Source organism: Cygnus atratus, chromosome 1, assembly GCF_013377495.2.
Source record: "Cygnus atratus isolate AKBS03 ecotype Queensland, Australia chromosome 1, CAtr_DNAZoo_HiC_assembly, whole genome shotgun sequence".
Classification (NCBI taxonomy): Eukaryota; Metazoa; Chordata; class Aves; order Anseriformes; family Anatidae; genus Cygnus; species Cygnus atratus.
In genome coordinates, this window is record NC_066362.1 from 178,896,850 (window position 1) to 179,185,207 (window position 288,358).

The 288,358-nt window shown below is 39.9% G+C and overlaps 3 protein-coding genes and 1 long non-coding RNA gene across 7 annotated transcripts; 2 read left to right on the top strand and 2 right to left on the bottom strand.

Moving 5' to 3' along the window:
• The first annotated feature begins 22,569 nt into the window (after nt 1-22,569).
• Nucleotides 22,570-40,617, top strand: LOC118251351 (uncharacterized). Its single transcript, XR_004779769.2, has 3 exons — nt 22,570-22,713; nt 35,765-35,834; nt 39,377-40,617. It is a non-coding gene; the product is annotated as an uncharacterized LOC118251351 (long non-coding RNA).
• Nucleotides 40,618-47,584: 6,967 nt separating this feature from the next.
• On the top strand, nt 47,585-171,677 carry LRCH1 (leucine rich repeats and calponin homology domain containing 1). Of its 2 annotated transcripts, XM_035553369.2 has the most exons (20): nt 47,586-48,011; nt 108,073-108,217; nt 112,691-112,817; nt 118,133-118,238; nt 118,808-118,944; nt 121,744-121,871; nt 122,671-122,755; nt 126,118-126,223; nt 127,690-127,799; nt 129,515-129,582; nt 130,654-130,740; nt 133,355-133,444; nt 133,555-133,591; nt 134,137-134,250; nt 135,521-135,568; nt 136,796-136,868; nt 148,646-148,755; nt 149,787-149,924; nt 150,649-150,726; nt 169,059-171,676. In XM_035553369.2, the coding sequence occupies exons 1-20, from the start codon at nt 47,765-47,767 to the stop codon at nt 169,170-169,172; spliced, it is 2,148 nt and encodes a 715-aa protein (XP_035409262.1). In that variant the 5' UTR covers nt 47,586-47,764; the 3' UTR covers nt 169,173-171,676. The 2 variants fall into 2 exon arrangements, with proteins under 2 accessions (XP_035409263.1, XP_035409262.1); XM_035553370.2 differs by lacking the exon at nt 133,355-133,444 and having other exon boundaries at nt 47,585-48,011; nt 169,059-171,677.
• Nucleotides 171,678-174,191: 2,514 nt separating this feature from the next.
• Nucleotides 174,192-185,461, bottom strand: ESD (esterase D). Of its 2 annotated transcripts, none has more exons than XM_035553301.2 (9): nt 185,355-185,461; nt 184,111-184,181; nt 183,089-183,177; nt 182,808-182,906; nt 180,499-180,623; nt 179,230-179,349; nt 178,169-178,267; nt 175,468-175,635; nt 174,192-174,415 (listed from the first exon to the last, which is right to left on the bottom strand). In XM_035553301.2, the coding sequence occupies exons 1-9, from the start codon at nt 185,451-185,453 to the stop codon at nt 174,335-174,337; spliced, it is 951 nt and encodes a 316-aa protein (XP_035409194.2). In that variant the 5' UTR covers nt 185,454-185,461; the 3' UTR covers nt 174,192-174,334. The 2 variants fall into 2 exon arrangements, with proteins under 2 accessions (XP_035409194.2, XP_035409195.1); XM_035553302.2 differs by lacking the exon at nt 185,355-185,461 and adding an exon at nt 185,299-185,315.
• Nucleotides 185,462-193,664: 8,203 nt separating this feature from the next.
• Nucleotides 193,665-224,687, bottom strand: HTR2A (5-hydroxytryptamine receptor 2A). 2 transcript variants are annotated; one of them, XM_050710540.1, is made up of 5 exons: nt 224,330-224,638; nt 223,243-223,989; nt 222,095-222,891; nt 217,648-217,848; nt 193,665-199,576 (listed from the first exon to the last, which is right to left on the bottom strand). In XM_050710540.1, exons 3-5 carry the CDS (start codon nt 222,507-222,509, stop codon nt 198,777-198,779), a joined length of 1,416 nt encoding a protein of 471 aa, XP_050566497.1. In that variant the 5' UTR covers nt 222,510-222,891; nt 223,243-223,989; nt 224,330-224,638; the 3' UTR covers nt 193,665-198,776. The 2 variants fall into 2 exon arrangements, with proteins under 2 accessions (XP_050566497.1, XP_035409191.1); XM_035553298.2 differs by having other exon boundaries at nt 222,095-223,532; nt 224,330-224,687.
• Nucleotides 224,688-288,358: the final 63,671 nt, after the last annotated feature.

Consider the following 288,358-nt stretch of genomic DNA (forward strand, 5'->3'; position numbering starts at 1 on the left):
CCAAAGGCAAAGAAGAATTGATAAGAAACATTCATTACAACCCCTTTCTGTAATGTAAGAATCCAACACAGAGTTACACAGAAAATGCTTCTGACAAAGTTGTATCCAAAGAACCTTGTCTCACAGTGTCTCTTTGAGGAAGGCTTCCTCACGGGGAAAAAAAATAGAAGCAAGAAAAGAGTCAGATAAGTAGATGCAGGTGGCAACTGAGGATGTTGTCTGACTAGCTGAAGAGTAAATATCCATTTTAACAAGTTAAATACAGCATCAGGGAAAGTCTGCTAACGTTTGTGTTAATGCTACTGTCCCACTCAACAAGGACAAAGCAACCAAGCTCTGGGCCCTTGGCTGAAAAAAGGCAGAGAAAGTTTGGCTTCAGGTCAGTAATAATGCAAGGACTGCTTACACACTGTATCTCAGCCCCTTCCTTGAGTTGGATGGGGATTTAGTAAAAATAGCCAATCCTTCTTATGGGAGCTGCAAATAGAAATACAGTTTAAGTATCTGTACCAGGGCAGTGTCACTTAACTTCCTTGGGGTCAAAATAGTTAAAATCAGTATAAAAAACATGTGTAGAGCAGGCTGTGCTGTAGATCCAGCTTAGAAATTTGCCTTGGCTCAGACTCAGATGCAAAGGCAGTGGCTGCAATGACATTTTCAGGCAAATCAAAAAGTGCTCATCTTTTTTTTTTTTTTTTTTTTGACAGAATCTGTGGAAATAAATCCATTAATCATTCTCAGAATCATGGAAAGTAGACAGGGAAGAAGACCAGTGCATTTATCTCTGCATCTGTCTCATCTTCTATGACAAATTATACCCCATGCTGCACTCTGAATATTTAATCCGATCTTTGTTGAATATAAGAAATTCAGGCTGTTCCTCACGGAAGATAGTGCATAATCCAGCACTATTTTACTGCTCGTATTTAATGTAAATTATTAATTCTCTAATTTCACTTTATTACCTCTAGTTATGCCTGTTTCCACTGCTGAGAAATTAAAAAAAACATCCTGAGCTTCCGTGGAACAGTGTATGTGTAGGTATGGTACACTTACATGTTCATGTGCCCATCTACTGGCTAACATTTGGATATTTCAGCTGACATTTGTGGAAATGCTGGTTTGTGTGAGATACATACATTGAGATACGTTTGGCCTAGTTTCTGCAAGCTTTGCATTTCTGTAGATCTCATTCATTCCAGCTGAAGCTGAGCAGTCAGAAGTCTTTGATCACAGGGGAGCTGAGGAGGGCACGAGCAGTGGTGCCTCGGTGCACTGGGGTTTGTGAGCCTGATCAAGTCCACTCTCTGCAGTGTTGCACCAAGACACCCAAGCTCCTTTCTCACAGAACTAGCCTGGATGCAGCATGGTTAATCCTTGATCTGGATAAATCACCTAGGGATGCACAAGAGCTGAGCACTTCCAGTGTTGGCTCCCAGCTAGATATGCACCTCTGTAGTTCAAGCTTGTTTTCATACACAAGCTTTCATCCTCACCAATGCCTTTTGCACCACGCACTATCCAGCCAAAGCATTCAGTGAGCCCCGTGATCTTTCAGTTGTGACCTAAATGAACTGGGTTCTCTCTTCACCGGTCTGTCAAGCAGCTCCTGCCTCACCCTGCTCTTCCAGTCTGTGTCCCAACATCTGATATCAGTCTTGGTTGAATACTTCTGAGCATGGTATTACATAAATGAGGTTTGGGAGAGAGCTGCTTCTCCTTCTTTGCCATTTCCATGGGCTGCCTCACATATGGCAAAAGGTCTCATTAGCGCCTCTGGGCACTGAAGCCTAAGATTGGCATGGTCAAAAGTGGGGTTCCCTTCCTTACGGATGCCATGACATAGAAGCCACCAGCGCTGAATAGCCATGGGTCTTCCTGTAGGGTCTCCTTCCAAAACACTAGCAGTCTTTATCCAATTATGGGCTCAATTTAGGTGCTTATTTCCCCTTACTGAACTTAATTTCAAAGCTGTAGGAATGTTGATGAGGTAACTTTGTCCTTGCAGTCTTTATTTACCTGGGTAAAGGTATCGCCTTGCTTCCCATAAAAGCAGCATAAAGAAATAACACTCTGTGGTGCCTTATCTCACAGATTCAGCAGATGTCCAATGGTGTGTCCATGCTTGGGCATAAATTCATACAGCTGCCTATTCAGATGGTGTACTGGACAGTATTGATGACCCACAGACACAGGAACAGCCAGGTTGTGTTGAAGTAACCTGACGGGACAGCGGGTCTGTACTTCAGTGAAACAGCTCCCCCTCCACTGAGCAATGCAACAGCCTGGGTGGCTGGGCTGTAAAGTGGATTATTGAAATAATTTAAGCAAAGGAATAAAGAAAAGGTTTATTTTTAAACCCAGATCAGTTAGCCGATCATGCTTACAGTGCTGTCCCCAAACCAGCTGCCTCGGCACAGCCGGGGGGAGTGCAGCCTGCAGCATGTGGGGGGGAATGGAGGGGTGGAAACAGAGAACAACAACATTTTTCAACCAGATTTATCACTGGCAGAGATGTCTGCTCTGCACTGAAACCTTTAAACTCTGCCCCCCTTCAACCTCAGTTATTGTGAATTTGGGGAGATTTCCCAAACAGCGCAGCACTACCAGCACCAGCCATGGCTTTCCTTTGTGGATGAGGAGCTTTTTGAAGGGCAGGGAGGGAAAGGTGACCTGAGCCACTGCATTCCTGTTATTCTCAGCTGTTGCAAAGCCCTTGAGGGGGCTGCAGGGGGAAGGGAGGCAGCAGCTCACAGCAGCTGAACATTAACCACAGGAGAACCAAGATTTTTGCACTGATGATACCCAAGGGAGCTGAACAAGACCTTAAAAGCCCTATCTGTTCTCTGCATCCTGTTCTGTGCTTGGCGCAAGCTGATTAAAAAAAAAAAAAAAGATGAACAGGCCCAGAAAATCCCATATTCACATTCCTCAACTCCAGGAAAAGCAGCTCTGCTATAATTGCACCAAATGTTATTGCTCAGCCTGGCCTGGTCAGAGCACTGCAGGATGCTCTTGCAGCACAGAAGTGAAATGACTGAACAGGGAATTACAAATGACAAGAGGATCAAGCTCTGTGCACTAAATCCTAAATGCCAACGCTAAACACATTTTTCCTTAAATGGCTCTCATCTGACTTTGCTGCCTGCAGGCACAGCTTTAAGTGGGAAATGAAGATATTAGGCAAAGTCGAGGATGCAACAATGAGCCTCTCTTTCATGTGAGTGAGAATCATGTGGTTAAGCCACTCTCCTAAGTCACCCTCTCAGTAATTAAGAAACATACTTAGCCCATAATGGAGATTTAATGGATTAAAGTGATGCCTTACTACACAGTCATTTGGCTGTACGTGGCAGCTTTCATCCCAGATACTTCCAAATCTCTGGGCTCAGTCTTGTTGCTGTTGCAATCAGTGCTGAAATTGTGCCTGACTCTCCATGAGGCCTGCAGAGACCTCAGGCTGCCCAGCATCGCTGAGAGGACATCCTTTTGGAGGCATCCTTGCTCCCCCTGGCCCCATCAGTGCTCACTCCTCAATGAAGAGCAGTACTATCATGCCGGTCCTTTCCACAGACAGCTTACCTGCTTTGCATTCATCTGCACAAACAGCTCTTGAAGTAGGGGTTAAACTAGTTTTCTGACCTCCTGGGTGGGTCCCTTAATCCTTGGACTACAGCTATGCTCGTTCTCCTATGCCCTCTGTTGCTGTCCCCTTCAAGATTTTAGTCTTTGCTGCAAAGCAGGACGGCTTCACAGGGCTAAGCAGTCTTCCCCCAGGCATGGGGGGGGAAATACGGGTTTGAACACTGCTTCTGCTCCTGTTGGAAGGAGGTCAGGCTTCAAACTCCTTCCATACTCTCTGCTTTCTTCTCCAAGGCCCATCATCCTATATACATTTCAGCAATGAGTATCACGGTGCCCAAAAGTCATTGTGGATATCACTCCAAGCTTGCAGGGGTTTTGGCATCCTTATCGTCTTCTCTGAGTTAATCCCCAAAGCACACAGTGACACGGGAGTCCATTTCAGCTGTTAGAGAATTGAACTGATTTCCACATGACTTCAAAAAATAGTTCTAAAAATTCTGCACCATAATTTAGCTTCTTTATGAATAAAAAGGAAGAAAAAGAACAAAGCAATTGATTTTTCTTTTAGGCGAAGAGGTCTAGATGTTCCTACCTTATCTGTAGCTGAGCAAGTCTGTACAAGAAAGATTTATTGTGTCATTGTCTTAAAAGAGACAGACATTATTGTTCTATATTTATAATTCTGTCTGTATTTCAAATTTGTGTATAAATGATCTTTTTAAAGCTGTGGGTTAAGAAGTATGGAATTCTGCAGTGTTCACAGAAGCCCTTCTGAAAATGAGAGTAAATTAATATTAACGGCTCATTTATCTTCCGTATTATCTACCCATTTTGAATGAGACTGAACACAGAGACAAAGGAACTATGCACTAGACAGTTACTCAGGACATGCTGTGATCTTTCTTCCATTTTGCAAGTTAGCTCCCAGGGCCATGTGAAACAACCATCAACATTTCTGAAACAGAACAGAAGTGCTCTGACCATGGACCAAGGTCTTGTCCTGTTGGGAAGGATGTAGCACCCATGAGAATAAATCCATAATTTATTCATGGTCAAGCACAGATTTCAAATGCAATTTGCTACCTGATCTGAAGGACTTATATGCAGCAGTTTATTGTCATTAATTAAACTGTAAAGGCTTTGTTGGGTCAGCAAGCCCCTATGCAGTGATATAACCCAGTAAGAGCCAGAACATATTAATGATGGAGTTTAGTAAAGCAGAAACGGAGTAGGCAGGTGTCATTCTCGTTTACTAATCTTCCAGCAAAGTTTTTAATCAGTTAATTTATGCATTATCAATTGAATCCTTCAAAGTCTCATAGACACACACATAGGGGCATACATTATGTCCTTGTCTACCATTTTAATGAATTGCCATTCCAAAATCCTGGTTTTAAAATGTCTCATACTGCCTTCATAGAAGAAATATGATTTTTATAAAGGATTTGAAAGCAGCCCTATTAATTTTCTTTTTCTGTTATTTCTTCTTCAGCTTGTTTTTCCTGATGAATTCAAGAAATATCACACATCCAGGGAACAGGGTAATTCTAAACTTAACCAGATTGCTTTGGCTTGTTTGCTGCTGCTGTCATTCATGAAAAAAACGTACTTTGATGCATGGACAGTGCCACCGAATTCAATGGAACTAGTGATTTTGAGCAACATGATACTCCAGGGGAGCGTGGCAGACTTTACCAAGAAATTGTCTCCACTTGAGGACAGAGACAATGTCTAGCAAGACAGCACATACAGTCTCCATCTCAACTGGCAACTCCGGGCACCGCCGTAATACATATTAATAACAATTTTGTTGAAAGGTCTTATTGTAGTCTTTGATTTGCTTTGGCCCAGCCACATGAAAGGACATCCAAGTAAGAACAAAGACTCCAGGCCGTGGCCAGGGACGGAGTCAGCTAGTTAGGAGCATCTGGGGCCAAGAGCTGAGGGCCCCAGCAAAGCAGTCTGGCATCTGCAGGGCTTATGCAAAAAAAAAAAAAAAAAAAAAAAAAAAAAGAAAGACTTGAAAATTGCAGAGAGAAGAGCCATAGAAATATTCAAGAACTTGAAAAAATACCTGAAAGAAAGCAAACAAGAGAGTCCTTTTTTTAGCATCTCAAAAATAAAATTAAGAGACGACAGCTTTGCACTGCATAAGTACCTTGACTGAGAGAAAATGCAGGACTCTTTTGGAGGGCAAGCCTAACGGAAATAAATGGCTGTAATTTAGCTCATTTAAACCAACAATAAAGTTTAAAAATGAGGCAGGAATTTTTATGTGAGGGTCTTTTACTATTGCAGTAAGACATGAAGGAAAGAGCTGGATGCCTCATCTCTAGGGTCTGGAAGTAAAGTTTAAAGTTAGATTTTTTTTATTTATTTTTTTTTTGTCTTTTGTGACTCCTAAATTATTCCAGGATTCCAAACATAAAGTTTAAAATAAATTCAAACAGGGGGTCTCTTGTGTTTTAGTTATGTACTAAACCATAGATTTGTGAGTTATTTTATGGTGCAAGATCTTGTTTTGCCCACAAAGACCTTCCTGGAAACAAGAGCCATCCTGACTAAAATTTCACTGAAACAATGTTTTCATGAAAAAGTTAGACAAACTGACATGTAATATTTAAAAAATAAAATAAAATAAAAACCACTTCATTGAAAATTTCTCAGCAAGCTTTAATGAAAGAAAACTATCTCAACATCTTGGATTTTCAGTCAAGAAGCACAATGAAGCAGATTTTATCATAATTTATGTTTTGTGTGTTCTTCTGCTACAATAAATGATTATTTATGGCCTAAATAACAACTTGATGTATCACAGTGCATTTCTAAGCTATATTCAACAGCTTGCATTTTCTAAGTTGGTGGGTTGATGATTTAAGTTTGAAGTTCCTGCTAATTCTCCAGTGCATGAATGTGGAACGCCAGCTGAAGTCCTCTGCTTTCCTTCTTGCAGAATTCAGATCAGGAAGAATAAGCAGTATTTTTATTACCTTTATGAGATACAGAAAAAATAAAAAAATAAAAAATCACGCTCTTCAGAGAGAGAGGATAAAAGGAGTATGCTAAGGGGCAGGAAGGTGATGAAGTTTATTGGAAGAGGTTTTACTGGGTGACAAGCAGTGGAGGAACGTTGCTTTACAGCAGCTGCGAGGGCAAGGCTATGCAGTCTGTACAGCTGGCCGGCGACTCAAATTGCAGTCATCCATCAGCTTGTTGTGGTTTCACAGACAGGCCTTTTCCCACATGACCCAACTGATCAGCCCTACTCTATAGCTTGTCTGAAGAGATAGAAAAGGGTTCCCACCAGCCCCTGACCTCTCACGTCATGCATGGGCCAAGCGCCTGTAACCGTAGAACAAGGAGCCTATAAGAAATGCCCAACTAAAAATACTCAAGGAACCATAGGGAATAAACAGCTGGAGTGTGATGCTGTGAATAAAAAAGCTGATGCGTGTATGGAATACATACACTTAGGGCAATGTTGTGCAGGAGCAGGAGGTTGTTCTCCCTTGAGCTGTAGTCATTTCCATACTTAGTTTGGTCTAGCAAGTAGAAGGTAAACTGGCACTCATCTCTTGGAAAAAGTTCCAGTTTTGAGGAGCAACATGTCCCTAGTTGGTTTTTTGATGCAGTGTTTGCATTTTAAGCACTTACGCAGTGCATTTTAATCCAAGTCTTTTTTTGAGCAGGGCAGCTCCAGATACACCATCATAGGTCTTCGGATATGAAACAAGAATGGGTCCGGGGAACACCGTGTCAGCCAGAAGAAATGGTCAGAATGGCCCTAAATGCCATCATTGCTGGGTGTTGATAAACTATGGCCATAATGTTTCCTCCTGCATATTTCTGGTATTTCTTTGGGGAAACAGCACAGCCCTACCCTGTGCAGGCATCTTCCCAAACTCTCACCACTGTGGTGGAGCCATCTCAGTCTGCATGGCCACAGTATGCTCCTGTGCACATAGTGCCTTAGCACTATGTTATGATTATTAAATCATAACAAAAGGTTACAAATTATGCGGGCTAAAGAAAAAAAGAAGCAGAAGGAAATTTAAAATCATACTAGTTCTGCATAAATCACTTCAAATGATTTTAGTAACTGGATAAACAAGATGAGGATGATGCCAGAAGCGTAGTATAGTTGTCCTCCCTGACTAAAGGGAGGCAACCCATACATAATATGTGGTTTGATGGCTATAAATCATCAGATATAAATCACCTCTGGTGGGTTGCTCAGTGCAGAGCAGTCTTTCTGACAGCAATGTTGATAGAGTTTATCTTCACATCAGGAAAACTCCCCAGGCAACCCCTCCACAGGTCTCTCCTTCATTCTGACAACAATCAAAATAAAACAGTTCTGTTATTTTGCTCACCAAAGGAAGAGAGTCTGTGTTAAATCTTTTGTTCTGAGAATATTTGTCATAGCTTCACAATTTAATGAACTAAAAACATTTTTCTGGTGTCTGTCAGTCCAGAGGATGATGCTGCAGGTTGGAGCCAGAAGAAAATGGCGAAGCTCCCAGCACCTCCAGCCATGTGTTGGGGCATCAACATATCTGGGTTATATTGCCGTATTCTTGGCAATGCTCTCAAAAAGGCCATCACTGAACCAGAACCTGACAAAGGTGCTGCATGAGATAGCTGCGCACTTGTATCATACCCATGTAAACATACCTCAGAAGAGTCCTAGGTTCTTGGGGCTGGGAAAGGCTGGAAAAATCACTGTTTCCAAAGCATTTCCTGCCTTCTGTGGGACAGGGACGTGTGGTGCATGTTTGTGGTGTGTGTGCTATGTGCAGGTACACGTGTGCAGGCAAATGGAGAGGGAGCAGGACCGGCCCTTCTAGTGCTCGGGAGCTCAACTGGCTGGTGGAGACTCTCCCCTTTCTTCTAAGGAAGGTGCCTCCACCAGAGCGAGCAGAGCACCTCCCACCACGCATTTTGGACTGCTCTAAGAAACTGGTCTCAGCGCAGGACAATGCTGCAGCCATGTCAGTATCCAGGTTTTATACAACAATTTAACATATAGCCAAAGACCAGGCTCTCTTAACTAAGCAAGGTCGCCTCATTAACTCATATTTTCCCCTTATTTTACAATAGCTCCTGGAGCAATGATCAATGATCATGCACTAAAGTGCATGAAATTCCAGTATTTCTCACATTTATATCTGTGTAATAAGTATCTATTCAAATAGCTCTCTTTAGGGGTTCCCAGCCCTTTCACTGGATGAGATATAAAACTGGATGACATGACTGATTGTAAAACCATTTCAGCTAGGGGTGTTTATAATTTATGAGAGGTGCATATCTCCAGACTTGTGTACGTTTTGTGCCAGGGCTATATGCATTGTGAATTATAACAGCATTAATGCATGGTCACAAGCAAGATGGTTGATGTACTAGGTCCACTTCCTCAGAAAAGGCTGTGAAAGGTGTCAGCAGTATCCCGATTAATTTAAGATTCTCATAGGACCTGAATTTGCTGTGCATTTTATTTCTCATTTTTTCTTAGTATTTTACTGGTAGCTTGTGCTATTAGAGCTGGCATACCAGCATTAGAATCATTTATATTTCCTTTGGTTTTCATAGCACCCTGGTTGTGTATATATCATACGATATGAGCAAAACTGAGACAAAATAGGAAGAAAACCACATCCTGATGTAACAGAGTTACAGCAAGAAATATCACAATTATAAATAGAATGAGATGTGCCCGGGGGTGGGGTGGGTTATTGTATTTTTGAGATGTGGGCTTTTATTAGGTTTGCCCTCCGATAATTTAACCTGCCCAAGGCAAAGGTCATTAATAAATACACAGGCAGGCATTACCTATGAGGTGTAGGATTATTTTTTTGGTACAGCACCAACATTAACACCAGGATGACAGATCTGTTTAATACCATGCCCAAAGGGAGAGCCAGTTTCTTTTGCTTTGACTCACTTCTGATGGGCTGATTTCAGCCTTCAGTTTGCATAGTCATAACTCTGCTGAGGGGAATGCAAATGCTTAAATGTACCTTGAGGGACAGACCACAGATCATCATCTCATCGTGAAATGACCTGGCTGAGCCATTCAGGACAGCCGAAAGAAGACAGAGTCCTCTTCTCAAAGCCTTCAGAGAACCATCACTGTAATGACTGAGTCCCTGCAATAAGAAATTGCTTTCCATTCTCCTTTATTTTCCCTCCAGCATCAATGGTTTGTGGCTTCTCCCCTACAGTCAGGTTACGTGTAATCCAACATTTCCTTGCTACTGCTGCTTTGGCTCTGAGCACGACTGATCTAGCCCAAAGCCAGGGCAGGTCTGAGCTCCTCCATGGTCCTGGGCAGCCTCCATGTGGCTAATCCCTTGCCCACCGTCCCAGGAAGGTAAAACACCTCTTGGTCAGCAAATCCTTTGCATGTAATCCTCTGGTGCTGATGAGCCAGAAATATCCCCGCTGATATTTTTTTATTTTTATTTTTTGGTGGGGGGAGCAATCCATGATGTTGGCAGATACTGAATCATGTTTCAGCTCCTTTTGTCTGTCCATCCCAGCCAAGAACGTGGTTTGCTCGCAGAACGGACCCAGTTCTCCTTCTCCTTTCATTCACACCCCCACAGCTGCCACGGGTCTCACACCTCAAACCCTGGGGGCCCACCAAGCCCCCTCTCCAAGGGCAGCACACATCTGGCTGAAGGCACACATCTGCCCAAAGCCCACGTCTGGCCGGTGGCACTTCCTTGTGGCGGTGTTTGTAGCCAGCAGAGCACACCCTGGCACCTCTGGGGGCATCTGGACAGTTGTGCATGTCCCAGAAGAGCATTCAGCCAGCAGGACACCACAACAGACTTCATTCCTCTGCTGCAAGCAAAAGGAGAAAGCTCACTGCATCCACTGAGACATTGGCAGAGGTTAAGAGTGGGTTATATCTTAAAGATACAAATATAAGACATATTATTATATATCTCAGTGTCTTTGCTGCTGGAGCCGTATCGCAGGGTGTGATTTTCCCCAGTGAAAGCCAGTCATTCAAAAATAACCATGAAAATTCCTTCTGTCCCATGTTATCCTGAGTACAGGATGAACATGAAACAGAAACTTATCATTTTTAATGCAGTGATGAAACAGCACAAGGAATGTGCTGAAAATGTAAAAAGTGAATAAATTCAAATGATTTGAATTCTGACAAAGTGTCATCAGTAGCTTCTGATAACGCAAATGCTAACTTTTGAAGATGCCTCTCTGGTTACAGACTAGCAGAAAAGAAAATGGTATTTTCTTCTAACTGTCCCAGCCTCTCATATAGGGTTATGCAGTGAAGTACATTATATTGACCAATTGATTTTAAAAGCTCTTTAACAAAATTTACAAAGACTTTTTCTTGGTTTCTAAGAGTTTTAGAAGTGCAGGAGAGGTTTCATTTTGGCTAAATTTAGATTCTTGACATATCAAAGTATGTTTCCATGTGATGGTTATCTCCATACAGTTGCATTATAAAAATTTAAAAGTATTTTCTAGAGCAATAGAAATAGTACAAATAAATAAATAAACAAATTCTTTATCTCATTGAATATTAGATAACAATTTTCCATTTGCATTTCTAAATTCTTCAATAATCACTTAGATGTGGTTGACAGAGGGGTATTCTCAGGAGTTTAGTGTTGTATTTCTTTCACAATGGGCCACAAGATTTTGTTCTATGAGAACCTTAAAATTAAGAGCCTTATGATATACGTACTGAATTATGTCACACATTCATCGAGAAGTAAGACACAAGATATGTTTCCTCTGTCATAAATACAGTTTTATCTAAAACAGTAAAGAAAAAAAAAAAGTGACTTTGTTCACATACCCAAGTACTCATCTTCACATTTTAATTTCAGCAAAGAGAAGTCCTTAGTCTAAGATGCTTTCTCTGAAAAGACATTGACTTTCAAGGCATTGTAAATTCTCCTGGGTGGCTTCAGCCTGACGGAAAGCTGGATATGGCATATTTGCATAAGACTTATTGTACATCAAGAGATTCAGAACAGCTGTTTGAACACGTTTCAGGAGTCTTGCACTAGGAAATAGGCTGAATCCTGCCCCTTTTGTGATCTCAGACCTCTCAGAATTCATTACTATGTTTCTATTTCAGATGCACAGCTACATGGAATATTTTTCAAACATGAACCTGCTAAAAATGAATGTATTAATAATATTAGCCTGCAAACTGAAGTCATTTCAGTTGCTCTGGGAATAATTGCATTAACCAATTTCAAAACACAAATAATAAGAAAAACAAAATCTCAAAACAGATTGTTGTCAATAATGACAAAGTAAATAATGCTCTGACGCTCATTGTAGTTTCGTTGGATATGGCCTCCTGCCATGCCTTTCCAGACCCGAAATCTTCTTCCTCCTACAAGGCCCTAACTCTGCTCTTCTTGCATTTCTTTTGGCAAGCTGGGGAGGCTCATGTTAGCTCAGCTCTGCTCTGCCCCATTCCTCCTTGTGAGAGGCCTAAATGTGGGTTTGCCCTGTTGCAAGCAGTGGGGTTAGCACAGTTTTGTGAGCCTGGAGCACCTCTCCTGTGAGCAGAGGCCGGGAGAGCTGGGACTGCTCAGCCTGGAGAAGAGGAGGCTCAGGGGGATCTCACCCAGGGCTGTGAATCCCCGCAGGCAGGGGGCAAAGAGGCCGCAGCCAGGCTCTTGTCAGGGGTGCCCAGCGCCAGGCCAGGGGCAGTGGGCACCAAGGGGCAGGCAGGAGGCTCCCTCTGAGCACCAGGCAGCACTTGTGTGCTGGGCGGACGGCTGAGCACTGGCCCAGGCTGCCCAGAGAGGCTGTGGGGTCTCCTCCTGGGAGAGCGGCACAAGGCGCCTGGACGGGGTCCTGGGCACCCTGTGCTGGGGGACCCTGCTGGAGGTGACTCCAGAGCTCCCTGCCAGCCTCAGCCGTGCCGTCACTCTGTGAAATGTTACCACAGCCTCCCTCATCCCCTGCACTTCCCAGCCACTGCCCCTTCTCCTTACCCTGCAACACTGCTTCAGCCATAACTCCTTGCCCAGCCATGATGTCCAGCCATCTCTTGCCTCTCCACCAGCATCTTTTCCAAATTACCGTTTCCATCCCTAGACCTTTGTTCAAAATGTCATTTCTATGAGATTGGTAGTTTCCCATCAGAAGGGCTTAAAGGAGAAGAGGATTTGGGTGAATTTCTCTGGCAGGATGCAAGTGGCCCAAAGCCAGCAGATGCTGATGTGGGACCTCAGCCACCCCAAAGGCGGCTGGCCAAAAAGCAGCTCACTTCCTATGTAGTGCTGCGTGCTGAACTGCAGGAATTCAACTGCTTGCCACTGCCTGAACAAATCCCAAAATAAAAAGAGAAGCTGGGCTTTTTTAGTGTGCTTATGCAAGTATAGGATGGCACTTGGTACGCAGTTGAGCTCTTTGCTATGTGTAGTGGGCTTCCTTGTGTGCGAGAAGATTTTTTTCTCACAGAAAAAAAATTAAAAAAGATATCAGTAAAATGCTATTTCTAAACAAAGCTTGGCAGGGGATTCAGGATAAAGTACAGTGCTGCTCTTAATCTTTTTTCCGAAAGAATGGATTTCAAATTAATGACCCCTGAAACACATTTATTGGCTCCACTGGAACAACAAAAGCCTTCCTTTGATTTCCTTTAGCTGTGGGCAAGAGGCAGGTTGTGCAGCACAGCTTACTTCTGCCTTGCCACTTGAAAGACAATTCTGTGATTCACAGGAGAGTATTTACATGATTTTCCCAACTTAGAAAATACACTTTGGGCTGCAGGGACAGGAAGCAAGTATTGCAAATATTTTAGCAGAGGCTGTGGCTTGTTGGCATTGCTACAGGCATAGGTCCGTCTACAGGCGAGGGCTGTGCTGCTTTCAGGATGACTTTGCCTTGCTGTTGACATGTGACTTGTCCGACCAAGCCAAAGTGTGATAAGACTCGCAACGTGATTTAGCAGTGCAGGAAGAGGGAAAACAATGACTGTTTTTGAGAGTGTCAGGAAAAGAAATCCCTTCTTTTTTTTTTAAATTGTTTTCCCAAGTAACTCAAGCTTGAAAAAAAAAAAAAGAGCATGTTCTCAGTGTGAATTTTTCCTGTGGGTAATTAACTGGACATACATAAAACTGGGTCAGTAGTTCCCACCCTTTCCAACTCGTGTTTGCAGTTACTGGATGGCTGCCAAACTTTTCACCACCCCTCATTACCTTCGAGCGGAAGAACTGTGGCAAATCAGGCCCGTGCAGCCCTGTCACCTCCAGCAGCAGCCGTGCGACAAACACAACTGTCCCAGCGACTCTTTGGATGGTTTTGACTGATCTGCAGTTGCTGAGACATGACTGAAAGCTTCGCCTCCGGTCTTCGTGTCTGTCGGAGTGATTTAAAAAATTAGATATTCAAAGCTATGAATGTTGAATGATGGGTGTTTACAGAACACAGCGAAGGGTTAGGACAAAACTTCATCTCCTTTTGCTGACAGATTTTGTCTCTCAGTGACCTTGGCGTGCACTGCTGGAGCATTGTGAGAATGCTACATGCTACTGCAGTTCAGGGACATCTTGCTAATATTTCTCTGAACACAAAGAGTAGGTTTTCTAACGATCACTGGCCATATGTGTTGCCAGCTGATGTTGTAGTCATTCCTCTTAAAACTCTTTGGACTCATTGTACCCTGGGAAAGACGGGCACCATTCACAAAGAAAAAACACTTGCCAAGGGATGAAGTTGGCCCAGCAACAGTGTTCTTGCAAAAATAAGTCATTAGAGTATATGTCAATGCAAATATGTATGTATCTGTCTAATGAAGAGAAATATCTATAGCTAGTAACAGCATTGGAGGATAATAGTAGATATATCACAGCCTATACATCTGAATTTTGTAACAATTCTCCCTGATTAAAAAAAAAAAAAAGTATTAGGGCAAAAAAAAATGCAATTTGGGAAACATAGTTTCAGTCCATCTCTTGGATCAGTTCATCCATCAGTGGTACACCATTCCCCTGTGTGCTTTCTGTTCTGAGTCATCCAGTGAGGTCACCCAAGTGAGACCATGCACCCATATTGTATCTTCCACAACATGAAACAACCCTGTTGAGACAAATAAAATTTCCCTTTTTAAAACCTCCCCTATGTATTTTTCCCAGTTTTGGCAGCCCACATGTGTTCACCTGTAGAGGACCAGTCCCTTGTCTTGCACATGCCATTGGCTTCATCTACAGGGAAAAGTTGGATTCCCATTGCTACCCAACACAATGCATCACTCCCATGCCAGTATTGGGTTCATGGCTCTTCAGACAAACGCAGAGCTTCCTATTAACCTTTGAAGTCATGATCTGGAACATAATACTGGCAGCAAAAGACAGGCAGCAAAAGACAGGATTTGGGAAACAAGACCAAGGGCCACAGGCACCCTGCTCTTCTGTTCAACCAGTAGGTCACTTCCTATTAACAGCAGAGTTACCTCCTACAGGCAAAGCCATAAATCATGCAACTCAGCAGCTGCCAAGTTGAGAAAGCCACGTCTGAATTCAGAAATTCAGTCTCCTGATAAGCCACCTATTGCTCTATGCTTTTTTTTTTTTTTTTCCTCCCCAGCCCAGCTCATAAAAATAACGTCCTGGATGATCAAAGCTCTACTTTGATCTGCAAGCCTTTTCCTTTGTCTTCAGGCATCAACCTCAAACACCTCAAGGACATCCACTAATGGGTCTGAAATTAGCCTGTCCTGTGCTGTGTTGAGCAGAGCTAGGTGGACAAGAACGAGCAGCCCTCCAGCCAGTTTGAACACGAGCATGCTGGCCAGTTTTTCATTTGCCTTAACCACAGCAAGGGCTCCCAGGTGTTGCAAGGCATCCTCTCTCTGACTTGGCCTATCTGAAAGAGAACCATTTATCCCAGGATTTTATCAGCTGCCTTCACTTCAGTCCTGACTGAAAACTCCAGGTGATGTTGCAGGAAATGGATTTAGCAGCTCTCTGTCCAGAAAATCTTGGAGAACCCTACTTCATTAGGACCAAAATCACTTCAGGCTTTCTTTTCCAAGAGCAACCTTGACAGTAGTCATGCACAGATTTCTGCTAACCCTCAGCTCATTCTGATGGAGAAAGCCTGGACTTTGACTAATGTATAATGTGGGGCAGTACATACCCCTGCAGGCAGTACAGATGCTCTGGGAATGCTGTGTCTGCCTTAGCTACTCCTTTTGCTGTCCTGTTAGCATGGCACATGGTGATAGGAAAGACCTCTTTCGAGGAACAAGCCTGACGTTGCCTGCTCGGGATAACTAAGATTTGTAGCTACCTGAATCTGAGCTCTCTTTTGCATATGGGTGCCTGCTGCTAAGCCTGAGGCACACCGTGAGTGTGCATGCACGAGGTGTGAGGAAGCACACCAGGTTTTTCTGGCCTGGCCCCCTCGATGTGTTTTCTGGTTTGCTAAAAACTATGGGGCTGTGCTGCAACCTGTCACCACCCCAGTGTCTCCCTGTGGTAGCCTGAAGAAGACATGGTGCTTACAGAGAACTGAACTTGGGAGATATCAAAGGTAAGAGGGCTGTTCTATAGAAATGACTGGGTCAAGGGATGAACCTAAACAAAGTGAGATTTTCACACTATTTAATGCTGTAAGTAATATTTAATGCAGACTTTTAGCTGTGTAGAAGAAAAGTAGAGGGATGGAGAGCTGTATGACTGATAAATTCCCGGACTTGCAACCTTAATGAGTTTGAGAACTTAAATATTAAGAAACAAAACTGAATCTCAGAGGTAAACAAGAACTAGAATTCTGTGTCTATATTTATTTATTTATTTATTTATTTATAGTGCACAGGCTAAAAAAAATGCCACCTGGAATCTTAGAGACTCTGAAACATCCTGAACTTTCATAAAGAAGTGAATATCAGGCAGATCCCATGCTACCTGTAGTTTCCAACAGATCAAGGTCAAGATGGTAAATGGGAAAGAGATGCTCTAGGTCAGAGTTTAGGTCAAAAGCTAAAGTCAAAGTCAAACACCACATCTTTTGGTGCAGACACATACATATTGCAATGCACTGCAGGGAAGCAACCGGACATTCACAGTTAATATTAACTCACAAAATCTAGCAGGTCTCCAGCTCTCCAGGTCTCCCTGTGTCCATGGCTTGCTCAGTACCAGTGAGTCGTGTTTCAAACACAATGACCTGTAGCATTCAGGCACAAAGATCTGTGGCATATCATCAGGCCTCTGTCACTAAGGTTTACGTTGCCTTCTTGCTTTGCCCCCAGATGTTAGGGGGGACACCAACGGAAGAGTTCTACTGGGAAGTGAAAAGCCCAGGCTAAACACAGAACTCAAACAGGTGCAGTATTCTTGCTAGGTTTACAAGCAAGTTTTTTGACTCTTTCATGGATTAAATATTCTGTTTACTGACCAATTACTGACCCAATGGGTATAGGTGCAATTCTTGTACCAACTCTCATTTAACGCTTAGAGAGGAAATTAACTTAAAATTGGAGATCCGTGAATCCAATGGTTAAAAAAAAAAAAATAGGATCATGTAACACATACATATACACACATATATAAACAGGTCCAATTTTGTTGGGTCATATATATAAGCATATATGTACATATATATATTTGTATATATATGTGTGTGTATGTGTACGTAGCTGTGTATGCATGGAGGAGTGTATATGTATTCTTTATGCTCATGCTGGTGGGGGAATGCAGGGTGGGATGCTGGAGAAGCAGAGCTGTGGGGTTGGTGGAGAGCCCTGCTAATGAATCCAGACCACTCCTGGTTGGGCTCCAGCTATAAATGCAAGTGATGGGTGAAAGCCCCATCTGTTTGATGTGTCCTCCAAGGCATGTCATGAGTTACAACATCTGAAGTGCACACGCAGATGTGGCCATCGGAGCTGGGCCTCCCAGACATCCTTTCCAGCCGGTGGAGAGAAATGGGCACTGTGATGGCACAACTCCTGACCCGTCGTAGGATGGGATGACGCACTCCCTGAGAGCGTGTGGTTCTCTCCACTGAATAAACAGGAAGCGAGGGTGACTAGCTCAAGCGGTGACTAGTTACGTGTACTTCGGATTTGTCTGCCTTTAATCAGATGGTGGAGAAGTCTGTGGTGGTGTCTAAACATCCACGGGCTTTCTGCAGAGACCTATCTTGAGAGAACAGCTGGAGCAGAGCATTATCATTTGGGGGTGCGCGGCAGATAATTATTTCATGTTTGCATGCACAGAGCTACATCATTTTCACCAGAAATCAAGTGTTTGATATTTAATTTTATTCCTCGTTCGTATGCATAATCCACTGGTAGACAGGCTCTTCTAATCCTCTTGTCAGTCGGGCTTTGTGGGGTTTATGTTCTCTGAGATGACATATCCTAGCAACACCAGAATTAAGCTGGCTGCAGCAAAATGGGAAAGCTGCAGGAATGTCTAAGATACACAGCTGCTCTCAGTGAAGTTTTAAAACATCTCGGTGGCCCTGAGATGCATCCCAGAAGCAGTGGCATGAATCAAACGTGGTGTAGACCATTTCTGACAGTCACATTTTCCTATCCAAAAAAATCCCCTTTGATGTTATGCTGGTTGGCAGAGGTGCGGTAAAATAGGTACCCAGGCAGCTCTCAAAGTCAGAGTGAGGGCATGTGAGGAGCTAACAGGGAGAGATGGCACTCTTTCTGTTTTTCTTAAGGCAAATAAATGCTTCACTCTCCCGTGCTGATACCTGGGGGTCTCTTGGCATGTGAGCTCACAAGGGAAGTTCTCATTTCAATAACAGCATTTTTCTCCATTTTTTTTTCTTTGCCTGTTTTACACTGAAGCAGAATTATCTAAAAAGGGAAAACCAAGCTGAGCCCTGCTGCAAAAGCTGTATCTGATATGATGCAGCAGCAGGGGCAGCACTTTGATCTACAGTATCCTTGGATTAGATTTTGCATATGTTCCTGCGTGATGCTGAACAACATCAGTGAAGAATAATGCCCATAAAAGTTTCCTTATTTATAAACAAACAACAACAAAGAAAACAGAAAAAAAAAACAACAAACAACAGCAACAACAACAACAAAGAAAACAAACAGAAGAAAAAGCTTTTTTCAAGCAATGCTGAAGAATTGCTGTTGGACAGCAGCTCAGAGGGATGGATACCTTTTTCAGAGCCTTCTGAAAAAGGGGCCCTGTTTTACCTTTATCTCATGAGCTTCTAGGAGGACAAACTTCCATCCTACCACAATCAGTTTAAAATCTCCTTTTCCACTGCAGCCCAAACTCCTTTATCTCACACATTTTGCAAACAGACCACATACCTGAGCTATGTTCTTTACTGCCAGCCCACTTTTAAAGAAAGGCAAGCAGAACTGCACACTTCCAGATGTGACTTTTGGGTCACTGCTCCTGCCCAGGCATCCCTCAAAATATGTGCACCCCAGTCACAGTCGCCTGGTGCCTCTCTTCTTTTGCATATTACCAGCCCTCCTCATTCCCAGGGCTGATTGAAGTTCATCAGATCACTATAGCCATTCTTCAGCATGTCATTAACTCCCAATCTTCAGTATGTCTATAAATATATTAATACCATCCATTTTCTTGATATATATATTTGCAGTATTAAAAGACCACACTTACAGCACATATTCAGCACTTACAATATCATCCTGGTCAACAGTGCATAAAAATAATTGATGTAATCACCCTAAATTACTTGTTCATTATCAGAAATCTTTATTGTTACTAAATTTAAGTTTCTTCAGCTTGCTTGTTGATCACAATCATCACACTGTTTGGCATTTTGCCGCTACTGGGAAGATTTTATTCTTTTTTTATCTTTAAAAGGGCTTTGAGCAACCTGGTCTAGGGAAGAAAATCCCCGCCCATGGCAGGAGGATGGATTGGATGATCTATACAGGTCCTTTCCAACCCAAACCATTCTATGGTTCTATGATTTTAAAAGCTGTTATATAATAAGTCTTGAAAATGCAAATCTATTCAGCCCTAGAGGCTCAGCAATCAGAAGGCAAACTGCAAGAACCTTCAATTTATTCAAAAACAAAAACAAAAAGTAAACAAAGGAAAACTTTTCATGGTTTTCAAGCTATCTTCCTACTACTCGAGGATCTGATATATGTGGTTGGAAATCTTGAGCTTGATGATGTTGCTAAACTCAAAATGCTTCTCAGGAGTAGAAACCTTCTCATGCTGTCCTTCACTGAGATCCTGCCTGCTCCATGCTGGGCGATGTATTATTATTATTTTTAAGAAGTGTCACAACTCCCTGTGAAAGCATCATGCTTTTCTCTTTTTGCTCATGCTTGCACTGCTTCTAACCTCCCATTTATTTCTGCTTTTGCTTTCTTTTTTTTTCAGCTGTTTGCTTGGACTTCCCCCTCGTCCCTAGGATGTAGCTGCAAAGAAACGTCTGGTTGCAGAATTACTCTAAGGCAGCCCAAAAGGGGAAGGGATGCTGCCAGCCTAGAGATCCCCAGGGAGATGTTGTGGGACTGTGGGAAAACCCCAGCACCTTTACCAGCTTCTTCTTCCCCTCTGCCTGATGCTGCTGCATCTGCTGCCTCCTCGTCTTCTTCAGCTGTTTGCACTGTCACCTACTCCACTGGCCCTTAGGGGTGGACAACCCCTCCTGGCCCCATCAGGGTGCTGGAGGGGGGTGAGGTGCTGGGGAGAAGGGCGTTGATGTCCTCCTGGAAGGCAGTGCTGGGGCAGATGTTCTTCTGTTGGTTATCAGGAGCATCCCATCTCCTGCACAGCCTTGGTTGCCTTCCTGTTCCCATCTCTGCCGTGTCACCACTCCTCTTCCTTGCTGCCAGCCTTTCATTTCCTACCCTTGCTCCATGACAGTACTAAAAGCAAAGGCGTAGAAGGACAGGAGGATAGATGTAGGCAACCAACGCAACCAACCTCCTGTAAATATTTGTCTTAGCAAAGGGAGTGGCTTTGGCCATATCAAGGTCCTTTTCTGTAACCAGTCAAACTGCATGGGCAAATAGGAGGAGGTGGGAAGAGGCGCTACAAATTCTCCTGACCTCAGTGCTCTGAGAATTATAATTTGATAGACTCTGAAAATAAGTGTCATGGCACTGCACTGGCTTTGGAAAGCCTTTGTTACAAGTTTTACAGCAGTGTTCCTGCCAGCATAAGCTTATCACCAAAATGCTGCTTTCCTCGGATTTTCTGCTTTTCAAAGGAGGGTGAGAATGTCCTGCTGTGAGTGGGAGTGTGCATGAAAAACCCAAGATGACTTCCTGAAATGAGATTTTAGGACAAAGCCAGACCTGACTAATGATAACAGGGAAGTTGTCTTCTTAGCATGAGGTGTCCACAACTAAACACCTTAGAAAGCCAAGGCAAAGGTAGTGTTGTGGTGACAGTGTTTAAAAGCACATCCATCCCCACCACTCCAGACAAAGTCTAGTTCTAATAAATTTGAGCAGCAGTCAGCATTAAGGGAGGCTGAGAATGCACATTCATCTTTTGTGTGAATGAGCCCACTGCTATTTCCACTTCAGTGCTTGAAAAACATCTGAATTGCTCCCTGCTATATTCAGTGTGGTACCCTGGAGATGTTAAAAAGACATTTAATAAATGCCTCCATTGCCCATAATGGCAATGAAAAACATTTGATCATCTCTGAAAACATCCATCCAAGATGAACTGCTGTCCTCTTCAAAAGAGGGAGATTCAAAAGTAGCTGGTCATCCTCGTGGGTCTTACAGCCAGCTGGAAGGAAGAGCAAGAGATCATTTTGATGCTGATTCTTCCCTGTACAAGATGAGCTCCACCGGGGAAATCTTGGGAGAGGTGTCTGCTTCGTAGCCTGGAGATTTGATACTCATCAGACAGGGTTGATAAATCTCTTCAAAACAAGAAGCCCTCTTTTGGATGGGTACAAATTCCAAATTCCAAAATACAAAACCAATGATTTGGTTTGAATGGTGAATGTTCAGTGCTGTAAGTCTGACAGACCAGATTGGCTCCTGGTCTTGGTAGCTGATAAAAAGACTCTTGTGGGGACTGAGGATATGTTGGACTGTGGTCCACGGCACTGCTCTTTTGCCTTCAGCTCAGTCCCTCAGCTCTGCCTGGGGGTGCCAGCTCTGAACAGTCCTACCTGTTTCATCCAGATATGGCAGATCTTGTATATTCGGGTAAGACTCTGCCTCATTTATATTGTGCTAGTTTTTCTTTCCAATGGCTTTTCCTGAAAGGCAGGTTGTCATTTAGCTGCTGATGCCACACCAGGAGGAGCCTCAATTCACTGGTAGGAATTCTTCTGCCTGGGTATCAAGCAGAGTACTTTGAAATCTCTGGAATTCAGGTACCAGTCAACTAGACAGTTATTTTCTAACTAAAATGTTTAAAAGGAGCTAAAATATCATCTCTCTCTGCACTGCAGTCTATTTAATATTCCTCCCTTATCTGCAAGCAGAACTTCTACTGACATTAATTAGGACTTTACATGCAAAACCCAGTAAATAGCAGAGTCGTCAACACAAGCCAAAGAGGGATACAAAGAAATATCAAACACGAGAGGAAAACCTTGCATGGTAGGCACCCATGATTTAGGGTCACCACTGAAAACATTTGGTTTGATCTTTCTGTGTTTTGCTTTCTTCCTGTGACTACGTTTACAGCATTGTATGGATAAATTCATTTAAATTCAATAGAAAGCCAGGTTCATTCAGATATGATAGAGCACCATATCATAGCTTGTGAATATGTACAGAAGCTTATCTTAATAGAAGGTCCCAACAGATGGCAGTTTTGAATGCATGCCTGGCACTCAAAAGAGCATCCCACGTGATTTTGCTCGCCTTGACTCACGGTCTAGTCAAGTATGCACAGAGATGGGGAAAGATGTCAGGTCATGATAGCGTGCATCATGCACCCTACCGCACAACGGGGATGACTCTGTGTGTATAAATAGCAGGAAAACATGAATCCACTTGTGAGCGAATGAATCAGGAGCTCTGTGCAAGGGTGGGGGGAAGCAGCCATGCTGTATGCACCGTGGGGACTGCCCCTGGGATCCCTGAGCTGCACAGAAGAGCTTTTGAGGCACCGGTGGGTTCAGGGAGGCAGCTCTGAAATAACTGGCTGGGGAACGCTTCATCAGAAGATGGTAAGTGACATCCTGGTAGGTGCATTAGGGGGGAGCACCAAAAGCCCTTCTCTAAAAGTCAGTCCTTGCCTCCTCTCTAGTCCTGAAATGGACTGGTGTTCCAGCCTGGGTATTCCAGTGCTACTTTTTGAAACACCATGTCCTACCCTGAGATGGAGAAGTCGTGGTAATGCAGCTATGACTATTTGCAATGCACACTTCACTCTGGTTGATTGAACAGGTCATTTTGTCCTCGTCCCTTTTGGTGGCGGAGCTGTGCTGCTGGGGGATGACACCTGCAGAGCTGATCCTTTCTGACAAATGAGCAGTACCGTAGTCACAGCGGCCTGTCTCCGAGAAGAGACAATTGCCTGGAAGCCTTCCAGCCTCTCCTCCATCCCAGCAGCCTGCACAGCCCGAATCTGATCAGGGAAGCAGGTTTTGCAACTATAGGGTAGTGAAGACATGCTTGGAGTTCTGGTGTTTTTGTCCAAGAAACCCCATGATTGCTAACAAGTCCATCCTGCTTTATTTGTGGTGAAGAAAAGAAAAAAAAAAAAAAAGGAAAAAGAAGAAGAGGAAGAGAAAGCCAACAATTTTTTGTCTCTGTTGGTTTCATAAGACTAGTCCCATGCCCTCGGGGTGAAGGAAGCACCTTTTTTCTGGGATGAGAGGGCAGGTGGGAATGTTCTTCAGAGGGATGATCAGACTCAAGGTTTCCCTAACCAGACCAGTCTGGTTCATCCCGGGCTAGATAGAGGTTTGCTTTGAAATGGGTTGGAAAGCTATGGAAAATTCCCATTTTCTAGAGGGAAAACACCCATCGGCTTCAAACAGAGTTTTGCTTAAATGTAGCCACAAGGATACAGTCCAAAGTAAATGAAAGCTGTATGCAAAAGAACCGCATAGCAGCTAGAATGGCTTTCTCCTACCCTGCTATAGAGGCAGCAACTGCCCAGACCCATGGTTTGCCTGCTTATGTGACAGGTCACGATGGAGGATCTGCTGCGATCATCAGATCATCGTGCTTCTGGTGGGAATGCAGCAAAACTGGAAGAGCCAGATCAAAATCAGCCAGTGCCTCCGGGAGCATACAGCAGGGGAGAGGTGGCTTGGGATAGGAGCAGGGAAGTGCCCCGATTTCGTTGCCTGCCCCGAGGGCAAACCTGGCCTCTGTGCTGCTGATATCTCAGCTCTGAGCTGCACCAGCCTGGGCTGGTTGCGTGCAGGTGTTCACCGTGATGAAGGACTGATGGGGTGCTCCACCCCACTGGACCCAGTGCCCTGCCCAAATGGGATGGAGCACAGCCACGGGGCTGGGTCTCTTCGGTCACATCCCCGCCCCTCACCATGGGGTATCCGTGGTGTCCAACTGAGTACAGGCCCCACACCATTGCCTCAGTGAAGACCCCAGTTCTTCCCATCTATTCCCAGCTGTGAAAGTCACCTTTTCTACCCAATCCATGGGCAGCTAGTGCTCAGTGGAGGGGGAGATAAAATGCTTTTATAGCTCTGAGGATCATTGAGGATCATTTAGTGATGATATATGTTTGGCCCTGCTGGATGAAAGACCCTCTCCTCAGCTTTCTGCCATCCTCCTGACCATGGTGGGGACAAGAGCTGCCCCAGCCTCCTTATTTTCTCCTGCCATGGGCTGGGCACAAGGAGGGAGGGAAGAAAGCCCACAGGAGCAAATCTTCTTCCCTGTCCCTTCATGTGCACTCCTCACTGCTCCCTTTCCCCTTTATCACTTGGTTTGGGAAGGAGAGGAGCTAGAAACCCCTGTTAGATTCTTCCTCCAGCTTGATAGGGGGAGCAGCTGGCTCTGAGGTTGTGGTTGTCCTCTCCTCCCTCATCCAGCCCTGGGAGGGTGCAGAGCTGAGGCAATGAGCTGGGTGAAGGTGGGTCAGCAGGAGGTAGTCTTCAACGGGGACAAAATCCTTGTGGATCCAGAGAGCAGAGATGATACTGGGAAATGTGCTGGGTGACTGGGAAAACAAGCTCCCTTTGGGCTTCACATCAATTCCTTACTGGGCTCTTGAAATTAATGACCAGTTGGAAGAGTGAGCCAATGTGGCAATGTGTCTTATTTCTCATGTACAAGTGACCCTCACTAGATGTGGTAGGCTTAACATGCAAAGGTAAGAGCTTTTCCTGCAATTTCATCCAAGACATTGCTCAAGAGAGGCGATGTAAATGTAAGGTGGGAAGGGATAACCTGGGAAGGGAGTGACAAAAGACGCCCTCAAAAGGACAAAAAACAGGCTGTCAGCAAGTGCTCAAAACACAACCAGCTCTCACTAGGCATTGGTAATCGCAGAAGGGGCAAAACCCAGCAAGATAAACTGAAAATGGCAAAGGGATGGTTGTGTGGGGTTGGTGGCACCTTCCTAATGGGCCGCAGGTATAAGGAGGCTGTTTCAGGATGTATTTAATGTTCTTACCATGATGAGCACTCGCCCCATATGCAAGTGGGGAAACCTTGAATCTCTGTCTACCCTGCTTGACAGAGCTTAAAAGGACAGTGAAAGCTAGAGAGAGAGAAAAAAATCTGGAACAAGACAGATGGCAGCATATAAAATGAGATGATCTGTGCCTTAGAAGTGCCTTATTTTCTCCTTTGCTTATAGAGGTGCCAATTCAGGTATAGACATCTCTCTATGAAGATCTCAAATTAGGCAACTAGGATTTGTCCCAGGTCTTTCCCATGCTCCCTGTCACAGAAGTGGATGTGGCGCTGGTCGTGCACCAAAGACCCACCAAAAGCTTCTGCCTTGCCTTCAGCAGGGTCGTAGGCATCTGGCTGCTGCTGTGTCCCTGCCATCGCTGGACAGATGGTTTGGTTGCTTGTGCATTCACCCCCAATCCCCTTTCAGGTGAAGTGTGTTGGGCTTCAATAGGAAAGACCTATTTATTGTATTTTTTTTTTAAAGTGAATGCAGCTTGTTTTGGCTGAATTGTGTTAGGGAACAATGTCACGGGCAGCTCATCCATGTGCAGAGTGCCCCAGGCAGAGAAAGTAGGGAGCAAGTGCCATGGGGAGGGTGGTCACTAGTCTAATACGGGCCAATAAATCCACTTGGCCAGGTTTTAAGGAAAGTGGCATCTCTGATATGTGTAGTGTGGAAGGCTACCCCACAATCTGCCACCAATGGCACTAGGAAGACTTAGGGGTCTTCCTGCTCCAGGATGATGGGTGCACTCCAGCATGTGTTCAGCATGGCCAAAATGCCCTGCTGCTGCTCAGATACACATCTTCAGCCAGCCAAGGCAGTTTTGAAATTGCTGACATTCCCCTCCAGCACAAGTGGGGACTGGCCAGTCGTTTCCAGCATTGCTGCTCTGGATTTGGATGACAAATTCTGCCAAAGGCCACCTTCAGACATCTATGTCTCCTCTGGATCTGTCACTTAGGAGACGAATAGTAAGAGGGAGTCTAGCATTTGGGTGCTGCTCTTATTGTCCAGCATTGGCCTAGTTTTCACTTTTCATGCGTTTGCCAAGAAGCTGAAAATAAGTTTTTATAGTGGCTTGCAAAGTCTAGGGACTTTCAAGAAGCAAACCTTAATTTGTACTGAGCTAAGATTAGATAAGATTAAATCTGTGCTGTTTTGTCATTTATCAAATGTAAGTAAAGCCCCAAATTCTTGAGCATTCTTATCCCATATGCAGCTAACTGTAGGAAAAAAAAAAAAAAAGAGGGAAAAAAAAGGATTAGTGAAATTCAGGACTATTTTATGACAAAATAGACCAGTCCCTAAGTAAAGCAGCCAAATGCACAGGGGTTTTAAAGAATGGGTTGGACAACAGTGAGTTTTATCCTTTAAGATCTGGCAATTCTTTGTACCAATTTGACTGTATCTCATGTATCCCAGTGTGTTGCCGGTGGCCTCTAAACATGCACGCTTCAGTGATGGAGATTTTGTGGATGCAGAAATCGTCACCAGCAATGCAGGCTGTCAGGAAGCCATTTCAATGGGTGACCTGGGATGTAACGTGGTGTAACCAGTTGACCCCTCTGTTAAAATCCAATTTAGTTTACATCTACAGTAATGTAAATTCATGGAGTCCAGTTAGTGGAAGCGAGAGCAGAACTGAGCCCCTTAAGTATCGTACATCTAGGTAGTCCTTTCATCTGATAGATAATAATATCATGGTGCAGTCTCACTTTTTATGTGTTTGTCAAGCAGATGAGAATATGTTCCCATAGCAGCCTGCAGAATTTAGGAATGCACTCTTTTATTTTCCAGATTATTTCTGATCCAGGTTCAGCTGCAGCTGAAGATGTTTTGACATGAACATATAATGATTTAATCAGCAAGTTAATGCATTTCAGCTTGTTGAATTAACTTGTGGTTGGCTTTAGAGAGGCAGGGCAAAGGGCAAGGAAAAGGAAAAATTACCTGTCATACCAAAATTACCTGTCATACCACATCATTTTTCACTGAACCACAGCTTTAAACCAATATCTAGATACATTTTTTTAGTCATGTTTTCGATTCTGGTTCAAAAATGACTTTGAAAGACTGAATCAGAAAGAATTAACAGTTCAAGTTTCTCAGTTATGAGAATTTATTACTATGGAAAATATATAAGCTAATTTTTTATTTTTAGGTATGCCAAGCATACAGTGTAAGAAGGATCCTTTCTTTGGTAGCACCTTACAAGCACCTTACAAGGTAGCACCTTACAAGATGCTTTGGTAGCACCTCACAAGGAACCACATTTGACTTCCCAGCTAAACAAAGAATTATAGAATCATAGAACGGTTTGATTAATGGTTAAAGATCTTCTAATTCCAGCCATGGGCAGGGACACCTCCCACCAGACCAGGTTGCTCACAGCTCCATCCAACCTGGCCTTGAACACCTCCAGGGATGGGGCATCCACAGCTTCTCTGGGCAATGCCCAGATGCATTGCCTATGAGGGACATCTTACTGCTGGAAGTGGTCTCCGTGCTTGGAGCTGGAAAAATCCGGAAGCCTGGTGAGAAATCTCCTAGTTGGAGATACCCTGGTCTCCGTGCATCGCTACTAATCCCATCCAGCCCTGCTGGGCTTGCCACACACATGAGGAAGAGAAGGTAGAGCCTTCTACCTAGAGCCTTCTACCTAGAGAAGGTAGAGTAGGCAGCTGGTGGTAGCTCCACGTGTAATTGTAACCTCCTAAAGTTCAGATTGTTTCAACAAAGCAAAGCAACTTGTTTTCTTGTGTTATTTTCTGCATTATTTTGTTTGTTTGTTTTAAAACAACAGTGAACAAGGCTCAAAAAGGCTTCATGACTTGTCTGGTCATCCTTTCTGCAGGGGAGGTGATGCTTTCTCTGGCTGTTAGTGGGTGTTTACAGGGCAGTGGTCAGCTGGAAGCAAGTACTTAGCCAAAATTAGCAAGCTGAAACTTTCCTGACCAGAGTCATTCTTATCACAACAACAACAACAACAACAACAAAAGAAAAATGGTTGGAAAACAAACCAAACAGAAATCTAAGGAATAAGCACATTTGAGGCAATGGTTAGGAATACAAATCGGTTAGAAATGGAGAAAATGAAACACAGAAATAATTTCCTTACAGTACAAATGTGCACAGCAAACCTAGAATATTCAGAATAAAGAATCAGTGTACCAGAAAACAACCTAAACAAAACATAGTGCCATATGGAAATTTACAGCCAAGGCATCTAATCAATCTTACCTTTGTCCTTGTAGTGGGACTTGGCACTCCCTGCACTTATGAATTATAAATGCAGCAATGTTTACTACAGAGCAATGCCTTTGGTCCAAGAAACATTAAACTAGTTGTTAATCAAAACAGACTGTTCCCCTCATTCTCTTCTGGAAATACAACACTAAGTTAAGGCAGTTTTAACTGCATATTTGGAGATGTTAATGCATTACAAAAATCATGATTAAAAAAAAATAATCCCATATTCTGCTGATGAAATGAATCTGTTAGGGGGGCTACAAGGTTTTCCACCCAGCAGTGTTGCACTATCCTGCATGGCATCGGCACAGGAGGAGATGCTAAGCAAGTGTCAGCCTGCTAGCTCTTTGTTCTTCCCTGAACTCTTCTACTGTCTTTTCCCCCCAGTCCAAACACGCAGCCTGACTTCTACACCTTAAACAGAAACAAAACCAAGAAAAACAAACAAACCAAAACAAAATTGCTTTAAACTTCAGTCCATTTCCTTGCTTGGCTCACTGCACAGATAACTCTGGGGGCAAGCGGAACAAATAGGACTGCATGAGCTGTCACTGACACTGAAAGGAACTGCTCTTCAAGTGACTGCCAGTGTGATGGCTCTCTTCAGCACTGCAGCTAAAAGCAACCATTACGGGCTTTTATGGCTGCAAAATAATTGGAATTCCCCTGTCCCTTGGTGTTGCTTGTTGTGCCTTGCATTAAATACAGAAGCAGATTGCAAGCAGATTGCAACCTGAGGGTTGAACAGTCTATCTTGCTGCTCTTCCTTCTAATGAGCTATGAAATGAGCCTTGAGAGGCTGTAGGCGAGGAATACCTGGGGAAAAAACTCATTTAAACTCCATCCACCCTTAGTATTGCTAGAGCTCTGTAATAGTTGCTGTAAAGCTGAAGGCAGGCAGGACCCCTCCTCATGAGAAAATTTTCATAGAATCACTGAATGGCTTGGGTTGGGAGGGACCCTAAAGATCATCTCGTTCCACCCCCCCGCCATGGGCAGGGACACCTCCCTCCAGACCAGGTTGCCCAAAGCCCCATCCAGCCTGGCCTTGAGCACCTCCAGGGATGGGGCATCCACAGCTTCTCTGGGCAACCTGTGCCAGTGCCTCACCACCCTCTGAGTGAAGAATTTCCTCCTAACATCTAATCTAAATCTCCTTTCTTTGAGTTTAAAGCCATTCCCCCCTGCCCTGTCATCTGCCCAAGAAAAAAGTTGCTCTCAATTTTTTTTTTACAAGCACCCTGTAAGTATTGAAAATCTGCCTTGAGGTCTCCCTGGTGCCTTCTCTTCTCCAGGCCGCACATCCCCAGCTCTCTCAGCCTGTCTTCACAGGAGAGGTGCTCCAGCCCCCTGACCACCCTCATGGCCCTCCTCTGGCCCCGCTCTCACAGCCCCACACCCTCCTTGTGCTGGGCCCAGCCCTGGACGCAGCGCTCCAGGTGGGGCCTCACGAGGGCAGAGCAGAGGGGCACGATCCCCTCCCTCCCCTGCTGCCCACCCCTCTGGCGGTGCAGCCCAGGACGCAGTTGGCCTGCTGGGCACACACTGCTGGCTCCTGCCCAGCTTTTTGGCCACCAGAAACCCCAAATCCTTCTCCTCCTCTCCCTTATGCACTGAATGGCCCACCCTTCAAATCCATCTCTCTCCAATCTGGAGACCAGGATGTCATGTGGGACCGTGTCAAAGGCCTTACAGAAGTCCAGGTAGATGACATCGGTCAGTCTTCCCTTGTCAGATGGTGCAGTCACTGCATTTTATTTCCTTCCCAGTCCCTGTAGTTCCCGTCTTGGGAGCTGCCCTGAGCACCCTAATCCCCAGAGGCTCAGAGGTCAAAGCATCCTGTTTCCTTACGACACTCAAAAGGTAATAAGACAACAATCTGTTGCCACATGTTGGAGACAAGTGAGGTTGGTATAAAGTGCTTGTGTAAGAAAGATAAAGATTTAGAAACCTACATACATTGATGAAATGTAAGGAGGCAGAAGGATGTGAAATTGCTCTGTTCCTTTCTGGCAGTACTCAATTCATGTAGTGTGTGGCAAATTTTCCACAGATGCATTGTATTGTAGTGGAACCTTACCAACATTTCTACTTCATGACTAAGCCGTTAAGTTCCGTTTAAATTTATAATTTCCTTCCTTAAAGCTCTTTACTGCTTTAACCTGATCCTGGTAGGGAGGTATTTTAATACTTTTATGTGCCTTGCATGTTTGCTAAGCTTAAGGTTTTGAAGGTCCATGAACTACTGAAACTATTTCTTCTGGGATTCTTTTAGCTTAATCTTTTTTTTGTGCAAAATGGATATCATCACCAAAAAAAAAAAAAAAAGCAAGTTTATTGCTGTCTTGGACCTTGAAAAATGTGCTGAGCAATAATAAAAGTGATCCCTTTTCTGGCCTTTCCCCATCCTACAGGCTGCTGTACAATAATAATAATAATAATAATAAAATTACATTCTTAATTAGTAAGAGTTCTTGAACCGCTGTTATCTTCTGAATAGATGGGAGTATGGAAATCATGTTCTAGGTCTCAGAGCTGGAAGCAATACTGTTGATTTTGGCCAACAACGGCACTGACATTATTTTCGCTTTTTCTCGCTTGTGTCTAACCCACATTTCCACTGGGGGAAAACAAAAACTGGGGTATTTTTCTCACAGCACCTCACAGCTAGTACTCAAAGGAAAATTTTATCAGTAGTGATGTTTAAAGAATAGCCTAATCTGTCATATCTTATAACTTTGCAATTACACATTAAGAATATATAGATACAAGCACTCAAAGGATGATAGGAGATGGCTGCTTTTAATTTGCCAATTTTCTGCCATTGTTTGCAAATTCTAGTGCATTCAGCTATAACCCAGCATGTACATAATACAGCTTTTGCAAGATGCTGCACATTGGAACATCTATTTCTGTTAGATCTTTCAAACTGCCTCGCTGGAAACAAATGGGTTCTGAGTCATTTTCATTGAGAAATTAAATGCTGTGTTGCTGTCTCTGTTAAAAATTAACAAGAGATTATCAGTACCCAGGCTCACGCTTCTATTGTTCCGAATCTATCTGTATTCATTATCTACATTGCTGATAAAAGGCCCAGACGGTGAAATCAAATATTATAGGAATGCAAACGTTGAACATTGTTTCCATGTGTTTTGGCAGTAATGACTCAGAGCTGAAATGCTATCTGTAGATGTCTGCCTGCTTGCATGTTATAAGCTGTGCCCTGCAGTTCTGCTGTGTTAAATGCCCTGCTCAGCATTCAGTGTTCAGCTCATGGATATCAGTGCTGATGGGAAGCCTCTGGAGCTCCAGCAAGAAGGCAGCAGAAATGCAATGGAGTTGCTATTGCAGGGAGGGATGCTGTGGACTACTGCATCCCTGTGTTGCTGGGCTGTCAGGTAGTGAGGGCACTGCCTGACACCAGGAGGTGTCTTGCCATCCTGGTAAGCAGTGGCCCTGCAAGGGTGCTGATCTCTTTAGAAATTCAGTGAAAAAAGCCACTTGCTGCTGATTTTTATTTTTCAAACTAGACACTTAGCCTCAAAGTATACTTAACAATGACTTCACTAATAGCTTGATTGAATGGTTTCCTAAAAATAGGTTCTGTGGGACTACATAAGGAACTGAGGGTCAAAGGGACCTCTGAAGGTCTGGTCCACCCTCTATGCTCAAGCAGGGACAGCTGCACAAATCTTTTTGAAATAGTCTTTGCTATTATACTTGAATGCCTCCTATTCAAGCTTAAATAGTCTAATTTTAAGTGTCAAAGTGCACTGAGAGTCTTAGTTCAACATACTAGATCCTGAGCATAATTGCTATACGATTTAGCTTTCATCATCTCGCTACGACCCACTTTTGGAGCACATGCCTGCACTGCGTTCAGAGCCATGCACGTAATACAAATGCACTGGCCTGACCTTGAATAGAAGTGTTGAACTGCTAAGAATAGCACAGATGCCTGCAATCACCCGGCGACGGTAGCAGTTGGCCCAAGCCAAATGACTTTGATCTGTAAGTGGGATCTGCAGCACCTACTGAGTGCCACAGTGGAGTCAGGGAGGGAAGAGTTTTCTCACCCCTTGAAGAAGAGAAGTTAATTTCTAATATACCTATATCAGTAGAAGAAGATCATCAACAGAGGGCTTCCTCTCACCTGAGATGTGGGAGGAAGGGCTCAATTTCTTGCTTTTGACTCAAGCACAGCGGAGTCGTTGACTGTTGTTCCAAGTTGAGTCTTCAACCACTTTGGTCCAGCTGCTCTGAAGCACTTCAAACTGTAAATTTTCTTCTTGCCACACTCCTTTTTTTTTCTTTCCCAATGAAAAGTTTATGGCTTTGACAAATCAACACTCTTTCACAAGAGATTTCTCCCAGACATTGCTGAAGCTGAGCACGCTCAGGCATTGTCAGTCAATGTGGAAAAGCGGTGTCAGGGTGTCACTGGTCAGCATCAGGGTGGGACATCACAGAGCTGGGTTCCGCCACTTCAGGCAAGTCATTCCAGGACAAATTAAACAAAATAGAGAAATGGTTGCCTAATCCCTGTTTAAGGCCTCTGATTGCAGTATCTTGGTCTAGCTCTTTCAGATTCCAGTCTGTAAAATCAGATTTCTCGTCTTCGCTGGATTGGTGTCAAGAGCTCAGATGTTACAGTGTAAGGTAAAGGCAAAAAGATAGCTGTTAGGTAGGTAGATATACGTACTTATACATAGGGTATGTAAATATAGTAAGTAAAATCAGGACAAGAGGGGAACCTGATAAGTATTCTTCAGATTGTGGCTGCCTGAGAAGATGCTTCAGCTCTAACCTTGGGTTTCTATTTCATCTAGGAAATAATTTTACAAGGAAGACACATCAACATGTGCAGGCTCTGATACTTTTGAATCTATAGTGTAGATATATGTTCACTGATTGCTCAGACCATGGAAGGAAACAGAGAGCCCTGACCGATACAGTGTTGGAAAACTACAACAAACACAACAAACAGCAGAATCAACCTTTACTCCAGTCCAGAGTAAGACATAGTGGAAATATGACTGTGCACACAGACAAATATCCCTGAAACCTTTACAACTCCTTGCTTAGGAGACCAAGGTACTTTGGACACACAAGGACAAGGTGCGTTGCTTACTGCTGGTATCTGATGGGTGGAGGAGACCCTTGCTGCGAGGCTGCTGCTTAGCAAGAGATTCTTGTTTTCCAGCTCTGATCAGAACAGAATATTGGCCTTAACTAGGTTAGACCTCAGGTCTGTCTGGGTCACTGTCACATCTCCACCAATATCTGTCAGCAGATGCCTAGGAGAGAATGTAAGAACAGGGCAAAAATAAAGGATACTTCTCCCCAGTAGCCTTCTGGCTATTTCCCATCAGAGACTTCCTGAGAGAGAATGTCCTATACATCACATGCATAATAACCTTTTAAAAAATAAATTTATATTTCCTAACCATTGATGGACTTCTTTTCCAAGAGTTTATCCAGCCATTTTCAGAAAAACAACAAAAACACAACAGAGCTTGATCAGTAGTCCTCTTTCATATTTTAATACTGAATCTGCTAAAAGTACCTGTGCTCTTCTGGAAGAGTAACTGAGCTTCTAAGAGGAGAAAAGGTTTAAAAGAAGTAAAAAAAAAAGGTTTCCACACAGATGGACAAAAGATACAGGGGCATCATGTGAATTTTCTTACTACTGTTGTTTAGGTTTTGGGAAATAAGGGGTCTGCAATTAAAAAAAACAAAAGCAACAACAACAAAAAAACCACTTGTGCTCAGCTTGCACAAAACAAGGCCAAGGCTGCAACTGACAGGTGCAATTCTCAACAGGCTGAAGGAGCCCAGCTCCTTCAGCACTTAAGAAAGCTGTATTGATGCACATCTGTTGCGACTTAATTCTCTGTTATTCACTGATTACTGGAACATAGAAAGTGAGCTTCCCATCCCTTCTCTTCTCACTGTTGTATTTCTGTCCATCTGTGTAATTACTTTAATATAAGTCTTAGGGCACAATGCTTTGTCCCAGGTTGGTAATTTCTACAGGTTTCTCTTATAATTCCTTATTTCCTGTTTGCTCTTTTGGTTCATATCTTTACAGTATTCTCATTGTTATTCATTTTCTTCTGTGAGTTAAAATAGATTCTCAGTTACCATGGTGGAGAGTGATATATAGACCCAACTGAAAGGTAATGAGGTTTTACTTCCCTTAGCTTTTGGATGCCTATTATCTTTTCTTAAAACATTTTTTTTTAAAGAGTAAGTCTAATTTCATAACATCCTCTTTGTTATTAAAAAGCTGCTTCCAAAAACTCCTCAGCTCGTATTCATCTCAGCAGTTGTTTTGCATTTTATTGGTGCTGTTAGCTCTCATCGATTCTCCAGAGCTTTCAGTCAAAGGCCCCATGTAAAAGCAGTGGAAATTAGAAGTAAAACAAATCCTTTGCATACTTAAAAAAGATTTTATAGAAAATCTAAAAATAAAAAGATTTGTGTTAATAGAGGCACTGTCTATTGTTGTTTGTCCAATGCTTTCCATGATGAGCTCCCGTTCTCCGTTGCTTATAACTTTGCCAAAGTTATAACAAAAACAGGGAATGAGAATTTCCCTGCTGGGCATCTGCTCATTTAGCTGAAATTTAAGTGCATAAATAAAACACTTCAGTCACTTCCAAGAATGTGGCTAGGAAAAATGTATTGTTTTGATGGTGTTAATTTCTGTCTTTCATTTGGGAACTCTAGTTGGCCCCTATGCATTATAGAAGGAACATGAAACTTAACAATAGATGACTTTTGTGTATTTTGTATCTCCAGAAAAACGAACCCAAATATGGCCAAGTTGTAGACCTTTCAGGGGAAAAGAATGCAATTTGTACATGCTCTGTAGATCTCTGCTACAGCTGTGAGCTGAATACCTTGGGGAGCCTATCTGCGTGGACTGTGCAATTGCAACTCCAGGCCACCGTGGCCTCGGATCCCATCTTTCCTGGCCTCCCCACGCCCCTCTTTTTCTGGCCGGTAGTAGTGAGAAGGGAGAAGTTGCTTGGTTTAAGTATAGAGAAGTTAGGAGATCGTGCTTGTAGACACATGTGAGCCATCTGGGACAAGGATAGGGGAAGGGGAGAATGGGGGAAATGAGAGTTTGGGGATGGGTCAGAAAATGCAAGAGGCTAGGACTGGACAAAGGGACAGGAGTGGGAAGAGAGGAGGTTGGATGGGAGGGCTGGGAGCAGAAGAGCTCAAATTTGAAGGCTGGGGAGGAAAACATGTGGCTGCTTACATGGACTGAGAAATCCAAGAGAAATCCAAGAGGCTGTAAACTTTGTGTAGTTCACAAATAGTTTTGACTCTTGGTGCTGAAAGGTTCCCGTCCTCTTTAGGACCACAGGGCCACTGAGAAGCCAGCCTTCTGCCAAATGCTCCTGATGTCCTACAGACCTCCGTCATGTGGTGAGTCCATCAGCTCCAACTTGGTCCCGACACTTGCCTGGGAAAGCAAAATCAGGTGCAGGGAAGCAGGATGCCCAGGGTTTTAAAAAAGGAAAAGTAAAGATATAATTTCTCCACCCTCCTACCTTGCCCCCCATAGCTTTATTTTGGAAGAACACCATTTTGCGCTGCAAAATCCAAAGGTAGGAACTTCTGGAGTTAATGTCCTCTGTGTGACTTTAATTTAGCTGTTGGCTTAGGCACGATATTATAGTCTCTGTTTATAAAAAAGGAATTAATGGCTACACTGAAAAGCTTTGGTTGCCTGAGGGCTGAGGATCATGATCTGATTACATTCAGTATGGGCAAGCACTGCACACTGGCCACCAATAGTACATGTATCGGTTATCCTGAAAATTAATTTCTTGAAATGGGGGTAAATTACAAGAAAAGTGAATGGGAGGTAAAATGTAGTTAGAAAAATGAAAATAAATCTGTGAGTGTATCTCAGAGAATTTTATTTAGATGGAAAAAAAGTCCAATTTCCTCCTTACTCAGGGAGGGACTGTTTGGCTAAACGTTGACCCTGATTCAGTGGCAGAAGAAAATCAGCTGTTGGAAAGACATCATTTCTATGTGATCAGTAAATATGAAAGAACCATTCATATAAGCAGGAAATTACTAAGTGTTGAAAATGGGTCAGTAAAGATTTCACAAAAAACAAAAACAAACAAACAAAAAAAACCACAGCTGCAAATGATAGCTGAAGATAATACAAAAACATTCAATTATTAAGAGCAATGACAATGTTTCATCCTGATCACTAGAAACATCAGGCAAAACTGGCATCAGTGATGCAAAACAGGCAGAAATATTTAAGTATATATATATATATTTATTCAGAATGGAGCAGCATTTGCATCATAGGAGAAGAATATAGAAATTTCAACACATTCACAGTTAAAGATGTTAAGAAAACACCTTGGTATTGGCAACAAATTCCATGAGACTGGAAGAATACCGAAAATGTGACAGAATTTGGATGCAACAATCCACTAATTATAGGCTTGGTAACCTGTCATCAGTTGTAGGCAAAATGACAGAAAAATGTCATGGAGCTTCAAAGGAACTGACATCTCCAAATATAATTATTACCCATCAGTAGAGATTAATGAAAATGAATTCTTGTAAAGCAAGCCTGATTCCACTCTTGAGGAATTTATATATTGTAAAAATGCTGCAATATATTTAGATTCGTTAAGACTTTTCACTTAATGGTGTTCTCTTAAAAACATGAGCACCAGCCAATTTGCAGAGTTTTTATTGCCGTGGAGTTGCAAATGTGAGGCACACCTCGTAATTAGCCCTTAAATATGTACTTGTCTTGCAATCAATCTTACTCACTTATCTGGTTAGGTTTCTGTGCCTGACCAAAGTCGGTGTGTGTTTGTGAGGCACTGGGCAATTTGGAGGTACTGTGAACAAAACATGCAGTGTTGCTGACAATAAGCACCTAGCATATATAAATAAATAAATCCAACACAGCTCAGGAGAGACATTTTGTAAGATTTCTGTGCGTTTCTCCTCCTTTCTGAATCCCAGTTTTAACAAACTGCAGTGCCTGAAAGCAGGCATACTCTTGGTGTCACTATCCACATACATCCCAAGGATGTTGTATGGGGGTGTAGAAGTTTGTCTCATGCTAGTCAAACCCACCCAGGGGCTGGACCAAAAGCAGTGTGTGCTGACAGAGGTCTGGAACCATGTAACGTCACATAAGATGACACCTGGACCATCTCAGGTGGACAATGTTCTTCTGGTATCCACTGCCCATCCACCCCAGGCAGGTGCACTCCCAGAGACGTGGTCCTCTGGCTCACGGGCAGAATGAAAGCTTTGAAAGCAAACAGCAGCCAGCAACTTTCTAAAGTGCTGGGAAGGATTGAGAAGACCCCAAGTGGAAGCGAGCATTTCCTCGCCTCCTCATTGCTGGCACAAAGGCAGGAAAACCCTGGAGATGTGTGGTCATGCACATGAGCTGCATGCTCCCCTCTCAGATGCCAGAAGACATCCTAAAGCCAGCAGGAGGTAACCGAGCACCTCACCATCTTGCACAGTCATCTGCACATGTTCCAGGACTGAAGAGCTAAAACATTGTGTAATGTCTTTTAAAAATAAGAGTGAGAACACAGCTACACAGGCTGTTACAGAAAGGAGCAGTAGGCACAACTCCGGTATCCTCAGCGTGCTAGGAAAACCTGGCTCCAGTGCAGAAGGACTTACCAGCCTGAAGGACAACTAAGTGGCCATAGATGAAAGGTGGGAGTAGCTTGCCGTTGGTCTTTATTGTATATAAACAAAGAAGGGTGATTTATGACTTCAAAACAAAACCTTCTGAAATGGTTGGTGAAACCATGCCTCGTTAATATTGCCTTTAATTAAAGAGCGGGGAATCCCTTCTGAGCAGAAGGTATTTGCTTTACAGTTGCAATCACTCTAACAATTTCCCAGCTTAATGTGTTGGAAAAATCAATTGCTTCTTTGCAAGCATGGAGAACGCAGGATGTTTGAAAAAAAATCAGTAAAGCACTAATTATAATCTCTAATTTCTGCTTCCATTTTTTCCATTAAAATAATCTCTATCTCCTCCTATTTATCATGCAAGACCTCGAATGACTTCCCTGACCAGCATGTTGCTTCTTACTCCTTATTTTCTTCAGAGTACTAAGAACGTTTGTTTCATTTTGTCTGCTGGCTGTTTTCATCCTCTCTAAACAGCTCTATGGGCTCCTGTGAAACAGACACACGATATGCCCTTCCCATTATATACGCAGACAAATTCAGGGAATGGTAGCAAGATCTCTGAAATCCCCTTTTCTCAGGGATTTCTGCTCTTTCTCTTCCATTTATTAGAACTGAGGAGTAGCAATGTGCATTACTGCTTGGGTGTTTTAGTGATAATAGTGTTTTCTGGGCTATGGGCAACACATGGTAAAAACATCCTTATTCTAACTGCTGCATGTCATGCAGGCAGTACAAGCTGCTCTGTGTTTTACATATTAACAGAGAGGGATAGATCACACGCTGGGGGATGGGTGGAAAATTGCTTTTCCTTCCCCTTCTCTTCACGTATGCTTCACTAAGCTATGTCGTTTCAGTGTTCATCCCCTATTGTTAAAAATAGAGTGTAAGATATTAATTCAAAGGAAGCACTTGAAGACACAAGGCGAGGAGGATGGCTCAAACAGAACTGGGGGGGCAACAGGGAAGGACATTTGGGTGGAGATGTCCTTAAACAGATATACCCTGAGAATATAATGCCCTTGGACATGGATTCTGCATAGAGGTGAGCACCCTCCAGCCCCACCAGCTTCTGCAGCAAGGCTGGGCTCGTGGCACCTCCCGGGAGCCAAGCTGCAGAGAGGAATTGGTCAGAGCACCACCCTCCATGGGTACCTTATGGCCTCCATCACATGCAGGTTGTGAAGCTCTGCAGCTTGCTGGATCATCTTTTTTTTTTTTTTTTTCTCTTCTTCTTCTTTTTTTTCCATGCCAAAGAGCAGGCTGTATCTCCATCTGCCAGCAAGGGGAAGCTCTCCTGCTGGGTATGTGTTGCCCAGTCCTACGGTGTTTATCTGGAGAAAGAAGAGAAGATAAAGGAAGAAGTGCTGCCTGCCCAGCAAGAGCCTGGATTTACCCTGTGTAAACAAATTTTGAGCTGTCTTTTGCAGTCAGTCTTACTAGAAGCACTGCATACTATTTCCTCCCAAGACAAATCTAGTATTTTCATTGTGCTCCTGGATATTATGCCTCTTCACTGTATGCACTGTAGTCACCGCTGTAGTCAGCCTGTGTGTATGAGAAATGATTCAGTACCTATAATGCAAGAGATTCTGGCCAGTAGATGCCTTTTTTTGCACAGCTAGTGCAATGAGGTCTCCATTTGATGGGGATTTCCAGCATTTTTATTGCTTCAATAAATATAAGAGCAACTTCCCCTAAACAACAATCAGTCACCTTGGTTGCAACGAGCATCTCCTCTGGCAAAGGCTGAGATGGTGTCATGTTAGCAAGGTTTATCTGAGCATTTATCTGAGCCCTGGCCCTGTGTGTGGCTCCTGCTCAGCTCCACATGTGCCCGATCAGTCGTACCCAACACATGAGGTTTTGGAACAGTGGAAACTTTAATGTCCCATATTGTGACTGTAAGACCCAGACCTCACTGGAAGGCAGTGAGAGCCTGCCTTGCAGGGATCCTGCTCACCATCTGGATGCTACAAGCTGGTGACATGCTGCTACCAAGTGCCTTCTGCCACACGTGGAGCAGCAAAGCGGGCCTCACCTCCTCTCCTCAGGTCCCCTCCTCAGGGTATCCTCTGCACCCCAGCCCACCCCATGGTGGTCTGCAGAGATCTGCTTCACAAGCTGAGGACACGGATGGTGGGAGATACATTGCTGAGCAGCCACTGGAGGTGGCATGGAGGCAGCAGCTGGGATGAGAGGATGGGGAGGAGACGTGCAGGACCTTTGTGGCGAGGTGCTGTGCTGGGGGAACGGCACACAAAGCAGGCACAGAGGGACTGAGTGGCTGTTGGGCTGGGCAGCAACCTTTCAATATTGTTCTGAGATCCTGGCGTGCTCTGGAAAACACTGTGTCAACACAATGTGTTTGTGTTTCTGGCTTCACCTCCACTGGGGATGTCTAAAATTAAGCAACTATTGACAGGATGGAGGTTTTGCTATGTGCTGAAAGACGAGAAGACTGCTCTAAACAAAGCGTATTCTCTAGCTAGCTGGGATAAAAATGCCTCTAAAATATTGCGTATACGCTTAATTGGTATAGGGTTATTATAGTTATTTTAGATGTGTTAGTGGCTTACGCCGAAACAAGCTGAGTCTTTGTTTTTCTCTCAAATAAACAAGCAGGTGTTATGTTTCTTTGTAGTTATGTGAAAATTATTGTTGTTGGGATGGTTGGTATGAATTGCTCAATGTCTTGATCTTTATGGATGGGGTGAGGACATAAATTGCAGTTAAATTGGAAGCTTTGATCTTGATTCTTTGCTGCTATTTTCCAAGAGCTGTCCCACAATACTTGCAGGATAGCAAAAAGCAAACGTGGATGTAAGTTACTTCTGAGCACCCCAGGATGTGTAAGACTCTATCAGCTCCTTTAGTATCACATGTGAATTAGAAAAAATTTGGAGGCTGGTCTTAGACATGGATTTTTTTCATATGTCATGCAGCCCGTACTTGTTGAAATGCAGAATATACTGGGGATCCTGTCCAAGCAAGGATGTCCCTTAGGGGTGAAATACCTTCTGGATAAAGAGAAGCTGGTGGCTGCAGAGATCTATACTTGTGTGTGTAATCAAAGCATTAATGGTGATTAATGTGTTCTTGGGTACAACTCCCCATTCAGGAATTGCATGCATGCTTTTTTCCCCCGCAGTGGCAGATATCTGAACACCCTCTTTGCAATTGTACCTTCCAACTTATTGTTGCCAGTTGACTGGGTATCAACAACACGGTTGGACTGAGTGGGGGAAACGCACAGACTCAGTGCTGGTAAACTAAAATTAGTTACTTGACTCAACTCAGGTGAGTGGTTTGCAACCACTGGGCTGGTGCTGGTTCATGGCTCGTACCGAGTTCCCAGGTGTCTTGAGAACATGTTTATACCAGTGAGGTGGTTTGTGTGGTTTGCAGGGAAAAGACTTGGGCTGATATTCTGGTAGAGTTGTTCTTTCATTTCTACTGCTGCTTTTGGCTTTTAAGGCTTCACTTCCCCCATATATATCACAACTGCTTTCCAGGCAGTCTTTGGTTTCAGTGTTTCTGCTATTCTTAACAGGAGCACGAAGCATTTTACCTGCTGCCTTTCCCATAACCATGAAGACGTGTCTTATAAAATCTCTGGCTTGTGTGCCCCTGACACTTCCTGTGCTCTGCCTAGAAACTGGAGTTCATCTGCTTGATTGGCATCTTCTATCTCCTTGCATTTTCTGAATTTTGCAAAAGACCAAGGACTCTATTTCTGTTTCAATTCCATGTGGCTGTGCTAATAGTCTGCTGTGGGCAGGAAATCAGGTTTGCATAGTTTTCTTGCAACAGATGTATGAACTGTGGTATTTCAACAGCATACACTGGAGGCATTGTGGGACTGCCAACAGTATCTTTCTGTGAATGCTGTCTCATTGTCTAGTGACAATAACTATTTGTCTCCTCTATTTTTATTAGAAGACAGGTTATTCCTTACTCAGATGGTTTCTTCTCCTACCAGAAGCTCTTTCATGTTTTTGTGAAGGCAAACTCCTGCAAGCTGCTCCTTTCCCAGCTTAGGCATGTCTTTCTTTTATTGATCATGGTACAACAAGCTACTGTCTCTGCCCATTTTGAGAGCAAGGCTCCCACCCTGGTTACAGTCCCACGAATCTCCACTGAATCTCTGCTGAAGCTGTATTTCATCAGTGGATTCAAGTAAGTGTGGACACAGGTACCTCTCTATCATACTGCATGTTTCAAGGCCATCTGGGAAACTTGGAAGAAACTGCAAGTTTACAGCTGCCAATAGTCTTTGAACTAAATTAATATTTCAGGTGTGGGCATGTTACTGTGTTGTCTTTAAATGTTTAGTCAGGACAAGTGTTTCAGGGATACCAAGACAGATTCATTCTGGTTTTATTTTACCCTTAGGTCTGTTTTCATGGCCTCTTAGCTGAGAACTGAGCTTTTGATCATGATCTCTCCCAGTTTCTGTCCTGGTGCATCCATGTCTGTATAGCAGCATTGCTACCACTGCCCTTATCTCCTGCCTCTTATAGATTTATTGTTCTCTCCCCCCCTTTTCTGAGCATTTTGACACAGGTGCTATAGAGATGGATTTATATGAACCACCTCCTCATACTACCCCTTTGCTGCAAGGCAGCAGCAATCCACTGTCTGCTCTGGGTTGGCTGTTCACTTCACTGTGTCTGCTATGAACCATTTGCCTTAGGCATACTGTAAGCAGGACCAGGAGTTTGTGCTTCAGTTGAAAGGAGCGATTTTTATCTGCACCACTTGAAGCTTCAGCCTGCCATGCTTCTTCTCTTGGGATCCAACTCTTCATTTTCTTTGTCCCAGTGCCATTACAATCATGCTATCAAGGATGTATAATGGGGCTTTTCTTAGCTGTGACTTCTGTGTTGCACACAAAACCGAGGTAGCCTTGCAAGTGGAGTGATGCCAGCTCTGCTTGTCTTGTGATGTTTGCGGGTTGCTTCTGCACCAGACAGCCTGTCCACCTGGAATGTTCATGTGAAGAAAGCCTTGTAACCTGACTGCGTAGGAGCTACACCACGCTGAGGCCCCTAGAGCACCATATTAGAGCACATGGAGTGTGAGGTAGACGTCCGTATGTGAAGTTACCGAGTTCACATGCAACCTCATGAGACACCAGATCCCAGCACATGAATTTTTGCCCGCCTCTGATCCTAACAAACCATGTGGGCCCTGTTGTTTCTTTCTGTCAATTTAGAGTCCTAGACTCTGAGTCCCTAAGGCTCATGGACTTTCTCAGCTGGGGTACTTCCCGCTCATCTCTGACAGGATTTTTCCTGTCACAGCCACTATGTGTGACCCAGTTAGCAGATTGGTCACCTCTGTAGTCATCTTCTTCTGCTACACACATGTAGTCTTTCTTCTGCAGTCTTCCTCTCCACTGCAACATTTGCTTGAGTTTGCTGAAAAGCACCTATTGATTTCTTTTTCTTCTAGAGTTAATTTTTAAGCTGCTCTCAGTCTCCTGGCTGGCTCATTGAAGGTTCAGATGAGCACAAACACTGTCATATGGGAAACAGCAAGACCACATAGCTGGGGGCAAGGGATGGAGGGGCTGCCTACAGCGGCAGCTTGCCATCCCTGCAGCTTCACTGCTGCATCAGGCTGTGCCCACGTTGCGATCCAACCAAAGTCAATGCACAGAGCGTGACCTTGTACATAGACATCTGCATGGGAACAGGAAATCGGTGCTGCTGCGACTGATCTTTTCTTTTTCTGAAGTGTTTCCAATTTCTGATCCTTTGTATCTATAGGAACAGACTGAGATCTGGCACAGCGCTCAGGCACAGAGAGTGAAGATGGTACAGCTTTGGTGCTATATTATTTTCCTCCATGATCTTGATAATCATAGAATTACAGAATGGTTTGGGTTGGAATGGACCTTAAAGATCACACAGTTCCAACCCCTCTGCCATGGCAGGGACACCTCCCACCAGACCAGGTTGCCCAAAGCCCCATCCAGCCTGGCCTTGAACACCTCCAGGGATGGGGCATCCACAGCTTCTCTGGGCAACCTGTGCCAGTGCCTCACCACGCCCTGAGTGAAGAATTTCCTCCTTATATCTAATCGAAATCTCCCCTCTTATAGTTTAAAGCCATCCCCCCTTGTCCTATCACTCCACTCCCTGACAAAGAGTCTCTCCCCAGCTTTCTTGTAGGCCCCCTTTAAGCACTGGAAGGCCACTATAAGGTCTCCCTGAAGCCTTCTCTTCTCCAGGCTGAACAACCCCAACTCCCTCAGCCCGTCTTTGTAGGAGAGGTGCTCCAGCCCCCGATCACCTTTGTGACCTTCTTTAATGTTAGCAGCCTGCAAAGTGTTACTTCCAGGCTCTGACAGCACAGGTCATGCCTGCATTGCACCTCAGCAGCTCTGGTAAAAAGGATTTTAAAACAAGCTTGCTGCCCCATCACGGCTGTGTGCCCTTACATTGCTACAAGGGAGAACCTGGATCTTAAACCCTGCCAGACCACGCAGTAGGGCAGCCCCATGTGCCCCTATATCCTGGCTGTCCCCATGTTGGGTGTTTTAAGGGAGAATGCAGAATTAGCAGGACAGCATGAAGACAATGCAGAGCAAAAAAACTTTTTTGTTTATAGCAAAATCGGCACCAGAAGTCACTTTGTCTTACCAGGAGTGGGGGAGGAAGGCGTGTGGTATCCCACCAGTGACTGAGCTTACTAAACCTCACAGAAAGACAGGCCTGTTATCTGACTGTAAAGAGCTGATGCTAGAAGATGATTTCTGCAGATACACTGTGTCTGCATGCTTAGCTCCATAGTACTAGTCTCAAAATCAGGTTTCATGTTGTTGAGGGATTTAATACATAGGAAATCTCATGCAAGGTCATTTGCTGCATCATAAAACCTATGAAACTCCAGACTTCTGAATGTCTAAAAGAATATAGTACTTATTCTATTAAAACATGAAAAAAAAAAAATACATTACAGGGGAAGCTTAGCAGTTGCTCTTATTCACAGCTTACTCAACTCACACTATTTTTCATCAACACTTTTCTGTAAATCGCTGAGAAGATGTAGCTATTCAGCTGTTTCCTTACATTTTCCAACAGGAACACAAATGAAGCTTTTTAAATCCCAAACGTGCTGTGACTAGTGGAAATTTGTGGGGAACATTATCTTAATAAGCCACCACCAACCTTTGCCAGAAGTAACACGATATCTGGACATACCCGTGACAGCGGTGGCTGTTGTGTTCCTTGGGGAAGATCTCTTCAGCTTGGGGCTGTTCTAAGGAATGGTGTCAAGAATTGCTCTCTGGTGCTCCCAAGACTTTCTTGAACTGGTAGGAGACTGAATTTGTCATGCAGAAACACAGGATCTCTGCATCACACCTGAAGAACCAGCAATCACAGGTGTAAGGACAGTTTGGATTTGAGTTTAGCTTGGGGCCTATATTTTGTGTGCAGTTTAATTGTACTTCCTGTAAAACAATCCCCTTCCTACCCATCTAACCTTACAAACCTTTTCTTAATGTGAGGCAAACCTCCTTAAAAATGCTGCTGCCTGCAACACTTCTGCTATGTATATAAAATTAAAATGAAAATATGCTGTTACTAAGAGCTGCATCTGAGCATTTCTCAGCTGTAAAGAACAAGCTTTTTATGGATATTTTGATGCTATTCAGTCTACCTCTAGTACCCTTCTCTCATTTTTAACTGGGCCTGTTTCTTGTTGTGGTAACTAAACTTGCAGAGATCTCTCTTTTTTTTTTTTTTTTTTTTTTTCCAGAGGTGTTTCCTTGTGGCAATTCTGCCTTCCTTTGCCCTGTAGCGCCTGGTGTTGAACTTCCTGGAGCCCGGGAAGCTTTATTTTAACGTCAGCCATCGATCACAGCACAGGGGAACAGAGCAAAGCATAATGGCCTGTAAAGTACAGGTCACACGCGATGATGTACGGGTCCCTTTCTAGCTTTGAGCTCTCTGAGTGCTGTGGAAGCATGAGGCCTCATGCTTTGGTTTGTGACTCCAAATCACCCCTTGAAGGGTCTCTGTGGGGCAGGCTGGGCCCCAAAGCCACGCACAGGTGTGAAGCAGTGCCTGCAGCAGCAGCAGGCTTCAGAAACTCCTTCTGCAGGGCAGGTGATCCCCAAGGCCTGTGGAGTCCGGCGGCAAGAGCTGCTGCAGCTTTTAATTTTCAAATGAAACGTGCTCCGCCTCAGCATATGCATGCTTGCCTCAGTGCCTGCACAGTAGCTTCACCCCACTGCAAACTGCTGCAGAGCTGGTGCAGTTAGAGAGGTGATGCTGTTAGCTGCGATGGATGCCAAAAGAAGGGGACGAACAGGTGGGAGCTTCCTTTTAAAAGGGTGTTGTGGTTTAACCCGACTGGCAGCTAAGCACCACACAGCTGTTAGCTCACTATCCTGCCTCCCTCAGTGGGATGGGGGAGAGAATTGGGAAAAAAAAATGAAAGCTTGTGGGTTGAGCTAAAGACAGTTTATTAGGACAGAAAAGAAAGGAAAATAATAATAATGATAGTAGTACTACTACGAAGAATGTGTACGAAACAAGTGATGCACAATGCAATTGCTCACCACCTGCTGACTGATGTCCAGCCTGTCCCTGAGCAGCCGGTCCCCCCAACTCCAGCCCGCGACCCCATATTAATTGTTCAGCATGATGCCACATGGCGTGGGACAACCCTTTGGCCATTTTGGGCCAGCTGTCCTGGGTCTGTCCCCTCCCAGCTCCTGCTGCACCCCCAGCCTACCTGCTGGCAGGACGGAGCGAGAAGCTGAAAAGTCCTTGGCTTAGTGTAAGCACTGCTCTGCAACAATTAAAACATCACTGTGTTATCAGCACTCTTCTCATCCTAAATCCCAAACACAGCACCATACCCGCTACTAGGAAGAAAATTAACTCTATCCTAGCTGGAACCTAAGGGGGAAGGGGTGCTGTGCCAAAAAGGGAGAGCTCACCCTTACTTTTCCCCTTGTATGCGCGTGCACATGCAGCATGCTTGCACTTGGATATGCAGTGTGCTTGCACATGCACATGCAATGCTTGTGAACATGAAGCACACTTGCACATGCAGATGTAGAACCACAGAATTATAGAATCATCAAGGTTGGAGAAGACCTCCAAGACCATCTGGTCCAACCATCCCCCTACCACCAGTGTCACCCACTGAACCATGTCCCTAAGCACCACGTCCAGCCTCTCCTTGAACACCGCCAGGGACGGTGACTCCACCACCTCCCCGGGCAACCCGTCCCGGCGCCTGACTGCTCTTTCTGAGAAGAAACCTCTCCTCATTTCCACCCACAACCAGCAGCACACGCCCGTGCCAGCCCCTCGCACGCTGACTGCTGCAGGGTGGGGGCATTGCCGCCAGGTGGCGCCGCCGCGCCCCGCCCCGCTCCGTGAGGGGAGGGGAGGGGGGAGGGAGCCCGAGGCGGAGCATGCGCACTGCGCCTCGCCCGCGCCCCTTCTCCTCCGCCTCCCGCCCGCGCTGCCGCCGCCCCTCCCCCTGCCGGCTGCCCTGCGAGCGGGCGGAGGAGGAGGAGGAGGAGGAGGAGGAGGAGGAGGAAGGGCCGTGAGGGGGGGACTCGCACGGAGCCGGCGGCAGCTCGGGCGGCCCCTCGGCTACCCCCAGCGGCCGGGGGGAAGATGGCGACGCTGGGAGGCGAGCCGCAGCCCTTCCCCGCCGCTGCCTTGGCGGCAGCGGGGGGCGGCGGTGGCGGTGGTGCCGGGGGGGTGTCGCTGGCCCTGCAGGCGCCGCTGAGCCGCGGCCTGGAGCGGGCGCTGGAGGAGGCTGCGCACCGCGGGGGGCTAAGCCTGAGCGGCAGGAAGCTGAAGGAGTTCCCCCGCAGCGCTGCCGCGCTCAGCCACGACCTCAGCGACACGGTGCGGGCAGGTGAGGCCGGGCTGGGGGCAAGGGGGGACCCCTCCGGCATGGGGGGACCCTATATGAGGTGGGGGGACCCCTCCGGCATGGGGGGGCCCTATATGAGGTGAGGGGACCCTATATGAGGTGGGGGGACCCTATATGAGGTGGGGGGACCCCTCCGACGTGAGGGGGCCCTATATGAGGTGAGGGGATCCCTCCGACGTGAGGGGACCCTATATGAGGTGAGGGGACCCCTCCGACGAGAGGGGGACCTTATATGAGGTGGGGGGACCTTATATGAGGTGGGGGGACCTTATATGGGGTGGGGGAACCCTCTGACATGGGGGGAGCCTATATGAGGTGAGGGGGAGTAATTAAAATCGTCAAGGAACCCCCCTCTCAGCTGTCCCCCCCCCCCCCCGGGCAGTGCGCCCTGGGGAAACTGAGGTGGGTCCCTGCTGTCCCACTCCGTCTGTTTGTCTGTTTTTTTTATTATTTAGCCTCCTCCTGGCTCGGTGCTTGAGGTAGGTGTTTGCTCTCCCATCTGGCTGGAGGGCTGCAGCCGCCCCCCCGCACGCCCACCCCGCCTTTGTAAGGCAGAGCTGGCTCCTCCGTGGCTCTTCTGCCTCCCACCTCTCCTCAGCCTCCTCTCTGGGGTGAGGGCAGCTCCTCCGTGCCTCTGCTGAGGCCACCAGTGGATACGTTGCACAAGGAATGCATGTGCAGGTTACATGTGAGATACTGGCTTGCTCCTTCGCCCTGCGTGTAGGTGGACCCGCCTGCCATGGAGGGGATTAAGCCTGTGTGTAACCACGTTAGGACGCTCTCATGCTTCTGAGTAAGTCGCTGGTTTTACGTGCTGCAGGTGGAGAAGTGTCTGCAGGAACGCTTTTGCTCTGCAGCTACCCCCAGGGAGCACGGTGCCTTTCATAAATCCGCATGTCGACCCCAGTGTCAGACACCCACTCTTCTATCCTAACGTTCATGCAGCCATATTTCCACCTCCATACGTAATGCTGTCTTCCAAGGCAAAGCTGGCGAGAAATCCTTGTCTTCACATGTGCTGGACATCTTCTGCAGGCAGAGAAAACCATCACTGCAGAGGGGACAGGCCTCACAGCCCTGCGGGTAGGAGAGGTGAGGGGAAGCGTATCCAGTCTGCGTTCACCTTGCCCTCACAGCCTCCTTCCAGCATGGAAAAAGGCATGCTTCCTTCTCACCTGAAGGAGCAGTTCCCCCCCCGGCCCTCCGAAGGGTCCCATCTGTTCTTCTACCCGTATTTGTACAGGGGGGTGGAAACCAGTTCATTCTTTACATTCTAGGTAGAACAGTACAAACCTCCACTAGAAGAATATATCCGTGTATTTTTAAGATCTTTACTGTACCGCCTCCACATGCCCTTTTGTGTCCCCAGTTGCCTGCTGAAGATGGTTGCGTTGTAGCAGCAGAGGAGCAGGCAAGTAGTCACTTGTCCTTCTTGTCCCGCAGAGCAGCAGGTGCTGCACCTGCGTGCAGGCGTGTGGTAACACGAACCTCAGTTTGCACCTACTTCTGCACGTGGATATTTCTGCTTTTCTGTCCGCGGAGACGTAGGTGCTTGCTGCGTGCTTGCATCTAGCCCAGCTGTCAGGAGCAGAGTAACGTCTCTGATGTGTAGTAGACTTCATATTGTTCTCCGGCTCCGTCGCTTGCTCTTGCCAAATGGATTTCACAGCGCTCTGTGAGAACACCCGTATCAACAAAAGAGAAATAGGAAACTTGATAAATGAAACTCGCTAATCGGTAGCAGGATTTGCCATGCTAACGATTAACTCAGTGATAGATGTGCAGTGAAAGGGATAAGACGTGGTAGTAGCGCTGTATGCAGTTAAAAGAATGACTTGCAGCTTGTCTCCGAAAGCGAGATGTTTTATCGCTGTTCTTTTTAAAACGGAGGTCTAATGAAGACATGCCGTGATACAGGATAAGTAGTGTGGAAACCCAGAAATTTAGGCATGTTTGATTTGAGCTTATTCAGGCTGTTGGTAAGCAAAATTATGCACAGAAAACAAATTCTTTGGCAGTGAGTATGTTTGTATTTGTATGTTGTGTAAGTATGTTCTGCAGAAGCACGAGCTGTGTGGTGTTTGTATAGGTGGCACGTGCCTGTTACATATTTAGTATTTAGTTTCACATTCTGGAGAAAAAAATAGTCTTTGTCAGAGTTTTCACAAAAGATGCCCAATACAAAACACGTGTAGAGTGGATTTTTCTTCCTCTCTTTGGTAGAAATGGCAGTGTGGAGCAGCCCATGCCTCAGTTCTCTGACAACTGTCCTTTATTCATTCTCCCCACTTAGGAAAAACCAAGTGTTAATCTATGGTTATTTTATGTTTTTGTTTGTAACAGCATGTTGCAGCTGATTAATGGAATTGTTTGCCTTGTGAGTTAAGTCCTACCTTGATATATTTCTGAAAAAAAAGTGTTCCTTTTCACTTGTTACGTTGCATAAGTAGAATATATAAACAGAAGAGGCGCTTGGCTTGTGCCCAGATTTTTGAAACTCTCAGGACAAACTCTTGATGGGAATTTTCCCTCTCGCTTCCTCTCCATAAATGTGCATGATATAAAAACAGTGCTTTTGTGTGCTACTTGGCATGTGTCCTTGCAGCGAGTGATTTTTACTTTTGGATTTGATGTGCTGATACGTCTTTGAAGCCTTGAAACTTTTTGATGTTTGGTGTAGGAGTAACCTTTTTCTGTTAAAGCTTTTTTTTTTTTTTTTTACTAAAGAGGGCTAATCTTACAGAAAAATACAGGCAATCCTTGATTTAGAGAAGACCAGCATGGGGGATTGAGTTGAGAGATCTGCGGAGCAGGGGATTTCAAAAAAAAAAAAAAAAATGACATAATATCTGCATCTTGACAACGTTTTAAAGAGCCTTAGATAAAGAGCTCATGGATTGAGGAAAGGATGGTATGCAGACTTTTAAAGTAAAACGTTATTGAGCTTGTTTTCTGCAAAAGTTCAGAGCTCTTTAAACAGGTCTGAGGAAGATAGAAGGGTCAAACTTGAAATTCTCTATTCATGCATTTTTTTCCCTGAAGTTAGAAGTCAGATTTCATATAGCAATTGATAAATTTGCGGGAGGGATGTAACTTTCATAGCCGGGAGCGAATTACTTGACTTGTCTAGTTCTTGTTTCAGTTATGCTCTATAGCAACCGCAGAGGCATAACTGTACTTGTCACTTCTATTTATGCAGTTTCTCGGAATGGTTTTTCTTTTGTGACTTTTCTTTGCATTGATTGCATCTCGCTTATAGAGGCACGATCCTATGAGCGTCCATGCAGCTTTCCAGCACTTAAACATTTCTTCCTTGTTGTCTTTGAGAGTTTTGCTCAAGAGCTGAGTGACCCAGTCGTCTGAACTTTGAGGCAGTATCTTGCACACAGAAGGGAGTTTGTGTGGTGCGCAGCACTGTTAGAAGAAAATAAATCCTCTATGTAAAGCATCTGGAGTTTAGTCAGATGTTTTCAACCACATCAGCGTGGATGCATTGCAAGAACCATTTCAAAAATAATAAATGCTATTCTTATCGCTTTTATTACAGGCTGGGTTACGCAGAAGACAGTGGCACGGTAATCACACAGTTCTTAAGTAATAGCATGCAATTATATTCCTCAAAGCCACTGGGAATGCTAGAAGCATGTTAGTTTATAAGAGAGGAAGAAAAAGCCCCAAAGCTGCTACTTAAATGTGCAGTCAGGGCTGCCTGTATCACTTCAACCTCTCTCTGTAGGCTTTGGTTGTTGTTTTTTTGTTTTGAAGGCAGATCCTCTGAACTTTTTCTCCTGAATACCTGTTTCATCCATTTCTGTTGTTCAGGCATGTGGGGAAGCAGCATCCCTTGCTGCTGCTTGTGGTGAGATGGGGGAGAATCTAATACTTTTTTTACTCGGGTGGTTGTTTGAAAAGAAATACAAATTGAGGTATTTGAGTGTTAGTTTGGACAGTATGAAAATAGGGAAGGAACACGCGTTTATTTTCAGTGCTTTAGAATGCTCACTCAAAAACCAGCAGGTGGGAGTTCCTTTGTTTAGATACTTTTACCTGGGCTGTGCGCTCAAGACGATGCTCTGTTGATGTCAGCTTAGCCTGACTTTGCAATCCTGATTTAGACTGTAGCTATGGGTTTGGTTTCGGGATGGTCCACAAATCACGGTGTCACCTGAGCATCTATCTGAGAACCTGTAGAGTTTTAGTTTGTGGGGCAGTTTTAGCTTGAATTTTGGCATCTAAGCACTTCCTGCGAGATTTTGTAAAGGGGAAAAAAAAAAACAAACACCAGAAGTTCTGGGTTGTCTTCCATCAGAGTTAGTTTAGGAATGCATTTGTGTTTTATCCAGGTGTTTGAAGTTATTTCTGTGTGTCTTTCTGAGATATATATCACCTATATATTTACATACATATATATATATATGTAGGTGATATATTCTGGTTCAGGTGAAATATGCTTCTTCTAGTCCTCTTTGCTAACGATAATACTAATAAAACTTATTTATTATTATTATAGTATAAAAACTTATTTTGCGAAGTTCTATTTAGTTAGTTTAAAATAAACAGCTATGTATATTGCCATAATTTATTCTTGCTGGTTTCCTTTGGCTCCTTTATTAAAGCAGTTCTTCCTCCAATTCTGGGAATTCTCCTGCATGTAGCTGTAGATGCGCAGTTGCTTGATTCCTCCCCGTGCAAACAGCATTTATGTCACAGATGCTGACTAGTTTGTTGGTGCTACTGCACAATTTCATGAACCAATGCCAGATTATTCAGAATTTGGTTATTATTTGGTCCCGGGGGCAGATTCGATAGGTCGCTTTCAAACTTTTAAGGATTCTCTTCGATGGTTACTGCTCACGCTCTGGAATTTATATTTCGATTATATTGCTTTTTGGTTGTGAATGGGGCTTCTTGAGAACCTTTCATTTTGCTTATTTTATCCAAACTTCCTGTCAATAAAAATAACATCTTCAAATTAATTAGAGGGCTGGAAAAAAAGTTCTGTTTCTTCTATTCAAGTCAGTCCCTTTCTACAACCTTCCTGTGTTTATTTGAAGATTTCGAACCTTATCCTCTTCTACACAGGTCAAGTCTTAAGCGTATTAGGACAAGGAAAGAGGAGGAAGTATGTTTGTTTATTCTCACAAGTGAATTGAATATTACCCCACAGCCAAACTTTATGGGATATAACTGCTTCTTGAGATTACTGTATAATTTGTGTATTAATGAGGCTAAAAAATGAATGAATGAGCAGAACTTGGTGCCACTCTGAGGCCATTTGGTGTTTTTCTTCCCTCCCCAGGTCAGGGTATGTCCTTCTGCTTTGTGGATCATGCAAACATCAATGTGATTGACTCAGTGCAAAGAGTATATTAGTTCTTTTGCTGTGTAGAGGCTAATGAATTGTGCTTTTGAAAGTACCTCTTCTGTCCAGAGATTTATACCCTCCTGGCTGGAATGCAGCCACTCTGCAGGTGCTGGTGGCATTGGGCGGCACAAAATAAAGCCTCAGAGTGGCTTTTGTTGCTCGAAAACAAATTGGGAGTACTCAGCAGCCTGGTTACTCTTTCAGAGTGTGGCTTGAGCAGATTAATGGCTTTCTACCATCAGCTCTGTGTGTGTGTGCGCGCTCATCTTCCACAGTGTGGTGATTTTTATTTTATTTTATTTTTGGCTGGCTCCCTTTGTGATCTGTGAAGCTCCAAAAGTTCAGCAGCGAGCAGTAAGAGGTACGAGAGATGACAGCTTAGAAATCACACAATGGGAGGGAGGGTGAAAGCTCTCCAACAGCATTAAGCTCACCTGTTTATTGAACCTTTACCCTTAATGTGAACTTTCAATTTAAGGTGGCTGTTTTTCAGACAGCCCTACCTAGAGCTGTCAAAGCCTGTTTGGCTTCGCTGTGCTTATAGATGGGTGAAAACTCATTGCTCTCGTGGAAATCCTGTCAGTTTGTGTGTCCTTGGCCTGTCTGCCTTGGGAACGACTGACTCGGAGCTCCAGAAGTGCTGTTGTGGCAGTAAAGGTGCCGTAGGTTTCTTTTCACATGCTTTTAGCTGAGATGGTGTGTTGTTTCAGAGCTGCTCTTGTGATCACAAGCCTTGTGGGAGGCAGAAGCCAAATATTCCTATGTGGTTTGTCTCCACTTCTTCCTTCCCCTGGTTTGTTTCTTTTGTGTCGTTGACACAAAAGACATCTTGGTTTAGACATCTGTAAAACAGCAGGGTCAGTGTCAATCTGAATACAATTACTATACCTAGGGTGTTGAAAATACTCAGGGCTTTAGTGAGGGGAAGAGACCAGGGCAGGATCAGCTGCGACAAAGCAGAACGAATACCTGCTCAGCAGCACTGTGGCTTGGAAGAGGAATGCCAACGTGATACAGGTTTGAACAAGAAAACGTGTAAAGAAGGTGTTATTTGAAGACCGAAGGTAAGGAATTGTGCAAAATAAGGGAAAATTTATGAAGAGTGAAAATGCATAAAGTGTTGGGAGTGAAATAACGGACAGGATGGTAAGCAAGCAGGTGAGCTGTATGTTCTTGGTAAAATTGAGGGAAAACAGGTTTCTTGAGCAGTTACATTAATGATAACTAATTTTGTGAACAGAGAATTAGAAAAACGTGGAGGAAATGATTTGACTATCATATATGACGTTTGCAAGTCTTATGCTATAAAAAATAGTTTAAAATTGATACCTTGAAGGTTAACTGTTGAATTTAAATTCGAGAAGCTTAGCATTCATTTACCTGCGGAACCATAGAGCCATTAAGGTTGGCAAAGACCTCCAAGATCATCTGGTCCAACCATCCCACTAAACCATGTCCCTAAGCACCATGTCCAGCCTTTCCTTGAACACCCCTGGAAGGGAAAGCTGGTGGCTTTTTTGCTGCTTCACCGAGTTGTGAGAGCCACCAAGAATGAGAGACTCGTGTTTTGTGCATCAGACTGACCACTCTTGGCAGGATGAGGTGAGTGGCTGCCCCAGGCTTGTTCCTGCTGGCTCTGCTAGTAAGCATCCTCTAGATTGTGAAAATTCCCAAACTGGTTAGATACCTAATTCACAATTAAAATCAACATTATTTAAATAACTTAGGGCACTTTGGGAACCAGAGAGGTATGCTTATGTTCTAGTGAGATCAGAATTATGAAAATAACATGCCCCCTATTGTTTTCCCACACGTAAAATTGAAAGAGCCAGAAATGTTATCACCACGTTCAGGGTGCAGATCAGTGGCAAAGCGGCGATGAGTGTTGTATCTCCTGACTTCTGACTGCACTCTGCTGACCGGATTTTTCTATGTAGAGCACACACATCGGAGCGGTTCTGGTGCTTATAAAACATTCTTTGGAAGGGTACCAGAGAGTTAAGCTTCTGGAGGAATAATTACGTTCTGCTGAATTTGTGGGTAGATGCATCCTTGTGGAAAGAGTTCAGTTCTAAAATGCTAACACTTCTCCCCACCCTTTTTCCCCCAGGGGTGTCTTGCTGGCCAGCTTGCTGGTTTATCCCTTTTTTTCCTTGTATGGTGCAGAACACCATAATATCTGTAAACCTCCTAACTATTTAAAAATAGAAATAACAAGAACAGTCTCTCTTCCTTCTGTCCCAGTCCGTATGAGAAATACTTAAAAAAAATAAATAAATAAAATAAAAAAATAAAATATAACGTGAGTGAAACGACAGTCTTAGCAGAGCCGAATGAGGATTAGTTCGGCATTTAATTTGGAGCCTGAGGTTTGCACTCGCTTTTGAAGCCACATGAAATGTTTCATGTGCTGCTGAACTTGTGGGAATTCTGGCTCCCTTAGTTACAAGCTCGCTGAAAATTTTATGATGTGACTGTAAGGTGGCTCTTCGGGGTATGGTTAGAGAAGTAGCTAGAAGTAGCTGGAGGTTTTGGAACTTTATCAGGAGCAGAACGACAGCAAAACAGCTGAGCATCTGGTCAAGTGACCTGTGCTGCTGAATGGATGAGGTGTTTTTGTTGGTTTTCTGGGAGTGATTTTAGTCCTTTGTGCAAGTTGCAGTAATTATAGTGTTGAGTTTGGAGTATGCAAACGGACACAGTTGGTTTTCCTTTCTTTTTTTGTTTGGAAATGCTCTTTGTGGAGTGGAGAGAATTATTTGTACTGAACAAACAGGAAAATATCAGAAAACGCTTGTTGTCTGTTACCCTGTTTACCTTATTTTTCAATAGATTAATTTATTGAAATAGACAGACTGCTTGCACGTATCATTTAGGAACGTAGAGATAAATGTTTCATCTCACTATGATTGTTTCTGTGCTTTTCTTGATAACTCTTTCCTTTTTAAATGGATATTGTCAACATCAAGGTAGATTTGAGACACCTGCTTTAAAAACAGAAGTTTGATTTTTCTTCCTAAACCGCAGTGCTGTAAAATGCAAGACTGGTAACAGGTTTAATTTCCAGTTTTTGGATTAAACTATACAGACGAGAAAGAGGCAGTTTCTACTAAAGCAGCCCTGTAAATCCTTTTTGGTAGGAGACGCTACTGGGTGGGACATTCGTACGTGGCGGAAGATTCAAGATAAATAACTTTCTGAATTAAACTAAATTTAGCAAAAAAATCAAATCTTGGAATTAAATGCTTAAGCATGGCATGCTTTTTTAAAAGTAGCCAAATAACTGCAAATTACAAAGTTTTACTTTATCATTATGTCTATAGAGGCAGTTATTGAAAGTGCATCATTGGTTGTATTATTTGCAGCAGCAGCACTTCTTTGTAGCACTGCATTAGACGGGGAAAAAAGTAAAAATGAAAAAAAAATGGATGAGAAAAACCATTTCGATGTGAGGAGAAAAACACGAGTGACAGGTTGGATCCGCTGGTGAACGGAAAGAAGCAGGTTTGTAAGATGTGCACAGAGAGAGACTGATAAGCACTGAAACTGATGGAGAAGTTGTGGAAAATGGGCAAGAAATAGGGTAGGAGAAGAAAATTGAATTGGAGATCAGTCCAATAAGGAAAGAAGTGGAGCAGAATGTACACTTGGATGAGGCTTACTGGAAGTAAGGCAAGATACCAGAAGTATAAATATGGTGGTTTATTTATAGCCAGAACCTTGTCTCAGAATTTAAAGATAGGGAGATTGTTGCCATGGTAAGTAAAATTATTATTCAAATGACTTTTTACTTCTGAACTTTTAACTATTTATAAATATCGTGATGGAAGCAATAGGGGGGTAAAATTATTTATACTTGCCATATATATATTTTTTTGAGAATGGTGAGGCCTAGCTGATTTTATTCAGTTCACCCTTTTTAAGATGCAGCAAGTGTGGTAACAACAATGCTGTCTGTTTGTTCCGTGGGGAAGGAGGAAGAACCCAGTGTCATTTGTATGGTTTATAATTACAGAATATCGACTGGGATGGAGACTTTGGGATGGGCTTCCTGGTCAAAGATGAAAGGAGCCTTCCGGGGCAGGAGGGTTGCCCTGGTTGTTAAACAGCTGCTATGACTGGTGGGGGGAGAAACTTAAACCCAGGTTTCCCATGTTTGTTGGATGTTGTGTTTCTGGGGTTTATTTCTTTTTTTTTTTTTTATTGAGTTCATCCAAGTTCAAGAAGTCCATCTTTTTGCCTTCCACAGTGTATGGCGTTGTTTCCCTGCTCAGTACGCACTGCCTGCGATCCCCGTTCCAAGATTTGAGATTGAGCCTGGCTGCGTGCCTACTCTTCGCCTGTGTTCCATTTGCCAGGCAGTTCAGATGGCCTGATATTAGGGACTTGTGTTTGTTTCTCGCTCACACGCGTTGTGTCACTTGGGCATTTTACCAGAGGTGGTATTCTCCCCTCCTTAGTGTTTTTGCCGAAAGATAAATGACCAAGAATTTGTTTGTGGGGTTCATCTAAAATGTTGTTTCCATGCTTTATCTTACTTTAAGACCTGTCAGAACCACTACTTAGTTTCTATACAACATCAACATACTTTGTTATTGCTTGTAGTTCTTGATTATTTTTTTTAAATCTCTCATGAGCTGATGAAGTAGTTTCTTAGTCAAAATACGCAGAAGCAAATGGAGCACTTTACCAAATTGTGGGTGTACTATAATGGACGTTTTCATTCATCATCTGAACATTCAAATTAGATGGAAAACTGCGGTGTTAATTTGACAATGCTTTGTTTCAGCCATTATTTTTCGGAGATCTTTTGAGGGGTGGGAGAGGCTGCTGAGTCTGAAAAGGCTTGGTTTCCTTTGTACCTGTTCTTTTTTTTTTTTCTTTTAAAAAAGGCATATTTCTTCCACAACTTTGGAACCGTTCTCTTTTTTTCCTTCTTCATATGCTTATTCAAATGCAACATGAAAAGTGGAGAAGATCTTTTGCTAGGTCTTCAAAGAAAATCCTTTGATGCAAGTGGGTAGAGTAATGTATCCAACGTTGACTTCATTTTGTTAAAATTTTAATGATGGAATTTAGAGACAAGACAGCTGCTCTCTTGGTATATTCCTTTGTATCATGTATTGCAACTATTACTGGCACATAAAAGTGTCCTGAATGTAACTTTTTAACCAAGCAAGAGCTTCTTAAGGGTGGACAAAGTATTTTGAATTTCTTGTATTTTGATTAATTTAAAAGCCTTCAATGTAATTCTATTGAGTGCTAATACTATCACTTCTAAGAGCTGATTGCTAGTTTCAGTTGGTCCTAGGATGGACCTTGTTCTGTGTTTCTGTTAAAAATTACCTTGCAAGCTTTGTTCTTCTCATTGAGGTATTTCATTGTTCTATAAAGATACCGATTATCCCTGATTTTACAGATAGGAGAAAATGAGGAGTGGAAATGAAACTGCTTAATCCAGAACTCAGAACAGATCAAGGACAAAACTGTAAAAGGAACCTAGCTTTGGTTCTCTGGCTCTTATTTTTACAGCTCCATCAAGACAGTGTAAAATGTCTGTAAGAATGGAAATTGAGGTATTTTAATTGAAGTTTTCTTCTGGAAGATGTTGGGGTAGTAGTAAAGATGCAAACTTTGAAGCTTTCATTATGATCCTGTGTCCTGGGAGCAGTTTCAAATTTATTAATGCAATGTAAAAATAAAGAAATCATTTTATAGTAGCATCTGTCACAAAGGCATGACAGTATGGTTCACAAATATTCAGTCTCTAAAAGAAAAAGTCGTCAGATTTGCTGTCAGGTAAGAATCAGGTAATATGAAAGAGCATGGACTTAAGTAAAATTGAATCACTATTTTGGCAAGAAGCGCTGTAATCCCTCTGTCGGTTTTCATATCTTTGTATGTTTGGCTTCCTAGAGAACTGAAAAGGTTATTTTTGGCCTAGGGCCTGAGGCTAAAAATGGCTTCTGGAATCTTATAGCTCAGTTTGGTGTTGAGCAGTTTCGTGTGGTAGTGAAATAACTGCAGTAATTGGTAGCCTCGCTGAAGCATTTCAGTTATGCACTTAAATGTTAAGCTGTGGGAGAGGTGGCCACGTGATACTTCCAACATCTAGTTTATCAGGAAAATGTAAGTTGTGTTTGTCTATGAAGCAATGGCAGCCTGAAAAAAAAAAGAGGCTTTTCTACAAGTGTTTTTTAAAGAGGAGTAAGAATGAATGTATAGTCTGGCCTCAATGGGGAAAGGCTCTAAAATGAATAAATAGATCAATTTCTAGGCAATTATGGTGAGGATGGTGAAGCACAAGCATTGCTTTTGAGACTGTATGTGTGGGGAGCAGGACAAGTCTTTGAAGTTTCCTTATGCTTCTATCTATATATCTATCTATAGTAGGATTTAATTGAAAACCAAACAAACCAACCTCACCAATTCCTATATATGTATGCGTGTGTGCATTACATGCACTATTCTGAATGTTTTCTGAAGAGTTTGGGTGATTACGTAACTGGGATTTTTGAATAGTCAGGAGAACGCCGAGAAGCTAACTATTTAAATCTGAAAAACCGTACATCAGTAAAAGTTCTGGAAAAGGCTTCTGAAAAGACTGGATATCACTTCCCTCTGTTTCTCTCCCAAATGTGTTAGCTTTTTCCCAAATTGTTTGTATTGGAACAAGTGGAAGTAACGCGTGGTGCCGCATGAAATCAAAGCTGTTTTTATATAAGCAGAGCTTGTATGAAAATCCAGGCAGATTTATGTTTTGGGTGAAATCAGCGTGGAAACATTCCGTATGAGAAGCGGTGCTGCTCTAGACATAGCTTATAAACTTCGTGCAGTTCCAGCATGTTACTATGTGTGTGTATTAAAACAGATTTTTTAAATACAATTTATGTTGTACTTTTTGCATGATAGTTTTATTTCATCATGTATGTCTAAATACATCATGCATGGAATAGGTACAGCCTGAGGGTAGGCAAATCAATATATTTCTCCTTATGTCACAACTTCTCATGCATGTTACTTGGCAGTTACTATGATTAAGTTATTAAATGAAGGATATATGAGTATAACCACTCTGTCTTTACTGGGAAATAGTATAAGTAAGTCCACAGGAAACAGTTTTACAGAAAGAAAATGATCAGGAGCAATAAGCTGTTAAGGCTTTTTGCCTTATTAATAGAAAATGCTTTCTTTTAAAGGAATTTCTCTAATGCTTCAGTAATATGTAGTCTTTTCTGTCATTCTTTATCAGATGTATCTCACCTTATTTCATGCTGCTGTCTTTTTTCCGGGGTGAGTGAAGTATATTTGTTGAAGCATGGAATAATTGATGTGTCTTAATACCAAAAGAGACTTTTATGTTGACACAGTTTGACCCTCTGCCCAGTACTGACCATAAATTACCCTGAGTCTTCGTATCTAGACCAAAAATTCATGGCTTGTATGCACTATATCGATTTTAAAGTGTGCCAGTGATAATAGTATGATTAATTATGTTTCCTTTGGAAGCAAATAAAAGAAACTGCACGTACTAGTTTGCATTGTAGCTTCAACTTATGATCGTTTGATCTTTACTTTCTTCATCTACTGGATGAGTTCATGTACTATATCAGAGAGATATTCATTCTTCCACAGCTGTTTCGAAATTAATTTTTAAACATTTGTCTTTAATAAACTAGGAGCCTTCATTAATAAGGGGTTATGTAAACTAAGATGTTGCTACAGCCTTCCACCTGGCTTCCTAGTAAAAGGTACTGCCCTTCTACCTAGGGTGACTAAATGGTGATGATGATGGATTTAAATTAACAGGACAGGCTGTGAATTGTGGTGTTGAGGAGCCGGCATGTGATTCTGCCTGCTGCCCCTGTTCTGTGGCAGGTAACCACCAGCCCAGGAGCAGAGGGCACAGCTGAGGCTGGTCATTTCTTACATTGCTGTGGTGAATGCTGCTGTGGCCCCTCGGTCCTAAACACACAGAGCTGTGGAGTGTGATTTCAGACCTCATGTCTTGTAAGTTTGTGAAACCTCATGTTTTTGGGTTCTTTAACCTCTGTATTGTCTTTCAGCTAATTAACTCACCAACTGGATGAAGCGATTAGTGAGGTATCAGTGGAGGTAACCTGTGTTCGGCTTCTTTTCTAACATTTGTTGCTAGAGCACCCAAATTTCATGGTGGTCATTTGTACCGTAGAGTCAGTGCAAGCTTGTGATAATCATCGCTCCTATTTTATGCTGACACTTCCCAAGACTACGATTGCATGCTTCATTGTGCTTGTGAGTATTCATCCGACAGGGTTACAGAGGAGTTTGTCCCTAACCTGCCATGTGCTCCAGGCCCTAGCACATCTTGAACTTGGCTATGTTTTCACTTACTGTACCATTAACACCTGTCACTGCAGATTTTGTCAACAATGATTTTGAATTCTAGGGGAAAAAGTCCAGAAAATCTTGAATGATGTTGTGTTGAGAAGAAGAACATCTAAAAAATTAGATGATGCTATATCCTTAATGGCTTTCTTGAGGAAATCACTCAGTTTCTCTGAGTAGACATCAGATGAACACTCCACAACCAAATCAAAATGGCTGATGTTCTGGTGTGAACAACTCAAAAAGGCTCTTGTAGTAGACACTATGTTCTTATAAGACTATAGAACATGATTTGTTTCAGTGGTTTACAAGTTTTAACTTCTGATGGTGGTTTCTTAAAGGTATACAGGTTTGAACAGTTTGCCAGTTTGCTTCTTCAAGTACTGTGATTTGTGGTGGTGTCCTTGCTTCAGGAAAAACTTGTGTATCCTTTGGTGCTTTGCTTTATGAATTAGGGTTGTAAAAATTAAGGTTATTTCTATCATAGAAGAACGCTTTAAATGAAATGCAAGAAAAGTTGCTTTTTAATTAAAAATTCCTCCTTGAGTATCTCTTCTAGAATGTTACTGCTTGACAATTCTGTTTATAGAAACAGGATGTTTTGGTTTTATGAAATGTGGATTTCTTGGGAACTCATTTTAAGAAAGTGTTTGTTTGCCTCCACCCTTGGTGGAATGCAGATGACATCAGATTTTTTTATGTACTGGTGCTACAGCCAGTAGTCCATAAAGACCAGGTTTAGAAGTGTCAGAGGCATAAAAGGAGTTGAACGCTAAGCAGCCTTACTATTTAGGGTGAATTGGTGGTATTGATGTTCAGGTGATCATATTTAAGGCAGTGAAGCCTTAGATAGAGGTCTAAAAAAGGTCTTAGAAAAAGCTCTAAAAATAAAGCTGGAGAGTTAGGTCGGGAAGGGTTGAGGACAAACAGAAAAGGATCCAGACATCTGTGTCAGAAAGGTGTCTTGGTGATGAAAGGTGTCTTGATTTATTATAGCACAAACTTTGCATTAAATGGAGATGCCGATATTCAGTGGAATGTGATAGCTGCACTTAAATATTTTTCGGGTGTTTGAATCATGGTTCGTGTTTTTTTTTTTAATGGAAGAAGGAAATGTTTGGGTGAACTGGAGGAAAGGAAAACATAGATGTAAAGGGAGAAGGGACTCATTTACTCCTTCCATACCTTCATGTCTTTGTTCCAAATTTTAACTCTGGCAGTACCTCAACAGTTGTACTCCAAAGATTCCTACAAGGCTGTAATCTATTGGGTGCTGCATAGAGAAACCGCAATAAAATTTTGCCCCTACCATATTAAGAGCATCCTCTTCCCTGCTTTTTTCCCTCCTCTTCTCTTATGTTTTGTCTCCTCTTCCTTCTCATGCCTTGCGAGCTTTACAGGGGACTCTGACAGCTTGGTCCTCTCTAGGATTTCCTTTGCAAATAGTCTTAAGTAGTGTATGCACGGCAACGTGTTTACTCCTTTGTTTTTCCAGTGGCCTTATGTTGGCCTTTTCTCCTTCTCAGGGGTGTCCTGTTGGTAGTCTCATCTGAGCTTCAGCCGCAGGGAGAGACGGCTTGGAAAAGGGAGATGGTGAACATAACTGCTTCTAGGTTAGGAAAGTTTTCAATAGCAGATTTCAGAATATTGTGAAATTAAAAGGTAAATGAAAGATGCTAATGGTCATTCCATATTATACAATATGCTTACTTGACAAGTTCAACTTGTTCAACTTACTTGGTTCTACTGTAGATCACTGTGTTCATCCTAAAACATACCCCTTTGATTGCCCTTCGTGGATGGCAAAGCTGTGTTACTCACTTCTGTTGGTCTGCATCTCTCATCCGTAGTTCTCTGGTACTTGTGATAGTTTTGGTTCGACTGGCATTTGATGTGGAAACTTTTGGTTAAGATCTCATTACACTTCTTTAAACAGAAAGTTTGTAAATCAAAAGGCAAGTATCAGTTGAATTATACTCTATTTAATAAAACCCTCCAGGCTTATTCTAACTTTGTCTAAATTTCATGGGATTATAGGATAACTCAGATTAGAAGGGCCCCCTGGAGGTCATCTGGTCCAACCGCCTGTGCAAAGCAGGGTCAAGTATGAACCTGTTTAACGTGGTATTGCCAGCTGAAGCATGTTTCATTTAGCTTAGGAATTCCCATGTATCATGAACTTTTCCAAATGTAGCGGGCCTTTTGGAACCTGCTGTTTCAGCCTCTTCTTCTCGAATCAAAGATTTTCTAATTATGCATCTTCAAATCCCTTTTTCTGCAGCTTCAAGATGAGATTTTGAACAGGGTAGCTGACCGCTGTACGTGTGGAACGTATTCCTCCTGTAGTGAATTCCTAACGTTTTTGTGGTGAAAGAGTACCTGAGGTGATTAGATTCTGTTTACAACCACTTGCTTTATATTTATGCAAAACTTTCTCTGACACCTTTTGTCCACTGACATATTTACCCATAAACCTACTTGCAGAGTCTTGCTCAAATTGTGTGTTGATGTAAATTCTGACATAGTTTGCATCCCCTACCAAATGGGGAGACTCGTTATGCTGGGTAGGGCATGCTGGAGAAAGGACTTAGTTTAAACATTTTGCAAGTGTTTTTGCAACACTTTATAAACAGACTGCGGTGGTCTTAGTTATTTTAAATCCTACTCCGTGTAGATTAGTGGTTCTGTATCTGAAAGATGTTCGTGAGGAACATGTAGTGCTCAAGACTCAAATGTTCAATAAGAATATTAGAACACGGGTTTGTTGTTTGGGTTGAGATAGGGTGGTTTTTGTTTTTTGTTCTGATGGCAGCTGTTGAAGAATCTGTGTTTAAAATTACTAAACCATTGAAGTGTTATGGCTGTAAATTTTACGTGTTATAACAGATAATTTAAAATTACAATGTCCCAAAAACAATTAAATAATCCTTATTCATTTTATGCCAGTAACAATTCTTTTGTCTTTTTCTGTTCTTAGAAGAAGGTAATAGTACTTTTTTATTTCTGCTAATTTAATTTAGTAAGTGTTGTGGGGCTTATTGTTATTTAGGAAAAAAAAGCGGTTAATAATAAACATAATAATTATTTGGATCAAATATGAGTGTAAGTTGGTCCTGATGGTGGAAGCAGGTGGTGATTAATTTATTGTGAGTTTTTGTGTCAGGTGCTGGTTAATATGTACATTCAGAACTGAGTTTATAGGAGTCTTCATTCACATGAACCTCTTTGTTTTGAATATTATGAATTTGAGACTTAAGTCACTTAATATGCTTGCGCTCCATATTACTGTGTATCTAATGTAATGGTGGGTTGTTCAAAACCATATAATGGAACAATAATTTGACTGTTATAAGTCAAATGTTTGGTAGGTGAAATCAAACCTTGCTATTAAAGGAATTACTGCAAAGTTTTCCTGTGGAATGTAAGGATAAAGCATAAAGAGTGGTTAAAACTTTTCCCAGCATTTTTATGAATTCAACAGATGTACTTGGACTTTAACAGATTATTTTGCATGTGTAAACTAAGGACAGAAAGAAATTCAAATCGCAGAGAGCATTCAGGCTGTCTTGCTTTTTACATCAGGCTGTCTTGCATTAGGTGATGCAAGGTGACTGCACTTCAGATGATCAGTTTGCTCAGCAATTTTGTACTGCTGTGTTCGGTGACAAGGAGTGTTAATACCTGGGTGTTCTCAGTGTAGTTATGGAAGTAATTGGGGCAGTAATTTAATAGTTTGAAACAATAGGATTAAGACTCCACTGAGATCTTAATTGCAAGGTATGAAAGTGCGGTATAGTTTTGCTGCATGTCTTATATTTGTCATCATTTCTGGCATTGCTGTGCATATGTAGTCGTCTTTTTTTCTTTTTTTTTGGACAACTTGATGCCCAGCTGCAGGGAGGGTGAAAGCTAGGCATGACCAAAATCGCTGGCAAAATCCCAACTGACTGATATATATAGGATTTGCCCTCTTCTGAATTTCTAAAACAAATGATACCTCGTGGGACTTAACTCTTGGTGACTTACAAAACAAAAAAATGTTTTTCCTAGTGCATGAAGAAGCTGTTCTGTTAAGCATAACTATTCTGTGGGGGTTTGCTCCTTTTTTATAAGGCAGCGTTAACTTGAAGAGCAGTATCAGATTTATTCAACTGATGTCTTAGAAAGTAATTCTCGCAAAACTCACTTCTATTAATTGAATTTTCCATTCTTACATGTGGTTATCAAAATGTTTGTATGTCAGAATATTAGTGCAACGCCTTACATCAGGGAGAAGATGCGGAAAAGAAAATATGCAGCAGTTTTATTGGGAGGTGACGGATACCCAAATAATGCATCCTATCAGCCCTCAGAGCTAGGAGTTGATGGGTATATGGGAAGAGGCTGTGTTGTGTGCTTTCTCTTGGCCTTTATGGCTAATGGGTTGGAAAGAAGGAGCAACTGTGGTGTATGAGGTAACTGGCTGGAGTAGTGAGCTGTTAGATTTTTCCTGTCTTAGCTGCGCTGAAAGGTTTTGGACGTGGATATGATCAAATCTCCTTTACCCATCTCTTGCAGTGTCCACATAAATAGAATAAGCTGTCAGTTTTAACAAAAAAGCACAGTGAGGATAGTTGTTTAGTTCATACCCTACTACAACGTATTTCTACACTTTAGGAGCATGTTGGGTATTTTCCTCGGGGATTGCTCCATGCTCCTTAATTTCTATTTAAAACATCTGTCAGTCAGTGTACCTGGCAGCGAATTAACTGGAGGAAGTCAGTGCTTAAATAACATCAACTGAAATGTTTTTGGGGACTTTCCAATGGATTTTTACTGTGGTAATCAGTCATTTAAAAAGAAAAAAAAAAAAAACAAAAACAACAAAACCAAGGCTTTGTCGTCTTTTGGTGTCTCATAAAACTGCTGTGTAAACATTGAACTGCAGGTGCACCCATAGCCAGTTTTATTGCAGTTTACTAATCTGGAGCACAATTTGTAATTGTTACTGCATGAATCTGGTCTGCACAGTGTTTTAGGGCTTAACTCGGAATGGCACAACGAGTATATATGGCCCACGTTACTATAGCAGACAGTAGCTTTCAACCCCTCACAGAAGGACATGGCATCCAACACTTAAGTGCTTTCTTGTTTGTAACAGAGTTTAGTAATTTATGACTGTGTGGAAAAATCTTTTGCTACTTTGATGTGCCTCATTTATAGGGAGAGAGCCAAACCATGTGTAATTGCTTCTCTGGTATCATTCAAGTGAATGAGGTAAATACGAATGGCTGGCTGACCAACATATGTGCTTCGTATTTGTTTGTGATAATTTGAGGAAAACTTAAGTTAGAGATCAACAATTTTTTATGCTTTGATTTGTGTGTGTGTATATATATATTATCCAATTTTAGGCCTCTCTAAACTTTTGTAGGGGAGGTAGTTATTGTACTTACGTACCAGATAAAGGCACAGTTAAACCATGAGAACACATTTTCTTAACAGACTGTTCCCTGGGGTAACTATTCATATAAAAACACGTTTGTTTTCAGTTTCATAATTATATGCGGGCAAAATATTTCAGACTATACTGGCTATTGAAATTACTGCTTACCAGAGTTTTGTGCAAAGGAGTTGCTCAAACAAGGATGTTCTTGAATAAGGAACTGCCTCAGTCATTGTGCATTGTATTCTCTCGTTTGCAGGGGTGTGTAAGCACGTGTATGTAGGCCTGTGAGAGATTGGGTACACATAGACACACTTCAGTCATATGGGCTTAAAATTTGGATTTTTGTTTTCTTGTAGGTGGAAGGAAAAAGGGACTTTTTACATCTGTAATTAGAAGATTGGAGGTCTTCCTAGTCTAGTCATGGGAGGTTTTCAGGAGCAGTTTTAAGACCAAAATTATGATTTATGCACAGCTTATTCAAAGCAGTTGTGTATATATTTCATTCTGAACTCAGTTTTTGCTACTTGGAGTACATACTTACAGAAGCATGTTATTTTTACAGTGATTTCCATGGTCACATTTTCATGTAGTTATGTGACAATTAAATATTTTGTTACATATTTAAATTGTGTAGTAATCTTATTTGAAGTAGGTATCTGACTACTGATTTCAAATCCCTGTTCTTTGTATTTACTGAAAAAGTAAATACCAGGAGAGTAGGAGAGACTCAAAAGTCTGATGTGATCTTTTAAATTATTTGCATCCTTGTGCAATTGCTTTGTAAGTACGTCTGTCTAAAATACAGTGATATACAATATATATACATAAATGCAGAAAAAAGTAATACATAATTTTATGATATTTGTGGTTAGTTCCACATATCTTTCAATGCTATGTGTATCCTGACTTCCAAGTTTGCTTGTAGTCAGAGGAGTAACCTGTCTCAAACCCATGTGCTGAGGTATTTATGGCTATCTTGCTAGCTGCTTGCTGATTCCTTTGTGATAATTATTGTAACGTTTTGTCTTTCTTAAGTAAAGGAAGCGTCTTTGTATTTCAGCTATTTGATTGCATTCTGTTCCTGTGTGTGATAGGGAATACTAAAAGAGATTTGTTTTCAGTAGATTTAATACTAGTTGAGTGTTTTTTTTAATGCATATATAAATACTACAATAAAAAATGTTGTATCTCCTTTGGGCTGTTTCTTTATTAATTGCATTCCTAAAAAATGAGTCCCCAGCCTCTGTCTCTTTTCTGTGTAGAAACCAAAGGTTTTGCTCTTGAATTTCAGAGAATTAGTGTCACTTCATTACTTCATTCATGCAAGATTAATCCCTTATTCAAGATTTAAATCTATGAATCCTGTAGGCAAATTGCCTAGAAACTGAAGCAATTTGGTGATCCGTTACATTTCTGGTTTTATGGAGGCAATTCTCCCCCTTCTCCCAGCATTAAACCTTCAGGTAAATGTAGTGGATGAAATTACCAGCGAAAGTTTAGTTAGTTATACAATTGTTGATCAAAGAAATTGAGTACGTCTACATGAGCAATTAGCACAATTTGTAAGAGGGGATCTCAAAAGCAAAATAGTTGGTTCTGGGGATCAAGCTACGAATTTAAAGGGATTTTATTTTTGACTCATTCTGATGCCATAGAGTGACTGCCCCTTTTTACAAGTGTATTCTCAAGTTTAGTTGCCTCTGAAAGCAACCCAGTTCATGTGCTCTCTGCTGTGCATTTGAGTATGGTAAGTTGGGATGGTAAGAAGACTTAATCTTTTGGATTCCTGAACTGAACTAAAAATGCTGCTCTAGGCACATTCAGTGTATTTTAAATGATCTGAATTTTTTTTCTGGCAGTCTGTCAAGTAACATGAGGATGCCTATAAAACATGCTGTGTTCAAAATACCATGTCAAGCATGCAAAAAAATCACTTCCGATTCTGCTGAGACAGGAAATGAGTATCTTTGCCACTGCTTTGAGGAAGGGAATACCTAGCCTAATTCTGAGTGTATATTGCACTTTGAAAGATGACTGAATCGAATGTTTTTAAAGCTGCACTTAAGTGCCTTATGTTTGGCCATTGTCCAAAATCTGTTTTAATAAGTGGTAATTTGGGGTGGCTTCCTCACGTTGTACATGAGTTCCTAAAGAGGTAATAAAAATGGGTTTGTCCAGTTCAAATAAAACCGACCTTTTCAAAGTTAACTTGGTAGGATAAGATAAATTAACATTTGATTATTTAATAATATTCTAAAAATATTGTACTAGCTAGAACGGACTTTTATTAAAAAAAAATTGGACATAGGCAAAAAACTGATGTCTGTATCAACTTCTTTAATGAAACAGTCATGCAAAATTCAATAGCATTATAATCACCTTTAGAAAAGGTAGTATTTGGAGCAAAGCAGTTGCTTAAAGCTAGATAAGGGAGGGCTTTAGGTTGTTTTGGGAAGTAACAAGTATGGGAAAATGGCACTATTAGGGGACAAATCTGTAAAATTGAATGAAAACAGTATCTTGCATAAAAAAACATCAAGCATACTTTTGATACAACAGTTCGGGAATAGGTGAATGTCTTAAATTTGGAAATTACTCTGTGTGAGGAGGCTCTGATTTTGCTAGTCATTACCCATTCATTTTGAAGTGATACAGTTTATTAAAAAAAAATGACGTTGAGTCTGCAGTAGTACAGCACTGTTTTCATATTAGTGAGCAGTAAGCGTCAGTGTGAATTCACTGCTGTGTTGTGAAGCAGGAAAAAAAAAAAACAGTTTCAGTTGAATATGGGACATCCTTTCCACCCTCACCACAATGCTTTAAAACTGGATTGTTTATTTCCAAAAGAATATACAGGAGAAAAATTCTGCCTTTTCAGGGCTGTCCCTTAGTTATGTAACTTTCAGTCTCTGTTTTTTAAATATGTAACAAATTATAGGGCTACTGAAAATCAGGGTAATGTAATGCTCACACAGGCATAACCCTAGCTCTGTTGGCTCTATGTGCATGAAGTCTCTTTATTCAGCCCTAATGTTTTGGAGCTGTAGGGATAGACTTGCAGTAGCCAGGTTACCTCTGTGGCTTTGTAGAACCAAGATATATGTAGACTATACATCTTGAAAGAAAAGCCTTTGGTGTATTTTAATGTCAGGCAGGACATTAAACAGTCTTACCAGAGATGAAACGTTCAAAATTTTACACTCTGTGTAAAATTTTGCGGAGGTATTCCTTATAAATTCATATTGAAGCAAAGGTAGGGAAAAGCTTTCCCTCTGAATTTGTGTTGCTGGGCCTTCCATGTCAAAGAGACTCAGTGTGTGTCTTCTGGGTCTGTTGCAGTTGGAGGTGGAAGAGATCTTGCACTGATTTTTCAGTTGGGAGAGTTTCTCTAGAATAACAGTTCCCAAAGTGAAAAATACTAATTGTGTAAAAGTTTGAAGGTGCTGTCCCACTCAAACTGCCTGTAAAATCTTGACTAAAAGAACATTCTTTTTCCTTTATGACTACTAAGAATATAAGCAAGAGCCAGAAATAAAACCAAACTCAGTGTTAAGCAGTTTTCCAAAGGAGAGCCAGACTGACTGATAGAGATTCTAGAACCAAAACTGTTTAGTTAAGAACAGGACTTGGCCTATTTTCAGCCTTACCCATTTCAGATCATCTTCACAGATGCACGTAAAGGCAGAATGTAATCCTTGTGTAGGGGAGGTTTAAGTTTATCCAGGTAGAATTGAAGAGGTGTAGAAGAATGATGTTTTATAAAAGTTATATGAGCAAATAGTAAAGATGTCAACTCTTCAGTTTTTAAAGAAAAATTGTATTTGATAGGAGCTCTACAGACTGCTGCCTAAATATATATACTATGTTCAGAAAACTTGCAGTCTGTTTGGAGTGGCTGAAAAACGTCACATCTTGACCCTATACGTGTTTATCGTTGCTTGCATCACATCTGACTTAAACAGCTAAGTAGGGATGCTTCTCTGTACATGTCTAGAATTTCAGTTTTCCTTTAATGCGGTACAAAGCTGATGATTGTTGCGGGACTTTGCAAGGCTTGCTTCTTTCAGAATTGCAACCGAACGTCCAACACAGTAAGGCAGTGGAAAGCACGTCCAAGAGAAAGGTAATAAGTAAGCAAATAATTCCTTAAGAAGTGAAAGGCAGCTATCACTTTAAAGGTGAGAGGTGGTACTGTGGGCCCACTGCATTCCACGGATGAGGAACATTTTTGTCAAAACTGATGAAAGGTGTAAGTGTGTCTCACAAAAAGAAAAGCCCTGCTAAGAACTGGTTCTGAAAATGATTCTCTCTATGGTGGTAGCTGATGAACATCCCTGAAAACGTTTCAAGACTCTGGTGTCAACTTCAAAAAATCTGGAGCATGTCTTGCTGCAGTGGCTGGCTGTGGTCTACTGTAGTACGAGTGAGTGAATGTACTTTGGGTAGTGATAGGCGACAGCTAGGAGAATTTTGCCTGGAATACTAGGGATAATGTTTGTCCCTATTAGAATGTTCTCTCTTCCTTTCAGTCCCTAATTAATCACTAAGAATTAGTAAATACAGCTGAAAGTATGAAGACTACGGTTGTATCTTAGCTGGAGCTAAGAGTTGAGGGAACCTTTTGTTAATCACAGAAGTCATGTGTGGCCTGTTTATTTTTATTCCCAGTAACAGAAGAGGATAACTTCAGCATTAATTTTTCTGAATTGTTTGCATAGTAGTAGGATAGTGTGAGGGAACAAAGAAAACCAAGGAAGGCACATGGCTTTTGTGAGAGAAGCAGGAGGAAATTGAGAGGCCTAACATAACCAGCGTGGTTTAAGCAAAGGTGGCTTTTCAGCAGGGGAAAATGCGTTGCCTTTTGGAAGTGGAGATAAGCAAATGAAACAGGTTGGACCAACTCTTTGTTCTGGTATTGGGAATTTAAGAGACTCGCTGTCCAGGACTGTGAGATGGAGTAATGAGTTGTGATTAGTTTTTGAAATGTGTAAGTGATCTTATGTCACCAGACCTTGTTGGTAAGGTTCTGCAAGTTGAGTAATAACCATTTTTTTAGTATATTTATTTTTGAGAAGGCAAAGGTAGATAAGTATGCATGACTTAAACGATATAAGATGTAGAAATTATGGCTGATGATACTAATTAAGCGTATAAAGCTGAGTAGATTATTCACCTAGGAGGTTTTATTAGTGTGTGTTACTAGAGGTCTTTGCATTTATTGTGGAAGTGATTTCATTTGGCTGTATGAAGAGAGGAATGTGTTGGTATCACAATGATAGTTTTGTCTGTCTGGGTAAATTTTCTCTTTTTTACTCTTTATATGAATGTTCTAGAAGCCCAAAAATATACTTTGTTTAGATACCTGATTTATGGTCAAGGTCTAAATTACCACACACAGAGTAGTTTTGAAATAGAGTGTATTTTTAAAATACATTTGGAAACACTTCTCATAGATTTTAGGGAATGGAAAATGAGTTTAAAAAGTCCTTTTCTTTCTTGCTTTTTGATTGTGACTTCTGAGGAATTCTTCTGTGTCTTGATAGCTGCTCAGTTTGCAAGGCTTTGAACAAAAGGAAGGTAGGAAAACAGTTTTGTAAGGGTTATGCTGAGGTTACGGCTGTGGCAGAGCTTGCGGTTTCCTTGTGGAATTGTTTGTGAAATGAATGTGAACGAAGATAGGACACTGGGAAAAGAGGAAAAAGCAAATAAAGGCCTACATTAAAAAAGGCAACAAAACCTTCAAACAACATAGCAAATTAGTATCCTGTGGCTGGCCATAATGAATAGACTAACCACTGTATAGAGGCAGTTTCTGGACGATGTTGATAGCCAAGGCTAAAATAAACGCAGGGTTTTTTTGGCACATGATTATTGTGTGATATCTAAATTCTCAGTAGAATGGAGCCTTTTTTATTATTGAATATAGATGCTATCATGCCAGGAAAGCAGAGAAAAAACATTTTGACTGATGAGTTCCTACCTTTTGCTTGTAAATAAAGCAATACAGATTGTTTTTTTAATTTTGAAATAAACGATGAATAAAATATAATTACCTTAACGCTTTATGGGCTTATTTTAAAATGAGATTAAAATCATCTGTTCAAACTAATAGTGGAAACTAAGTAAACGTTGTTGTTTACTCCCTAACTTTGTATATAATTATGGTCCACACTGTCACCATGAATGGACCTGCAACAGTAAAGTCTATGAATCTGAACTTTGCCAGTGTAGACATATATTCTGAATTTTAACTTTTCCTGCTAGGTTTTTTAGGTGCTGGGCAATGTAACTCTTCAGTCTGCAGCAAAAACAAAAATAAACCAAGTGTCTTGGATTCCTCAGGCAGAGGCTGGCTTCCTGTCCTGTTGTTTGGAATAGTGTGCATGTATGGTAAAGATAGGGAGATTCTCTCTTTTTCACCCCTTCCCTGCCACGTTCAATAGTACTGCCATGCAGTTTTTTCCTCCCCTGTCTCCTGTTATAGCCTTTCATATAGGAAAATAAGATGTCATCTTGGATCAGACATCTGGGGCAAGACAGACAAATCAGTTTTCCCCCTGTTAATCTGGCTTTGCTGGCTTGTTTATGTACTAAATATGTGTAATAGAACTTCTGCACTTGAAGCAAATAATTAAATGGGTAGCATCTTCGAAAAACTAATCTAAAGTGCTTTTGGCTGAAAAAAAGCAGAAGCAGTCTTTTGTGTGCTGCAGGATGCTATGAAAAATACCTCTCCTGAACTCCAAAAATACTGAAGGATTTTATGAAAGGTAAATAATGCTGGTTGAATCTTGGCCTGAAAAAGCTCTTATTTTCTTCATGCAGCAGCTGTTGTATTAATTGTTCTAGAGAATGATAGCAATTGCCGGAAGCCACACAGAAATACCATAATAATCAGTGCAGACAAAAACGTTAAAGAACTTGACTTTTTAGATGATGTAATTTAACAATAGGTATAACTTGAGACTTCATCTTGATAGTAGGTATTTTTTTCTTTAATATTAAAAACCATGTAGTGACACACTGTACAAAGCATTAAAGATACTGTTCTACGTTTTTGCATGGGCTGATGCCGCTGGCAGATGGAATTGCTGGACAGTTAGGGACGCTCCATAGCATACTGAACCATTGACTCCATCACTTGAAGTTAGAAAGAAATATCTGTTTCAGGTAAAATACTTTTTTTGGGGGGCGGCTTTCTAGTCACAGAATTGCAGAGAGAGCCAGACATTCCTTTTACAACTGAGTTTTAGTTATAGCCTTGTCTCTGTGGTGGTGTGATGCTTGATGTGCACAGGGAAGTTCAAGAGCTGTTTACTAGCTCTTGGTCTTGTACTTGCGGCATTAGCTTGAGTCACTAAAGATGTCATCTTAGTTCTTTCTTCTGTCCCAGGCTCACCTTGTGGGCTTTGGTCAGTCACAATTGCTGGCCTCCAGTCCCTGTCTGTCTGTGAAATACACAGTAATAATTTTTACCAGGTAGAAATATGATGAGATCAGGTGTGATAAAGGAGGATACAGCAATATCTCGAGTCCCGTGAAAACGTTGGCAAGATGGAAGAACAACTGCTGGAATGAACAGGGAAGGTTGAAAGAAAGGTTGGAACTAGAAGTGGGGTAAAAAAGGGTTGTGCTATAGCAGGAAAGAGCGAGTAGCTTTGCCTCTTACCCCCAGCTGCTTTTACATTTCATACTGAACTGATTTGCAGCTACGTTAAATCTGTCATAATTTTTTTCTTCTTGCCTTTTATTTTTGATTGGTTGAGTGCAATATACTGAAATCTTATTTAATCATCTTTAGAGGCTTTTTATTAAAAAATAAAGCTTTAAGTAATGTAATAGAAATGCTAAAACATCTGTGAAATAGTAACTAAGCTGTCTTAAACCCTGCTGCTGTTTGAGACCATACCCATAAGGCTGTCTGACTAATGGCTGTTCAGATGGGCAGATAGTGACCAGAGGAGCGGTGACAAGGTAGAGATCTGAACCCACTTAAATCGGTCTGAATCAGCTGCTCCCAAAACCAGCAAAGGTGACCGGTTAAGCCATTATCCCTGTTGCAAAACTTGCTGGGGTGATTCACTGGAAGAAACTCTCTGGAATCCTGAGCAAGCTGGGGAGGGGGAGCTATTGAATGAAGGCACATAGGATTTATTGGGGGGACAAAGGGGTGAGATTGGGACTGAACAAAAGGATCTGGGGGTTGTACAGAATTGGTGTGAAATGTCTAAGGTGAGGACCAGAGGTGGGGAAGAGAAGGATTGAAGTGGATTGGGGAGGAATGGGAGAAAGGAAAGGAGGAGAGGCACGAAAGGGGCTGGCTGAGTTTAAGCAGGCGGCTGGTTAGTGATCGCTATGGCTTATCTTATCCCAGGGAACTGCCCCCCAGCTCCCTTCTGTCAATGTCTTTTTAGGGTGTGTGTGTGATCTGCTAGCAAACTTCAAGCTGTACTAGCCAGCAGGCAGGATGAGGGGCTGGGAGAGGGCAGCAGAGGGTCTGAAGGTATGGGAGGTGTGGATGTCAGAGGGACTATTTTTTCTTATTTTTCCCCTGAACATTGATCCTTCAGAGCAGGGTGGAGCTACGTGTGCCGCTTGTGCGGGTGTTTGTAGCGCTGCTGTCCCCCCCCGCGCATTCGTCTCTGGTGAGCTGTATATCCTGCAGTGGGTGTCTCCATCCCTTTGGAGTTACTGCTGCGCCGTGCTGCTGGTGGGACTTGGAAGAGTTTTAGGGGGCAGCAGCTCGTGCTGACCAGACCAGGAGAGGAGGAAATCCTTGGGTCCCTCGGTGTGTCAGTTTTGGCTGTCCTTAAGAAATAACCTTTTTGCTTCCTCCACTGTTTGTTATCTGTGAGAGGCTGACTTCTTTTTGGTGCTAGATGCTGTCCTCAAGTGTTTTCTTGTTCTGTATTGGGGTTGTACCCAACAACACAGAACAAATTTTCTCTGTTAGAGGCCCCGTCAGCAGAAACTGGTTGACACCCTCAACCCTGTTGGAAGTTTGTAGGTGCTTTGGGTGATTATCACCTCTGTGAGTTAGGCTGCTTTCACTTTTGGATTTTAATGCTTGCAGTGTCCTAACAGCTTTCCCTCTGTAACAGAGAATATACACCTAGCGATTGAAATGTACACTGTATCTCCTAGCACAAAAACTAAGTATTAATTTTTAGCAGTCCTCTTTTTTTTTTCCATAAAATTACTTGATAACAAAGCAAAAGTGGAAAGAAATGGGGAGAGGTTGTGTGATTTCTAGGTGCAAGCATGAGAAACTGTTGCAGAAATGATTTAACACAAACCCTGGTCAATGTGTAAACAGAGCTAGATAAGAAGTCTTAAGGTTCCTTCCATTCCTAGCCCTTGTTGCCCAGCTGTTTCCAGAAGTGCTGTTGATATAAAAACGTTTTCTAATGAAAGCTGCAGGAGATGTGCTTCCTTGCAATCCCAGTGCAGTTCTCCCTTTGCCATAAAGAGGCCAGCTCATGAACTCAGCCAGCCAAAGAGACTGAGCTGCTATACGTTTGATTTATGAAGCACCATGTATGTCAGGGGAAAGAAAAATCTACAGGATGCAATTGGATACGTTTTTTTTTTTAAGTTTTGTAATTATTTTCAGCGTTGTCCCTGAAGAATCCAGTTTCCTCTGAGGAGGAAATAGCAGTCATTGTTTCATATTCTTACATTTATTTCATTGTAAATACTTGTGAAAATATGAGAAATTCCTTGTGTGAGAGAGAAGCTGCCTCCAGAATACAAGTTGTGATTAGAAGTGATCTGAATTTCAGAAGGCACTGGTGCTTATTATTTTCTGATTTTATTTTGATAAAGCTTATGTGGTTGATTAAGGTTGCGATTAGTTTTATTTAATGAAGACAGGATGAAGTAGAGAGCTTCTGTAATGTGATTCTTATCTCGGAAGCCCAGGTGGTTTGTTTTTTCCTAGCTTTATGTAAACCAGTATTCGTAGAAAGCTGGTTCTCGGTTCCTAGATTACTTAGAGAAGAAGCAGATGACTGAGAACTAACTTGAAGCGTGATGCTCTCTTGTTTTCTGTTTACTTTCTCTTTGTTGACTGAGTGTTGGGTCATCTGCTGTAATGAAGGGAGATTAACTCGTAGTTCTCACTTCTAGATTCATTAAGTAACATTTTTTCATGTAGTGTGACTGGGTAGTACGTGCAGAATCAGGTTGCTTCCTCTGGTTTTAGAGGCTCCTTACTAAACCAAGTGTGATAGAACACTGCCAAGTAATATTGCAAGGAACGTGAGTTTTACAAGCTCCAGTTACGACATAAAACATGGTTTGTTACAGTTTTGACATAGGCCATAAACATGGTCTATAAACATTGCAGAAGTATCTGACTGCCAAGATATATAACCTCTTCCTCGTACCTTGCTGATTTAAGGCAACTTCTTGTAACAGGGATGGCAAGCTTTACAGTAAGGCGCACATTTTCACAGATCTTGTTTGGAACCACTCATGATTGATGGCCGTGCTCTGTTTTGTATCTCTGGGAGGATCCTTTTGTAGTCTTGAAGCAATTTTATTTATTTTTTAATAATAAAGTCTTGTTGTTAGATCAAAGAGGTTGAATTTTCCAGTGTTCCTGCAGTTGTGTGTGAGATGTAGCTTCACTGTTTGGGTATGTTGTACCAGCAATAAGCATTTACATCGTCTCACCTTCCATTCTTCCTGTTTCCGGCATGAAGCAAAGGATGCATTATCTGGTGCCAGGAATGAATTTGAAAGACTGTGAGCCTGCAGGTTAAAAAAACAAGCAGCAACAGCAGGAAAAAAACTCTTTATTTCTTATGTAGCCTACCACTTCTGCAGTTGTAATATTTCTGTAGTGTGACGGCTGAACTGTTTGAAGTTGTTAGGCTGAGTAGTTCAGTCACTCCAATCACTGTCTCCTAACTTGCTTTATAAAGAGTGTGAAAATTTACTAGTAGTTGAAGTCCTTATATTTTATAAAGACCAAATACATAAGCCATAGGATCAACGATAAAGCAATAGATGCAGTGATTTTTATAGGCACTTGGAACACAAACTTACGTGCAACCTGAGGCTGCGGTTGGCCTTCCTGTAGTTGCACGCTGAGCACGTAGTTCAGGAGTTTCACTCGGGCCTTATGGTTTTTGCTCTGGAGATTCTCTTATAGCAGGCATGTCAGCCCAAAGTTTGATCTCATTTCCGATTGGTACTGACTACCCTTTTCGTAGCATTTCGTAAGTATAAAGCAGTCTGTAGACTTTATTCCGCAACAGTAAGGTAGTGATTTTTTTTTTTTTTTTAACTCCAAAGTCAGTGTTGAGTTTTCAGTTCAGGCAGGTGAGGGGATTCCGCATCAGCCCTCAGAATATGTTTCTGGCACTCTTTTCCTTGTTATAAGAAGTTTAAAATAGAAGTTGTTTTTTAGGAAAAATAGAAAAAAAAATCTAAATTTGTTTATTTTTTAATGCATGTATGTTTGCTATATGAACAAATGTGTTAATTGTCTCATGGGTCTTCTATTTAGCAAAGAAGAGTAAAGGTCATGTAGTATTCAAGTCTATGGCACTTACAGACACTTTTAGTGTCAAAGGACAAGCTTTCAGAAGGGTCAATTTTATGTAAACCATTGTGCTAGAAAGAAAGAGTAGAAAGAAAACTGTATGGGAACATAAATGCAGTCCTTGGCTTGTGATAATTGCATGTACCTACACCATCTTGAATGTTTTGAATGAAGAGGCTGCTAGCAAAGTATTAAACTATTTTAATTAAAGCAAACTTTTTCTTTACCATGCCAGCAAGTATTAAAAAAGCGGCATCGCAGGGTTTCACAATACGAAGCGCATTCCAGAAGCATTCTACTTGATTGTTTGCTTTAAACCATTGTGTGCTGCAGAGCTGCTGGATGTCTAATAACATTTCTTGTCAACGAAACCTACGTGTAGCTTCTGAATGGATGCCTTGAGTAGATAGTTCTAGGAGAAAGCACATCAGAGATCGCTACATCTGCAGTCAGGGAGAAAACCTGGCAATTAGCCATTTTAATTGGGGTTGGTTTGTTTGTTTTTGAACCTGTGGTTTTTAGAGGGTAAGGTTTTACTTTCCAGGCTGATCCACAAATTCTCTCTTAACACCACGCTCCCGTGCAAGGGCTCTGGAAGGGTCTCTTCTGGATCCACTTCAAAGTCGATTGTTATTGCTATTGTGAGTAAAGTTGTGCTGCATGTGTGTTTGCTCATAGCTTTTCCTTATGGCATTCCAAGTTATTTTCTGAGGCTGCGTTTGTGAATTTAGGCAAAATATGGTTTCTCACGCTGCCTTTGCACTTCCAGAGATGACTTTTAGCCAGTCCTTTCTTTGTTACTCAAAGTTAGAGGTCTTTTCCCCCCCTCCTCCCTCTTCCTCTTAGCTTTAGAATGAGTTGAGAATGCAACTAAATGAAATTTCTTGAAGGAAATCAGTTACAGTAGTTCCTAATGAAATGACTTTTTCTTAATCCTTCTACACTCAACTACACATTCTCATGTGATTTCAGAATGGTAGATGGTTAACACTGAGGTGTTATATTTAGTCACCCAGTTACTAGGTAATTTCTTTTGCGGTTTGTTGGAATTGCAGCCAATAGACAAAATAATGTAGGCACATCAAAAGCACCACGTGTGCTATTGCTTCAAAGGAAGACGTTGTTTATTTTTATTCATGATGTTGTTGTGCCGCTTGAGGTGAAGACTGGAAGTTTTCCAGGCTCTTTTTTCCCATTAATGCCCCGTTTTGAGATGGCGAAAGGCATTCTAGTCGTACAGTACCACAGGTAAGTGTGGAAACTCAAATTATGCTTGTCTTCATGAGCAAACATGTTTGAAAATAATTGGCTATTTTTAATGTGTTATTGTTTTTTGTTTGGATTGTTTTTGAAGTCCACAGTACTGCAGTACCAGCAGTGCTTGAAGGCCCCGTGTCAGATCTTCCACTGTTTTTTCATGATTGTAAAACAGACAAAAAAAAAAAAAAAAAAAAAAAAAAACAACATTTCAAGAATGTATGTTGTGGTGTTCTATAAGAGGAAAAAACATTCAGAGTCCATAGAAAATGAACATGGCATGTAGTTTGTGTATCCTTAGTTAAGTATGCTGCTTATATTATGAAATAACTGAATAGTTTCATACAGCTAAATTATGGCTGTAGTGATTACAAACCAGTACAAAGAAGCAAAAGCAAAGTCGGGTACAACTAAGGGAGAGTGACTGTTGGTTTTATCTGTCTGTGTGTCTCTCTTAGTGACCTACTGTGTTTGCCCAGATATTTGCAAAACACCAAGAACGAGGCAATTTGTTTTATGTTGGCATTTTGTGGGATATGATGTATATATTGCACTTCTACTATCTCCAGTATACTTTTAATGGCTTCAACATTTTTTCTTTATTGATTAGTTTGCAAAGACAATCAGTAATAGAAGGAGCAACCCTGCTGACCTCTGAAATGTCCTTTGTGGGTGTAAGTGTATCTGTTTAGTTGTACTCTGAAATTTTGATGAACGAGTAGCTCTGGTTTTTCTGCCACAGTTATCCCTGTGTCATATTCCCCATGGCTTTGGAGTAGTCATATTGTTACTGTGTTATCTTTTTTTTACTTCACAAAAAACAGAAACAACAGAAATCTGTTGACATAGTTGGAATTTCAGAGTCAGAATTTACTGGCACGAAAATCTAAATTTTATTTAGCTAGAATATACGTTTTTACTTTTGCATGACCCAGAACTTTAAGAATTTTATTTTAATTTGATCAAAACAAAGCCATAACCACTTCTTTGATAGAAATAAAAAGGAAATCATCTCCAGGTTATAGGGCATCTTAGAAACTACTGGCTTGATCTTTTTATGCTATGTAAATATTACACTTCTACAGCATACGGCAGATTCTTTGTCTTTTTCCTCTCTCATGGGGAGATTAAAAAGGGAATTTCTAAGGAACTGAAAAAAAAATCAGGTTGCCTGATCTGAAAATCATCTCAGACTTTAAGAAATTTATTTTAAAGAAGTTTATTTCTAAGGGTAAGTAAACTTAGTCTGCAGGACTGTATTGCAGTGCCTAATGGTTGTTAAGAGCTCCTTGTACAGTAAATCTTTGGGTTTTTGTTTCTGCTTTTTGGTGTTTATTCTTTCTCTATGGAGAGTCCAGCATACTGTATTTTCTGGAACTGGCAAATGCAGTTTGTCTCCAACTTCAAAGCTGCAAATGGAAATCACTAATGAATTTGATACCTGTTTAATATTTGACACACAGCTGTTTTTAACACTTTAAAGCATGTTTGTGAATCTCTGCAGTACTATACAGATTTTTTTGGTCATTTATTCAGTTTTGTTTGTAGCTGTTAACTGAAGTTATTCTGCTGTGGTACAAGAATTCCACAACTTAATTACATTCCTCAGGAAATGAGATCTTATACTTGCAATGAGGTCAAATGCAAAAGAACTGGATCATGACTTTCATTAACTGCTTCTTTTACCTTGCACAAATCCTAGAATTCCATCACATTAAATGCTTCTTGTACATTTATATTTGAACACAAAGGAATGCTTTTTTTTCCCCTTCTTGTTCACTGTGCATGGGTTTTTGTTTTTTAAATAGCCCTGGGGTTGTTTGGTTTATGCTCTGACCAAGTTTGCAGTGAGCCAGTGGTACTAGCTGGAGGACAAAGTCAAGATTTTCGAAAGTTCAAGTTATACTCCAACCTTAAAACATAAAATACTGCTTGCATGTTATAATGGATTATGCACCTAGATTTGATATCCTTCTTAGAGATTTGCAAAAGCGATGATATGTTACCAAATGAAATATTGTGCTTTTTGTGTAGTTTGTTCTCTTAACTAATCACTTCAGGAATTACTTCAAAATCTGAGTTTGTAAATTTAACAGCCCACAGTAGCTACTTATTTTCTCATTTCTTTAGTTTAATCAATCTAATGTAAAATTCGAAAGTACATCCTTCTGCCTTGAATGATTTCATTCCCCCCTTCAGTCTTCATGGTTGAAATTAAGGCATTGCATTTTCTTTTTCTGAAGGGATTGTGAAACAGCTGAGCTTGTAGGATTGGCATGTTAGAAGTACCAAGAGGGAACCCTGAGAATAATTCAGAAGGAGGTTGGCATGAATTGAGTCTCATACATTTAATTTTTCTCTATCAGAGAAATAATTAGCTTCTTGTTAACAGAGCATGGCTTTTGACTCTTACTTCTGTTTGCGATATGGATCGCATCGTGCAAAGTGCAGAGAGTATTGATGAGTGCTGCAACAGTAACAGGGTAACCTACTATTTTTTTTCTTTGTGATTTAGATTTGTTTCTATACAAGTAGTGATTTTTCTCTCATGTTAATTATGGTATAATTCTGAACTCTGGCTGTTCCCGCCAGACACATTGGAGATGGGTGACTGGAAGAAACTAAGCCTTGGGTGATTTGGGAGGTGTGTGGATTGTACAACAGTCTGTCCTGCTCAGCCAGCCAAGTTTCCATTTATGAGGGTGCTAGCTGGGTAAAGATGACGTTAGGGATCATGCATCATTTTTCTACATAATTGAACATTTTTCATGCTTAATTTTCTTCTGCTGTTATGTCTACAGAGAAGTTCTTCAGTGGAGAGAGATTATGATTCAGGAGACCTCAAGCCATCTGGCTAGACTGAGGCTTTGTTTTCACGATTAAAGAAGAAAATAGTAGCAGGAGTGGATTGGTTTGGATTTTTTTTAACCATGGTAACTGTGCGTGGGCATCACTGGCAAAACGGAGCCAAGATGAGGTATTTTGGCTTTGCTGAGGTAAACTTGAAACTTGCTCAGGCAAGGCCTGTATGTCTGTCTGACACTGACCTTGTGCTTAGTTTCCCTAGAGGTAAAAATTCTTTTACCTTACTCAGCAGTGCAGAACAAGCTGGAAAATTTGCAGCTGTAAAAGGAGATTGGAACTGACTTGGTAAAATGCAGTTTTTAACTGTGCCTATTCCTTCATGTGTATCCACGAGCTGTTACTCTGCAGTGTTGAGCAAAGTTACACAGCTGTTGTCTAGTTAACAGCAATTTATTCTTTCTTTTTAGAGCTGTTTCTGATTACGGTGCATATGTGTGGGGTTTGTGATGATGCTGGATATAGTGTCAGATCCTGTGAAAGCAGGCTAGTATAAGATTTTAAGACTTAAATGATGGAGAGGCTCATTTTGAGGGTGATTAACGATGAAGGAATTTGGTGTTTGTGAAGGTACTGAATGCCTCTTTAGGTTAATGCTCTTCAGTCTAAATCTCATTAAAAGGTGTATGTCTTGAATTAATTGGATGCAGCTGAATACGGAATCTTCTTGAAGGAAATCTGTGCCCAAAGAAGGGCTAAGAAGCTGGTGAAGGGTCTGGAGAACAAGTTTTATGAGGAGTGGCTGAGGGAACTGGGATAGTTTAGCCTGGAGAAGAGAGAGCTCCATGGAGACCTTATTGTACTTACAGTTACCTTAAAGGAGGTTGTAGTGAAATGGGGATTGGGCTCTTCTCCCAAGCACCAAGTAATAAGACAAGGGGAAATGGCCTCCAGTTGCACCAGGAGAAGTTTAGGTTGGGTATTAGGAGAAATTTCTTTACTGAAAGGGTTGTGCGGCATTGGAACAGGCTGGCCAGGGGAGCGGTTGAGTCACCATCCCTGGAGGTCTTCAAGAAATGTGTAGATGTAGAACTTAGTAGCAAGGCTTGGTGGTGGACTTTAGGGCTAGATTAAAGGTTGGACTAGATGATCTTAGAGGTCTTCTCCAACTTGAGTGATTCCATTATTCTATGAGATGTTCCATTTGTACTTTTCCTACTTAAAAAAAACCCCACGTTTGTTCTGTATTATCTATGCAGTCCTGCTAAGGATCACTAGAAATGAATGTGAAGACTGGTATGTTCAAAGACTCATGTTGTTGACTGTTACGTGGAAAAAACTGTTCATTTCATGTAGCTTAAACCAAAAAGAGCAATATATTGATTTATTAATGTGAAGTAATTGAGTGGCAATCAGAGAACCGTGTGCCCAGGAGTAATAGCAGTAATCACAGAATCGTCTAGGTTGGAAGAGACCTCCAAGATCACCGAGTCCAACCTCAGACCTAACACTAACAAGTCCTCCACTAAACCATATCACTAAGTTCAACATCTAAACGTCTCTTAAAGACCTCCAGGGATGGCGACTCAACCACTTCCCTGGGCAATGCAACAGGTAAACCAGAGTGTTGGGCAACTTAAAAAAAAAAAAAAAAAAAAAAGTATTTATAAACATCTGCAAACACCTCAAAAACTTTTCATGACTAATCATGGCAAGTTCTAGTCCTCCCCTTCCACCCACAGGGAGTTACCGGCACACAAGCTCTGCAGGCAGTGTGGGTTACAAGTAAGGGGACTGAGCTCCACTAATTGCGCACACCACCTCTTGGAGATGAAGATGCTCCAGTTTTATACCAGGACCACTCCCTACAATCTACTGGTCCCTGGGCCAGTGATAAAGCCCCCCTGCCCCAAGTCACAGACCTCGGTGGCTGAGGCCCAGGTCCCCGCATTTCGCACTCAGAAGCATCACTGCACTGCCTGGAGCGCGGCTTATCCCTCATCCGGCGGGAGGCTGCAGAAATGTGGCTCTTTCTGCATCACGGTCAGGCTTTGACAGCTTCTCTGTTACCATTAGGAGGTTCCTCTTCTCTGTCACAAATATTCATGCTTCATTTATCCTTTTTTTCAATCTGACTCCTGCGTTTCAAAAGCCTTTTTGTAGCTACACGGTTTGTTTGATCCTTTTCAGGGCTGTCTTTGTGTTGGTGAAGGAACATGTTTATATTTGGCATGTGGGAGGCTGCTTCTTGACTTGTTCAATTTTGTTCAGTATAAAAGTAGTACATATATCAATAAAAAAAGAAAGGCACATACTGGAATGAGCGAGTCTTGAGGGCTACCAGGATGTCTGGGAGGCTTGAGTCCATGATGGATGAGGAGAAACTGAGAGAAGGGCGTTTCAGCAGACTTAACAAGAGAGTGGGAGGGTTTTATTGCTGTCTACATCTACTTAATGGATACAGAGAGGACAGAGCCACGCTCTTCTCAGAAGTCTGCAGCAAGGGGGAAAGAAAATTCCAGTGGCTGAGAGCAGTTGGTTGTTGGACCAGGCTGCCCAGCGGTACTGCCTATCTCCATCTTTGGCTGTGGCTCAGAGCCCTGCGCGACGTGACGCAGTTGGACGTGCTTTAAGCTGGAGGTTGGATAAGGTGACTCCAGAGGTCCTTCCCAATTGAAATTAGTCAATGATTTTATGTAACACACAGATATGATAGATGTCCAATCCTGTCTTTGTTTAAAATTATGCCACATCTAAGTGAGTTTGAAGAGGTCCTATTTTACCTAAGCTTATATTTTACCTATTCATATACAAAATTTTATTTGTACTATCTTCATTTGGGATGTATTGTCTTCCTACGTCTCTTAGTGAACACCATGTGTTTTGTGAGTTAAAATACAGTTGATGTTTGGTTTAGAGTTTTTTTCCAGATTGATGGAGTTGCATGCCAGGTAGCCTTAGTTTTATTCTATTAAATGTCTTCTGTCAGTCTGTGATTAATTCCTTATATATAAAATTAGACGTTATAGATACATGATAGGCACAATTTTACCTAAAAATGGATTTGGCAACAACTGAATTTAAATTTTCAGACCTCGTCACTAGGTGACATTGCTGAAAACTGTTTCTGATTTTAATACTTTAAGTTTTTACCAATCCGCTTCCCTTGAAAAGCTGTTTAAAAATTCATCAGCCTTCATAGGGTTTGTTTGGTTAAGGTAAGGTTTGGTTTTTGTTACTTCTGTTACTGAAAAAATTGCTGCAGGGGATTGATTGACTGTGCCCAAATTTGCCAGTCAAGGAATCCTTTGTCAAGCCAATTTCATCTCTCTAGGTCACAGATTCCCTCAGACAGCAAAGCATTGTGTGACTAAATTATCATAACATTTGAGCCAAAGGAGGAAGCAAGTAGCAATGACTTTTTAAGTCAAGTTTTCACAGGCAAGAGCTCCAACCACGTAGCCCAAGCCCCGGAAGGCAAAGGCAGGGACTAGGAAAATGAAGAACTGTCCACTGTAGGAGAAGAGCAGGTTTGAGACCATATAAGGAACCTGAAGGTGCCCAAGTCCATGGGACCTGATGAAATACATCTACAGGTCCTGAAAGAACTGGCGGATGTAGTCACTAAGCCACCGTCCATCATATTTGAGAAGCCATGGCAGTCCAGTAAAGTTCCCACTGACTGGACGAGGGGAAACATAACCCCCATTTTTAAAAAGGGGAACAAGGAGGTCCCAGGGAACTACAGGCCAGTCAGTCTCACCTCTGTGCCTGGCAAGATCATGGAGCAGATCCTCCTGGAAGCGTTAAGGCACAAGGAAAATAATGAGGTGATTGGTGGCAGCCAACATGGCTTCACTAAGGGCAGATTGTGCCTGACGAATCTGGTGGCCTTCTGTGATGGGATTACAGCATTGAAGGATAGAGGAAGAGCAACTGATGTCATCTATCTGGACTTGTGCGAGGCATTTGACGATGACCTGCACAATATCCTTGTCTCCAAATTGGAGAGACGTGGATTTGACAGACAGACCACTCAGTGGGTAAGGAATTGGCTGGGTGGTCATGCTCAAAGAGTTGTGGTCAATGGCTCGATGTCCAGGTGCAGACCAGTGATGAGTGGTGTTCCTCGGGGGCCAGTATTGGGACCGGTGCTGTTTAACATCTTTGGTGACAGGGGCAGTGGGGTCGCGTGCACCCTCAGCACATTTACCAGTGACACCAAGCTGAATGGTGTGGTCGACATGCTGGAGGGAGGGTGTCTGGCAGGAGGTGTCCCTGCCCATGGTAGGGGGGTTGGAAATAAGCGATCTTTGAGGTCCCTTCCGACCCAAACCATTCTATGAATAGTTACAGTTGAGCTCTTGTCACTTCTACGGAATGGTGAATATGTGTAGTTAAGTTGTTACAGTGAAATGTAGTCACTGAGTGTCAAATCCCAGGTGTAATGAAATCAATGTACTTTTCCATCTTCATAGGAGCTCAGATTTTCTGTGAAATTTGTCAACGTTGTGCTTGAAAACCTGTGTTCCTTGAAGCATTAGATGCATGTTCATCATCTTTGTAGGTACAGCTGCTGGATTAATTGAATGAAAGTGTTAGTTTTTGCACAGAAGATAAAAGGAGAACTTTGGAGAAAGCACCTCAGCTGCTCATGCAGAGGTTCAGGCAATGTAGCTGCTTTTTTGTCTCAGCTACAGTCCTATGCTGGAATCCCATGAAGCTGGTATTTTTAGCATATATCTTCATATATGGTCAGATGTTTTGAATAGAAGTCCTGTCAGAAAGGTGTCTTATTAGCACTTTTTATTATCTGCACTTTTTTATCAGGTGGAAAATAAAGTTCTGACTGGGATCTGCCTGGTGTGTGAGGAGGGGTCAGTGGGCCACATTCCCTTTTTTTGGTATGGTTCTAGTTGTCTGCCTGTAAATAGGGACCCGTGTAACTTCTGACATCCTGAGTGGAGCACTGGGTGGTTGTTGTTATGGAAAGCATTGTTCATGCACAACTCTGTGAGGTCTGCTGGAGAATGATGCCTGTGAACTTCTGCACGTTACACATCTGCTATGTCAACCTCTAGATTTAAGGGTTTTTCAGAGAAGAGATGTTTTTTTCTTTGCAAAACACAGGTACGTGAGTTATCCATATAAAGCTAACAGTTCTTGTATGTGCAGATGCACCATTTTTATACTGTTGTGCCCCAAACAATAATGTTTTATTATATAATGAAATGAGCGTATTGCTGGGATACAAAGAAGCTTTTTCCCAGCCTCTTTTTAGGAGACTGCATATATATTCCATTCAAACTAAAAGCTATCATTACAATGACAGACTGGCTGCAACCATTTTCCGTTACAAGTCCCATTTCTTCTAATTTATCCATCATCTTAAAGTATCAAGCTGTCATGCACACAAAACTTACTATGTTAAGTCTTAAAGAACAATGTCATGGCATGTTAAATGTCTGCTTTAATCTTGAAAAAAATCATTCTTTGAATTCAGAAGTGCTGTATACCAGGTTTGATGTGCAAATGCATAGCGAAATGGCAAAAATATGATTTGTGCACTGAAGTGGCAAGTAGTAGTTTTGCTTTCCATTGCTGTGCAGCTAAAGGACTATGGTAAGTAAATGAACTTCGGTCAGTAATCATAACCTACTTCTGTCAATTGGCAGTTTTAACAAAGCCATTGCTCTGATTTTTCTGTAGGCTTTAACTCAAAGCCTTTGTGTGAGCTTTTTATGTCCTGATGAAAGAGAAGAGCTTGTATGGGTAACTATTGCGTAGTCCAGTAGCCTGTCTCAGTAGCCCATAGTGTGTGCCTGGGAAAGAGGAGAGGCGTAATTGTTTCCTATTCCGTTTGCTCATGCTCCCTTCCTTGTTTTCTGCTCTGGATCTTTCATTTACTGTTTATGACTGTTGAGCGCTGTGCTGCTCTTTCATAAACCTATTATAACCTCAAAATCCGTATCCTCTGAAGTAATACACAGTTCAGAAGGGGTGTGTGGAGTGTCCTCCAACTTTGTTTACTGAATGCTTCTTTTTAGGTTACAGTAAAGTCTTAAGAATATTGCAAGCATTGCAATGCTTCCCATTTCTCTGGGAACTTCATATTCCACTCTTGCATACTGCATTGTTAGATGAAGATTTTTCATCACCATGCTTTAGAACCCATCACTCAATATGTTAAATTAGATTCCCACTCACCTTGTGCATTTTTTTGTACTTGATTCATCTTCCATTGTAGCAGTGGTTGCTCGGTGTCACAAGGTTGTTTGACAGCACTTAAATCGGCCCTTGTCTTTACAACCATGAGAAGCAAAGCATTGTCAGCTGTGTAGTTGTAATGCTTAATTAGGTCTTCATCTAGCAGATCACTATTTGGCTTAAAGAATGCAAATAACATTAGCAACTTACCGAGACTATATATATATATATAGAGAGAGAGAGAGAGAGAGGTACAGTTTAACAGCTGCTTTTAAGTTCTCCCTTTGATCAGGGTGGAATTACTTTATAGCTTGCAAAATAAATGTTAAAGCAGAGCTCATTTTGAATGATAAAAGCTCCTAAAGACTTTTCAATATGATGATGATAACTTTATTATACCTTCTCATTTAACTAATGTCTATTTTGTGTTTTTTCACTTCAGAGGAATAAAGCAGAAAGCCTTGTGACCTGCTCTTTACTGACTTACATGCATTGCCTGCATATGTGTATGCACAAAATCCTCTTACCGCTTTGAACAATTTCAAATAAGTGAATGTTGAGGCAGTCCGAACTCTCCACTGTTGTGGAACTAAATTCATGGTGGATAAATAAAATCTTTGAGTGGTAAAAGCCATTGCTGTAAATGATGTAGCTTGGAACTTCTCAGTTAAGTTATATATTAGAATGAGCTGGAACGATAAGACAAAGCATTGTTATGTACAGTTTCTTCTCATGTTTTGTACGCTTAAAATCATAAATCTCTGCAGAAGGATTTCTATTAGATTTGTGATGCTTTTATTTCAGTACTGTATAGGTAAAGTTTCTGCATTCCTGTATGGTCTCTGTAAAACTAACATTCATTTTAGGACTCTCAGTTCAAGCAACTTAGATGGGTTGACACCTTTGATGCCAACAGATTGAATTCGTTCTCCTAGGATCAGTTGTAATAGGTACTGTATCTGAACAACTTAACTCCTGCCAGTAAACATAAAGACACTGAAGTTTGTTTTCTGTAGGGAATAAATAGTAGATAAGTTTTATTTATGAGGTTGCATGTTCAGTGTAAAAAGAGGTATATTTTGGATATACACAGTACACTTTATGAAGTGAGCTTGTAGTGCTGTGGAAACAACGGTATGAAAGTAAAGCAGAACTTCTGTTGCATCTCTAGCATCTTCCTGAGTTCCGGGTGTCTTTTTTGTGAATAATTCACCCACACTGAATTGAAGCAGTGTCAGGAATTTGTCCTCTTCTCTTGAGTAGTTGATTTACCCTAAGTGTTTGCTACAGATTATATGCTTAAACAGCTGAGATAACTCAGTTGTCTGTAAATACATGCATGTACAACATTACTAAGAATAGCATAGTTAACATTTTTTTCCTCACAAACTGACCCCTTTGAGCAGATTGCACAAGAAGTTCAGAAATGTTGTAGTTGAAAACTATGTATCACGATAGCTTTGTTTTCCTTTTGTATATCAGCTACTGATTCCAATCTAGAGTGACTGAGGCATGTAGACTCCTCCAGAACTTGGTATGCCGCCTTCATATCGGCAGTCCCTTCCATCTGGGTAGGAGCTAGCTGTTCCTGGGGGCAGAAAATGACATGTTTCTGAGGTTGATGAAGAAAACTGTCCAGTAGATGAATCAGTCACTGTGCTGGATGTACGGCAGTTCTGGTATACAATGCAAAACAGGGCGCTGTAGTCTGCGGTCTTGTATGTATCAAACCACAGGTCTTGCTTAGGCTAAGAGTGGAACAAGAATCCCTTGACATCTTGCCCTGGCATATGTATCCCTGGGTGGCTGATGGGGAGGATCTCTAAGGCCCAGACCAAATTACAAAGTAAGTATGAAAAGTAAACCCCTTGAGCACTACACATTGGGCTTGCAGATGATACATTAGTCTTTATGATTCTTTTATATTCCTTTTATGTAGGCCTTTATGAATGACGTCATTTGTATTGACTTTTTTAGTTAATGCACAGCCTAAAACTCCCTGTAAGAAATTTCAAAATAAATAATTTTTCAAAATCTTGAGTTCATTAAAGCAGTATTTTTAACGTCCATCTTATCAGTAATAAAAATAATGCACTTTCAGTAGAAAATAGGCCAGAAACTGTGTGTGAATTCAGTCTTAATTCATTCATAGTATTAATATCAGCTAATGTGGTGGCTCGTAGAAAAAACAAGGGAATTAAGGTCTCTGGTTTAGCATATTTGTGAAGTTGCTGTGGCTGGGGCAGTGCTGGGGTCACACAACCTCAGTCAAGAGGGTGCAGCCAAGGAACCCAGCCAAAGCAAACTGGAGAGAATTTGTGTAGAAATCTGGATGAGCGGATGTCTGTGGACAGCACAGCTGAATTTGAGAAGCCTTTTTTAATTCTCAAAGTGCCAAATCCCAGTGCTTTCTTTGCAACTTGTGAAAGTGTGCTGGTTTCTTAATTAGAATACTTCTTTACCTTTATCCTGCAAAAAGGATAATCAAGGTTACTGTCTAAAAATTTCAACAAGGGAGTATTCCCCCCTGCCCCCCCCCCTTGCTTCATGGGCTTTTGATCAAACTATTAATCTAAATACTGTGTGGGCTACCCCAACATGTGGGATCCTTTTCAGGTTCATATTACTCAGCTAGTGATCTGGCTAACTTCTTAAGGAACTTCCTAGTTCACTGAGCTTTTCTGTGGGGTTAGTGAACTTTATAGTTCATTAAACTTAGGACACCGGAAAAGTATTAATATGATTTATAAGTATACAAGTTTACAACACTTTCACAATTCAGGGCAAGAGTAGTCATGGAAAAGTGAATGGTGGAGACCCGTGTGAAAGCAAACGTTATATACGGTTCCTAGTTCAGCTGGATTTTCTTGGAAGTACTTAACACCTGAAAGCTTCTAGAAATACCTACGAGTTTATATTAAAGTGTGGAAATAAACATTGAAGGGATCTGCCAAACTTTCATCAGCTGCCTTCGCAGCACAGACCTTTATGTATAGAAACTGTGGGCATTAGAGTTCATCTGTTGGTTACAAATTTTTTGCTTTTTTAAAATCGGCGTATGGTTTGATTAAAGTACGTGAAAGATTCATAGAACTCTTAAAAGGCACATGGTAGAACAGCTCCAATAGTAGTAATTCTTAGTTACTACTATTATCTATAATAATATGCTATTATTGTTATAGTAATTACTATTACCCTTATCCGTAGTAATTCTTAAAAGGCACATGGTAGTACTGCTCAAGTCCACTTAAAGGTTTAAAATAGACTGCTGCTGTGCAGTGAATGTAAGCTATGGAGGTTGCGTTGTTGCCTGTCAAAGAAAGGCTATACTTACTACTTACACCTTTCAACAACGGGGAGAAGGGGGGTTGCGTGGTGTGGTTTCGGAAGATGCTTCTCTGTGGCCAAGTTTCTGTAGGCTGTACTGGAAGTTGTTAGGAATCGGTGCAAAACAGTAAGGACCAAAGAACAGCTGGAAATGACATGAGTACACCACATGCAAATAATTTGACGATCTGTATACAGAGAATGCAGAAACAATTTTAAAAATGTAGACTGCTCCTGCTGGCAATAAATTCCCTTGTCTACAACTAGAGGCGGCTTGAGGCAACTCAGCGATAAGCGTTTTATCAGCTGCTTTATATTCAAGTGCCAGAGGAAAAGAAATGAAATATATGTTAACAGACTGAGTAGTTTTTTTCTGTTTAAGCAGTTTATTCATGCAATCATTTAAACATATTTAATATTCCATGTGTAATAAGATTGTTTAGTAAGCCTAAAATGTTAGTATGTTAGTGAGACTGGTGTTTTGGAGAAGTTTTTTTTTTTTTTGACCCTGTTTATTTATAAGCATAGCATATAAGGAAGGATTGAGATTTTTTCCCCCCCTGTTTTCTCATTCTAGTCAGTGAAAAAGTATTGCAACAGCCATGTAATACTTGAATTGAAGGTTATTTTCTATTAGAGAAAACCAAAGGACTTTGGGTGCATTTAGACCTATGGAAATGGCAATTTAACAAAGTGATTTTAAAAAGACGAGCCTTTAATAACTGATCTTGTCTTAATAAACTGTCAAGTATCTATTGCATCGGATGCATAAATTCTTATGTTTGGTGATTTTTATTGCTGTTTATAGTAGAACCCCTTCTACAAATAAGGTATTGTTTTTACCAAAACATACTGTGTTGTAAACTTTAATTGTTCAACAATTAACTCTAAAACAACCATAGTTGACACTGGGATCCTAAGCTACCATATTACTAACCCATAAGAAGAAAATACTGCTTTCAGTTTTAAGGAGCTGTCTTCCTGCATTCAGAAGCTGAATGATAGAAGGTGATCGTGAGTCTGTCTTCCCTTCACTTTCTGCAGTGCAAAATAGTACAGGAGGGTAAACTATTACCTACTCAAATGGAAGAAAGTAGTTTGTATGCATTGCACATCTGAAGGCATTTGAAGTAGACCTGAACTTAATGGAGAAAGTGCTCCAGGTCTCCTATCTTATCAGAGGATTATTTTTTTCAGTGGCAAATGAAAAATGAGATTATGCTTTTATGCCCGTGGAAAAATAAAGACAAGTGAGTAAGTACTGGCTCCAGTGAGCATCCTCCTGAAGGAAAAGCAGCAGCAGAAGCCCAGCTCTACCTTCTCTTTGTTTCTGTGAATGGCAGTGATATCACGGATCTGTTGATGACTCTGTAGGGTCATTCCTTGATCCATGGCCCTGAAATCTTTTTTTTTTTTTTGTGTTACATGCTGCTGGAGATCACTTGTTCACTGAAGCTAAGCGCAAAACACATTTTCCACTGCCTAGTGAGTGCTGTTATTCCCTTTTCCTACTTTGTATCTTTAACGTGGTCAAATGTGAATTGCAACAGGGCTTCACTGTATTTTTTGCTGTTATGTGCAGTGTTCTGGAGCAAGTTCTGCAACTCCATGATGAAGGGAATGCTGCTCCAGGTCCGTCAGCCTTTTTCTGCTCCTACAGTTGTCCCCTTTGACAGCCAGTATGTTCAGTGAATCACTAGCTTGGCCCACAGTGGCCCAGTTCTTATGCTGCAGTCTCCATAGAGGTACAGTCATCACATCTGAAGTCAAGGACTTCCTCTGCAGTGCCTCCTTGCAGCTGTTTAGTTTTTTTTTCCACCTCAGGAAAAATTGAATTGTGGGATGATAAACGAGCCTTCTCTGATTGAAGATGTTGAGGTTATTTGCAGGGTTTCTGTGGCATTGAGAGAGATGCAACGTGAAATGGAAATGAAGTCACGTACCTATGTGAGTTGCTGACATTCCTAGCACTTGTTGCTTCACATCAGAAGGTTGTCTGAGAAATGTAGTGTCCACATACTTTATTAAAGTAAGCTTATTAGTAAGCTTATTGTGTCCATACTTAATTCAAGAGTTTTTATGGTGTAAAAGAGGTTTAAGTAAACCTTGCAATTGAGGTAACAGAGTAACTTTGCTAGTGGAAAATGTAAAGAACTTTTCTCTGTTCATGATTAAAGTATGTCTGATGTATCAGCAGCAGGGGCATGGGCAAGATGGTCTTCAGACACTTAAAAAAAAAAAAAAAAAAAGACCTGGGAAAACTCAGCAACAAATGGCAATAAGCATGTGTTGCCAAGTAATCCACTGGTGAAATGGTCTGGCTGTTGGCTTCGTTTACTAATTCATCATAATTCCATTCCTTTCTCCTTGGAGTTAGGGTTGAGAGCTCTAATGTTAGATACGCTAGCAATTGCTGTTGCTTACAGTTTCACGTATTAACAAAAGCTTTAAATTTGTTGTTTCTCTTCTTTCCTTCTTAAACTGAAGTGGGTAACTTATTTCTGAGACAGGAGGCTACAGAAACAAAGTATTTTCTAGCCAGTGTTATGTTTCAGAAGCTCTCTTCTTTGCCGTGCGAACACAGACTGAGAACACCAGTCTGGTATTTAGTGTCGGAAACATTCATTGCTCTATGAAGAACGGTCCAGAAAAAAAAGGCAGATGAAGATTTAAAGCCATCGACTCTTAAGGCAGTAAGCAAAATTTTTGAAAGTAATGATTTCATCAGTTCTAAACTTTACTGTTTGAAGCCTGTTTAGGAGTCTTTTAAAGATGGTCACAAGCCACTAGTATGATAAATCTTAGAAGTCTAATTTTATCCTGAGGCTGTATCAGAAGATGTATTTCAGTAGGGACTAGAAATTCTTAATAATGTTACACATGGCAGTGGTGTAACATAATCCTCGTGTAAAGGATTAGGTCCCGTTCTTGTTCAAAGCAGATGAGCTTAGGCTGAAACAGGTGCAAAAGAGGTCTGCTTGGATGGTCAGGAAAACTGTAACAAGAGGAAACTGGAAGAATCTAGCTTGTTTAGTCTTGGAGAAGAATGACTGGGAGAAGGAATTATTCTTACAAATATACCAAGGGAGAAAAGGCCGTGGGAGGAGCTATTAAGAGGACAAGCTTGGTGTAAGAAAGAGTGGGTATCAACTGATAACAAATACATTTTTACTGAGAGTTAAAGGAGCGTGTAAACACGGGTCGTCTACTTCTGAGCCAATTTCCCATCAAGGTAGCAAGGATGATAAAGCTGCTTTTGAGATGAATTGATTTTTTTTTTATTCGTGTGCTGCTGTTAATTATTGCAGAAAGTAGGTGTGATTTCAGCAGAAAATCCTGTATTTTCCCTTTGAAAGATGCCAGGTATTCTGCATAAATGATTGTTAATTCAAGGTTGTTTGCAAGATCAGGTAATATCCGTTTGCTTAATTTACATTGTGAGGGAGTCCTGTGGTATATCCTTAGTCTTGCGTATTCACGTGGACAGTTACACAGAAAAAAGCCCCATGCATGCAAGGCACTGGAGAGAGCTATCTATAGATGACTTTGGTAGAGGACTTCAGGTGTAATGTGTAGCACACTTTGATAGAGTATATCCTAAGTTTACTTAAATATATTTAATTCTGGCATTTTTAAAATTTTAAGATGCTTGCTTTACAAGCCTCAACTAACCTTTTAAAAGAAGTTTTTTCCAGCCTTTTAACCTCCGTTTGCTTAAAAAAAAGCATGGTATAATATAAGTATTTCTGTTCTCAGCAGTTAAAATTAGCTTTCTATGAAATCAAATACCGTTGCGTACAGAAACCAAATTGACTGCAGGTAATTTATAGCTCAGCAGTTGTGTAGGGTCTTGCACAGCGTGTATATCTGTTGTGATAATGTAGCCTTTTGAGTAGCACCTTCAGTATATCTGCAGGTGATGCTGCCAGAGGGCTCAGTGCAAGCCACATTAGAAGCTTTTTGTGTTAAAGCTGATCTTCTGCTATCTGTATCAATCTCGAATAAACAAATTTCGAAGATGAGACTTTTCATTAAGAAAGCACATGGAACACTTGGGGGTGTGTGGTGATGCCATCTCTTCAGGGAAACAATTGCTAGTTGAACACTTACTGTGTCTAGATAATCAGAGCCTTTTTTCAGAAACCAAGTGTATTTAGAATTGCATATTTGCTAGTGTATCTCTTTAGGGTTCTTCCCAAAGGAACGAATTTCCTATCCAAATCATCGAAGAGGCAGGGGAAGAGAGCAAGCGAGCGAGAGCTGCCAAGTATATGTGTTCGTCAGTCACAAAGAGTTAAATGTTCACGCTGAAAGTACCCTGTTTGGGAAGAAATCCAAATCAAAATTCTAGCAATTCTTGTGAACTCTTGGGCATTTATTTATTTATTTTCAAGAGCTTAAAGAAAAAAAGGCTGAATTGGGAGTGAGTGAGATAGGAATGTTTTTGTTCTGCAGAAAACAAATTGTAATCTGAGCGGAATGCCGTGCAATTGTTTGATTAAAACCATGGTTGTCTCATTAGATTCATCCTCTTCTTACAGGGCATGATGAAGTGACTTGACACTTAAATACTGAATCAGGAAAATGCATTTCCCAGCAGTGCGTGTCCTTATAGTAGTTATAGTGTTGTCTGAAAGCTGACAAAATCTACTAAATCACCAGTGGATCGCTCTTAACTGCCTTTATACTGATGAACTTGTGGACTTAGGGTTCAGTTAAAAAATATGGTTGCTAAATCAGCTAGTTTTGGGCTTGCGGTTAAATGTATTGGCTGTTGAATCAGTTCTGGAGTGCATTAATGACTTGAAAATTAAGTTGACTCAAAATTGCCGACTTAAAGGTCACGTCATCAATGGAAATTAGCCATTGTGGAACAGCAGTGATAGTATAATTAGGTCCAGCATCCCTGCTGGGGGGAAAACTGCTGAAAATGAACACTTCAACTCACAGTAATCATTTTAAAATGTATATGCTGGGTAAAGAAACCAAACCCACAAGTACTTAAAAACTTCTGCACTTCCTACTGAAACAATTGAAAGTGAAGTCCCCAGACCTCCAAGTTGTGGTCATGAAGCTTTCAGTCAGATTCCTCTTTTCACAGAACCTGACCTGGTTGTTTGACCAGGTTCAGAGTTTTTTGCAGGACAGGCTTTTTTTTTTTTTTTAAATCTTGATCCCAGTTGTTTCACTGAAACATTGTTTTATTAGCAGGAAGAAAGCAGAGTGAATAAAAGGATTTTGTTCTTGTATAACAACAGTGTGTGCTGCAGTTCCTGGACTGTATGAAGCTAGGATGCATCGGCTTTTGCTTTTCTTGTGCCATGATAACTAAAGGGAAGTAATGCTGTCCATCTATGCTTCATGGGACTTCTTATCCACCTATACGTTCTCCTTTTGGGCCTGAATAAACTATCATTTGTAGCTTCTGCAGGGTTGGACCTCAAGTAGGTAGTTCTTTCCTTTTTGTTTTAGTTGTTGATTGTGCTTGGGGGGAAAACTAACACTTTTCCTGTCCCCTGCTTATATACAGCCTATTCCGTGCCTACACTAACCTGTTGTAACCACAGTGAGAACACATTACCCTAGAAGCAAACAGGAAGATGCAAGGTGACATATCCATAAAAGCAGAGCAGAATTGCCTCAGAAAGTCAGTCCAAAATGATTCTTACAGAAAAACATTACTTAATGCTTAGCATGTAAGATGGAAATCAGATATCCTGAAAAGGTAATTTGAAAAGAAAATAAATAAGGAGGAGGAAATAAACCTGCATCAAGAAGTAAAGATTTTAGGCCAGGCTCATGAGGCTATAGATGAGCGATAGTTGTCTTGTGTGTTTTAGAAGATGGTCTGTGATCCACCCACCAAAATGGAGATAAACCAGAAAGAAACGTGCTTTGTCCCTTCAAAATATCCATTGCCATGCAGTTGTTTCATACCAACAGCACTGAGATTTACCTCTGGCTGGAGACTGACCCACAAGTGCTATTAATTCCTGCTGGTTTATTTCCACTTGTGTCCCCCAGCAAGTGTTATGGCAAACATGGGGTGGGTTGTACTTGCCCTTTTACAGGCACTAAACTGTTTATAAGTAGAACGTGTGTGTCCCCATGCAGACTTTTTGCAGTCTGTGCGTCTCATGTTAGATTACAATCCCAATGTAAACCATGACTTGTTAAAACAGGCAGAAGAAAGTTGTTATCTGTCAAGCCCAACCCATCCCCTGGCCGACAGACAGCACTGCTGCATGAGATATGAGAGATGGTTTTTGTTTTCTCCTACAGTGGCAAGGTTCTTTAGATTTATTTTTTTAATTTAAGGAAAAATAGAAGGTTGCAAAACATTATCTTAAAAAGAATCATAGAAACGCTTATATGGGATAGGGGTCTTGGTACAGAATTTAGAGATTTATAGTTCTAGTGATTCCAGCTAGGTAATTTTTACTGTGTTAATTTTTTTTAAGAGACAGTGTTTATTTTGCCTTCAGTACAAGAAGTCCTTTTTTTTTTTCTCCTTAAACTAGGAGTAGTCACCTGGTGTTGGTTATTTATTAGAATCTGATTTGTAGTTTGTTACAGGATTTTCTTTCTCACAACCTCAGTCTCTGGCAATGTCTTCACAGATTCCTGATTAGGTAGCTGAAGTATTTCTTAGCTGTTTCTTTCAGTTTTTCAAACGTTGTACCTCCTGTCTAATAGCTGCTTAATTAGCTCACTGTTTAAGGATGTGCTAATAGTGTAAGTAAGCATGTATGGTACAAAACAGCTTTCTGTTGATAAATTGCTACAAAAATGATGACGTGCTGATTCAAAGACCATTGCGGGGTGTATGTGAGTAATGTAGGTAAGGTAGATTAACCCTGGCATCTGTGGGAGATGTGCAGACAGAAGAGGAAGTGATTAGATGAGTAATGCTCTGCTTTCCCCGTTACTGTAAATTAACATCAGGTAGCTTTTCCATATCTTTGTCTACATGCCTTTGATATACCCAAAGATCAAATAACTTACGTTCACTTGTCTGTTCATAGCAAATTCTCTAACAGAATGTGACACGGTTCAAGTATAAAAATGAACTAAAAATAAACATCTGTATTTTAGTCTGTCAGGTGTGGAAAATAATGTCCTTCGTAGTGCAGGCAAGCAAATGGCTTCACAGAAATTGGTTATGGGCTGGCTTCTACCAGGTGGGAAATGTGAGGAAATCCCTCTTTGAATAGTCAGAAGCAGATAATGAGTAGCATAAGTGGGACCCTCTCTTTGCAGCGTCAGGAAAAATAATGGTAATCGCTGTTAAAACTGAGAACAAGGTGAAAACCTTGCATTCAGCTGGTTCTTTCTAGTAGTGTTGCCTGTGGGCTGGAGAAAGTTGTAGACTTCTCTGTCAGATCTTTGCTGGTTTTGAGTGCATCATTGGGAATTTCCCAGTGGAAGTGGAAGGTGTTGACTTAGAAAGGAAACACATTTAAGAAAGGAGATCTCTGTGGCTGAGATGACAGATTTGTAATAGAAGGCACTAGAGTAAGTCCTGGCAGGGATCTGCCACCATCTTAGGGATGCAATATAATTATTCACATTTTTGTTTCAGATTTATCCCGATTCTCCAATAATAGGTGGGATTAGTGGCTTGTCTGAAAGGGGTTGTGTGATTGTGTACATACGCAATTTACAGCTTTTTGAAGTTGGTGGAAGCTGTGGTCATTGTTCTTCTTTCAGAAAAGAGCTTCGTAATCCAAGTCTTACTCCTCTGTTAAGTGTAATGTTACCTGGAAGTCCCCGTACAGTCCCTGTAAAACTGAAATATTTGGTACAGTACAGATGTTCAGATAACTAGTGTATGATGCAAACACTTCAGTTTCTGTTCTTCCAGTGCTCTCCATTCACCAACCTACTTTAAAGGCTGAAAACAAATGAAGAAAGAGCAGGTTCTTCAAGCTTTTGAATTGGGCAAACATTTCTTGTTACTGCTACTGTGTCTGAGAAAACACCTGAAATATTTAAGTCCAGCTGAGGCTAATTAGTACAATCATGGAGTGATAAATCCATTGATGCTTCTTGGGGCTGGCTGTTTATTAAGGAGTGTGAAAATTAATGGCTCGTATCCTCTCCAGTGCGGAAGGCGTGGGAGAAGGAGGAATGCTTCACGGCCCATGAACTGAGTTTCATACCATGTTATTAAAGGTCATTCTGTTGATGGAAGGTGTTTGCTGTCTGGCATTTTTTCTGTGTTGAGGTACAGGTGTTTGGGTCCCAAATGTGTTAACACCTTCACAGAGATCTGCAGGAAGAACCCAGTGGTTTTGCAGTATTATTTTTAGGGAGCCCTTTGTGCTTCCACACCAGGTTGACCTTCATTTTGTAAACAGAGCTCCCACAGGAGCCTTACTTTCTGCCAGTCTTAACCCTAAACTGTTGTCCTAATGATGAAGAAACGACAGATAAAGGAGAAATGTAAATGCTTTACATTGCTGCCTAAAGCCAGGTGTGCAGGACAGTGCCATAATGAGGCAGACTGCTGTAGTAACCTCCTCTTTCTTCATCCACATCCAGGCTTGTGATGTTCTACTGAGGGCATCTCTTGCAGAAAAATTTCCTTTGCCTCCTTGGAATTGGAGTGTGTCACAGCACTAATCGTGAGAATATGCTTCAGTGAAACTGTCAGCAAGTTATCGCTACCCTTTTTCCCTTCCGTTCCCTCACCCTTGAAGTTTTTACTCAGGTTTAGCTTCTGGGAGAGCTGGCTTATGCTGTTGGATTGCTTCAGGACAGTCAGTGTGCTACCTGAGAAGAAACGGAGGATTGCACTTTTCTTACGTTTGCTCTACTGGGTGGATACAGGGCACAGTGGCAAAGCAAGCCCTATATTCCCTAATGGTGTGGCGGATGAAATACAGTGGAGTGGCAGGTGAGGGTCTCTGATGAGAAATGAATGAGTTTGTAAGCAAGGTTTTTGTTGAGCATATCGTCTGACATTAACTGAGCGACATTTTAATGCTGCTCTTGCCTTAAATAGGCCAAGTACTGCTACTGCTGTAGCTGCAGTGAGCTCGGAGATGCATCAGGTTGTTGCATCATCTGAAGGAGGCTTGAAGGAAATGCTTCAATGTGACTATTTCAGAAGGGTTGGTTTTGTTGTGCTTTTTCTTCTCGACCTCCTTAGTATTTGTATTTGTTTCCTCGACCTCCATTGTATTTGTTTCCTGCAGTTGTGATCGCAGACAAGTAAACTCATTTGTTATACTCTGAAAACCCTTAGGAGAAATAGATTCATGGAAATGTCGGGGGGTTGTAAGGCTTTGCATCGGTGTGCCTTCCTATTTCTGCCCTTCTCATTCCTTATCGATGATCTCGAGAAACGCTGCTACAGGGTGTGGGCCAAGTCTGTGAGATCAGGACTCCCTCTTGTGGTACCATCTCTGCCAGGCTCACAACATGCTGCTTTCTGAGCGTTGGTTTCCTTTGCTCCTGTTCCTTCTGCCTCTAAAAGCCTTGATTTAGGTCCTCGCTGGTGAACGTATGATTACTATTACAGTTGCTAATTGCTACTAATCTGACAAGTACTAAGTTGAGTTCATTGTGATCATCGTTGACGCTGAGAAAGTAGAGCTAAGTGTTTTGTATCCCTAGTATTAGCTGTTGAGCTTGCCCATGTATTTTAATGTTATGTCAAGACGTGGAATAGGGAAGAATTGGAGATCTCATCTACACATCCGTCAAGAAGAAACTTTTGATATGTTAAATCACAGCAATAGTAAGGAAAGTTGATACAAAAGCACATCTGTGTTCACTTTGAAATTTGCTATACTTGTAGCATACCTTTAACTTGATTGTGGCTTTAAGGTAGAAAATTTAAAAGTTAATTCTTAAATTAACAGTGAGAGTCAGGTGGAAAAGGAAAAATACACTGACAGTGTTCCAGAAAGTAGCACTTAGGAAGTGTGTGTGAAACAGCAGAGTCCCTTCATAATTTGTTCAAAATATTTTTCTTGCAACATCTGTGCATTTTTATGTCCAGCTCCCTAGGATGGATGTACTTCCTGTGTGATGTGAGTTAGCAGTCGTACATCTAGGCTCACTGCTGTTGATCGGTGCCTAAATGTTACTGGCATATGCTATCGCATCAGTAATACTTTTGAAAGGATTTGGAGCCGCTTTTTTCTCAGTCTATGTTGCAAGTTGTAGTTTGAGAATTAAAGACCTTGAGTCCATGCACTACTGTTATTTTTTTCTCAAATGGAAGCCCAAATGTTTTTGCTTTAAGGGACATTCTTTGTCTTCTGTTATTTGGTCTTCTGTCTGCTAAATAACTTGAGTAGACACGTCTCTTAGTTAAGAAATGCCATGCATTCGTTGTGCCATAATTATCACGAACAAACCAGAACGCGTTAGGCACCAGAGGTCTCTGCTCCCACTTTGCTGTGCATGTGGCATCACTGGCAGTGGGAGTTGCTGGCTGTGCATCCAGCACGTTATTCATCAATGCTCTCTGCTAGAGACAAGAAGTAAGCGGGACAAGGTGTGCTGCTCTGCTGGGTAACAGCGAGTTGTAGGGCATCTCTTAGAGGTGTACTGCATTTTGTTAGTTGTGAAAACACTGTAACAACTATATATGCATAATAATAATAATAATGCATGATAATGCATTTTCCTACCATTTAGGTGGGGGGAAAAAAGGGTAAAAACTAGAAGGAAGCAATTGTTTGCTACAAAGCACTGTAATCATGCCCCTCAGAATCAAATAGTCAGTCGTAATAGACCACTTGCCTTTCTGCCAAGGCAAGTATAGTTGGGATGCAGAGTTGCTGAAGGTCTGAAGTGTATTTAAATACTTATTTCAGAAGTTGTCTGAAGTACAGTACCATCAGTTTGTGGCTTCAATTATCAGTGATGGTATAGCTAGCTAATGCGGAAATACAGGCCTCCTAAAAGCCAAATAAAAATAGGAGTAACAGTATAACTCTATACACCTGTATCATCTGTCATATATATACTTTTAAGTGTATTTCCCAGTACTCTTATTTACATAATTTTCCCATGAAATTGGAGTTGAACTTACTGGTTTTCTAGGCTCTCACAGCGAATTGCTTCAATTCTTTTTCAAGTCCAATTCAGACATCTCATTTGAATACCTTGAATGGTAACTTAGTACAAATGCAAATATCTTTTTCAAAGTAACTCCTGTATTTTCTTCAGTGAATGCAGAAGATTACAATAATAGGAACTTGGTGGGCCACAGTAAAGTTTGAGTGACTTTTTTCTACCTTGCAATTTCTTGATTTTGAAACTTTTTTCTAATAGAGAGATTTCTTCTGTTTCAGATGTGCATGTGTGCATATATATATTGTCCTGCCCAACTGAAGAATTTAAGTCCAATTTCTGCCTTTGGTAGGCTTATTGTTATAAATCTAAATTTGAGTTTCTCTGTAACCTGATTTTTTTAAATAAACTGCCTTCATTAAAATTCTTAGCAAAGATTTGTGCATATGTAGTGCATATGTATATTTATTTAATGAATTACTGGTCTTAAACTTTTAATTTGTTTAGCTTGTCTGTGAGTAGTCTGAAATTTTTACTTAATGTATTAATAACTGGAAGGTAGGAAAACTGGAGGGTTTTTTGAAACCTTACTGGAAGAAATTTAATGGTATGACTTCTAGTGTTATCCTGGCTACTTTGGGAATGCCTGTTTGGTTTTTGCAGTGGCAGTGCGCTTTTATGCTCTGTATGTACGTATAGCAGAGGTTGGTTTAAATGCTTTGTGGGGTGTTGGTAATCAGCTTGTAGACCGTGCTGTCACAACAGTGGTAGTCAGCAGTGGGATTTCATTGTGGCAGGCGTTTTTGGAGCTGCAGGAATTGGAAGGGTTTGTCCCGAGGATGGATCAGTCATTGCTGCTGCGATGGCAGCATGGAGCCCAGCAGTATGCCATGCCAGGTACCCAAATGCTGCTCAGAGCCTGCTGCTGGTAGGAAATTTCTGCTTTTTGTTGTTCACTCCCTGCTAAGGAAGCTCGTGTTTTGGGTAGCTCCTGTCCAGCTTCCAGCATAGTAACACTCATACAAAAGCAGCGCCATTGCTCCAGAATTGTGCTGATTCTTTAAAAAGATCAGGCTTCCATCTCATATTTTTCTAAGCTGGCTTGCTTACTTTGCATTCCGTTCTTTATTTTGGAGTTTTAACGAACTTGTTCTTGGCAGTAAAAAATGGGATGAAGCCAGATACAGTTTGAAATGCCTTTGTGACATAAATAATGAATGAATAGTGTATTCCATTTAAAAACACAGAAAGCTTGCTCTGGTGCCCTCCCCGCCACCAGGATATTTGCCTGTGTTTGTGCTGCCTGCTTTGTAACAGAATTACAGGAAACAGTCGCCTCAGGTTAAGCTCATATATAGTTCCTTAGTAACCCTAAAATGGTACTTCTGCCATAATGGATTTGTTACTTCGTTAGATCTCCCATGTATTAAAAGCAATAATCAAATCAGTTAAAGCGCTAAACTCTATCAAACCCTACCTCTCTATTTCTTTCTATTTCTGTAGCAAAGCTAGTCTCTGCAGTAACTTCATTATTTTTAACTGCCCTGAGGCATTGTTTTTCGAATTAATGATTTAACAATTGTTTTAATCTAGAACTTAAATATCAGAATATACCTGAAGTGTACACATAGGTTAATTGTAAGGTGCAGTAATGAGACAAAAGTACCTTGGTATAAGTAATATCAAAATAATTACGTAACTTTCAGAGGTTTCTGTACATGTTTGCACATATAAGGTACAGCATGAAGCTGATATGCAGACTGTTCTCCTTACGGTTCAGTTTTTAAGGCATGCACTTTTCATTACAGATTTTTCAGGGACATCTGAAAGCTGCTAGGCTTTCTTCATAGCTGCATCATGTTCGGAGGCTTACATTCATTTTGTAGTTGAATAAAAGCCATCTTTTCTTTTTTCCTTTTTTTTTTACCCCCCATCCATTTGATCAGGGAAGTATGCTTTTTGGCAAAAAAAAAAAAAAAAAAGTGGCTTGTTTAAAAAATAATGTGGCATCACTTTGGTTCCATTCCTGTACCCTGTTTCTCAGAGATGGTCAGATTTGGTATTCGATACATCTTAAAAAATAAAATTAATTATGTTAGCAAACTTCTGCTTTTTAAGTTACACTGTATTAAATAAAACGTGTAGTTTTGATTCTTCTGCTTTATACTGTGGATAGAACTTCTTAAAATTATTTAGGAAGTAGCAGTAGATGTAACAGTGTTGAAATAATCTTAATCTTTGATAACTAGACAATAATAAATAACTGACTTCCATTGTTGTAAGTTAATTGAATTCCTTTGTTGTATACATGTTGTGTCCAATAACCCACTGTCCTGAGGATAACAGAAAGGATTTTCTGTTATCATCTGTGGGTTTTTTGTTTTGTCCTTCTTCAGATTACCAGAGCTAAAGCCCTTGAGAACAGAGGGTACCAATAAAAACAGTTCAAGAAAAAAAGATAGTAATAAAATAACAATAAATGATTGTACTGTGCTTGTGATGCCTCTTAGAGGCACAGGCTGGGTTTAGTTGCTGTTCCACTTCTCTGAGGTACTAGAAGTTTCCAAGGCTAAGTGGCATGTGGTGGCTGGTCCCTTTTATTCCGTGTGAAGGTAAACGAGCGCAGGCCTAAAGCTGGGGTCCAGGTGATAGGCTGCAGTCTTAACAGCATGGGGAGTAGCAACATTTCTGCTTTCACCCAACTTTGTGTGTGTTTCACTTTGGAGGGAGCAGATCAAGGCCCAGAGGTCACTCTCCACCTGCCACCCAGGCCCATGGAGGCCTAGGGCTGAGTTTTGGTTCACTTTTCCCAACCTTCCTGCCCGCTCCCCATTACGTGAGGAAATGAGAGTGGTGATGACGGGATATCACTGCAGAAAAGCTCCTTTAAAAAAAGGGGAAGGGTTTCTTTGAAGTTGAATTGTAAAATCTGAAGATCCCCTCTCGTGATTCTTAGTTACAACGTGTCAAATACAGCTAGCAAGGTGGCAGGAGAGGGATCCTGTGCCAAGTTTTTTGGAATGCCATGTTACAGAGAGGAGTAGAGGATTAAAGCATTAAAACGAAGGAGCACTGAAGAGCTTTCTGCCCCTTTAAAGTTGGAATTACATTCACTGAAAAAGAGAACACCTCGGTTTGAATTGTGGAAGGGAAGGAAAGGAGAAGCTGAGGTAATGCTGCATCTAACCACCATCAAAGCCTGGTAAGACAAAGCAGAGCAGTTCAGGCGTTGCTGTTGTATAATAACTAACAGGTGAATAATTTTGGCTGAGGTGCCCAATTCAATTATGTTGCCATTTGAGTCAGAAGGGCTGCACTCCCTTTGTTCCCTCCTTGGCCGTTGCTGTCATCTTGGTCAAGTTTGGAATCAAGAGACCGGCTTTGTGTTGGCAGCAATGAAGTGGAGCAAGGTGGAGGCTGACAAGGGGAATTGAGAGTACTGAATTTCAGCTTGCATTGCAGGAGACAGAAGCAATACCAAAAGTGATTAAAAACCTTCCTACTGGTGATGCTTTTTTTTCCCCAAGCTGTGCCTCTCTGCAGCAAACTGAGCGTGACATGGCAAAGAAAGTTAAGATCTTCAGGTTTCTGACTATTTTTTTTCACAAAAGCAAATTCGTGGTCCTAAAGAGAAAAGACAGATCATTGGCACTCTGAAAGTGTATCTATTAAGCTTTGGTTGCTTTACCTGCCTTGTACTTCAAGACAGTAAGCTTCAAAATAAGCATTGAAGGATCAGGGAGGAGGCCTAACCAGCAGCAGTAAAGATGTGAAATTGTCAAGTTGCATTTTTCTCATATCCTTTCCCGCAGGCACCTGCCTGTTTTTGGCTCAGATATATTTCTGTTCCTTCTGCTTAAAACAGGTGACCTTTCTTCAGGTCAGGTAATCCATCTGATTGTATGGGTAGATGGCTTCTCTGCAGGATCTGATGATAAAACTGGTTGTTCTGCGATCCTGATTAAAGGTTTATTTGAACTCAATGCTGTTTAATGCTGTCATGCATTATTTTGTGACTTGAGCTCTCATCAGGATTATACCACCTTCTTTTTCATATTGTGATAGTCAAGGAATAAAGTTCAGTAGCATTTATTTCTACTAATTTACCTTTTACATCCATGTGCTTAAAGTGAGAAAGACTGAGTAACTGGTTAAAAACCAAAAGCTTTTTTTCTGTGGGTACAAGCACTCGCTTGGGGGATTTGAAATCAATCATTGTTGTCTTGTAAATACTTATATCCAATCCATTTTATTTTATTTTTTTCAATTAATTGAGTTTTGGGAAATGCAGATCACTTTGTAGAGGTGTCTGCAGAACTCCTTTAAAAAGAAATTAGAGATACAGTTGTTTTCTGCTTTTCTCTAAACGCTATCATTTGCACAAACCTATCTGTATTGGTCTTGGCATATATTACATGAGCTTTACTAGGTTGTGGATTCAAGTATTTTCTCAGTGTATTGAGGCCTGCAAGTAATTATTTTTTATTAGACCGAGTAAATTTTAATTGAACTTTTGCTTTTTATACAGTCTGTTCCATTTTCTTGATTTTAAAAGTTAAGATTAATTTTATTTTGTATAATGAAGCACTGGCTTAACTTGCTGTCTGACTGTAGGATTACATTTATTCACTTATTTTAATAATTATAGTTTGTTCAAAGTAGTATTTCTGATGGTTCAAAAAAGTATCTTCTCTTTCTCTCTTTATAGATCTATCCAAGAATAGATTAACGGAGGTTCCTACAGAGTTGTGCCATTTTGTGTCACTGGAAACACTAAATCTATACCACAATTGTATTAAAGTTATACCAGATGCAATAGTGAACTTACAAATGCTAACTTACTTAAATTTGAGGTAAGTGTAAGTTTACCATGTTCTTTGTTTATTTGCAAATGCGTAAAGACTTGCTTGTCTGCACTTTGTGTTCCTGGAACAATTGACTACATTTTTCATTTTATTGCAAGCAGTAATGCAAAAATTCATTGCCTGTAGATATAGTTCCATATGAAGGCAATGTAAAATCTAAAACTAATTATTTAAGGAATGACTGAGTAACATTAGCCCCTTTCTTTCCCTTATTCTCTCAAATTGAGAATGCTAATCGTATCAGCATGGTCAGATTCTTTTCATTCCCTTCTGATGATAAATTTTATAAGTTTGGTATGTTTTTTTGTAGTTAAAGAGATGGATGGAGGATCAGTGTTTTCCTCATGGGGGATAGAGAGGAAAATCGTGATTTTATTACTAATATCTTATTATTATGCAACATGTATAGTTACTACTCTTTTTAGGAAGAAGGGACAGAGAATTAAGCACCTTTGTCTCTTTTCTGGGAAAGCTGTGTGTGGATGCTAATCCATATTGAGGATTTCTATTACTTTAAGTGCAGTTGAATGCATATTCTCTTTCAAGAGAGGACGTCAGCACTTTCTCAGCTGGGACAAGGTGTGGAGGTTTACTTGCAGTTGGATATGTAAAAACTGTAATAGTGAAGATATTATTATCTTGTCTTTGAGAATGAGATTGAACGAGGGGGCAAAGTGGTTCTTGCGCTTTTAAATCCAAGGTATGAAGGCTTGGTCTTCAGTCTTGTAAACAGTGAGCGTATTTCTCGAGCCCTCCTGTATTATTACTGTACTGCAGTTTTGGCTACCATGGAACAGTAATTTTGATTTTGGAAACTGAAACACAATAATGTGTCCTGAGCACACACCTAAAGAATAGGACATGTAATTTTGAAGTGGAATTACAGTTAGATATAAAAAAATTAAGACTGGATGAAATCAAGTTTGCTTAAATCATCTTGGTAAATTTAGGAATTAGAGTGAATTAACTGAGTGTAGTAATGGAATTTATGTAAAGTGTCACAAACCCAGAATACTTAGAATTTCTATTGCATATCACAGTAAATTAGACAATCTAAACAAATGGAAAATTTTCAAGTTTTACTAGGTAATTTCTCTCTGCTTAAAATCTCTTTAAATAGTTTTCTTTTGGATATGGCCTTCCCATATATTGGGAAGTCTGACAGTAAGCAGTCTATAGAAGAAAGAACAATATCCTTGACTTTCTAACCATGTTGCTTCTTGGCAAGAGAACATGATGAATTTAAAATGAATATTTTTGTGTGGTACCAGGAGAATCCATATGTTAAATAGAATTAGAAAGTGCTGCCAAGAGATGTGTATAGGTTTGGGACCTTGGTGGATACTGTTCATGTTTTATTTAAGGAAATTCATTTTAAACAAATACGACAATTTATTACACACATACCCTGGTTATGTGCTTTTCCCTATCTCTCAGTGGATTGCTTCTGAGTTCTGTAAAACTTAAAACTTGAAAAGTAAAAAAAAAAAAAAAAAAAAAAAAAAAAAAAAATATTTGTGTGTTTTACCTACTGGGCAGATACATTTGCAGATTCTGGACTTCTCAATTTGACTTCAGCAGAACTTAAAAATGATTTCTATTTCTACTTGTTTTGTTGTTTTGTTGTGGTGCCAAACCTGCTGCATAGTGTAACCTCTTCAGATTTTAGGCTTCCTCATTTGAGTAGTAAAATAAGTGTTAAAACAATACCTTCTGGCTAAGGCATTCAGACTTCTGCAGAAAAGACAGAGTAAGGCGATGCATGTATCATTTTCTTGAGTTAAAGTTTTCAGAGCTTATAGTTCAGTGCTTTTATTTTGTTCTACAGCAGAACAAAAATTTGCAATTCATTTGGCAGGTCATTGCTTAGAGGATTCTGGGGAACTCAAAGATTTTGGACAGAGGAAAGGCTTGTGCATTAAAATAAAAAAAAAAAATAAAATAAATGTCCATTCCTTGTACAGCCTTTATGGATGAAACAAGGCTTCAGTCCGTGTTTAGTTCCACATTCATGAAGTAACGATGATGGCTTACTTTTTATATTAACATAGCTTTAAGAGAGGCTGGAGGATGTAATCTCTACTGTCTCTTGTCTCATCACCTTGTATGGTACATTGTGCAACAGTAACACTTGTAATCTGTTTTCACAGATCAGTGATGCATATTTGTTGTTTGGAGTCTTAACAGTCATGCAGAAGCTAACTAAAATGGTTCTGAACAGGGTACTGCTTTACTGTTCATTGTTTTCTAACGGGTTGATACCCATAAAAAAGAAGTTATGTTCTATTAAAACTGTCAAATTTTGTAGGGAAGGTGGTAGTTAATAGGTTATTCTGTAGAGCATAATAATTTTTTTTTGTGGCAGTTGACTCACAAATCACAAGTTAATGTTTATAATCATACAGCATTTGTCATTTTAAGTTCAAGCTTCTTGAGTAATTGTTATTAGAACGAGAGCCTGAATCTCTTGAAAGTTTTCTACCAAAATTTACTTTCCCTTGTGATTCCTCTTCATGAAAATGCTAATTTATTTTTTTTTCAGAAATAGTCTGAAATGGCTCATGTTGGAGAGTCACTTATAAATGTTTTATCAATTTTAGAAAAAAGTAAGGTTCAGAGATAAAATGGTTCAATACGAGTCTTGAAAGGAAGTCAACCATTGATGGTTCTAAATTTTTTTTTTTTGCTGTATTTACCTTATTTACCTGGGACAATATATCTTTCTTAAGCTGTATTTCCAACAAGGATCATCTTATTCTCTGCTTAACAAATAAATAAATCCTCTGGAAACCTTGGAGGAAGGAAAGTCTTCAAAGGGTCTTGAAGCGTATGTTCAAACCTCATATTACGGTAGAACTGTTTGTAATGAGAATGAATGGATTAGCCCACTGAGTAGTTTAATAGTTTGAGTGTTCAGAAAACATAGACTAAGAAATTCTCTGACATTTCTCTCTAGTCGCTTGAAGGATCTGCTGCCTTGGAATCTTATAGTCTAAATGTTGAAATATTTGAGACTGGTTCCATGTTTATGCTGGTGGTGTTGAGAGACGGTATAAAAGCTTAAATCAAGATACATTTTGGTTTGTGTCCAAAAAAAGCATAGCAACAGACTATAATACTCATAGGCCATTGCTTTAAGAAAAAGGAGGGAAAGACTGTCTGGATGTGCCGGAATACAGCTCTCATTTGTTCAGGAGAGCCTCTGACTGAACGATTTGGGGCTGATGCTCTTGTTGGCTGTATTGTAAGGTGAGAAATATATGGCATGGTAACTAATACCTTCTTACAGAGATTAGATCCTATGTTCTCCTTGTTGGAGAATCACCCTGCCTCAAACTCTCTCGTGTGTTCCAAAGCAATGCTGATGAAAAATATAATGGATACCACCTAATAAGTCTTATTTTGGCTTGTGACTTAATTGTCTTCAGGATATAATCATCTGAAACATTGACCTCTGAGGTTAGCAGATACCATTTTTAGTAGTATAGGATTGATGCAATTTACCCTTCATTTTTTTCCAGACGATAAAGGGAAATATTTTTCAAGAATGTGACTTACAGGTTGAGTCAAAGGACTTTTTGCTTATGCTTTTAACACTTAAATGGACATTCTCTGAGATATAGAAGACATTTATTTATCTTGTTCTTTGATTTACACGGCAGCAAATCTAGAAATAAATTTGTCCCTGATATACTGAAAAGTTTAAGATGAGTAAAGTAGTCAGAATACAGTGATATGTAACAGCAATTTTTATAAATGAAATTAAATTGAATTGGTGCCTCCCTGCCTTCTGTCACTCAAGAGGGGGATGAGGATAATGTTATGGCTTATATTCATTAACCAATGCACAGGAAATGGCCCAGGAGCAAAAAGGATGCACATTTTCATCCAGGTTTTCGTTCCTGAGTAAGATAAATTTTCATTGCTAAGTTTGGGATGTCTGGGATGGGGGAGTAGCAACAAGTACCAAGTAATCTTCAACTGTAAATGTGCTGTAAAGGAATTGGGAAGATAACCAGTTTATCTGTGTCTTCTGGTGCAAATGAAAATGATAAGTCATAAACTGTACTATAGTAAAACCATAGGAATGTTTAATTACTTGCAAAATACTGTCTCAATTGACTTTCCAGTATTCCTTAGGATGGAAAACAGCTCTAGCAGATGAAAATCAGGATGAAAATCAGACTTTATTTTACAATGTTATTAAACTGTTAGGTTTTTTTCCAGGGTGATACTATTACACAATATTGTTCTAGTCAGTAATGCAAACATTTTTGATGTGTTTTCATAATGATTGCAATTCTAAAATTTATATTTTATCTGAAATACGTATAAAATACGTATTTTATCATGAAATATGTCGCATCAAAATGAAGGGGTTTTACAACTCTCAGAATTCATGTGAGTAAGAATATTACTGGTGTTCTTAATGGTTGTTTTTCTTTCTTTGTTTTGTTGCAGTCGAAATCAGCTTTCTTCTCTGCCAGCTTGCCTGTGTGGTCTTCCTCTAAAAGTCTTAATTGCAAGTAACAATAAGCTAGGTTCCCTTCCAGAAGAGATAGGTCAGCTAAAACAGTTAATGGAACTGGTATGTTACTGATTTTGTTGGTTTTTATTTGTATTTAACTAGAAAGAGTAAAAATCTATTTGGAAAGATATTTGAACAAATGCCTTATACTATAATGCCAGTTAAAAAATTAACTTTTGAATTTCTCAAGTCTGTTGAGTAGTAACACAATAAAAGTTTCCTTTATGGTCTTCAGGACCCTTCTGAGCAACACCACTGCCCTTGTTCATTTAAAACTCAGCTTCTAAGTTTTTCTTTGCCAGTTGTACTCACCACATGCACTGGCTCCTTGTTTTGCTGTCTCAAGTTTCTCTTTTTGGCATCTGTCTCTGCAAAGCTCTCTGCTCCTCTTATGCTCCCTCTCCTGCTTCCTTTTCTCTTGTAGTGCTATCTGCTTACCACGTTGCATTCCACTCATGATACCGATCTTATCGGTCTGTTTTCATTTTATTTCACTATTTTTGTCATGCAACCTTGTTTTCCTGCAAAACCTGTCTAAACAAAATGATTTTATTCCTCTTGTTTTTCAAAGCTGTCCCAACAACTACAGTCTCTGGATGCAGTATTTAATCTCTAATATATTGTCCAATAACTAAGAATCAGAAAATGCAGAAATTATTTGGTACCTTAACTTAAATTTTATGCTACTGCATATGGTGTTTAAAAGTTTGTATGTGGAAATTGTGAAAGCTTCCCTTTCTCTTCCTCTTTTGTATATTGTTAGCCTTCCTGAGACTCTGAACTCCCTGTGGCATGTGTTATGCCTTCTGGTTGTTTCTGTTCACCTTGACCATTTAAGATACAAATTGGCAAACTACTTTTTGATGCTGCCAATTTATGCAGAGTGAAACTGTGGTATGTGAACCTTTTCCCAACTGCTATCATCTCCATTGGTTGCATTTATTTTGCACGTCTTTTAGGTATCTGAAAGTGCTTGTATATCGACATTTTTATAAGAATAATTTCTAAATTCTATTACAGAAGTTGAGCTGGCCTTACTTTGGGCCCCAGTACCACTACTGGTTCCCCATATATGAAGTGGCAACTTTAGGGCTTTTTTTCCTTGTATTTGTCTTGTACAGTGCCTTGTGGTGTCAGGCTTATACTATTAATTGTAAGTGATCTTACAGTAAATTGGTTTGGGGAAGGGAAGGAATTATATTTTCTTTTCTGTGTTGTACCTGACCTAAACACTGCCAGGTTTGTGGTGGTGTTGGTTTTTTAATAATTTATCAATTAGTTTAAAATATTTTTTTGTTATGGGTTTAATTAAATGACTGAAATGGTTTCGATTGAATTACCTTCAAAAACATGTTAGGTTGTAGCATTGTGCTTAAAACTGGTTCAGTAAGAGATTATAGCTTCACTTTTATATATAATTAAAGCTGAATAGTACTAAACACATGCATCCTAATTTTTGGGATGTGATGGCTGAATAGAATTGCTAGAACTTGAAGAAAGTCTGCATCTAGCTCTTTGATTAGAAGAAATAAAATACGTGAATAACAATATTTGTTAAAGTAGGCATGCATCTATTCAGATGACCTGGTTACTTAGGTTGATGCTACCATGAGTACTTCATGCATTTCTAGTGAAATAAGTTGCATTACTTAGCTGGAAATGACTAAACTGCCATGAAGTAAATAGTGATAGGATTGAGAGCCTGTATCTGTATTGGCATATGTAAGATGATGCAATTTATAGAATAAGGTGATCGTTGTTCAAGAGCTAATAAAGAAAAAGATGAAGGGAAAAAAAAAGGATTAAGTCATGCTGCAGTTGTTGCACGAAACATTCAGCTGTGTGAGAGCAATGCCAGCCTGAATAGCATGTGGCCTCCAAACAACACGCCAGCCAGCCCTTTGGCAGGGCATGCGCTTGTTTGTTTTGGTCCGTACACAACACTGGTGCTGACCTGGCCCAAGGGATCGATCCTGAGCGGCGGCAGACACCAACTGGTTGCATTCAGTTCTTGTGTTACTAGGACTTTGGCAAGCACTTTCAGATTTTCAGTGTTTTCCAGCTTTTCACAGGCTGCTTGCAGTAAAGTCTGAGTGTATGTAGCAAATGGATGTTTTTATTGCTGTTATCTAATTTTTTGAAACGGATTTTACCTCTGTGGCCACTCTAGAACGATAAAAACATAGTATGCTGCAGATTAGGTGAGATATTTCCAGCTAATTCTGCTTCCTTTCTTCTCTTCTTTTTTATTACATGTTTATATTTAGGTAAATGTCACAATCGTAACAGAGAATGACTTACATATTACATGCAGTGAATTTTTATGTATTCTTTTAAATGTTAGGGTTAGGTTCTGCTATGTAGTCTGAGAGTTGTCTTAGAAGCATTAAAATAACATATGAATTATTTCCCCTCCAGGATATAGTCAAAGTGTTTAGAAAATTTGGTTGGGAAACCTACTTTTACTTGCAGCTGCATAACGTGATCATACCTCTACTGTCAGTCAGGAGAATGACTGCAAAATTGGTGTGAAGATATTCCGAAACTTACTTTCCATCAAAGGAAGTAATTAGGTAGAGATGGCTCATAACTGCACGTCTTACAGCTTTGGGTGCAATTAAGGTTCTGCTCTCCTTCCTGTTGGGCAGCATTGCCCTTCGGCCATCTCAGAGGAACAGCTTTCTCCATCTCTGGAACGCTCCTTTCTCATGTTGGAAGCCTTTAAATCTGTCAGCTGGGATTTAGGTCCTTTACCCTGTTCATCAAATCTGGGCCAGCAGGCTGAGCAAGTGGGACGTGCTGCCCTCTGTTTTCTAAAAGGATCCACGTAACTTATTTTTAACATTCAGTGTGACCTTGTATGTCACAAGCTCTGGCAGAATCCACATGCTTACTGGAAATAACAGGAGCCCCGAATTTTAAAATGGGTGCAAGGAGAAAGTTTACTTTGATTCAGAAGGTTTGGATAAACTCCCGTGTGTCAATAATGTGTTACAGTGGAGTTCGGTTACTGTGTGTGTTTTTCCATTTATATTATGAATTTTATGATTGTTTAAACTTTACTGTAAACAAAGGAAAAATGAAGATTTGGATTTGTTTTCACACCATTGAGCTGCATGCCACAGAAACTAATGTTAAATTTCAATAAGCTTTATACTTTTCTAATTGTGAGAAATTGCCCATGTTGTTACGGCAGGAAATAACCGATGAGGACAAAACAGCATTCATGCAAGAAGTCTGGCCTTAGCAAATGCTAGCCCCTAGGACTTGACCAGGTGTTTGAACTTCATTTCAACTGTCTGCATATGTCTATGAAGTGAAGTTTCAATTTGCTAGATGTCATGTTTCTCTAAAAGATTATTAGCCTGAAAATCATAGGCATTTGACTTTGATAGCATGGCTTCCATTATTGCCAAAGTAATTGGAAAGTTTAAGATAAACACTATCTCTGTCACATACACACTCATAAAGTCTACTAAGCATAACTGGAAATAGTGTTATAGGTCTTTGTTTTCCACAGCTGTTCAAAGTAGTTCAAAAAAAAGTTGGATTGAAGTGTTATTAGGATAAAGGCTACAACTGTCTCTAGAGCCCTTGTGAATACTGACATGCTGTCGTAAGAGATCAGTCACGTTGTGAATGTTTTGAAAGATTGTAAGTGGACTTGGGTTTTGAGACTATACACTTCCAGACATTTCTTTTGAACTTCGTTTAAAATTGTCTGTTTCCCTGACTTGTTCTGATGTATGTGCAGAAGTGTACTTGATCTAGAGCTTCTCTGCCACAAGGTGACTTCAAATTTAAATTCTTTGCTCTCAAAATTAAGTATCTAATTATAAACTCATTTAAAGCTTGTAAATTAAAAACAGGACAGTAATGCTTTAAAAATAAATGATCTGGGAACAGTGCAATTAACAGTGCCGTACTTTGTGATAGTTTGGGCAAAAGAAGCACTCATTAACTGGTATTTTTAAATTCCTTGTCTAAAAGCTAAAATAATTTCCTGACTCTGTTTTGACAAGGGAGGGAAGTTTTGGCAGCACTGAGATTCTGTTACGAGAAGAAACATGTCTGATAAAAAGAGCGGCATTGCCAGATCAGATTTTGCTACTACTGTTGTTTTTTTAACTAGTTTTTAGGATTGAAGGTAGAGATTTAATGTAATGCTTATGACTAGCATTAAAGCAGGTGTCTTCAAAGAGATGGCTCGAAGTCTGACTGACTTAGAAATTCTCTAGTCGAAGAGCTCACAGGTACTGTATAAATCCATCATCTGAAATAATCAAGAATAGGAGCAAAGACTCTAGCCTGTTCAGGAAAATTTGGCATTGCCTCACTTAGCTGTCCTTCTAGGAAGCTCTGTTTCCCTTTTTAATGCAGAAATGGAAGCATAACTGGAACATGGCTCACATTTACAGGTTACCTGGCACGTAAGCAGAGGCTTCAATGCCATTTTGATTTCACATTGAATGTAGACAGTTTGGCAGTAAAAGTGGTAGCTAATTTGTGAAAACTCCCTTGTTTTAGACTGACTTAATCCAAGAAGTTTTTTTTAGTATACATTTGTAGTAGTTTCATGTTTTCAGTAGTGTTTAAAGTATAATATTACAGTAGTGCTAATGTATAGAAACTGTTTCCTTGAAATAATGCTCAGTTGTTTAGCAATACTCAATACTTTGAGCTCAACTCAACTTTACAGCAGTTATTTGGCTTTATAGCAGTGGGTTGCAACTTCATCCAGATTGTTAAACCCCCTGAATTTAGCTGTGACCTGTTTAGAGTCTGTCTAGGCTCTTAAGGGAGTAGCTTTTACAAGAAAATGTTGAATATCTGTATAATACCAAGTAAGACCTGTTCTATTTTATTATGTCCTCCTATTTGATGTGGTAATTGAATATATGTCTTTCCTGAACATCTTTACAGAAGGTTATTGCTCTTTTCTTTAATTTTGCTTAAATACTCTCTCCAGAAGAACAAGAACCTTTAAAAAATAAAAATAAGAAATCAGAGCCGCACAGTGGCAATTTTACTGTTTATCCAAACACTTGGTTATATAATCATGCTACCAAGTTATTCATATGAGCAAAACATAGAAACAAAAAGGTAGAACATTTTAAGCTAATCATTTCTACAGAAGTTAAATTCTTTTTCAAAATTAACTTCTTTAAATAGATATTTGTTCTGGGTTTTGGATAATGTGTAAAGATTTTCTCATGCATCTAGTTTTGCACTGGAAAGGCACAAGCATGGAAGGTTGCGTGTTTTCAGGTTAATAAAATGTTAAAATGGTAATAACATGTTAGCTACAATTTTCTGTAAGCATTATTTAACACTTTGGGGCCAAAAGTTCATTATTTCTGTTACTGTTGCTGTAGGACGTCAGCTGTAATGAAATCACAGCTTTGCCACAACAGATAGGCCAGCTGAAATCTTTAAAAGAACTGAATGTCAGAAGAAATTACCTCGAAGTTTTACCACCAGGTAAAAAAAAAAAATAATAACAAAATCCCAATGCCTTTACAGTAGCTCTTTTTATTAGTATTTTTGAAAGTGTTTTTTAATCATGTAAGTAATAATAGCAGATAGTAATTACCTTGTGTTTGAATTTATTCCATTTGAGTTTGCTGTGTCTCTGTAGCCTACAGCATTAACTAGTACTTAGTGTGTGACTTCTTTAATGAATTATCTTTAGAATTTTAGTTACCGTAACTTGCACAAATTCTTACCTGTGAATGAAGTATGGTAACAGTCAGCTGAGTTTTAAAAAAATAAATAAATAAAATCAAAATTTTTAAAAATTTATTGTCACCTGTATATCAATAACACCCTTTTCCCAGGATAGAATGGAGTAGATATTAGTCATGTTCTTGTCTGAGTTTGTATTTTTAAAAAAGAGAAAAGAGGATGCTATACACTGCCTTTTATTATGAGGCATATTCCTTTTTTTCTGAGATTGAAAAAAAAAAAAAGCTTTATTCAGAAATATTTTACTATTTTATGGCAAAAATAAGTACAAATGTAACACCTTTTGTCTTTTTTGTTGCTTTTAGAACTAGTGCAGCTTCCCTTGGTAAAGTTCGACTTTTCTTGCAATAAAGTGCTTGTGATTCCCATCTGTTTTAGAAAGATGGTGCAGTTACAAGTATTACTGCTTGACAACAATCCTTTGCAGTCTCCACCAGCACAAGTAAGTAACGTCATTTAAATTGTGCCTTAATATTGGGTGGATGATAACTTACAGCCTATAAAATGCAACTTTCTGTAATAGCAGACATCTGAACTTGTCAGCACAGACATTAGTTGTGGATATATAAACAAGACAAAGTATCGTAAGTATGAGTGTGCACACCACTGAAACCAATGTTACTCTAGAATATTTCCATTTCTACATATGAATAAAGCTACATATTTATTTTTGTCATTCCTATCTCCATATGAAACTTAATGTGTGTATAACTTTGAAAAAGAGAGTTGTTGGGAAACTTCCTGGCTAAATCATAGAGTAATAGAAAGTTCCAAGTTGGAAGGGATCCACAAGGATCATCAGCCAAACTCCTGGCTCCACAAAGGACCACCTAAAAATTAAAGGACATCTGGGAACGTTGTCCTAATGCTTCTTGAACTCTGGCAGGCTCGGTGCCATGACCAGTGCCTGTCCCATAGGGGAGCCTGTCCCAGTGCCTGACCACCCTCTGGGTGCAGAACCTTTCCCTAACACCCAGCCTGACCCTCCCCTGTCCCAGCTCCATGCCGTTCCCTCGGGTCCTGTCGCTGTCCCCAGAGAGCAGAGCTCAGCGCCTGCCCCTCCGCTCCCCTCGTGAGGGAGCTGCAGGCCGCCATGAGGCCTCCCCTCAGCCTGCTCTGCTCTGGGCTGAACAAACCAAGGGGCCTCAGCCGCTCCTTTGGGCACTGATAGCTTTATGCCCTCCTTACACCGTGGCACCCAGAGCTGCACACAGTGCTGGAGGTGAGGCCGCACAGCGCAGAGCAGAGCGGGACAATCCCTTCCATCCCCGGCTGGCAGTGCTGGGCCTGATGCACCCCAGGGTACGGTTGGCCCTCCCGGCTGCCAGGGCACGCTGCTGGCTCGTGTTCAGCTTGCTGTGACCACAACCCCCAGATCCCTTTCTGCGGGGCTGCTCTCCAGCCTCTCATCCCCCAGTCTGTACGTATAGCCAGGGTTGTCCCATCCCAGGCGCAGAATCCAGCACTTGCTCTTGTTAAACTTCATGTGGCTGGTGATTGCCCAGTCCGCTGATCTGTCAAGATCTTTCTGCAAGGCCTCTCTACCCTCAAGGGAGTCAGCAGCTCCTCCTAATTTAGTATCATCTGCAAACTTGCTTAGTATGCATTTGAATCCTGCATCCAGACTCTTTATAAAAAGTATTGAAGAGAACTGGCCCCAGAATGGAAATTCTGGGGAACCCGACCAGTGACTGGCTGCTGGCCTGGTGTAACCCAATATACTACAACCCTTTGGGCCAGATCTGTCAGAGAACTGTTCACCCATCGCATCATGCACTTCTCTAGCTGTGTGCTGGACGTTCTGTTCAGAAGGATACTGTGAGAGACAGTATCGAAAGCTTTGCTGAAATCCACAGGACTACGTATACTGGCTTCCCTTGGTCAACTAGGTGGTCATAAAAGGACCATAATTTCCTTTTATAACAAGGTTGACCTTTTAAGTTTGTTAAGCAGGACTTTCCCCTTGTGGACCTATGTTAGCAGTGACCAGTGACTGCATTGTCTTTCCAGTGTTTTTCAGGAATAACTTCTCCATAATTTTACTAGGCACTAAAGTGAGACCGACAGGCCTGTAATTACCAGGGTCGTCTTTCTTACTCTTCTCGAAAACTGGGACAATATTTGCCAGCTTCCATTTGACTGGGACCTCTCCAGATTCCAAAGACTGTTGAAAAAATAATTGAGAGAGGTCTCACAATGACATAGCTGGCTCTTTGAGGGACCCTGTGATGACCCTATTGGGCCACATAGACTTACGTACATCCAGCTGGAGTAGCAAATCCCGCACAAGTTCAGAGTGTGTTTCCCCAGTCATGGTCTTCCAACTCAAGGTCTTCCAACTCAAGGCTCTGGTTTTTTCTGTTAATAAGATTCCAGTTCTAGAAAGTTCTGTTGCAATTTACTATGAACTCACAATAATAATTATGTATTCAGGCAGCCTAGAATACAATCCACATGAAGTTTATTTTACTTTATACTATAAATATAATTTGTACTATAAATTTACAGAATGTCATGCACGGAGAGATCAGACTCCTGTTCTGAATGTAGGCCCTGCTGAGAAATAATAAATAAATGAAACATCTGCTTGCTGCTTCAGGACAACTTTGTTGACTTGCTGAACCCTAGATTCATCATACTGTATCTACTACAAGATGGTCAACAGCTGTGGAAATACTTGAGAGTTTTTACTACATTGGAGAAGTGCTTTTCATTAACTACAAATGGCAGTGCAGTTATTAAGCTCGAAACATACAAAGCAAATTCCAGCAAGCATGTGGGTTAAAGAGTATGGATAGAGGAAAAAAAAATGTAAAAGCCAGTGAAATGCATCATAAACATTAATGAGCAATAGTAAAAGCAATGTGACAAAGTGCAAAGAACATGCTTATTAATTAAATGTCACTATTGACTAATTTTGGAAAATAATTACTCACTTTGCAGTTAGTAATAGGCTGAAATATATTTTATTAATCATAATCCTTTCTGAGTGGAAAGCGAATTTGGATCTTTTAAAGTAGAATGCATTTTTGTTGTTTTCTGTATTAGTCCCAGAGTATTTATACTAGTGATCTCAAATCATTATTTGGCTAATTGAAGTAGCTCTTAATTCTTTAAATAAATAATGTTTTCCTTTCTATTGTGATTATGAGATTTGGTTTTCAGAGAGTTTCACTACATGCAATTTGAAATACATTTTTCTTTTATTCTAGTTATAAACCTATTTTTTCCTGTCTAACAGATTTGTACAAAGGGTAAGGTGCATATATTCAAATATCTGACTGTACAGGCCTGCCAGATTAAAACAGCAGACTCTCTGTATCTTAATGCCATAGAACAGCCGCATTTGCCACAACCTGTGGAAGAGAGGTATGAATAAAGATCTTGATTTTTTTTCATGTAATATTTAAGATCTTAGAACAAAATGAAAAATATTTTTCATCTTACTCAAGTGAATACTGGTAAAGTTCTTTTTTAAATTGCTGTGTCAATCTCAAATCAGGATTACAGTTCTCAGGATTGAAAATCAGTGGGAAATAGTGTGTGTATGTGTATATATATATATATATATATATATAAAAGAATAGTTAGCTGATGAGTGTATTGTATCTAATTGGGTACTTTAAAATGAGTAGAGGTCATATTAGGGAATAAAAAAAGCAGAAGAGATAGAAAATGACTACAATAATTGCAATTGCTTCAAATACTAAATTTCAATATCTATTTTAAAGTCTCAAAAGGAGTTTTCTGTGTTAATAATTACTCCAAGCCCCAGGGAGTTAACAGTTCATTTTAATGCATTAGTGGTTACCTTTAAATTAGTTGACTCTTGCTTGAGTTCAACTAGTTTAGTTTTTCAATCACATGGCTAAATGACTTTAGAATCCTGTGGTAATTACCTAATAATTGTGCATTTTCGTCTAGTGACAAAAGCAACCTTTAGGACAGGTTATTTCTGTTGTTTTCATTAATCCTTAAACTAACCAACCAGTCTATCTGATCTACTTTACTTAAAGCAGACTGCAGATGTGTAGTTTGTAACCATACTGAGTTATTTATTCACTGGCATTGATAATGGTGGGAATTTTGCATTAATTGAAACCAGGACAAAATTCTAACTGTGCATGCTATGACAGTCTTCTATTGATTTTTTTTTGTTCACATCTAGCATTGATGACATCTACCCAAATAAAAAGGACTCGGATTCAGGTGTTGGTAGTGATAATGGCGATAAACGTTTGTCAGCAACAGAGGTAAGTTGCCTGAATTTTGTCTACCTCCCTTCCCTTCACCCCCATATTTTTTTGTTGGGCAGCCATGTGAATGCAACTTCAGCTATCAAAACTGTGCAACCACACCCTTGGCATGAATTTCTCACTAATAAATGACTAAAACAAAACACTGAGATTTTTTTTTTCTGGTTTAGTCTATGCTTTCTGGAGATGGTAGTAAGATACTTGATTGTAAATGGCCAACAACCTACCAATAGTGAAAATTCAGTACAGTTTTCAGCCAGTTTAGACAATAACTTAAAGAACAAGGACCAAAACAGAATGCACATCTGTTTTTTCCAACAAACTAATTGTCCTAAGAGGTTATATTATATGTCTAGTTCCTTCTCGCTTTTTTTTTTCTCTGATTTGTGAATCTTCTCTGTTAGGAATTAACAGGAGTTCAGTGTGCCTGGTCCCAATATGTTCTATGGTGTCGTGGATACAGCAGTTTAATGGAGAGTAAGAACTTTAGGAACTTGCAGATCTTAGTGTGTTTCCATGCTCTGGCAGACAGGCAGTGCTGGAAATATGCCTTCAGGATTTTTCTTGAGCTATGTTGTATGACTGGGCAAAGAAAAAGACAGCTTTCTGAGAGTAGTGTTCTACTAAGCAGTTACAGCTGCATTTCCTAGACTTTTTTTTGAGGCTACGCTCAGTCAAACAGGGCGCACAACCATAGAAAGGTCTCTTCTTGGGTACTCAAATGAGCAGTAAAGGTTGAATTTCATTAATAATAATTTTTTTTTCCCAGGAAAGTGGCGGAGTTGCCATCCCTGGACATATGTAAGAGAGATGTGGATATGGCGCTAAGGGATAGAGTTAGTAGTGGACTTGGTGGTGTTGTCTGGATGGTTGGACTTGATGACCTTAAGGGTCTTTTCCAACTTAAATGATTCTACGAAATAATGATAAATAAGTAAATAACTTTAATATACTTCAGTGATGATATTTCTGAAATGTATAAATGAAAGGACCTAATGGGAAATACTCAGATATTCACAGTAAAATATTAACAGGAAGAGAATGGACTTCCTGCTTAATATAATTTTGCATTGGTTCTTCACTTGTTTCTCTCTCCCGTTGAGGAAAAGAGTCTGTTGGTTTTGAAACTAAAGTATAAACAATTGAGCTTAGATACTGAATTTGTAGTTACTATAAAAGCAAATTGAAAATGAATTCACTTACACTCTGGTCTTTTGAATACAGAATCACTTATGTACACAATGGTTGCCAATCATTTGGGCAGGTTTTTTTACTTAATTGTAAGTGTTCATCCCATTCAATGAAGCCTGCAAACCGTTTTGCCATTCTTACACTTCCTGAAGTTGTTAGCTTGTTAATGAAACTGTTGTTCCAGAACTTCCTCTTCAGCTATAAATAACACCTTTACAAAATATTGTCTTTCTTGTAGTCAAAATGTAGCAATTGGCATGCAGCAGAAAAAAAATATTTTAAAGACAACTGGACTAAACCAGTACATATTTATAGGACAAAGACTTTTTATATGGGAGCTGTTTACTCGTTCCATCTCTGCCTGTCAACTGCTCTGCTGTTAAGGAGAAGATTGATGCTAGCATCAGTAATCCCAAATATGCTTGGTAATAAATTCACTACTCACTTTTCCTTCTGAGACAAACTTTAATAAATGTGCTACATATGAGAATTGTGCAAGAAATATTAGCATGTTGTGAATACAGATTCAAGTACATCAGTACTGACAGAAACCTCCATACCAAACATTAGATAAATGTTAAATGATCACTCCTTTATGAGTTGTTAAACACATTTTTAGAGGGTTTCTGTAAATACATCAAATATATCAAAGCAAACTCCACTTTAGTCTGAAAGCTAATTGCTGTTGAATTTCAGCTCTTTTACAGAATGCTGCCAGGAGGTCATGTTGCATTTGTGCAATGTGAAAAGGGAAACTTAAATGAAGTGCTTGTTTGATTGAATACCAATGTGTTGTTTTTTTTTCAGGAACTTGCTAATTAGGTTTGGATACATACACGTGGGAGGGAATACTTGATGAAATTAAGTCGATTAGTCTGGTTTGTTGATAGGGTCAATTCTTCAGAGCTGTAGTCTTGGGCAGTTAGAGTGAAAGATGTATTGTTGCTGTAAAATTGATTGCATCAGCTTGAAGACAAATTCTGCTTGAAGATAGCGCACTCCCACATGCTTCATCTTTTAGGAACAGAGAGTAGCAGATTCACTTTCTACCTCCGTTTGATTTTATTTTTTCCTCAGTTAAAATTGATTAGAACAGGAACTTGGTCAAGATCCAGATGGTGTCCCCGCTTCATTATCCATAAGAGCAATGCTGTCGAACCAGCAAGACTCTGTGAAGATTCTTTCAAAATGCATCATCCAAATTGTGTTGGAAAAATGTTAGGTTTTTGAAATGGAAGTTGCACTCTTCGGCCTATGCTTTTGATTCATATATCCTGTCTCATTCTTTTGCTAGCTGAATAAAGGTAAAACTGTGGATGTAGGAAGTGAGATAGTTTTTCACCTATGAAGGAGCAATGAGGACTTTTGTATGTTGCTTTGGATAGTTTGTTTGATAGTTTACTGACAGGAAACACCTGGAAAACGAATTGCAGAGTGCTGTAGGCTATGGACCCTGGAAGTCCTATTTAGGTTGAGGGATTATGTTAATGGATTGATATTTTTTTTTTATTTGTAAATTGAATGTCCTGTGGCATACTGCTTTTTATTTATTTATTTTTACACCAACATTCCAAAATCTTTTCTAAAAGTTGTGGCTGTTTACTCTGCCTAGCCAAAAAAAAAAAAAAAATTGCCTCTTTTTAGTATTCAAAACTTTTAATAATACATGTATAACAATATTTTACTGTAATATTTTTCAAATGATAGTTGTGAAATTAACAAAACATAAAACTTTTGATCTAGAATAACTGAATTTACTACTTCAATGTCACATAAGATAAAGATAAAGGAGGCCTGGAGGGAAAGACAGAAGAACTGTGATATGAGGCTTAGCTTCTTTTTGGTGGCTCCATAGAGCCCCTTTTTCAGCTGTCCAGGAGAGAAATGCAGAAAGGCAGCCAACTGCAACAGTGTCACTGCTAAGAGAGAACTGGTGCAGTGAGGAATGTAGGAAAAAAGAGGAATTGTGCTGCTTGGCAAGCATACTGTGAGGGTGTATTCAGCATGACTGCATCTTCTTCCAACAGGATTTTGTCATGTTAGATGCACTGGTATCCTCGCCAATACTAGCCTTTTTACTCTCCAGAGTGTTCACTAAGATATACTGTATCCATTTTTTTCAGTCTGTGATTTGAACTGAAACCGGTGTTTCTCTTATTTCTTCTTAGCCGTCTGATGAAGATACTATCAGCTTTAATGTTCCAATGTCTGACATTGTAGAAGAAGATCAGGTTGTAAAGGAAGATTTGGGTCACCACGCTAACTCAAGAAAAGGTTGGAATGTGAAAAAAGTGGAAGTTAAAAATGGAAATTCTGTTCATAATTCTGTCTATAACACTGTAAATCAAGTTTGCAAAAAATCATGGCCCAACAAGTATCAGTCAGTCTTCCAGAAGACTACAAACATCACCTTTAAATTAGATACATTGTCATTATTACTCTTTTTCCTTGGAATGTTCAGTGTTTTATTTTGCATTGGATAAATGCCTGAAATTGTTTTTTTCTTGCTGATATTCCAATCAAACAGCAAGTATTTTCATTATTAGTTTTTTGGAATAAATGCCTACCTATCCAGAAGACTTCAAGCATACCTATGCAGTCATTTAAAACAGAAGAACGTGCTACTTAGAATAGAATCAAGGTCCTTATAGTCAGTTTTTGTAGCAGTTTCAATGAGCTTGTTTCACCTTTCTCAAGAGTTAAGTTGTAGTTCTGACTGGGGGAAGAAGGATGAGAGACAGTTTAAACCATGCTTCTCAATCAGTAATACCAACAACTAATAGCTTTTGTCAAACGCTAGTTCAGATTCTGAATTAGCTATATGTAAAAGTAGAGTCCATTTCAGATGGCTATACTTAATGCATGTATATAAAGGTTTATTCATCAAAGTCAGCATTACATCTGGAAAGAAATAAGCATCTCTTCAGGTGCTGACAGTGTAATTTTATATAAATATTGTTAGTTACACCTTTATCAGCATACAGATATTAATAAACAGTGTTTCTTTAAGGCCCACACATACCAATAATAAGCTGCAAGATAATGTCAGTGAGTTGTATGTGGAAACCATGTAAGTAGGAGATGAGTCTTTCACACCAGTGTTAAGTACTAGATTAAATGAACTTCAGTTCAGATTCTCATCAGAATGTAATAGAACACTAAGTGAGATAGCAAGGGTATCATACCCTACAGTGTTTATCGATGCGTCAGAGGGTAAATTATGGGCTAAGACTGCTTCAGATAGGAGAAAATTATTACTGCCATGTACTTCAGGAAACAGTATATGTAAGCAAGAGGTTCTCATTGTTTGGAAGGCTCTGAATCATTCTGAGTTCTGCTGAGAGTTTGAGTGTTAGTTACAGCATCATAACTTTAAAGTTGTATAAAAAAAACTACTAGTCGCTGGTTGAGACGTGTGACTATTCTAAAATAATTCTGTAGCTTTCCCACTTTGTTCTTGTACTGGTACCGGCAAGACATTTTGTGTAGCTCAAAACTGACACCATCAGTGCCAGTTGTGATCTGATCTATGACCGTATGAGCCAAGGATATTGATTTATTACAGCTTTGGAACGAATTGGCATCGATCCCTAGAATGCAAAAGTCATAACTAGTTTGAGGTTTTTAATATGGTTTGAATTTAAACTTTAATTGTTTTTAAACTCTATAATCTGTGTTCTTCTGAGTAAGAAATTTCAGCTGACCCAGAAATCATTCCATCTTTCTTTTATTGTTATTAGTGGAATTCCCTCAGGGATCTCACTTGATTGTCAACGATAAGTCAAGAGAAACAGGAAACCAGTTTGATGAATCGGATGCTCTTACTACTGAATTTATGAGTTACATTAAGGCAAGTTTGTGATCAATTTTAAATGGGGGAAATATCTTCATGGCTTTCATAGGTATAGAACAAGCAGGAATAACAAACTGTAAACATTTTAATGAATAAAATACCACAACATTCATTGTCATAAAAGATGCAGAATGCAAAAGTAAGTAGATAAATTTAAAATCATGATAATTAATCTAGTAAATTATTATACCCATAACTCTCTTTTCTAGTTTGCGAGTTGTCCTTTACCTTGTGGCTAAGGCTTTAAGAAAACAGTGGTTCAGTAAAAGAGAGGTTACAGTATTGAAAGGCGGTATGACAGTATTGCCAGATTAAGCACTTTAACTTACTTGTGTTTTGATATCTTCTTAACATTATGGCAGTTGAGATCAGCAGTTGGTGACTTGAACAGGTGGTTCATCCAGTCTATGCTGAGGATTTTGAACTGGGTGTCTTTTCCTTCTTCTGCAGATCTCAGACTGTTGCGTTCTTTGGTTTATATTTAGTCATCTACTAGCATATGTTTTGGGACATCTAAAATTGAAATTCTGGTTAACCAAACCATACATTAACTCAGTACCACTTGCAGTGCCAAAAAAAGGTCTTAGGCTTGGAAGATTTTGTTTTTCAAACGTTCGTCCTAATTGGTATGGCTTTATCTTATCTGTGTAATTATGCCCAGAGACTGAGGTTTGCCTTCTGCAATAAGTGCTATGTTTTTTTCACCTTGTGATATGTGCCCTTCTTATGGGGAAAATCATATACTTCGTTTCTGTAATAATTAATAAGGATGAAAAGAATGTCTTTATTCTACTGGGGATTGTTATTGTGAAATGCGTCATCCTTGGGGAATGTTAGAGAAGCTGGGTACATTCCTCAGTGACACATCTGGCAGAATTGGATAGTGTTTATTGGTGATACAGGGTGATGCGACGTCTGTGCCAAACCCATGACACAAAAGAGGATAGGCTTCTGTTTTATGCTGTTCATTCTCTGCCAGTATAAATGCACGTCCACTCAGAGCTTCTGTCTTTAGTGGCAACTGAATTACTCAAGTGTTCCTGCCCATCCAAAATGAAGACATTTGCAAAATACCAAAGGGAAGTGTAAGTTAGGGATTCAGGTATTCTAATAAGTAGCACTTCATAATTATAGGTAGGACAGTGGGAGCTCTGATTTATGCCTTCACTGAACCCAAAATAACTGGCCAGCTGATACGAATTGCCGCATGCAGTTGTTTTTTGTTGTTTTTTTATCAGAGCTGTTAAAAATGGTCAAATAGGAATCCTGTTAATAGTTATGAATGAAACAAATAATTGTTACTGTTTCTGTATTTGGAATTTCTTTGCTCTGTAAACAAATCTGGCTGTGGGAGGAGAGCAAGTAAGATGACAGGGTCATGCTTAACTGAAGCATTGTTTGCATACACCAGAAAGGCACAAATGAAATCTGGGACGTGGAATAAAGAATTCTCATGCTACTTGACTTTCTTTTTGAAGTTAAAGGAGGATGAGGGCTGTTGGCCTCAATAAAATCTGAACATTGAATAGAAGATCATGTAATTAGTGTCTGAAAAGGGGGTAGAGTGAGGAGTGGAGCAAAAGTGTTGGATTGCTTCAACTAGCCACCCTAAACTGTTAAATAAAATAGGTCAGTGCTGAGTCTGAAAGGAAAATTTATCTGCCTACTTAATTGCAAAGTTCAGTTCTTAATATCAGTTTGTCTGCTTACAGAGCAGAGCAGCGGAGTGTGATGAACTATTGAGAATAGAAGAGGATGCACAATGGCAAACAGAGGAAATGTGAGTATTTTTTGTGTGTCTATAAGTAATGAATTATATTGTTTCATTAGATGACCAGAACTGGTCTTTCCTTCTCAGTTAATAATTTTGTAGACTTGGAAACATGACAGAAGCACAGCCTTACGCTCTCTATATGTGCTCGGTGTTTTATACATTATTGGTAAACAAAGTGGATCTTATCTTGCAACTAATCTGTAGGCACTAATAAAGCTGTAATGTGTTTTTTAACCTATGTAGAGGCCAAGCTTTTTAATTAAATATTTTGATATTTAGTCTGCTTATGGCATTGTTTTTGTTCTTGTTTTAGAAAAAAAAGATTTTATCAAAACTTATAAAATCTAAGATTAATGCAAATGAAAAAAAAATCTGAAAAAATCGGTCTCTTCGTATTGTCATAATTTTAACCTTGAAGCAACCATTAATTCATAAGCACTAATTCAGGAGCGATACAAGTGAACATCAGTCAGTGACAAGAATGCATAAGAAAAGATGATTTAGCACAACAGCGTACTGCGAAGTTCTCACTAAGCAGAACAGTAGAGTCCTACGTGATTAAAACCAAATATTGAAAGGAGGGAAAAATAAGTACTTTCTAAAAGAGCCTTGTTGGCAGAACTAGTAGGCGATTGATTGGTTTCTAAACTCCAAAAAGCATTACAGGTCTTGAAAAGCAAAAGAAAGCATGCTGTCCATTAAAAGAATCATTGTATTTAGTAACAATATATGTGATGAAAGCAGTTAGTAAGAGTCAAATATTAGTAAATAAATCTTCAGCTTTAAAAGTCTGTTTAAAAGTCTGTTTAACTGAGATGCAGAAGTTCTAGTTTACCACATTTGTTTATGTATGTATATATTGGATTGGGGAGTTTTGTTAAAGGCAAAGTGCTGGTGAATTTTTCTGAAGACACTCTCTTTATAAATTTAGCACTTAGTGTGCACAGAGGCTGTTTCCCCCCCTGCCCTTAGTATATTTGTGCTAGTTGGAAGATACAGTTCACAAATTGAAATTCAGACGACCCTTGATAACTGCTGTTTTTACCTCTTTCTGAATGTTTTTGTTTTCTATTATAGAATAAATTTATCAGAAGAACAAACTATTGATATAGCAATGATAGAACAACTAAGAGAAGCAGTAGATTTATTACAAGATCCCAACAGGTATGCTTAAAATAGACGATGTCTTAATGTCATGTATTTAAAATATATGCAAATGGCTTTTGGAGTTCTTTTTAAACTGATAATTTAAAGTTCTCCAGAGTTACCAAGTGCTTTGTTAGCATACTAATACTTTTCTGGAGGCACATAGTTAAGAAGGCAACTTGCATTCTGTCTTCGTATGTACAGTATTTCTAGTATGTTAATAAGGATTTCAGGTATAAAAATAAAATAAATTTAGAGATGGAGAGACGGCTATTAATCTCACTCTGTACACTACTGTGATTTTCTGAAGTTTCCTGTAGGACAGTCAGATTTCTTTTAAGGGCTGTAAACTAAACTCTCCTCTATTTATTCACGCTTGATGTATTTATTATGTGGGGTTTGTAGAAGGTTTTGTGGCCTAGCTTTGCCCTGCATTAATAGGACATACAAAAAGGTTGACCGAAGTAGTGATGGAGTTCCTTTAGTCTCCCTCTGAAGTCGAAATGAGAAAAAGGAAGAGGCAGCTAGAGAAGGTGATTTAGGATTCCCCCTGAATGTAGAAGGCAAAGTTTTCTGATTTTTTTATGCATGTTATAAGTGCTGAAAGCCAGGTGGAATGACCCTGGGTCTGTGAATAAACAAAAGAATAAGTATTTTAAAGAAACAAACAAAAAAATGCTTGTCTGGCTTAAAAGGACGATTGAGGTTATAGATAGCTCTGTCCATATGCTTGCTATTGCTTTTCTGTGTAATCCCTTCCAAAAACTGACTGAGCTCATTTTAAAAACTAAAAAACTAGTTTTTCTTTGTTACCTATATGAGGTAGCAGTTTTAGAGCTTAATTTCTCTGAAGATTAGACAACTTATCTTTTCCAGTCTAAAATATCCTTGTTTTTCCTTCCTCCCTTGGCCAGTTTACTCTGTCCGTTTGTTCTTACAACTACTCTGATCTTTACTTTAAAAGCTTATTTTGACACTGCTTTTTTCACTTAGCATAACATTTCTGCTTTTTTAGGACAAGTTCACTCCTGTTTAGTATTTCATGAGAAGGAATTACCTGGCATTATTTTGAATCATACAGAAAATACTTGAATTCTTGAATCGTATACTAAATACTTGATTTATGAGTATTTTTTTCTTAATTAAAAAAAAAATCATACAAATTAGGAAAACTTTTTAGTTCCTGTGGTTTCTGTGAGAAAGTATTTCATTGCTTCTGTATCTCATTTGAGTCTTATTACTTCGTGGGAGAAGTGCTGCTGTTAAAATGGAAAAAGTGACATTAAAAACTTTGAGTTCTTAGCCTTGTAAAATTTGTCACTTTGTTTATCAAATATTGTGTGATATTTTGTACATCTTTAGTTTTTCTTACCAAATTACAAAAGGCAATAAAACACAGAAAATTCATCTCTCACTTTCTCTGTGCTTGTTCAGATGTGCTTTCAATAGCACTATAGTATATATGAAATGTGGCTTTTAAAGATGACTTACCATGTCATGCATGTGTTTATTTTTCTATGTCAAGTGCTAAGCGGGCCACTCACATGTCTGTTTGTTGTGTGTTAATGAACAGACTTGTCCAGCATGACACACCTGGGTGCCTAGTATTTACCAAATAAAGCTGTTGACTTTCCATCCTTTGGGCCACAGGTTCCTCATCATTGCTTGCACAATTACTGGATTATATGGCAGTTTTATATAGTAAATACGTTATATAAAGCTGTGTGAGGAAAATTTTGTTTGTCATGCTGAATAGTATTGTTATCTTCATCCAAATGCACAAAGGAGTGTAAATGTTTGCATTGCTCCTTAGTTTAAGATGCACAAAAGCTTTCACATGCTTTTAACTTAAGCCTAGAGCATGGCAAAACTTTTAACTTTCCCCAGAGAGGTTTCCATTTTGCATTAGTATAATGATCTAATCAGGATAAATCTAATTGAAATAAGTATCTTTAGTTGGAATTATCCTTGTCTGACACTGAAAGCCATTTAGGATTTACAAAGAATAGAGTCTATAGGGGCTGATGCAGCATGTGATGCTGAAGCATACCTAGCACGTGCTGACTAGAGCTACATATAGAACATATGTACTACAGCTTTTTTCAAGAACAAATATGACCATTTAACTTGTTAAATAAATAAATTGGCATAAATACAGTAGCAGCAATTCAGTTCAGGAAAGGAAAAGCATTTCAGGCTGTCTTCAGTATTTTTAGATGCTTCCTTCACTCCCTTTCCTGTATTTACTTCTTTCTTCCAATTGGTTGGCTATTGGGAGTTTATTGTTGTGCTGCTTTGTTTTCATGCTCTGTAAATTAAATGTGAATATCCAGCTAGGGCTGTGGATTCTATTCAGACACGGGGTGCTAGAGGTTGGGTGTAGACATCTTTGGTATTACATATAGTGGCATGGTTGTTAGTCCTTTGGTTTTAATATAAGCCATTGCTCAGGATTTTTTGCAGATGTTAATGCTGCTTTGATCAAAGTGGTGATCTCTTTTAAGAGAGAAATTTGATTGGGTTAATACCATGACTAAAAGTATTTAATATATTCATGTGTTTGAAATTAAATACATAAGAGTGGTTACAGAAACGATACCCCAGTGCAATGTTTTTATTTCAAACCTTACAGATTAAGCATGGATATTTCAGAGAGCAGTGATGCGAATCTGTATCCCATGGAACCAGCAACAGCTTTAGAATTTCAGGAGTCTACAGTAAAGTGTGTTTATCTACCTTTTTTTAGAAAAAATATTGCATTTGTTAGATTCATCATATTTAAGTTTCTACACAGTAAATTACATATTTGCATTTGTTTATCTTTATACATAGCGGTCAAATGCAGATGGAGATGTCTTCCCTTGGTCAGGTACGTTAATGAGCATATTATTACAAAATACTTGGGGATGAGGCAGGAAATGAGCCAGTGATTTCATCAACTATTAATCTACCAAGTAGGTAAAGGAAAACTGTACTAGGATGGGGGACACAACTAATTTTTAAACTAGTTTTTATAGAATTGTTGTGTATATATATAAACACACTTTTTTTTCTGGATTCATCAGCTGCTTTTGCATATCAGTTTTTTTCCTTTTTTACCCTCTGTGCAGCTTTCCTGTGTACAGAGAGTCATCTTTCACGGGCTGTCTCTTTCATGTATACTGTTAGCCATGAGAATAAATTACTACTGTTCACAGCTTAGCTATCTGTACTCTTTCTATATTTGAAGTGAATTAGTTTGTTTAGACTTACAGAATCATCTACCTGTTAGCAGTGGAACTGCAAGTAGATAATGTCTCTTTATAGCTCACTTGCCATCACAGTATTTGTAAGAAATACTTCTGAGGTAATGTTATGCAAAAAAAGATACAATTCTATTCCCAGTGATTCAGTCTAAAGTAATTTATTTTACAGAAAGAAAATGCTGAAGAGGAATTAGAATTTCAGAGGAGGAGGGAATTAATAATGGAGAAAGCCAAGAGTGAAGTGAGAACATGTGAACAGGGTGAAAAATGGTCATTGAGTCAGGTATGTAGATGTCTAGATACAATAAATATGGAAACATTTGGAATGGAATGGGTCATTGCATTGCATTCATTGGGGTATGGAATGTGAGACCCTTTAGTTTAGGCCCTTTGGGTTTTGTTTGTTTTTGTTGTTTTCCCTAGACTGAATCTCAAGGTTTGACTGTACATGGGATAAGTAAGGCCTGTGTCTCAGGACAAAGGCTGATACAATGAAACTAATGTCTTCCAATAAGTATTATAGTAGTTGTATTTCACCTGTCAAAAATAAGTCTCATCAAAGTTATATCTTCAATAAAGTAAACCATCTGGTTCCTCCTCCCCTTCACCCTAAATACCCCAGTTCTTGTAGTAGTTTAATAAACTGCTAAATTTTTGTTCCCAGCAGTATATTTAAGGTAAAACTGGCTGGGACCAGGTTGGTAACATTTATTTCTGTTTATTCTAGCTAATACAGTGGTTGGGGTAAGATTATGAAAAAAGTCAGTAGCCGGGGATTTTGTTTTTTAAGTTTAAGAGGTGGCCAGGGAAGGTCATGTGGCAAAATAGGCGTGTAATCTTCCTTCCCATCTTGCTAACTTGAAAATTCTGAGCGTTGGGATCAAGTGTTTCAAGTTCTTTTATTTTGGTTTCCATTTTTGTCTTGATTAAAAAAAGTTTGCATTAATGAAGGGGTTTTGAATTGATTTAATTTTTTTACCTATGCCAGCATTGTTTCTGCTGACCAAGTTACAACTAATACAGAATTAATTATTTTATTTCATAGTTATTTACATGATTTCCATGTTTCCAGTTTAACTGTAGCAAAAGTGGTAACAAAAGGTATGTTACATTGCAATTATGAAATGAATTGCTTGAAGAATGCTTACCTCTTCAAATCTACATTTAAAATCTCTATTAATGTATTAAACTTGGTGATAATTTAATTACAAATTTGTTACACAAAATTAGATATTGCATTTGAACCAACAGAGATTCTAATCTTATAAATTTGTTTATGAATCAGTTAGGTAAAGACAATTTTTTGCAAATGCTTTCCACAAGAAAATTTTGAAACGGTATCTTCAGTGTTCATCTAGTAGTAAAAGTACATATTCATTAAAATTCTTTCAGTGAAAAACCAATACAATGCTAAAAAAAAAAAAAAATGTTGTAAAGGTGGAAAATATTGAATGAGTATCTGACTGTCATAAATAAAATAACCCGTGGTGGTATATGACTAATACGATTTCTGAAACGGTCTTTTCTTTCTTTCTTTCTTTCCAAACATGCAGAATGATCTAATTGTTTGGAATACAAGTGGCCAAACCTCTCACAATGAGGTAAGATGTTTAGTGCCATTTGTTTGTCTTTTGTATATAGATGATCATTTAGATCTTTAAAAAAAAAAAAAAAAAACTTTCTGCATGAATGATTCATATACTAAATAAAACATGTAATTGAATTTCACAGAAAATACGAGCTTATGAGTAGTTGCTGTGGAGGTTATTTAGCCTGTTTCATTTATTCTTGTCCTTATATGGACTTACTAGAATATAAATAACATTTTCTGGTAAGTTTGTTTCTGAGTTACATAGCTTAGTACAAAACATTTAGTCTTAGATCATTCTCCTTTTCTTTTAAAGTCGTCTTTGTTCCACAAGAATTTCCACTGATTGCAATGGAATTTCTTTTTGCACAGTCGAGTGTCCTTGATTAGTTTTTCAAGAAGAAGCTAATTTCATTGATCCTTTTGCCACCACAGTGCAAATTTCAGCAGAAGGTCAAAAAGGGAAACTGTAGGGAACTCTTTATGGAGATTATTTTTATTCCTATTTTCTATGCAGGAACAGGATTTCTTCCTGTATGTTACACTACGTACGAGCAGCTCACAAATTCATGAGCACCCAGACTTGGTGATGGGACTCCTATAGTTCCTCTCAAAGGAATCATTTCGTAAATAGGATTCACATTGCGGAGTTTGGTCATAGGACTCTTCCTATGTTACTATTGGTGGTATCATGATTATACCTCACCATTCTCTTCTTTATGCTCCAACTCTATTCTTTGTGCTGTGACTGTTAGCCTAGTTCAGGGTGAAGGGTGATCCTGCTCTGAGGTGTATGATTAACTTCCTCCTTTCTGCATTTTAGGCAGAATGCAGTGTTCAATGGAAAATAGTTACACAGAATGGTAATAAATTCAGTGAAAGAAACATATCTAAGGATAAACTGGTCTTTGTTTTGTTCTTCTAAATGTACTATGTCACAAAAAAGTATTTTTGATGGGACCAAGTGATTTTGTGGGAGAAAACTGAGAAATAATCACACTTGTTTGTAGCTAGGGGCAGTATCCCACAGTCTTTGGTTAGAAACTTCAGCTTCTATTCCAGCAAAGGAACAGGATTGACTAAATATGGGAGATTGTTGCATGTTCAAGGCTATATTAGAATCAGGTTGTGGTGAAGTAGTTGTAGCATGCAGTATTTGTAATCTACATTTTATTCCGTCAGTTGTGCTGTGATATTCTGGATTTACTCATATTTGGATTTGTGTTCTTTAATTACACAGAACAAGGATAAAAGTCCAACACTGTCTCCCACTGCAAACAACACAATCCCTTTTGGCCTGAAGCCGCGATCAGGTAATGTAGGAAAGAAAATCAGCTAATTTGTATTATTTTTTTAACGTCTGTGTTATTAATGGATGTCTATACTTTTTTTTAACCTTCAGAAGGCAATGATGAAACATCCTGTACAATAGTTTGAAGAGCAGAACATTTTAAGTTCATAGGTTTGACTCGAGATTAAAATTATAACAGCTATATATTTGATGCATTTTATGTTCAGAAAACATATATATTTCTTGTCCAGAAAAGTTATTGCTTTAAAAATTGCTTATTGCAGTGAGTCTCTCAGTAGTTATACTTGTGTAAGATTAAGTTTTACAGGAAGATTAGATGTTTACTTCAGTCAGCAGCTGAGTTTCATGAATTTGCAATTTACTAAATCTGCATAACCATCAATCTTTTAATATGCAGCAGTTTATTTAAAAAAAGAAAAGGTGGGGAAACAAACTGAACTGTTAGTGCATTTGAGGGCTTGGGTGTAACCACTTCCTTTAAAAGCAGGATAAGCTACAGGTAAACTTATTTTTATCTTCTCTGCACTGAGGTAGTCAGTAGTGGTTTTCAATATTGTTAAGTCATCTCACATCACCTCTAAAGAATAACCTTTTTTTAATATGCTTCAGCATCTGAAAACTGTAATTCTGGTTTTTCACATTCACCACAAATGCTTTTATTCAAATGCTGGTAAACCACAGCAAGCTTGTAGCTTCCATAACAAAATATCTTGGCAATAATGGCAGCAGTTTCATATTTGAATGTATTTTAAGAAATTGTACCCGTAGATTTGTTTAAAAAGTTTTAAAAAGTGGTGTTATTTCACCAATCTTGTTTTGTGAAGAAGACATTTTAAATTTCCCATTTCATGACATACAAATGTGACAGATCTGTTTACTTTAATTTCGTGGTTGGTTGGACTGCTAAACTCTGCCTTTATTCTTTTATGTTCCTGATGCTTTAGAAATGTTTTCTCTTAACATGTAAATTATGGGTTAAATGATGAGCAAATGTGTCCTTTCAGGACTTGGAAAAAAAAAAAGAGTAATTTCATTCAGTCCAGTGCCAATGTTAAGATAACACTACTGGGAGAAAGACATGCAAAGATGAATGGTCCCACGCCGTGCTGCTGGTTTCATAGGAGGTAGCCTGTGTTCTGCTGAGTTAAATCTGCTTCCAGGATATGGAAGCAGTGTTGTAGGAGAGCGTGCAAGGCTGTGACTTCGTATTCAAGTGTTAGTTTAACACACACTTCCTAATCTTGGCATATTGGTGTACCAAGATGTCCTATACTTGATGACTGTGATACATAAAGGAAAAAAAAATGCTTTCTGAAATAGCCTAGTGAATCTTTTTAGACAATTTCTAGAAGGACTGGACTACAGGGGTTGTAGTCTCTTGCAGCATTACTACAAGTGTAGTGATGGAAGACCCAGATTATCACAACTCGTCCAGTTCTTCCCCCATGTTTTTCGAAGCCATGTGTAACTTCATTAAACACTAAAGCCAGTTGGTTATAGTCTGTTGGTTTTATGCTCTGTACCAATACAAATTGGTATATTTGAATCGCTTTGAGTATGCCAATGCTATGAAGCTGTTTGGTCACAGCAATGAGTTACAGAAAACCTGGTCATCTAAATTTAATTTTCCTTGCCATATTATGCACTACAGAATCACCAAACGAGAGCCATTACTGCACAGTTTTTCACCTCATTGCATGCAGTTTCTCTCATGTTACCTTAGATTTATATTGTGGTAAAACAGGTGAATTTGGCAATAGTAAAACTTTCCAACATCAGATAAAACAGCAGTAAATTAGCTCTGTATCACAATGGGACAAAGCGTTGCTGTAGAGTAGGGAGACTGCATATTGTTTCCTCCCACCTTCCTGCTATAGAATTGCTGTAAAAGAAGTACTTAAATTTGTTTTGTTAACACTTGAGGAAAAAATTACAGATAAAAGTAGTACATAGCTCAAAATACTGGCATATTTGTGAATCCTGAACATTTGTCCTCTTAAAGTTGGCTAGCTTGCCATGATTCTCTTTTTCCTTTGCTGTCTTTCAGTTTTGTGTTTCAACCACTTTATCACTGTCTGAATTTGTGCTCGTTAATTATATACTGCTTTACTGCCCTAAAGCTGAGCTGTTCTAGAGCTCCAGCAGTTCTGTGATCCAGGGAAGTTTTTCAGCTCAGTCTGTAATTTATTTCGTTAGCTTTTTCATTTAAGTTCTTCATGGCCTTAGGGAAAACTTTAGAACTCATTGGAAGTGATTGTTAGCTATTTACTTCATTAGGGCTTTTACTTGAATTACTTGCTCCTGTAAATCTTTTAAACCTGAGGGCAAGATAGATTTTAAAATATTCTGTGTACATCATGTTCTGTGGGGAAAAATGGCAAATGGTCAATGAAAATATATGCAAGCATACCTTTCTGAAATTGGAGAGTTTATTTTCACAACATTTATTTTCATCTATTTTAAATGGATGTTGTTTTCTGTTTGATTTTTTTTATATACCCTCACTGTTTCATAATGACTTGTGTTTTGGAAAGGTGAAAGTAAACCATACCAGACTTCTGGTTAATGATTCTAGTTTTTTGAAGTGCGCACACAAATAGAAGTGCTTCCAAAGGATAAACCACAGGAGCTTAAACGTCTGCCTTAGTATATACTAATATAGTATATACTGGTATGTGTTCAGGACTGAAGGCCCTTTTATTCTTTCATTTTAAAATGAAGGTAAAACATTGGAAAATTCATATCTGATGGCTGTCTGGGTATCCAAAGAAAATGTTTTGAAAGGTAATGAATGTGTTTGACTTCTTGACAGATTCTTTTCAAGGATCAGTTGTTTACACAGAAGGTAAAAAGAATTTTTTTTCCAATTATTTCCTCTTTTTAAATATTTTATAGAGTATGGCTTCGCAAATTCATATTCAAGTTGAAAACCTTAACTTTACTGTTGAAAGGAACCAATAATTATAAGTTTACTTAGAACCACAGTTTTGCTCTTGGGATGTGCTTTAGCACTCGGAAAGGGAATCACTCAAAATAGATGATATATGTAAATCTCTTACACTTGATTCATGAAGTAATTACAACTGGTATCATTCAACGTTTTGGAAGCAGATTATTGCAAAGTTCTTGCCTTAATCTTTAAAATGAGTTATGAACACCTACTAACCCATCTTGCAGTATTCAAAAATATTTTTGCTGTTCTTCTGTGCCATTTTGACTGCATTATATTTCATAGTTTCTGCTGAACAAAATAGCAGAACCCAGATAAAAAATAGTAATTGTACCTTTAGAGGATAAAAGAAGCACTGACAAAACTTAAAACGACAGTGTGGTTTTGTAATGGGATGTGAAAAGTTGTTCCCTTGCAACTGTTTACGTAGCATAATCTTACATGTGAATCCAAATTCTTCATTTTCATAATCTGTAGAGGATTTGCAGCACGATGTTGGTGTATGTGGACATGCTTGCCTCGCTGTCCTTCAGTGTTGTTGGAACACACAGTGATTATTAGAACTTGACAGCATTTTTCCCTCTTTCAAGGGTTAGTTACTGTTTTTCTAATCTCTGAATATTTATTTGTCCTCCTTGTTTTCTCCCCAAGAAGACTAACTGGATTATCTGTGTACTTTGGAAAATCATGCGAATCTGAATTGCCAGTGTAATTAAAGACTGCTTATTATTTTCCATAAATCAGTGTTCTGTTACCCCACGTTGAATTCTTCTCAGAGTTTAGGTTATGCTGACTCAGTTTTGGCTGACCCATTGTCCCAGTTGCGAGAAGCAGTAAACAGGCTTTGAAAAAAGGCATATCTAAAGAGAGAGAGCTCTTGAACCATTGAATGTGAAGGAAAGTTTAAGGTGAAGTTTTACACAATGTCGTCTGAATTATCATATTTTTTTTAGTACAGATTCCAGAATTGTGGGGGAATGAGAGAGTCTATACGATTAAGTTCCTTATTATTAGTTTGGAATGGTATAAAATGGGAATTTTCTTTACTTACTGAAAGTAAGTAGTATTCAGAGCAGAAATAGTTCATTCTCCTCAAACTTAACCGGGGATTATAATGTTGCTTGTGTATGTGATGTACTAGATAAAACATGGAAAACCAAGAAGCAAGGGAAGAGCTCGTTATTTCAGTAGACGAAGTGGTAAAGAACTGTGATCAGGTACAGGAAAAACATTGAGTGACATTATTGTTAAGAGTAAGGAAGGAGAGATTTAAATTCTGCAATGAAAAGGAAGAAACCAGTGGAAAGCTTTGAAAGGATGGATGGCGTGCTAAAAATAAACAGGAGATACTTCAAGGATGTCAGTTTCCATTTTGGAAATGCTGTAGAATGGAGATTTGGAGAGACACAAGTGTAGAGTAGATGTGAAGGGGAAGGAATAAAAATATCCAATGAAGGATTTGAGGAACAAGTAAGAGGGTGCTGTCATGACTAGTCAAAGGAGAGAAGGCAGAATGAATGGAAAATAGAGGCTATATTGCTGTGCAAGTTAGCTCCATAGTGAGTATCAACTCATTTTTATCAGCAAACACACCAGGGTGGCCATGACCATGGCATGCTTTTACAGTCGTCTGGTGATCAGGGTCTCCAGATTTACAGCATCTGTGGACATGTGAGATCTTGTGTTCTCTAGGGAGCCCAGCTGGATCATTACTGAATTTGTGCTTGTTATAATGCTACAGAGCAGGTTTGTCAAGGCTTGCGGCAAAGACTCAGGATCATCCTTTGGCAGTGTTACTTCTCTGTTCCCTGTCCTTAGAAAGTCTGCCAAGGTTGCTGAGGACCAGAACTTTCCTAGGATGGGGGTGGGCCCGTTGTAGATTTGGACTTAGAGTCAGCAAGGAATGTAAGTAGTGCAGATAAGCTATTAAGTGATTAAACAAAAAGGGAAACGTCTAGTACATGTGCTTACAGGACATACTTCAACAGAATAAGAATTCAAGGGATGATATATTTGTGACCTATCAACATTAACTGGGAAGTTAGTGTAATAATATTTTCATACCGATGTATACGTTGTCTTTTGGGGGGTGCAGTCTTCTTATGACAGTTGCAAAAAATAACTCAATTCCTCTCCAAACTTTTTACTGTAATTGCTGAAACTTTACAGCAGATGTATTTACCTTCTGATTCACAAAGTCAAGGTTTTCGTCAGGCTATAACATAAAATCTATGGGTACTTTTTCTTAAAACTTGGTTGTAAACAATTTGTGTGAAGTGCTATGGTTACAATGATCCTGTTGAGCTTAACAGCTTTAACTGCACATGCAATGTATAGTTTGCAAGTACTAACATATAACTTTTCGCTCTTTTTATTCTGCACCATCTTTCATTCTTTTCTTCAAAAAAAAATGCATTTTGTATTGATCACCTTTGAATTGCATCTTCATCATTGCCATACAACCCTAATGCCATATATGAAATGTTGCTGCCCGTGCTTTTCCCCCCACCCCCGGTCCTTACACCACTGTGGTTGGACTGGCTGTCACTCCCCTCCAGCAGACCCATCCCTCAGTCTTCCTCCTATCTCCTTCAACACACTTACACAGGCACAAACATGGGACAACTTTAGCTACAGTATACCATCTGAAGGAGACAGTGACAATGGTAGGTGTTCCACGCATAATTTACTTAATTTTATGTTTTTGAAAACTGCAGTATATGGAAAATGTCCCATGTGGCTAAGGATGAAAGGAAGTACTCGTAAGGGAATGTTTATAAGACCAAATGCCTCAGAGGATGCATGTTAATTTTCTGTACAATATGGAGTATCAAAAGCAAATGAGTAGAGTGCCACTGTTTTCAAGTCTGGCAAAACACCTTTTCTCATGATACCCACTCCCAGAGCTATTTCCAGCATAGGTTTATTTACTTCTTTTACTTTCAGGGGTTTATACAAAGTTGCACTTAAACAACAATTAATTTTGCTGCTGTCTTTTCTGCATTTTTATTCACAAATTTTTTAAATACTGACTCTTAAAAATACCCAGCTCCAGTTATTGATGCAGGTGCGTAACTAACTTAATTAAAGAGGAATCCATGATGAAGCAAAACTGGAAGAATCAGATAAGCAAAAATAGTGTTTTCTGTCCAACAGAAACTGTTAGTAAGCCATCAAACTTCTCTGTTCATACTGAAGGCCAGATACATTAGTGGATGTTGGTTTTGCTTCTTTTGTTTGTTTTTCTCCAAGTTACTGTACATTGAGTCACATGCAAAGTTGGTCTTGTTTGGGCTAACAAGGTCTTATACTGCATTACTATTTCAACGTGAGATTGCATCAGATTGAAGAAACAGAACCTAAATGATAAACCGTTTAAAAATGTTTGATAGGTAGATATATCTTTTTAAAGTAGGGGTGGTTGTTCTTCCAGTGGCCTTATATTAGAAGAGTGTTTTCCTATTGGAAGGCAAGGAAACTGTCAAAAGCATTAGACTGAAACAAAGCCCACAGATCTTGATTGATAAATGCCAACAGTTTAAAATGCTTGTGTTCTTATTTCAGTTCACTACTTGACAATACTTGCTATTGTCACTGTTTTCGTAAGGAACCTCGTCTGTAAAGTAATGTGATATGAAATACAAGTAGGTTGGAAAAACGAATCTTGTTGTCATGATGGTATGAAGTTATCTTGACACTGCTGATGACAACTGTAACAGCTAAAGAGAAGCTACTCCTAACAATGTAGGGTTTGTTTGTGTTTTAGGTCAAAATAAAAATAAACAAGTCATTACGTAGTTTAGTCTTCCTCCAATACTGGTAAATTCCAGACAAAAAGTAATTAGTATATTACTTGTTTATTCTTTTTTGTTTTGGAAAGGCATATATTTTCTGACAGCAGTAAGCTGTTTGCAGTTGAGGAAAACGGGACTCGCATAGCTGATTTTATTGGACTTAATATTGTATGCTTTTGATAGTGAGAATTTCATAAAGTCAGCTCAGTAAAACAATTATTAGGAAAATAATGCTTCTGCAGACCCTTTCCTGTTAAACAGGAAGAGAAGTGTAGCACTTCCTGTATAACAAATGTTCCAAGTAATAACACATAAAAATTGAGAGCATCTTATTTCTAGAATGTGGTAAAATCCAAGTTTTTTGCAATTTTTGAGAAGCTGGTTATAGTGTCTTGATAGTCTTTCAGATTTCTCACCAACATCTTCAAATTTTACTTGCTGCAAGAGAATGTTTTTCATGATTTCATTTAGCATTGTATATGATGAAACCACATTCAGGAATTTAACATTTGTTCTTTGACTCCCATGCAGTACAGATGTCAATGAAGATTGTAACTAAATAAGTGGTTCATGAATGTTTGGTGACTAAAATAATTTTGGTAACCTTGGACAGAGTCCAACTGACTGTATACCATGACCATTAGATGTACATTGGATGTCTTTGAATTTACCAGTTAAGGGTACATGATAGTAACTTGATTTTTTTAAGCAGTTTAACACTGTTGCATCCAACTTTCTTGAAAACTAATACTACCTATAGTTAACCTGCATTGATTGAAATTCTGCTTTGCAGAAGTTTGAGACTTTTGAAGAGTACAGTGGTGGTCATTCAGATTTGAACCTAATTTGAGATATATAGCCAGAATCTAATATCATCTTTCCCTTTATATAATGTTGTGTCCTGTTTCTTTAGTACTGTGCTTCTGCTTTCATCACTTCTGAAGTGTTGCAAACTGATGGTCTGCATCTTGAAGATCCTGATTTTCTGGCAAAGCTTTCTGATGCTCTCTGATACAGAGAATTCTATTTCTTTGTCCATACATCACATGCTAAGATCTAAGGATTTGGAGCATTCCACTTTTTTTAAAGATGATAATCATCAATACATGAAATGAACAGAAACTGTTACCGTGCTGTATGTATCACTCAGAGCATCTGAATGACCACCTTGTCTTTGCTGGGATGCGATCACAAGATGTGCGTTACTGAAGACAAATAAGGTTACTGATTTGGTTTAGTGAATGATTTTTAGCAACAAGAAGTCTTCCCCTCCCCCGCCCCCCCGAGTTTGATCATTTAATCTCCTAATTGTTTGTAATATAGTCTATTCAGGCATATTACATCTTTTAAGCTGTATTCTTCCCTCTTAGTGAAATGCTTTTAATTCAGAAATAGCATCCTGAGTTGCCTTTCTTTTTAGTATGTAACTGCTAGATGTTTTTTTCTCCAACTTGATTTTTCAGAAAATCAACAGTATTTGCCTTGTGCTAACTTCATGCTTTAAACTACTGAGATTCTTTGTGTTTTTACTGTAACAGCTCTCTTCGATTTTGATGTCATGTACAGAATTCTGTGGTCAGAAATCAAATACTATAACCACTAATCAGCTAAACTTTATCTGATCTTTGCACACTTAATTGCAGCTTAGAAATATGCTTTCCAGTCACCACACTTCTTACAGGTCACAGATTTTTGTGATACTAGTCTTTGAAGTTGTAGAAAGAAAAACAGAATGCTTGTAGAGTTCATTAAAAGCTTTTTATTTAATAAAATATTTTATTAAATATGATTTAATGTATTTAATTTCATATAATTATAATAATTATTAAAATAAAATAAAGGTAAGTAGGCAGAAGACTGCCTACAGTTCACTTTGCATTTTTGCAGGATAGCCTTTTTCCCCATTTGTCATTCCACAGTAGCAGTCTTCAAACCTCATGGCTTGCTTGTGGAAGTACACGGGGAAACCCATATACAGGGGCCAGAAATAGTATCTTGGAGTTAAAGTAAAACATCCCCACATTAACAAAAAGTTTTTTTCACTGTATATAGGAAACAATTATAAAAGACTTACTATTTCATTTCTATTTTTGCAACATTTTAAATAAGTTTTCATAATAGAAATATTATCTCACTGAAAGTTTTCATAAGGAAATTTGTCCGTTATGCTAATATGTAGAATACATTGAATCATAGGATAACCTGAGTTGGAAGGGTCCCACGAGGATCGAGTCCAACTCCTGTGTCCCCAAAGGACCACCCAAAAAATCATACCCTACACCTGAGAGCATTGTCCAGATGCTTCTTGAATGCCAGCAGGCTCAGTGCTGTGACCAACATACTATGTGCTTATTAGTTATTAATCACTGAGCTTATTGAGTCTTGTGAAGTACATACATTTATTGCAACAAGCATAATTTAGTAACATTGGTTGACCATGGGTTCAGAAAGCAGAAACTCTACTACTGTCTGACAGAGGGAAAAAGAGACCTTCAGGCGTGCGTGTGAGAGATAGGGGCTCCCCTTGCTGGAAAATGTGCGTAATGCAGAGAAGCAAGCAATATTTCAGACTGCCAAAATTTCCTGGTTTAGAACACTTTTCTTTAAAATTCAGTATGTAGCTGGAACTTTTATAACTAGTACTTTTGATATTTGTATGTGTTTATATAAATTAGTTAACCTTACTTTATTTTTGTTTAACTTCTGATTTTTGCAACTTTTAACTGCAGTTTCCCACTGCCTTGAGATTAGCCTTCCTGCTTCTTCTCAGTGGAATGCCTGTCTCAGTTAGGAATAGAATTGGATAACTAATGTTGACATTTACTTTTCATTAACAGCTATAGCCTGAAATCTGAAGGAACCATGTTTGGGACATTCATACTGGTTTAGTCCAGTCCCAAACAAAGACAGCTATGGCCAAGCTGAATGAAGGCCATGATAATATTCCATGATACTTGCAAAATTGAATATAATTATGAAATAATGCTTTCAAAGAGAATTCTTTGAAATGTTGCTGTTGCTGCTAAAGCTACAGTGGCATTTAAATATCATTTAAATATGGTATTACTCTTTGAGCATTAAAACTACGTCTGTGTGAGTCAAGTAGTAAAAGGAATCAAGTTTGGTAACCCTGGCCATAATTTATTTTATTGTATTGTTTGTTGTGCCTTGGGTGAGTAATCTAAAGGTGGTATGTCAGGAGTTAAGCTCCATCTTTACTGGGTAAGTAAGCAATAATTGCTTCCTGCTTGCAGAGCTGCCTTAGGTAGTGTCTTTCTCCCTCCCTTTAACCAGAGAAGTGACTTAGATTATTACCATTATTAATATTATTTTACATACCCAACCAGCCTACAACTAGGTGAGATGCCTGGTGAGTAGACTTGTCTGGGATTTCAAAGTATTTCTTCTACAGAAGCTTTGTTTTGTTTATGTGGAGTTGTGGATGCTAGAGAGTGCAGTTTTGCCTGTTAGCCCTGTACTGATTTGGGAGCTTCAGTAACATTTTAGTTTGTCAGAACGTAGATGAAATTTCCTTCTACCAAGACTTCAATTTCTTATTTTGCTATGTAATTTAAGGACTGATTTTGAAAATTTAGCCTATTACCTGGATTGTGACCTAAACAAAAATGATTCGGGTGCCACAATTTTTAATGGGACATCAGAATTACTCTGATTACACCTGTCAGCACCTACCTTACAGTGAAAGTAATTCATCACTTACTTCTATAGTTGGAGTAAAGGTTTCTGATTTGCCCTTTAGGAAATAAAAGGCTGTTCTCTTCTATTATGTTACCTATTGACCCAAAGATTATCCTCTTTCCTTCTGCGATATCAGCAAGCTGAGTCATCCCAGACGTGACTCCTACCTAAAGATGTAGAGAAGCCAGCTGCTGAATTTGAGATAAGTCTGGATTGACACCTACTGTCTGCAACAAATTTAGGCAACCCACAAAAAACAAGGCAGCTTCATAGTCTGTGACAAAAAATTTCTCTAACCAGGCTGATGTATTTAGTGGGCTGCTCCTTTCTAACGTTGGATGAGCAGGAGAGAAATCTGAATATTTAGCTGCCTTAAATTAATAAAATTGAGATGGAGCTGTTTAAAACCGGAGGTTTCTAGGCTTTGCACTTTCCACTCCACTGGTTGGTACTTAGGAGTGTCCATTTGCATTCAGAAGGAGAAATGCAGGAAAGTAATAACAAAATCTTGTTTCTCAAGCATTGTCATTGGCCATAATAATCAGGTTGGCCCTTAATTTGTCCAAGTGGTAACAGTTTCATTTTGTGAAATAACAATCAAGCATACATCATTTTGCTCTTCAGAGCCATTCAAAACAGTCAGTGATCACAAAATAAGAAAGTGAACGGGTGTGTATATATACAAGGGTCTCATGCAGTTATTCTAAGGAATTATATGTTAATTTGTTGGTAGAGTCATACAGCCCACAGAACTAGGACTGATGGCAGGGAGTACTGTGAAGTGTTTGTGCAATATTTATTTAATGTTTATTTACAATAAAGCTTTTATTGTAGGCAGACATACTGAATGGCTGCAATGTTAAGTTTCTAGAAATCAAACACGTATTTTTGCTTGTCTGGTAGGTTTGTTGGTTGGTGGTTGTGTGTTTTTTTGTGTTTTTTTGTTTGTTTTGTTTTTAGCATAACATTATCCTGCCTCGGAAGATGCTTGTCACAAAATGTTACAGCATCTTGTAGGAGAGGGTTCTCCTTGAAAGAATAAGAGGTGGTGCTCTTTGCCATGTTAGGAAGTTTTCTGTAGATCAAAATCTCTATGGGACAGTGCAGGTGCTTAATCATCTGACAGACGTTGCCTGTCACAATATGGATTTAGTCAAAAAAAAAAAATACCCAATCCATTGATGGTACATAGTGCTGTTCAGAGCTGTCCTCCTGAGAAAAGATAAATTTTCTACTGTTTTTTGCTGGAGATAGTGCCTCAGGATTTTGCTTCATTTGAAAACGAATATATCAAGCTGTTCTTTAAACTAAAATCTGTCTTTTTAAAAATCACAGTGTTCTTAAGACCACAAAGAAATTTGGAATCAATAGACCCACAATTTACAATCCGAAGGAAAATGGAGCAGATGAGAGAAGAGAGAGAGCTTGTGGAACAGCTGCGTGAGGTATGTGAGTGTTGGTAGAATTGTGCTAATAGAACATATATTTTATGTGTTCGCTGGGAAAGTTGCATAAGAAAGATAATATTTTAAAATGTTAAATGAGAGAGCATTACTTCTGTGAATTGTGTTGGTGATACTTACCCTGAAGTGCCTTAACCCAGTCAGGTGTTTGTACTTCAGAAAAGATTTTTTGAATGGGAAATAATAATGGGAGTTGCCGGAGTGACATATGATTAAATGGCATGCCCTGCACTAGTGGAATTAATAGTTTATGTAATTTCATCAGAAAGGATGAAGTGATTATCTCTGAGTGTTAGAATCTAAGAGTTGTCTATAAGCGTGCTGTTGGAGTGTTTTCAAAATCGAAGCACAGTTTAGGGAATTCATTATATGTAACAATCTTACTATAGCTTTTTGTTTGTAAAATTCTTAAATATTTTCAAAGTATTTTATTTTGCAATATCAAATTCTTTTCAATGAGACTTCAGGTTTACTTAAAAGAAAATTTTTCGATATGTGTTATATCTGAACATCTTGCCTTGCTACCTGTCTTTTTTGATCACTAATGCTTCATAAGTAGATTTTAGACTCCTAGGGAATGATTGCCTTTTACTCTCTGGCAGTGATGGATACCATGTAATTCTGTTTGAAAGTACTGCTGATAAAACTTGATATGGATAAGTAGAAAACTTGGGGGAATAGTGGAAGAAAGGAGCCATGTGTAGTGCCATCGCATGACTAATTACATGCATATTATGTTTTTGTGTGTACATAAAAATAAATGCATGTTATAACAGCAGCATTTGAAGTGTTGCCTACCTTTTAAAGGAGTGTACATAATTCAGTGACCAGCATGGGAGGAGGGTGGATTGATTTGTAGTTTTTAAAGAATTAGTTATATGAGAAGTGGTTTTCTTGGTAAAACTGAAACTGCATACATATCTAACACCATGGGAGGAGAAGATGAGGATATACATGCCTTTTTTCCTTCCTTCATTTCTATGTTGAAGCGTGTATGTGTTCTTCGTTTGCAGAACATTGAAACAAGACTAAAGATTTGTTTGCCTGAAGACTTGGGGTCTGCTCTGATGGATGGTGTAGTTCTCTGCCATTTAGTAAATCACGTTCGACCTCGTTCAGTAGCAAGTATTCATGTACCTTCACCAGCAGTAGTAAGTTGAATGTTTCTTGTTGTGTTCGTTGCTTGTTTTTCTGGGAGCAGAAAAGATGACAACTTGGGGGGGGCAGGGGGTATTAAAAAAGGAAAACAAACAAACAAACAAAAACCACCTAGTTTAATGCCAAATTGCCCTTCTTTCACATCTTGCATTGAGCAAGTAGAATAATGATTTTTCCAAATTACTTTTTACAAACATATTTCCGTAAGTATTGGATGGATAGTCCCTAGTGAGACAAATTCTTAAAAGTATTTGAAATTCTATAGTACCAGAAAATTTATTCTTCAGACATGGAAAATTGTGTATAGCTACACAACATTTGTGAGTATGTAAAAGCTCTATCACAGTTAAATCTGTTCCCCTTGATGTAGGTTGAAATGCATCATCAGTTTACTTGCTGTCCAGAAAGATGTCTTCTATCACAGAACATGAGGTTTTAGAACCTCACAAGCTGAATACGAACAAGTAGAGATCTAAATGTGTTGATGGCTTTAATAACTAAGTAAAAGCACAAGGCATACGCAGCTTACGTACTCAGATTGTATTTATATGCATTATGTTTTTAGAATGCTGGGGGAAAAAAGCAGAATTTTACACTTTATTTTCAGGAGAAACACCACGGAAAGTGCATCAGTACAAGAATAACACAATAGATTAACTTGACTGAATGAATTTCTTGACTGATTTTGCCATGATCTATTTTTTCTTGTTTTTACAGCCTAAACTTAGCATGGCCAAATGCAGGAGAAATGTTGAAAACTTTCTGGATGCATGTAGAAAACTGGGGATACCAGAGGTAATTTAATTAAATTTGCCATTTGAAGATGATCAAAAACGTAAAGCACGTGAATTAATTTATAGTTTAAGGATAACTTTATGAAATAGCAGGTTTCAGCAATAAAGATGTATTACTTAGTTCCATTTTTTTAAATTATGTGATTTAATGCTACTTTAGTGCATTTAAGTGGTTGATGTCATAGCACTAAAGAATTGCTAATTTTGTCTTAAATTAGCAATTCAGTATTATCCCCAATACCACATTGTTTGCACTGGAAAATGACTAAGGAACATGGTAATTGGGTAATAATAATGTAATTAGGCAGAAGTTTGCTCATTTTTCCATATACACCTATAATTGCCTTTTTACATACTGCTTTTAGAAGATGGACTTCATTCTTTTTAATTATTGATTTTCCTTTTCTACCATATTAAGTACTCAGTAGTATGTATTTAAAAAGGAACTAATAATGCGCTCATGTCATGTACTGAAACACTTCAGCAGCGATGTGAAGAAATCCCTTCTGTGTGTTAAGGGTGAAATGTTACTATGAGCGAGGTAGTTCAATAGATAGTGTTTTAGATGTTGAAAATAGGGAAATTGCAGTGCATGGTGTTTTCTGCTTTTCCCTTAAGAATGGTAGTATTCATTGTGTAATCTATTCTCAAATTAATAAGGAAATTTTCTAAATCATGTAATGAATTCTGGGATTTCATTGGGAATATTTCAAAGATCCTCTTACAGTCTAGAGGTGTGTGTTAAGAAGATATTCATTTAAAATATCTGACCCTGAAAATAAGGGAAAAGTGTTATACAAGGTCTTCTTAATCCGAAAACATGAAGACTGCATGATGTATTTTCTCTGTTATTGTGTACATATGACAGTATGATTAAGACTGAATGCGTTTTAGTCTGTATTTCAATAGTGCTGAAACAAAAAGATATTTTGATGTTTTCCTTCCTTCCTTGTCACCCCTTTGGGAGCAGATGGTAATGCAAAGATGTCACGTTGAGAAAGAATTCCAGTTTTATTTGTTTTATCTATATTTTAGTACTTGATGTGGAGAACAGCAGAAGTAACGGTTCATTTTTGCTATTTGTAGGAATTTTGAGGGGGGACTTCATCTTACAACTCCAATGGATGGTTCATAATATATATAACTGAGAATTCAGTGCTATTTGCTTGGCCTCTAAGCTGTAATGGTTGATTTAGTTGCTGTAATTAAATAATTCCAATATAATAAATTACCTAATATTTTTGGTAAAGTTTCACTTCAAGGAAAATCAGAAAAGATGATCAAACTCTCAGTGCTGTGGGCTTATAGACAAAGTAGTTATGGAGTATTAAGCTGTCTAGTGATGCATTATAAATTATTCAGTGAGTTAGAATACAAATCATTTTTTTCTGGATGTAGCCTGTTGGGAAAGAAAAGGATGAGAGCTGTTGTTTTTAGGAGATCTTTCAGAAACAGAATAAAACAGAAAAATTTAGAAATCCTTGCAGTGCCATTTTGCAGAAGGGTAAGCTAAGCCTTTACACTATTTTATTATTATTATTATTTGATTTCTATAAAGCAACTTTCTGAAAAATAGCTCTATTTTCTGTAAATAGGCATTTTTATATATTTGTTGCTCCTAAAACTTGCGTTAAAATTAATGTAGAATTTTTGAAGATTTTTTATGTTTTATTGAAATATTTTTGTTGCAGAGAGGGCACAGAGCCCTAAGGAAAGGGTCAAATCTTACCAATCTGATTTATAAACTAACCATCCTTATGAATCTAAAGAAGCACTAACTTCTGTTGAGGTAAAAGCTCCTTCACTTAAGTATCAAATGAACTGCTTGAAATTGTAAATTTATGATGGGTCTTTAAATGCTCTGAGGATATTTTTGATTAGGTGCTGGTAATGGCAAATATGTTAGCTGTATATTGTGAAAATCTGTTGTGTTGCAGAACTAGGTGGTAGATGATAAAATGCTTATGCACGTTGGAGGGAAGGATATGAGGAATACAAAGCTGTATGACAGCTAGCTGTCGGGTGTTTTTTTTTAAAAAAACAAGACAAAACACTGCAGATGGTGTGTTTTCTCTGCTTCAGGTTGTACATTGCCTAACCTTTGGGCAATCCAGCAAAAGGAATCAGTGAATTATTTCCCTTTTTAAACAAGCATCTTACCTCCCTTTTTTTGTAATACTTGTGTTTTCTTTTAATTTGCAAGAAATAACTTGAAAATACAACTGGACTTTTTGTTTTTTAAGGATTTAAAATTGTCACAGCTCTGTTTGGTTTGTTCTTAGTTACTTATGGAATGGAGTAGAGTACATGCTATTCCATGAACTCTGCAGGTTTAGAATAACATGCTGTCAAGGACAGAAAGGACAGAAGGAAAACAAAACCGCTATAGTAATTACTGCGTTGATATGCGTAGTCTCTTACTTCTGTGGTTTTCAGCATTCAATTCTTAGGTCAAAATTGCTTTCCCCAGAATGATTCTGGCAAACTTCCTGCAAGTGTAGAAAAATGCAGTATGCATGCATATCCAAGTGGGTCATGATGAGCTTCAGTGTTTGGCATCTTGACCAAAGTCACAAATACGAAATACAGGAACAAGATCATCTCTAAATGACCCCATGCGTAGGTAATTCTGGGATGACTTGTGCCAACTGATATGGGAAAGTCTCGTCTGGTAGGTACCTTTCGGTACAGTGGGTGGCATGTTGAAATCACTTTGTTAGTGCCCATATAATGATTCTGGTCATAGGTGGAAGGGATGATTTAAGCGTCTGGCTCTCAGCCTTTAATAAGCAACTAAGTAGCAAGGCTCCTACTGCACCAGTCAGCTATGAAAAGTGAGCAGAGTAGTAGGACAAGCAGCAGGTGCCCAGTTTTGCCACTACTTTACCTGTAGGGCCTTTTTTTATTCCAAGGTATCAGAGACCTTTGCAAATGATCACTTTTGGAGACAAACATTTTTTTTCTTGATGGTGGCAGATAAGCATCTGAAAGCCTGAAGATCCAAATAGATCATGCAGTGCCCCTCAGAGACACAAAGGTACAACCTTTGTTACTTTAAGAAGTACAAAATAAAACTTTACAAATAAAGCACTGCCAACTAAAACCGTCAAATTGCCTAATCTCCTCAGTAATAGATATAGAATGACAAACTCCTAATTTTTGGCTGATACAGATTACATAGACAAGTGGCAGTAGATGTGTGGTAAGTAGGAGTGCCTGTCCCACTGCATTTTTCAGAATGACATGCAGTACGTGGATGGTTTCATTCACAGGAATAGTTTGTTAACGTCACGTGAACCCAGTACTGATGCTGCCTATACTGCTTACCAAGACCACCTGTGTTGCACCTCCCTTCTCACACTTTCTGACTTAAGAAATAAAGCTATTTTTGGCTTCATTCATCTTTGCATGGTTGTAAGCATGGTCTCTGAAGTTTTAAATGTCCCAGTTCTAATGTAGTTTTATTCTTCTTAGTGGCACCTCATCTCGGAGTTATTAATAGTGATCAGGATGATCTGAATTACTATCACATGAGTATATATGTAAAATTATGAAAATATTTACTCTCTATTTGAAAGAATGCTGCTGTATTATTAGCAACAATGTCATTAAAGAAAAATACACACATTTTTCATTATGAGAAGAAATTCTCAGCTAATCATTCATACATATTTTGAAAACAGTGACATTTTTGTCTGTTGCCACATTGGAATCAGTATTCGTATTAGTAGCAAAGAAGTAGACTTTTCCATTTTGACCTGTGCATCAATAATATAATTTGGCATTAGCTTTCATTCCTTATAGCTGTTATTCTTGGTAATCCATACTACAGGGAACTTTCTTACGCATTTTCAGTAATGTTAACAAATGTTTGTGTCAACATTTGTGAGCCAAAAGGCAGAAGTTACCTTTTAACAAAGGCACAAATTAATTTTATGATCTGCAGTTCACATTAGTGTAGTATCTTAACAGTGTAGACAATTGAGATTCTTCAGGCCCTTTATGGTGCCACTTCAGGTCAAAGAAATTAAATGAAAGAGTTGCTTCTAAGAAAAGGAAGGTAAGGCTTTCCTACATATACACACCTTATGGGTCTTCATATAGCTCGGAACAAAGATAGGCGTAAGTTCTCATGAGTAATACTACAACGGTAATTTATGTTGATAAAAGATAGTGATAAAAAAATCTTTCACAGCCAGGTGTCACGGTAGGTTTACTGAGCTCTTGCGTTCAAGTATGTCAGTGATGGTACAGCAGGGTTTAGTGTGGCATGCAGTTATTCCTCAAGTAGGAATGAGAGACTTCTGCCATGTTTTTCAAGTTTTCAGTCAGCTACCTGGACTGCACATACTGAACAGAAAGGAGTGATGGTAAGAAATGGCTTTTTTGATCTAAAATCATCATATGAAGACTCAAGTTACAAAAGACTTAGTTGTGATCGTTTCTGGGACTTCAGAATCTTGCAAACAGGGTTATTACTGCATATGACCTCCTCTGAAAACTCATTCCGCTATGTTGCAACTTCAGCAACACCTCAAGATGACTATGATTTGTATTAGTGTAGGAATTGTTAATGAAGTAAAACAAGCAGGGGAAAAAAACAGGAGGTTTTTTTAATGCTAAAACTGGCAGAACAAAGTAAAAGAACCACCCATGTGGAGCGTCAAGTGCTTCATTTTCTACCCACGTATTAGTAGTTCAACTGGTAGTTATGTTTCTCAGCTTACTGCAAGGTATGTTTTCGTTGCTGCTTATGCTCGTTTTCTGATCGATTCACATAAGCAGTTACTTTTCCATAGTTTCATCATGAGACATCCATGAAGTTACAGTAAGTTTTATCAGGTATGACTCCTTTCTCCACCTTTTCATTTTGTGCTTGGTAATGTACACTGTTTGCCCTACAGTACGGACTTAAAGTGATTACAGAATTTAAATCCTCGTTCTGAGGTTCCTTTCGTTTGTGTTTTGAGTACAGTACATATGCACTATAGACTTCATTCTTTCACCCAGTTCTGCAAACTTATCCGTGACCTTTTATTTTTTTAGGGTCAAAATCATAGAGGGTTGGTTTTGAAATGTGCTTATCTCTTTTCACAGTCACTGCAGGGGCATGCTGAATGAGGGTGGGTTGTGCACACAAACAGCTGGTTGTGCTTTTGCTGTTCCACACGTCTTACTATTTTTATTCTACGTGCATGATTTTGGTAGCTGTATGATGTAATCATATAGCATCTTGGGCTTGACAAGTCAGTTCGTAAATGTAATGACAAAGAAATAGGGTTTTCTTTTTTAATTCTTATAATTTTAGTTTCTTATAAATGAGAAGGGTTGTGTTTGAGGTGGGTGGGTGGTTGCTCGTTTGTTTGTCTTCGGGGGTTGCACTGAAGTAAATGTCATGTACTATTTCACTACTTCATGATGTCACATTTTAGTTTGGTATTTTCATTCCACAGCATCGGTAAAAATTATGGTAACTTTTAGAGTTGCGTTACAGAAGTTTAAATGCATCAATATAAACATTTTAGTTAAGGTGAGAAAGTAACAGCAAATTATCAATTGTTGCAGAACATACAAAAATAAGCAAACTTCTTAGGCTTCCTTAGATGTCACTGAATTTCACTGAAGCACAGCATGGCAATTCTCATAGGAAGTTTCTTCAGCATGTGTTGGCTATTTTTGTATGCTTTGGCATCTCTTGTACACTGCTTATTGGGTTAGTTTCTGGTTAGCAAGTTCTTTGGTCTTTTTTTTTTTAAAAAAAAAAGTAAATAAAATCAACCTGTCACTAGCTCTCATTCTCCAACTCTGAAATTAATTCTTTCTTCATTTTACTACAATGGGGACTGTTTTCAGAAAAGGTTTTGTTTTCATTTTTTTCCTTACAAAAAATTCCAAAAAAAGCCTTGTTTGAAAGTTTCTGAAATTTTTTACAAAAATTTGAGTTTGAAGTTTCTTACATATTTCTTCTGGGATATATTTGTGGCAAATATGAAGTGAGTCTTGTGTGTCATTTTAAAATGAATGCAGCACTTACGGGGTTTATTAGTGTCTTTGGTACAACAGTAGTGCTTAGTCAGCTAGTGTAGTCACCGAGTAGTTTGTTTGCCCTGAAATTAGTTTCTTTGTTAAGCAACTTGTGGATATAGATGTTCTTGATTGGACTAGCAGTGCATTCCCACTTTTAAACAAGATCGGCATGTTTTGTTCTGTCTGTGAGTTTTCATCCTTTAAAAAGAAAAGCCAAATACAGTGACCTTGGCATTTAAATCAGCACTAGAATTTTGGATTGGAAAAATCCTGCAAAATTACTGTAAAAATGCCAGTCTTGTTACTAGGAAGGTGTTTTTCCCATTCCACATGCCCACTAGTCTAAGTAAGAAGATGAAAAATGTTGCAGCTTTTAGCTCCTGGTTAAAGCTAGAACCAGGTATAGAAAACAACAACAAAAAGTCATTGTTATTCTGAATGACAGTTCTGATTTCCAGTTTCTCTGGCCACTTTTCAGGATAGAAAAGCCTTTAAAATATTTTAAAGGTTAACTTATTTCAAAATGGGCATTGAAACTTCACAGTAACAGAAAACAGGCATTTGAATTAGAATGTCTTCCTTCATTTATTGGGTGCACTGTAACTTCGTTAAGCAAGTGAAACTGAAAACTATGTCAGAAACAATATTCCTCTGAAACAGAATCTTTCCTAATTTGTGTAATTTTGTTTCATACATGTGGACTTTTGATAGTAAGGCCTCATTTGCAACGTGAAATGGTATAATCTTTTAGATTGCTGCATTTTAGAAGTGCAAGTTGTTGCTTGGGTCAAATATAACATTAAATATTGTGTGTGCTTATTAGTACCATTACTGCATATATCAAGCTTCGTTTTGTATAGCCAGCATGACTTAATACATGTAGTCATTGGTACTTTCCAAAAAGAGTATACAAATCTAACCTGTTAATATTTTTTTAAAATGCTAATTATGGAATTAAGTGTATAATTTCAGTTTAGAAACTTTACTAAAATTAACGATAGCCATTGACGTTCTCAGTTTCTATCCCAGGGTATCATTTAAAGTGATATTTGAATACCAGGTTCTAGGTTATATGTTGTGTTCAAGAATTTTACATACTTCTAATAGCTCATTTAAGTACTTTTTCCTGAGATCTCATATTGCTGCTGCTTATACTTTTAACAGCTTTCTAACCCACTGTTTGCTATTGTATAAATTAAACTTTACAGTTGGTACAATTTAAGCATTTAAAGTGCAGAGGGATAAAGGTGTGCAGATCCCATTGGAATAAGTGGATCACATGCACCTTCTCACCCCTGTGAATCTGGACATAATTTGGAAGGTTTTGAAGGGCTGAGCTCTTCTAACTTAACATTTTAAGCTCTTCTAACTTAACAGTTCTATGATAGCTTCAGTATTTAGGGGAAATCAAAGAAAGCTGGGGTGCCTAGTGACGAAGGCAATACTAGGACAAAACTATTCCTACATGTTTATGTTAGAATATTGTGATAATTTATCAATATCCTTATATTTTTGTATTTTTAATTTTATGCACTGTTTTTTTCTGTTCTAATGGCTGCCCTTCGGGATAGGCTGACCTCTGCTCTCCGTATGACATCCTGCAGTCGGATATTCGTCACATTCGAAAGACTGTTGACACTCTGCTCGCCCTCGGGGAGAAAACCCCACAATCAACTTCTACCTTTCGCTCCTGGGATCTAATAGGCTTTTGTCTTTTCCACATACTTTTTATAGTCTTGATGTTTATAACTTATCACTGGAATGTGCTAACAGCATAACCTGTTCGCATGTGCACACAAACTTTCTGCTTTGTCTCTGACAAATTACAGGTACTTAATTTCCTTCCTTTGTCTTACACACTTCTCCCTTTCCCCTCACTTCCCTCCGCTGTAATATCTTTATTAATCTCTTGAAATAGGGGAGAGAGAGAGTAGCATCTTGAACTGATCTGAAAGCAAATCCAATCTCTTCTCCCAAACTCCAGCTCTAGTTTAAGAACTTATGTACCTCTTTATTTATAGTTTGTGTATGTTGCCTGGACTACACACTGAATGTGTTAAAGCAGTGAAGCTACTCTTATCCCACTTCTGGGTGTAGGCTAGATGCGTATCACAGGCTAAACAGCAGAAATGAACCTTTCTGTGAAAAGGCAACAATGCCTTTGTGAAAGGCATTCAGAAGAATTTTTGAAAACCCAAGAAGGCTATGGATACTGAAGTAACTGAGGTGGCAGTTCCACAGCTGATAGTATTTTCTGAGTTGCTGCCAGTTATCTCAACATGTGTTGTGTTGAGAGCACTCAGCAGTAATTTGAAAGATAATAGTTCTCTATTCCAAATCCTTTAGTTTAACAAGAGTACTGTATTTTTAAAGATGATTGATCATCTCTACTGTTCTGATTAAATTCCATACTGGAGTAGTTATATTTTCCTACTTACATGTTGTTTTCCTCCAGATTCCATGGAATAATCTTCTATCTCACAAAGCAGTGTTTATCTGCTTTAAAGCACTTGAAGATGACTGTAAATTAATACTGGGTATAAGGAACACCCTAATATGCAAGGGACTTCAGAATATTTTTGGATGAAGATCCCGAAAGACAGTGTGATGCAATCAGACAGTTTGAGGATAAGCTGTTAGATTCCTGTATCTGCCATTCTTATGTGTGACATCAAGCAAGTCATGTCACTATCTTGTCTCTGTTTCATCACCTGTGACAACGCGGGTAATGTTTGTTTGTGTAACAAATACAGTAAAGAAAATGTAGCAAGGAAAATGGATTGTCTAGGAAGATTTTAGATTTTTTGTCATAATGAGGTATTAAAAAAATAGGTTAGACAAACACTAGTCAGGAAGCCTTTTGGCATGTTTGAACTCAGCCTATGGTTAGAGCACTGGACTGAATGACCTCCACTTCCCTTCCAGTTCTGCTTTCTGTTAATTTACTTGTAAAACTTGAAAAGGGGAAATTTGGTTTTACTCTGTATCAACATAAAACACACAAATGGAAAGCAATTATAGGCATGTTGAGACTTGAAAACTATAAAACCTCAAGTATAGACCCACCCATATTTCCTATTGCTAGGTGCTATTGTTGACACTCTTAGTTCAGTGTCAAGCTGGCTAACCAAAGTATCTCAGTCTTGTGGCTGTGAAATTAAATATCTTAATCTCTCACTGGCTGTTTTATGCAAAAATTGCCAACTGACTTTTAAAAGAAAATTAGCATAAGAACTTGTACATTACTGATTATTCTGGTAATATGGTTATGATTTAGTGATCTATAAATATGATTTATGATCTATAAATATCCCCATTCCATAGATACTTGTAAAAAAAAAAAAAAAAAGAATTAAAAAGCTTCTAAATGAAGTTGTATTCCCAGTTTTCATGGCATAGGTATATATTTTTGTGTGTGTGCATGAGTGTATCTGTATAAAGGATGAAATGTATAATTACATAGGTATTTTAAGATGAAAAAATTACTTTCAGACAACAGATAGAACTGATTTTCTAAAGGTTTTAGTGGCTACCAGCTTCCAGTGCATATGTATAACAATTCTGTTGTAAAGACTCTTCTGTGACTTTGGTGTGAGTTCAGTGAATGCTTCTAGGTTCCTAATCCCTGCTGGAAAGACCTTTCCTAGTTGTTTGGGTGCACAGCATGGACTTGTGCTCTCATCCTGCACAGGTCTGTCTTCTAACTGTGCACCTAGTTTCAGTGATTCCAGTAGCAGACGCTTAGTCAGAGTCTGAGCTTAATGTTTAAGATCCCACTTTCAGAGGGTCTTGGTCTTGATTTTGGTTGTCTTGTTTTTAAAATGTTGTTTTTGAAATGAAACAAAGTGGCATAAAGCTTGAATCACTTTAGAATCTATTAATCTATGATTATTTATAATCCAGTGTATGTATTTGAGACAAAAGTGATGTGTTTTGTAGGGCTGGGATTTTACTGGTAGCCAGGTCTCCTGTTAATGCTTTGTGTTGTGTAAGTACCAATCCACATGTGTAAATATTTCTTAACGTCTTTTGAAATTAGCAAATCAAGTGGCAAAAGTTATTGCTACCATCCTGTAGTTCATATTTGCGTCATTGTCTGATATTAAGTGTGATTATTCACAGTATCCCATAGCTTTGGGAGGGAGGTAAGAAAAGTAATAGGTCAGTCTTGCAGAAGTGTGCCAGTGAAGGCCAACTGCACATATCCCCATGACAGTGATGCACGTTTCTCACAGTGGTCCGAAGTTCTAACTTTACATATGCTTACAATGCAAACAGTTTTCTTTTATTACATAGAGTACATTTTCTCAATATTCTCAACCTTAACAATATACAGCAAGTAAAGTGCAACTTTACAAGAACTTTTTTGGAGTTATGGAGTTGAAGCCATCGTGAACCAGACTGTGGAAGGTGACCATACTTGCTTCATGATACACACAGCCTTGCTTTTACTGTCCATGAAGCTCACCCATTTTTTGTATTTTCTGTATTTTTTTCTGGTCATTATTGATAACACTTCCAAATATACATAAGTCTTACAGGGAAAGAGATATTAGAATACACACATTTCTGTAAGTGTAGTATAGTAATGTTTCTCAAAATATATTTAAAACAGTACAGATGTGAAAACTACCTGGTTTCTCCTCCTACAAGCCAATAATTAATTCTCCCACTAAATGGGGAGGTAGAAACTAAAACAGGTATGTAGCTAATTAATCTACTCATATGGGTTCTTTAATAAATTCAGAGTCCTATTTCTGTGCTTCTGTTCCTGCTGTGTTAATACATAAGAAACCACCAGTTCTGTTGGCTGGTGGTTCTTCACCTCTTAGGAGATCCCAATATTGAGATGCTATTGTAGAGTTGGTACTTACCACTTACAATCAGTCACTTGATTAAGTTGATGATTTGGGGTTTTAAAACCATCTGTATTCACTGTCACGTTCATTCATTGATAATATGAATTACATTTGCTTCCCCATGTATTTCCCCATTCATTCTTTTTCCCACTGCAGTGACAGGGTGGTCATCAAAAATTTTCAAACGGATTTCCTCATATCGTCATACATTGGTCTGCTCAGATGTGTCCTTTGCCCATTATATTGATTGCTTTTGGATCCTGTGGAGGTAATCACATCCGTACTGCAATAAAGTAATAAATACAAATTGTAATGGATTAATTTAATATGCATGCAGGTAAAACGTGCTTGCACTGGATTACAGCTGATATTTGGATGTGAGGATTTGGCTTTATTTTTCCTTGAGCCAAAAAACAGATAAATATGTTCAAGTGCAGTATAGTAGCTGTTCAAATGCCTCTTTCTTCAAGTACATATTAACAAGCTTTTACAGCTGCAAGCAGTTTATGGATCCCATTGCATTCCTAATATGCTTACTGAAATGCTATAGTTACCGTGAACAGGATCATATTAGACCTGAGTAAATACAGATTCAGTCCAGTCTTCTACTCCATAGACACAAATAAGTTTTCTACTTATTGCCACTATGTTGTTTTTCACAAAAAAAAGAGCTGCTATTGGCATTTTACTCGTGTTACTACGAGAAATGAGAGCACTCGTGTATGCAGGTTTAGAAACAGTTTAGAGCAGGTTTTGTGGACCATTGCCATTTCCTTCACGTCCAGCACGCAAGCTGCATAACGCAGAAAGCAATATGAAAATACTTTCAGGTAATGACCCATTCTACGTGGATGATGCAAAACATTATCATTCCTTCATTTAGTCTCTTAGAATTTAATGTATGTGGTTATGGTATAGCTGATATTTCCCCGTAAGTATACATTTTCTCTTACTGTTTAATGTGTGTCTGTCTTTAGTAAGCTTATAGAGCTTTCCGTTCCCTCCAGTTTCAGGTTGTTGTTTTCTTAGCATGTTAGAATGAAACTGTGAGGCATTTTGGCAAAATACATGGTCTACCTTAAAACTGTATGGCTCAAGGCCAGAATCTGTAAACGAGTACAAAGCCATCATCTGCAAATGCAGTTTTGTAAATATTTGTAATTTATTGCATGTTCAGAAGATGCACATATTTAGATCTCTCGCTAGCTATAACTCGAAATACAGAATTGCAGCTGCAGTATTGGAGTTCTGGGTTGTTGGGTTTTTGGGGTGCTTTTTAAAATCTGGTCACAAGTGTATGCTTCAACAAAACATACTAATCTTTCCTTTGGAAATTAAAAGAAAAAAATTGATTAAATGTACCTATAGTCTGAATCACTGTGCTTTTTGATCTGTTTTTTTCTGTTGTATTTCAAATGGTAACTTCAGGGTATTTGGATATGTATGGACATTAGGAGTGATAGTTGTTACAGAAAATATATTTACAAAGATACGATTTCACATTCCCTTAGATATGTGAAAAAGTAAATGTTTGCTGTTGTTTTTTCAGCTCTTTGGAAAGAAAACTTTGCCTTGATCTAACAAAAATTCAAGGCTTATGTTTTTGATACATTTGCTTAAACGTAAGGCCCTGATGTTTTGTTTAGTACTAGTCTGTCCATTTCAGAATATTTGGCTTCAAACATTAAAAAATGAGCATTGCATGGACTTTTCTCAACTTGTACTAAACTACACATTCCAGTATTTCATTTTTTCAGAATATTTTATTTTTCCCTTTTGATCTGAAATCTCATATTCCTCAAATAAGAGGAAGAAACAGAATGGCTCTTGCCAATTTTGTAGAATTTCATTTCTCTGTTTTGCTAACAGACGTAGTTGGGTGCTGATGTTATCATGATGTAGTCATTTCACTACTTGCCCATGTGATATAATGGCAACAATTTCTTGATAACGAACTGCTGTATCTGAATTGTCAAGCTGTTTGCCTTAGCATAATCCAATTCAAACAGTTGCTTGACTCTGAAGGCATCTGATGGTAAAGAAAAGAGATGCTTGTGTCAAGTGTCACGTATCCTTGTGGAACTGGTGTCCTTGTGTATTGCTGTTTTAATTTTACACCACCTAAATCAGAAGTTTTGTCCCAGGATTAGAAAACTGCTTTGGTGAGCACACACACTCGTGTATGTTTGCAGGTGTGCCTGTTGTGCTGTCTTTTTGTATTGCTTCGTGACTCAGCCTCCTGGCTGCTGCCTTCCTTTTCTGCTTGGGTGGTTTGCTGTGGTTGTGTGTCCGTCCTGTGTTGTCCCTGTCCCACCCCTAAATCCAAAGAGGTTTGTTCTTTTGCTTCATAGGAGTTTGAAAATGTCTCTATCTATTCAAAATGGGTATGTGCCTGTAGAAAGTGGTTTGCCTGCAATAAATAATTAAGCTTCTCCGTGTTTCTAGGAAAAAAATGCACTAAAAATTTAGGTCTTGGTTTTACAGTAGACAGAGAAGAGATTGGACTGATTGATTGGACTGACAACCCTTCCCTCTGTGATTGTTTCTGAAGATCTGTAGACTGAGGATTAGCAGCTGATTCTTCTGTTGTTCTGGGCTTTGTTCAGTGATGGTTTCAAAAGGGGTATTATTTTTAGAGAGGTGATTCATGCTCTGTATTGAAGAGTTATGGGTTTGATGCTACTGTGGAATGGACAGAAATCTTTACAAAGGTAGGGAGAAATGGGTGAAGAGTCATCTAAAAACCTTGGAGACGTGGGTGAGTTCTTCTCTTGGTCACGTGTATTATCGCAAAATTTGGCATTTCGAGATAAATTCTGAAGTCTTGGTGGCTTTCACCTTCACAGCTCTAATGTCAGTGGCTTCCACTGGTTTAAGGCGGCAGTTGTGGTGGGCAAGAGCAGAGCATAGGAAATGAATGGACTGCACTGCAGGGACAGGGGCTGAGCACAAGGTCTGAGACAGCTGGGATTGTGACCCAGCATAACTGTTATGCAGAAGGCTGAGTTGGTTATTCGTGTGCTCTGGATGCTGTCCTTAGCAGGAGTTGATTTTTTTTTTTTTTTTTTTTTTTTATTCTGAGAAGAGTTAAATATATTACTCTAAACCTGGGTTTAGAGTTTGCCTCATAAATATATGAGGCAGAGTTGGTGAGAGCTGTTTGCAGAGCTTTTGAAGGTAGTGGGTAGGGCTTGGACAAGAGAATTGATTCATGACACTTTAAGATGTAGTTCCTTGTAGTAGCTGGTATAGGTCTCCTTGGCAGGTTTGGAAAGTTCATCATAGCTACAAATTTAATGGCAGAATGATAAAATATTAACTGAACTCCACCTTCTCCTCAATAAAAGGCTGTCAGTTGTACATCTTTCAAGAACTAATGAAGAATGATGTACAAGATAAAAAGTAATGTTGTGAAACTTCTGACTCCAAAAACACAGTTGTTTGTAGACCTCTTTAAATAGCTTCCCTTATCTGAGTATGTCTTGTAAATATGGCAGGGAGAGGGAGGTTGTTTTAGAGAAATGGGATCTCTGTAGTGTATTTAAAAGAGCTAGGTAATGCATTCTCTGTAAAAGGTGAAAAGTTTATGCTGGGTAGTTGTTTTGTTGTTTTTTTTATATGAAATGAGGCACGAACTCCTTCTTACGCTTTTAGTTAAAATGTGCTTATAAATAATTGCAAGACAAAAAGTCTGTTTTGGCAAGAAAGAATGACAGACAAGAGAATAGTTCTTAGAACGTGGTAAGGTGCCACAAAAATGGCAAGTTTAGATTTTTTTTTTTTAAGGAAACAACTGTGTTTGTGCAGCAAATTTGGCTTCAGTAGAAAAAAACAAACACAATATTCTCAAACATAAACACCTAGCAAGGTAGGTTGTTGTGGAGCTGGGTTTTGGGTTCAATCCCTATTCTTCAGCCTTGTAACATTGGCAGTTTTGGTATTGGATTCAGCAGCCATAAATATTTTATGCCTTTTGTCTAGTGGAAAACTAATGAAATGCTGGTGCGTGTGCCACCAAATCTGTGAAATTAAGAGTTTAGTATGCAAGGACACTTAAAAAGAATAGAAGAGTGGAGAGAATAGCATTTCACTTCAAATGTCATTTGTATTCTCAATAAATAAAATATTTTCTGAAAATTATCAGAATCAGAGTATCTTAGATTGTTATAACAACTTTGTCCTGAGACATTAGGTGGGCAAAATATTTTTAGTAAAACCATACAGTTGAAGTGGAAATATTTTTTGCTGTTTACTTCATTGTCACTATCTCTACCTTCTTCTGTGGTTACTTGAATAGTTAGGTATCAGTTTAGGAGTTTGCATCAGAGAAACATTGTCTTAAAATATCTTTATATAGTTCTCCAGAAAAGATGCCTTCTTCCAGAGGAATAAAAGGTAAGGAGAACTTCCTCTGAGAGTTTGCAGGTCTGCAATATCCCAGTCACAGAACAGTGAATAAGAGCTCAGAATTGGTGTCTTAAGTTAAATGACCAGTTTAGGGCAGGTTTTGAAAAGGAATCTGGGTTATGAATTAGAAACGATTGCGAAGGGTTAGGGATAGTCCTTTGTGCTGACAGGGCAAATAGCTCCTGCAGAGAGGGGCCTGGTAACAGGTAGGAATGGGAGGCAATTACCGCAGCTATTTGGTCAGCAGTGTCACTCAGAAAGCACAGGCTTGACCTAATCAATGTAAGTGTAAATAGAGAGATTAGGAAGTGTAAACTCAGGACATTGCAGTATCTTTGCAGTAGATAAATGCATGTTGTGCATTTATCGCAGACCAGCTTAACCAAACTAATTGCAAGGTGTCTGTCTGAGATGGTTTCTTGGGTCTGCATGTGCAAAAGGAACCCACAGTATTTGTTTGGTATTTGGGGCTATAACCCATACAGTCATAGAATGGCTTGGGTTGGAAGGGACCTTAAAGATCACGAAGTTCCAACCCCCTGCCATGGGCAGGGACACCTCCCACCAGACCAGGTTGCCCAAAGCCCCATCCAGCCTGGCCTTGAACACCTCCAGGGATGGGGCAGCCACAGCTTCTCTGGGCAGCCTGTGACAGTGCCTCACCACCCTCTGAGTGAAGAATTTCTTCCTAATATCTAATCAAAATCTACCCTCTCTTAGTTTAAAGCCATTACTCCTCAATCTATCCCAACACCCCTGACCAAGAGTCCCTCCCCAGCTTTCCTGTAGGCCCCCTTCAGGCACTGGAAGGCTGCTGTAAGGTCTCCCTGTAGCCTTCTCTTCTCTAGGGTGAACAACCCCAACTCCCTCAGCCTGTCTTCATAGGAGAGGTGCTCCAGCCCCTTGATCATCTTCATGGCCCTCCTCTGGACTTGTTCTAATACTTCCGTGTCCTTCTTGTGCTGGGGGCCCCAGAGCTGAACGCAGGGCTCCAGCTGGAGTCTCACAAGAGCAGAGCAGAGGGGGAGAATCACCTTCTTCCACCTGCTGGCCACTCTGCTTTTGATGTAGCTTAGGACACAATGAACCTTAACCCACGAACATTAATATATAGATACATACACATACATATATAGAAACATTTTAAATAGTAAATATAATATCCATATCTTATGCTTACCTTTTATAATTTACCAATACCAGATGCAATAGTTGTGAAAAAAAGTTTGGTTCTCACTTTTCAGTGGGCTGCAATAAATCTACCTCAAACTAAACATGAAACCTTCTTGGTGAAGGTTTTATTAGCAATTTCCATAGACTCTGGAATTTGTCCTCTTAGAGACTATTTGACACTGTTGTTGATGGATATCACTTTGAGATTTTGATGTGTTCAAAGTCCAGGGCAAACCAGTTCCAGTTTGCCATTAAGGGAAGGGAGCAGCCCAAGTGAGAGATTATGAACTGCTTTGAACTGGAGGTTGGTTGAAGCTGTGGCAGCAGGTGATCAGTTTTCATCACCCCAAAGAGGTTATCAGTTGGATGCCTCATGCATTGTTTTTAGGCCCCTGGTTAATTGTCTTCAGTTTTCTTGGAGAGGAAGCGAAAAGAGAGTTGGTGCTATTTTCAGATTCCCATTCTGGGACTGGAGTGTGAGGATCTTCACAAAAGTTTGAGAGAGCCAAGTGTTGGGTGTGCATAAAGGAAATCATGAGAAGAGAGGTTGAGTGATGTTTAAATTGGAGATATCATTACTGTGACAAAGGACCGTGGATTATATAAAGATAAAATGAGACCCTTAGGTGACATCTCTGACATTACAGAAGCAAGAATATTCAATAGAAGACAGCCAAGCAATTAAAATGTAATCTCAAATGCATCACTAGTTTTAGAAGCTGGAAATTTATTGAACAGCTAAAAAATTCAATACTGAGAATATCAAAACAACCCTCTCTTTCTAAAAACAAAAAATCATTATCTGACTTTGCCGATGGTCATGTAGAGATGCTTAGGGAAAGAACAGGAGGTTAGATCACTTATATGGTGCTTTTTCAAACTTAAAGCGACCTGACATACAGTTTAGGGACTTCATAAGCCAGATGTTGTATCCACGTGTTTGTGTTTAATGGCATTTGATTTTTTTCCATCCATGTATTTCTGTCATCCCATTTACACTTCTGGCTTACATTTTGTGACAGTGAGTCTCACAGTTGTAATTATGGCTTGTGATGTAGACATTTATCTATTATAAGCCTGGTGCCTGATTTCATAATCTCATATATTTCGTTAACATGAATACACAGTTATATTAACTTTCTTAAAGATGGAGCCAATTGTGACACAAGGCTACATCTCTAAGGAAGGCTTTCTGTAATGATTCACTGTGTGGTTCCCTGCTACCTGTTGGAGAAAGCAGTATTTGTTATCTGACTGCCTTCTGATAAACAGCCCTGCGGACAGTTAGTAGGTTTCATCCTGACCGTGAGTGCTGTGTCCTAATGGTAAATGAAGTCGATTCCTGGATATTTCAGACTAAGCATACTCAGAATGAAATGTTTCATCCAGTGAACACGCACCATTACGCACACTTTTCTGTAAATGCTAAGGGGTGACTTCCAAGGTGCGTATCCCGGGACCAAGATCTCCCCTTCTCGAGCTCAGTGGTAGAACTTTTTTTGGCTGATTAAAGAACGGCCTTCTGTCCCCAGACTTAACTCGTATGTAATAATGGGCAAACACCATGTTATCTCACTTCATAGGTAGACGTTCAGCGTGTACCTGGTGGCCTTCACTCTCAGTTACGATGTTTATGTACCGTAATGACCACGGAACAGATCGGTTTCCTGTGAGGCCCAGAGCATGACCAGATCTTATGCTTAATTCATAGATAAAGTGAGAGCAAAATGAGATACTTTCTGTCAAAATCACAGGAAAATCTTTCAAACTGCAAATGGTTCGTACTTGTTGGGTGTTAGTATAGAGTGACGTTTTGCAATCAGTACTGAATAACCTAATCTTTGCTCCTTTGTTTGTCTTTTTCTAGGAGAAGCTCTGCCTACCACATCACATCCTAGAAGAAAAGGGCTTGGTAAAAGTGAGCATAACAGTTCAAGCATTGCTAGATGTAACCACAGTGAAACAAGCTTTATTCACATGAAACTGTCCCTGCTGTTACCAGCTCCACTGTGCCATCAAAGAACGAAATCACTGCCCATCTTTTCAAACTGCATTGAGAAAACAGTGCTCCAAGAGTATTCTTATACTTCTGATTTTGAAATAATCTTTGAGACTGTACACATGCGTCGAACTTCAAACCTGAAACTAAACAGAAACATTTTATAGAGCAAATTGGCACTTCACTGCTTTTATAGTTCACTTTGTACAGTACTTAAACAGCCACCTCTCTGCCACTTATAAATGTGTGGAGTACACAGCTGTCTTGCAGCAAGATACCTTCATATTATTAAACTAAGAATCAGTGTAATCATTTCTGGGGGGAGGGAGAGTAAATCAGACTTCTGCCATGTTAGGTTTTTCTGCAGTTGCTTCAGGCTATTGCCTTTTAAAAAAAAATCCAGACATAAAATATTTATATAAATATTATTTATTAGTGAGTTGTTATTCATCCTTTGGATGCAAAATGTAAATTAGGAAACTGTATTTTATTACTGCTTTTTTGTGGTTAAACACTTTATTTTAATATAAATATTTAGTTATTTTTTATTCAACTTGGTGTGCAGTAGCTCTAGATCTCCATAAATTGTATTTTCTAATATGTAAGATAAAAATCAATCAAAATAGGTGCTTTTATTAAAAGAACAGCTAGCTGGAATGGCATTCTTTATTTTTCAATTAGTGGAACATTGGTAAAAGTTTGTCTGCATTCCGTTCAGTTTCCTACATTCCAGTAGCACTTCTCCCCCAGTAGGCTCAATTGGCTGAAACCGAGAGCACACCCATTTTACTTGTATATAGATGTTAAAAAAAAAAAAAAAAAAAAGGAAAGACATAAACTTGAAAAAGAAATGTGAACAAATATTTTTGATCGCTTATTTTACTATGCACGAGACATTTAACTTTTGCCACAACAAAATGATGTGCATTAGGATCATGTGTCTTGAAATAAGATTTTTGCACTGTAACTTGACTTCTTGTAAAGACTACAGCACTACAGAACGAATATCGAGAAATAGCACAAGAACGTTAACAAGGTTTACCAGGTAGCTCAAAAAAAAAAACAAAAACAACCAACCTTCAATAAATCTATTGATAGGAGATAAAATTGCCAAAGGCAGTCTTAAAGAGCTGATCTTCCAGATGCAGGCTGCTGGGTACAGTGCTTCTCCGTGTGGTCATCATAATCGCTGAGTCCCGTAGCTTCCCAGTGAGTTAAGCACAATGTTCTGTAGTGAATGTTTGCAGGATCTGACCTCTAAGCCCACATCAGCAATAGGAAATAAGGTTCTTTTTCTTACTTACTACTTAAAATTTTGGAAGAGTTTTCTTAAAAGCGTAACTTATTGTTGAAACATTACATGTTGTAGATCTAAAAGTTCCAGCGCAGTGATTATCACAGCATCTGGAGCATCCATTTTTCTTTGGTCTGAAAAGCTAAAAGATGTAACTTGAGCAAGCAGGACAGGAAAGCTGCACGTGATGTAAAGGCTAGCTGGTAGGGGGTCACTGTTGCATATAAGCAAGTAGTTTGAAAGGCATTAATGACAATAATGAGGCAATGTGGTGGGAGAATTAAATAGCAAGAGAATGTGGAGCAAACCATTGTATCAAGACTTTCTGGAAGAAAGAGCGATGTGTACTTGTCACTACTGCATATCTAGGCAAAGTTACACGCATGTTCACACTGCATTTAAAAACACCGGTATTCCCATAGCAGATTTTTAGTCTTTAATACAGTATTTCAATGCAGACTATGCATTTTAACACCACAAATTGCCAATTCCTGGTCTGTATTGAGAGCAACGCGCTAGGAGGAGAAAAGTGGACTTGCAGACAGTGAGACACGGAATAGCCAGTCACTTCAACCAAAGCAAAGCGTTTCTTTTTGTAGAGGGAACATTGACTTAAATTATAATTTTGATTGGCAGCTAGCATATTGTTTCCTATAAAAATGTACTGTGCACTTTAACACTAAATTAAAAATGTATTTTAATATTTTACAGAGCTGCACAAATATCTGTTTTGTCAAAAAGCATGAGCGATGTAAAGAAAGTAAGTTTTCAAGTTAGAGTTTATCAAATTTTACAAAGCATTCAAAGATGGAGTATAAAAATAGGATTATTAATTTCTGCATCTTGAGGGATAAAATGCAGGTTTCCTGAGTATTTTTTTACAATGTATATATTGCAACATGAAGCTTTGTAATTATTATTTTGACAAATCTTGGTTTTTCATAATTAAAATTTTGTTTTTTCTCCTGATAGTGTCTTTCGGTATTTGCTTAAAGTTCGCTGTAAATAGCTCTGAATATTTTGTAATACAGCTTTTTTTATGCAGTCTTAACCTGTGCGGCTAAAGAGAGAATCTTCATGAATCTTTGTACACTATTTACATGTGCAATAAAACATGCATGGCAAATCTATAATACCATAAGCAGTGAACATAATGTATATAGGAAATCTTTACTGTAGTTACAATTAAACTCTATTATTTGTAGAAACCATTTAATGACTGCCCCTGTGATTGACAGTTTATTGTACAAGAGGTGGTACGTGGAGAACTTAACGTTGTGAATGATGGATGAGGAGTTTGGGATGGAGAAGGTGATTATACAGCAATTTTACAGCTAAAGTGAGAATAAGAGCCCATAACTGTCAGGTTGTCTGTTTAGTATTTTTATCAACTAGGAAAGCTGCTGGGGTTCTTCTGTATTATAGGCACCTGGTTTTATGTACTCAAAGCTGAACAGAGGGGCCCCAGCAGGGCTGTTTTCGCCAGTCCCTATGCTTACAAAGGGGCTTGCTGCATCTCCTTCACAGATTCAAATCCCTGCTTCAGGCTCTAGAGAGAGGAATTAAAATTCCTGCACGTGAGCTTCCTGAGGCTTTGCTGCCCCTGTTGCCTAAAATCTCCCATCATTTAGTGAAGAGCAGCAGGGGGATGAATTGCCCTGGGTTCCACGGCTCAGCTGGGGGAGAAGGAAGACTTCAAGCTGCTGCTCCTCCAGAGCGGTCTCTGACTCACATCACCCTAGGAGTCGTTCTTTTTTTGCTGCTTCCTACTTTGTACAGTGCAGCTTTTTTTTCCTTCTTTCCTTTGGAAATGCAGTGCTAATTCTGCAGGCACTTACTTTAGCAAAACAGATCTGAGTTCTTTCTTTATTCTAGTAAATCCAAGAAAATAATTCAGTAACCCTTTCTGACCTGAGGCTAGCTGAGTGTGGCAGGACTGTGCTGTAGTGCTTTGCCCTTCTGTCTGTGTAGAGATGGGCAGTGGAGACTGCTGCTCGAAGGCTAGTCTATGGCCTTCTCTTTTCCCGTGCAGGTTTCTGAAGTCACACAAATACAGATTCTGCTGGTTTCTCATGTCTCTAAGGAAGTCTCTCTGCCTCAGCCAGATGATTTTTATGGCTGTGTTCACATTTGGTAGCAGACTTTAGCAGGGAAGGCGCATTCTGCAGTATTCTCCAGGGGAGACCCTACTTCAGATGGCCAAGGAAGCCAAGTGCCTTTGTGGCTGTTGCCACAGACTATTTAGCAGCAGCCAGCTGCTGGTGGTGCCCAGTTGAGGTCTGAGCCTTGCCAACAATGGATTTTGCAGTCTCACACAACTTCTCGTCAAGGTGGGGGTGAGACCAGGTGCCTATAACCACCTGCACAGATGATTCAAGTACCCAAAGTCTTCTCAGGGGTTTGCTCTGTCCTGGACTTGCAGCCGTCTGACAAGGGCAGGTTTGATGCCCCTTCCTTGTCGGCCTGCTGGTGTCCCCGGAGTCAGGACAGCTTCTGTAAAACTTCGAGGTTACTGACATCTGCAGCAAGTGCTTGGGGACCTGCATGAGAGCCCTGCTGACACTCACCTGAATCTGCTCCTGTTCACAAGCAGGGCAACTGAAGGTAACTTGCAAAGAGGAAAGCAGCAGAGCGTGGAAATGCAAAGTTTTATCAAGAAAACAAACAGTACCGAAAGACAGTCAATTTTTAGGTGTACTGAGTAGTGGCTCTCAAAGGTGTTTTCAGCTCTAAAAGTGTAGCTGTCCTGTTGTTTGGAAAAGCCAACATTGCAGCTGATCTCCTGCAGGACTGCAGTCTAAGAGCAGAGGAAAAAAACTTCCCCACACCCATCCACAGAAAAATGGGAGACAGAATTATGCCATAAAAATGTATCAAGTACGGAAGAGGGCCTTTTTTCATCCCATGCAACAGGGCAACCTGTTTCCTAACATTAATCCAGCAGTTCTAAAATAGTGGTTAAAAGCACTTAAATTACAGGGTTAAACCTGCTTTTTAATGACCTCTAATGTAACATGCAGGTGCCTATACTCCTTAGGGAATGAAAAAAATGGCACAACCATTTCCCTTAAATACAATAAAAGTCTCAGAGTAGTCTGGGATTGCAGCTAAGCAAATCCAGACGGCACACCCTTCCCTGGGGAAGCAAAGGCTGCCTTTCCCCCTCTGCATGTTACGGGTAGACTCAGCTTGACCATGGGAAGAGCAGAGCTGATGAGTGGAGAAAAACCACCTCCTTTATTACAGGCTGCTTCCTTCACTTGTTTTTTAGAAGTCTTTTCTTTTGAGTATCATCCATGAAATACTCCAGATTACTGGTCGGATATTAATAATGCACAGAACAGTAAACCACAATGCACACCAACCTTCTCTGTCCTCCACCAGATTTTGTCCTTGGAATATACTGAAAGAGGCCAAGGAAAAACACACCAAACACTTCAGATTAATTAAGTAGCTTGACTGATTGTGGCGCTTCCTTTAGCACTCTGTGATGAACTGAATGCTGGTATTCAATTAGCTGAGGAGGCACACTTTTGTTCGTAGCCTTTGGATAGTTGTGCTAGAAACAGTCTTGAGGGCCCAAGAACATACCCACATTCCTATTCTGAAACTCATCTGCTAATTTTCACATTAACCTAGACCGCATAGTATTAGGTGAGTTTTCAGAGCATGCAAGAATATTCAAAATACTTACTCTAAAACACACATCAAATTAAGTGAGACTTTATTGTATTAGCAGTACAATCAGAAGAGCTCCATTTTACAGATGCTACTTCAGCAAATGATTTTTGTTGTGTTCACCTGTACCTCAGGATTCACACCGGACAGATGACACTTCCATCCAAGTAATTCAAGCATTAAGGTATTTTGCATGGTGCTTGATGTGGTCATTAATAAATGTAGCAATGAAAAAATAGCTGTGATCATAACCCTAGAAAATAACAACAAAGAATAAATCAGCAAACATACATAGTTCGTGATAAAGCAATCAGGCTACACTCTCTTCTAGGCAAGTTAATGTCTCTACTGTTTTAATCTGTTTTAAGAAATCAAAAACACCTGCCTTATATATAAAAGCTGTAAAGCATACCTAAGTAACAGGCTGAGCATGAACAACAAATGTACCTTCACCTGCCCTAATTGGGGCATGTGAGTTGGTGTTGGGTAACAGCAAGGGTCAGCTGCAGAGCAGGATGCAATTTGAGAGAATCGTTCCCCTCACTAGCATTGCCCTACTGGTAAAATATAGGGTATAAGAACACAGCCCAAATCTGAGTTAATGCTCCAGCACTACGTTAAAATGACAAAGAAACCTCTGAACTGTTCCAGTTTGTCAGCACTAACTGTACCTTGTTGCGCAGGGCTGTATAAAAGGACAATCTTTCTCACTCTCCATAACCCAGCCCCTCACTGGGTCTGGCCTGAAGTTGCTACTTGCTTACAAAGACTCCAGTGCCGTCAGTGTGGCGCTATTCTGGGTCACTGCACTGCAGGAAAAGCAATACTTCCATGCAGGTCTTTTAAGTGAATCTAAGATTTCAAGCAATTCCACAACCTTCATGATTTCCACAAACACATGCAAGCTAAATCACAAAGCTCCACACTGAACACGATAAGGATACAGTACAGATAAGGAATCCTGCAAAAACACAACTTTCGTATTACTTGTACAGCAAGTGTGAGACTGGCTGAAAATCACGAATGCTGCTGCTTCAGCCTGCCACTGGCTGAGAATCATCAGATCAGTTCGTTGAAAGTAAGATCATGACCCCACCTAGCGGTGAAACGCAGCTGGGCCTGATGGATATCGCGCTCCTTGACAGCTGATGTACAGCAAAACCTAACTTCTTTCCCTCTTCCTCCCTCGGCCAGGGACAGACTCACAGGTAAGTAAAAGCACGCCCAGTAACAAGACGCCCTCCTGACTACCTGCTGCATACGGCCAAAAATCACAAAGCACCAAGCCTGCTGGTGCAGACTTGCCTGCTGCAGTCTGAAGACCACCGGGATTTTCCTCTCGGTGCAGGCGGCAATGAAGTTGTCCGGCAGTAGCTGGCCCGCTGACAGGAACTGGTCGTCTTTGCCTTGGTCGATCAGGATGTCCAGGTGAGAGTCTGGATAGGACTTCACAAGTTGCGTAGCATCGTATGCCTGCAGAAATCAAAGCGAGACAACGTTCAATTCTGTATGTTAGACTGGGCCAAATTTGCTGACTGCAAGAAAAGAATCAGGACATCACATTGAACTTTGGAAGAGCACCAGGCTCTCATGCACTTCTCTGTAACTACAGGTTGGAGGAAAGAAGAAGAGAGAAAAGAAGAAGAGAGAAAAGAAGAAGAGAGAAAAGAAGAAGAGAGAAAAGAAGAAGAGAGAAAAGAAGAAGAGAGAAAAGAAGAAGAGAGAAAAGAAGAAGAGAGAAAAGAAGAAGAGAGAAAAGAAGAAGAGAGAAAAGAAGAAGAGAGAAAAGAAGAAGAGAGAAAAGAAGAAGAGAAAAGAAGAAGAGAGAAAAGAAGAAGAGAGAAAAGAAGAAGAGAGAAAAGAAGAAGAGAGAAAAGAAGAAGAGAGAAAAGAAGAGAAAACAATTCTGCTTAATGACAAAAGAGGAATTTGGGTATAAATCAAAGTTAGGAAATTAGCAAATACAGTATGCAAAAAAAATAAGGAGAAAATATCAGTTGACGGAAACTTTACATCAATAACGATGCTGAAAAAAATAATATATAAATATCTCTGTTTCATACTTGAAAAGCATGGATTATGGATTCATATGTCATGAAGTTTCCTTTGTTCCTGAAGGAACTAAGGGTGATAATGTTGGACAGAGCTAGGAAAGCAAACCAATTAGAAAAAAAAACAACAGGTACTGTGGATAATAGCATCTGAGAGTTAAAAACAGGCTGACTAACTGGTCTTTGCACTTCTGTATCTTCAAAATCTCTAAAAACTGAGGAAATTCCAAGCAACTGAGAAGTCACACTTACGTTTTTAAAAAAGGGCAAATGATACGACCTCGATAATTAACAAGTTGAGAGCTTGACAAAATTCCTGGACCAAACAGAACTTCCCATACAGGGCTAAATTCATAAAGAACTGAAGAACACCATTATCATCTAGTACCAACCCATACCTGTGTACAGATACTGGATCCTGCCATAATAATTTGGTGTCCTGATGTAACTGTTTTGGCAACTGAAGGTCAAAACACTGGTGTAACACACCTGTTCTCAAGGAAGGCATTTAACCTGAAAGTTACCATGATATTTTGACCAAGAAAGCTTTGCACAATAGAGAAACCAAAATGGCACACAGGAACGTGTTTCAAAATGTACTTGGTAATGGGAAGTACGTTCCCTGTTGGGTCCCGTGCTTGGTATACACTCAAAAAAAATCCTTTTAAAAGCACAGGTGTTTAAGGCAGCGGACAAGAGCAGGTAACCAACAGACAGCAAAAGACAGAGCCGTATAGCAAAGGTATCAGTGCCACACTCCCAGGACACCACCAGATGCAGAGATGACGCTGCAATGGACAAGGAAGCTTAGACTCACCTGAGTGCTGTGGCCACAGCATAAAACAACCCTTGCACATACTAACACAGTGATTTTAAGCAGAAATACAGAGAGGAGTGGTTGCATATCTATGTCAAAGGCATGCCTAAGTCTATTCCTGATGCCTGCAGTTGATACACTGGACTGGGTTTGCAGAGGAGCTTCAAAGTGAGTTAAGGAGCCAGAAAACACACTTCTAGCAAAATAAATCCATTCTGCTAAGCTTAAGCAAATTTAATTGTCAATTTTAAAATATATAAACTACTGAACTAACAGCTAGTGCTCTCTATTCCTCTAGTATTTATATCAGACCTGAGTATCTTTCCAAGAGATACTTTAATCCAATTTACAAGGGATTTAACTGCAGCTTGGGTTTATATATAAGGAAACTAGAATAACTGGTCACAATGATCCCTCTCATTTAAATCTAGCGATACAGTGCAAAGTTTCTGCTGAGATTAAAAGTACTGAAGGGCTGCCCAAACAATGCAGCAACAGGCACACAAATAATTTTGTACCTTAGCAATTCATATGAGACCATTTATATCTCAAAATTAGGGCCCTGGAGCTAAAACCACCTCTTTCTGGTTAATCCTTTTCTATGGGATACCGATTTCCGAGTATCCAGTGGGATCCTCTGCTAGCTACCTCTGAAAGGCTGCTCCTGCAGATGCCATGAGACTTACCAGTCCCTGATCAGTTTGTAGCAGTCTCTCTTTTCAGGTTACCACAAAAAATAAAATAAAATAAATAAATAGCAGTTATGTACACTGAGAAATTAGTTTCTGAGAGATAGGCCACCAACTAGTAGTCTTTTAAAACACTCACTGCTTCCATGCATTACAGAAAGTCTCAAACTGCCCATACTTCTTCTAAGCCCACAATTTAAGATCTTCATAAAACAAGGAAGAATTAAGTCAATTTGATGAGAGCCTTTATTTCATTGCATTTGTCACAAGCACCATCAGGCAATAGCAAGACGTACCCACCAGACGTGTGCAATGCTTATCCATGCTTAGGAGAGCAGTAAAAGAGCAATATCAGCTCAGGGGCACCCCAGAATTTTGTTCCAGACTCCTGCTGCATTTACAGATCACTCACTGATGCATTTTAAAGGCCTGTGAGTTCCACCACCTACCTCCCATTTGCTTGCATCCGATCCCAGATATCCGCCAAAGGCTTTCTTCCCCCACTGACACTGAATAGGGTTGCAGATAGGAGCAAAAGCCGATACAGACTGTTGAGAAAGAAAGCGTGAAATAAAACAACAACACATGAATTACGAAAAGTGATTTCTGATAACCAAGAAGCAAACCAAAAGCCTTTTCAAAAGCTGTTTGAAGCTACAGCCAGACACCAGGACTGCCACCGACCCTCTGAGCTGGGTGTCCTAACCATTGTACTACTTCCCTTTTTTTTGTTCTCCCTAACCCCACAATGTTTGCTTTCCTTTTTGCACAAGCCAAGCTTCAAAAGGGCGGGCTAGATGCCCCATTCCTTTATTTACTGGGAGAAGTTAGTTTTATCCATCCATTCCAGCATGCTTACAAGTGGAATGAAAATGAATGCACCTTTAGATACCTTGAACACTCCAAAACCCAATCCTTAAGAAAGCTGACATGCAAACGCCAGATAGAAAGGAGAAGAGGAAAGGGGTCCAGGTTCTATTTTGTGGGGAGTCCCAGTGCTTGTAGTTAAATTTGCTGTCAGTTGGAGTTAACAGACTCTGCAGTGAGTTCCAAGCAAACACACAAATAGTGGCAGCAAATAGGTTTGCTGGTAATAAAAGCTCAAAACAAACAAGACGAGATTTCTAGACAATATTAGCAGTGTGTATTAACTCCAGACCTAAAAGGATCCTGTTTATATTTAACTATAACAGTTAGCTTGGAAGAACTGAGCATCTTCAAAAAGAAACTGAACTTTGCTTAGCTTTCAAAATTTGCAGTTTTTTCTTTTTTTCTTTCTTTTTTAATTTTTATTTTTTAATTTCACTAATGTCAAATACTCACACATTCCAGAGCGGTGTTTCTGGCGATCTTCAATATTCTAATAATAGGCTATCAACAAACTACTACAACTAAAACTATGCATGTATTTAACATTGTAACAGAACTTGGTATCAGGTTTTCTTTCTTAACTTGTACAGAAGTCTGTATAAGCCTTAGTGTATCACATATAGGCTGGACTATATCTTACTTTGTACTTTCCAGGATTCTTCAGAGCAAGAATAAGAGCTCCATGACCTCCCATGGAATGCCCAAAAATAGACATCCGTTCCGGGTCAGTTGGGAAATTGGCATTTATTAGTTTAGGCAACTGTAAAGGAAGAGTGGAATAAAACATTAAAACAACTTTAGTATGTTTAGACAAAGTAGTATACAAATAACTAACACACCTTTTTACTCAGGCAGATCATGATAGGACAAGGGGGAATAGTTTTAAACTACAAGAGGGGAGGTTTGGATTAGATATGAGGAGGAAATTCTTCACTGTGAGGGTGGTGAGGCCCTGGCACAGGTTGCCCAGAGAAGCTGTGGCTGCCCCATCCCTGGAGGTGCTCAAGGCCAGGCTGGATGGGGCTTTGGGCAACCTGGTCTGGTGGGAGGTGTCCCTGCCCATGGCAGGGGGGTGGGACTGGGTGGTCTTTGAAGTCCCTTCCAACCCAGGCTGTTCTATGAAACCAAAGGCACACCTTTGGTTCTAGCCTGACATTCATGATGACGACCTGAAAGCAATTTGAACAGGACTGCAAAAGCCAAAGAAAACATCTAATCTAACAATAAGCAATTCAAAATCTCTCTACAGAAATTTATCACAGCCCAGTAACACAAGAGGCACTCGTTATGTATCTCCTTCTAGTAGATCCATAAATATGTACGTGCTCCCATAAATGACCAGAATGGCAAGTTGTTCTTAAAAAAATTATTTGCACCATTATTGGCATCCTCCCAAGACAGACAGTGGAAGAAGTCAAAGTGAGCAACACAACTGAAGCACTGGTGCAGTGAAATGCAGGGGGTGGTTTCAGAATCAGCAGAGCAGAGATTTTATAAGAACTGAGATTGCACAACTAACAAATCAGGATTAGAAGCGTATGCCAACCCTGTGACATCTCAGGCAGGAAAGCAGACTCAGGGAGTTCCTGCTTACTCCCAGATAGGTGCTAACACCTCTGTGCTGTTCTCTCCCTCTTCACTTTTACCACAGTTACTGTTTGGGAAGGAAGGGCCTGAAAACTTGGTAAATTCATTCACTGAAATAATCAAGAATTGAAAAGAAATAATAAATCCATTTAAAGAAAAAAAAAAAGGACTAAAAAGTAAAAAGAGGAAAGCAGAAAACAACAAACAGTTACTTATAGGCTATCAAGATCACCTTAACCAAGCCTTGGTGCTTGGAACAAAGAGCGTGACTGAATCACATTCCTTCTTTAGCTTACCCAGCAGAACCCAGCAACAAAGTTACCTCATCCTTTATGTAAGAGTACATCCTATAGTTTGTTTTCCAAGGTTCTTCAGTGGCATCCACATAAAAACCAGCACCGGTGCCAAAATCCCAGCTTTCATCTTCTCCTTCAATATTGCAGCCACCTGCCATGAAAATTGGTTCTATAGTTACCACATCATCTTTACTAGATGCTCAGAACCAGAGAAACTGTCGTTCAAGTTAGACACTCTGGGCGTTAGTTTCTCATTCCCATGTCTCTAGCCCTCCATCTGGTAGGGCAACTCAGATTTCCATTCATTAATACAGAGTTTTCAAGTATTATTTCAGCAATGCTTTCAAAATGCCACTTAGACATTACCAACAGATGTAGTGAAGTTCTAACTTGTTTCAGTATCCCCTCATAAATAAGCACAGTACACAAATCTCTCTTAAACTAAGTCTGTAAAGCTTCCTCCAATTTACCCAGCGACTTATTAAAAATTTTTAATCTTTGCTTGGTGTGATCGGTTTACCTCAGCTATTAGACTTCATCCTGTCAAGTACAGGAAACTGTGAAAAACAGAAACAGTAGAAAATTTTGTTTCCCTTAGAAAAACAGAACTACCTGTCACCAAGTGGTTTGCCCAGAGCAGCTTATGTGCTTCAAATAGCGCCTGGTATACCTCCACTTTTTAAGGTTCCACAGCACAGTAACACTGACTGTCCCTGCCTTTTTGTAAGTACGTAACCGTACTTTTTCTGCAGTTCATTTCATTCCTCCCACCTATAACTCGCCACAAAACTTCAGTAATTTCTCCTCTGAATAACTGCAGGGTTGGATCCTCTTTTCCAAGGCTACACTTTCAAACTAAATTTGCAAATGTCTCCTTGAAAGTCGATGCGCCCCATCTCTTACTCTCCCTTTGATTAGCCTGTGATTTACAAGCTTCTTTTTCAGAACAGAATGTAATATTTCAAGCTACATCTGACAGGAAATAATGGCCTTCCTTTCTCCAAAATGTTCCCAGTTTTAGCAATCCAAAATTATATTGCTTTTCTAGCCCATGTGTGATTTGACCATCCCTGTTAATTTGTGCAGAGCTACCTGCCACCTTGTCACAATATGAAATCGGATTTTTGCAAGGATCAAAGTTGAGTTTGCTCCAGTGACGTGCCCTTGAGCACTCACTGGTTTTGTAACTTAAGAGTCCAGCAGTCAGAGGGAGCTGGGGGTGCTTACACAACACGTTGGATACAAAATTCTGTTATCTTCAGACCCCCAGAGATGGACAAAAACTCGGGAAGTCCTACTGGGCAAGGAAGGCAACACTGATTTTTCTTAGAAAGAAACTTACGGGAAATTCTGACAAAAGAAACTTGAAAAGGAAAACAAAACAAAAAAAAACACAACTGTTCGGCAAACCTGAAAAACAAATCTCTACAGAGCAGGAAAGGTAAATTCTATCAGAGCCTGACAGAGAAGCTCTAACTACAGGTATGTCGAGTTTTCATATTAAATTTTTTCTTTTTGACTTGACAGAACTTCAAAGCCTAGGTAGGAAAAATGTCCTCTGGAAAGAACATCATTTCATTCCCCTATTACCTGCGTTCAGATCTGATGTGCTAAAGCTTAGGAAACGTACAAAGGTGGCACTCTTCTCGTACAACAGCACTGATGAGACTTTAGCAGAACCCAGCAAATACTAAACGTTGTACACTGAATCCCCCAAAGTCAGTGTATTTCCAGTGACTGCAGATCCACCATTTTCAGGTTTCTCATACCACGCAGAAGCTCAGTCTTGTAAAATAACAACACATCATCTTAAAAGAGTATTAAAAAAACACTCTATTGCAGGTGCAAGGGGAAAGCGTTGTGGTTTGCTTTAAACTTGTTTTAAGTACCAAAACGCTCTGGAGACACGGATTTAATAGGCTTCAGGAGACAGTATAGAATCAAAAGTAAACATTATAGCTTTCTGACAACAGAGTTCTCCAGATTTTTTTTCTTAAGCCTCAGCAAGCCATAAAGTGCAAGCATTTCTGATAACATACGCTTCTTGTTTTCCCTCTTTTTCCTCTCCTCATTCACGCTGAATTCAATGGCCCCTTTGTTCTAGTTTTAGTGCCGAAACAATAAAAGAGTTTCAAATGTCAAACCTTTACTAGACTGTTATTAAGAATACAGATGATATAATCCAGCCAACAATATAGAGGCAAGGTCAAATTCTGACTCAGGTGGGCAATGCACTTTGTAGCAAACTGCAGCACTCCATCCTTTGAGAATAAAGACAGTGTACTTCACGATAACAACTGAAGTATCTTCAGTCATATTTTCTGTTAAAACTTACGTGGGCTCGTGTCTGGTGCAACTACAATCAGGCCATGTTCAGCAGCAGCTTGCTGAAAACCAGCTTTTGTTATAAAGTTCTGTTCTGTACAAGTTAACCCTAGGAGACAGAAAAATATGATCCATTACATACTGCCCACAGCATTCCAGTTTCCAAAACCTTTCTGACAGAAAAGGCTTTGAAAAATAAGAAGGATTTCTATCTCCATGAACATGCATGTCACAGTAGCTTCAATATGCTTAAGATTCTCTTTTTAACTTCCTAAAATTCATGTTACTTACCTGAGAGCCAATACAGCACAGGACACTTCCCAGTTTCTGCTTTTGGAGGCAAGTAGATTCCAAATTTCATTTTGCATTTTAGCTCTGTACTGTATCAATAAAACACTCCTTGTTATCAGTGCTACTTAATTAACAAGGTCCATAACATTAAAAAAAAAAAGAAAGCACAATTAATGTATTTCATTCAAAAACAGATTTAGTCAGTGAATTAAAACAACTAATGTGTTAAAGTAAAAAGCAATTTAAAACTCAGCCACTTGAATTGGCAACAGTTAACCTTCCCACCTTGTTTGCAACACATCCAAACCACAGGCTTACAAATAAGCCGTATTTTGCAGTGCTGCTAGCAGAGAACAGCTTGATAATAGAATTTTGAACCCCAGAAATATTTAACTTGAACCTTGCATATTACACTGGAAAGTGATTTTTACTGAAGAACATACTACATGAGTTACAGAATATATGCTTACAGCACGCTCCACCAAGAGAGAAGTGTTTTCAGTGTGCTAAATCTACAGAATGAATGCCCAATTTATACTAAAGCCTAAAATTGTCATTAAAAGCTTATCTAAGAATAATGACTTTTTCTTTAGATTAGAAATTTTCAAATGAATTCTTCTCTGTTCACCTTCAGCAGACAACAGGAACACATCTATTGTGTCTCTCTGTTCACGGCATTTTGTAAGAGTGCATAAAAGCAAAATATACAGTAGAGTGAACTGAACTTTGTACAGACAGTGACTCTCTACGCTGCAAACAGGAAAACCCAAAGTAATGGGGCCCTCATCTTTAAAGGTGAAAATGCTGGCTTCCCATCTCAGGTCTGCAGCACTAAGCATACTGAACATGTTAAACATTAACATAGAAATATAAGAACAAGGCCAAAACAGTGGAACATTCCTTACTGAAATATGGATAACAGCGAGAACACCATTTTCCTGCAGGCTGAGAATACCGACAGCACGGATACCAAAGATTCACTACCCCAAAATAAACATTCAGATTGTTTTTGTACTTTTTACCTGTCATGTTCGAACACCTTCTGGAAACCCTCGAAGCATTTATTGCTAGAAACCTGCTTCAGTGCCATGGTCTGTTAAAAAAAAGAGCAAGTTAAACTTGAAAATAAAACACTCCAGGAGTAAGTTACAGGAACAGAAAAGATGAATACAACTTAAGTCATCTTTAATATCACAGTCTCTCATAAGACTCTTACAAACACTTTCTGATCTTTCATTAACTTTCTATTGCCCTACATTAGCATCAGTTTTATTGCTGTCTTTCTGCAGAACTCCACAGTGGCTAACAGGGATGAAATCAGAATACAGAATAAAAGTTAAATTCAGGGCTTGGAAACACAGAAGAAGATGGGGGAGGGTGGAGAGGGAGAGCTGAACTCTTGAGCACAGAACTCTCAAAACTTTCCTGCTTTCTTACAGACCTGCATCCTCAAGTCCTCCACCTCTGCAGTAACCTTAGCTTTCTCTTTGCATACTAATGCTACTATGAAACATGAAATAGAAACTGTGTGTTGTGGTTAGCCTGGAGCTACACATGCTGAGTGGCCTGCTACCTGTGTGATGAACATGCAGGAGAAAACCTGCCCTGCCTTTGCTTTGCTGGGTGTCAGTACCCAGCCACTAATTATAATTATCACAGTACTGAGGACTGCAATCATCTTTAATTAACTGCGTTGCTCTAAAAGCCTGGGGGAGAACAGAAGTGGCCACAAAAGCTTCATGTGAGTTTCATGCCCAGACAGCTGGTCGGTAAAGGGGTAAAGAGTCGGCACTGCTACAAACCAACCCCGATGCCAACCCAGGTAATAACTGTCCAAACTAAAACCGCCCTCTCCCTCACCCCGGTGCACTCCCATCCTGCATGAGGGAAGGAAAGCCGTCCCTTCGGGCTTGTTTACGCTCCTTTACCACCCCGAGGGGCTGGCGTCGGGCAGGGTCCTCACAGAGTGAGCCCTACGGAGGCCGCCGTGGCAGCTTGGGCCGCTTACGGGCTCAGATTTTAATTTCTGGGCAGAATTTCCCCACACCCCGCCGTATTTAAGCGCTCTCCTTTACCTTCCTTTCCACCCTCCCGCCCCGCGGCCCCCCTCTGCCCGGGCCTGAAAGCCCGCCCGGGCCTGACAGCCCGCCCAGGCCCGCCGCCGCCCCGCGGGGGGAAGCGGGGAGCCCCGGCCCAGCCGCGCTGCTCACCCCGAGCCTCAGGCCCCCAGCCCGGCTGGGTGCCCCCCTTCACCCCGCTCCCTTACCTCGGAGGAGCGGTGGGGCCCAGCTGCAGAACGAGCGAGTGAAGGGGCGGCACCGGGCGGGCACCGCCTCCCCTCAGCCCCGCCTGCGGGGGCTGCCATGACGTCCGTCGGCCATGGTGCTCGCAGGGGCTGTTACCCGCATGGCCTTGGTGCGGTGGGGTTAGCCCGAGAAACAGGCGGGCTCCACAGGGAGGGATTTCCCCCTTCCTTCCTTTGCCCTGTGAGGAGGAGGAAGGCCTTTGTCGTCGTTTAGTTGAGGTCTAGAGTTGGTCTAGAGTTGTTAGTTGGCTCTAGAGTTGAGGAGAAAACCTCGTAGGAACCTCTTCAGCTTCCCTGTTGAGGAGAAAACCTGTTACAAACCTCTTCAGCTTCCCTCTACTTTGAGAGGAAAGCCTCTTACAACCCTCCTCAGCTTCCCTGTATTTTGAGGAGAAAACCTCTTAAGAACCTCCTTAGCTTCCCTATACTTTGAGCATAGGGAGGGCTCAAACCTGCTCGAGGCAGTCATTAGAGCTGCAGGGAGAAGGTGCTCCATGGCGGCGGCTGCCATTTTGCACCCCAGCAGGGGCTGCGTGGTTTGGGCACGGTAAAGCTGTGCTTGGAGCAGGCATCTTCTTCTGTAGGGGCCTGCTGGAGGAGCAGGGCATCCCCTCAACTGTCCTGTCTCTTCAGGCCCTTCTCCAGCTCGGCCTGGAGGCCAGGAGGGGAGCATCTATGTGTGACTCTGGTGTGTTTGTGCCCCAGTGTTTCAGGGACCTACCCACGTCTCTGCTGGATTTGAAGATGAAGAAAGTCTTGAACTCTAAAATGTCAATCCAGAGACTCTGATAATGCTGAAATATTCAAAACAAGTATTTCTGTTAGCAGTACTTTCATTCATCCACCAAGACTTTAGGGGAAAATGTTGCTAAATCATCCTGAACTTGGACCACAGCATCACAAAGTTTGAAATGTTTTACCTCTGCTATTTCACTATTCTTAGTAGCAACTGCCAGCTGAAGGACTCCAAATTTTATAATAAAACTAATAAAACCGATTTCTAGTTTTAGTGGCAGATCACAAAAAAAAAAAATTAGGAAGTACTTTTATCCTGTTCCTATCCCAAATTCTTCTCACTTCCTGATGTTAATATATATATATTTTTAACTTGCAATTAAGCATGCCCATCAGATGCCAAAAAATGTCCTCAGCAAAGCACTCTCCCTCTTTTTAGTCTTCTAGCATGTACTTTATTAGAAGTAACTATTTTTGCCCATAACATTTTGCAGTCTGATTATCTGTTACTTTGTTGATGTGACAATAATTCTTTTCTATTTATAATCCCTCGTTCTAGCAATGCACAATAACGCCAGCTTTGTCCTCCCATTACTTTTTACTCTTCTCCAACAGTGCTGATAGATCCATTTGTAACGCAGCTGCTGGACCTTGGACCTTGGCTACCCATGCTGCATTCCAGACTGCCTTTCCTATCCTGTCCCCGTACATTGATATATCTCATACAAATAGTTTGTGACTGAGCTGTTTAAACCTTCTTCTCTTGGTTTTTCTTTTGCAAGCCGGGTTTAATTGCCCTTAAGCAAACTGATGTTTCTTCACTAACATTTCTAAAACACTCCCCAGGTATTTTCTTTCATCTCTATCTCTGTGTGTTTTGTTATTTTCTTAATGTCCTAGTCTCATTAGCAAGATATTGCCCAGTTAGTTTGTTATTTGATCCAAACTTTAGCCAGGCTATTTTCTCTCTCATATATATAGTCAGCTGTCCTTATACACATCTCATTTTGCATGGTATCTGCAGTTGTTTTTAGCTATTTCTCTCTTGGCAGTATAAAACCTGCCTATCTCAGCACTGATGCTGAGATTTTTATTTCCTATCCAAATCTCTTAGATAACCCCTGTTCAGTTTGTTCCCATTTCACAGTGACGTTCAGAAGGATCCAGCTCGCAGCCCACTCAAGAGTTTCCTTGCCCTCCCCACATCTCCATGACATCAAGATATAATTATTATTTTATATGTCTTTTCAGTCAAAAATGACAAAATAAGTGCCTAGGTCAATAATGTGAGGGTTGTGTTGCAGCCCCTCCAGAGAGCGGTTTTTGTGGCATACAGCTGAGTGTATGCTGTGTGTAAGAACATGCAAAGTGGAAAACACACCAGGATAGTGTTGTAAACAGTTGCCAACCTGGTTCAATCTCTTCCTTGCTTTTTTGTTTAAATCTTTTTAGTATCTTAGATTATGCACATTTTTTAACCTTAATGCCATTTCTGTATCCTTTAAGACAGCATCTGCAGCTGTCACCGGTGAATTCATTTTGGTTTCATTCTGCCTATCATTTCAGACTATCTGTAAATAAAAGATATGAAATGGGCTTCCTGTCCCTCATCATTGAATAGTGTTTCTTTATATGTTGCAACATGGCAAACAGTAGAAATGAGGATATTAAAAAGAAAAGAATGACAGGAATTCTCTTTGGAAATTCTCATAGCTTATGTACTCTTGCTTTATTACTTTATAATTGTATTCCAAGCACAACACATACTTCTCCAAAACACTTGCTATATGTTCCCCCTACAGACAGTACTTTCAATCATGTTACTACTGATCTAATCCAGTAGGGAGATACGATTTCATATAATCTATCTAGCATTTATTTTGGCATGTATAAGGATGGCTTTATCAGAAAGTCAGAAAGATTTTTGCTTTTTCACATTTTCAGTATCATTTCTATACTTGGGGAAACCTGCCATTACCTTCATCCCAATCAAACAGATTTGCAGTAAAGACTCCAGCAAGAAAATTCCACATTGTAGGCAAGCAATCTGTATGTCTTAAGTTTATAGTACCAAATTCTTCCTGACCCATTTTCTTTTCAGTAAACACAGTCCTTCCCCCTGTCATGCACTTGGGTGCATGCTTTGCCAATGCTTTGGTAGTGGCAGTTTGAATTAGGAATGTTAGTTGCTAACTTCTTTTCCCTAATAGCTATGAGTCCCGTCACCTGCTAGTGCTTCCCAATCCTTTTTTTCTCTTTATTTATTTATTTATTTTTGGCATATGGTTTAATTTTCACTTTGGTTGTTCAGACCACTGCATTCACACTTCACTGTCTGCTTAGATTGTTTATATGCAGTTCTTTACTGTAAACAACTTTTCCAATGTTGTTTTCAGTCAAAAATGACTGAAATATATGCATAGGAAAAGTAATGTGACGGCTGTGTTTCATCCCTAAGACAAGCTGTTTGCATGGCAAAGCTAAATAGGGCAATTTCTTATAGCAGTTGTCCATAATTTAGTAATTTGTTGTTGTAATGCCATGCTTTTCTAAATTGTCTTAAACTAATATCCTATTGATGATTTTGAAGCAACATATATGGCTGTTCATATTATTATTCCTCAGTATATTTCAAGCTGCTTGTACTGATGTGATCTGCTTCAAGACTTCAGCTTTTCAAGAGAAGCCATACACAGGGAGAAGGAGAATTTATCTGCTGCTTCATTATTATTGATTTCTTTTTCAATTTGCCCTTGTTTATCACATCCATTTATCTTTATTTTCATTTTTTTAGATGAAAGTTAGATTTTTCAAAGTTTATTTCTTCTTATTTCCTTCCTTACTGTCAAGATTTCACCTTGGTGCAACTTGTGATATCATTTAACTGCTATCCCTTCAAGGCAGTTCTTTATTTTTTCCATGACTTGCCTAAGGTGCTTCTTCTCCACCAAAGCCCATGGCAGAAGCTGGAGACTATATACCCTCACTTATTTTATCCACCTGCATTAAGTTTTTTTTTCTTACTTGCTCCATTTCTTGCTTGCATGGTTTCCTTTTTGTTCATTAGAAACCTAGTGAATCATTTGAGTCCATAGCTTTTTTGTATCACTGTAATGCAAGTTACAGTACTGTCAATGCTGTCTCCTCTTTTTGTTCTTTACAAGTTTTCTCATTCTGTAGGAAAGACATAATCAGTCTTTAGTAAGAACCTGATTTGATTAAACAGATTGGCAAATGGAGAAGTTTCCCTGACCAGTTTTTGTTAATTTGTCTTTCATCAAGTTACACAATCTCTTCTGTGCCCGGAGATGATGTCTAAATCAGCAATTGTCTTTGTCACTGTGATATCTGTATAGCTCCCCTGGCTTCTCTTTTAGTTTGGGCGTATTTTATATTGGTGTTTCTGCAGTACTGCACTGGTGAGCTGGAATGCCCTCAATAGCTCTGAAGTGCTATGAGGCTGGACATGTTCAAGAATCCTTTTTGCAGAGTGGCTACAGGAAATATATAAACAGAACATTTGCAGTTGCAGAAATAAACCATTTGTGATAAAAAAAAACTAGAAAAAAAATAGCAGGTTTTGTTTTGTTTTTAAATCTTTGTCTCTGGAGTGAATAAAACACTGAAAACTTCTATAGAGGAAAAACAAACAAAAACACTAGCATGCTTCTTTTATTACAGTAGTACAGTAAGAAATATTATTTTTTCTCATTACTTCGGTAAAATGCAAAAGTAAGCATATGTTTGTATTGGGTTTATGTGGTAAGGGCCTGGTAGCAGGGGGCTGCAGGGATGGCCTCTGTGAGCTGAGCCCAGCAGCTGCCCCACGTCAGATCAGAGCCAGCTCCAGATGGCTCCAAAGTGACCTGCTGCTGGCCAGAGCCGAGCCAGGGAGCGATGCTGGGTGGGCCTCTGGGAGAGCAGATTGAAGAAAAGGAAATAAATAAATAAACAAATAACCTGCTGTGCAACAGCAGCTGGGAGAGAGGAGTGAGAAGCTGCCCTGCAGCCCCCCAGGTCAGTGCAGCAGGAGGGCAGGAGGTGCCCCAGGCAGGCAGCAGCAGTTCCCCTGGGGCCTGTGGAGAGGCCCCTGGTGGAGCAGGCTGTCCCCCTGCAGCCCATGGGTCCCACATGGAGCAGATCTCCACGCTGCAGCCCGTGGAGGAGCCCCCGGTGGAGCAGGTGGATGTGGCCTGGAGGAGGCTGCGGCCCATGGAGAGCCCCCGCAGGAGCAGGCCCCGGGCCGGAGCTGCAGCCCGTGGAGAGGAGCCCACGCAGGAGCAGGGGTCTGGGGGTGCCAGAATCCTGTGGGAGGGACCCCACGTGGAGCAGGGGCAGGGAGTGACCGAGAAGGAGCAGCAGAGACAAAGCATCAGGGACTGACCGCAGCCCCCATTCCCCGTTCCCCTGCACTGCTCAAGGGGAGGACATAGAAGAGGGTGGATGGGGGGAAGGTGTTTTTAGCTTGCTTTTAGCTTCTCGGTGCTGTAGTCTGTTAGTAATAAGCAATAAATTGCATTAATCTCCCTATGCTGTGTTTGTTTTGACCATGATGATAATTGGTGGGTGACCTCCCTGTCCTTATCTCTACCCTTGAGCCCTTTCCATCATATTTTCTCCTTCTTTTCCTGTGATGAGGGAGAACAAGAGGGCGGTTGTGGTGGAGCTCAGCTGCTTAGCAGGGTAAAACCACCACAATATTACAAATGATACCAAATCCAGTGAGGCATATATATCTGATAATTCTGATTAAAAGTATTTTTTTTTCCTTAATGCTGTACAATTAAGAAAATGAAGCAGACTTTTTTTTTCTTTTTACTTTTTTTGTGGGAAATTTTATATATTTGTATTACATCTTTTGCTTTCTGTTTCTTTCTTGTATAGATTAATTTTGTACTCACAAAGAGCGTGCTTGTGAATTTTTTTTGCATACAGGTTTAAGTTCCCTATGTTGGATTTACCAAGCCTTTAAAGCTGGTGTTTTGGATTCACATATCCAAGTAAAAATTGATGTTTACTCTAAGGAAAGATATAGACTCACACAAGACCTGACTTAGAGATCGTCAAAGCACAAATTTAAATTCCATTTCAGACAATAAATAATTTATTAGAACATTAGGGCTTTTCTCATTTAGGGGTGCCCCAAGGAGAAGTGGAGACATAAATGGTATTTGTTTTGACTCATGGGAGCCTTTCCCTAGAAGATAAGCCTTTCTTTAGGTCTGAGGGAATGAGTTAAAATCAGCAACACCAGCTGGCTATCCTAGGATTTCTTGATCCCTGTATGAGCCATGAGGTACAGTTAGTACAATGAACTTTCTTTCTTGGTCTTGGGGTGCAGTTCAGGCCACAGACTTTAAGTCATTTGACAAACCAAGGATCAAAATAGTAGAAAGAATCTTTGAGTTGAGTAGCATAAATTCTTCTTGTGAGGACTATCTAATTCTATTGCTTATAATGATGTAAGATGGAGAGTCAAGTAAATTATGGTGAATTGCTTCTGCTCTCTATTTTAAAGATTATTTTGAAGAGCGTGGCTTTTTAAAAAATGCTGAGGAAAAGGCAATATTTCAACTTACTCAGCAGCAAAGACTTTACAAAATGAGCTGTTCATAAAGTTGTTTTGGAACTCAACAACCGTCATTTTAACTACTGTTTTCTTTGCCTCCATTTCTTGTGGCCCTTGTGTGGTTGTATGAACATAATTTTTATTACTGGGTTCCTGGGAGCACTGAAGAAGTGCATAAGGATTTTCAGACTGCCAATCTTTTTTTTTTGTCATTACAGAATACATTTCCTATAGCAGGAAAAGTAAAAGCAAACTCAGGAAATACTAGTATTTGTATTGTCAGTGAACTGTGACCTAAGAATTTGCAAATTGATTCCTTGAGGTCTTTTAGATCAATCACAAATGCACTTGCACAAATACTTACGGAAGAGCAGGAACAGAAAGATGAGGAACTGCTTAATTAAATTCATACCCATATCACTTCAGTTTGAAATCTAACACAAGAGCAGCTGTAGTTGAATACACCAAAAGTCCATTCAGCCCATCACCCCATTTTCAGGATAAGCTGCAGCAAAAAGCTGTTGAAGGAAAAACACAAGCATTTGGCAAGGAGGTCCAGGAGATGCTAACATCTAGCACTCTGAGACCCCTGCAGTGTTCTGGCTAGATATATCTGTAATCTCTATGTTAAAGAGCCCGTCTTGGATTTTTCTTTCATGAATTTCCCCAGTCCTTGAAGAGTCCCAATCAATTTGTGTATTTATCTGCATGGAAGCCATCTTGTAATTTTGATTGTCCTTGTTGCTCTTCTATGTACTCTTTAAAGTCATACAAAAATACTTTTTTAACCACTGCTGATCATTTTCTACATGGTTCCATAACACAAAATATCATTCCCATGTGGCAACAGTCAGTTTACAGCATATTATATATCATAAATTCATATCATAAAATCATATATCATAACTGATTTTTCCCTCCCAAGATGCATCACCTTATCTACTTCGAATTTCATCTGCCATTTTCAGGGCCATCACAGAATGTCATGAGGCCTTTGCATGGTCTTTGCAATCAATTCTCCACTGTGAATACTGCCACTTTTATATATTTTTTCTAGTTTTTTACAGTTATGTAAAACACCACAGGCACCATACAGGCCCCTGTAGGACTCACTGGTATCTTACCTCAATGGTGAAGACTGATTATTTAAGAACTTTTGATGAGGGACCGTGTTGATGCACATATGGGGTGACTCCCTTCAGGGAGAGAGGTTTATGCTGTTTACATAGTCTCCATATATTTTTCTCTTTTACTTCATTATCCTTTTGCTAACAATTTTATTAGAGGCAAATCTGACATGCGTCTGTAAGGAAGTCTGCTGACATAGGATCCTTCCCAAGTGTCCTCACTGTGAACATTGATTTTTTTATTTTTTTTTTTAAGTTTTTCTGCTAATTTATTAGGTTCTCTTAGTGAAAGATCCCAGGTTTCCATTCACAACCAGAGTGGCAAAGTACTCATAGTTAAAATATATTACCTTACACATTTTAAATAAAACCTGAACAAGTCAAGCATTTGAAAAATCACAATGCTTGGCTATATTGAACTCTAATTTTTCTCTGCAGCCACCTAAAGTTCTTTGTTTTAATTAGTATTTAATTTTCCATTCTGATAAATTTGCCAGTTGAAATGAACAACTATCGCTATCACCTATTTTGCCTTACTTTGTACTGGTTACACAGCAATATAGATGCAGTTACTCCCAATTCACATCCTGCAATGGCTAAGAATATGGGTAACTTTACACATATAAAATGACACACTGATTTTGAATAAAACTATTGGTTTGTCAGGTTTTCTTTACCCTAAAAGTTAGTTTCAATCTAACTGAAAAATTATAAACTTTTTTGTGGTTAAGTGTCTTTGAACATAATTAATTTTGGTTTGCAGAACCATTGTTAGAACCATTTTCAGTGTAAGATAACATGGTATGTCTTTGATTAAAATACAAATAGCAAAATCAAACATAATATGATTTAATCAAGGAACTTCATTTTACAAAATTTCCAAATATCCTTTTGCCATATTTCAAGTAGCCTCAGAAGATTACGCTGTAAACCTGTAGACCAAATACCTTCTTTTCCAAATACGTTCTTTGCTTTTAGGGGTTAGAGTGCCAGATGGATAAGCTAGATTTGCTCTGTTTCTATGGTCAGTGCGAAATATGCCAGAACAGGTAAATCTGGAAAGGAGTTTTCCTACTAATATGAGTAATTATTCTGTCCTGAAGCCTATGTCTAGTGATTTAGTACTACAGAGGTTAAATTGAGTGGTAATGTGTCAGGGATTTCACTCTGTGGTGCCTCACAGGTTTGTAGCTAAAATAACATTTACCTTTATTAGGTAACTTCTGAAAAAGATGCCTCTGTATACTCTCCTCTACACATTTTAAAGCTTGATGAAACTTTAAGACTACATTTAGATTTGTGGGGGACTTCTTATTAACAGCTCTACTACTCTAATACACGTTGCAACTGTGAAGAAGAGCATGTATGCCATAAAATCAGTTTAGAGGAATACATGTGTTTTGGGATTAAGATGGAAAAAATCGAGAAGTAACAATATCCATTTTGAGTTCTCGTTAGAATACTCTCTATGAAAGGAAATACTACCAATAGATGGCACTATGGTTCTGCGACTCAGGTGTTATTTGTGTCTGTGTAAAGTGCTGTAATGCTATTTATTTGTGATGCTTATTAATTTTAATCTTATAGTGTGACTTTTTAGGAAAACTAATGTACTTGGTTTATATTATTGCAAGTATGTTGTTTCTGAGACTGAAATGTTTTAAGCTGTATGTATTTGTCCAAAGAGTATAAAACTTTTCATGAGAACTGCTGTCTTAGGAAAAAATGATTGCAATGGCTCATTCTGGACCACAGTCTTCTGAGATAGATAGTTAAATTCTGCAACACGGTCTTTCTCTTTGTTGGTTGAGCAAGATCTTTAACACAGCTTTAGCTTTCAGCAGATATACTGTGGGTTCATAACAGGGAAATTAAAGCAAACCAAAATTGCTACTTAAGACAAACCTCCAGTTTATAAAACAACTGATAGCATTTGAGCATTTTAATCTGCTTTACTAGCAGTGGGATCTGACAAAACAATAAAGCGTTAGAACACCATTTTACATTAACATTTACAAAATACAGCAAACATTTTTTCTCTATGTATTTACATAAGCAAACATATGGGTATTCAAAATAGAATGCATCTCACCATTTGGCAATAATTACATAAGTACAGTGCATGATAGGCTGAATGGGATTGATATAGAGGATTTTTTTACCCTGAAGTTTATAAATATGCACACCAGCTTAGGAGATACATGGTGAGCTTTATGTCTTTGGACATTTTCAGATGCAGTCTTAACAGTAATAAAATGTAGATCTACTTGAAAAATTGTTGATGAAAACATTTTTCAGATGAAGCGGCTCTTTTGGACGCGGATATGACAGACTGACTCATCATGCTTTTCCTGTATGGCAGGAGAAGGCCCTAACCTCTGAGCTAGTCCGTGTGAATGTTTTCCTTTATTTGCCTGGAAATTTTCAAAAGTTTCCATTCCAGTCTGATGCATAATGAAAACACTCACTTTCATTTTTTTTGCAAGATGGAGCTGTTGCCTGAAGCTGGTCGTGTTAAACTGTAGTGTTCGTCCCTACCATAGGTCCAGTGCTATAAATTCTGGTTGAAAACAGCTGAACTTTGTCATCTGTAAGCAGTGTAACTACTCTGTTAATTGCTATCTACTGATTAGACCTCCTGCAGACCTGGCACAGTGAGTATTACATATTCAGACACTGACTCTGTCATCCTCACTAAGGCAAACCATACGAAAATCTATTAAAATTTTGGTGCAAGGTGGCAGAATCAGGCCTCACAAAACTGCCAAAGGTGTTCGTAAGGAGCTGGAGATAATAGTTTTCATCTGCTATGCATGCTTTGCTTAGGTTTCTTGGGCAAGAGCTGATGCTCACTCCATAAAACCACCTGAGTGACCGCAGTACTAAAATCTCAGGCATCATCCCTTCTTCTAACCAAAAAAAAATATTAAATGTTAGGTTACTTCCAGCTGTCAACTGAAGAAATGCTGCCCAGTCTCTTAGTCCCAAAATATAGGTTTGATTTTAATAAGCGGGAAGGATTTTAATGTTCAGAGTCATCTTCTAATGAAACATCAAGTGAGTAATTGAAACCCTTTCTGTTTGTAATGAAACATTCCCCGTCAGTATTTGCAACCTGAGCAATTTGACATTGTGAGAGAGGAACAGAAGGTGAAACGAGAGAGAAACGGGAGGCTGATTTGTTCTGCCACATGGGTGAAATGCAGACAGTAAGCAGAGAGCATAGGCAGTGGATGTTAAATGTTCGGTAACAGCTTGGTAAGTGCAGCCGAGTGAAGGAGATGGTGCTGCACAGCAACCAGACCCCCAGGATTTTCTGGAAAAACTGAGCTTTGGAAAAGCGCAGGGTGCCCATATACATCTGAAGGTATGCAGGCCAGCTCTGCTGCCTGGCACGGATGGACAATGAGACCGGGGCTTTCTGCTTGTTTCTTTTGCAAGGACAGGGATGCATAAAAGTGGGAATGAATGGCATGAAAGGTGGCAACTCCCTCCACTTTTGGAAGCACCTGTGTTTCCTTTCCCCTGACACGCAGGGTTAGAGTCTTTCGATCCTGTATCAGTGTTCACCATATGAAGGCAACCTGGTTTGGTGCCAGATCCTGAGCCTCAGACCTCTACTCAGAAAACACCTTAGTTTTGTTTGTTTGATTGATTGTTTCTGCCTACCTCTTCCCTGGATTTCATTGTGTTTAGCAGCTTCCCCCTGCAATCTCTTCTCTGCCAATATGGAGGTGTGGGCTTGCACCCCTCTTGCTCTGCTGTGCAGGAGTGCAGGGGCGTGTAGGAAGGGAGGAGCAGTGGGCTGGTTTTTCCTTCTGCTGAAGCTGTTTCACATTGGTCCTGGTGACCAAGCGTTTCCATAAACCAGCTTGGTGAGCACAGTATTCACACCACTTGATTTAGCAGGGGATCCAAAGTTCCCATTTTTAGAGGACAGGGAAACCATTAATGGCCACATGCCTGTGGATGCCATGGGTACCATTGCTGCAACAAGGCTGCAGCACACTGCTTCAACCTGCACATGAATCCTGAGGGCTGTGGAGCGAGTCAGTGCCACCATGTGGACACAGGAGTGTGACCCATGTGGCTCAAACCTATCCTATGTTGGTGGAAACTGCCCCAAAATACAGCAGATTTAGCTGTCTTACTGGCAACTGGTAAAAGAACAATAAAAGGGTTGCTTGGAAATCAGCCAAATAACCAGCCAAGTTCTAAGTCTTTTTCTACCACAGAATTCAGTATTTTAACCTAAAAGTCTTCCTCTTCTAGTCAAATACCCCAGCTGGTTGGCTAGAATCAGATTTTTCTCTCCCCCCTTCTAGTGGATATGTAATTGTCCTGTGAAAACTGAACAGCTTCAAGAGAAGGGCTTATTAAATGATGAAGGCATTGGAGTTTGGCTTCTGGATAGGTAGTGCCTTTTTTCAAAAGGGACAGGATCTGAAACTCAGATGCATCCTACTTCTCTTCATTATGGCTGCAAAAATTCATGTAATGAATCAAATGCTTGGACTTCAGTTTTGCAGATGGATGCAACATCTGTATCTCTGCTCTCCAGCACGGTCCCACTGGCTTCGGTTAAGTTGTCTATGATGCCCAAAAGGAAAAGTTTAATGACTAGACATTTCTTTCAGATGATGTATTTGATATTCTTTATGTAATGTTTTTTCTGCCCTTGGAGCTATGCAGGTGAAATATGGTGCTGTTTATAAGTCCTGTTATTTTCAAGTGGGCCTAATTTGCCCAAACATATTTCATTAAGGCTGAGTCCTCATAGTGCAAGCTACCTACCGTTCCTGAGCAATCTACCATAACAGCAAAACAGCAAAAACAGGGAAAACAATTTTGAACAAGTAACAGTTCTTAAATAATTCTGACTTTACAAGCACTAAAACAAAACCAGAAGGACACCTTCATAACAGCCTTTTTAACCAAAGAGAAATGGTGAGAGAGACTCTGCTGAAACCTTTTACTAGAGGATTTGTTCATGCAAAACTTCCACTGATAAGTGGAAGTCAGGCTCTTCTGGAATCAAACAGAGCCATAGAATCATTCTTGAAATTATTTAGCAATGTTGTGCCTGATTTTCCACTCTTCTCTCCCTTCACTTCCCTGTCAACACCAATGGGAAGGAGCAGAGAACCATGTCCAATATTACTTTTGAAAAAACTACTTTCAAGTTTTAAATAGAACATACGAAACTTTTAGAATGGAAATAAAGTGCAAGACATGAAATAAAGATTAAGAATGGTGGTAGAAACAAAGGATTGTTCAAGTATAATTTACTTCTGAAGATTGCTAATTTGGACTATAGAGCAAATGGCAGGAAAGTCCAGTAACATATCAGAATGGTCACTCAGAAGAAAAAATAGCCATAAAAACACCGTTACCAAAATTTCCATATAATTCGTCTATACAGGTTTTAATAGATTTTTCTTTAATGCTTTAAAATTTATCTTAAATATATATTAGTAAATTAACCATCATTTTATTTAAAATTCCATAAAGTGCTCATTCAGTAAATGATAACAAATTTCCATTGCAGCAAGGCAAACTAGCTGGAACCTACTCTGCGAGGAAATCAAAGGACAGCTTAGCTTTCACTTGCAAAGAGAAAAGAAATGCATACATTTCTTCACAGCCCATGTTAGAATACCAGAAATTGCATTTTTTTTCTTTAAGAAATATATCCTTTAGAATATTAAAAAAATAAGTTTAATAAAGCCTGTGCTTAAAACAGCCAAAGTACTGTATGAAAAAAAATTGCACATTGGATACCATTTCAACCCTGCTTTTCGTCAACAGGATAATATGAGGTGTATGTGATGTTATTGGAGAGTCTCTCGAACAGGGCTGATTTTCCTACGCTATCAGAGCTCTTCACGGCGCAGTGAAATTTTCAGCATACTCTTGGTGGTTGCCATGGCATTTGCCGATGGGCTGGCAGAGTCACACGCCGCTAACCTTTTCGTTCCCTGGACTGATGCTTCCCTTTGAGGTACCATCCACGTGATGTATTCCTATCGTGACCATTGAATAATCCTTAGTCATCATTTTTGCCTCTTTTTTCAGACTCTTCATTTGCGCCAGTTGGAGCTGGCTGGAGTTATACGCGAGCGCTGGGATAGTGTTCACTAAAATCAGCTGGAAAGGTTTCTTCTCCTCCTTGTAGCGACACTGAATGTAACGAGAGAAAGCTGAGCGGTAGGTCTTATTGAACAACGTATACACGAGTGGGTTGACAGCCGAAGAAAGGTAGCCAATCCAAACAAATACGTTCAGTAGTCCACCGACGACTTCTTCGTTGCATGACGCCTTGCAAATTACGGCCATCACATTGGTGATGAAAAAGGGGCACCACATCACAACGAACAGAAAGAAGACAATGCCAAGGACCTTGGAAGCCTTCTGCTCGTTGCTGATGGATTGCATGGTTCTCCTCCCAGAAGTCCCCACGTCCCTGTTCAAAGAGCGCTGAAAGAGTTTCTCTGAAGAAAGGGAACTCTGAGGGAGGAAACTAAATGAAGCAAACTTGGTCTTTGGGCCAATGTCATTCACACATAACATGGCTTCTTTCTGCAGCGACTTGATAGTTAAAAAGTAAGTGACCACCATGATAGTTAGAGGGATGAAGAATGCCACAAAAGAGCCTACTAGGACAAAATTTTCATCTGCAAGAAGGCAGCTGCCTTTCTTAAACACTTTGGAGTCGTCTTGTAGTCCAAAGACAGGTATAGGCATGGAGATACCTGAAGGTGGATTAGAGAAAGAGAAGGTTAAACATGATAAGAAAAAATACTGCTTTCAGTCTCCAAGAAAAAATAAACAAAATGCTCTTAACTGTAAAGTGTTCATTTCTCAAAGAATTACCGGTTACAGGACATAAATGAACACTAACAGATAGAGGCATGATTGACAGGCATCCCAAAGCAAATTGAATTTACACAGGAGAAGGAAAAATACAGTGTCTTATGTTTCAGCAGCAGCAGGATACTAATCCTGTTCTTACTCCATTTTTACTGGGGCCACACTAAGAAACCATGCGGTGTGAAATGTTGGTCTTGCACATGTTGAGTTTGATGAAGTGAGCTATGGTTTGTGCAACACAGTTGTTCTTTCTCAGCAAAGAAGGGCAAGGTGAAGAGCAGCACTGGCATTACACAGGATTCTGCTCTAATCTCAGTTCCCTCTCTCCAAAAAAAACCTCAGCCACAGGTAAGACACAGTTGCTTCCATCAAAGGGTCACATAATACCTGGTAGCAAAAAAAGGGTATGTTCTTCTGTTCTTGGATCTTGGCAATGATCTTGACCCCTTGCAACGATCCCTATGCTTGGCCCTTGCTCCTGCCACCCTGGCAAAGGCTTTATCAACTGTGATCAAGGTGATATCTCGTCTTTCTTTTCTGGGGTGGCTGTCAAGAATGGTCCTGGGCTGTTTCTTATAAGAGGATTAAAAGTTTTCTCAGTACTGGTTTCTGACTAGGCTGTGAAATACTGATTTTAGGAGGAAAGGTAAATTATTTAGCAAGTCTGAGAGTAATCGTCCATTGGGTCTTTTTCTGCTCTTCCTGTAATCTCCATACAGTCGACAGAGTCTAAATGCTAAAAAAACTTCCCATGGCAACAGCCAGAGGAAAGATGGGGACAAATTAAGCACTGAGAGACAATGATATGAGACAGCCTGCAATGCAGCTCACCCTCCAGGACTGCGAAGGTCCCTTTTCAGTACTGCCAGCCCCTGCACACTGCCCTGCCAAAGCACAGCCTGAAGGCAACGGCAGCAGTGCAAACCTTATCTTCCCCTGGAGAACGTGCGATGTCCTTGCTCTGTCATGAATGGCAAAGCCAGGTGATAACATCCATTCTCCTTGGACTGCTCCTCCTGATTCAAGCCCACTCAGCCATTTCCCCAGGGACTTCTGCAAATGCTGCTAGTGCCTGTGCAAAGTCAAACAGCTGCTGGTTTTTGCTCGTTTGCTTTGTTGTTGTTTGTTGGTTTGTTTGTTGGTTTGCTTGTTTGGTTTAAATTTCTCTCCTCGCCTCCCCCCAGATGGATGCTGTCTCTCCAAGAGAGGCAGTATTCAGACAGCAAAAGGGATGATGTGCTGTGAAGACAGCAAAAGTGGAGTTGTGAAGCAGTAACACAACCCTGCTTGGACAAAAACGTCTGGGAGTCTGACTCCTGTGGAAAGTTAACATCACCAGGGAGCCTCACTCCCCTTTGCATCTTCAAAGAGAAATCCTGGGTGCTGTGTTTGGCTTTTGGGGAAGAAAATGAATCAGAGTAGAATCTCCTATGACATGACTGACATGACAGAAGGATGCTGTGCCCTACCTGACCCCTGTGTGTCCAAGAATGTCCTTCCTGGCTTATAGATGAGTCCTGACACTAAGCCTCCCACTACCAGCACTTTAATGGCACTTGCCCTCTACCTCCTTTTCATTCCCTTCCCTTCTTCTCACTCTGGTGCTTAGACAGAGAGCTCTTTGAAAACGCAAGCTTTCACTTCATTTCATGCTTGTCCAGCGCCTGAGCACCAGTCCTAGAGGAAGGCCCTGGAGTCCTGGCACAGTGCAAAATAATAATAATAGTAATAATATTAAGCTATTATTCTCCTCAAATGTTCCATTTTTTGGGTGCTCCTGGAGCTTCTACAAGGCTCTTCCTTTTTCTAACAGCACTGTGGCTTATTTTATCTGCACAGCTTTGAACTGAGTCATGGCAGTGCCTTGGGCCGATTCACAACAGTACCCTCCTTATCTGCCCAGGGCAGAAGGTGATGGAGAGCCTGTGGTATTGCCCTTTCTATTTCTGTTCCAAGACTGCACGAGCCTAAAAGCTGGAGTTTTGGCCGTGAGAAGTCAGCGTGTCAGATGCAAACTCATGCAGTGAGGGGTAGCTCCTGGCTTGAGCTGTCAGAAACCTCCAGCAGCTCCAGGAAGGGTCGTGCCTAGAAAAGCCCAAGTCAGTCTGGTTGAAGACACCAAGGAAGAAGTCACCTGCAGGAGCCTTGTTGCCTGAATAATTCAAGGTGCTGAACCCTTCCGTGGATCTGAGGAAAGTTTTGAATCTCCTTTTCTTTTTTTCGGATGAGTTGAAGGGATACTGAAGGAACTAAGTGCCTGCCAGCAGCGCATTTCAGCCTCATGGAAATACAGCCCGAGTCAGAGCAACACCACAGGTTTTCCGTCCGTTTCTGCCCAGTATAGATAACAGCAGGGTTGTTTTTTCATTTCATTCAAGGACCTAATGTGAGCTGCAGAGATAAAGTAAACAATGGTATTGACAGAGTAAAAAGATGCCTTTTGTTACTACAGACCGTATGGTTCAGCTGCATCAAGAGTCATGGGAGGAGAGTCAGCATCACCAGAAAGAGGAAAATTTTGGTGTAATTGCAAGCTTTTTCAAGGGAAAGGTCAAAGTCAGTTACAATTCCTCACCCGAAACACAAGGGCAGCAATTCTCCATCTGCTTTGTTTTGTTGTGAACATATTCAGAAGAACTGGCATCTCACATCCAGATTTTTGGCTTTGAAATGTGACTGAATGGAAATGAGCTTCAGCTTGTAAGCTGGAGTTTGCACATCTCCTTGTGATTCCTTCAAGTGCAAAAGTGCTGTTCACAGCAGAGCTGCAGCAGTCACTCCTAGTCCTGTATGTTTTTTTCTGAATGACCATTCAAGGCATCCTTCTCCTACAGCCACAGGTAGCTGGTCCCTATAAAATTTGAAAGTACCAGAGGCATCACACAGTTTGGTAGCAGAGAACATTGACAGCTGTAACCTCCTTTTTGTGTACATCCCAGTTCAGCTGATGTAAGGGATCCCACAAGTGATATAGTGGCATGGAATAAGTTAACTTCCAGCCCAAATCTATCTTTTCACATCTCTATAGAGACTAAACTTATTGTTCCCCTTCCCAAAGGAGCAGAATTTGTCTCTTTTCGATGGTTAGCTTCTGGCCTTTGTAGCATGAAAATGGCAAATGTGTCCCAGTGAGGACACAGGGACAAAATTCAAAAGCAGTCATGCTGAAAATGTAAATATAGAAATTTCCCTGTGCAAACCAAGGCTTCTACTCTGATGGGATTTTTAGGAGGCATTGTGCAAGGCCATGAATGTCAGCCACATAGCAATGAGGTTTGGACAAGATCAAACTCATACTGTAGGCAGAGTTATTAAAAGGTCCTGGTCTAAGCTGTATCCATGCGTTCACTGATATGTGAAAAACACATGCTGATATACCAGTTAACCTCGTGATAAAATAACAGAGCTGACAAAGGTTATGTTAAAATTACTGTACCCATGTACCCCATCTTGGCATATTTCAGAGAAAGAGCCTGAGCCAACAGATAGGCAGCATGGCACTTCCTAAAGGACCCCACGTTCAGGCTTCAAAGAGACAAGAGATGGGGAGATATGAAGCTGGGCTCCATAACTCCTGTCATCCGTGGCAGCAAGCATCTTCTTGCTGACCCAGATGCAGGAAGAAGGTGTTGGATCTGCAGGGAAGATCCCACACACACCCAAGCCTGACCTCAGCACCCAGCCAAAGATTTGTTTGGCTTCCCTAGAAATCCCCATACTCCTTAAGAGTGTCAGCCACAGCAGCCTGTGTCACTCACCAAACAGTTGGCATGGGTCAACTGTTAGCTTTTATTAGGCTTTATAGCAACAGACTGAATTAATTCTTTAAAGATGATCAATCTATTTGTCCTTGATTCAGATATATACTTTCCTGCAGTTTATGCTGTCCTTGCTTTCTAGCTCCCTGCTTTTGGTGACTGTGGCTGTTTAAGAAGACACAGACTGTGCAAGTGTATTCAAACTTCTAGAGAGGACCAAGCAGGAAGAGTTATTGCAGCTCAGCTCTTCCACACCCTGCCCACCCCACGTCCCTGGCTCCCACTACCTCAAGGTCAGTCTGGAAAAAGTCTTGATATGCTCTGAATGCTTTTTTTATGCTTTGTCTTACTCTGTTTCCAAATCAAATTGAGCTGAGGCACAAGGAAGCTCTTGGCATAGAATGGGAGTATCCACTGAAGAACTAGAAGTACATCAGCTACTGCATTTCCAGTTGGTATTCCCATTTATATCAGAACATTTTCCCTTGTGGACAAACCCTAAATATTATGTTCCTCCAGTATAAGGTGATTTATTCATATAGCTTGATTTATACACAGGTGGCTGTTTCAAACTCTGTAGACTTTAATAAACCACAGAACAGAACCCAAACAATAAAGATGAGTAATAAATCCTGTGTTAAACCTCAATCATTTGGGCATAACTTCAGAATGACAAAAGGCGCTTAAAAACACCAAAGGTTAAGAAGTAAAGCAATGGCATCCTTCATGCTGTTCTCTCAAAAATCCTGGTAAAACTGACAGAGGTTGATTTAGTGGTACACACTGCTGGCTTGCAAATCTTCAGAGATACACAGCAGCCATAAAAACAATTTAACTGGATAGGTAAACTGGGTTCGTAGCTGCCTTGAGCTGCTGAGATTATCAATGATTCAAAGCCAGGATTTACAATATGCCCCGAAGGCTGACAAACTTGGGCTATTTAGGATGAAGAGAAGTAGGGGGAATGAACCGATAAAGTCAAGGTTCCTTCCGTTAACTCTTCTTCAAGCAGAAACATGCTTTCAGCCCATATACACCAATTTCAATTGATTTTAATATAAATGAGCATTACTGTGCACCTAAATAAATGTGCACGAGTTAGGAAATACCTTTTAGAAATGCCATTACAGTTTCTTGACAAATTTCAGCACCTTTGTTCACCTTTGCATGAAAAAGAAAAGAAATCTTCCTGGCTCAAATTTTAGTAGTTGCATCGATTCTGACATACTTGGGTTATGGGCCAAATCCTGGGCCACTGCACAGAGATGTGCTAACAATTTTATTACTGCCCAGATTTTGCCAGATAGCAAAGTTATGCAGTTTGCTGATGGGTAGCAATGCAGAAGCAGAAATTTCCACCAGGGGAAAGGATATGTTGAAAAGCACTGGGTGATTTGGGAAACACCATTGGAGGCTCCATCTAGTCAGCATGAATGTTAGAAAAAACTCTGAGCTTTGCTGTCAGCAGCTCAGAAAATCTTTCAGAAAGCATATTATTTAGCCTAGCAGGAGATATATTCAATTCTTTTTACATGAGCAAATTATTGTAAATGATCATTTATAATAGTATAATGCTGTAACTCGTCTATTTCACTTTCGAAAAATAGAATCAGAAAAGTCTCAGTGTCCTCCTGATATATTTGTCGTTGATATGAAGCCTATTTCTTACAAGTGCAGAGATCTGCCTGTCCAAGTTAATTTGCAAGGCTGTGGTAATAATTTAAAAAGAAACAAATCAGAATCAGTAGAGCATTACAGAGAGGACAGAGCAAGAAATGAAGGACGGCTGCACCTTTTTTGACCCAACTGATTAGAAATCCAGGGCTCCCTGGTTGGCTTATTTATGAGAAGAAACTGCTGATGGAGTTGCTTATTGCTTTGGTATAATCCTGTTCACTTACAAAATGTGCATGCAGTCCTATTTCCTGGGTGCAGCAGTTTCCTTGCTCTCATACCCAAGTGCCATTCTGTCTATATGCACTCCAAATCCCCTTTCTTAGCTGTGAAGCAGGACTTATTTATCGCAATTCTGTGTCCTTCAGGTCCAGTCTTTCCTACTTCCTTGCTGAATTTTCTAATCCTTCTGAGTATCTGATGAAAAGATGCTAACTTTTACACTGCAATTTCCAGTAGAGCCTCTCCACCAGTACAGTTGTTGCTTTTCATCTAGTGATGTTATCTTTGGTTTGGGAAGAGGCTTCTGCCAAGGTGCATATTGGCTCCTGACAGCTATCCCAGATCAAGGGAAGTTGTTATCCTCCTGTGTAATACGATTACCCACTCACTAAGGGGACTATAAGAGGCACCTAGAAGTCTACACTTGTCAAACAGCTAGAAAAAAAGAAAGATTTATAAATGCCCTAAAGAAATTTCCTTTGAGAAAAGATTTAGGGACTGGGGATTTTGGATTATACCATGTATGCAGCGAGGAGCAATGGTGAATGGACCCCAGTGGTTTCAACTGAACAAGCTGAAATAGGGAGCCTTACTATTGCAACCAAAACCTGTTAGCTTAGTGCCAGCACAAGTTGGTCTGCATGGGCTGCCTTCACCTTCTGCTCACTCAGGTGGGCAGAAGGGGGGTCTCCTAGGAGAAAGAAATCGCTGGAGAAACCTGTGCTGCCTGGCCTGGTCATTAATAAGCAGGGAGGCTCCCAAAGCTAGTCTTGGTATCTCATTTCAATATTATATTTTTGTAGTTATTCCTGATGTGCTCGTAATTTCCAGGTAATCCCCTCCTTGGCCCTTGCCTGCAAATAGCCTCATTTTAACTGAAACTCTTGTCTTTGTAGAGTAAAATTCTTTCTGCCTGGAGTTAGCACACTGGTGACTTGCAGGACTGCACACCCACAGGTAAAATTTTCACCTCTAGGGCCAGCAAAGTATGTTCTCCTTGATCAGTGGAAACCTCAGAAGACTGAAGGACTTTATGCAAAAATTTCCTTTTTAGATGACACATATATTTGAATTCCAGCTGCTTATTTACTATAGCATTTATATCTACTGAGATTCAGAACTTTTCTTAACTAAATAAGAAGCTGCCTAGTAGATAATTTTTTGTACAGTATGGCTAAGGAACAAAACAATGTGGAGCACATGCTGGATTCTTCCTCGGATCTCCCAGAGGTTTGATGGATCTTCCTGTTACCATGCTGGGCTAGATCTCAGAGTCTGATTCTGAATATCTGAGTTATGTTAAGCTTGGAGAAAGTTGTCAAAGACCCCAACCCTGAACTCGTTCAGTGTGTCAACTTTTAGATAAAAAGTAAGTCTCATTGCCTTGTGTAGATTACCATGCAAATACAAGTCATTATAAATGCATCTATAGAGAAAGAAGGTTTAGGCAAGAAGGCATCCGGACTTTGCTTTTGCAACAGAAGGCGGAACAGGGCTGTTTAACTGTTTAGTACAGGAGATTAAAAGCCAATAGTAGATTCTGGTCCAGAGAAACCCACTCGACCTGAACTCCAGTAAGGAGAATCATGGTGGCTCGTAGAGCTGACCTGTTCCCCTGAGCAAGCACCATCCCTGTGTTTCCAAGGTGACACTTTAGAGGGGCACACACCCCCAGACGAGAAATATTTGTGGGGGTGATTCACTAGTGTTTTGGCACCATGTTATCACATCACGTCTGAGATGAAAAGGCACCTCCTTTTCCCTGCTCAGCCCCATGGCTCCCAGATGATGATGAGAAATGGACAGAACCACAGCATGGCTGAGGCTGTCAGGGAGCTCTGGAGGTCCCCGTCCCCAAGCCCTGCTCCAGCAGGGCCCCCCAGCGCAGGGTGCCCAGGACCCCATCCAGGCGCCTTGTGCCGCTCTCCCAGGAGGAGACCCCACAGCCTCTCTAGAGTTTGTCAATACAATTTATATTTTTCTATGGGTCTGGTGAGGTCTCCTGGGAGCCCTCTGCCTGCCCCTTGCCCTGGTCTCCATCCCAGCTCTCCCCTCTGGGACAGTGGCATTGCATTTCAAGCGAGGTTGGCAGGACATGTGGCCCTGTGTGCCAACATTTCTGCATGGGCTCCAGCTCGCTCTGTACATCTGCCTGTGCTTTAATCCCTGCCTCCAACCAGGGGAGGCCTGCCAGGAAGGAGAGAGGACGCTGTGTCACATTACACAGTGCCTAGAGGAAATTGTAAAGGTTTCTAATGCAACAACAGCAAACTTTTAAGACCTCCCACCCTGCAATTTATCTGCAATATTATTTACTACAACAATTTATCGTTGGGATCACCACTATCCCTGAATCTGGAAGGAGTGGAGAGTAAGGAGGTGCCTAACTAAGCATGGACAGAGGACAGGAGAAAGCTCGCCTGGGGGTGGCTGGCCAAGCAGCCTCTGAGCCCAAGGTAGCCAGATGGCATCTGCAGTCCTGCTGTCAGCTGGGATCCAGGAGGGAGCTGGCCTTAATATTCTCCTCTGGGGGACACAGGCTGTGTAACCACTTCATCCATGATGACTAGAAATGATTGGAAGTGATTGACCTTATGATAAAGAGATGAATGTTTCATCTGAAAAATTTCAAGATGTGCCATCGGTCTCCAGCCTAGCTATCCGCAGAGGGGCAAAGTGCTCCTCACCATTACTTAAAGCTCCTTGATGGACAAACCTGTTACTGCTGCTGCTCAGCAAAACGCAGGAGAGCAGGTCAAACATCCTTTTCCCTTTCTGTGTACACAGTTAAAGTTTAAATCACATTGGTGTTTCTAAGTTCCCTGTAGCAATGGCTTAATTTCTACTTGAAAGAAGATAAAAATTTATAGTTTTCAGTGGTTTGGTGAATGTTGCTGTCTGAAAAGCAAAAGAACCTGTAAGTGGGATCAATTCCTACCACCTGTGATATACCTCTTGCTTAGCAAACCACCTTTTTGTTTTCCATGACAGGTGGCTTCCTGCAATGTTCATTGTTCAGGCCCCCAGGAGAATAGGTCTGGATATAATTGTGCTTCAACATTGAAAAAAAAAACCCACCACAATACGTTTTTATCAGGATCTTCCCAGATCACACGTTATCAGTCTGCCTTTTTAGCTGTGAAGCTCCTGAAGGCTCCTCAGGGCTAACTTATTATACTACGTGCTAAGTACACAGTAATGCTTCATAAAAAAAAAAAAGCAATAGTAGCAATAAGCGAGAAATTATGGACAGATCTTAGGTATTCCACCATCATAAGCAACTAATGTGATGGCTCCTGGAGCAGTTTAAATGACAAGATCCTCTACTATCCCAGTTTTTACACTTCTGGGCTTTTAATTATTACTTTAGATGATTAGTTAGATGCTGGTAATTTACTTAACTCTGGCATAATCCTCCACTGGACTGAACAGATATTTCTGCTGGTATCTCTCTGAGATTTCTCCGGCACTGCTGTTTGATCTTGTCTAGTTTAACATGGCATTGAGGGTAACTGTCAGATAAGTTTTTTGGTATTTTATTTTCTTTAGCAACATTTTTGCCCTGAGACAGACAACCATCCCTGTAACTCTTCTGGACTTTCTGGTCCAGAAAGTTGAGGCTCAGGCTGAGACACATCATTTTTGCTGCCTGCTGCCTCCTTAGGGCCATGATCTGCACCTCATGACCCCAGTTCTGGCTGAATTTTTGTGTCTAGATCCCACTTTTACCCAGATCTTTGTCTTGTCTCTCCATGCCTCCTTTTGTGGTTGCTTGCAGAGGCTGCTCATCAAGCAAATGGTCAGCTTCTTATTAGATATTAAAGGAAGTAGCACTAGTGGATGGTTATTGGGGTAGATGTCCCACCATGATGTATAATTTGCAAAAAAAAAAAAAAATGCAGGACGTAAAGCAATTTATCAACATGTACTGGTCTGAACTTGATTCGGGATACTCTGCTCTATGCTTTGCTGCTCACCTGGTGGATAATGCCCTTCACAGAGACTGAATTGCTCTTTTGTCACATCAGGCAGTGCCCTTTTCACATCTGGAAGATTGTTAGAGTTAAAGAGCAGAAGGAAAAGCAATAGATGGTATCTGCCCATATTTTCCATCTACAGGCTGCAGTGTAGGTGATATGCAAAAATTGCTAGGCTTATCTTTCTGCTAAACAACACAAATCATTGTCACCTTGACAATGTAAAAAAATGAATACATGAAATACCTTTTCAACTAAAAATAGATACTCTGCTTGCTGGAGGGACCTCCTCATGTCGTGCAGTATTATGAAAACCAGGGCTTGTTTTACCTTGGGAGCGCTCAACCCCAAACTTTGGGGCACACAGTTTTACGCATAAAGTTATGCTGCTCACTCTGTACACCCGAGACCTAAAAACACACAGTATTTTTCTCAGCGGTCTCATGGTTCAGCTCAACCTGAGGCTGTGGGGTCTCCTCCTGGGAGAGCAGCACAAGGCGCCTGGACAGGGTCCTGGGCACCCTGCGCTGGGGGGCCCTGCTGGAGCGGGGCTTGGAGCCAGGGACCTCCAGAGCTCCCTGACAGCATCAGTCGTGCTGTGGTTCTGTGATTTTGTGGTCCTAGCAATAACTGTCCATTTGACATTTCAAAGCTCGGGTCAAATACAAAATTGTAATGAGGGTTGCGTTCTGTCCAAAGGAAAGAAGTCTTCCCAGTGGGTGAAATTTCCTTGCAAGAGAAATACAGGACTGAATACCGTGACGTGCACGGCTCCACCTGTGATCAGCCAGAAAAGAGAGCCTTTATTGTGGTGTCTCCACCTGCTTTCAGAAAGTCATAGGAGCTTTGCAGGCTGTTTTCCACTGGTGACTCTGGAGGACAGAGGAAAAATCAGCTGACAGGTACTTCTAAATTTTGTTGCAGGTAATTAGCAATATGTTGTCTCAGCTCTGACAAAACCCGTGACTTTTATTAGCTGGGCTTCTGCTTAGGAATGGTGCCAACGACATGGACAGGGAAATGCATGAGGGAAGTTAATTGCAGCCCAAGTGTGCCGTAGTTTGCAATGTTCATGCTAATTGGGGCAAATGTATGGGTTTCATTTTAAAGCGGAATCCTGTGATACATTTATCTTTCCTAACATTATAAAATGCAAAATCTGGCTTTAACGAATTCTAATTCTTTAAAACACATAAACGAAGCTGTGAGTTTGCTCTGTGCAATTTTAAAAGGACTTCAAATTTCTTTTTCATGACATTTTTTATTTACGCAACACAGTGCTACTTTAACAACACTATTTTTAATCTATAAGGTGATTAAATGCAATTACAGTGTACAAATGACAGAGTTTATAAATCCCAACATGACTTCTTGTGCACTTCTTTCCCGTTCATTTATACTGCATGCGGCTTCTGCTGTGCAGAAGTCCCTGTTCCTCTGATTAGAAATGCTCAACTAATTTCTTGGTCAATAGAGAAACCCCTTTTGGCATTATGGTGTTGTAGAGATCCACTAGATCTACCAGATCTACCAGAGAGGTCTGTGTACATGAACTTTCTACATTTTGCAACACCTCACACAGCACTTTCTGGAGAAACGTTGGCCAGGGGGTGGGACCAAGACTTCCCTCTCCAGTGGGGAAGTACATCTTGGACTGTTGCATGTATTGCACATTGTGCTGGGTACACAACTGGCCAAAAACATAGCCTTTCAAAGAAGGAGGAATAACTTATAATAGGCACTGTACTGTTACTGCCCTTTTTTTCTTAAAACATTCCAATTACTCTGAAATGTCCTACAAAAGAGAGACTGGCTGATTATAGGGCTTATTCATTCAAAGGGAATTGATAATAGGACCAGCCTGGTCCAATTGAACTTAATGCTTCTTTTGCCAGTAGCTTCAATGAGAAGAACACAGTCCTTATGGTCTTCTAAGCAAAGACAAGTTAAAGAAATAAAGAAAAGGACAAAGAACAAATTCTGTCATCAGTACCTTGATCAACCAAGTTCCTTCCACACAGCTATGCTAATAAAAATACAGCTTGGCTGCATAAAAGCTTGCCCTTAAAAATAAAACCAAGCAGAAAGAAAAGACACACGTTAATGGTGTGACCACTCCTCGTTCCTTTTTTTTTTTTTTTTTTTTTTTTTTTGCCTATGAAGCAGAATGTTTCTTGCAAAGGAGAAGCATATAAAACGAGTGCATATGACAATTTTATGGGAAAAGAAAGCCTTCGTCTTGTCCTGACAATCAGGTAACTACACAAAGAAAATGGTAAATATGTATGTAATAATAATTACATATATTACATCTCTATTTGACAATACATATGTACTGGTAGAATATATTCTCTCCCATTCAAAAATCTGCCAGGTCACTCTTGTCCCTACTTCAGAAATTTGGCCCTATGGATCTTTATGATGTTTCTTTATCTCTGTGTTTCCAAATTTGGAGAATATAGACAGCAGCTCAATCAGGTTCAATGGCATGAAGTTCAACGAGGAAAATGCTGGTTGCTGCAGCTGGCATGGGGTAGTGCTGGACACAGGCACAGCAGCTGGGGAGCATTGCTCAGCCTGCAATGTACTGAGGAGGGGAAGTGCAGGGGGAGGCACCGGTCTCTGCCCCAGGAACCCATGGCAAGACGAGGGAACAGCACAGAGCTGTGCCAGGGGAGACTCAGACTGGACATTAGGAAACATTTCTTTACTGTGGGGGCAGTCAGACACTGGGACAGGTTTCTTGGAGAGGTGGCTGGTGCCCCGTGCCCATCAGTGTTCAAGAGGCATTTGGACAATGCATCAATAACATACTTTAGCTTTTGCTTAGCCCTGAAGTGCTCAGGCAGCTAAATTAGATGATCTTTGAAGCTCCTTTCCAATTGCACTATTCTATTCTATTCTATTCTATTCTATTCTATTCTATTCTATTCTATTCTTATTCCCATTGATTTGAGCTTTTTTTTTTCTTCTTTTCAAAAAGGTAAAATATAGGGTTAGTAACATCTCCTTGTCAGATAGTGAAAAAAGATACAGAAGCTCAAAATGCAAGGTTTTTTAACTCATGAGAGGGAGATAACTGGTAAACTGTTGCTTTGATGGGTGAGATGTGTTCACTTTTCTGGGAGGACCAAATCAAGCAAAGGATTCTGTTACACAGTAAAGACGGCAATAATTTAAATCAATAAGGAAAGTAAATATGATATTTACGTGTCTTTTTCAGAACCATCTTAAGTAATGTCTCATAACCAAAATGCATGTGCTAGTCAACTCGGAAATGTGCATAACAGCACTTGGTATTAGCTTCTTTCGGACAACTTGCACATGAAATGTTCATTTATTTATTAGTTGTCATGGTTGATCATTAGGATGGCAACAAACTCCCTAATGGCATAACTGTTGCTGACTACTGAGCTTCATATATTGTATGTCTGTAAGGTAATACAATGAAGGTGGTATATTTATGAAATGATGATGAAGCCCTAATGCTGTGCTTACAAAATTTTGTACAATCACCCTCTGGTGTCATTAATGCAATTTTCTCCATGTGTTGTGTCACTGTTTTTGACAATATCTTTATGGCTTTTCTTTTTTTTTTTTTTTTTTTTTGTGGCACCTGCATCCACATATGGAAAAGATGCCATGGGATTGTCCCAACCTAAAAACTACAACGCTTTCCATTGAGATCCTCCAACTGAAAAGTGCGAACAGTGTGTTCACCCTCTCAGATGATTTCACAAATATATTAAAGAAATAGAAATGTTAACAAAGAAAATGATGGTAAATACTGCTAAGAATGCAAAGATAAGTTTTCAAAAGAATAAATGGAAAGAAAGCAAATGACTACAAGATAAAGACTGTAGTGTAGCAGATATTTTAAGGTTAGCTCCGGGACTTCCAAATTTCAGTGCTCACCTCTGAATCTTTGTTAGTGGATTTTAAAGCTGTGGTAATTATTTGTAATTTAGACAAGTATATTCCATGTAATATCAAGTAGCCTTTTCCTATTCTAAACCATCCCTAAATTAGACGTGAATGAACTGGTAAATTATAAGAAAGCCATTAGGAAGAAGTGGAGGATGTGGTGGAGCCAGAAGAAGGATTCCCAGCCTGCAGCCCCTTGGCTATCTGTGTCTTCTGAAAACAGTGAAGGGACTTTCAAGCAAAGGTTGTCCTTGTCCTAAGTGCTCAGTGAGCTGAAGGAGTCCAAAGCTGTCGACAAACCACAATTCTGACGTGCTGGTAGCTATGCTCTGCAAATCCCAGCTGCTTTCCTGGCCCTTCGTGCTCTGCAGGACAGCTAGAAGTCATGCAGAGAAATTGCAGGCTGCCTGAGAAAGAAGTGTAAAGCCTCTGTGCCAGCTTAAAGCTGCACACTGCCAAAATATCAGAGGGCTGAGATGCCCTGGGCTTCTTTTATACACCTGGAGGTAACTTTTTGTACCCTGCACTTTGGAGAATGTTGCTTCATATGCAACACGATTTTTGTGGTTTTGAAACCTCGAAAGCAATGGCAGAATTATGGAGAGTTATGTTATGGGGAATATTTCACCAGCTTCGTCCAGCTCCAGTTTGTACTTTTTTTTCCTGCATGAAAAGTACTGAATAAATCCAAGTTGTTAGTGACTGGGGAGAGCAGAGACTGCCTGAAGGCAGTGAGCAGATATGTAGGCTGAGTGAGAAATGATAAGCAAAGAGAAAACTCAGACTAAGAGGATTTGAGCTTCATCAAACTTCACCATTAACAGAGGAACAGAGGGAAAGAAGGACCGAGGGATGATATATATAAGGGCTTAACATTCATGACTTTTTTATGTGGCCCTTTCAAGGATTTTTAAAGGAGAGAACGCTGATTTTTGGCCTCCTGCAGAGCAGTACGTTTCCTAGGCCCACTTAGCACTCAGAGGTGTGTTACCTGTATTTTTCAGCATAGGCTCTCTTCGCAAATCTATAGATCCCATCTAAACACTATTGAATGCATTTCAGTCTAATTTTTTCAAGGAAGGGAAAATGCTTGGGCTTTTTACACCTGTTCTCACTAACGACCTCTGTGCTTTAAAACAAATGGAATAATTTTCAGGGTCTAATGGGCTTTTGCCTTCAACAGCTACAAATAATCTAATTACCTAGCCACTCTGGGTACTGGATGATTTAAGAATTAAAGACACTATTAGAATCTGTTACAGTAATTATAATCCATTTTAAGCCAATTGCCTGTGGCATTACATGGTCTAGTGAAAGAAAGGCTGCTGGCTAAATGCTCTTCTTCCACCAAATGCAAAAACAAAAGTTAGTACAATATTTATTTTTTTAACAAAGAAAATCAAGATTGCAGAAGTCAAGTAAATCACATAACCTGTCATTTTTTTTATGCTATTTATTTTTTAAATACTTCCCACATCATTGAAGCTGACGGAAGACCACCAATTGACTGGTCCTGAAGACTAACAGCATGGTAGGACTTACTAAGTTGGGAACTGAGAACAAGGCAGAAAACATTACGAAACAAGATGAATTCATGGTTTGTCCATGCCTTGAATATTACAGTCTGGCCACCTGTGTCTCAAAGAGGACTCAGAAGCACTAGATGAGATTCAGAGAGGTTCCCAGGGCACCAGCTAGGCTGCAAACTGCAGGAGCAAGGGGCAGCCAAAGGGTATCTGAACTGAGGCTGGAGGGCAAAACCTTGAGAAGCTCCCACCTTTGTGAAGTTGTCACTGAAATTGCAGCTACACTGTGCTGGGGAGAACGTGCTGTGCCTGGCACTGGCTCTGCCTGTGCTAGCTGTACCCATGTGAAGGTGCAAAGAGTTAAGTAATTTACAGCACTGCCACTCTAAGTAGCACTGAGAGCCTGCAGATTGGTAAATGATACCTAGAGCACCTCTTTGTTCAGAAACCATTTCCTATTAGCAAATGACGTGTAAAGCACCTCATTCTTCAGAAACCATTTCCCATCTATTCTGAGTCGGACTAGGGTGGACTGGGACAGGGTCAATGACCGACTGACAGTAAGTTGCACGGGAGACCTGGCATCTAGCAAGTTTGCTCATAACACCAGCATTTTTCTTGACTTTATTTAGCAACATGCCATGGTGCAATCTCAGTACAGATAGCCAGTGGGCCGCTCAGGAGCTCCTTTGTAACTTGCTGTGTGTTTGCACACCTGCACACCTCAATGTTCTTTTTTGAGTTCATTTGCATCTATTTAACCCACATGCTATGTTGATGATATGTGAATGAGATGGGGTTTTCCCTGTCAGTCCAACTATCTTTCTAACATCCCCCGTTGCCTTACGCGTGTCCTTATCCCGCCACAGTAAGGCTGACTCCATCCTCCTCATTCATGCCACACTTGTGTGCTTTCCATTAAAGCCAGGAGTTGCAATTTTCAGATTTATATAAATAGGGACTGTGTTGCTGTCACTTGCCACAGTGATAACAAATAAAATCTGTGTTTTAGCTGATCACTGTTAGAGGAAAATCCTCTAGAGAGCGGAAAAGGTGTTTTAAAGTGGTAAGTTATTATCAGCTATTGCTGCAAAGAATGTTCCTAACTTTTGAAATTAAATATCAATATATCAAGCAACTAAACCCACCTACTAGAGTACATGAACCATATTCTAGACAATAGGTCCTAAATTATAGATTATTCTGAATTCGTTTTAATAGTGACCTAGTTCAGACACTCTGACAGCGAGTCACTGTCTGCAAAAAGATGCTGAGGTACGTGGAGCACTGGTTTGCTCACTCTGATCCTTCTGTGAATTTATTAGTGTTTAAAAAGCACAGTAGTTTCACGCACACTAAGAACAGGCAGTGCACACAAATACAAACACAGTACAGATAAACTTAATGAACACTTTTTTATGTTATAGAAAGAATGTTTATGTTTAGCAGTGTCCAAGATTGGAAGAAAGTGAACAGAGAAATTAATGTGTTTTCTACTGGATTGGTAAAAAAGGAGGCTGTAGAGATAGAAGGTATGATTCGTCTTATCTAAATGAAGATGTCTACATCTGAGTGAGTTTCTCTAGGCTTTCTGTATAGTTAACAGAGGGCTAATTAATTTTAAGGTGGAGCCCACCTGGTTTGTGCCGGACACCTACATCTGATCAGCTGGACGCACCACATCCAGAGCCACGTGTGATGCTGTTGGACCTTGCCAGGTCTGCAGTACCTTGGAGGATGCAGAACTGCCCTCTTGTTGAGAGAGGGCTCTTGCTATCCCTTGCTGTGCTGCAGAAGATGCAGCTATTTTAAGCCATAAGTATCCTGGAGTGTTTTTTCTCAGGCAGGGCTGAAGGGAGGCCAGGAGACAATTCAGAGTGGCAGGCAGGTGGCAGTGTAAGGCATTATCTCCTTCCCTGGTAATGGATTACAGTAACCACTTACACTAATTTATATTAGTCAGGGAAGTGGCTAATTACCTTTGATTGCTGGCAACATTCCTCTATTCCAGGGCAAGGGAGTGAATTTTTCCTGCTTCTGAATAAGCAAGCTGCCAGTGCTCAGGGAGCTCTACAGAAATGGATGAGCCGAAAGTGAGTTGTGCTTTCAGCCTGCTTGAGAACCTCTGTTCAACTTGCAGACAAAATGCCCTGATACCGTGATGGTATCAGACACCAAACCCTTTCTATCTCCCATGCCTTGAAGCAGCTCCGGACCAAGGGCACTGCTACCATGTAAAGGAGCAAGTGACACTGCCACATTTGGTTTCAAGCCTCTGGGTTATAGCAGTGCAAAGAGAGATTCATCTGGTGAGTCATTCAGGGCACATATTTAAGGCTGCAACTCTGGACTTTCCTGTGGGAAACATCTCTGGTTTATGGGGTATGCAGAGCAGTAATGCCTCCTAATCGGGATGGCGTAAATATCCCACCCTGTGAACCAAGAAAGCCAGAAAAGATCTGCCTGTATGAAACAACTCTGAGCAAATTACCCTAATGAGAAGCTGGGAACAATTGATTTACGTAAAATGGGGAAACCTTCTTTTAAGTCAAGATTGTATTTTTCTTTTCAGATGTTAAGGTAGTGATGGATAATCAATATGGGAAATAAACACATCCGTAAAGCAAACCTGATCTCAATAGACCTATTGCTGATGTGTATCCTTTCTGTGACAGTGCTGCTCAGCTTCTCCTCCTTTTCCTGTTATCACTGTTGATTGTCTATTGCTTAATTACTACATTATAGCACTTCTTTGACTGTGGCAAGCAAAATATTTCAGGCAGAGAATACAGTTTTAGACTGCAATATATATGTCAAATCCTCTCAAAAGCTCGAAATCTGCAATTCCATGCTGAGATATTTCCTCACTTACCAACTGATATGGTCCAAACAGCGATTATTTTTGCAAAAGCTTTCGTTCTTGAGTTAAACCGGCTGTGGTGGATGGGGTTTCGAATAGCAATATAGCGGTCCAGTGAGATGGCACAGAGGTGCATGATGGAGGCAGTGGAGAAAAGCACATCCAAGTAGATCCAAATGGCACAGAGCTTCGTAGGTAGAGGCCACATGTAGCCTGTAAAAGAGAAAGTTGACATCAGCTATGAATGTGACATATTTGTGCTTTTGTTGTGATGCATTTGTCTTACTGCATATATACTTCTAAGAAGAGCTGGTAGTGAGTGATGCCTTCAGTAGAAGCTGCCTGACAATTTCTGTTTTAAGAAACCTTTTTTTTTTTTTTTTTTTTTCCATTTACTTGTAACCTTTTAAATCTGTAACTTTTGGGGATAGCTCTGCTTTTTTTTTTTTTTTTTTTTTTCCAGGCTATATGCTGGGTATGTATTTTATTTTTTTTAATTCTACGTGAATAATGCTTGATGTTGTAATCAACCATTTCTGGCAGCAAATCTGTGGAAAGGGAAGGAATTTTGTCACTGTAAATGTGGAATTTCTGAATTTCCTTTTAAGGTTTTTCTTTGGTGTGCTTAATGTATTATTAACACCTGCTGATCTGCAATGCCTAAATTCTGAAACTGAAACTTCAGATTTACTAACAGCTAGAGAAGTATATGCGTTTAGTTGCATATCAGTGATATTTGTATCACCTATCTTTACACATATCTTCCACATATTTAATAAGGGCATTCCCTATATCATCAATGAACATGATAGGCTCCCCCAGAGAGAGCAATCCCAAGTAAATGCATTATTGTTTACCAATATCCAGCCTACATCTTCTCTGCTGCAAATTAAGCCTTTCTTTTTGCTTGTTCTTTCCAATGGCAATGAAGAATAATTGATTACTGTCCTTTCTGAAAGCTATTGGAAGATGGCTATCGTGTCTTGTCTAGCCTTTTCTCTCTCTCCTCCAGACTAAGCAAAGCCAATTCCTTTATCTTCTGCTTGCAGATGATGTTTTCAGAACTTTTGTACTTCTTGTTTCTCTGCCCTGGAATCTATTTAATTTATCTTGGTTATATTGCAGTGACCAACACTGGACTCTGTGGTGTTGCAAAGGCCTCCCGACTGCTAAGTGAAATGCAAGATTGCTTCACGGGTCTTGCAGGGAATGTCCTTACTTATGCAACCTGGAATGATGAGGGCCTTTTGTATAAAAAACATCATGCTAGTGATGCACGCTTAGCTTATGATTCATTTTGACAGCCAGATCTCATTCAATATTCCTGAAGTCTGGACTAATTTCCCCAACAGTAGTTGGTCTGGTATCTTTTTCCTAAGCAGATATCTTTGCATTTATCCTCAGTGAATTTCATTTATTCATTTTAGACTTTCTCTTCAGGGGTCCAGATCATTGTTGATGATTCTGATCTGTCCCTCTCAGTGCTTGTAACCTCTCCCAGCTTGGGACTTTTGGAAAACCATGCAAGCTCATAATCTTTCCAAATTTTTAAGAGCAGTATCGAGCTGACTCAAGCTAAGCAGAGCCCTGCAGGACTCTCATTCAAAGGTCCCTCTAATCCTGCAGGAAACCACTAATAACTCTTCTTGGGGCAAGTTTTGCAGTTAACCTTGCCCATATCTTGTGGTGATTTAATTTTGAGCATATTACTCAAGCTGTCCATAACAGTTCTGCATGGGGCAATGCCAAAGCTGGTGTTGTGAGAATATGTTAGTGTTTCAGGGAGTGCCTGGCTCATTTGGAGGTACAGTACAGCCAAAATTGCAACAGTAGGAACAAAGGCAAAGGAGTTAGGTCTGTCCCTAATTAAATGTAGTCTCCGTAAGCACTGAGGAGACCTATTTCCTGATGCTCTTGGACTTCTGTAACATGACTGACCCTGACAAGCTGTACGGTATTTATGGATATGTCTTATATTTTTCTTGGTTTTTAAAAGGGGAATCTAGTCTCTGTGAAGGCTGTATAGTCTTAATCTAGTCTTAAGTGAAGGCTGGCTTTCAGGGTTATATCTTCCTAGCAGCCTCTGTCTGCCAGGCCAGGCCAGTTTACAGAGGGAAAAGGCATAAACTACTTCTGCACTTGACACCATGCATCTGTTCTCTGTGGGAACACATTTGTCATAGCCTTCTAGACCTCTTGTCCTTGCTCTACCTGGATGGGGAAAGGAAAACAGCACCCCTCAGATAAACCACTTTGGAGACTATGGGACCATGAAATGGGAAGGTAGATGAGAGGAGCCAGCTGTGGGTGAAATAGAAGTCAGGAAGGGTGTAGATATAACATCCTCCAGGCTGGCCCAAGAACATGGTAAGTGGCATGTGGGATGGGGCACCTCTGCCTTGTGCTGTGCTCTGGTCACTGTCTAATGCAACCCTCCATATATCCAGGGGAAAACAAGAACAAACAACAACAAAAACACAACAACAACAAAAATATGGCTGCAATTTGAAGTTTGGGTAGGGAGGAAAAGGTCCAAGGACTTGTGTGGTCCATGAGAGCTCATGAGGTGCAGGAGCTCACATGAGGGAGTCTCATCCAAATGACAGGCAAGTGATGTTTTTGCATCTGTACGTTTTCAGGTTGAGAGGCTGAGAGGGAGAGGGCATATGGGCAGTGTGGGCAGGACACCCCAATGGGAATGGCCCATACTAGTGGAAAGGCTCTAGAGAAGGTAATCATTTCTCTTTGAAGCAAAAAATTCACAATTCACCTTCTAGGGGCCAAGGGATAAGTGGTGGAGCACGCTCATCGCATGATGCTTGTTGCAAAGGTCCCCTGTTCAGACTCGGGATTATCAGCATGGGTGGCATAGAGTCATCTAGGTTGGAAAGGACCTTCAAGACCATCAAGCCCAACCACCAACCTGACCTACTGAGTCCCATCACTAAACCATTTCCCTAGGCACTACGTCCACATGTCTCTCAAATACCTCTGGGGATGGGGACCCCACCATTTCCCTGGGCAGCCCCTTCTGATTCCTGACCCCCCTCTCCATGAAGAAATTCTTCCCGACGTGCCGTCTGGACCTCCCCATGCAAAACTTAAGGCCATTTCCTCGCATCCTATCGCTTGTCACCATGCGATGACACTGGGCTGATGCTGCCGGGGCGCTCCCCCTGTGCTGCCTCCAGGGGGTGGCGGAGCTTTGTGCCCGAGAATACGGCGGTTCCCCCTCCAAATCCCCCCTCCAGCCATTCGGGTTTCGCTCCCCTCCTTCCTCGGCAGCAGAGCCCGGCCAGCAGGAGTCCCTGTTGCTTGTCTCAGGGAAGCAGGCAGGGTTTTTGCTCAGCTCAGGCACCGGACGGTTTCTGCCCAGCTTTACGCCGTCTCCCCCACCACGGAGGTAATTGTGCCGTTAATGCGATAAATCACAACGCTGCACCCTCACCGATGCCTAACACCGTTTTGGGGTGCAATCTGTGTAGAAACGCTGAAATCGTTTTTCTGGATGAAACCTCTCATAAGTTACAGGCTCACGCTCAGAGCTACACTCCCGAAATCGTGCAGCTAGAGAAATCTTTGCAAACAACCTCACTTTCCTCCTGACATTGTCTGGCTTCTCCTTCAGCTGCAGCCACTCAGTTGTGGCACTGGAAAATGCATTTCTCAAAGTTTAGGGGTGATAACAGCCTGGCAGTATTTGTACCGAACACACAGGCTGCTGCTTTTTCCTACGTGAGCTGTGCTGCAAATAATTTTGGTGAAAACGAGAAGAAAAGTCTGCTATTAGTCACCTACATGGGTATGAACTGTGAGTCATAATCCACTTAATTCTTAAATAACTTCTCTTAAGAAATCATAGCCGATATTTAGCTTTGCTTCTGTAAATGTTACTAAAAAATAGGCAGAATTAACTCCCATCCATTTTTTTTTAACTCCCACAATATTTATTGCAGCCTTTGCCAGCAAGTGGAGGTCTGAGCAGGATGTTGGTGTTAAGAGAATTATTAGAGTTTGAATTACTTCATTAAAAAAAAATAAAGGGGTTACCAACCTTTAATCTAAAGCTAGTCATTAGTGCTTTTGTGCATATTTTCAGAGCAAAGTAACTGGCAGGACCATAAATACTCATCAGAAAAACTGGAAATTATAAGCCATGGGGAAAAATGAAAGAATAAGGAGAACAAAGCATCTTCATACACATTTTGAGACAATTCCATCAGCAAATGAGTAGTAAATTAATGATCTGGGCTGAGTTTAAAATGTCTATAACTAGATAAAGTGGGAAAAGGTATTTCACCTATTCTTACAGCCTTTAACCATTTACACATATTTCATCTTGCATGGAGTAATTGCAGTTTCTTTGTGCTAAGAGACTGAAATAAGAACAACAACAACTTGTGCATGCAATGTTTAAAGCTTCTCTATACATGCAGCAGATTACACAGCTAATACTCACCGTACAGTATGGTTAACATTGACACAGGCATGACAAGAAAACCCAGCAGCATATCAGCTATTGCAAGTGACATTAGAAAATAGTTAGTGGCATTCTGCAGCTTTTTCTCCAGTGACACAGCCATGATGACAAGAATATTTCCAGCAATGGTTAAAACAATCACTATCACTGTCAGCAAAGCTGGCCAGTTTTTCTGTGAAAGCTGAAACAGGGAAGAGTAGCATGGTGGACTCATGTTACTTTCACATGAAAGATTAGTTAGGTTTTCGGAGTCCGCAGTCAAGTTAAAGAGATGTGTTATATTAATCTCTCCAGGTCCGTAAACGTTTCTGTAGAGTCTTCTCTCATGATTTATTTGTATTAAGGAGTTTGCGGTTGGGTTCACAGAGCTCTCCTCATCACAAAGAATATCCATTGCTAAGTCCAAAACCGGTGAGATAAATAGTGAAAAATAGGAAATTATCACCCTTTGTCACCATCAGGCTTTATATTCCTCAGATGTCCATGTCCAAAGTTGATGGAGCACAATCTTTTGTCGACTGCATTTTTGCCAGTAGCATGATGTAGAAAAACATACCAGAATTACTCCGAATGCTGAAATGTTTTGTTTTCTGTTCCATAGGAAGTCCAGTGTTGGCACACATTGAAAATCCAGCTGAACAGCAAAGCCAGACTGGAGGCTAGAGACTGTGGACTTGAGGCTTGAGAGAGCAAAAATTTTGTAGAAATAAAAGAGAAAAAAACTTTTGCAACCACTAGGACTCCCCTCTGGAGCTACATCTTATTGCTGTTGGTAACTGTAATCACACAATTTTAAACACAGCAGTATTAAAATAGCTTGCCATACAAAACAGCAGAGCTCTTGCTTCCCTATTAAGAAAGTTGATTAAAGATTCCATCCAGCATCTTTCTCCTGAAATAATTAGATATGCTCTTATTTATAGTACGTCTTCCATAGTATGGCTGATAGTCTCTGACTTCTGTTGTATTTCAGTATCATGTTCAGGCTCATATCAGAGATCTCACATTCTGCTCCGTGTTGGTTTTTGTAGCTAATTGTGCCTTTTGGCCCAGCCTGGCTTCATAACGAAAATTAAACAACTAGATACTATGATTTAAAAAAAAAAAAGAAATTAAGGAAGACTTACATTGCACTTCAGAGCCCACGCTCAAACTGCGTTTAGGTTTGCTTTGTACCCTGTTTGACTGTATCCTTCACTGTATTTAGCCAGTTTGGGGTCCTTTTTCTTCAGCGTCCTCCGAAATGGTGGTATTTGGAATAGGGTGTTGGGTTTTTTTTGTTGGTGGTGGTTTTTTTACTTCGAAACTGCACACTTCAGTGAAGCTAGTTCCCGTGCTGCAAGGCTTGCTCTTTTCTTCTGAGAGATAGGCTGCTTGCTGGCTCTTTCCTTGTGCATTTCCCCCGCCCCAGGGCAAGCTATATTTAAAATAATAATAATATCAGAGCCCTTCACAAAGTGACACAAAAGAAAGCACACGCACACACACATGAGCAAAAGCAGCCTGCACGGAGGAATTACTGATTTCCACAGGAACGGAATTTCTTGCTCACTGCCTTGTTCGGTTTGTCAGACCTCCCACTATCCGGATGTCATAAACTGCAAGGTAGCAACGGCAGGGGAGGGCAGACCAAACAGGGTCTTTTTCTGGTAAACCAGCAGCGTTTTCTTTGCATGTTGTGGAGGTCCTAGGCTTGGGTCTTTTTCAGCGCACACTTCCCATTTGCGGAGGGTTGCAAACACAGCTGCATGCAATTACAGTGTTTTACAGGATGCAGGCTTAAAAGAGACGAAATCTAAGGCTCGCAGTGGTAGTTACTAGTGAAAAAATATAAGTGTGAAGCTTTTTCCATGTAGAGAGGAAATCATGCCATCCTTAAAAGGAAGAAATAATGATCAATCCCTGCAGTTTTAACTCCAAGTCTGTGCTGGCACATTAATCAAACTGGCAGCAGATATTTATAAAAATTTGAAGTCACCCTGATGTCACTCCCATTTGTCAGGAGGTGGATGCTACAGTTAACCCCAGAAGCCTGTCCCAAGGAAGTGTCCCAAATGAAGCAGTTCAGTAAGGCAAAATGGTAAACAGCAGAGAGGGAGACAAAACAGCCCCCCCCCTCAGCTTCCTCTGCTGCCAGAACATGAACAAAGAAGTAGACAGCTCTTAAATTTTCCACACAACACAAAAGCTTCCCCCAAATTCACTGAGACTTACCGTTGCCCAAAATTGAGCTGAGGGGTTCAGCGTGTTCTCCCGTAGCCCGGCTCTACGTGCAGCATCCCTAACCCCACTGAGGGTCCCAGGAGGCTGCAAGCATATGGAGACTTGTCGCAGCTCAACTGGCATGTGCTGATCTTTTCAGGGGTCAGAACTTTATTAAAGGAAGTCTCAGAGCACACACCAAAGTCCTTCCCTATCTATGAGGCACTTTTGCAGTAAAGCCTTCCATACTGAAATTGCTCTGGGGGTGGTTTAGCTACCAGCTATGCCCCTTCCGACAGCTATCATAGCAGGACAGAGCAGCCAGGAGGCAGCTCCTACACGGGAATCAGAAATGAATCATCCCAGAACTGAAGTTTCCCAGTCCCACAGCTGAGCCCAAGAGACTGACTGCTAGGCAACAAAGCTGGTAAAGAAGGCTGATAATGCTGAGTTTAGCAAGAAATGTTTCAGCCCTGGCAGTGCCATCTGAGAGCCTGGAGAGGCCCTTTACTTCTCTCCTTCAGCATGATAACTGAATTGAGTTACCATGTTCACCAAGTAAATTCAGCATCTCTGCTCGAGAGGGTTTGGCAGCTGTCCCCGAGAAGATGCCCTCAATGTGAGAGTGCAGACATGCTGCAGATATTGTGCTCCATTATTGTTGAACATCACTACTTCAAAAATGGTTGCAAGACCCCCAGGCTGGTGCTAGGTATAATCCTTTTGTAAGGAGATGAGGAGTCCTGTTATTTCTTTAGATGGCTCCCTCCAAGCTCAAACGAGCCTTTAAAGTAACAGCCATGGGTGGGAAATACTTTCTGCCAGGTCAATACCTAAATTGTGGGTCAGAGGCTGGTTATGCCAGCAAAGCCCAGGCAGATCTGTGCACCTTTCTCCCTCTCCAAGATTGGGATGGAGATTTAGGACCTGGTCTTCCACTTTCTTGCATGAATACTCTAAGAAATAGGCTGTGTGTAAAAGGTTTGTGAATCCTGAATTCACATCTGCAGCTCCCTGTCGGCCTGAAGCAGATGCCTAAAGTGTAGAAAGAGGCAGAACTTTGTCACCTTCCTGTTCCATCCACATCAAGTAGCTTCATTTACCTCTTTGCTATGGTGGGGTGACTCACTCAGACACTTCTTCCTTCCTTGGATCCGAAGTCTTATTCAGGAATGTGGCTTAACTCTGGACATCAGGAATATAAAAAGTAAGTGTGAAAAAGCTGAACGTTGCTATGCCTAAGACCTGTGCAGACACAGTCATAAGCTCTTCAGGTAGGTACTGCATTGTCTCCTTTGGCTGTAGACAGACACATCACCATACCATCTGGGTACCTTCTGAATGCTCTTCCATCCCATTTGTCAGATGTAAAACTGAGGCATAGTCAGATGAAATGCCCTTCCTTGCATGTGAAGCATGGATGAATCAGAAAATGCTTTTATATAGCTCAGTATGTCAAAAACAAACTCATGATCCTACCATGTCCCTAGTAAAGGATGTTGGATGTGCTACCGAGCAGAAGCATATTGTATTATTTACCTCAGAATCTTTATTACTACATCCCTGCCCCAACCTGAAAATAGCTTCCCTTCCATTTAGTATCATTATATGCGTCAAGCAACACAAAAGCATCCAACCTTTTTGTGCTGAACCCAGTGAAAGGAGGGGACCTAGTCTTCTACATGTGCTCTTATCTCCTTACAGAATTGAACACGTGCTCTGTGTTGAAACAACAGAGAAACACAGCTCCTATATTGTTTGCAATGTCTAAAGCCACTGTTGATTGTTGTTTTTCCTAAAGGTGAATAGTTGTGGAAAACTGTGGGTCCTGTGACTTTCCATTTTTTAAACAAGCAAACTTGCACTCTGATAGCAACAGAGCCTCACATACTGTGACCTGCAGTCCCAGGCAGTGTGTCTGCATTGAAAACAAAGACAGCTGCAGTCTGTCCAAATTAAGTGAAATCTTAGCTTAAAATGGTGATAATATGCTCTGCAGCTAGACATAAAGCACTATTCAGAAACAAAGCTGGCACTGGAATATATTGCTTTTTACTTTCTGGAAGACACCAATGTATCAGATTCAGAAGAGTCCCTCCTCTGTACCCTAGTACTGCTTGGAAATATTGTAGGACATTAATGTGTCCACTTGGGCAGGGTTTTTATGATTGGTGCGGTGCACATTACTGCTTTTCAATAACTTCATCTGATAGAGGAAAAGTAAAACAAACAAAAAAACCCAGCTTATTTACATAACTCAAACTTAGTGTTCTCAAGATAATTCCAGGCCTCTGAGTTTGTCCTTGCCTTCCTTGATGTTTTGAGTGGATTGTGTAATCAGTAAATGTATAAACTGCTGAGGTTAATTGTTCACTCTGACATCTAAAAGTCAGGGAAGGGGAAAGTGAATAATTTCTGTTGTGGTTGAACCTGCTGTTGGTACCTCTGTTTATATTTTCAGGGGTTTGCTGGAGCGGTTCATACTGTGATGCCTGGAGATGTGAATCAGAGCCTAGTTATTACAAACCAGGACACATAACTAAACAGTGCTGCTTTTTTTGTCTTATGCTCCGTAGTTGAACACATTCTGGATCTCTTGACCTTCTTGACCCATACTGTTGCAGTGGGGTCAGAAATGGTTGTCATGACCTTTCCAAAAACTACACCCAATCAACATCCCTCATCCTTGCTGTCCACAGGTGAAGATCCCAGGCAAGTCGGGTACTGTGGCACCAGCACCGCCCATCCTCTTTATGGGCTACAGGTCCTGAGGGCTGAAAACCTGCAGTGAGTAAGTTGGTGGTTTGCTGTGGGGGTCTTTGCTGTAAAATTGGTTGTCTGTATTGACTAGGTCTGGAGTATTTGTGATGACAACACTTTTGAATGAGAACTAGATACCAGAAGTTATAATTAGTATGCATTTCGTAGTTAACAAATATATATATCAAATATACACAAAAATAATAAACTTTCTAAACTTTCATGTCTATGCCCTCACACAATTGTTATCATCAGTCGCTATTCAATCCCAGGTGAAGCTGTGGTTTATCTCTTACTTTTAAATCCTCACTGTCTCATGCATCCATGAATTTTGGATGGATGTACAGTGTTCCTAGTGATTTGTGGCATGCCCTCCTTTCTCACTGCATGTTATTCTTTCAGGATCTCCAAGCTCCTCTGCATATTTACAGACCCAACAAGGAGGTAAATGTGAGAGAGAAACTGCAGTACTTCATGGCACATCTTTTATCTGTCCAAAGATTTGCACTGGGATCAGTATCATCGCACCTGATGCCACTTCTAGGCTGATGTGATTTCAGTGGAGCTTAATGAAGTTGCTGTGTTATAAAACTGATGTGGTGATTTGGGGGCTGTAAATCACAGCTGAAAAAAACAATCTCTCTTGTGAAATGTTGACTATTTAAATATTTTTTCCCTATCAAATCTTTTTCACAGGAGGAAAAGTTCTGAAGAACTTCACCTTGGAAGTATCCAAACATTTTTACTTCAGTATTTTTGAACTAAATGTAGCATTTTAATATTGTTGAATTAAAAAAGTTTTCTTGTGAGCCAGCTAACTGGCTGTGATGCAAATTGTCTTATTCCCTTATTCTCCTGGACAATTTATATCCACCATAACAGCAAGCCCAAAGGCAGTTTCACGTTGAACTGAGTCAAAATCAAATATTTTTGTTCAGTTAAAAAATAAAGTGAAACATTTGATTTGGGTTAAGTGAATGTAGTGGAGGAAATATTTTGTTTTGATTTTCCCAAAGGAAACCTGAATGCTGTGAGCAAAATTAATTTTTTCTTGCATAAAATATTGACACTGCGGAAACAATTTTCCTCTAGAGACCACATAGCTGGGAAGTGTCCATTAAGCTGTTGTGCTGAAGCAATGAATGGACCCTGATGCTTCAAGGATGAACTCTGCAGCCTTATTTAAGGAAACCCCTATAAAAACCTGTGCTTTCTTTTAGTGAGACCTGAAGGTTCAGGTCCTTCGTGTGTTTCTCTCAGGTGTAAATATTAACTCTTTATACATCTGACAATAGCTTTGATATGATCAGAGGCCTCTGCAGACACTTGGTTTACTAAAACATGTTTGGCTTTGGAGATTTCCATTTCAGCTTTGCTGGGAAGAAGCTGAAAGGTTGGCTTGTTCTGAGTCAATGTTATGCTGTGTTCTGAACACCTGATTTGTAAATTGGGCATTTCCTCTACAGGTAAAAATGTATTTCATCCAGACAAACATCACTGCAAGTCCTGTAGCATACAGTTCTATACTTCAGTATTAGTACCGAAATATATTCCTTTTTTTTTTCCCTCAATTTAAACTGCCAAGCAATAGTGAGCATTTTCCATTGGATTTACTTCAGTCTACTGTTCAAAGATGCACAGTCTTCTCCTGCTGCCCCAAATTAACGCTGGTCATCATCCAAAGCCTGAATCATCTCAGCTGCTATCCAGCGAAATAACGTCTTTTTAATGGGGAGATCGAAAACATATACCATATTGCAAAGGTGACATTGTGGTAACTTTGAGTCAAACCAGTATCATCTGTGGGGAGTCTTGCATGACTGTTAAAGGGCATCTTATCCCTTCTGCAGGTGCTAGGTGCTGCAGAAATTGGGTGCAATTCACCCTTCCCTCCGTATTTAACTTCCAACACTTTGTTAAAGTTGACAAACTTGTGGTGTCTTTTGTTTGTTTGTTTGTTTTTTCTTCTATTTATTCTTTGTTGATGCTTACTTGTAATTTTAGATCCTACAATATTTGAATTAGACAATTTTTCACCCTCAAGGTCAGTATGGTACTACAAAAGGAAAACAAAAACTCTTTCAATTTTTCATATGTGTCTGTTCCAGGCACTGATTTGTCAGTATTTCTCTGTGGTGTTTTTTTTTGTTTGTTTCTTTTGTTTGTTTGTTTGTTTTCCTTTTTTCCTGTTTTTCTGGTAGAACATAATCAGAAAAGCAAGTCTAAACTGAAGCCATGAGGACCATGCTACATTTCTACTTGGACATTGATGGATGGAGAACTATTTAAAAGAAAGAAAATCAATCTGGAGTCCAAAGAGGTGGGTCACCTCTGTGGGTTACCAGCATTATGTGGTGGCAGGTCCTAACCCAAATGTGTTTGTTCTTCCCATATCCCCAAAATATGTCAGTGGCTTCATCAGCATAAGGCAGACATTACTAGAGACCTGTGAAAGAGGGAGGGACCTGCCAGACTAGCATGAGATAAGACTATGAATATTTTTTCTTGGCATGCCCTTCGTTCCCTTTAAGTGTGGCAGAACCAAACAGCTGCAGCTCTGAAGTAATAATCTTATACATATATTATATAATATATATAGCTGCTATTTGTTACAGATGTCTGTTAAAAACTAGCAGGTGACTGCTGTTGTGTTTTCCTTCTCTTATGCCTAGGATAGCACATTTTCAAACTTGTTAAGTTACAGAATGTAATTTATAACCATCACAGTGGAAAATATTATGCAGCACACGAATTAGCATCAGTATGAATGTTATTGAATGAGTGCTATATTTCTAGAAATATGCAATTATGCTTATTCCTCCTTGGCAAACATAAGATTTTTGCTATCATGTTTTGTTTAATTATATTTGACTGGTTGGAACAGCCTTAATAGATGAACACAATAGTTCTGTAATGCACAGTCCCCTGCAGGTCTAATTTTGTGTGAAACTAGTCAAAGGTGTTGACTTTTGGCAAACACAGTCCAGCATTAAATCAAGGTCATTTAAGCAATCTTGACTGGCAAGAAGGTGCAGACTTGTAACAGAGAGAAACATTTGGCTGATTGAGTTCTTAAATATTGGTCATGGTATTGTGACCGTGGCTTGTCAATGGTGTAAGAATTTTAGGCTGGAATCTAGTCCATTTGTTTAAGATTGATATCCACCCAACTGTAAGTGCATAGAAAGCAGTTGTTTTAGTGCAAAATCAATTAAGTCTCTCCACTGAGAGAGTCAATGAAAAATATATGCAAAATTTGTTTTTAAAATTGTGTTACCTCTAAGTTTATAAATATTTTTAACGTGTAGATGCAGCAGGGTTAGAACTAGTTGACTCAGCTCAACTGACTGAGCTGAGACTTTGCTGCTTACTCCCAGTGTTTTAAATGCCGTATTTCTTGCAGACTGATTTTACTATCATTTAAGGTGTTCCAGAGAAAATGTGTCACTCTTTTTGCTTAGTGGTGCAACCAGTTCCTAACTTCTTTTTGGACAGTTTGTGAGCCAATAAGTTCAGAGTCCATAAAATTCTTCTGTGAAAGTCCTGGGGAGATCACAAAAAATTTGCAATTTGATTTGTAAAAGAAGCTATTATTATTTACCCAGCTCAACAGTCACGGCATTATCTGTGCTCTAGTTCCTGAATATCTCTGGAATTCAAATACACTTCTTTAGAACACTTAAGGCAATCAAAACTATTTATTTAAAGCACCAAGTCACTTAGGAAATAAGTGGAATGTTACTGAAAGCTGAAATATTTTCCAGTGGGGTTTGATATCTCTGTAAACATTTTGGCTTTCATTTTCTTCCCACTCATTTTTTCAGTCCACCAAGGACCCAAAAAATCACATTTTCTATCAATTTCCACCAAGTACTGTAAGTCAGAAGACAAGTGGAGAACCTGATCACTTTATGTAGTACAATTTATACCCTCTCACTCTCTAATATATGGGTGAACATCACTGTTTTGTGGAGTCCAATAAAAGCCTATTCTGTTATATTCTTTTAGGAAAATCCATGCTGTTGGCAAAGCAAGGGCCCATGCCTGTTCTCCAGACACATGGGGCACCTCCACATCTTACACACCAATACCATGTAAACATGGGCTACAGCTGAGCATCAGAGCTGTGCTGGGCAGGCTTGGGAATCCTTGAGGGTGCTTCTGATCTGAATGTTAAATTAGCTTTATTGCAATATCACTTTCAAATGAACCGAGCCTGATGTCTCTCTCTTACAGGACTATGCCTTCTTAATGATGCTTCCTTGAAAGCTGTTGATGAGAGGCAGGAATAAGGGAACAGTCATTACCATTAAGAGTAGTAGATTGTTGAATGGTGAAAGTCATTGACTTTCTTCCAACTGCATGGCTTTATAAAGTCAATTAGTAGAATATAGGGCACAAAATCTTTCTGTGGTACACACAATGAGTCACTGGACTAATGCATAGGTCATCCCTTTGCACGCCACTAAATCCCAGTTAGCAGGCGGTCTGCTTTGGTCATCTATAGGAATGTCTGCAGAGGCATTCAGGGGTGACCCACTGTCATATGTATGTGTCTAAAGGAGTCCCAGGACTGGGACAGATCAGAACACTTCCCACACCATACACAGCCCTCATGGGGTGGCTGCTAGCATATTATGTACCAGAGCTATCACACAGTGAGTGGAGGTGAGGGTAAAAATGAAGGTATTTTTAACGCAGACATAAAAGCAGATGTTCAGGGCAATAAAGAGAAGAGATACCAGGACCAGGGGCTGCAGCAAAGTGTCAGGACCTACATAACAGAAAGCCAAGGTTATATAGGAGGACAGGGAGGGATTTGGTGTTTGATGGGTGGAGGGAAGAGAGGGAAAGAAAATCTGTCTCTTATGTTATGAAGATTTGTATGACCCAAGTATCAGACAAGCAGACTCATAATTTTTTTTGACAAAAACTCTATTCCATCTCCTGTGGCCATCTGGAATCCTTTGTAAGCCCAGGAATGACCTTTTCTTACATCCATGGTTTGAAGTTTGTTACTTCAAATGCAAAAACTCACAAAGTAACAAAACAAAAAACAAAACAAAACAAAACAAAAGATTTTATTTCTGTCTTTAGGGTCTTAGATGGCTCTCTTTAATGTTTTAATCATTTCTTGGCTTTCATACACTGTCAAGCCCTTATTTTAACGCCTTTTTAATCCTTCAGCATTTCTTAGTCTATTTTATCTTCGTGCGTTTGTCAGGCATGCTATAGAAGGAGAAACTTCTCCATGTAACTTAGAACCATATCCCTGTTTGGAATAAGAAAACGAGAGCTTGGCAGAGGAGTGCAGTAGCTTTTGAACCACTGGTAAATCCAATGTATGTGGAAAATCTTCTGCTTTCTCTTCAGTGTATTGGCAGTTGAAGTACAGAAACCGTTTGTTTAAGCCAGGTTCTGTAAAATCTGGTGCATCGGGGTCTGGTGCATCGGGATCTGGAAACCCAGTATCAGTTTGCGAGAAAACAGACGAGAACCTGTCTTTGTGAAGGATGGCTTGAAGTGGGCAGGAGATCTTTCAGTACGAATGATGTGTGTGCAAGAAATCGTTATTAGTTGCACAGATAATAATGGAGGGCAAATTCAGAATAGGGATATGTGAGCTTTTGTTTGCAGAAGCAGGCTCCTGGTGCTCCTGGGAGTCCCACCGTGGTCAGCTTGGCAGAGATTAGAAGCTGCATGTTTATATGTGCCAGTTTGTTAGTAGAGAGCTTATGAATTTCACAATCCACAGAAGAACAAACATCTCCTTTCATGGTTGCTTTGTAGGAAGAGTTATCACGAATACAACCCATTTGTCAGCAATATATTGCTTATTACAGCTAGGAGTTGTGCGCAGGGCGGTTTGGAAGTGAGGAGGACAGAAGTGCCTACAGCACGTTGACCTTGGAGAGCTGCATTTATTGCAGATGTCGCCCTACACCTTGCCCCCAAGAAACACACCAACAAGGGAACAGAAATCAAATTCTTCCACGGTGCTGGAAGATTTCAAAGCTTTGAGGCCTACCTGGCACACGTGAGGTGGAATTGATAAACCACACCGAATCGCAGCTCTGATGCTCTGTCTGTTGTTTAATGTAATGCCTGGCATTAAAATGCAAAATTTGAGCCAAAAGGTTGCTTCTGAACATAAATCAGGCACAGACCCAAAAGCCTGACAGGAGATGAGCTTTGTATTCTTTTCTGATGGCCGAAACCCACGGGGTGTGCCAACCTGGCAGAGTCCAAGTCCGGCTGCTGATTGAATGCCTTTTCCTGTAAATGTGTGTTTAAATACCAGGCTGATGAACTACCCCATCCAGCTCGATTTATCCTGTGCTGGTAATAGGGGAACAAAGAAATTAGCATGATCCAAGACAAATAAAGGAAGGCTTCAATAAAGGAAGAAGTTCTTTTTAACAGAATAACAGAGTCACTGAAGTTGGGAGGGACCTCTGCAGGTCATCTGTTCCAGCCAAGCAGGTCACTGTTTCTTAACACCAAATTCCCTGAAGCCAATAGTGTTTCCACTAATGTGGAGTGAACGGCACCAACAAAATTTAAGCTGGAGAACGTAGGACAGAAAGGTCTGCATCAAAATACATAAATTATCTTCTAAGTGGTAAAAAGAAGTGGCCCAGGGACTATTTTACCTACTGCACTCTCCAAAGTGCTTTCTGATATGGGAACAAAATACTTACTGGGACCTGTGAGCGGTTCTCCAAAATAAACTAATCAGTGCTATCCACCTCACTATCCAGAAGATGGAAAATTAATTATTATAGAGAGTCACAGTAACTAGAGACCGCCTGGTGCTCAGTCCTTCGCTGGCACACGCTTTCAGGCTGACGAAATTACCCGAGTTGTTTAGATCTGTTGTGCCAAGTTCCCGTAACATCCCCAGCTTCCATGTGTGCTGGTAAGTGAGAGCAGTTATTCCTGTAATGTCCAAACAAACCAGCAAATTACTGCCTAAACTCTGCCTTCTGTGTGTCCCCCATGGCTTCTGGGATGAGCTGCTGGCTTTGGTTTGCATATGCTGAGCTGATTTTTGTGAGATAAACAGCAAAGAGCACTCACCTCGTATCTCTCATGTATGCACCTTCCCTAGTAAAGAGCAGGAACAAGCCGCTAGATTAAGAATTTGAAAATCAGAAATGCTCTGGGGTGTGTCATCAGCTGGAGACAAATCCCACCATTGCACTGCTACTAAGGCATACACTTTATTTGTGCCTCCAACTCAAATGCATTAAACTTAATTACACAGTATTACAACTCCAGGACAGTTTTACCATATTTGTGTAGGAAAAACTTTAAAACGGCACTCCTTCATTAATAATTGAAGCGGTGCTTGTGCTGGAAGCAGAGGAAAGCAAAGTGATGCCAGCCTGTTGGACACAGTGCAAAGAAGCGATCTTAAACTGTTTTAATAAATGCATATAAATCCTGTGTTCATGGTCATTTAACCCAGAACATGGAGGCTACAGATGGAAAAACACAGTAGGTGATCTACTGCGTGTCCCAGGCAGTGCAGAACTGCTGCTAGCAGCGTGTTTCCATTGAATAAATATAGCTCTCTGCACCCCCAGCCCTTCCTGGTGTACCTTCCTATGATAAGACTTTTTGATTTTTCCCCTCCACAATGGATAGTTTATATTTGCCTTGTGATTTCATCCACCCCTCCTAATTGCATCCCTTCTCCTGAAGGAGGTAACTCCCCTTGGTGTTCAGACCCTTCAAATATTGATTTAAAAAGAATCTCCATGCCCCTTTTCTTTTGCAGAAGTGTTTAAGCCCTGCTTTGTGCATATGTAGCCTGTCAAATCTCTCTTCCTGCATTCCCCCGCATCCTTTTTGCTGTTCTGCTTTTATGATTTCTCACTGTGCCTAAGTCTCAACACTTCAGCTTTGGTGGTAATAGAGCAGTCAGGACAGGTTTGCCAAACCCTTGCATCCAAAATGTAAGATGATTAATCCTATTGTTCTTCCATTTTACAACTGGGGACAGACAATTTGTTTTTGCTTGGACTGTCTTCCCACTGCCTTCTGGGCTGGAACAGTTTGTCCCCTCCAGTGCAATTTCAGCCACATTCAGTCCTTGAAATTGTGTTTGCAGCATTTATCCTTAAATATAGGAGGGGAAAAAGAAAATTAAAAAAAAAAAAAAAAAGAGGGAGTGAATTAGGAGCTTTTGCCCTCCCCTTTTCCCAAATCTTTTGTTCCATCATTAACCCTGTCAGTGCTTAAAAGGCTTGGGAAAAGTCAGGCATGAGAGAACGTGACAGGGGAAGGGGATAAAACAAGGCAGGTGCTCTGGAGATTTGATGAGCATCAGTGGGAAAAAGGCACTTTTGAGCAGGATGGTTTTAGAGGGTGTAGTGAGGATTAGATTGGGAGGTTGAACTGGGGAGGCCAATGAGGCAAGATATGGCAGGAGTAAGAGATATACTGAGGAGTAGCTGATGGGATGGATGGACAGTGCTGGATAGGGTCGTGGTGCAGTACTGCTGTCTGCTGAATTTATTGCCTGCTGGATGTGTAGGATGAATAAGAACAGCCTTCATGGTGCATAAGAGGAAATGGGAAAGGTGGAATTGTAACCTCAAAAGAGAGCTAATGCTCTGGGAAAATATACTGAACTGAGAGGAAGTCTTGATTTAAGATTACATGTTATTATAAGATGGAGCAGATGGGAGAGACATTAAGACAGAAAAGTTTTCCACCACCATGCACCTGCATTTTTGGTGTATCAGGACACTGTAACAAAGGAGATGTAAAAAGTGAGGTAAAAGTTTTAATGACAAAACTCCCCTTAGGCTAACAGTGACCTCAAACTCTAAGGGTAAGCTCGAGGTAGGAAGTACCTTTTTTTTCATTGCTTGACAGTCCTCATTCACTAATCATAGTGTAGTCACTATCCCACGTTCCAGCTACATGTGCTAGGGCAGGGTTTCAGACCATGCAAGCAATCCCATTTTGCAAGATGTTTTGTGTTCACAGTCCAGGTGGTATTTTCCATGGTATATGGACAGGCAGGCTTAACTGCGGGCCTTCCTGAGCACATGAGCAAGGGTTTGGGCAGATCCTTTTTGTGAAGCAATTCAACAGCCAAAGTTGAGGGTCTGTGAGTGGTTGCTGTAAAATTTGCCCAGCAAATATTCCCCTTCCTGCTCCTGGCAGGAAAATATTTATAGGTGCTTACCCTGTCCCATACATACAAATGAGCAAAACAAAGCAGCGCTGCCCCTGAATGTAATTGTGTCAGCTTGTTTGTGTCCAGCACCTCAAGATATGTTGAATTGCTCTTCCCTTGTGGAAGAATAAAAGATGTATATTTGGGTAGAATTCCAGGGCAGGTTTCACCCAAGGGATGCCTGGCCGGTGGCATGTTTTTAACTATATTTGATGTAGCTGATAATCTCATCTCGTTATGTTTTATAAATTACTGAATGCATTTTTCTTGCATTTGACCACACACAACTTTGACTCCTTCATTCATTCACTCATTTTTGCTGGTTTTCTGACTGCATGCACTCCCTGCCACAGATGAGGCTTGAGAAATTGCTTCTGAGAACTGAGCTGAAATTGCAAGGAGTCCCATGTCTCTGCTTCACAGATTTCTTTACAAGATATTACATTGGATCTAGTACAACATTTTACAAGCCACACTGGAACAGCTCAATAGTTTAAGCTTTGCCTTAAATAAAATAAAAAAGCATCCCCTTTTGGTTTGAAAACAAACAAAAACCAACAATCTCATTTCTCACTTAAGGTAAGGAATAATTCCTGTATCTGCAATGCCAACTGTTCAAGTTACAGAGCTCTGATAGCAACAGAGAGCACTTTTGTGCCTAAAGTTTTACCTGGGAGGCAATCACTTTAACTAGTGTCTGCTTAAAGATTTAAAATCCCCATGCAATACATTCTAGAGCATAACTTGATTTGAGGGACAGCAGATGCTGGGTTGCTGCCACCAGCAGAGACAGAAGACAGTCTAGGAGAAGGCAAGACCTCCAGCTTTGACCACTGTTGTCTGCAGCACTGTTGGCAAAAGATGTACCTCCCCATCCAGTGGTGTTAGCTGAGAAACTGCCCACCCTGGAAGCCACCCAGGGATGATGGATGGATTTGAAGCACCAAGGAAGACACAAGGCCTTGAGAAACGACAGTGATAAAGCACCAAACATGGCCTGAGGGAGGACAGATAGTTTGGTTTGGTTTAAATAGTTTTGGGTTGTGTTTAGTTTCTGTTCCTACCTGGAGAAGCAATGCACAGTGAACACTAAGTATTCCCTGAAGACATGTACTACTTTGGTGCTACTGTATAAAGAAAACAGAACATATCAGGGGTCCTAAAAGCAACAAACAAATGCAGGGGCTTAACTCAACAGGAGAGACTCAATGTAGCTGATTATTGTTGTAGGTGTCCAAGAAGGGATGATACAGGCAGGAAGCATTTGTGGAGTTCTACAGAAAGGAACTGGAAGTATCAAAGTCTAAGCAAGGAAAAGGATGGAACAGATAAGAGGCAATTTTTCTTCCAGTGCTTTACCTCCTTCTCTTTCTGGAATAATCCACCACAGGGAACCATGTGAGTGAGGATTTTAGAAAATATACAGATGACAGCAAATGTTTTGTGTTGAATTAGACCTGATGTCCGGAGAGTGTTTTTCTCATTTCTAGCATCTAGCTCTAACTGTGACTGTCTAGAAGATGACAACAAAAGCCTAAATCCTGCTGAAACTTTTATTTGTACAGTCACAGTGAAAGTTGTCCAGAACAATATCAGTCTGAGGAAGCACAAAGAATACCAATTTCTGACATTTCTTCTTCCATCAAAATCAGATGCAATGCCGAATTCAAAATAAATGTACCAATAACAACATTAAGCTATGATTTATAAAAGCCACAGAAAGGTCAGTGTAATGTTATCCTGGTTTGGTAATGTACATGCCCAAATTGTCTGTATTTTGCATAACCCTATAACCTCATTTTCAAAGGAAGTTCTTCACAGTTTGTAGTATTTCCAGCTAAAATGTCACCCCCTGGTTTAGGAGATTAAACTAATATTCATCTCATCGTGACAGCCCTGGTTGGCATCCTAGCACTGCCGTTGACAAATGATTTTGTGATGTTACACATTCATGTTAAGCCAAATTAACAGTAGGAGTCATACACCGAAGTTACATTATGCATCATCATCACATAGTGAGAAATTGCTTGATTGAAGCAATTTCCTATCTAGCCACAGTGGGCAGCTCCTAAGTGGTTTAGGGCTTTGCATTTAAAGGAATTTAGTATTGAAACAAGGCTACCTTGACAACTACATCCTCAGCTGGTGTATAATGCCCTGACTGAATGGTGGAAAGAAATGTATAAGACTCAGTGTGTTAATTATTGCAGGACCACTTGCTGGCATGGACAGAGTGGTGCAGTGCTACAAAATTCTCAGTGTCTTGCAAAATTCACTGCATGACCGTAACTCTTTGGACTTCAGCAGAACTAACCTGAATTATAAAAGATTGTATCTTGACCTGGATGGATAAACAACTATATAACTAGTCATTGACATATCTATTAGAACTGCTTGGAAAATGTCTTTAGAAAAATATTGTCAGAAAAAAAAAAAAAGGAATGTATATTTGATTAAGAAAAAAGTTTTTCCTCAGATCTTGAAGAATTGGAAAGAGAGCAAAGCTGTCTGCAGAAAGCCTTTGTTTAAAAAACCCTTGCATTTTCTGTTTACTTCGAAGTACAAATGGAAAACAGTAGACGAGTCTCAGTGCTTGAGAGTGGATGACCTTAATGGACTGCTGTAGAATGCAGAAAAACAGAACCACAAGTTCCCTTCCCTCCAGGGTCTTTGCTCAGGAACAGGCAATGAGCAAATCATAGCTGAGGTCCTCAGATGCAACAGAGCACACATGTTCCCACTCACCAGAGAGGACAGCATTTACCCCCATAGACGTACTTTTGGGCACGTGGCCTAAAACAGCATTTGCCTCTTTTTCCTTTTCATTTCCCTCCTCTGAAGCCATTTCAACAGTGCACATTCACATCTAGATTGCTTTTTTGTTTTAGAGGGAATGCTCTATCATTGTAATCCACAGGGCTCAGGATCTCACAATACTAAAAACATTTTTTTGACCTTTTTAGTATTATACCAAATGCTGGTAAGCAATTAAGTGCAATAAATCTGTGTAAACTGAATGTATAATTTCTCTTAGGAATATAAATGTGAGAAAAGTAAATGTCAACATCTACCTTAGTGTTTACAAGCGGTACAATGGAATGTGAATTCTTTGTCTTTCCTGAATTCCAATTTTGTATATATTGTTGTTAGAGGGATTTTTTTTCATTATTTGTTTCTTAATGAGTTCAGAAATGTAATCTCTTTGGTAGCACTGAGTATCCCACTTGCGAGGGACTTTCTCTGACACTGTTACTACTGATCCCATAAATGCAGGTGCACCATGTCCAGTGAAAACCTGTGTCTGAAAAGGCAGTGGTGTAGAGACTGTGAACTGAGTTCAGTTCTACAGCTGCAAACCCAGTTAGGCAAAACCATCACCAGGAAACGCCATCACTTGTACACCCTGTAAAATTGGGTTCCCTGTGGATGTGATTTTCTCTACTTTCTGATCTCTGAACAAAGATCCTGCAAGAAGAAATGTGCCTAAGACAAAAAGACAAAGTAATTCAGTTCCCTGGTCTCAAACTGGCAGGACTGAAGATGTGGTTTGGGCCCGGCTATTTGATAAATACAGAGCAATCACTGCCAATATCTTCTGCGGTCAATTTTGAATTACAATTTTGCTGTTTTCACAGGACATAGCAAAGCCACGCTTCATTTGATACCCACAAGCCTCCTTTGTTGTAATCATTTTCCAAATGTCTCTTTCCTACTAACTTGCCAGGCTTCTGGTTTTTCTAGCAATATTACTTGAATTTGCATTGGTCAAAATTCTCCAGGAACCTTCCCAGCTTGACAGACAAAACTGAAGTTAAGGTGGTATCACGTTTTCTTCACTCACAGAATGTATATCCTTCCCCTTGCACAGGCTCATGAAACTACGGACATCCCAACTTTGGGTCTCTCTTCACTAGCATATTTTGTTTCTCATCAAAGATGATAAAGAGTTTGAATTTTGCTGATGGCAGTCCCTCTTCTCAAGTGTAAGACATCCTGTGAATGTTACCAACAAGGAGATACTATATGATAAGAAGTTCATATTGGAATAAATGAGATGCTTTCTTACACTTTTAATGTTTTTCTATTAGATACTAGTAAAAAATTTATAAGCAGACTTGTGAAGCTTCTCTCAAGAGATGGTGATTAATTGACACACCCCTGTGCACTGATATGTTGTCCTCTGTTCAATGAACTATACTATAATTAGCTGCATCCAACACAATTTAGAGCTTCAAGTGTTGGTGAAAGCAAGAATAATTGTTACCTACTTTGTGTTAATTCATATTTTGCATAATACTGGGCAGTGACAATGCCCCTTGAAGATAACAGCACGCTTACACTGCATCTAATTCTTCTACACTTCTGGCAACATTAACTTTTAATAGTTGTTTACATACCCCTTGGGCGGAAGAGCAGCTCTAGTGTCTGGCTTGGTGGGTGGCTGTTCGACCTGCTTGGCCTCAGACCCCAACCCCCTAATACTGGCTGTAATCCTGTATTCCAGTGTCTGGAACCAGACAGTATTTATTGGGAAGAAGATACCCTTTTTGGCAAAGGTCTAAGACAGGTTGTAGGAAAAATGCTTAAGAGACTAATAGAGTTGAAAAAAGAAAGCTTGTGAATCAAAAGCTAACTCTCCAGACATGTAGTCCCACCAGCTCTTGGGAACCACAGCCAAATTGACTGGAGTGTAGAGGCACTGGGACCAAATTGCTTTTTCTTACCACATTCTGAGTAGTGCTAACAGCATCTCGTGGGAGATATAGGTGTTCATTCTTTTCTTTCCCTGTCTATTTCTGAGCGTAGAAAGGAAGATTCTGGTGCCAGGAGAAAGACAGCTAAAACCACGTTGTATCTGGCACAGCAGAAGTTCTTAGAGTGCTGGTATCTTTTCTTGGGAGCAGTCATTGTCCTTTATTACATGGAAGCAGAAGCATATACCTTATATTTTCTCTGTAAAATTTTTAGTTTGAGAATGTTTGGTGCAATATTATGAAAAACTGAAATCCTCTCAGCTTTCAAAATATTTTTTTCTCAGTTGTTTTCTTTCTCAGCTAAAGAAATAGCATTAGTTTTCTATTTTTCCCTGAGTAAGAAGACAAATGAAAACTAAAATTTACTTCTTCAGAGAAATAGAACTGATCATGATATATTTTAGGTTTAGCACTGTTTTAATTTACTGTGATGAGGGCTGCTGCTTGTATAAAGAGAAACATAAGCCCATCACCACACAGTTTGCTGACACTGGCTAAGAGAACATATGCCCGTGCTTTGGCTGGGGGATGGCAGATGTCTTCCTGTGGAAAGCCTGGGGCAAAAGCAAAGATGTGACCTCAAACTGTACTTCTGCCTTCAGCCTGGCAGCACAAACCTTTCACTGTGCCCACCCCATTATATGTTGTGTCTAATACCTGCATCGCTCGAAGCTGAAGATGCTGCAGTCAATGAGGAACATATATAGATGGGGTTTGTTGGTTTTGCACTCTCAATGCTTGTCCACTATAGTGAGCTCCTGATGAACATGCAGGTTCCATAGGGAAAAGCATGAGCAACAGGGTTAAATTTCTGCGCTTTGGGCAGAAATGGACTCTCTGGTGACCCTTGCTCTTCCAGGGCTTCAGATGCTTTCACAGTGCAACCACTGAAACTCAGTCTTAAACACAGATGTAGGCATCTTCTCATTCAGCACAATATGTGCTGTTTCTGTGCTTGTACGGAAGCCAAATATCCTTTTAAAGTTCAGAGGCCAACTCCTGTGGAAGTTGTGTTGTGTTGCAAAAAGTTGAGGGCAAGCTAAAGTCAAGAAGAGAGACAGAAGAGGGTAAAAGCTAGATGAATGTGTAATGTGGGGGGATTTATGCAGAAGTCTTCATTACTGCAGACTCAGCTGTAAATAAACTGCCCACAGCTGCTCTTTCTCTGCCACCTTTGGAAGTGGGAGGTGCTTTAACTAGCAGAAAATCCAAAGGAAAACCTTAGGTATGTAACCTAAGATCACAAGTTGCTCACTGTCCCCTAGGAGTAAACTACTTTACTTTACCTTGTTACTTTCATCCACGATCAGAATCAAATAAACTGTTTTACTTTGAAAAGACTTTAAAGCAAATTGTCTTGAAAGGTGAAAAAACACCTCAAGTTCATATATACATCTTGGTGGCTTATTCTCCTTCCCAGTGGGAAGAGAAGATCAAAAGAAAAAAAAAGTTTCAGGGCTATCAGAGTTTCTTTTACTTTCTTGCTTTCTACTTAAAAAGTGTTCTTGTAAGAGAGAAAGGGAGGGAGAGGAAGAAAATAAAGAATGAGACTCTTTTGAAGAAGAAAAACTGGGGAAATTCCATCATTCTTCCTATTTATACTTTTTCCCTACCTTTTTCTGGCAGAAAGAAAGAGAGAGGAAAGGAATGAAAACCGCCAAATGAGGAAGGTGAAGGCAAGGAATCCATCACCACAGTTTTTGCTTTTAACAATGTAACTAAAATAAATTAAATTTTTGGTTAACATTTTAAATGAGAGGAATACTTTTAAAACCAGCCCTGCTTATTACCAATAGTTATTTGTGTATATGGCACTCTTCTTATCTGCAAGAAGACAGAATCCTTCTGAGATATTTGCCTCAGTGCTGTCAGATGTGGCAAGAATACTAGCTTTAAGACACCTGAGTAGGAATGGATGCTATTCTTGTTGGCACCAGGTAGGTCTCTCCTTGAGGTAAGAAGATAGACAGGGTACTATAATGCTGCAGAAATTATCTGGGAATAGACAGTCAAAGAATGGACTGAAGCTGAGGTTAACTGTGGGAAGCTTGAATTCAATTTCCAAGGTAGTACTCCAATAGCATGTCTGAAGAACGAAGTCTGCATATAAGAAAAGAGGAAAAAGGATTGTGGATTTGCACACAGGAAGTAAAAAGCAAATTGATACCCATGCTGTAAAGCTTGGGATATAAAGAACAAGCTAGAACAGAAGGGAAGGAAGCACAGAGTATAAGAGACTATTATCTTTGAAGGAAAGAATGGCAGAGTGTGGGAAGCAACTTTTTTTTTTTTTTTTTTTTTTTGGCTTTTAAAGAAGCATTACATATAGGAAGACAAAACAATAGCCCGAGGGTAGGTGGGAAACCCAGGTTACAGGCAATGGTTCCTACCAGCAACACAGTAAGCCCTTCAGCACTCTTCCAATTACAGACCAGTACAGGTATAATTCAGATGCACGCTTGCACACTCACAAATTGCCCTATAGGAAATGACACCAGTATAATATGCATTTGTGATATGATTTTTTTTTAGAGGCAGTCACAAAAACTGCATTGCTAAATTGCCACTTTCCTGTAAATATTTCTCTCTTATGTGTCCTGTTTCTTCTTATGAATTTCCAGATGGGACAATTGGCATTTTCTTAATTAAAGATACCAGGTCCAAACATGATGCTTTTAGGTTATTAGCTTTATATCAGACTGTTCTTCAAATGTTGTACTTTGCTCCTTGAGGGATCCTGCAGCAAAGTGAGATACTATGATCTCCTTAATCAGAGCCTCTAAGGCATCAGAGTCAAAGCTAATTAGGATTTATGAGGCTTTGGAGAGAATATAATTTATATTCAAACACTATAGGTGATAAGGGGTTGCAGATGATAACTTCGCATCTCAGCTGAGCTCTGTTACTACAGTTTGACAGGATAAATCATTAGGGGTCCATTACACATTATTCTTCCACTTCATCTTATTTTCCCTCAGAGGGCTAGGACAGGGAAAATATACCGCACATGTGACAGAAATTTGTGGCTCACTTTTTGTTAAGATCCAGGCTGGGACTGAAGCAGCAATCAACACCTCCTGCTTAAAAAGCATTTCTGAGTAAAATCTCAGCCACTGGAGCAAGCTCCCCATTCAGTTGTCTATCCTGCTTTCCTTTTAACACCTGGATCATTTCACATCAGGATTAGGCTTTTGCTTGCTGAGTGTTCACTAGGGTGTCTGTCAGAGGGATACAGACCTGCTCCAGTGATTTCAGAGTGAGTGCTCCTGAGGGCTCTATGAGCAATTCCACCAAATCCAAGACAGCTGTTCCATTGTAAATGCCTGCTTAACATATGGTTTATAGTCTTCATATGTTTATATTATGTGAAATATAAAATAAATGAAAGGTGCTTGAATTATATGAAACCAGCAAATTGCTATAAAAAGAAATGGAGAGAGAATAGTGATTATACACAATCCATACTAGACTAGCAGGAAACATTACCAGTAGAAGGACAGACACCATGAAAGGGAGGACTTCACTGCTAGGACACGTGTCTCCTTGGTGGCTAATATTTGATGAATGAAATCTCTTCAGCAGGTTCTGGTGCTGACAGTAACATTACATTGCATTTGGCATGCTGTTCCATGTTGGGGCAGTTTGGTGTTTGATCTCTTTAAGTTGACTGTGTAGGATTTCTGTTGTGCTCATGTATGAATTTATGAATTACAAAAATTATTAATTGAGACTTCAATTAACAATTCAAGAGACTTCTTCAAGAGACTTGAAGAAGTCCTCTCCCATCTTTGGGGAAGGACAAGTGTATGTCCTTGGCATTGTGCTTATAGCCTTGGTAAAAGTGTCAAATATTCCTAAGATCCATGTTTCAACGTATCACCACCCTTAAAAGAGTTTTGTCTTATGTTTGGATTATTTATCTCTTGTGGCAAAGAACTTTCTGTTCAACACCTGGTGCAAGAAGAAACTATTTATTACAGTCCTCTTTATGAAAACTCTGTTTATATTGGAAGACACCCAGTGGACATGGAAAATATATGACCTCTGCTTCTTTTTTAATAGTAGATTTTCATTTGTGAGAGGTCTACAGTCATGTCCTTCTTCAGGTCTCTATTCTGGATGAATGAAGCAAAATTCTTGACAACCATTTCTTACCAGTCTGTTTTCTAAAGCTGTCACAAACTATTACCATTTTTTTGGATTTTCCCATTATTTTTACATCTTTGTACTGCAGAGAGGTTTTCAACAGAGCTGTGCAAGGCAGAAAAATTGTATTCTTTGCCACTTATAAAACCTCTGTTCATACATCCCACAACTGCATTAAAGTTTCTTGCAGCAGCAGCATGTTCTTGACTCATACTCAGTTTCTAATCCTCTACAATCTCCAGATTTATTTATTTATTTTTTGGTTGCCTTTTTTATAATGCCTTTCCTTTGTTATCAGAGGCAGCGATGGCTAATAGAGATACAGCTTAGAGGTCTGAGCAAGTGGTCCGCTCACAAGCTGCTCCCTAGTCTACATGGCTGTGTATCTTGGTGTAATCTCCAGTCAGGATCTTAAAAGCCAAAACTGTAACAAAGTCCTTAGACTGGAAGGAGAATTTATTTCACAGGAAATTCTAAAAGCTGTAAAGCAACAAACAGAAGGAAATAATTCTGGAGTCAAGTTTTAAATACAAGGCTCACCATGTCTTCTACTCATACTTCTCACAGAAGAAAACAATTTATATTTAGGACACATGGCCAAAAGTGGCAGCAATGATTTGGGGACTCAATTTGAAGCTGTTAAAAACATTTCACTCATCTGTAAATTACCTGAGAAATCGAAGTCATCAGTTCGACAATAGTAGGTGCTGGCAGTGCTCTCAGCTTGTTTCTGCACTATTTTGGGGTAGGTGTGGAGAAGTGGGGATATCACACACAGAGGCAACACTAATGCCCTGTCTCCCATATGCAGCTCTTTATTTCTCCCCGATGATTGTGCAAGAACCTCAAATTGCCTCCAGAAAATTACAACTGTAACTCACCAATTTAACTCTGTTTCCTGCCATGACAAGGAACTGAACAGTCATAACCAAAGGAAGAAAATTTTGAGCTATTTTGAGACAAGAACAAGGCAATGTGGCTTTTTTAATGAGAAAGGCGTCTTCCAGTGAAGGAAACAGACTTTTGTGACAGAGCTGTGGAGCTGCTGTTTCTTCAGCAGAGAGTTTCAGGCTGCATTTCTATTTAATTGGCATCAAGCCTAGCATCAAGCCCACCTTCAGAGTTACACTTTCCTCTGAGCTTTAATTTGCACTTAAAACTACACTCCACTGACTGAACTTGCTATTCTCTCACCTACTACTTTTTCTTTTAGAAAGAAACTCTGCACTCACTTAGGTGCCCTCACCAGGCTGTTTCTCACCTGGTTCCTCACCGTTTCTTCCCTGCTTCACTGCCAGCATTGTAGCTGAGGGGATAAACCCAGGCAGCAAGCAATCAAACAAGTGGCGGTGAAGGTAAAGATGGTATATGTCCAATGGAGAAGCTTACAGGGCACAAAAATAAATGTGCAAAACTCAGCAGTGATATGCAGTTGCTTTTAATAGCATCTGACCACTGTGTTGTCAAAGGAGCAATGGGAACCTGGGGTATTTGGGTACTGGGGGGTACATGGGGCACCCAGCCACAAGTGTCACAGGCACTTTGTTCTTATCACTCTTTAATTTTTTCCCATTCTTCCATTGTGGTTGGTAATGTTTACATCAGAAGCTGCTTTTCCTCTGACAGCATTTATACTCCTTTTCTTCATCTGTCTTATTCAGGGAGTGGTAAATCACACAGTTGCAGGTACTTTTTATTTTCCTTTTGAGGGTCAGGTTAAGAATAGTTATATATCTGTTGTTGGTGGGTAATAACAGGGTAGTTTGCACCAGCTAAGGGCTGTTGGCCTATACCATTGCTCTCTTGACTGTTTGCCATCCTTCTTCATCTTTCCTCTCTATTGCTCTCCAGCTGGGCAGCATTTCCTAGGCATGAGGCCTCGTTTCCTAGGCCTCATTTCCATGAGGCAAGTATAGGGATACAGCTACCTAGTATCTTCTAAATTAAACATCTCTTTCTGCTCAAATGAGTCTCCATAAGTGTACACAGAAAACAACATCATACATCCCAAGGCTTGGGAGGTATCGCTTTTCCAAACCACAGCTCCACAAGAAAATGTGTTAAACAGAACCCTAATTTGAAGTAAGGTCCCAGCCCTGATAACTGCCTCTCTGGGTACCAGGGTAAGCCCAGGTTATTGGACTATTGTTACTATCAGTTCATGTACCTGAGCTCTCCATTATCAAGTTAAGCCTCTCTTATAGGTTGCTACTCCCATTTCTTGTCACTTTTGTTAGAATCCTGTGTCATGTAGAGCAGGGCAGGCAGAAAAGTCGTGTGTGTGCTCCCTGGGCCTGACACATGGTACCACTCTGTCCCGAGATGTTGCTGGTGGAGTATGGCTGTCAGATGGAAGGAGCTTGCTAACACCTCCAGAGGGAATAAAATTTGAAGTCCAAGGTCAGATCCTAACTTTTACCTATTTTTATTCCTGAGAAATATATATACATGCCTTTATGTGTGTCTTTGAAGAGTGTGCTAATGTGTGTGAGAGTAAGGAAGAGAAGGTGGAGATGGAGAAAATGATCTTATTTGTTGTTCTTATCTCATTTCCTATAACAAAAGTTGTCATTTTCTTCTCTCCTTGCTGCAGCTGCATGGCCATTACAGTGTCTACAGTAATAACGTGATAGTGTTACTAGCAAATGTAAAACTCAATTGCTGTAAACAGTGATTAAAAGATTGTTGCACAGAAAAAGGTGATTTTGTGCACAGCTAGTTCAAATGTATGCACATTTTTCCTAGCCATGTGCTAGCAAAATAAGCACACGTTTAGGAGCCATTTTCAATTAACGTTAGCTTGCTTTTATGCCTGCACATTTCACGTTCCATTAACTGTCAGTACCTTGTATGAAAATTTGTCGACATAAAAGTTCTTCTTTTCCCCCATATGAAATGAAAAGCTAATGAAGATACGCTACAGAGACAAATAAGTAATTAAGTTCTTCTATAAAAATTTCTAAGTTTACTGAAAATATTTGTGATTGAGAAACTGGCATCTAAGTGAAAAGGTTACTAATAGTAATCACGAAAATCAGAGTAGGACAGACAGGTTTACAAAATGGGTGTCTAAAGAACCAAAGAAGAACTAGCTCACTGAAACAAACCCCTCAAAATAAGGAGAGGAAGTCTTACAGCTTAAGTGGTTTGTGGTCATGAGCGAGCAGCAGGTGACCAGGAGGTGTGAGGCTCGTGGTTTCTCAAGAACAGGATAATTCAGAGTACAGCAGATATGACAGCAGCTGTGTTAGCAATGAGAAGCTTGGCTGGACCTCCTGGAGCAGCATGCAGCTTGAAAATACAGGCACCTATATGTAGGTGCCTAACAAGATCCCTGTCCTAAGTACTTTTGTGTACAATCCTACTAGTAAATATGTGCTGGAAAGCTACTCATCTCTCCCTGACACAGACACCCGAATCTGGCCAACTGAATCACCCTGAGGACTCCACTGACTATAGTAACCAGTGACTTGAAGAAGTAGCCCCAGCACATAAGGATGCCCTAGGATATCTTGGTTTATCTCCAGCTGCAGATCTGGTGTCATTCCTGCCAGTCCTACGTGGGTGCCTTGGATGTGCAGGAGTATTTTAAGTGACAATAAACATTTGCATTGTGGCAATTAAAATGAGGTGCTAATATCAAGAACAAAAGTTCTCAGTCAGTTCTTTCTGTCCATAAAATATTTTCATGCACTCTTCATTTTCTTAGTGCCTTGGAAACTTTAGAATAAATATTTTCATATCTACATCCAGAATATCTTTGGGATTATACTGATACCACATCATGATGCACACCTAGCAGCCTTGCATCTACATTGGTATCCAGCTCTGCTAACCATTGTTTTTGCTGTTTTTCTGTCTTTCACCCTTGATTCACTTGTTTAATCCTAATTCATCTTGATCATGATAATGAAAACATGGTCATCTAGAAAGAGGCACACTCAGACATTCACACTGATAGTTCAGTCTCATGGAGGCAGTGGCTGAGATGTTCCACTCTTTGTCCTTTCAGTAACAATTGTAAAGGGTACCAGAATATGCCAGCTACCATCTTTGAGGGGAATAAGGAGAAATGGCATGAAAAACAAAGGCAATTTATTATTTGAGGGAAATTTGTGGAAATACCATTATCCTCCAGCATGTTGTGTCTGTTTTTCACTCTAGTGTATATTTCAACAATTTTAAAATATCCAAATAAATTATTAAAAACTTCAATTTATTACTTAAATTATACCCATTAATAGGTTCCATATTTCAATATTTTTTGTTTTCTGAAATCAGTTCACTAAGTTCTTCATACAAACAATGGAAATTAACTTTAATTTGAAGCTCTGCCAGAGATTATTAATATTGAGCAGGATTCTGCAATCTTCCAGTGTTTTTACATAAAGAAAATACCAGGGTTGCATGTGAGTTAAATTGAATGTAATATGATTTTTAATAATGTAGTTCTTCAGCCATATGGTTTAAGAAAATGAAATAACCAAGATTAGAAGGTAGAATACTACCTATTTTCTGACACAAGATTCCTGAAATATGTATAAATAGCTCATAAAATTGCTCACTACGTGACATTTTTATACATCTATATATATTTATCATCTAGCATTTTGTCAAGTTTCAACCTTTCAGTAATGCTTATGAGTTCCGAAATACATCAATGCATTTCTTTTTCTTTCCCCCCAAAAAAGAGGAATACATCAAATTAAGGTATTTTTGTTTCCTCAATTCAAACATAAACTCATTGAATGTAATTTAATATCTGTCCCTGAATAAAATCCCATTCCACTTTTTTCTGCTTTGCAGTTTCAACAAGGAATTCTCAAACGACTTGTAGGAACTTATAACAGAAAACCATTCTCTTTCAGTTGCAAGATATAAAAAAAAGCCATGGAGTAGGCCACCCGACAGCATTTCCCTGCTTCAGACTGACAGAGTGTAAAATCGTCAGTAGTTTCGAGACCTGGAAGACAGAGAAAATTATCAAAATTGTTGCTGTACGGCCCTCAAGATTATCTGTTGATTTATCGTTCAAATCCTTTGCTGTATTGTATTGACAAGGGCAATGACCAAGGAGTTTTCTTTCTCCTTTTTCATCCGTCTGTGGTCAGAATGGTGTATCCCGAAGTCAACATTAGCATTACAGTACTCTGTTGTCACAAATGATGCATTGTCAAATTCCAGCTACTTGACTGCAGTACATGTTTTGCATCTGTAAGCATTACTTACAGATTTAGTGGTGTCTTGAAAATAACGGATTATTCCCCTTTCAGCCATGCAGTAACAAACACTTTATCAAAAGCATTCTTATATCTTCATGGTTTGATTCATCAGTGGCCACAGAAAAGTGTGCAATTTTCTACATTGGCTTTAAAGTCTTCCCCAATTGAAAAGTAAGTTAATATTTTGTGAATGATGCCTGAAGCTATTGTCTAGGGAAGATAAAACATTTTAACTATTATAAATCTTGGAATAACACTATTCATTTTGCTGTCAAAGTAGAGTGATCTGCATTAAAAAAAAAAAGTATGTGGTAGGGTGCAGCAGAGGCCATTTCTTTTCTGAGGAAGAAATATTTCTGAGGTTTTCTTTCTCTCATGATAGAATTATTATGATCATTTACATGTTTACAAGCAATTGAGAAAATGTGTCTCTGTGAAGTACAGTAAGTCTTATGAGAACTATTGCTTTCTCTGATGAACCATGAAAAGTCATTTATGTACTCACTCCAGGAATACTCAGTCCTGTTTCATTTTTGGGACTGTGTCTTGATTTGTTGATAAAATACTATTATCATAATCTCTACTACATCATCAGCTACATAAAGGCTTATTGTGATCAACTACTTCTAGACCACTAATGTTCCGATTCCTGCTTGGATGTAATCAGTCACCGTAGCCTGAAGCCACAAAGTGTTGGGCTAACAGACAATTTCTGTGATACAACCAGTAGTTAGCTTTGCTCTTGGTAAACATTTTTGGATAAAATCCTCTTCAGATATGAAAATATTCTGTGTGCAGTACAACCCCAGCTGCAGTTATTCTCTTTTTCATTGCCATGGCAGGTGGAATAATTTCTGTATACAATTTAAAAGGAAGTTCTACATCCTTTGTTTTTAAATGTGCTCTGCAGATGTAAACAGATGCCTGAGATCCTGTCCACAGGCCCTTCCTTCAGACACCAGAGTGGCTTGGGGGATGAGAGCTGTCTTCAGGAAAACACAGTTCCATTGCAGTTGTACAAAGTCCATATGGTGCAATACTTCTGTCAGCTCTTCCCAAATTTTTGATGGCTTTCTTGCTTTGCCAGCAAGTTTCTGAGGCACTTTCCAACTTTTTTCTTCTTCATAGCATCTTCCATCCCATTCTTTCTGAAACTCCTTCCTTTAGGTTGAACGTGAAGGGAACATATTTATTTCTCTTCCCATCTCCAGGTTCCATTTTGGCCAAGGACAGGTTATGCTCAGTGTACAGAGCCCCATGGTGCTGGAGTCCTTCTCTTCTCATAAACTGAAGAAGGTGGATGAAAATATCCAGAGATTTCTGGTAAGACATCTGCCAAGGAATTCTGGCTTCTACTTAAGTAGGGCTTAATCCAGGATTCAAAGCCCTACCTTGCATACACTCTATGAAAGCTTTGCAATAAAATTTGCTAGTAGGACAAAGTAGGACAAGTGTTGTTTTTTATATAACCATTCCTTCACCATTCTAGAAGTTTCTCGCTTGTGCACAACCTACCCAAGTTGTAAGTAAAGGGCAGTTATATACATAAATGCCATACAACATTTAAAAGTTCACAAAATTAATTCTCATATATATATATACACTTTAGTTTCAAGTGTGAATTTCAGAGCAGGAGTAGAACAACAAAGATTTTTATTTTGGAGTCTCTCAGGTTATTTTTCATTAAAAAGCTAGATATTTTTGAGCCTCAATTCTACGATGAAAACAGCTTTTAATCAGTAGCTACATGACTGTGTTGGTCTCACCAGGTTTGATGATTGATTCAATCTACTTTTCACTCACACAAGAAAGGAAAGCATCTCCTGAAATAAGGGCTCACTAGCCATCTTCCTACTGCCTATAACAATCTTTCATCTGCCTTTACATTTTTAACAGCTGTAGCAGGTTGCAGTGGTACTCGGCTGTAAGAGAATTGAGGTTTTTGTATGCTCTGAAGCTAAATTCTGCAGCTCAGATTACTTGTTCATTAGCATTCAGCAGTATGAGAGACCCTGCAACATCACTGCCAGAATGCCTGATACAACGGAGACAATCATGGGGGACCTTAATGTTTTTAACTTGCATATTTATCGTCTAGCTGAAAACTTTACTACCTGCAAATATTTGACTATTTTAAGCAGTGACGCTCATGAAGGTTTTTAAAAGACATACCTAGTAACAAAGGCAAGGAATTTAAAGCCAAGATTGGGATAGGTGAAAATTAAGAACACAAAACCAAAGAAACTATTTGTGTCAAGCAAAAATTTGCAGCAGTAAAATCTGAGGGAGGAGAGTCATCTCACAATACACATTCTGTTAACTCGTCACTTAAGATAACTGCAACAATTTTACAGCTGTTAGTAGAGAGAAAAGTGTAGTAATAATAGCAGCACTGATTAAATGGTGATACACTTTCTAGCTGTAATGAAATTTGTTTGCAAACAAAATTAAATTAAAATAACTCTGTGGCACTATCAAAACAGAAAGTTAGAAAAAAGTTCAGAAAGTAAAGAATTGTTTATTGAATCCACATCCATTTACTGTCATTTCATCTATGTTGTATGTGGGGAAAAATGATCATCATTACAAGACCACAAAAAAAAGAAAAAGTCATATTGTGGTTGATATGTAATCACTATTCTCTCCTCTCTGCAAGGAATATCATTACACTGTGTGGGATGAATCAGATCACAACAGCAGAAAAAATAGCACATAGGGTTAGAAGTAGACAGTATCATGATGGATACAGAGAATTAATCAGAAAACCAAGATAGTTCAGGTGTTTATAAATTTAATTTTTTTTTAATTATTTTTTTTTTTTAAGAAGAAGAAGAAATGACCTGAAAGAAATCTCCGTCTTCACAGACTTAGTAATCTCCTCTTCAGGAGCAGGTTAGCATGAGGAGCTTTCAGTGGTCCAGTCAGCCCAGTGATCTAGCACTCCTGGTGATGTATCAGCAGCTGGTCAGAGAAGACTGTACATAGTCCATACTACATATTCCACGGGTAGGACCCAGTGGAAATATGTATAGTACGACAAGATCACCAAGTCCAGGCTCAGTGTCCCATTTCTTAGAGTCTTCTAGAGATCACGGGAGTTGCTTGGCAATGTAATAAAGCAATACTCCGATGTTCTTTCTTATTTTTAACTTGTTTTGGCACTTTGCAAACAGTATTTTTTTTCCTAAGGATTTCAAGCTTTAGTGGGGAGTTTGTGATTTTCAACAGTTCATAATTCAGCCAAAGTTAAATGGAATTTGATGGGACAAAGTATTTCTTTAGCCTGAGGGCTTTCTCCCTGCTGAATTTCGAGAGTTATTCTGCGAAGTGCAGGAATGAATTAGATCAGCTTTAATAAGCAGCAAGAGTCTTGCTAGAATGGGATGTGTTAGCTTCTCTTATGGGGGTTGCTACCAGCTCACTTGCAAAGAGACTGGTGGTCAATTTTTTTAAGGTCCTCTTTTGATCTGTGGGTATTGCGATGCATCCCTACAATATGGAATCCCAATGTAAAAAGAGCACTTCCCAGCAGAAGGAAAACTTGGTATCCCAGCCTCTCTGTTTACCTCCCAGAAGTTGTACCCGACACAAGAATCTATACAGTCCACATGAGAAACAAGGAAATGTTGTTCTGAAGCCTAGCTGGGGTTGGGAAGGGAGGTGGGGTGGGCTTTTTGACTCATTTTGGAAAAAAATAATACAAAAATCATCTTCATTAAGTGTTAATACCACAGTAGATTTGTCCAGTCTAGTTGTGTAGGGTGATTCATTTCACATGTTTAGTATGCCTAAATAACATAGGTTCTCTTTTCAGTCAATAGAAATAGGCACCTTTAGGGGACAATACATCTTACAATATGTCCATGTACACTAAGATGTGATGAATTAGACCATGCCAATGCTATTTCTCTCTGTTAATTGTGAAGGGGAAGTTGCTCTCAGGTGGTCATCTACGAAACAAACATCAACACTAGGTCAGAGGACTTCCCCCAGGGTGTGAGCCAGCACAAATTAAGATGAGGTGTAAGGGTATGTCCCTTCACTTTAGTTAAGATGGTCCATAATGCCAGGGGCCTGGGAGCAGCAAATCTGTCAGACCTCATAGAGATGGGAAACATAAGGGCTTCCACTTGCCCCTGGTTGTTGACAGCATGAAGGACTGGGACCCTGCTGAAACTGCTTTAGCCTTGGGCTGTTTGAGCTCATACCCAGAACACTAACTGGGGGCCTAGGATATGTTTTGACAAGAGAGAAACCATGGCAAAACTTAAATATTTCAGGGTGTCTGTTTCTTGGGGCTATTAAAAAAATATCAGTTCTTTGACTTCTCTGCAAGACACCTATCTAAAGTCCCAGGGGAATCTGCAGAACAAAGATCCTAGCTGTTGTCTCCCTCTGTTAAGTGTGTCATCTTCATGGAGAAGAGAAGGCTTGATGGCTATCCTGACCGTTAGGCTTGGTTCTCAATAAAGTGACACATTTTATTGTCTTTCCTTGCTCTCTGGCAAAGGGCTCTTACACTTGTAAAAGGGAAGAAGCTCAGGGCTCGTCAACAAAGGGCCGCAATACATGGTGGACAGACATCTCCTTCTGGTTGTGTCTACCAAAGTTTGTACCTTCCCCATCAACTTCTTACATCTTCTTACATCTTCTCATCACTACCTTATATGCAGCAGCAGAATGCTTGGCATGGGTATGCTCAAAGAGTCCGATGGGCAAAGAATAAAATTGCTGTCCTTTGTTAAATCTGGTGACGTGAGCCAGGGAGTAGCTTTGCCGGCAGATGTGAAGCAGCAGAAGGAGGGTTATGAACAGCTGGAGGAAAGATCCTACACAGTCTTCCATGCCACAGGCACAGCTGTTTGCTGAATGCACATCTGACAAAGAAATATTGGCAAAATCATATCACTATTGCTCCAAGTCAGGCCAGGTTGGATTTCAAAGTATACACTTTGGGATTTACTTTAGTCTAAGAGTAATATGGACAAATCTCTTTTTCTTTTCATGCCTGGCTAATGAAAAACTTAATTTCTTATCTGGCAGGTCAATTGGATGAACTGTTTATTTCTGACTTTATTCATATTTAATTGTTTCTCTTAGAATAGTTACTATTGGAGAAAGCTACTGAATTTTCTGTTCCTCGAGGAGACAGGTGCTGCTGAAAAGTGTACCTTTGACACAGTGTGATGTACTAGCAGAGGAAAGCATCTCTAGCTGGTTCCACAGCCAGATAAACTGGAAATGCATTCGTAAATGATTACAGGGTAATACTGGTTTCAGAGCTCTGGAAGAGCCACATATATTATTTAGTGTGTTGGCTCAGCAGTGATTGTTGTGACTGACTGTGACAACATACAGGAATGTATTTAAAGCAGTTGTTTACACAAAAATATCTCAAAAAAATAAAAATAATAAAAAAAAACATAAAGGAGTCATAAGTCCCAATCCGTCTCCAGCAGAGTTTTTTTTCCACATTGTTCAGCTTTTCCTTTTAGAACATCACTGATTTCTAGTATTTGAGGATACATGACTTTTAGCTTTTTGTAATCCCTCTGTTTGGATATCTGTAGGTCATATTTTGGTCATAAGACTGCATTATATTATAAACAGCTATATTATAAATGGCTAATAATACTCCGGTCATATTCACTGAAAAGGAATCAGAAAGCAATTAAATATCTAATCTGCACTTACTTTGAAAAAAGATTTTCTTCCAGCTCATCTTATTTGTATAGAACTTTTAAGATTCTTGTACCATGAATTAAATATTCCACACATAAACAGACACCACTAAAAAATAACTCAAAATGCATGCAGACCTTTATGCCCTATGCCTTTTTTTCTTTCCTTTGTTGGGAATTACAGTAGTGCCCTGTCCTTTTACAAAGCATCTGACTCTCTCTTCTTTCTCATACATTACATATTACTATTTACTGAACCATCTGTAATTTCATAATGCTTTCTATTAAATCATTTTTCTATATCCACTGTTTCTATTAACAGTTCAACAATTCATCTTGCATGGTATTTCTCCCACATAATTATAATATATCTGACAGGACTAAATTGAAGGCTTAATAACTTCTCATTTTGTTTACTTAGAGGATATTAATGACACTAGATCTCTAACAATCAGTAGCCTTCTCTATGATAGCCTTCATTTACCTTTGAATACCCTTTTCTGAACAATTATATATGAAAGCATTTTCAGTATTAATAGTGTGCTATAACATCCTAATACTTCAAAGATATGGTTAGTAGCTTCTTTTTGGGACATCATAGTAATGTAAATCAACACCACTATGCACGTTCTGGTCACTTTATCTGGTTCCTCTTTTATCTTAGGATTAAAATGAATGGCAGGACTTAATACTTACAAGCCAAAGCTCCTGCCTAGAGAAATTCTAGGCTTTGCTCATGTATCTATCATTTAAGTGCTCAGTCCCTACCCATCTGCCTTCTCTTGTAAGCTCCACCATGATGTATGATTTTGGAAGGATCACTTAACCTCTCCTTAGCAGGAAGCTAACCAGGAATATGTCTGAGTCTTCCTCAGCTCTGTCAGTAGATTTCATTGCTTGAAGATGTAAACTGCCTGCTACTATACAGTTTCTGAGAAAAACAGTGTTCATTGTTAATGTGGGTATAAGTATATATCTTCCTGTGGTTTACAATGCTACAAAGTGTACCTCCTTTATCTGGTCAGTAATCTGAACTCTATTCTCTGCTGACCTGGTGAGAACCAGTGAAATCTGATGTATCTTCTTGTCCTTTGATCAAAATCAAATGCTAAGTATGACATTGATCTACTCCTGGTTAAAAAGAAACCCTACTGACACTAGCTCCCCTCACAGCTTTCTGTAATTTGTGGGGTTTCTTTCAGTACATCATGGTCCTTTACTGTAGACAAACACTTCCTGGAATTAGTTTGTTCCATAGTACAGAAGGATCATGAACTTCAGTAGTAAATTTTTGCGCTGTGGTAGCAGAGAAGATACCTAAGGATTTGGGAGCAACCATCTCTGCGTGTTAGATTTTTCAGAATAAAGAAGATGAAATGTTTTTGGAGATGCTGTTGGTAACAGGATGTAAATTGTCAGGGACCATCTGCTGTGAAATTGATTGACCATGATTCAGACAAATATCACTTAGAGATTTCCTAGCAACATTTAAGAAATTGTGTAGAAGCTTAGCTTCTTTTTCCTTTGCTTTCCTTCCTCAGTGGTCACCTTTTTTTTTTACTAAATTTTTAGTGAACTTTTATTTAAAATTCCATTTATGCAAAAAGGAAGGCAATGCAATACTGACCCTTTAGTTTAATGATACTAATATTATTTTGTTCAGTATAAGACATAAGTAAGCTCAAAATATCTATTCCAAACATAGCATTGCAATAAAAAATTTAATTATATGCAATTATACATATATATATGAGTTTTTAGAAGTTTATTATAAGGTATCCTGTTTTTGTGAATTGCAGAGATGTTTTGATGAACCTGATTTTTAAGAACAAGTTTGTGATTTTAGACTAGTTCCCATGTACTCAGTGCTGGTGAGATACACCTGGAGTGCTGGGTCCAGTCATGGGCTCCCCCGTGCAAGAGGGACATGCATGTGCTGGAGAGAGCACAGTGAAGGACTCACTGGAGCATCTGACATATGAGGAGAGGCTGAGAGATCTGGGACTGTTCAGTCTGGAGAAAAGGAGGCTCCGGGGGATCTTATCCATGTGGATAAACACCTGATGGGAAGGATTGAAGAAGACAGAGCTAGACTTTTCTCAGTGGTACCCAGTGAATGGAAAACAGGCAATGGTCATGAACTGAAAGACAGATTTTATTTCATTTTTTGATTGTGAAAGCAGCTGAACACAGGAACAGGTTGCCCAGAGAGGCTGTAAAGTCTCCATCCCTGGAGATATTCAAAACACAGATGGATACTATCCTGAGCAACCTGCTTTAACTTGCCCTGCTCTGAGCAGAGAGCTGCACTCAGCGATCCCCAGAGGTGCTTGCCAAGCTCAGGTGCTCTGTGATTCTGTAATGCTTAAACTTATCTTCTTCTTTGGTTTTATCCAAGCACTCTAATCGTGCTTATTACACTCATCAAGAAATTAACTGAACAAAGGGTTTTGAAAAGTGTCCATTCATTTGTGGAAATATTTGAAGGTTTTTTGGCTAGTTATTTGGAGAGAATCTAGGAGAGCATTTGCTATGTGACCTCCAGCTTGGTGCTATGATAGTCTTTAATAAACTCAGCCATGCTCAGTTGATGTTTTCCCCTCCATATGCTGATGTGTAGTTGCAGAGGTACCAAAAAGGTGTGCAGAACCTAGTAGCGTGGGGCTTGCAGCCAATCTTACCTGATGCCTGCGCAAATTTCTAGGATTGTCTAGGGAATCTGGGAGGACTTCCCATACACACACTTGCACATCATATTCAAGGGCCAGATACATTTACTAGCTGTCCCAAAGGCAGCAAGTGGATCCAAGCTCCAAACTGTACCATTGGTCCAGCCCTGTGTCTGTGCTGGCTCCGCAAGCTGGTGTCCTATCTGTATAGGTCCTTGTTCCCTTGGCCTCCTCAGTAATTCCCCTTTGAAAGACCAAATCTCACTTGTCTGTCACTTGGCTTCGCCACCTCAAGAGCAACATTACTGGTTAATTCCAACACTTGTTTGGAATTAAACAGTTAAAAAGACAATTCTAGAAAGATATTTTACCAAACTGTATTTTACTTTCTATGATTGTGTCCAAAGCTGGTCTGATTCAGCATTACAGTACTTTATTTAAATCCTTACTTCCTTTTTTTTTTCCAAAATGCAAGAACAATCAGTTGAATTAAAAAAACAAAACAAAACAAAACAAAAAACCTTTAATTTATTAATCTTGCTGTCATGTTACAAATGGTTTCAAATTTATTTTAACTAACCAGACAAGTACAAGGAATTTGGATCTAATATTAAGGTGAGTAACAATCACAGTGGCAGTGAATAAGTTTCCTATTTGTTTTTGTGTTTGTGCACTAGACTGCAGCCCAAGTCCCGGTCAATTTGGCTGAGTGCTCAGTTTTAATCACATCCCGTTTATGGGGCACAACACTGCTGAGGTACATTGGGTTGAACATATACTTGTTTCCATGTTAGGTTTGGTACTTTCCTCCTTCAAATATTCACTGATGGGGAATATATGAGAATATAATACAATCTGGCACGTGTAGGTTGAAGCAAAATAATCAATTAATCAGTATGAAGTGACAAATTAATCTGTATGAAGTTATAATTTTCTCAGAAAGATTCAGAAGTAGTAAATAAAGCTTAATAGTTCCTTGAGTTATTACAGCCAGAGCTGAGGGGTAAGCCTATTTTCACAACCCAATTTTAAGGACTAGCCATCTTAACGAATGCCAGTTCTTCAGCTTGCAGAAATCTTACTTATAGACCAGAAATCCATGGGCTTGGGTTTAACACAGAGACTAAGGCTCCATTACTGAACAGTAATGATGCAAATCCTCCTCCAAAGAGCCACTACAGTGTACAGTATATTCTGAATGTCCCAGTTATAGGAACTGCCTGATCCATCCAGAGAAGGAAAAGCAAGAGCGACTTTAAGGGTTGGATCTCCCTCTACTCTCCTCCCACCATTTTTTTTCCCCTGTTGGTGGGCATTCAGCCTCCACAAGAACTGGAAGGAAAACTTCTTGCCTGGACAAAGGTTAATGTATCTTGTGTGCCCGCAAAATGGGCCTACACATCCTCATCTGACCAACAACGCCATTCTGATCAGGGAAGGAGAGATCCTCTTCCTTCCTGGGGTTAGAATAATATTATCTCAGAGACCTGTAGGTGTGCTTATGGTAATCATCCTTGAGTTCAATGCCATCCTCTGGCAGGTGTGTTGGACTTGCCTTCCTGTGGTAGGATTCAGCACAGGCAGACTGCCAGCATCACCTTCCCAACCCCCTCTTGGTTCCTCTCTTGTCCATAAGGAGAGAAAACACATCTGCAGATAAAGCCCTATTAAAGCTCTACTTTGATAAGGAGTATTGTGTAGATAGCTGTACTGTGAGTAGAGGGTTTGATATATACCTGAGAGTCCTTGCAGATAACTTCAAAGCTGACTCTAATAATCAGTGTAGTTATGTGTTTAATGACCACTCTGTGGGTTGTTGTTTTATTTAAAAAAAAAATAATCAAGGAGTAAAAAGAGCCAGAAACAAAATTCATATCACACAATTTAAAGCTGCCTGTATTCCTGCCAGCAAAATTTATATCTGTTGAGATGTGAACAGGCAGCTAAGTCCAATTTGAGTGAAATTGGAAGCTGTAAGAATTGAAAACATCATTTATATTCCCTATCACGGAGGTATGGCTACCTCTAAATACAAATACATATGCAAATACTTTAAAGCAGGGCTTACGTATATGATTGAAATCTCTGTCTGAGCAAGAATTCAGATAGTTGCATAATTTGTCCACAAAATAAGTCAGGCACCCGAGCTTTTGCAAATATATGTGCTTCTAGCATTTCAATATGGGCTCTATTTTATTTATTTATTTTTGTCTGTCCCAGCCAGCTTCCCTTGTGCATAGGGTAAAATTTGATTACATGATTTCATATTAAATGGTTTACACAAGAACATTTGCATTTGCCTTGAAGAAACAATGATTTTGTGGCTGTATTGAGAACTGTGGCTGTAGTGATGATGACAGGCATAGCTAGCTGCTCCAAAACCTAAGCACAAGATACCAATTAAGCCATTCTTATCTAGTGCTGTGGCCTCTGACAATGAAGGTGTGGAAAGAAATAGGTGCTACCTATGTTCAGATCTCTTTTTTGTGTGCGTTGCTTTGGTGTCCCAACAGCCATCTCTCACTGCTTGCATAGTGAGACCGGATTTTGGAGCGATAGAGGTCTGAAGGTTTTTTCTGAATTAACATGCCAGAGTATGTGGTGTCATGTGGCCAAGTCCTGTGTCACTTGAAAGAGGACAAGGGGACAGGACTTTAGACCTCGATGAAGAGTCATATATTTTGACAGGCATATACATTCATCCTTTCCCCTGCAAATACAGTATGACAGCACCACAAACCAATTTTTGATACCAATAATTAATACTTAAACCAATTCCTGCCATTGATTTAGCACTATTTGGGTATGAATTGAAGTCAGATGAAGCTAAGGAAAATCAGATAAAATTTTCATTTTTATTATGTTTTGTTGACATAATTTGAACAAAGAGAACCTGAAGGCTTTCAGTCAATGCATGTTGGTGTATTCTTCATTATTATGACCCATACCAGGTGAAGTCCTTTAAACATGGGGAAATCATTCTATCTAGTTTAGCCTGGACTGTAGGAGGTACTTAGGTTCTGCATGAGACCAATGGGTAAGGTAGGAAGGAAGAAGAACACTAGATGAAAGTTAATTTTTCTGTTGTGAAGTGCATTGCTACCTGTCTGATGGTAAGAAGAAGGGGTTCCTGCATCCTGAGATCATGACATTTCTGGTTTACCTAGGTGGCACACCAGGACTAGCCAAACTATGCTTAGAAAGAGGAAAGCTCAAGATTTCTGATGGACAGGGCTGTAGTGGGTTGTGACCGATGTGCACAAATGAGTAAATGAACAATGCTAGGCCCATAATGAAGAATTGTGTGTGTACCTGGGCTCCTCTCAGCCAGACTGAAGAACTGGGGATTCAAAGCCTGTTTTGACAATTTCTTCTGTTTTTACTAGCCCTCACTTTGCAGTGTTAGTGAGACTGATTTTAAACAAGCAGACACAAATACTCTATTTTATTAGACTATTTCCCAACTATACCAAAAACTTCACACATTTTAATGAACTACAGTGTGTGTGGATATATCTCTACAGTCAAGGAAAGAAGACAAGGTGGGCAGGAGGAAATGTTACTCTCTAGTGATGTAACAACTAGTTTCAGTTTGTACTTAACTGTAAAGAAGTCATGCATTTGAATCAGCTCTAGAGATACGCAAGTTTTCAGCATTATGCCCTGCACCGCTGATAAAAATCTCCACATGAGCTAAATGTAGTGATCCAGGACAGGTCTTTACAATAATTAAACAGAATTGCTACGTGCAACAAAATGAGTCACTAGTCCAGTGGGTCAGGCTTTTTCATGCTTTTCCACGGTGTCCCCATTCAAGGGTGAGGATGAAACAAGAAGAGGACTGAAGGACATTTTTCCAGTACCCCTCAGTGATGCTGCTGTTGTCTTTGGCCTGAAACAGCTCACTGTACTTTCTGGTACTTCAATCTGAAGCTCCTTGTTCTTCCGAATCATGTGTCTTTAAACATCTGCTCCTTGATATTGACCTCCTCTTGCCTCTCATGATTGCCTCACTTTTCTCTCCTGTGTTGCTGCTCCATTTTGAAGCTACTGTATTTGGCTGCTTTTTTTTTTTTTTCCCAGAGCCTCTCACCTTTTCATACAAATTCCCACCTTTCCTCAACCTACATTTCTTCTACTCTTTGCCACTCAAATCCCACCATGGGAACCAGTTCTTCTGTAGTGGCTACACAGCATTGTACTATAAACGATCACATTCATCTGGAGAGTAGCATCCAGTGGGAGATACAGTAGCCAAGCCATAATCCACGATCTCATTATGTTTTTCTCCTTCTACTGCTGGCAGTCATAGTTTTCTGTTGTGCCTTAGAAGATAAGCCAAGAAAGGTCAAAATGATAAGATTGCTTTTATTGGTAGTAAATGCTGCAGACCTGCATTGAGGCAAACCAAGCTCTGTGATCTAGAAAGACAACAGGGCTCAGCAGTTTTCTGAGGTGCCCACCCTGAAGAAGAAGAGGTAGAAAAGATGTCCTAAAGTTTACTTCCCTTCATAGGTTGGACAAGATCAGCCACTATCAAAGGCAAAAGTATGTGCCAAGGACTCTGGTCACTGGTGCTTCTGGAATATCTGCTCTAATGGACAATCCACAAGAGAACTGGACAAAATAAAAACCAGCACTAGTCATGAAAGTGCAAACCTGCCAGAGAATCATTAAAGCTGTGATGACTAACACTCACCTGAAGAAGCAGGAAATGCATTTCTGTTTGTATTTTTCTGCTAAGAGCATTTCACCAGGAAACCACTTTGTGTTGAGGAATATCGGCTTTGCAATAAGAAAATACAATAAGAAAATAAACAGCTAGCATAAGGGTTCTGGAACTGGGTGGTTGCCTTTGGGTACTAAAAATGTGTAGTCATATAATTTTTATTTTTTATTGGAAGAAGCTTAGGAACAATTTTGGTTTCATTATCTGTTGTAGATATTACCACTCCCTAAGAATGTCCCGTGTAAGTTACAAACTAGGCCAAGAAAGAAATTTACATGGGGTCAGAATTACAAAGTGCAATGGAAGGAATATTTATCACCAGTGGGGACAGAAACTGGTGACACTCACTATCATTTTTTGAATCATTTACATTGTTTAATTTACTGATTCAAATTCCAATCTGCGAGAAGATATAACACTCCTTTCCCTCATCAAGTGGAGAAGTTGAAAGACAGGTTGAAAATATAAAATATAGTAAAAGATCTGAGGTGCTGCAATACCACAACAATTAAGACTGCGCAACTGTTCAAATTACACCTTTACTGTAAAGAGGTTTATTTCCAGATGTTTCCTTCTCTCTGTGCTACTTCCAACTTATTGCTGATGAATTAGAACAATAAAATGTGCATCTATACACTCTCAGAGTTGATGGAAGCCACGTTCCTGAGGCTTTTAAGTTTATTCAACAAAGCGTAAAACTTTTGACAGTAACATGCACTTTTTCTGAACTGGCTTTAGGATCTGCAAAAGAATTCAGCAAGAGGGATATCGGAGAGCTAGCGGTAAGTATGCATTCTTTAAGTGAGGGGAAGGGAGTTAGACAGCCTGAATTAAGTAGTTCCCAGAAATACATAACGTGTCCTGGGGCTGATGCAGGATGTTAGTGCAAGGTGTCAAATGAAGAAGGATTTAAATAGAGCCAGTAGAATTGCTCTGAGCAGGGCTTTCTGGCAATATTTCTTTGCCCTCTGGCCCTCAGTTTTAATTGCTTCATTCACACTGCGCTCACACAATTACCCACAAAACTGATGAGGGGATTTCAGAGATTAGTAAGATAACCACTTAGAACATATTTTGGTCATATCTGATGCATCATGTGTTAGCAAGGTAGAGGAGGGACATCTAAGGAGATCATGCAGTCTGTCCATCCGCAACGGAGAGGAATCAGATCTTCTTAAATCTTCTCTGGTAGCATTTTGGTGGAGACATAGCAAACAGTACAGTGAATCATTGCCATCCCTACAGCAGTCTTTTGCATAATCGAAGACTCCTACAACAAACCCAATTCTTTCTTCCTAAATTATGTTTTCTATGTCTCTTATCTCTCTTGTAAGCTCCAATAATTTCACATTTTTTCAGTGAACAAGGATCACAACTGGACTCTATTCCAGCTGTGGCTTCCTCCTTACCAAACAGAGTAATTACTTCCCATGTCTACTGTGTAACTCCCCTGTTAATAAGGATCTAAAGTTGTCTGATTTTTTTATCTGGCAGGGTCTCATAATTGACTGTTATTTTCTTTCTGATCTATTACATCCTGTAGTACTGCTAACTGCTACGTCATTTCCTATTTTGCCCTCGCTCATTTAATTTCTTCCTTAACGGACCACTTCGATCTCCTCTTATCTGAATTCTACCTTGAAAATTTCATACTATTTTTTTCAGTTTGTCAAGATTAATTTGAATTTTGAACCTGTTCTCTAGTGCTTACACACTTTTCTGCTTCACGTCACCTGCAAATTTATATGCACTTTCAGTTCATTAACAGTCCATTAAAAATACATAATTAGTGGGGTCAGGGCGGGTTTCTGCAGGACTCTGTGCTTGTCAGAGTGACAAAAAGGCACTGATAGCTACTCTTTCAGCACAGCTGAAACATGTATTCTTCCAGCTTGCTGTTACAGCTACCTTCTTTTTGCAGCCCTCACAGTTGTTTTATTTTTAATTCTTTTCACAGATTGCTCTGCTTCATGCGCAATCCCAAAGGAAGGTGGGAAGAGACTGAATAAACAATGAAATTCAACAGACATTTTTTTGTTAAACAAGCAGATCTTCATCAAGGTGAAAGTAGTTGTACATCCTTACTGAAGTCACCACAGCATTAGGCACAAAGATCATCACTGAAATCTAAAAGAACACATCAATCTAATGAAATCACTTTGGTTGAAAATATTAGCCCAGCATTGTGAGGTCTTGATGGAGATTATGTGATGAGTACCTGAGTATCCCTTATTCCATTTAAAAATAATAATAATAATAATTAAAAAAAATAAAAAAGAAAAAAGAAAAAGAAAAGAAATAAAACAGGAAAATAAAAGGAAATAAAAAGAAAAAAAAGAAAGAGAAGGTGTGGTCTACTTACATGATGCTAAATGTACATTTCACAGAATCATTGAAATGTTAGAAGGGACCTCTGGAGGTCATATAGCCAATGCTTCCATTCAAAACATGGCCTACAGGCTTATACCAATGCAGAATTAGCAGTTTTGGCTTGATCCAGCTAAATCCTGGAAACCTCCAAGGATAGGAACTGCATTACTGCTTCAGGAAGATGTTCCAGTGCTGTGATACCTTTCTAGTGATAACATATTCCTTAGTGTCCTGTCCAAGCCTCCCATCTGCTTGGATCCTGAGATGTTGATCTCCTATTGCAGATAAGCAGTGTGAGGACACCAAGATGAGGGTGTCTATTGGTCACTCTGAACAGAAACAGCATACTCACAGACGGTAACAGCTTGTAGGGTCAAAGATGTAACAGCAGGCGTAGCAACAGAGGGAAATTAATTTGTAGGACTTCGTGATAAAAGGTGATAGTTGAGCATTGTTCCATACTATCTATCTTCTCTACAGCCCTGAGCCTGACTCATCTATATCTACTATCACACTTTTGACTGCAGAAAGCTCATGACACTATGAAGATGAGATTTGGTAGTTATCTGACGGGTGGAAACACACAGCAACATCTTATAGGTGATAGCTGCAGTGAATGTGGCTGTAATGTGCTCAGGACAGTGACAAGCCTGTTGCACTGCTGATTTGGGCATATCTAATTTCTAGAAGCAAAATCCACCTTGAAGGTAGAGGGTTTAAAGAACTGAGTTATATTTGTATGTGTGCCCTTGAGCAGTTTTTGACATTTCTCAACCATATCTTATTGTGGTATCATTGATGTTTATGGTATGGACAGTGCTGTCAAGGTCTTTACTCTAAAATTCCTATAATCTTTTACTGCAAGTTCATCCTGAGATGAAATGGTTAGCAATTGATCAGCCTCTTTTTATCAGCAAAATGCCTCCAGCTCCTTTCATTTAGCTTCTTTGGTTTTCTCCCCCAAGGCTGAGAAAAACAACTGTGACAGTGGAAGTGGTACAAATAATACATTCCAAAGCTAGAATAATAATTGTAAAATATAAACATTACATTTTTAAAGTTTCATAAAAACTACCAAGCAATTCCTGTGGCTTTTGGGTTTTATGCACACCATATATAGCAGAAGAGAAGTTATAACTTGATCATACAGAATCAAAAAATTTCATTTTCAAGGCATCCAATATAGATACTTCACCAATATAGACACCCCATTTTTCCATTTTCTCCAAGAGAAGGAAAAAGTTATAATGAAAACAGGCTCAAAAGTTTAAAGGCACTGATTTTTCCTTGGGAAGTGTGCAATGCCCTCAAATATTACTTCTGACAGTAGGTATTCATGGGAGTTTTTTGTCTTATGTGAAATTTGCTCTCCTCTTCTCAGGATTTTCCTAATGTTTCCCATATTGAAAAGGACGTTGTTTCTAAGGAAGTCTGCAGAGGCTGGTTGAGGTTTGCTTTGTGGGGGCTGGAAACTACTATTCCCCAACCCCAGGGAAAAGGTAAGAATGAAATTAAAAAAAAAAAAAAAACCTGCAGTAAAAGGCTTACTTTTTACAAGAACAACAACAAAAATCCTATTAAAACTGGTATTGTATCAAGATTGATAAATTTAATTCCCTTAAGTTTTGGGAAGCAGAAAGAATTATAAAATGTACAGTTTAAAGCAGCAAAAATTGTGTGTTTTTTTTTCTGACAAATAGGCTAACACTAGGACCAAGCTTACTTCTCCTCTGCCAATTGCAGTGACAAGGCTGGGGTAGCTCTGTTAAAAATCCAGGAAATGACAGTTATACCATAGTGCAGGAGGACAAGGAGACAAGGGATCTGTTCCCTGATTTTAGTTTTAAAATGCTAATGTAGTGAGGATCTGTCTTCTGCCTGTTCTTCTCTGCTGGTTATGGGTGGAAATTCAGCCCTCACCGTGTTTCTCAGAATACTGTCATTGCAATTGGTGTAAGCATGACGAGTATTTAAACTATGAAGAAATGCACTGGTTCTTCTTGTGTATGCTGTTTGTTAACATTTAGAAAATTGGGAAAGGTTTTGTTGCATTTTTTTTTCATTAAATGCAAAGGAAAAAACATGTATTTGATTTCTCCCTTACAGCACACACCACCCATCCTAGTATTTTGTGCTATAATTACACTTCAAATGAAAACGTGGAAGAGGTCACCATATTGAGAACACCTCCTCAAAAATCAATGAGTGTTTCCTATTCTGGATTGCATTACAGATAAGAATGCTGCAGCAATTCTTTTCATGAGGGAAAAATATAGAAACCTTTATATAGCACTATAAATGATGTCTCTCCAGAGTGAGCAGCAGCGTTTCTCAAATAGCTGCTAATAAGACTAAATATGGTAGAGCGTTGCAGTGAATCACAGTGTTGTATTGGGTTACGCAACCCTCGAAGGTCACTTATATAAAGAAGTGAACAAACGAAGTGCAAGCAAGCTCCTCTGTTAATTAACTTGTAAGGTGAGCAACTAGCATTTAAAGAGGAAACTTCTTATGGCTGGTGTTGGAATGGAGTAAAATTCTCTATTGCAATTGTTCTGTAAGTTTCCTGAGCTCAGCTGAAACATAACAGGTGACTCCATAAATTGTCAGGAATAATGCTGGTAGAACCCACTCAAGCCCTTCCTTGGATCCCCTTTGACCTCAAGCAAGAGGGAGATTGCTGCAATTGCTCAAATTTGTTGGCTCATTTCAAAATTTGTCTGGTTGGGGGAGGCAACAAAGATGTAAACATTCCAGGAAACATCATCCTGTGAAAAGTGGGAGCAAGAGGCTCTTCCAGCAAGTTCAGAAAGTCCCCCCTTTCTCTCCCTGAATACTACTGACTTAGCTGCACCTCTAACATTCATATTGCTACCTAATTTGTGCTGTTTAATGCCAGGAGCCAAATTCTGGGTTGTTCACGGTCACTGATTTGCCTTTCTGTGTTTTCTGTGCTTTCAAAGCCATTCAGCATTTTCCACTGGAATGGGAAAAGAGGATCCATAACATCCAGTAACAGATATAACTTGAAAAGTCAGCTTGCAGCAAAAGCACTTCAGAGCTTATGAAAAGAGGGAATATCTGTGCATGCAACATTTCAGTTTTGTCCTTTAAAGAATTTTAATATATACACATATGTGCAAAATCATTCAGATTCTGTATGAAGAAGAAGGATACCAAAGACCATCTAATCATTTAAGAAGGACAAGTTTCATCTCACATCGATTACTTGCAGCTAAGCTTATAACAAATTAGCCAGTGAGTTAATTACTAGCAATGCGGATGACAATGCAAATTGAACGTTTGCTTTACAGACATTGTGGTACTTCCCCACATGATCAAAAGGGCAGAGAACTGCTCTGCAGAGTTTTCCAGCTTAGGCTCTGTACTCACAATCTCTTTAGCCTCTAGAGGCCTAGAAGATTCTCAGAAGGACTGAAAGAAGGGTTTGTTTGTTTGGCAAAGATCAGATAAAGATCAGATCTCACTTGTTCTCTTGGAGGTGTTGAGGAGGACACAACATACTGGAGAGGAGCTAGATGAACTCCAGAGTCATAAACTTGAATCACTGAAGTGTTGTTTTACAGGTGGTATTTCCATGCTGTACCAAGGAAGAGGATCCTTAGATCCTGGCTCAGCTCTTCAGAGGGAAATAGGTGACTGCTACTATTGATGCAAGACACGAGTGAAGGGATAACACAAAACAGCTTATGGGACATTATCTCAGAGACACCCTTAGAATAGAAGAGAAAGGCACGAGATGGACTTCTGCTAACCCTTCTCAAAGGGTCAGGATATACTTGCTGTCTACACAGCATGTTCTGCCATACTCTCCTTAGTTTCTGGATCTGCTGTCTTTCACTTGGTTTGTAGAAAGCTTCAAGTGCTTTTGAGTGGAGGGACTGTACCTGCTATGGGTGTCCAGAGATAAACCATTTTGTTCTCTCAGATATTGAGAGATGGGACAGCCCCGGAGAAAGAGGACAGCCCTGTAAGGAGAGATCCTCGACATGCACTCCTCAGTCCTTTTTGCTGCTGTCAGCCACAATGGAAGGTTTCCGTGTGATTTATTCAGTCACTGCAATTTAGATTGACCAAAATTACTGCGAGCACCCTCAGAGCACTTCCCTCTCTTGCAAAGCACTGCATTGCTTTCCTTTTACCTTTGGGGACTTTGGAGAGCTTGTGGCTTGCTCTCTTGATTGAGGGTCCCTCCAATTCTGTCAATCACTCAGGGATTTCCCTAAGAAAGTTTGGCAAGTTTTCACTCATTATTTTCACCACTTCAGGAAGAGAAAAGCTGATCATTCAACAGTTCAGGGAAACAATAAGGAAGCCAAGTTTTAAGATTTCTTTCTTGATGCCAAATCTATGCAATTTATAACAGATTGTAAATTTGCATGAGAAAACCCAAAGAAATGAGAGCAAAGTGTACAGGTTTCATCCTATTCAACAGGATCAGTTATTTGTTCATAAGAAGTTATGGCTTGACATATCTCTCTGTTTTGTTCAAAGGATTTTATCATGAAGAAATTTGAGTACAGCTCTGGTGAAAACACAGCCATATGTCAGTGTGGTGGTTGACAGCACTGGGGCAGAATTTACAATTGAAATATGTATCTTGCACTGTAAATTCAATACAGACTATAAACTCTTTCAGGTTAGAGCCTGGCACCACACATCCCTGATCATGATAGAGGCCTGAACTGCAGAAGAAATTATATGTATATATGTATATGTATATGTGTATGTATATATATATATAAGGAAATGGTTTATAACAAAATGCCTGGGTAACACAAGGAAGACTAAGAATAGCCTGAAAATATTGCAACATAGCAATGGACTATGACAAATTGCTTATGTCTGTGATAATTTATGACTGTACAATGATTCACACAATATTATCGTGGGGCAAGAGATGGTTGCTTTTTTCAGTATTTCACCTTGCAAGAGTTTTAAGAGGGAAGATCTTCTGTACAGGGGTCTCTAGGAAGGGAATGCCATAAAGAAATCATTTTAGGCAGGATGATGGAGATGCTGTGGGAGGTACCCTTTTCCAGATTTCTCCTCCGCTGGAGTTTACTTAGAAGGCAGGATCTAGCTGACTTCTTTCCTATAAACATCCTGCTGGCTCTTGACCAGGCCAATTGAAACGTGACTTGAATCATTTATACTCTGAAAGGACTGAAAAAAAAGTTTATTTTGGCAAAGTTATCCCCATGAGCAAGCCCAACAGTTTGAGTGATTTGTCTACTTACGTTCTGAATATAAGGTAGTACAGATAGAAAGGGGAAATTCAAGAGAGGGAGCTGAAGAAAGGAGAAATAAATTGCACAAGCATTAAAAGGGCAAGAAGAAATGTAACTAGTTTACTCAGCTCCTTTTCATTTGAAAAAGAGCTTTTGTTTTGATTTTCTGTTATCTAAAAACTGTTGAAAGGTGGGAAACAGCATGAATCCATTTTTGCAATTTTGTGTTGCCTGAGAAGCATTACAGCAGCGGGTCTGAATGGATGGGAACAGGAAAGTAAGTGCAAACAGTAGAAAGCAATCAGGGGGTGACCTAAAGAGAAACAATTGCCAAGGTTTGCAGCACCAAAGAAGGAAGAAGGCAAGATGAAGAATGGGCAGGACAAAAGGAGGTATAGTCCCTTTCTTCTCCCATGGAGCAAGTCTAAGGTATAAGAAATCATGATTGTTAGATTCAAACCACACATTATTAACCCTGAATCTGTGAAAAATACTTGTGATGAGGATCACCTATAGGTATGTATCAACACTAGCAAGCAGTATTTCCTTCATTTTTTCACATCCTCAAAGAATGCTATGACGCAAATGAGAAAAAAAAAATCAGTATTATTCTCAAGTTCTGTAGAAATACAGAGAAAAAGTCTGGTTTTACCTATTGGAAAGTAAAGTAAAAACTCTAAGGTCAGACTTCCCAGAGTCTTGCAAATAATGAATAAAAGATTAAAAAGTGCTTGGCAGAGAGTTTGTGTTAATCAGTGTCTTCTCATGTGGGCATGTTTCCTCCAGCAAACCTGTAAACTTTGATTTTGTGTAATTGGGAGGTTAAAAGTTCTTCTAATTAGCATCCACTTCTATGGGGAATGTAGCACCTAGTTTGCAATCATAAAGGTGAGGGTTTTTTGAAGTGCTGCTAATTATGAAATAAATTTGCCATTTGAAGCAAAAATCAAGTATGGAGACAAATGAAGCCTCAGAATCCCCATTTTTGTCAATGTAGAAGGGAAGGCTATACAGCTACATTTTATAATAACTTTTTTATGGCTGTGGAGACTGTGAAATGGAAGTGAAGAATGAATGGTCAAATGTCTATTTAAGATCATTTCATGATTGTTACCAGATTTTTTCTTGGTGTGATGTTAGTTTCTTTAGTTGCCATACAAATTCATGAGAGAAACCTTTAAAATCAATCACTTACTTTAAAATGTAAGGGAGTAAGGGTGAAATCACAGTCTCTTCTGGAAGAGCCGTCCATAAGGCTGTTAAAATATGTGGTTAAAGATGATTGCTCGAAACACATTTTGTCTGACTTGTACTTTCTGACTCTGGCTCCTAGGGACAGAGAAACAGGGATTTCTCCATGAGACTCCAGAATTATTGCTGGATAAATGCTAAGGTTAGTGAGATTCACTAGAAATAGCCCTCAACAGAGATTTACCAGCCTTTATTTCATATATTCAGCACATCACTGGAGAGCACTAGCTTCTGTACATTGAAATTTATCATACTGGGTTTTTTCTTTTCACATATTTCTCCTGTCTAGAGTACAGATGTAGGTGAAAGTGTTATACTTTAAATCAATGCAAAACATAACTATTTTCCCTTTTATACGTTATATAGGCTTCTGTGCTCTTGACTCATACTTCATAGAGAAGAGCACTTTGTTACAGAGAGCAATATATAGTAGTACTATGGTTTACCTACAGAGTCTCTTGATGGATCTGGCATGGAGTTGAAATATAATTTCAGAGATGAAGAACTGAAATCTGAACACAAAATTATGGAGTAAACTCTGTCAATCACTAGTCTTATTGATTCTGACAGATGCAGGGTTAGACAATTCCAATAGCTTCATTTTTTTTTTCTACAAGAAAAAAAATAAAAGTTATATTGACAAAGCCTATTTTTCAAGGGTAGAGAGTTTGGAAGATAGAACTACAAAATGATGCCACCTTGCAGGTGGAATCTTATGCTGGAATTTTATAGTGGAATTTCTTTCACATACGCATGGCAATTGCAACGTAAATGACCAAGCAATCTGCCTTTTAATTAAAAATTAATGTTACACCTTGTTTCCCCCCCAGAAAAAGAAAAAGAAAAAAGCAGATAACAGGCTCCACACTTCATCTTAGTGGTGATAACCTGCCTTTTATACATGGCTGTAATACCTGTGATCCTAGTATAGCAGCACATTTTCACAGAATCACAGAACTGTAGGGGTTGGAATGGACCTTGAGAGACCATCGGGTCCAACCCCCCTGTCAAAGCAGGTTCCCTAGAACAAGGGAATTATGGTTGATTACAAAACTCCCAGCCCTCAATAGCAAGAGTTATACCAAATGCAGAAACACACCTTGCCTACAGTTGGGGTTACCACATTCCCACTGGACCTATTTTCTGTCCCACTATGTTCAAGGTCTCACATCCTGACCTTTCAGGAGCTCATTCCACTAAATCAGGATAGATCAAGAATGCCCCAAAACAGACACTGTTTAATTGGTGTCTCCACTCTCATGGCACATTGGAGGTGTCTAGAGTGAGATCTTCTGTTATGCAGAAGACATAACTCTTGAGGGGGTGGGTAAAGGCAGTCTCAAGGCACTGAGATGAAAGTCTGCAGGAAATAGGACCCAGTGCACAGGACACCTCACTCAATTTCAAGTGCAAAGCTCAGTTCTTTGTTCTTGTCTTACCAACAGGAACAAACAGCAGACAAAAAGGAGGGCTAGCAAATGAAAAAGAGTGCACTGTCTAATGGGTTATTAGTAGATCATCACACCTGAGACTAATGCCTCATATAAGAAAGTGAAAGGATATTTGCAGCTTCGGGAAGATCAAATGAACTTAGATTTAGCCCTCCTTCAAGTCCATTTTGTTGTTACAGGAGATAATTTGAAAATCATGGTTTGACAACTGAAGAATTGTCAAAGGCTGTATTGGAGAAAGCTTCGTTAAATCAATGGCCTTATTGACTGAAGACCAAACTTCGGTTTTAATGAAATTGTCTTTTTGACCTACATCAACTGCCACAGTACAAAAAGATAATTGAATTTTTAAAGTCACGGGACTTTGCCTCAATCTCTTAAGTGTTATTGCATGATTGAATGGAGCTGTAGAATGCTAAAATCTTTAATGCTGCTTTTATCTTGGGGGTAAATGTAAGTGGCTAAAATGTTTCAAAGCATATTGAGAAGTCTAAGTCAAAGGAAAATACATATCGTCACTGTGAGATGGAAAGGTTTCAAGGGACTAGAGAGATCTGCCAACCAAGGTTTCTAAATCCTGCCTACACAGATAAAAAGCATAATTTCTGGCTCAGAGGACTAGTCCATCTTGGCAATTAGCACAATATGAGAAGACAAGATTCTAAATTAAACATAAGAAAATAGAAAGCCTCAGTTCCAGGCTGTCATGAAGAAACTAGAACGGTGAGATTCAGTGCAAAATCAAGACACTTTAATTTAGCTTCCATGACCAAAACACCTTAATTTATGTGTGTACCTGTAAGTCAGATGCCTATGCTCCTGCTATAGTGAATGAAAGGATTTTACAGCTGGTGAAGCCTAAAGAGTGACTCACCAGAGTGACCAGATACCAGGGTGAATTCAATTACCTGAAGAGAAGTTGCCCAGAGAAGCTGTGGATGCCCCACCCCTGGAGGTGTTCAAGGCCAGGCTGGATGGGGCTTTGGGCAACCTGGTCTGGTGGGAGGTGTCCCTGCCCATGGCAGGGGGGTTGGGACTGGGTGATCTTTAAGGTCCCTTCCAACCCAAACCATTCATAAGCTTATTGAAAGAAAAGGTCCAGGCACAAAATTTGTGTGCCATTTGCAAACTATACATTCTGTGGCAAGACTGCAAAACCAGTAGAAAGTGGTCAGCATTGGAGAAAACCTGTTTATGTCTGAATTAGAGGACAGTCAGAGGAACTAATACTTTTGAAACAAAAGAAGCCCTGGCACTGGTATAGATTACATACTGGATGGGAATTTTAATAGTGATGCTGAAAATGCAAAGAAGCTAAAAAATATTCTCCAGACTCTGCTCAGAAAGGAGCAGACTGAGGTTTGTGAATTATGAAGAGTGTGGCAGAGGTATATTGCATTCTGTTATTTAATGAATGACAGATGACCAATATTTCTAAACTGTCAGTCCTGTACTACTTGCAGTCAAGAGATGGCAACTGTATTTTATATTCATCAGCAGTGTAATTTCCTAAAAGGTCTTGCAATATCAGTGGAATATGCAAGACCATGAAAGTGCTTCTTCTGTGCTAATATTTGAAAATGCAATGGACTGGCTTGAAATTTGTATGGCCACTGAAGTACATCTGCTACAGGCAAAGTAACAGACCAGTAGACCTAGGAATAAGTACATGCAGAATTAAGATATAGGAATCAGAGAATCACAGAATGGCCAAGGTGGGAAGGGACCTCTGAAGATCACCCACTCCAAACCCCCTGCCAAGCAGGATCACCTAGAGCATGTTGCACAGGATGGCATCCAGGTGGGTTTTGAATATCTCCAGAGAAGAAAACTCCACAGCCTCTCTGGGAAACCCGTCCCAGTGCTCTGTCACCCTCACAGTAAAGAAGTGCCCCCTCATATTGAGCCGGAACCTCCTGTGCTTCAGTTTGTGCCCATTGCCTCTCATCCTGTTGCTGGGCACAGCTGAATGTATACAATAATGTAATTAATGACAGTCAGTACATCTGAAGGAGCCAGCTGTTATCAGACAAACCTGATTTCATTTTTTGTTATGATTACAAGTTCTGCTGACAATGGTAATTACCAAGATGTGGTATAATTCAGATCTCTACAAAGTGGCTGGGTTAGCATCACACAACATGGTGATTTACAAAGGAGCTCTATATCAATAAAGTGTACATGGAGTAGCTTAATAGCTGGTTGTCTCAAAACAATTATTGTCATCAGGGATTTCTATCAGACAGTTACTTCTAGGAGTTTCTGTAGAGCTTGGCAAGAGATTTGATGATGTTCAACAGTCTCATGAGAATAAAAGGACTGCCAAAAACAGAGAGGTTCACTGCATGGTATAACACTGCATGGCTAAAACACAGGCAAAAGCAAGGCTATCGATTTAAAAACTAGCAGCACAGACCATTCTTACAGAAAGGAGCTTTGTACCCTGAAAACAGCACTGGCTTGTAGGGGGGAATGAACTAATATGAGCTCCTGCATGATACAGAGACAAAAAGTGCTAATTCAATTCTTGCCAGTATAAACAACAGAATAGTGAGTAGGAGGAGGAAAGTGACTTTTCTTTGCATGTGACATTATTGGGACTGATGCGGAATAATGTATACAGTCCTGATGTCAATGTTTTAAAAGGGATGTGGAAATACTACAGATGATATAGATATAAGACACAGATATTTTGATGGCTGGAAAGGAAAAAAAAAGAAGAAGAAGAAAAAAAGTAAAAAAAAAAAAGAAAGAAAAAAAGAGAGAGAGAGAACAGTGAGAGCTCAATCTGTTTATTTTATCAAACAGATCAAAAGACAGTTTGATTATAGCATGTAAGAACCTTCATGGGGAGTAAATACCAGTTACTGAATGGCTCTTTAATCTAGCAGAGAAAGGCACATCAAGAACTAGTGGCTGGAAGTGAAGCCAAATTCAAATGATAAATTAGACAAACTTCTAAGAGGGAGGGTGATTAGCCGCTGGGTACAAAGGAGCTGGTGAATTCTCTGTCACCTCATTTTTTTTGCAGTCAAGAGTACATGTCCTCCTCAAAGCCCATGTTTAATTAGATCCAGAGGATGTGGCTTAGCATGGAGGTAACAGTGTGAAAAATGCTAGCTAAGGATGCAGATCATGCTAGATGGCCAGATAGTGTCCTTCGACCCTGATCACTGCAAATCTTGAGGGTACAACTTCCAGCAATGAGTCTAACCTTGATCTTGATTGTTCTATGATTTCATCTATAAGCCATGGTGAGGTTCATTCTAGTACTTTTAGAAGATGTCTGGGGCTTACACATCCACCCTAGGAAAACAGCGGAGAGATGATGCAAGAGAAATGAAGGAGGAACAACTCACCTAAGTGTTCCTCCTAGGGAAAGGGGAGAACAAGGAGACAGGCTGCAACATACATCTGACCATTTCACAGTGCTCACCAGTACAACAGACACACCACAGTTCCTAATTAAATATTGAGCACAGGATAAAAAAGGAGAAGAAGCACCATCTCTGAGAGATGCTGCAGCTCAGGGATATACAGAAATACTCTTCACCCAGTAAGGAAGATTTATTGCCTCTATATTAAATGTCTTTTCCTCTCCCTATACCCCAGGACACATATTTTGCAAGCCTGAAGTGAGGAACATAAACATGAAATATAACATGTAATTTTGAAAATTTGACATCAAACATATTAATTGTGTTGTGACAGTTATCTAGTACTTTAACACAAGAGAATTCCAGAGCTCTTTATATTAACTCATGATCAATAATAGAGGAATTGATTCTAGGTCAGGTTCTGACATTTTTACCAACATTCAGTGTACTTTCCTCTGTGCAAAGTTCAACCAAATTAAAGGGAGTATTTGCATGATATAATGGCTTTCACGCACTTATAGCAACACTAGGCTTTAAAACCTATCGCTTGGGATATCTTGGGCTTTTTCTAACCCTGAAAGTGTTGAAAAAAAGATAAAAAACTGTCTAGAAAGCTACTTCTAGAGCAGTTTTCATAGCCTTGAAATCCCCTTCTGCTCAGCATAAGAGTTCTTCCTCTCCTCTTAATGTAATTCCTTGGGCTGAAGGAGGGGAAACACTATCAAGTCATGGGCATGGTTTGCCCTCTTGAAATGGTTAAAGACATGCTTCCTCAGAGAAAAGAAAACCCTTATGAAGGTGGTGTGTGATACCCATCCAACATAAAATCTCAATCTGGAAAGTCTATCACTGAAAGAGCAAGCTGTTCTGATTTCATAAGGCAATTTATTTATTCAGAAGAAAATCTTCCTAAATTACCATCTGACAGATGTTACTCTCAGAAATGTTTTATTAAATCTCAGCACCTTGAAGATATTCCCACTGAGTCTTCCTCACAACAACACAAGCTTTGACACCTTGGTGGATAAAGTGCCTACAGCAAGAGGAAAGCAGATGTGCCAAGTCAGCTAAAGCTCAATGTGCAAAGGGAAAAGGCAACAGTTGGCAAGTATGCAGATATGATGTCTGTTAAAAATACCCTCCTAGGATTGCTTGTATGCAAGGTGTTATATCCTCAGGATTGCCTTTATGATTAGAAACCCTCACCAGCATTGCTCCAGACTACAAAATCTCTTTCTTATGCAACACTGAATCTTAATGTGGTGGCTTTGTGGCTCCATTTCATAGCAATTATTTAACAGCTTTGGATCTAACACGTAATGCAAAAGAAGATGACTTACCTCAGGGCATGTTTAAAAGATTTCTTGCTAATATGGTCTGAATCAATACTGTAGCACAAATTAGCATGAATTGCAAAGTAGTAAACCAAACCAAAACAAAAACATAATATTGAGAAGGTTTTTTAGTATTAGTCAACAGAAACAGGATGGATTGTGATGCTTTCTTGAGCTCAGTACTGAATACCCTTGGAATCAGATAGCAACATATTCAACACAACTTTTAGTCATACGTTTAATTTACAAGGATTTTGTTGGACAAGCATATCATAGGATTTAGGGATTAAAAGGATTTATTAGATTATCATGTTCACACATTTCCTTATTCTTTTGTAGTGTCAGGGTAAAGAACTCACTATTATTGTCTGCATTTTTTTCAGTGTTCTGTCTAGGTATTTCCTATATTACTAAGCTATAGAATTTATGCTACTTTCTCTAGGACATTATTACTCAGCCAAATGAACTTCACCCTTAGAACTTTTTTTTCCCAGACTCATCCCAAACAGTATAATAAGTGCTAAATGCCAGCAAAATATTAATGAATATCATCCAAAATTTAATAAGGATTAAGTTGCAATACTTCAGCAATGGATGTGCTTCCATTTTAACTACCAGTTGTTAGCAACACCATTGGGAATACTGAAGTTATATTTCTGCCCACTTAGTTATAATTTCCTCCATTGCTGTCTAAGCTGACATTTGGATTTATTGACAGGTTAAAGAGAATAATCCAGCTACCTCAGCTAGCAGACTCCAGTGGGAGGAGGTCGGTAGAACATCTGCTTTGCAATTTGCAGTTGTCTATTTATTCATGCATGGAACTCTGTTGTCCCAGGAATAGTTCACTCATATAATATGCAGAGTTCTAACAAAAACAAACAAACAAAAAAGTTTTTATTGAGTTCTTCAAAAAGTATTTTTGGCTTCACTTAAGATGAGAATTTATAATTTTCCTCCATAACAGAGTAGTTTTATCATATCAGAGTTACTGAAAAGTCTTGTGACATAATAAGTATTATCTCCTGTTATTGCATAAGTACAGATTTTATTTTTTCCCCCTGTGAATTACTTACTGAAATCAATTGGATAACAGCTGCTACTCAAGCTGTGGCTAGAAATGGGCTGAATCAAAGTCTACATCAGAGCATCCTTAAATGGTAAGAAATCTCAGACGCACATGTGAGCTTCACAAACAAACTTTCTCTGTATGGTAAGGTAATGTGGTAAACAACTGCTCATTTTCTTCCACTCCCACAAGCCTCTGAATGCCTGAGCAAGACCTATCTGAACTTGCATTTTTCAGTTCATGACCCTTTGCAGCTCTAATAATAGAATTTAGACATCTATTGCAGCTGTAGTAATAGGTCTATACAACAAAACATTTGTCATTTTGAATTAGTCAAATCATCTGTCTCATTCTGGATACTGTCTGTGGCACTGACACGTATTATGTGCTTGAGAAAAAAGGGGGGGTAAACGAGCTGTCAGAGAAAATTAATCATAGAAAATTAATTCTTTGATAAATGCTTTTTATGCTTTGGAAACCGAGTGTTTATCTCCTGACTTCAGTTGTGTTTTATAAAAATGCATTTAAATTGAACTTCTAGAATTTGCCTGCACAGAGAGCCAGTACCTGAGCTCCCAGGTGCAGTGGAAGGGACTAAGCATGAGACTGACACCTACATAAAGGTGCCTACGCATGTGGCCAGCTCTGTGTCTAAGCTCCCTTGCAACCCGTGAAGAAGTGGGTGCCATTCTGCTGTTTAGTTTTAGGTACATGAGCAGTACCTCAGTTACCTGAGGTATCCACAACCATTTGAGATGCCCTAGGAGGTATTTCAGATATTTGAGATATCCCTGTGGGGTTGGTAGATATCACACAAGACCTCTGGGAAACCTTTGTGACTGGCAAATGGATGGAGAGGCTTGGATTTTTTTTTTTTTTTAATATAAGTTGCTGTAGAACTTAGTGACCAAAAAAAAAAAAAAAAAAAAAAAAAGAAAAAGACCAACATACTCAATGTCTTCCTTGCCTTTGTCCAAGCTGGGCAGGCTTGCCTTCAGAAATCCCAGGGGAAAGTCTGGAACAAGGAAAACGTTTTGTCAGAGAATGAAAAAGTTAGGGAATGGTTAAACACATAAGTCCATAGGACCTTTTGGGATGCACCCACAATTACCATGTTGCTGGCTGAAGTCATTGCAGGCCACTGTCAATTATCTTTGAAAGATCATGGTAATCAGGTAGGGTTCATGCGGCCTGAAAGAAAGCAAATGCCACTCCTGTCTTCAGGAAAGGCAATGAGGAAGATTTGGAGAGCTACAGGATGATCACCCTCACTCCAGTCATTGGGAAGGTGATGGAGCATATCCTCCCAGAAACAATTTCCAAACACATAAAGCACAAGAAGGTGACTGGAAGAAGTCAGCATAGATTTACAAAGCCTTCTAGAATGAGATATCTGTCTTGGTTGACGAGAGGAAAGCAGCAGATACTGTTTATCTTGACTTTAACAACGCCATTGATGTTGTCTGCCACAACGTCTTTAGAGACAAAGTGAAGTACGTACTAAATAATTGGATATTGTGGTAGATTGAAAGTGGAGGATATGTTGGGCTCAGAGGGTTCTGATTAGCAACAAGAAATCCATCTGCTGGCCAGTCACTCGTGTGGTGCTCCAGGGGTTGATACTGGGGCCAGTGCATTAATACAGCTGCATTAATAACCTGGATGATGGGACAGAATGCAACTTCAGCAAGTTTGTAGATGATACAAAACTGGGAGGAGCGGCTGATGCACCATGGGTGTGCTGCCATCCAAAGGGACCTTGACAGGCTGGAGAAATTGGCTGATGAGAACGTCATGAAGTTTAACTAAGGGAATGCCAGGGAAGGAATAATGCCATGTGCCAGTACACACTGGGGGCCAACGGACTGGAAATCAGCTTTGTAGAAAAAGACTTGGGAGTCCTGGTGGACAACAAGCTGAACATAAGACAGCAATGTACCCTTGCACGAAGGAAAACCAAGAGCATCCTGAGTTGCATTAGCAAGAGCATTGCTAGCAAGTCAAGGGAAGTGATCCTTCCCCTCTTTTTAGCCCTCGTGAGTCCACATCTGGAGTGCTGGGTCCAGTTCTGACCTCCACAATACACAAAAATATGGACATAGTGAAGAAGGTCCAGCAAAGGGCCATAAAGATAAGTAAGGGTTTGGAACACCTCTCATACAAGGAGAGAGTTAGGACTGTTTGGCCTGGAGAAGAGAAGGATTGGAGGACTATCATCAGTGTATACAAATACCTTGTGGGGTAGGAGGGAGTAAAGAAAACACACCCAGCCTCTCCTCAGTGGTGCTCAGGGACAAGAGGCACAAACTGAAACACAGAAAATTCCACTTAAGCATAAGAAAAATCTTTTTTTACTGTGAGGGTAATTGAAAACTCGCACGGGTCAATCACTATGTGATAAGATGAGGGGAAATGGCCTCAAGTTGCACCAGGGGAAGTTTACATCGTATATTAGGAGAATTTTTTCCTGAAAGAGTTGGAATAGGCTGTCCAGGGAAGTGGCTCTTGGATATCTGGATATCTACTGTCTCTTCAGTTTCTGCTTACCAAAACTATGGTTTGGTGTTTTAGTCTTGAATTGAGTCCCAAGTGAAGGAACTGCAAAGTAAAAACCGAGTCGAATGGGGGAGACAAAAAGCTGACTGTGTGTCCCATGGAATCCAGCAAGTTTTGTCATGTGAAAGTCTGAGAAGAGCTTTCATACTCATGAACATTTTGTGCCTCTCTCCATGTCATATTGACTTCCACAGATACTGAGCAGCTGATAGAAACCGTTGCAGCTCCATTGAGCATGAAGCACCAGCACCGGCATATACAAAGCTGGCCTGTTGGTTGTCTAGGCTGTCAGATAAAAGACTTTAGGATCCCTGTTTCTCAGAGTTTTCTGTGTTTATGAGATCGGCTTAGGGCACAGGCAGGATTAGGGGATCAGATAACAGCACATCCTGCAGTTAAATGGACTCTGATAACTTGCCTAAAAACATTCAGATTTTCATCTCTTGGCTCTCTGTGTCATCCTGAACTTTAATTTAATTACATCTATTTCCTCTGGCTGTCTGCCCATGCATTATTATCCTTTATTTCATCCACTACTTGACATTTATTTGTTCAAAATGAAAATGACCTTTGCTCTTAAAAGATAATAAATTATTTTTAGATTTATAGTAATTCCCTGTCATTTGAAATGATGCTCACTCAGAAGAACATGTTAACATCAAAGGCAGGAGAAGTAAAAGCAAGAGCCTCAGACATCTGAGCAACTAAGATTGACAGATGATGTGTATTGGTGACTCTCCATTGTTTCTTTTACTGTACAATTATATTTAATATTTACAATATTGTTTAGGGAACAGAATCATGTTTATTATAAATGAGAGCTCTCCTTGTGAATCTTCAGGACAAAAATAATGTAGGACTTAAAATTTATCCTGGCAAAGATTATTTATTAATTTGAAAGACTTTCATATTAGAGATACCTGGTCCCTTTCTCTCCTTCCTGCAGCTGTGTAGTTCACTTTCTGCAAGTGTATCTTTGAGTAGAAGATGTGTCCAAGGGTCTACACCAATAACATGATGCATTTATTGGGGGTCTCTCATTTCAATACTGGATACCAGAGACTGCCTACATTGAAACAGGAGCTTTACAGGCTTTGTTCCTTCCCTGTTTTAGAAGTGAAACTCTCCTAATGCCCCCTACTTTACTATTCAATTGCTATTGCTTTTGGAGCTGTATCTGAAACTGCTGCACAGACTGCAGTCCATGACCTGTTGATCAGTCAGCCAGCTTGCCAACACTTGGGTGCCCCAAGAAGACTTGCTGAGGCACACAACCAGGCGCCCTTAACCGTTGTGATTTTATTGCAAAGTAACACATGTCAATGCAAGTGGGACATTCCATCGTAATGAATACTCTTCAGACAAACCAAGACATTACTGAAGTGGCTAGAAACGTGAAAATCAACCCAATTCAGAGGGGGATTATTAGAGACTCCCATTTCTTGTCCATCATTGTGTATGGGCATGCAGCCTTAAGACCAACTCCCCTGTGTTCCTGTCTGGGAATTAGACTTTTCACAATGGTCTGCCTGAGCAGTGTCAGACTTGCATCCCACCTGTTAAAATGACATAACGCCTGCATGAAATGCATTTGTCACATTGAATGTGAGTTCTAGGCTCAGAGAACATCCAGACTTTCTTCTCTTGTCTAAGTGAGAAAATCAAGCTTCCAAAACGTTCGCTTTTCAGAGCACTGGAAAACTTGTAAGGGTGGATTGGTAGTAAATCCTCTCTGTGCCTGCTCTAAGGGGTCCCATTACAAATAGTAAATGCTGAAGCCAAGTGGTTCAGCTGTTTCCAAGTCTTTCTGGACCATGCTCAGAGGCAAATCAGGAAGAAGTAAAGAGGGAAAACCTGTGCACAGAACCTCTTTAAAAATTCAGGCTTAATATTTTGTGCCATCAAAAGGACTTCAAGCGCAATTTCCCAAGCACTTACTGCACGAGATAGATAGGGTGAATATTTGGAAGCTGTTACTCATTATATCCCTGCTGCAACAAGGAAAGCTTATTATTGGTGGAGCAAAAATGAGTCAGAAGGGGCTGAGAAAAGTGAAATGAGGGAGGGAGCACAGCAGTCCATAGGCTCAAGCAGAACAGAGCTGATGCCAGCTTTCCACATGTGCAAACCCTGGAGGGAAATAAGGTCCAGCAGCAGCAGCAGTTTTAACTTTATGTTTCAGCATTGGCACGAGGCAGATCATTTTGACTTACATAGGAAACAGAGCCTGTACAGATGGAGAGACTATTTTTTCTAATGTCATGCAACAAATGTGTTCTTTTTTTTCTCATCCAGAAGATATTTCTGACCATTCCCAAGTCACTTTGAGCAGGATGTGTAGGTGACAGAGACGTGGAGCACTCTGAGTGAACTTCTCTGGTGCTGAGCAGCAGCAGAAAGCTTTTGTTCCACCAAAGTCCCATTTTAACATGAAAAATAGGATTTACATCATGCTCAAGAGCTATCTGCAATTAAAACTTTTTTTCCTCTTATCTGTTTCAGAACCAACTGGTGTATGCAAGTTCTTCTCTTTTTATTTGACAATAAAGACAATAGCTTTAGGTAGGAAATGAACACCATGGCTCCCATGGAAGCAAGAGCTAGCAATCCCAGTGGGGTGTACCAGACTAAAATTTTAACTAACCTCAGGCTCACAGCCCCCCTAAGGTCAGACAGGGGAAGATCTAAGGGCTCCAAGACAGACACAGATCTGGAGAAGCGTACAGAAAACATCTGGAGACTGGACAAAACCCAGAAATGTGTTTTTCCTTAGTCTGGTCCCAGTTGCAACAGTCAAGGGCTGAGAGACATCTCTTTTCTCAGCCTGTCAAGCAAGTTGGGGTAAGACTACACCCTCTTTCAGAGCTGGGGAAGGCAGTTCTAGGAAGATGACTCTTTCCCAGGCTGAAGGGAATGAACTGGCATTGTTCCAATTTTGCCTCAAAACTCCCAAGGGGCACCGGCAAAAAAATGTCCCAGAACAGTTCCTGAGAAGAAAGGCTACATTTCTTGTGTGGGTGTTTCCTTCAAGTCTTATGGATTTGAAGCAACTCTGGTTGGGAGTAATTTAAAGGTCTCAATAAGAGGAACCAGCTCTGGGTTGTAGCCTGCTGGCGAGTTCAGCCTGTAACACTGTGGCAAGCAATCACTTTCTGTGTGTATCCTTTACTTTCTGTGTGTATCCTTTACTTCCTTTTTAGTGTTTTTTAACAGCTGTATTTTTTCTCCCACTACTACAAATATGAAATCTTGGAGAAACTAAGCTCATGATTAGATGACAGAATTATGTGGATCCATGTGAAGAACTTTGGGAGACACAAACTTATTCAGGAAGAATGATTGTATTGCAACTTCATATTTTAAAGGGCAGTATTCATTTAACAATTTTGTCTGACAGATTATAGTTAGTCTAAACTATTATTTCAGTATTCCATTTTTACTCATGGTGCTTTTCCAGAAACTCTGTTCCTACTAAATCTTTCTAAAAGTCTTCATAATAATGCACAGCCCTTCTGGTTCAGAACCTTTTCTGGGAAGTTTTTTATTCCCTAAGTCAACAATACCTGAAAAATCTGACACGCATCTGTTTTTCACAATGGCAAGGTAGCCCCATCACTCAGAATACCTAAAAAGATTCTGATGTGTTACACTGGGAATACTTCATGCTTACATAAATTGCTAGTTTTAAGGCAGAGAGCCTCCTTGGAGAATCTCACAGGGAGGGATTAGCCTGGCTGTAATTTTGCATTGTATTTCAACAATATGCTCTCTCCTTTTGCTTGAAAATATTTGTACTCTTGCTTCTTGGTATATTGGCAGGTGCTAGCAATAACAGATGATAAGTTATTGCTTTATTGACTTGCAAGTGCACCATCCAATGCAGCACTACAATACCAAGATTATGTGAAAGCTGGCGTTCTTGGACCAGCCATGGGAGCTAACCTCACACTTCCATAGTGGTTGAATCACAGCTTTAAAAAGGAAAGACGGTGCTTCAGAGAGATCGGTTCTTTGAGGATCCTCAAAGTTTCTGATCCACAAATCTTCAGACTTTGCCTACTGAATAGGCAGAGTTGAGGGAAGAATCAGATTAGCAGCCTGAATAAGGCTGGAATAAGGCTTCCAGCTTCCGTTTAGAATCACAGAATCACAGAACCATAGAATCATGAAGGTTGGAAAAGATCTCATTCACTTTTATCATCAGGAAATTGGAGTGAAAGAGATGTAAAAGAACACATCTCTAAAAGCACTGCTATTCTTATAAAAAAGAAGAGGTGTACCTATAGTATGAAGGAATGGACATAGATAATCCAACCTCCAGAAGTAGTACTGGTCCCTAACAGCAGTCACAAAACTGAGAGCCATAAAATGGCTGTAAACCAAATCATACAACTATAAAGTAAAAATTACTTCTACAGAATAAATCAGGCTGTTATTAATGTAGAAGCACACCATCAATATATATGTTTGTTTACTATCTTCTTGGTCCTTTAGAACATCATTGTTTTCAATACAGATAAGGAATATCAGGCATCTAATAGGAGTATCATCATTGACTTTGGTGGCTACATGTGGGCACATATAACTTTTAACTGTTTTGATCTATTCTTTTAATTCTTATGGTTATCTGCTGTGTATCAGAAAACAATTCTGTAAATGCAGAGCGACAGATTTGCTTTTACTTGTGCAAAGTCCCTGCTGAAAGGAAACTCTCTTCTTCACATGGCTTCTCTGCCTTAAAAACTGCATGGAAATGGAGGAAGTAATGTATTGCATTAGTTATATTATGAATACATTGACTACCATTAATCATTTTATATCACACATTCTCCATTAAATATAGAGTTTCAGGGAGGCCTGAAAATACCCTCCTGAAATAATGCCCTGTTTTCACATGAATTAGCCCCAGGATGTGCCTACCAAAGCAATGGAGGTTCAAGCATCAAACCAACAACTTTATTTCATATATAATGACAGAAAAGCACAAAGAAAAGTACTTTGTAGGAAATTTGTGCTGGTCTTGAATGTCATCCTGGCTTTATTTTAGACGGGCTGCTTTGTGCCTGAGGGATGAGTCAGGCACCTAGCAGTGACATTTGTGGGAACCCTGTGTATGTGTTAAGATCAGAATATCGACTTGGAGGTTGGTTGTGCTGTTCAGAGGGAAACAATGTGCCCATCAGGGATATGTTTCCTCCTAAACACATGCATGTATTTCTCAGCTTTGTCATGAGAATTGCAAGAAACATTTGTAGATGCAGAAACCTTGGGAGAAAGTTAACAAGACAGTGTAGGACAAGATATCAAGGGGGAAAAATGGCACAGAGGCACTGAAAAGCTACTCTGGTTTATACTACCTGAAGATTTGGCCTTGCTCGGAGATGAACAACACATTTGGGTGACACAGAAAGAAAAATTCTAACATCAGCTACACTAAGGGCTGAAACTGCCCATGTTGCACAGACTTCAGAGAATCAATAAATAGTACAGTTAGTAATACCCAACACTACAGATTATAGTGTATCTGTAACTGTCAAATTATTGATGTTATTAAAATATGTGGTTAGGAAGATAGGAAAAGCTCCCTAACCGCCTCCTCACCTCTCTACTTGTTTGACATCCAAAGTTAAACACGGAAATACATAAAATAAACTGACTGCAAATACACAGTGGCCTCTGCTTGCTGTATTGAGGATAAATAGAAGAGGGCTCTTCGAGGGAACTATTATGTCCTGCTACTTCCTTTAAAATCCTGTATTGTTGCAGATTCAGTTTTAAGGAAAACCTGCTGCTGCTGCTAACTGTGACAATATCTGACTACCCATTTTGGGCAGGTAGTAAGGAGCCAGGAGAGGCATTTTCTGGTTCTCCACCTCCCAGGGCCAAGCAGCTCCTGAGGTACTTTGTGCATTCTGCTCTGAGAATGTAAAATAAACTTTGAGTGGCTTCCTGGGATGCTGCAAAGGGTGGCATTAGCCCCACTTACTTGTTACTATGGAGATCCATTCTGCCATCCTACTATAATCATTTTGTCAATGACATTTTGTTGTTTGCTGATGAGCCTGCTGTTAGGAGAAAGCATCTTTGTCAGAGATTAAGAGCTGTTTGAGGCTCCTGCTTGCACGTCACGCAGAAGAGGGCTGAATCGTTGCGCACAGGAGAAATACATCAGCAGCGACCATCCTCTGCTAGAAGAAGAGCAGAGCAGGGCTACATGTGGCTGACGT

What these genes read in the sequence shown, in the direction of transcription:
- LRCH1 (XM_035553369.2), top strand. Translation starts at nt 47,765, where the DNA reads ATGGCGACGCTGGGAGGCGAGCCGCAGCCCTTCCCCGCCGCTGCCTTG. An exon ending in AATTTATGAGTTACATTAAG is followed by an intron (nt 127,800 to 129,514) that starts GCAAGTTTGTGA and finishes GTCTGCTTACAG; the next exon opens with AGCAGAGCAGCGGAGTGTGA. An exon ending in AAAAATGGTCATTGAGTCAG is followed by an intron (nt 134,251 to 135,520) that starts GTATGTAGATGT and finishes CCAAACATGCAG; the next exon opens with AATGATCTAATTGTTTGGAA.
- HTR2A (XM_035553298.2), bottom strand. Translation starts at nt 222,509, where the DNA reads ATGGATATTCTTTGTGATGAGGAGAGCTCTGTGAACCCAACCGCAAAC. An exon ending in AATGTTAACCATACTGTACG is followed by an intron (nt 217,849 to 222,094) that starts GTGAGTATTAGC and finishes TCTCTTTTACAG; the next exon opens with GCTACATGTGGCCTCTACCT. An exon ending in TGTTTGGACCATATCAGTTG is followed by an intron (nt 199,577 to 217,647) that starts GTAAGTGAGGAA and finishes ATCCACCTTCAG; the next exon opens with GTATCTCCATGCCTATACCT.
- ESD (XM_035553301.2), bottom strand. Translation starts at nt 185,453, where the DNA reads ATGGCAGCCCCCGCAGGCGGGGCTGAGGGGAGGCGGTGCCCGCCCGGT. An exon ending in TGTGCTGTATTGGCTCTCAG is followed by an intron (nt 182,907 to 183,088) that starts GTAAGTAACATG and finishes TCTGTCTCCTAG; the next exon opens with GGTTAACTTGTACAGAACAG. An exon ending in AGAATCCTGGAAAGTACAAA is followed by an intron (nt 178,268 to 179,229) that starts GTAAGATATAGT and finishes CTTTCTCAACAG; the next exon opens with TCTGTATCGGCTTTTGCTCC.